The sequence below is a fragment of the Helicoverpa zea genome, chromosome 7 (genome assembly GCF_022581195.2).
Source record: "Helicoverpa zea isolate HzStark_Cry1AcR chromosome 7, ilHelZeax1.1, whole genome shotgun sequence".
Classification (NCBI taxonomy): Eukaryota; Metazoa; Arthropoda; class Insecta; order Lepidoptera; family Noctuidae; genus Helicoverpa; species Helicoverpa zea.
In genome coordinates this window covers 6,934,190-7,222,547 of record NC_061458.1, presented here as the reverse complement: position 1 = coordinate 7,222,547, position 288,358 = coordinate 6,934,190, and the positions used below count along the sequence as shown (strand labels likewise).

The window sequence follows — 288,358 nt, the reverse complement described above, 5'->3', positions numbered from 1 at the left end:
TCGTCTGCATAATATATTCAATTTATTTATGCTTTGTCGTCTACTTTGATATAAATTTCCTCTATAAGCCATAACTACGTATATAGTTAAACTCAATAAAGTTTCGTGGTGGATTATCTGCATTGATATGCTGCGCAGTGGCTCATTTTGAATGCAAGGCACAAAATTAGCCGAAATAAGTAATTCCCGGACTGCACAATACTGAACGTTAGCGAATTTGCAAGATTCTCGCTGAAGTTTGAGTAATTTATTTTACGTTTGAGTTGAGTTATTTATTTTATTTTGAAGCTTTAGAAAGTGTTCGACTTCATCACATTCGCATTAAAGATCAAAATATTAAGCAATTCATATTAATTACATAGAAAATGCAGTAATTTCTTAAGTAGGATTTTAATTATAAGATTTTATGTTTTTACACACCTTGAAATTTATAAAGCGTGTGTGCTTTGAACCTTAAGTCCAGCAAGTGCCATATTTCTTAACTTTAGACCAACATTTTTAGACCAAAAAATAAACAAACAAAACAAATAGCGAAAACTCATTTGAAAAATTCCAGACTGCACATTCGAAGCACTCGTTACATCTAACGCCTCCGGAAAATCACAAAAAATATATGAAATTATTTTAATAAATTCTTCATGGCTTGTACGCTCAATATTTTAAGTTGAGCTTAATTAATACGCGGCGACACTCCATTCGTTGAAATTAAGTACCAGCAAAATTTTATTAAATGTGCCATGCGTTTGGGTGGTCTGACAAAAATCACGTTACAGGACCACGAATTAAAACGTGCTGGATAAGCGAATTGCAATTATTCAATCAAGGAAATTATATTTTGGTAGGTTTTAGCTGCATTATTTTGCCAAGAATTATTCCACAGGTGTATCTTACCTTTCTTAGAAAAGATAAATTGTTTCAGGTAAGGAAGTGCTAAACATCATGCTCTGATCGGAGATCAACCTTAGATGTTATATATATGACTTATTTTGCTGAAATTAATTTAAGTCATTATGTTAAGTAGTGGTCACTGATAAAACACACGGTACTGCAACTTAATTACTACGTACATAGTTTTGAAAAAAAAACAATACACACTCCCCATCTTGTCAATAACTTCAAAAAATACAAGTTCAAAATAAAGCACACAAAATACCTACGAGTAAAATCTCCATCCACTACACAACGTATACCTATACCTCCACACAAGTACTTAAAGTCACATGCCATCATCCTTCAAAAGCTAACTGACCATTTATTTAAAATCCCTTAATCCGTGGTTCCGTAGCACATCCAGTAGAATTAAGAGAGGCGCATAGACGGTGGTGAGGGTAGGCAGTCTCGAGGGCCGTCTGCCGTAAAGTATCGTTTAATGACGTGTAACGAGCGTGGTCTCCGCACAGAAGTTGCATGTACATGGCAAAAAAAACTGAAAAGTGCAAGTTTCGTTGCAGTACGGGCTCCGTAGGGTTTTTCTGTTTCATGTTTAGTTGGTTTTGCAAGTCAGTGGGGGTTGATAAAAGTTGTTGGGTTAAGTAAGGTTGTTTAGTAGTTATGTTTCTTGTATTAATGTGTTTTTGACGTTAATTGAATCATGTATTGACATTTAGGCGTAGTGTGATTTGAGTAGTTAAGTGGTCGTATGTCAATGTGGAGCTCATCTGACTCATAGATTGTTACCTTATCTAATACTAATTTAGACGATTTTTTTTATATTTATGCTTGCTGACGGAACCCTAAAAACCCACAACTAGTACCGAAATGAAAAGGATCTAAAGCGGCGATTTGTTTGCGACATTTTTAAGAACGATTTTACGTATAACATATGGATGGACTACGTTATCCCGTGGGATTTAATCGCGGACTAAACAGCACTTTATAGTAAATATAAAGTGCTATTTAATTTTTCAAATATATTTACACAGTACAGAAGAATAGGAAAAGTGTGAGTATATACTAAATAGGTTTAAACCAAAACATGCCTAATATGCTGAGAGATGAAATGCTGAGGAATTTTCCACGCATTTTTAACAACGTTCTTCATACGTTGCTGAAAACTATAAACTGCCGATTTTCAACACGCTCTATTTATTTCATATCCAATAAAATATCTTTATACTATGTTACGGTTAGTTACATGCCAAAATACGACGGAATAAAAAATAATTGCTTTGTGAAGCGCCCGTGCGATGGGTTATTCGGATACTCGTTATTAATATCTTGTAGAACACAATTATTTTCAGTTTTTTGTAAAAAAAAGGATTGCATTTCTTTTTACAACACATGCACCACATCTTTTTACTTACCAAAGATGCCCAAATTAATGCCATAAACAGCCATACATTTGCATTATAATTTTTTAGAATTTTTCTCTGTATTAAGCTCAAACGTATGTGATCAATGGAAATGCGAATCCATTTTCCTATCCCCACATTCCGTTAGTTGAAGTGGTTGAGTAAAGTTTGCGGATTGAATCGAAAAAACGTTTCTATGTTATTTTACTTTGCTATATTCAACTATGGTGTAAGTCATATGGGAAGCGGACGTTGCACTATTTGTTCGATTTATTCGAATCTAGAAAAAGGAATTGGTTTATAAATTCAGGGCGTCAGAATATTTTCTTGAAGAGACATCTTGTTCGATTGCAGTTTTTACTTCAATTAAGTCGCATTAAATATTATCATACGTGAAAAAAAAGACACAAACATCACCCACCACAGATCTTCACCTGTCCAATGACTGAGTCGCTTAGATTTCTAAGTTTAGTGAGATATAGGTACTTTCATCACTGTCTTGGTCGATTTCTACACAGCCGCTAATCAAAATCATTAGGAATTCAACATTTTCCATCGCAATGATTTAATCAAGGTACTCCAGGCTGCACAATCTCATTATCTCGTCTCGCTCGCCACTCAGCACGAGACGACTTTTTCGTCAATTTGCATACGTAATTAATTAACTTTTTTTTTCGAGAATGTTTTTCTTTTTGTCCCCACAGCAGGTGGACGGGATAAAAGTATTCTACTGAATACGGGTAGCACAGATGTTTATTTTAATTCATACAGACTATTTTAAAATTTTTGAGTGGAATAGTGTCGTGCTTTTGTTAGGTTTATTATTTTGTACCGTCGTTCTGCAGCATTTAGACAAACAGGTAAAACTGTCTGTGTTTCGTAAAATATAGATACAATCTTGTATTAAATTTTAAACATATTCTAGAACAATTTACCTTATACCATACTCTTTAACAATATGCTGCTTAAATAAATGTTTGCTTAAGGAGCAGCTCTCATTGTGCTCTACACTATATAGACATAATACGAGGAGCCTCAGACCTCCGCTCATCCTCAAGGGGTCTGTTAAATAATTTAACAAATTGGTTCTCAAGGTAAGTTTAGGGCTGCTCGCATGACCACACACCCTTTCAGCGGCGGAAGCCTCTAAGAGGCTCGCTAGACATCGAGCTCCGTAGGGACGGAGATACAAGCGACGCTCTTGTTAAGAACATCATGTTTGATACTGAAAAATGTTAATAATTAAAATTTAGTTATTATTAATACTGTATATCAAAATTAAGAGGTATGGTAAATTGTATGGATTGGACAATAATGAAATCAATTAAATAACCTAAGTAATTAATTATCTATTAACAATCTGACATAACTATTCGTTTCTATTTTGCTTTCGTCATTGTACGACCGTTAATTATAGTACAATAAAGTAGTTTAATAAAAAAAAATAGCAAATAAATATGAAGCATGAGACTAAGTACTAAACTGCGTATTGCTACGCAATTATGTAGTAAAGAATGAGGGCCACAATAAGTTAGTATCAAAGACGTAGACATTAACCGGAGTGCCAACGTTGTAAGAAGACTACACTAGCATGCGGTTGCGGAGTAAAATTACATCAAATCAGCTGAATTATTAAAAAGTTTCAGTACAAGCTTCATAGTTCGCGAGTTTATTGGGGTTTATAGACTTAGGCTCACCACAAGCTCGTGCACGTTAAAGATAAAACATTAATGTTTCAAATATTATGAAAACTTGTGGGGTTTGTTATACCAAAAATTCCTGAAAGATGGCTCTCATTTTGGAGATACCGCCTTTATTTTCGTACTTTTTGTTTCAAAATTATGTTTGTGGTATTAAATATTCTGAAGCAAATGAATCTGCAGTCACTCAAAGACAGTGAAGAAACTTATTCCTTTGTTACGTTGTACCTACAAAAAGGAAAAATAAAACATTCTAAAAAACTCGGTTCCGTTTCCAATAACCTCAGTTAATATCTCCTTAAGCTTAGTAAAGGTTGAGTAATTCAGGAACGCACCTTACAACGGTTGCCGGTTGGTAATTAATTTTCAAGGGATTACTCTACAAATGCCGAGGATAAAGAAGGTCCAACTCTGGCCTTTGCGCCGTGTCGAATTAAACAATTTAAGCAAAATAAAAATACTTGAGACTTAACCTTTGGATAATCTTTTCATTTTTCCGGGCCAGGAAAATGGATACTTTGTTTTGAAGAAAATAATCCTTGTCCTTTTTATTGTTAGTCATAAATTCTACATCTTTAACGCCTACGCTTAGAGTTAAAACAATTATTATCGTTAGAGGCTTCACGGCCGGTTTATCACTACAATCCCTTTCAGCAAATCTAAATATAGTCCGAAGCGATTTCCCGCAACAGTTCAGCGAGCCGTGAATTAACTGGTTACTGCATGTTCTTCCAAACAGATGTTTCATGGGTCAGACAGTACTGCAAAAAAGAGCACTACGTTTAATAGAGACAAGATTAAATAAGACACGTTTCACTGACAACTGTGCGCCGAATTCATTTTTCCTCTTACGTATAGCACGGACGATAGTTCGGTTTGTTGACGCACAATTCAACAAAAAAAGACGTATGACCGCTTTGGTTAGCCACCGCGTGTTTCAGCAAAGAATTTTTCATTTGGTTTTCCGAATTGTATGCGAATACCGTAATAATTATTCTTCGGAGTTTCGTTCACTCATAGTTCCATGGAAAATAAGGTGGCTAGCCAAATTATGCATCGTCACAAAACTTCAAAGAAAACAACCAACGAAAATAAATATCAACTACCGAGTTTGCGGTAAAGCGAAGTAAAATAAAAAAATAAACACACTACATTCAATACAAACAAATCTGTCTGAGGCGTCGTACTTCCAAGTTCTAGTCTCACGAAAGCTTTTTCCACCTATCCTCTGTACAAACAAGGACGCCCACAAAAAACGTTTCTATGCAAATAGGGGCAAATAAACCGTGTGTGAGTCACTCGTAGGATGTAGGCCAACTAGATGTGCTTGCGGTTGGATTTACTGCTATGAAGTTATGCGACTGTGAACACAAGGTACGGGTTAAAAGAAAAGTGGGGCTCCATTTCTTCCCACGGGGCAATAATGTATTTATAAAATTTGAAATGATAAAGCACCCCGCTTACTTATTTCTTAGTTTGGTGATTTTCTACAGTAGTGAGTTCTACATTAATTTGCACATGCATTAAATCATCATCAGCCAATTAAGTAAGCACCCACACTATTAGCTAGTTTTGTTTACTGGAAATAAAAAGTGCATTGAACAACGGAGCATAATGACACTAAGCGAGAATAACGGTGTTAACCAACTGCTGTTACCACGAGGTAACATATGGCAGGTTTAGCGTGAAGGTACTTACAACTTCCAGCATCACCTTAAGTCCCTGTAAAGCACCTTCGCTCCCGCAAGATCGCATTTTCGGTGGCGTTTTATACGCGACGCATGCTTGATTCCCGCAATACATATTTATGATGTCGGCTGGTTTCCTAGCGGGAAAAGAAAGAATTTTATGGTCTCTTACGGAGGTGACCGTGCAACAATTACGAGGGTTCGTTTATAGGGCTCGTGTGATGTTTTTATTGAGTAAAAATTCGAATGAGGTCTTCTTTTCAAACTGATGCTTTCGGTCGTAAGAATCTTTAATGAAACTCGACCTTAATATTTAAATAGGTAATTATTTTTTATGTACGTAAACTACGTAAATACTTTTATTTTTTTTGTTCAAGTTTTTAGCTTTCGACCTAAAAAATGTTCACAATTCTTTTCATTCGAAACTTTATTAATGAAATGACGAAAGTCAGTTGAACATTGAAAGTAATACACTGAAATTGAAGAGCAGGAGAAATTCACAGTCGCAGTTTGATTCCGAACGGATATTCGGATAAGTAGAGCAAACACTTCCCGGGGTTAGAACGTCTTAAGACGAACAGTTTACAGTAGGAGTCAGTAGTTTGTTCAATCAATCGCAACTTGTACGATGGATTGTGTACCCGATAGTACCGTTTCGCGGCTTCGGCATCGAACTACTAATATTGGAATTGTTTTGTTCGAAATTGATGCTTTTTGTCTGCAGGGTGCAGTGTGGATCGTCTTATTCGTAGAATTCGATCTTGTATTATATAGTATCAAGTACAACTGTTGGTTGTAAAATCTCGAAATTGAGAGCTGACCTATCTATTCATCAGGTTGAACAAAAATAGATGCATAGTGGAAATTCGATACTGTATTATATTGGATTGGGGGGAAAACTTCCAATTATGTAATTTAAATCACAAGTAGTACAATCAATATTCATTCTGTAATTCGTAATCAGTACATTTCCACAACACACTTCGTGTTGGTACTATTAAACCTATCACATCGGTACACATAAATCTGCCATCACATAATTAACAAACGCAACACCTATAGCTTTCAAACACATTACAAGCATTATTTTCGCCGGTACAATTTCAGTAACAAAGCGTGCAGACGCTCCCAAATGCAGCAGTCGCCGGTACGTAAACATTGTTCACATCGCTAATTTACCACTCTACAAAGGAAAAACACACGTGGAATAAATACAGGTATTCCGGACATTCGGCCCTGCAAACGTGCATTCCCACGAATTCACCAGTAAACCCATGGACACAGGAACATCGAGGAACTTTGAATACGCGAATTTAAAATAGGTATGGCAGCGAAGTTATTTTTCCATTTAATTTGTTTTTTACAGTCTGCCATTTTGTCTCAACGTAGAACGCAAAATGGCGTGATTAATTATTTGCGTTTTTTATTTTTGAAACTATTTTAATTATTGCTCCTACTTTTCACATCGTATAAAAATACATAAGGACGTCTACTCATACTACAGCTAATCAGCCCTTATCAGCAATCAGCTATCAGACCTGGTCCTATTCTTACAATTGCTTTCTATTTTTCCACTAAAGGTCAACAAAAGATATGTAGTCACGCATTTTAACCGCGTCTACGTAGCCAACCGAATTTATGTTTCCGTAACGAACAGCGCTAATAGAATGTGCAGAGATTCATGGTGTTTGTTGCAGATTTACAAAAATGCAAAGCATGGTTTTAATCTTGTATGCAAAGCGTAAATTCACGTTTTAGTGGATTGCAGAGATTTTTAAGGGTTAAAAGTCGCAGCGTAGGTGTTAAAAAAACTTGTTGGTGTTGTCAATTTGTTATGCCATTATTTAAGTAACAATTCTATCAAAAGCCATCACTTAAACCAAGTTTAAATCCCTTTTAAAATACCAATGAAGTTTCCAACTCGATATTGATCTCTCAAAAGATTTGAAGTATTTCCCCAAGATACAAAATTCTTACAACAAATAATTGAGATTTCTGCAAAATCTCGATTAATTAAAATAGCTTTCTGTCTTCGGAGATTTACGCTTCGAAGTATTCAATTTTATTTATTATTTTACTTAAAACGATTCTGTTATTATCTTGTTGTTGTGTAAATTAATTTAAAAGTAGCTTGGAGATCAAATTGTTTGTTACAAATACATTTCTTAGCTTTATTGTTTATTTTAGATACAATAATATAAAACAATGTCTAAGTACTCTATTCCATGTCTGTCTATATTTACGAAATTGAGTGTGTCAGTAAAATTGCTTTGCTAGTGGTGTCCAAAATCAAGTCATACAACTAAAATAAAAAGATATAAGATCACAAAGTTGGTAAAGGACAGAATTACACCAAATCGTTCACAATGAAACAATGAACAAGCCGAAGGAAATTAAGTTTCCAGCAGTAGATGTGAAAGACAGAAAACGTTCAGTATAATTGCCGTGCGGTTAACTGAGGCCGTCCGGTATTACACGAACAATGAGAGCCGCGACTCCAGTGACAATTTTGTTGCTCGTCCGAGTATCAAATAATAACGGATTTTTGTTCTCAATTGACATGTCGAGAGAAAAGGAAAGACCTACGTAATGATTTCAGTAAGTTTGTTCTGTAGTTAAAATTATTTTGTCGTCGCGATTTTGCCCATTTTTGTTTGGATATTGGCCTCCAATAAAGTACCTGCGTGTTCTTTTTGCCGATTTTATTGGATAGCAACGTTGTATCTCGGTATTTCGGCGTAACCGCTTTTTACCGCGAACGTAAAACCAAACAATGCTCTTTTACCTTTTACATGGCATATCCCTTTAACCGCTATTACAAAGCGCGGACATCGGAAGCCAGGTTGCCAAGCTCACCGCATTTCAGCTGCTAAATGGCTGTAAGGGTATAAGGGTAAAATGCGATTATACTCTTTAAAGTACCCATAATTATAAGTAGTATTTTTCTTATTATAGAATAAAAAACTTTTTCTACATAGTGAGTCAAGAATTTGGTAAGTTTAATATTGGTTCAAATGATTATTTCCAATTTTCTTGTTAGCTCCAAACGATGGTGACCCTAATGTTGACGTTTACACTGAATACAGAGACGGAGACGAGATAAAAATGTTTTCAGTATACAACGGTCCTAATAATAGACATCGTTTTAAACAAGGACTGTTTTTCTACAGCTAAGTGATAGCACTTTATTTAGTTGTAACAGTAATTTTTTTACAGTACTTAAGGTATAACTTAGGGACAATTAATTAAATTTTTAAGAACGCTTGTAGGTGGTTGTTACATAGAGAAACCACTAAATACAAATTATTATTTACATGCATTTTGAGACATTCGCATATAGGTAATAATAATAACTTTTTCCAATATCAGCAAGTAACCATTAATTTTGTGTCATTATATTGATAAGTTGTGGCTATAATATTTTATGATTTCTACAATTAAAGAGAATTTAAGCAATCGCATTCAGGAAATATATTAGCCTTAGAAACAAGCACCCTTTAGAATTTTTCTGAAAATATTTTCCCAAAGCTGCTGGCGTTTTAAAGTCTACAGATCACAAAAAATAACAAAGAATAATGGGGTGGCCGCAGACATGCCATAAATATGTTGGTATAACGTTGTGAATAATTTAACCGGGGTTGGGCCTAAGTAAATATTGTTACTGTATGGAGATTCCGTCACAACCTGTAAGTTATCGCACGGACGCGTATTTGAGTTCCTGAACACATGTACCTACCTGGGTTATTGACTTTGATTTGGCGTGGCGTTAATTTCGTTACAATGTCCCGTTTGTATTGGTTGTCTGTTCGTACGAACTATTTAGTAAGTTTAACTAGTCAAAGTTTGAGGTGCTAGTTTTGTAATTTGAAGGACCTTTGTAAATGTCACTTGGTTAAGTTTGCGAGCTTCACTTTCGAACTGTGTTGCGTTGCTGAAACTAGAAGTTGCAAAGTTGCCATGTACATGCGGTTGCAACATTTACTTTTGGCATAACGAGTTATACATAGAAATACTATATTTACGAGTATAATTATGATTTTTATTTACCATCGTAATAAAACCGTTAAAAATCAAATTTCAAGAGCATATTGAACTGTTGAATCATGCACAGCCAGTTATCGAGCGTGAATCAAATGAAACTAGCTATTCATAATACGCAATGTTCATTAACAATGCGTATACATTCAATAATTCACACCTAAAACCAAATTTATTGTCATCGCGGTACACTAACCATATTTTCTATTATTCAAATGTAGGAAGCGGATATGATGCAGTTTATAAATTACTGAGCAACATAACATCCCGTAGCCACACTGCCTGATTCATGGTATGAATTTATTTTACGCATAATTAATTGTGTGGCAGTGTACATATACGAATTATTATAATACGTCACTAATAGCTTGATGCTGTAACGCTTTATTTGTTCGCGTGGCCTGTAGGTAATTAGTCATCATTATTGACGCTTAAAAGGTTATGTAGGTTTCTAGATAGGTGTAATACGCTGATATTTTGTTCCGTATAATGTATTGTAAAGTTTCTTTAAGTAAGTACGCAATAATATAAAAGCTGTTGCATAAAGATAATAAATATAATGATATCACGTACTTTAGCTTGCCATTAATTATTTTAAAGCCTATACGTACATACGATAGTCCTAGTTATACTGACGGTATTATATGTACCCATTGACTATTCTCAGATACGATATAGGTAATACATTTACAGATAATGAGTCAAAGACATATTTCTTAGAAATGTATTCCATTCAATCAAGTGCTAATAGATGCACGAGTTCCATGAATTTCAGTGATGTTCCTGGAATATCTTTAGACTTTGTACCTTGAAGATTACATAGAACACACTGACTATACATTATGTCTATTCAAGTAATATTCAGGTAACTTCAATACATGGACTTGCAAGCCTGGTTTCTAGAATTTCCGGAACTTAATTTGGTTTATTTGTCGATGCTGTAACTAATTATTTTGTTCTACATGGCCATGCGATTTCCAAATAGTAAGAATTAGTTTTATCTTGATAAATGACGAAGTAAAAGTAATTCTATACCTATGCATCGACGTTAAAGGGGATATGTATTATTTTGGACATATTCAAATATTCTTAAAAAGTACTTTCAGAGCGCAACAATAAAAGTTTTATGAAGGTCTAGAAATAGTTTAACAATAACATTGTTTAAACATTAGTCTGAAATTGCTGCGAAGTTTGGGCGGTATCTACGAATTGCGCTTCAGAGCCTCAATTTTGGTTCAAAAACAATAACATTTGCATTCTTATAAAGGGTTCACATCCAATAACCGTTTCCTGGAATGGTTGGCGTTTTTTGGGGTTCCGTAAGTATTCCGCCCACAAAACTACACATAGTTTTCTTCGACAGTTTATCACGTACTCATAGTTGACAGACTTCCCAAAAAGGAAAAGGTTCTCAATTCGAAATCTGTATGTTTTATGTATTGATTTGATGATGATGATGATTATTTGCCTTTAATAAGCCAAGTGAACCCATAGTTATCAGGTCAGGATCTGATGGTGGAAACCCTGAAAAATCGAGGGCTGGAGCTGGCTGGGCGACAATTGGAAAATTCATTTAAGTAAAAAAACAAAGAAACAATGTTACGACAATGTATTTTTCTTTAAGATCATATTTTTTTATTTATTTTCTAATTAGTTTGCGTCAATGTTTATTTATTTTAACTACAGAACCCCTAGCCCTGAAAGCAGAATATCACATTCAGTCAGGATTGGGAAAATGATTTTTTAATCTTTCATTATAGAGCCACGAATTGGATGTTCTAGTAAAAGCGATAAATGTTTACTTAAGTTCCAGCGAGTAGTAAATCGATGTTCCTCTTTTAAAAGTCAATATTTTTGAAACGATATCACATAAAGCTCGAGGCACAGTGACGAGGCGTCGAAGCGAGGCGATATTTTACTTTCAAATGATACAGAGCAGACAATGTATTGACCTTTAAAGCAGCGACAGCTTGCTGCGTAGTTAAACGAAACTATTTTCAATAAACACTCTATTATTAAAATATATTTTGAACTGTTCTTTATAGCTGTAACATTTTATTTATCTTTGAGAATGGAATTTAGTGACGCCAGATGTTCTAAACACAATTGTTCTAAATAAAAGATATCTTAAACTTATTGCAGAATAGAAAGAAAAAAACAATCTCCCTTTGAAGTGCCACAGAATATGCTGAATATTTTCGGTCCGTTTAAGTAAGTTTACCAACCTAAAATCAAAAACAACATAGAGTATTAAAGTAATGAAAAGTTATCACAAAAAGACTACGAAAACAAACAGCAGTAAAGTTATGAAATAACATAACAAAAAAAAAAACGGACCCAAAAAGTGATAACAGGAGACTTGGAGCAATTAAAGCCGTACAGCCGTATATTAAAAAACGGAAAAGCGTAAAACAAACGGCAGAAAAGGCAACGGAATTTGTACAATAAAAACAAACTGGCCTGTGAAAATAGGATTCTGGGGCGATCCCGTAATACAGTTTGCTTTAGACTCGCTGTTGATTTCGGATTTTACATTATCTACCTTCTGTGATGAGGGGAAATGGTGTTACAAAAGCTTGCATCAGAACAATAGCCTACTTGTTGAGTTGACGTATCATTTTTATTTACTGAACGTTCCGTTTTTCTGCTTCATTCATCAATTAAACCTTATCGTCTTACCAGTTTTAACGGCTCCAATTTTTTTGCATTGGTGCCGAGAAAATGAAACGCATTTTTATTTGATGGCCTCACGTTTTCAGTCCAATTTCTTTTTGGTAAAATGAAATCTAAAGGGCTGAAACGGTGCTCGTAAAATAAAATTGCGTATGATTGAAATTGTAAAGTTACCTATAGAAACGTAGGAAAAAAATGGGATGTTGCTTCCTAAACGTTTACAATAACCATAATATTACGAATAAAATGGTCTAAATAAGTTTCGAATTATTATCCGGGATGACGTCCGCAAACCACACGAGCGAAATATCCAACAGCCTGGAACCTTTACTTGAATCATTTTCGTAGTAATTTCTTTTTACATTCTTTTTTATCTTTTCGAGCGCGAATTTAATTGCCGTCACTACTTCTTCAGAAAGCGGTTATGGTCCATTTAGTTAAATCGTAAATGCTTTATTCGTTGCTCTCGAGTTTTGTAACAACAAAGGGTTCTTGAGATAAGACAAATAAATTGTTACCCGGGGGCTAACTCGCGGAACGAGTGTTTTTACAGATGAATTTGAGATTTTCGTAAATTGTTTACAAAAAAATGATTTTCTATTAAAGAATAGGAAGGACTTATTTTGTTTTGTATTCTTCTGTGTATTGCTTTTATCAAAAAAAGACTTACGTAAAAAGTTACAAGTTAATTTAAGTTATAACAGAAAACTATTAATTGCTCTGTTATTTCAAAATGTGTATCTCGAGACTCTGACATACTTTTATAAGATTCGCAAAGAAACCATTCTAGAAAGAATAAGTAAACGAAAACTTCTCTCTAGATACTAAATCCATCGTTTATTCTTCTTTTATTTTATAATCCAATTTCGCTCATCTCACAGTATAATGCAATCCTGAAGTCATAAAGTTTGATTTAAACTCTGCTTATGCAAACTTGGGGTTTGAAACGATAAACGACAAGTTTCTTGCCAGCAACTTTTAAGTTTTTGTATAATCGCTTGAAATGTTATTTATTATACAAACTGTTTGGTAGAAATAATACTTCAGTCTATCTTATATATTTCAGTGTATAAATATCTTTGATATTTCATTGTATAAATAACTAAACCATTTACGATAAGTCAATAGAATGAATAAAACATAATAAAACTGAAAGCTGGTCAACTGAGCTGGCAGCTGAACTGTCACTGGCAGGAAATTATTGAGGACATTTGAAAGGAGGTTTGAAACAATCTCCTAATTTTTTGAGATACTAACGATATTTTTTTTAGAAAACATTCTAAATTTAAAATTCTGCCAAAATACTCACATGAATTCAAACTTACTACATGAGTGTATGTCTACCTTTGACCAGCGGAATCTAATAAATAATATACGAGTTTAAAAAATGAAAGGAGAGAAGAATCTCGTGGCGCATAAATATTGTATGAAGTGTTCCGTGGACAACTATTGGACAGTAAACGCTGTTTTATGGGATAACATTTATTGTTTTACCGAGCTAAGCCAAGATGGTTCTTTATTCCCAACCTATTGTTTATTGAGCTTCGAGAATGGATTTATTTTTGCCTCCGCAATGTTTTTATGCGATAAATTATTTATAGCAACGTTTGTTTTGTGGTTTTGATGAAAAATGGGTGCAGTTGATAAGTGTATTGTGTTTATTGAAGTTAATGGCACAGTTTATTTAATTTTGGACTGTTTTCGGACAACCTGTATGAAAGGTTTTGTTTCTTTGCGATTTATTATATTTTAGAAAAGTTTGGTTCAATTTTAAACAACGGCAAAGTTTTTATAGATAGTGTTTTTTATCGAATTTGAAGTGATGCTCTTGTTTTGCTTTGTGATGAGGCTAAAAGGTGGATTCACATGTGCGAAAAATACATGTACGAAATTGGATCAATTCCAAATAGATGAATAGCATCAAACCGTTCTACTAGTCTCTACATATAAAAACTAAAACATAATGAAATTTTGTCGCTTACCCAGATCACAATATAATTACCTAATAAATAATGGTAGGTAAGTAACTAGGTACGGACGTAAAATAAAACATTTCATATTAAATTTTATTATAAACCCCCGAGATTATCCATGCCTACATTTGGAACTTTCTCAAGAGGATATAATACCTACTGGTAAATGATTTTACAGCCAGCCTTAAGACGTAGGACCTTCAAAAGCTGGGTTAATGCTTATTTACGATCCTGTTAAGGAGTATTTCATTGTAAGTTCTAAACATCACAGAACTTGTCAAGATTGCTCGTTAAATTTTGCAGTGCAGTTATTTAGACGTCGTGAAGTTGGTACACATTTCAATTTCTCTACTATCAATCCTTAACTATAAACTGTACATAATTTTACTAAAACTTATTTTCTACCTTTTTCCAATACCTACCACCAAACAGAATTGATGATGGAGCACTGTACCAAGCAATGCACACAACGTATACTTGTTCAAATTGTACTTCTACGGTAGAATTTCTAAAACGTCTGATATACTGTTTCGCTGTGGGTCCCAATTTGTGTCTCGTTGTCAAGTAGGACATAAAACACCGGCCGTGTGTACAATGTGCTTTGTTCTGTTTGTACTCGAGTTTCTAAGGATTTGCAGCTATTTCAAGGAATAAAATGCTTTTGAATAAAAGAAACGGAATGCATGAAATGCTTACCTAGCAGGATTGAACAAAATTTAATGTAGCTTTTGCAAATGTTTCGCGTGTAGTCCCTTTATTAGTTTTTTAGTAATACATGTTTATACATTTATTTTCGTGAAATAGTGTTCTAAAGCAATTAGGCAGTATAATGTATATTTGGCATCATAATGTTATATGAGAGTCAACTATGCTCTATAAAAGTTGATGTGCACTAGTCCGTTCATTAATTCACTGAAATAAACATGGAAATGAAGGGTTAAAATTTACCATTACTTCAAACCGCATATAATTCCCAAAAGTCAGCGTGTGCAACTGACGTGATGCTCAGTGTACATATCCATTATTTTTTCACAGCCCATCACTGACAGAGCAAAATAAAATTAAACCTTTATTTAAAAATTCAACCCTATATCCATTATCCTAAGACTCAAATTATGCAAAATACCACCACTGTTATTAATATTGTGCGGTACCTAATGGATCGCACACTTTTTGTGCTTGAATATTCTATTACGCATTTCGGAATAATTAGAAAAACATTTTTAGTGATGAATAATGGATTATCACTGCTATGGAGTAATGAAATAATTCATAAAATTGATTGAAATGAAGCTTTCTGCTTCATAATTTGGTTTACTAGATTTCTATAACCTATTTTTGGGTAGATTTCATTCAATTTGTTAATTTGTAATAATCTGCGGTTTCAAGATATTATATTAACTTAATAAATATTTCGACAACATTCTTCGAAACAATACACAAAGATGATAAGCGTCTCATTATTTTGTAATACTCGTAACATACTAACTACACAAACCTTTGCTTATCGCGTAAAATTAGGCGTCACTAAAAAAGTTAATAGATAATACAATGGATACAAAAAAACGGCCTATAAATGCCAACGCATTACGTTCAGCTGCGCAATACAGGGGGAAAGAGGTGTAAGACTGAATCTCCTAGCAAAACTAGCCCCCGGGGGCATTGGATTGATGACCTCGATGCCTCAGGTGATCCACGGATAAATTGCCACAGTGCCCAGCCAACGGTTTTTGCTTTATGACTTGCTGTTTTGGGAAATATTGTGAAAGTGTCAGGTCAGTAAGGAACTATGAAAATATAATTGGGGTTACTCTGATTGGTGACTAGCTTGGGCTTTGAGGTTTCAAAGTTTGTGTAACTGGCGTATGAATTAGGATTGAAAGATGAAAGGAATGGAGTGGGGTGAATTAAGTTGGAAAGCCTTGACCGCGTTTTAGGTCAGTGGAACCTTTTTTGTTTTTAACTTTTTAATTTTTATGTTGACTTCAGTGATTAGGAACGTTGGAAATTGAAAATGAAAATTAAAAACAGAAAGTACGACAATGAGTTCAAGCCGTGGTTTCTGAATGATATTTCCTATGAGCATTAAAACACGAGATCATATTTAAGACATAATTTACCTATTAAAAATAAATTCGAATTCACGACATTTTAGTTGACTTCTCGTGCTCAAAGTTTGTTTAAAAAGACTACCTATCACAATAAGTTATAACAGACATAATCCGTCTTACCACAAAAACTTTTAAACGTCACTTTATGCCTTGTCTAAAAAAATGTCAAATTATGACGTTGACATATGGTTCATTTTGCAGCCAAAATTTTATTAGACAAGTATAAAACAGGGTTTAAAGTTTTTGTAGTAAGGCCCAATATGCTTTGCATACTTAATACGTACCTATATTAAAATTTTGCAAACGTTATTTATACCAAAGGTAAAATTAAATGCATTTTATCAGAAGTTTGAAATTAATTTTGCTGCAAAAGCAAAGTTTAAAGTTCAACGCAAAGGTTCACTGTCTGGTATTCGCTGGTATTTCACACATAGATACCTACTATAATAAAGTTATATTGGATGAACTTTTCACTACAAAACAAACATTTAGTTGGTTTAGCCTTTTAATGTGTGTGATTGTTTATTGTTTATCTATTTTTATTATCTCTCTCGTAATACTATTAACTTTAGAACACGATACGATGCTATTTTGTTTTGAAGGTAGGTATGTATACTACATTTTTCTAAACAGTCATAACACCCAATTTTCTCACTATTTCAATATTTGAGTACACGCTTACGTAATCACCAGACCTCAGATGTAACACATCATCTTTTATAAATAATATTATTTTCTTCTTTCAAACAAGTTTTCCTGGACCTAAACAAACAGTTTCTTAGAGCGATTTTCTCGGTTTTTCGTAGAGATTTTACTATTGTTTTGCTAAGGCTCAGAACAATAAAAGTTTTTTCTCCTATATGAATGGTGTGTTGAACTATCCAACACCACCCTTAATGACTGACGGCGCTTGCAATTTGTGTGTGAAAACAGTCAGCTGATGCCACCGTGCTTTATTTTATATTTACTGGAATAGGGGAAATCAATCACCGCCTGGGAAAAGTATGGATCTGAGCGTGTAGGAAGGAATCATAGTAATAAGCCAAGCATAATTTCACATAGTGTATTATGTTCATATTTTTAGTTTCTTTCAGGGTTATGAACCTTTAAATCAATAAAAGCATTCTTATTTACTTCACTGCCTCTCTGTGCAATTTTAAAGATAGGTACTTCTCCTTAAGCCCACGTACTAAAAAGTATTTTCTTTTCCAAGCGAAACTCCTAGTATTATAATAAATTCACATTGTCCTCTTACTCAGTCAAAGTCAGCGCATCACGATAAAGAATAATAAGGGTTATGAATAAACGCAATGTATCCTAAAGGATGTTCCTTGAAGTAAATATGGAAGCTCGTTAAATTTGTTAAAATACCGTGAAATATCGCGCAACGTCGGACACTCCAGGGACTCAACGCGAGATTTATCAGTCTCTTTATATTTTTCTAATACTTTCCTAAGGGGATTTGCATCTTGAATGTACCATGGTTGAGCGGGTTTCGTTATAAAATGTAATATTAAAATATGCCTGTAAGGCCCTTTGGATGTGATGGAATTTGGCAAAGGTTCAGAAGAGGTCATGTTATGGCATTTTTGTTGTGCCCAGATAACCTAGTTATGATAAGAGAGGTCATGCTTGTTTATTATAATAGATGCCTCGGTTAATATAAGCATAAAATAATGGTTCCTCTATATACATTTAAACAGATATCTAGATAAATCTCTATCCAACTTGGAACCAAATTCTCTCTTATACAATATTGACGAATTGCTAACACACATACATAGCTAACAACTTCATTTAGTTAGTCCAACTTTGAGGGCAACATGTCAGAAAAGTACTTTCAAAAGGATGAAAGAAGGTACCAAACAAAGTACGGACGTGAACAGAATTCGCGTTAGCACGTTTTACAATTTGTTACATCGCTTAAATTGTAATAAAGCTTCAGAGTAACACATACGTCTGATAAAAAATTGTATGTAACCGTATCAGGTTGGATGAAGAAAATCCGACCTAATAACTCAGTCTGTAAGGTTCAGAATTTGTAATGCAAATAAACTGATTTAAGACACTATTTTATTCACAATTGTGCCGTGTGAGGTTTATAGAAAGAGGTGTACTGTGAATCCCGGATGGATACAGTTCGTATTCTATTTACCTTAACAGATGCCATCATTATTCCTTAAGCATTCCTTACGACTGAGCGCCGTGCTGAATGAAATTGACAAATTCAGAGGGAACCCAAATGCCTCGTTACTTTTCATGTGTACCTTTGATAATATTTTATGAATAGTGTTTGTTTTTCAATTTGTTGGGTCGAACAAACGTACTTTCAAGTATTTTTTGCTCCTTTTTACTGTAAATGCTCTCTGAATTCCAAATGGTGTCAACTAGTGCTTTGGAATGATCGATGTTTAGGGCTTTATCCTACGTCAAACAGTTTTCTCCTTTTTGAATTCGATTGAGATCCGAAAGGTCAAAATTACGATACTTATTATTTTTTATTACCTACTAGTATTCTAGACTATTAAGGACGTATTCTTTTTCTCTTCATCAATAATTTGATTTAATATCTGATATTATATTCCGTCAAAATATAACTACGCAATATTCCCGACTATGTCACGTTTGGACGATCAAAAATTCCAATTTCATAAAGTCATATTAATGGTTATTGGGTCCTTTTGTTACCGTCCGTTTAATCAATGTTTCAGTTTATTACTTTTGAATATTATATAAAGGTAACGTACAAAAAGTAAGTTGTTCGTGTATTTTGTAACGGGATCGGGCTATACTTTTCATTGTTTCGTAAGGAAATGCGTGCCTGCTTTATAAATAAATGTAAAATTGATTGTGAATTTAATCCACAGTTGATAAAAAAATAACAATTTATAACACCTAGATTCTTTATTTTATTTTTATGCATCCAATAAACAATCATAACTCAGAATAAAAAAGTTATGACGCCGGAAACTTTCTTAATTGCGATTATTTCAGTTTTATGGCTGGAAAAAAAATTGAAACGCGTTTAGTATTCGGACCCTCTGCTTGTAAAAATGCCATTAGTCCTCAGTGTAATTGCATTTACAATTAAATATATAATAAATGAGCCAGTCTGAACAATTAATTAGAGTTCTCTATAGCATTGGAGGAATAAACGCCCAACGAAACGACGCTCGGCTGCTTTTAATAGTCCCAGTCTTCGGCTGTATTTAATTACTTATGTACTGTCTATATAAATATGTAACCGTACGCCTGAATAATTTATTTGTATGTAGCAATTAAGTATTAAAGGAGTAATGGAGAGAAATGAGATGTTTCCTCGTTATTAACATGTACCTAATTGATGTGTTTTTGTTTGTTTATTAGTAACTAGCCGTTTTCCCGCGGTTTCACCCGCGTCCAGTGGGAGCTACTGCCCGCACCGGGATAAAATATAGCCTATGTTATTCGCAGATAACATAGCTTTCTAATGTTGAAAGAATATTTAAAATCGGTCCAGTAGTTTTTGAGTTTATCCATTACAACCAAACAAAGTTTTCCTCTTTATAATATTAGTACAGATAGTAAAGATTATTATTGTAGCTAGCTTTGAGTGCTATTTTGGTCGTACTTAACACTACGCTTGAGCTTGTATTTTCACTTGCAGTAGCAATAAGTAAGCATTAAAATTAGTTTGAAGCCAGAAAATACAAAAAAACTCGATTGACAGCTGTTTTGAATTCTTAATTTAGCACAATACAATTAATTGTATATTTTTTGCACAAACAATTCGAACGCAATTTGCCAATATTCCCATTAGCCAATATTGCTCAAAATATATTCTTAACTTGTATGTACGTACAATGTAACCAAACTTGTATAGACATTACAAATTCAATAGCAGTAAATTAATTTCAAAATACACTTAATGTACCTTCCGCGAATATCTACAATACAATGTTGAATCTCGTCTACTTTATGAACTAATATAGTAGCAGTTTACACAATGTACGTATGTATGTACCGATGTAAACTATTATTTATGAAACCACATCAATAGCTTAAATCATTATTCTGAATCTTAATGGTTTGGTTACTGTGTGTTCACAAAATATCGCGTCTTAGTTTTAGTTGCAAGAAGTTCTCAATATTTAGAATTTCGATTTCATCTCTAGAAGTATTTGGCTAAATGGTTATAAAATAAAATAACTAACCAAATAAAAACGTACTTTAATTCTGCAATTTGTGCTTAAATCAATTGAAAACGTAATTTGGAAACCGATTAAGTTATGCCAAAAAACGTATTTCAAACATAGAAAAAAGGTATTTGCGATCTAATTCAATATTAAAATAATATCTGAGGGACCAACTATGCGTGCTACATTTTGAACGCGACCCTACGAATATTGAGTTAAAGTTAGGGTAGGTCCCAGATTTTTGTATTCAGTTCAGATAGACCTTGTTTGATAACTCACAAGGTGAAGAATTCGTAAAAGGAATGTAATCAGACACTTTTCGTCAAAGACTATGTTTTGGATGTGAATAACATAGTACTTATGCGTTGTTGAAACATAATATGAAAGTATCAGTTTCACACCTAAAAATATGTACATACAGATGTGTGAATATGTGATTTGTACAAGGAATAATTTGCTACATAAAAATAGGCTTTGATATGTACTTTTAATTTTTATGTATTCTGGTATTCGAGACAACGCTTTAACTCGTGTTAAATGGTGCTCTATGCAAGAATCGAATTCATGGCGACATCTGACGCCATCAAGTCGTACTGACGTGAACCAAGCCAGCAGAGTCAACAAATCATAATCATTTTCTCCAACAAACTTATTTTGATATATCGTTTTTATCATTTCATTACTTGCTTCAAATAACTTGTCCGTCAAAAGCGACAAATCTGTCCCAAGCATCCAGCTGCGGATACATCAATTTGTCACAAAATGGAAGAAGAACGCGAAGCAAACTTAGGGACGCAGTTTATCAGGGTAACGACCTTTTTCGAATCTCTTTTAGGTGACGCTCGGTTCATTTATTATTTTTTTCTCCTTATCCGTTTCAACTCGATCACATGTTAGGTATTACTCAGCGTCGCTTTAAAACGTTATCGTTCTGTCTCGTGTGAAAAACGCGCATTTGTCAATTTGGAAGTTTGAAGGAATTCCTAACGAGTTGGAATTCCTAATGGAAAATTCTTTTTTGAAAACAATTGTTGAAAGCTAAGAGAGAAGTACTTTGATTCTAAAACTGATATTATAAATATTATATTGTGGTTTGTTCCGAATGAAAAAATCCGACTTATTAACAAAATTGTGTTTTCAGATCGGTGGGACTATTCTCTGCTGCGCCATTAGATGAGGATCCACACAAAGCATCATCTCATCAACAGTAAAATGATAGTTGTCTTAAAACAGCGCTTCGAAAAATCAAGTCTTCTTACTCCGGTATATTCAGTAACATAATTTATACATTGCACCGCTGTCGTGGTACATAATATATATCAGTATTTCTAGCTCGCTGCACTCAGTAAAAAATGGTCCCAAGACAAAACAAAGAAAACCAACTGCACTCCTTTAGTAAAAGCGAGCAAATTTTACAAGAAATGGAAATAATTCCAGCCGCTGCAACTAAAGATAGAAAATAATAAGCTATAACAAATATGAAACGTCCGGGAACCGTGCAATATGGTACACTAGAGACCGCCGTACAGTAAGGTATGAATTCTAGATACCTACATAATACCTTTATCTTTTCTTTAAACTGTACGATGCGCTTTGGTTCGATTTAAAAGCTTAGGAAGAATGGGTTCTGCACAAAAATGATTTTATAGGATTTACAGAGAATAAAGTTCTGTATGGACTTTATTCTGGTCTATTTGATATTGTTAATATAAGGGGATATAGGGAGGAATATTTTAATTAAATTGAGGTTGTTAGCGGTTGTAGAACGGCGCGAGATACGGCGTAGCACCAGTGTGAACTATGGTGTAGCGCAGATTGTAGCGTTACGAGGGGTTATCGTTAACAGATCATCTATACATATAATAAATCTGTAGAAAAGTAATTTTTGTACATTGAAGAAATTGACAAAAAAAATAGCCAGCATGTTAAAGGATAACTAACAGAACCCATTTCCATCATTTTTGTAATTTTTGTCTGTTTGTCTGTTTATCTGTTTGTTTGTTCGGGATTCACGTAAAATCTACGAATTAAATGCAGACAATGCTTATATACAAAAATTCTACGTAACTTAGGGTATTACTTAGTTTTTGTTTCATCGAAATCGATTCACTCTATCAAAAGATATGATTAATTTTGTGAATTCAAGATGTAAAATATTACGACACGCAATCTATTTGTCAAAACTGTACATTTGAATGTTGTACTTATATTAGTTGATCGGCCTATTATTAATCTTTACACAGAAAATCACACCTTTATAAGTAACTTCGGAAGAAAAAAAAATTAAAATTTTGTTTAGCCAAGGTTAAAGTAGCTCCATCTGTGGTAAATAAAATACATCATCAATTTGTCAAAGGAGCGAGGTGGTAAATGACAATATTACCATACATTCTTTATAGAGGATTATTATTTCAACAGATGGAGTTGTGTATTTTCCGTAATTCACCATATTTTAACACGAAGTGTAATTTTTCGATAGACATTTCAATTGTGTTTGTCAGTTTGCCGTGCCACATCAAAATCCAACTATAATTATTACCTTGATGAAAGGAAAATTAATAGTTCTCGGCCAAATTTAAAACGGTGCCATCTAAATTATTTTTTGAACATTATGTCAAAAATGATGACTTTAGTGGAACAATTACTTATCATTTAAAGTTACAGATGGAGTTCATATCAGGATTTTTTCATGAACATAGTTTAGCTTATCTTCCACTAATGTGGTGGCCTTAAAACAAATTACTTTGAGTGAGTAGTATTAAGTAGACCTTAATTATTTTTTCTGATGCAAAATATGTAAAATTAATCCTAGAAGAAATGAGGATCTATCTCTCGCAGGCGCTGCTAAGCGTGAGGTAGGTGATCTTCACACTGCCCCGCATCACGCTGCATCTTGCGTGTCGACGCACCTACGCGCGTTCCTGCGGGAGTGCAGATCTGCATCATCGTGCGGGTTTTTCACGCACTCACGCGCGTAGGTGCGTTTTGTAAATTCACGCACAGCGAGTTCCATTTTCAAATATACACGTCACGCCCATTCAAATTTAAATCACGCGCGGCATTGCGGGATTCAGTGTGCCATACCTTGCATCTCGCCCCGCACCTACGCGCGGGGGTGCGTGTTTCTCCGCATGTAGGTGCGTGATCCGCATGAACGCGCGTGGATGCATTTTCAGTGTGTTGGACTATGCGTGTTTTCCATACAAACGGAGATATTTCCATACAACGGAAAAAAACGCATCCACGCACTACGCTGCATCATGCGGGGCAGTGTGATAATCGCCATTAGGTGATCTTCACACTGCCCCGCATCACGCTGCATCTTGCGTGTCGACGCACCTACGCGCGTTCCTGCGGGAGTGCAGATCTGCATCATCGTGCGGGTTTTTTGCGCACTCACGCGCGTAGGTGCGTTTTGTAAATTCACGCACGGCGGCTCTCATCGAGTTCCATTTTCAAATATACACGTCACGCCCATTCAAAATCACGCGCGGCACTGCGGGATTCAGTGTGCCATACCTTGCGTCTCGCCCCGCACCTACGCGCGGGGGTGCGTGTTTCTCCGCGTGTAAGCGCGTGATCCGCGCGATCTTCTAGGAAGGTAATGTAGGATTCTGTAGCTTTAAAAACAAGCCCAGATACAAAGTGCAGATAAGAAATGGGAGCTTTCTCGATTTAATACCATACACACGTAAAATGCTTTATGCGTCTGAAAACGTACAAATTACGCGCCGCATACCAGAGACAAGTTTACTTTCAACTTCTGATCGCAAATACACTGTTCACGATTACGAACAGTCTCAGTAATACCCGAGCCAAGTCTAATAACCCTAAAAAACACCTTTTATATAAAACTACGTTTGATGTCATTTAATCACAAAGACAGAATTGTTCTCTGTTGCAAATCCTATCCACCTATATCTTATCCTAATCCAGAATGCATTGCAGGTGTGCATTGCACAAAAACCAATGGTATCCTATTCGAGAAGTCAAAAGACTTGACCTGCTAACGTCAGCTTCTGCGCTAAGCAAGTGTTCTTAATAGTACCATCAGAATTACATTCATCGTTGAATGAGGTGATTAAATTTTCAGAAACCACAATAACAGTAGGAGCCAAAGCGTATGATCGCTTCATAGAGCTCTGATTGGCCCCAGGTGACCAAGTCAGGTCTGATTTGTTTGTTCATCAGATCTTTGACAGTGTTTCGGTGGATACTTACTGTCGTCCTGTTTACGTGTGACACAAAATATGGTATATAAACGTCCTCCGCAATAGCGAAATTTTCCCGGTGTGCGGTAGTGACGCACAGTATACAACACTTATGTTTCTTTTGATTTGCTGGCTCCACCAAGAAATGGCAAATTGCGAGCGTACATTTTGAAAATCTTGGCAAAACTGCAGGTTTCAAGTACGAACACATGAAGTGGACTCGCACAGATACGTACATTTTGCCTATTCGTGAACTAATGCAAACATTTCGGTGGAGTCCCGGCTTAGGCCACCACATTAGGCGTGCGCGATCCTCGGGCGTGTGAGTAGCGCGGGCGCCGCGCGTGCGTCGCGAGCGCGTTGCGTGACCGTCGTGTTTTGCTGCCCTGCGGCATTTGCAGCGCGCTCGCGGCTTGCACGCGCCGCTCTCCTTGACGTTTAACTGCTAAGGCGTTTAGCGGGCGGCGGGGATAGCGGGCGAAGGGGTAAGAACGCAACTCGAGCGCCGCGTGCTCGCCGTGAGCGCGTCGCTTGCACTCTTCACACAGGCCGCAGGGCAGCAAAACGCGACGTTCACGCAGCGCGCTCGCGACGCCCGCGCTACTCACACGCCCGAGGATCACGCACGCCTAATGTGGGGTCAGCCTTATCATAGCGAGTAAGTGCACAGAAAAACCCTGTCATACAAGTGTTTCTCCCCAGTAGTGAAACTATCCTACCCTATGCGCCTGCTGATGATGATGACTCATTTTATCATCCATCCAGCTATTCCCCAACTATGTTGGTGTTGGCTTCCAGTCACCGAATCTGTTTGAGTACCAATATTTTGCTTAGAGCGACTACCTATCTACCTATCTTCAATCCAGTCAACTACACAAGACGATATCCATGGTAAGACTGACAGACTTTCTGGCTTCTGATTAGTCGCAGCAGCTGCAGAAAATGTACAAATGACAGCTTTGTCAGACTCAAAGCATATAGACATAGATTATAGCTGTTTCCTGTGAAAATTACTTACGCACCATACGTAATAATTTTCCAAATTGGCTGACTAGGTCCAGAGATATTCACAACGTCACAAACTTTACTTCTTTTGTTTAGATAAATGGTCACATCCACAACACAACCTTGATCAATGAATCTATGCGACTGCTAAGTGCTAATCCTAATTATACTGTCACGTGAAAGAATGCACCTACGGGATAAGTAGTATTTTGACTATTCTATATTGCCCACGCAGACGAAGTTGCGGGCAACAGCTAGTTTATAATAACTACGTTATGAAAATAATTACAAATTCATGTTATTTTTATCACTTAAACGTCAAGTTAGTGTTTTGATAATAGACCTTGTAAAATGTGTCTACTACACTACGTTAGCCGGCCTACAAAACGTACGTCCTTACTAGTTTGTTCATATTTTTAATTGTGAAGTAAATCTATACATATAATAAATCTGTAGAAAAGTAATTTTTGTACATTGAAGAAATTGACAAAAAAAATAGCCAGCATGTTAAAGGATAACTAACAGAACCCATTTCCATCATTTTTGTTATTTTTGTCTGTTTGTCTGTTTATCTGTTTGTTTGTTCGGGATTCACGTAAAATCTACGAATTAAATGCAGACAATGCTTATATACAAAAATTCTACGTAACTTGGGGTATTACTTAGTTTTTGTTTCATCGAAATCGATTCACTCTATCGAAAGATATGATTAATTTTGTGAATTCAAGATGTAAAATATTACGACACGCAATCTATTTGTCAAAACTGTACATTTGAATGTTGTACTTATATTAGTTGATCGGCCTATTATTATCAATCTTTACACAGAAAATCACACCTTTATAAGTAACTTCGGAAGAAAAAAAAAATGAAAATTTTGTTTAGCCAAGGTTAAAGTAGCTCCATCTGTGGTAAATAAAATACATCCAATTTGTCAAAGGAGCGAGGTGGTAAATGACAATATTACCATACATTCTTTATAGAGGATTATTATTTCAACAGATGGAGTTGTGTATTTTCCGTAATTCACCATATTTTAACACGTAGTGTAATTTTTCGATAGACATTTCAATAGTGTTTGTCAGTTTGCCGTGCCACATCAAAATCCAACTAATAATTATTACCTTGATGAAAAGAAAATTAATAGTTCTCAGCCAAATTTAAAACGGTGCCATCTAAATTATTTTTTGAACATTATGTCAAAAATGATTACTTTAGTGGAACAATTAATTATCATTTAAAGTTACAGATGGAGTTCATATCAGGATTTTTTCATAAACATAGTTTAGCTTATCTTCCACTAATGTGGTGGCCTTAAAACAAATTACTTTGAGTGAGTAGTAAGTAGTGAGGAGAGTATTAAGTAGACCTTAATTATTTTTTCTGATGCAAAATATGTAAACTTAATCCTAGAAGAAATGAGGATCTATCTCTCGCAAGCGCTGCTAAGCGTGAGGAAGGTAATGTAGGATTCTGTAGCTTTAAAAACAAGCCCAGATACAAAGTGCAGATAAGAAATGGGAGCTCTCTCTATTTAATACCATACCCACGTAAAATGCTTTATGCGTCTGAAAACGTACAAATTACGCGCCGCATACCAGAGACATGCTTACTTTCAACTTCTGATCGCAAATACACTGTTCACGATTACGAACAGTCTCAGTAAGACCCGAGCCAAGTCTAAAAACCCTAAAAAACACCTTTTATATAAAACTACGTTTGATATCATTTAATCACAAAGACAGAATTGTTCTCTGTTGCAAATCCTATCCACCTATATCCGATCCTAATCCAGAATGCATTGCAGGTGTGCATTGCACAAAAACCAATGGTATCCTATTCGAGAAGTCAAAAGATTTGACCTGCTAACGTCAGCTTCTGAGCTAAGCAAGTGTTCTAAATAGTACCATCAGAATTACATTCATCGTTGAATGAGGTGATTTAATTTTCAGAAACCACAATAACAGTAGGAGCCAAAGCGTATGATCGCTTCATAGAGCTCTGATTGGCCCCAGGTGACCAAGTCAGGTCTGATTTGTTTGTTCATCAGATCTTTGAAAGTGTTTCGGTGGATACTTACTGTCGTCCTGTTTACGTGTGACACAAAATATGGTATATAAACGTCCTCCGCAATAGCGAAATTTTCCCGGTGTGCGGTAGTGACGCACAGTATACAACGTTTCTTTTGATTTGCTGGCTCCACCAAGAAATGGCAAATTGCGAGCGTACATTTTGAAAATCTTGGCAAAACTGCAGGTTTCAAGTACGAACACATGAAGTGGACTCGCACAGATACGTACATTTTGCCTATTCGTGAACTAATGCAAACATTTCGGTGGAGTCCCGGCTTAGGCCACCACATTAGGCGTGCGCGATCCTCGGGCGTGTGAGTAGCGCGAGCGCCGCGCGTGCGTCGCGAGCGCGTTGCGTGAGCGTCGCGTTTTGCTGCCCTGCGGCATTTGCAGCGCGCTCGCGGCTTGCACGCGCCGCTCTCCTTGACGTTTAACTGCTAAGGCGTTTAGCGGGCGGCGGGGATAGCGGGCGAAGGGGTAAGAACGCAACTCGAGCGCCGCGTGCTCGCCGCGAGCCTACCCTATGCGCCTGCTGATGATGATGACTCATTTTATCATCCATCCAGCTATTCCCCAACTATGTTGGTGTTGGCTTCCAGTCACCGAATCTGTTTGAGTACCAATATTTTGCTTGGAGCGACTACCTATCTACCTATCTTCAATCCAGTCAACTACACAAGACGATATCCATGGTAAGACTGACAGACTTTCTGGCTTCTGATTAGTCGCAGCAGCTGCAAAAAATGTACAAATGACAGCTTTGTCAGACTCAAAGCATATAGACATAGATTATAGCTGTTTCCTGTGAAAATTACTTACGCACCATACGTAATAATTTTCCAAATTGGCTGACTAGATCCAGAGATATTCACAACGTCATAAACTTTACTTCTTTTGTTTAGATAAATGGTCACAACCTTGATCAATGAATCTATGCGACTGCTAAGTGCTAATCCTAATTATACTGTCACGTGAAAGAATGCACCTACGGGATAAGTAGTATTTTGACTATTCTATATTGCCCACGCAGACGAAGTTGCGGGCAACAGCTAGTATTCGATAATATATTCTGATCTTAAATAATACCTACTCTATAAATTAAAGGATGATGGGTAAAATTGGCCGGTATATCCAATAAAAACGATTCGCATATCAAATGATAGCTTATACCCTAAGCTTCATTTTTTATTATGGGCAAAACATTGTAAACCACCGGAGAACGAAGATATGACACTTGATAGCATAGGACAGCCTAAGGACTTGAACCACTTCATTTTGTATGGGAGGGATGTTTAAGTACATTATTATTGTCAATAATTGTCAGAACGAGTCGCAGAAGGTGTCTGTGCCCATATTTTCCAAGTTTATTGGAAAAAAAAAAGATTATTTAGCATTTAGTATTTACAACGTATGGTGTACGTATTCCGCCGTTCTGGTGAGTCTAACCGGCATAACCAATGAAAACCATTTGCATATCAAATGATAGCTCATATCCTAAGCTTCATTTTTTATTATGGGCAAAACATTGTGAACCACCGGAGAACGATGATATGACACTTGGTAGCGTAGGACAGCGTATGGACTTGAAACCCTTCATTTTGTATGGGAGAGATGTTTAAGTGCCATTATTATTGTCCATATTAGTCAGGGCGTATCACACAAGGTGTCTGTGCCCATATTTTCCAAGGTTATAAAAAAGATTATTTAGCAGGTATTACCTATTTACAACGTATGGTGTACGTACTCCACCGTTCTGGTGGCTCTAACCGGCATAACCAATAAAAACAATTCGCATATCAAATGATAGCTGATACCCTAAGTTTTATTTTTTACTAGCTGTTGCCCGCAACTTCGTCTGCGTGGGCAATATAGAATAGTCAAAATACTACTTATCCCGTAGGTGCATTCTTTCACGTGACAGTATAATTAGGATTAGCACTTAGCAGTCGCATAGATTCATTGATCAAGGTTGTGTTGTGGATGTGACCATTTATCTAAACAAAAGAAGTAAAGTTTGTGACGTTGTGAATATCTCTGGACCTAGTCAGCCAATTTGGAAAATTATTACGTATGGTGCGTAAGTAATTTTCACAGGAAACAGCTATAATCTATGTCTATATGCTTTAAGTCTGACAAAGCTGTCATTTGTACATTTTCTGCAGCTGCTGCGACTAATCAGAAGCCAGAAAGTCTGTCAGTCTTACCATGGATATCGTCTTGTGTAGTTGACTGGATTGAAGATAGGTAGATAGGTAGTCGCTCTAAGCAAAATATTGGTACTCAAACAGATTCGGTGACTGGAAGCCAACACCAACATAGTTGGGGAATAGCTGGATGGATGATAAAATGAGTCATCATCATCAGCAGGCGCATAGGGTAGGATAGTTTCACTACTGGGGAGAAACACTTGTATGACGGGGTTTTTCTGTGCACTTACTCGCTATGATAAGGCTGACCCCACATTAGGCGTGCGTGATCCTCGGGCGTGTGAGTAGCGCGGGCGTCGCGAGCGCGCTGCGTGAACGTCGCGTTTTGCTGCCCTGCGGCCTGTGTGAAGAGTGCAAGCGACGCGCTCACGGCGAGCACGCGGCGCTCGAGTTGCGTTCTTACCCCTTCGCCCGCTATCCCCGCCGCCCGCTAAACGCCTTAGCAGTTAAACGTCAAGGAGAGCGGCGCGTGCAAGCCGCGAGCGCGCTGCAAATGCCGCAGGGCAGCAAAACACGACGGTCACGCAACGCGCTCGCGACGCACGCGCGGCGCCCGCGCTACTCACACGCCCGAGGATCGCGCACGCCTAATGTGGTGGCCTAAGCCGGGACTCCACCGAAATGTTTGCATTAGTTCACGAATAGGCAAAATGTACGTATCTGTGCGAGTCCACTTCATGTGTTCGTACTTGAAACCTGCAGTTTTGCCAAGATTTTCAAAATGTACGCTTGCAATTTGCCATTTCTTGGTGGAGCCAGCAAATCAAAAGAAACATAAGTGTTGTATACTGTGCGTCACTACCGCACACCGGGAAAATTTCGCTATTGCGGAGGACGTTTATATACCATATTTTGTGTCACACGTAAACAGGACGACAGTAAGTATCCACCGAAACACTGTCAAAGATCTGATGAACAAACAAATCAGACCTGACTTGGTCACCTGGGGCCAATCAGAGCTCTATGAAGCGATCATACGCTTTGGCTCCTACTGTTATTGTGGTTTCTGAAAATTAAATCACCTCATTCAACGATGAATGTAATTCTGATGGTACTATTAAGAACACTTGCTTAGCGCAGAAGCTGACGTTAGCAGGTCAAGTCTTTTGACTTCTCGAATAGGATACCATTGGTTTTTGTGCAATGCACACCTGCAATGCATTCTGGATTAGGATAAGATATAGGTGGATAGGATTTGCAACAGAGAACAATTCTGTCTTTGTGATTAAATGACATCAAACGTAGTTTTATATAAAAGGTGTTTTTTAGGGTTATTAGACTTGGCTCGGGTATTACTGAGACTGTTCGTAATCGTGAACAGTGTATTTGCGATCAGAAGTTGAAAGTAAACTTGTCTCTGGTATGCGGCGCGTAATTTGTACGTTTTCAGACGCATAAAGCATTTTACGTGTGTATGGTATTAAATCGAGAAAGCTCCCATTTCTTATCTGCACTTTGTATCTGGGCTTGTTTTTAAAGCTACAGAATCCTACATTACCTTCCTAGAAGATCGCGCGGATCACGCGCTTACACGCGGAGAAACACGCACCCCCGCGCGTAGGTGCGGGGCGAGACGCAAGGTATGGCACACTGAATCCCGCAGTGCCGCGCGTGATTTTGAATGGGCGTGACGTGTATATTTGAAAATGGAACTCGATGAGAGCCGCCGTGCGTGAGGTGCTCTTCACACTGCCCCGCATCACGCTGCATCTTACGTGTCGACGCACCTACGCGCGTTCCTGCGGGAGTGCAGATCTGCATCATCGTGCGGGTTTTTCACGCACTCACGCGCGTAGGTGCGTTTTGTAAATTCACGCACAGCGAGTTCCATTTTCAAATATACACGTCACGCCCATTCAAAATCACGCGCGGCATTGCGGGATTCAGTGTGCCATACCTTGCGTCTCGCCCCGCACCTACGCGCGGGGGTGCGTGTTTCTCCGCATGTATGTGCGTGATCCGCATGAACGCGCGTGGATGCATTTTCAGTGTGTTGGACTATGCGTGTTTTCCATACAAACGGAGATATTTCCATACAACGGAAAAAAACGCATCCACGCACTACGCTGCATCATGCGGGGCAGTGTGATAATCGCCTGAATTTACAAAACGCACCTACGCGCGTGAGTGCGCAAAAAACCCGCACGATGATGCAGATCTGCACTCCCGCAGGAACGCGCGTAGGTGCGTCGACACGCAAGATGCAGCGTGATGCGGGGCAGTGTGAAGATCACCTAATGGCGATTATCACACTGCCCCGCATGATGCAGCGTAGTGCGTGGATGCGTTTTTTTCCGTTGTATGGAAATATCTCCGTTTGTATGGAAAACACGCATAGTCCAACACACTGAAAATGCATCCACGCGCGTTCATGCGGATCACGCACCTACATGCGGAGAAACACGCACCCCCGCGCGTAGGTGCGGGGCGAGATGCAAGGTATGGCACACTGAATCCCGCAATGCCGCGCGTGATTTAAATTTGAATGGGCGTGACGTGTATATTTGAAAATGGAACTCGCTGTGCGTGAATTTACAAAACGCACCTACGCGCGTGAGTGCGTGAAAAACCCGCACGATGATGCAGATCTGCACTCCCGCAGGAACGCGCGTAGGTGCGTCGACACGCAAGATGCAGCGTGATGCGGGGCAGTGTGAAGATCACCTACCTCACGCTTAGCAGCGCCTGCGAGAGATAGATCCTCATTTCTTCTAGGATTAATTTTACATATTTTGCATCAGAAAAAATAATTAAGGTCTACTTAATACTACTCACTCAAAGTAATTTGTTTTAAGGCCACCACATTAGTGGAAGATAAGCTAAACTATGTTCATGAAAAAATCCTGATATGAACTCCATCTGTAACTTTAAATGATAAGTAATTGTTCCACTAAAGTCATCATTTTTGACATAATGTTCAAAAAATAATTTAGATGGCACCGTTTTAAATTTGGCCGAGAACTATTAATTTTCCTTTCATCAAGGTAATAATTATAGTTGGATTTTGATGTGGCACGGCAAACTGACAAACACAATTGAAATGTCTATCGAAAAATTACACTTCGTGTTAAAATATGGTGAATTACGGAAAATACACAACTCCATCTGTTGAAATAATAATCCTCTATAAAGAATGTATGGTAATATTGTCATTTACCACCTCGCTCCTTTGACAAATTGATGATGTATTTTATTTACCACAGATGGAGCTACTTTAACCTTGGCTAAACAAAATTTTAATTTTTTTTTCTTCCGAAGTTACTTATAAAGGTGTGATTTTCTGTGTAAAGATTAATAATAGGCCGATCAACTAATATAAGTACAACATTCAAATGTACAGTTTTGACAAATAGATTGCGTGTCGTAATATTTTACATCTTGAATTCACAAAATTAATCATATCTTTTGATAGAGTGAATCGATTTCGATGAAACAAAAACTAAGTAATACCCTAAGTTACGTAGAATTTTTGTATATAAGCATTGTCTGCATTTAATTCGTAGATTTTACGTGAATCCCGAACAAACAAACAGATAAACAGACAAACAGACAAAAATTACAAAAATGATGGAAATGGGTTCTGTTAGTTATCCTTTAACATGCTGGCTACTTTTTTTGTCAATTTCTTCAATGTACAAAAATTACTTTTCTACAGATTTATTATATGTATAGATTATGGGCAAAACATTGTAAACCACCGGAGAACGAAGATATGACACTTGATAGCATAGGACAGCCTAAGGACTTGAACCACTTCATTTTGTATGGGAGGGATGTTTAAGTGCATTATATTATTGTCAATAATTGTCAGAACGAGTCGCAGAAGGTGTCTGTGCCCATATTTTTCAAGTTTATTGAAAAAAAAAGATTATATCAAATGATAGCTAAATGATAGCATATCCTAAGCTTCATTTTTTATTATGGGCAAAACATTGTGAACCACCGGAGAACGAAGATATGACACTTGGTAGCGTGGCACAGCGTATGGACTTGAAACACTTCATTTTGTATGGGAGAGATGTTTAAGTGCCATTATTATTGCCAATATCAGTCAGGACGTATCACAGAAGGTGCATGTGTCCATATTAAAAAAAATACAGGCAGCATTCACAACATAAGGTGTACGTATTCCGCCGTTTCAGTGAGTCTAACCGGCATAACCAATAATATCCATTTGCACATCAAATGATAGCTTATACCCTAAACTTCAATTTTTGTTATGGGTGGAACATTGTTAACCACTGGGGAAGGAATATATCAGTCCTGTAAGCCTACGACTGCCTATGGAATTAAACCACTTTGGCACGTATGGTATATAAAGAAAACCTACCTATCTTCTTATTATAAATAACGTAGCTTTTCCACCACTGAAAGATTTTTCAAATCAGTTCAGTCAAGTCCGTAGCCCATTTCATGCAAATACTTGTCGTGAGTACTTGCATGACATCATCTAATGGCCAGGATAATACATCTTGCTTTGAAATATAATCCTATGGAATTGGAGGTGTGCTGGCATCAAGCTATCATCATCAATGACTGTCGACTGTCCTGGCTAACAAGCCTGATGTGCCATATGATGAGAACTCTGTGAAAGCTGATAAACAACTTAAATAACTTTAGTCTAAGAATACTGATTAAACCCCTCATTTATCTTTGCGGACCTGACCACCCGTGCGGTTTTTTTAATATATTATTATATTCAAAGATAGAGTGATTGAAGAGGTAGGTTTGTATGTGTAATAACATCCGTTAAATAGTGAGTAAATTCTGTTTTCCCGTGCGAAGCTGGGGTGGGTCGCTACTTTTCTAATAACTCGACAACCCAAGGCCGACTATCCTGGTGCCGCAGAACGAGGAAATGCTATCTCCAATAATGGAAATAGTATACGGTGGTAGAAGTAAAAGTTTTTATGTTTTGTTTTACTATTAAAACAATTATGCGTAGTTAAGACCGATTTTTATTGATAGTCTACCCTAGGCTTATTTAAAAAAGTGATAAGTTGACGAAAATACATCATACAATGAATTTTTCTAGTATGGATTTTATTTTAAACAAAAAAAAAATCGGTGCAAAAAGTATAACTCTTTTGTGCCCGACTGTACTTATTTCCGGTAGATTCTTGACATGAACCGTTTTATTTCAGTAACTATAGGGTATAAGCAATAATATAATATACATTAGAACTTTATTGGTTATCAGGCCAGGGTTCATACAAAATTGCCCATCATCCTTTCAATTGTTTTAAAACATTTTTACATGCAAACTATGAAGCCGAGCTTAACTGAAAGGATTCTGACGAAATTATAATAATCTCTCGAAAGTCGAGATTGAAAGTATGGATCAGACGGCATTAGCATTTATATTCAGATTCGAGGTAAAAGTTACTCATCATTGCTTAGTATTCTCTTTTGAATACACGGCGAGGTACTTCGAAGGAATTCCGTATTTAAATCGTGGTATACATTTATGAATTATTTTCTACTTCGCGGCGTAAGAAGATTAAAGATATCAATGTTTAAACAAGCTCTCTGGTTCGTCACTTATTTTGTTTGTAATTCTCGATATTTCGAATTAATAAGCTGCTTTCGTTGAAATTGAAATAAATCAACAATGGCTTTTTGTTGTGATTTTGTGAATTTATAAGTCACTATTTTTGTGAAGTGAAAATAGTCACGTGTTTATATTTAACACAGCAGTGAACATCCAAAACCATTAAATGCTACACAAATCACATAAATTAAAAAAAAAAAACATGAAAGCTTTCGAAGATTTGTGACTTTTTGACCTAATTTAGTTTCTATTTAAAAGTTAGCCTAACTTAAAAATAGTTCGTGCTAAGAAAGCTTATTGCAAAGGTCACTAACGTTGACATAGAGTTATTACAAAAATAGCCATAGATTGAAAAATTTGCCGCCCACAGCAGTATAATATCATCTACTTTATTTTTCATTGCGACTCGTCTTCGGAAGGGTCCGTCTCTTCCAATTTAGGCTACAATTAAACGTAAGCATTAATTACATTGGCCCCTACCCCCACCGTTTCTGCCTTATTTCCCTTTTGCTTATTCAGCGGGAGCTATCACGTTTTTATAATGATTACTGGAAGTGGTAGGTATCTGTTTGAGGGGTTGGACACCACTGCGATCGTAGCTTCTTCAATCTATCTAAAAGTGAAAATATTTGATAGTAAATTGATAAAACTGCATTCTTGCAACGAGCACATTATTATAAGATACATTATTTGAAGGAAAATATTAAATGTAACTAATAATTTATCATGAACGTTTTGAGGAGGCTTTGGGATATTTTCTAGGAGGGAGGCTAAACTCAATCAAATGGGATTGAAGCGCACTTGATATCTCACAGCAGTAACCAGATGCGATAGTCACATCCAGTTACAGTTTATCAAAGACAATGTTACGATTTTATTGTAGGCAATTTACGGTGCGATATACGCGTCCCTTTAACGCCTACCCTCGTATAATTTGGATTGTGGGACTAATAAGAAAGAAACAATGCTAATGAAATAATACCTATTAATGAAGTGTCTACGTATTATTTTAATTAAAATTTCAATGTATTGCGGTCAGGCAAGTTATTGTAATGGAGTTAAATGTTATGTAAGGTTTTGTTCGTACCCTATTGTACAAATGAAGAGGTTTAAAAGTATTATTCAGACTTAAAATAGCGTACGGAATGAGCTTTAAATAAAATAAAAATAAAATCTCGAATTTTGTTCAACAAATACGGTGAAACTACTTTTTTATACTAAAAGCTCGAGTGGCGTTTGAAACAAAAACAAACGATCGAAATTAAAGCATGACGTACTTTATGGTACACTGGAGACCAAATAATTAGCAAGGACTCTAAGCAGTACAAAATAATCCGAAATTCTCCTAATTAAATTCGCGTGATGATTAATTAGCTGAAATTATTTTTCGTAGCATCGCTAATAAAACACGAGGATACTATCAAGACGACAATAATTCATATTTGTATTATTCTTGTAAATAATCAAGTGACCTTTGGGTAGTCACAAATTATGCGCAGTTGGTAATAAATCAAGTCCCACGGGTGCTAGTAGCTCAGCCTAATTGTATTATTATTTATGGGCCTTATAGCAATACTGTCGTGTTTGCACAGTTTTGTGCAAACACTGCTGGACGCTTGTTTATTAGATGGGCGCTGGATTAAAATTAAATGGGGATGAACAATTCTTGCTTATTTCTAGAAAGAAATGTGTTTTTACAATTGAGGTTAAACAAGAGAATTGTAATAAACTTTTAAGCAAAAGGTACTCGGACACAATTTAAATTAAATTAACATTTGTCAAAATATTGAATTGGATTCTACATAACGTACTATACATGCAACACCCAATATTTGAAGGGAAATCGTAACAGAAATAATTTAAACCATAATTTCGGCTTTCACACAGTAGCATCAACACAATGATTTTCAGTTAGCTAACAATAGACGCTAAATTCACGTGAAAATGTATCTGCGTGTTACTAGCAAGTGGCCTAAACAACTTGATTGAAATTGAGTTGAAATGTTACAAAGCAGTCAACAGGCCTAACCTAGTTCCCTGCAAACATCACGCAGCACAATTCCATGTTATATAACGTTCATTCGTAGAATTGTGGCCGATACAAGCGCATTTCAGTAAAGATTTTGCTGAAATCAACTATGTATTTCGAAATGATTTAGTTGCGATTTTGCACTAACTTGTTATGAATGACGGATAAATTGAATCTTTTGGTACATACCTATACTATAGGCAGATATTTTATTTTTACTTAAAAAATTGAATTCAGAATTCATAACAGTGGCTAGTTGCCCGGATACTAAACAAGAGTATGAGAGACTAAAATAGACAAGAGGTATGTAACTATGTTCATCTCAAAAACTCGCCTTTAATTTGGAAAGATTTCACCGAAATATAAGCGGTTTGGCATTAGTGTGATTTAAACTAGCTACTAAAATTACTGTTAAGATTATCACATGCAATTTAATAGTCAAATGAAGTAAATATTTAAACGTAACGTTAATTAGTTACACGGGGGACGCGCAGGGTTTCACCAACCATGATATTGATATTTAATTTAATAACTGATACTTGGGGGAAGACTCAAGGTGGTAGGGAAAGTGCTATTAGTTGAAACTACGATCAATTACGATGGTGAAATTTGTTCTGTACATTACATGCATGTATATACCCGGTATAGGTTTGTATATGTCCTGTATACTCAATCATATGTGAAAGTAAAATAAACATGTGACTGAAATATTAAAATCTATACGTACCTCTTACTATCACTAGCAAATAAAACAATTGTCTAATTTTTATATTGGTATTTGTATTACTTAAAAATTACCTATTTTATTAATTAATTAATAACAAAACAGCCTTTCAAAATTGAGATTTCAGTTTACGGAAGAAATTCGTCTTGCTCCTTTTGGAGCTGTCGTGGTTTGGGATCACGATCAAATTTCCAATTAGGTTAGTCTTTGGTTCGCTTTGTCTTCATGTCATCTGGAGAGAAAACTGCTATCTCAATTTAATTATGATAAAAAATATGAAAAAGATTTTTAAATTATTTTAAACCAGCTCTCATTTACAGTTGCATTTTTCTCACAAAATTTTATAAATAAAGGCGTTAAAAAACTGCGGAACCCGTACACGGAAATGCATAAACGAGCAAAATAAGCGCAGAGCTTAGTATGCACACAGTTATGCTCAGTTGCCCGTATTCGCTTGCGGTTAAGATAAGGGGAGGTTGCGATGCCCGTTTCCTCTTCTGAACGTGTCTTTGCACTATCTGGAAATTTTGAAGTTGCAACTGCACGAAGCGAATAATAATCCAGCCAACATCATTATTTTGTCGTTTGCTTTTTTCGTTAGATACAACTGTTTTCAGTACTCATCTAACTTGTACAACTAGGTAAGCAACACTTAAAACTCAAGTTAAAGAAAATTACAATAACAACAAAAGAGCACGTTAATCAATGTAACTTTCAGACAATTAATTTTAAACTTAAATAAATTAGACAAGTTAGACTTAAAACAGGTCCAAAGAATACACAGGCAAGAGAATCCTGGCACGTCTAACTTAGTTTCAAAAAACCGATATCTAACTCAGGCTCTATTCTGCCCGCACCCACGGCATTCAACCACAAACTTTATAAAACCTTTTAGTTAAAGTTTCACGAAATTTCCTCTTCAGGCGTTACCCGATACACGTTAGCTTATCTATTATAATATAAAATAGAAATTATACGAAACTAGTTCTCCTGCAAGCCAGGGTACGTCAGATAAGCCCAGTACAGTATAAGTTTAAGTCTTACTAACATTATACGGCAATTGGGAACGAAATTTACGAAGAAAATCAAATACTTGGGATTGTAAAGGTAGGTTGGCAAGGTGAGTAAAGGTTTTGGAGTGACTCTCAAGATACACAAAGTCTGGGATTTTCTTTCATCGATTACAAATTGATGCTGATTTCGAGTGAATGTTCTTGAACTTTGAAGAAATCTTTTGTTTGATTGATTTTTTAGGACGAAGCAGCACTTGTTCGTGACTTTGAAGTTTTTTTCAGTGTTTTTCCTTGAGTCCAAATTCGTGACCAGTACTTAAAGCATGTTTAATAACAGACAAACAAAATACTAAATAAATAATCCATTACATATTTGCAGCTTGTAAACAGGGTCAAATACTACTTCCAAAAAAAAAAACAAACCTTATCTATTAAGCAAATAAATTCAGAAATTCAAATAACCTTCCAAAGAAAACAGGCAGAGAAGTTTTACAAATAAGATACCCAATTTAGAGGGACCCACTTAAAACTGGGTAAGTCTCGATAAAAAGGTCTGATTTTATTTAAAAAACAATTTATTTTTATTTAAAGTCGATAGTAGGATACAACCTACTCTTGCTGTCCGTAGAAAGGCACTTCGAACGTAATCTTGTGGATTGGTAAAATTCAATTTACCCGTTGCACTAGCAAAACAATAAGCCATACACCAAGTTTCGATACGAACGCTCGTATCGATATTCGATAAAAGAGTTGTATCATTTGTGCTGGACTGTTGATTGAAAAACTTTCTTTAAATGTGAAATGGTCAGTGCTATTTTGAGATTAATAATGAAATGCGAATTAAAAATACTTATGAAAACAGATTGGATATACGATGTTTTATTTGTGGTAAAAATCCATATTCCTGTTTATATTCTTACAACAATAACTAAATTAAAGCTAAGTCAAATATTTACTGCTTGTTTATCGTCATATTTATTTTTTTTGGACTGACTATGCAGAGCTTGAGCTGCTCTCACAGATTCAAGTAAAACGGTGCATATTTGTTTTCGTAACGCCCAAATATTTTTGGAATAGGTCCTTATTAATTGCAAGAAAAAGCCAACCGCATTATGATAACAAGTAACACAAAACCTAGATCTAACATTTCAACAAATCACCAACATACTGGCATCACTCAATCACAACCATATAATCGTGGCAAGTAAGTCCGCCGGTTATCCGTATCCGCATTATCCGGACTGGCGGGAATAGTGCGGATATTGCCCCTCAAATTATCCGTTGACCGCTTGTAATCCGTTCGACGCCACACGCCACGCATCAATGATTATTGGGAACGATGAGCTATTATTACTAATATAGTAGAAATGCGTTAGCATTGTGTCCAGTTTAATTGAGTTCGTAATTACGTTCACTGTGACTTAACAGTGAAGAGCATGTATCCACTGCAGTCAGTTAAATTAGCTCTGAAGTTTTGTTAGGTCAACTTCCCTGCAGCAGTATTTTGTTAATATTTCAGGGTTTCTGACCACTTACGACTCATGTAGGATTTTATTTTATTCATAAAGGAACTCCAACAAAGGATACACATTACATGCATCATTATAAAAAGTTATTTTGTCAACCGTCTGTTTGTCAAGACGTTGAAATTAAACAAGATTGAACTGAGTGGATACGGCTAGAGCTTACACTGCTACCACACAAAAGTCCTATATTAGTTTTTACCATCCCCAGAATGAAAATCAGCATTTGCTTACGGAGTGTCTTTTAACTCTTTTTCAAGCACACTTCATGAAACTCAGCATACGTATATGACAGGTAATATAATCAAACAATAATATAAACTGCAGCACGTTATATCCCCCGCGTCGTATCATTAGGCATCATCTAATCACTGGCTCATGGCGCGTGACTTCGTCTGATAAATGGATTATGTTATATAAACGCGCTTACCTTTGTCATTGCGTTGGTCGCTTCTCAGCCTTATCTGGGATATGGCTTGGCTATTTTGCTATTTCTTGCTGTAGGTTAGGGTGGTAAAATATTTAAGTATTTTTAAGGGTAGGTTTTGTAGGTAAAGCTCCTCTTTAGTACGTGTTTGGCTTTGTGGGCTAGTATTTTGTTAACAGAATTTATTTGGTATTCTTAAAAATATCTCATATTAAAATTGTACATATTTTTTAAGTAAATAAAAAAAACATTTATTTCAAATGCCTGTATCTTTTTAATATTATGAAGCATACCTATTCAAATGAATACTAAAGCTAAGAAGATTATTTTCCGAGCATTTACTCAATAGCATATAAAATTGTGTATAGTATAGGTACTTATTATATGTTTTCACACAGTAAAGATAACATACTATCAGTTAAAGTTTATGGTTGCATAAAATGGGGGTGCTATGCTTATTTTGCTCTTTGTCGCAGTAAAATCTTGTTGGATTAAAATTATGTGACTTTTACGAGTTCCTTATTTCACCTTTGCGCATGATGCTGTGAAAATTTTATTCTAGCTTATATTATTATCATCAAAACTTCATGATAAAAAATAACAATTCCTTCAAATATTTTAACGAAGAATTTTTATGTTTTAAGTACCAGTTACCCTGACTATAGTACCTATCGTATGTTATCAAGATCAATTTGGTATATATCGTGTGGAATTTTGATTATTTGCATGTCAAAGGTACCTACCGATCTAACGTACATAACTTATGCCTATCTACTACATAGCCTACCAAAGATACCGTCGCATAACAGCTACAAATTGCGTAGAGCATAAAGTGAGATCAGCAGGTACAAACTTAGATGGTTCTAGAAGTTACTCTGCGCAGTAATACGAGCCTGACGTCGGGTTTCCGACACATGACCTACATTGGCCGAATCTCAATACCGTCACATGAATATTGTAGCTCAATAGATACTATTCAAGCCGATATATGAGGGAATTTGCATGTTTTTCATACGTTTATATACATATAGCCATAGTGCTACATAATGTACCCATATTCTTGAATATTTATTGATAGGAAAACATATAAAATACATTGAAGTGATTTTTTGTATGCAAATTATTCTTTAAAAGTTTAAGCGATTTGAGAGTAAAAGTATAAAATAACAACCACTCTGAAGTGACGACGTGGTTCAGTCTTGCCTTAAAGCAAGTTACTTGTAAAGTTGCTAGTGAAACATTCCTTGCAAAAACTGGTTGGAACACTGTTTCTTTAAAGGTTCACATTATTCAGTGGGCTTATTTGCCACACGTCCTCACCTACGGGCTAATTGCCAGGGCACGTTAACCAGATTTAAGTTACAATCTGGTTACCTAGCATTTAACGAATTCAGACGGAGTTAGTTAGTCTCGTACGTGAACAAGAGCTTTGCGAAATCCATTGTTGCGAATTAAATGAACAGTTTTAAGTATCCTTAGTGAAGGTTTGGAAGTGGCTCTCTCAATTTCAACTTTTGAAGATGAAGTTAGTCTGTGCTAGTGCGGGGTAGTTGTAGTTTCTAAGCATATTAAAGACGAGATGGATTGTTGACTTGATATGGTAGAAGGAGCTGTGCAACTTGTCTGTTTTACCAAGTTGATTTTACTGTTTTATGTTAGAATAGCAGTGAAATAAATAATTGAATAAATTGTTGTAAAAATACTGCATATACAAAAAAACTATCTTTTGTGCTAATGAAATCGCGTTCTTGATTACTCGTATTTTTAGCAATTCAACCAGCGTTTGCCAAAAATCTACGAACGTCCGATCTCGACAAATCCTTTTCACCAAGACAAATATAGGAAAAATCCAAAAAAGCATTTAGCTCGAACGTAAACTGACGGTCGGCTGGACCTGTGCCAAGTAGCAGTTTGTGTTCGATTCTTGACTTTCGACGTTCATAAAACGTCGAACGAATGCACCATCGCACTCTCCTCGACGGTGCGAATAAAAACACCCACTAAACTGCCATAAAGACAATCTTTGTCAGAAACAAAGTGGTGATATTCTTTTTGAACGACGTGGTCGGCAATGTCATGGAAGTTTTCATAAAAATGCAAATTCTACCGCAACGTATTGCCGCCAGTCTGCGTCTGCACTCAGTACTCCTTCATTAAATGTAAATTCTTTATCACGCTCTTTTGACTCGTTCACTGTTAGTTATTAAGGCATACAACAGTGCCATCAAGCCGACATCCGACGTGATTTGTCACTAGAATTTGAACTTTATTTTCTTCCCACTAGGTTTCAATTTTCTCTTGGTTGCTGGCCGGATTATTACGCACGCAAAAATGTACTTACTATTCATTTTATTTGTCACATCCGCAGCATTTTAATTATTACAATACTTGTGTTGTGCCTTCATTTCAAAGTTTTAAATAAAAATATTGCGCCGAGTTTATGTAACTTTAAAATGTAATATATTTTTGTCCGTTTGTTTAACTGCTATTGCTATGTAAAACATAGATGCATTACTTATGAAGATCTTTGCTAGAATCAAACTAGAAGATAAACAATTGAGATAAGGTACAAGGCGGTATTATAATACCTACGATATTATTGAAGACTCCCATCACAAGTGGAAGGTTCATAAATCGATCAGCTTCACGTAACTTAAATCGTATCAATAAATCAAAGCACATATACAAAACCCCACATCGGAGGTAATAAAACTTCACATTTCAAGCGCATCTGCATCAAAATTCCATTCGGCACTCACTGTCATATTTTATCCCTTTTTATCACAACCTCTTGCATAAGTACGACTAGTATTCTTTTTCAATGACAAAGATTCGCTTTCTGAATAGCAAAAGCTGTGAATCTCACTTTTTCAAGAGGCAAGGGTCGTTTCGTTTATCGATCTCGTATCGCGAACGCGGTAGGAATCCCAATCGAGTTTTCGATGAAATTTCTGAGACGAAGATCTTTTTCCTTGTGTATATGTTTTCGTTGCAGCACTTAGAATGTAAACATTTTGATCAGACGAGTTTATCTGTTGTTTTACTATTTATGGAAGGGTTTATTGTTTTGCTATTGAATAGTGATGTAACATGTGGATAATGTTCTATCGTACATAAGTAATGTTTCTCAGATCAATGATGCGCGAAATAGTTTCGCAAGGGCTTTTTTGATGTGTTATTTATCCTCATTTTTATCGAATAAAGCCAGAATTTTATTTTCCGCTCTTGAAATTATCGACGCTGGACATATTCAGTGAAGTTGAATTATTTTTGTTAGATCTTATGTTTTAATTTATTTCCAATCTTAAATTAATATTTTAGAAACGCCATATTGCTGAAGTTATAAATTGGTATTGAAGGTTTTCTCTATGAAAATAAATAATTATCTACACATACTGTAATGAGATGGCAATACATGTGAAACAAATTAGAATAATTCTGTACCGACTTATCCATAACCAAGTAATTGTCAGTATTGTTGCAAAGTGTACAATGGTAAACAACGTACAAGAAAAACACTGGGTAATATTATTCGAGGTGTCTCAGACATTGCTAAATGGCTTCAAGCCTCTAACGAACTTATTCAAAGGACAAAAGAAAATGACAAACCTAAAGAAGAGAGACGCGGGGATAGCAATTGTTCTATGAGCAAAAAATCAACGTTGTCTTGCTAACAATGTTGTTATAAGAGATTGTTAGATGTGTATTTATCTGCGTGAAATTATTGCTAGCGAACAACTACGGTAATTATGTTATGGTTTGTTGTAGTTTTTTTCGTATAAAAATATGGTTTATATATAAAATGAGAATAGGTATAGATTTCGAATTAGACCACATAAATTATCACATAAAACTCTTCTTGTTCAAACCTTTGACTAGGCTCCAGAAGTCGGTAACACAATAAACAGTATTAGCTTCGCGACATCGATTTTAAGAATTACAAAAAATATTTTTCAGGAAGTCATTATTTTTAAGTATTTTTTAATATGTGCAGCATCAAAAAATATCTTTTCCCATTCTAAAATCTTCTACTCTTGAGTACTAAATTATTCAGTGACGTTCATACGGAATAGTTTCATACGTTGTACCACAACATTTTCAAAGCGTTCGCGTACGTACGCTACGAAATAAAACTGCATTGAAATGTTTAAACTGAAACTTGAAACTGGAGTTAGTGTGTACTTTCGTTTAGTACTCTTGACTTTAAGAAATATAGAACAAGTTGCTTTTACAAGATTGTTGTAAGGCTGCCGGGTTAAGGGGAAATTGGATTTAGAAAGGCAGAAATTGTCTCTTGATTGTGTTTGTCAATTTGGCTTTAATGTTTTACTAAAACACTTTAGTAATTCTTCATAATGAATTATGCTAAACTGTTGAAGAGTTTACGACATTTTTCTTTGTGAACTTAAATTAAAATAAAGAGAAATTCCTAAATCTGGAATTGAACTGATTACTGTAGGAACACAAATACTGTTGTTTAATATTTGTCTGATCGAGTTGATGGTTTTGTAATACTTAGGTACTCATCTTATAGAGGTATATCATGAAAATGCTAGAGCAAATTTTAAAATTATAACTATATCAAAAATGAGATAAAGGAGAAGTAATCTTAGCTTACCAAACTCCAAACTTTGGCCTACATAGTTTGAGGAAAAAGTCATAACTAATGGTAGGCGTCATGAATCTACTATTAATACGAAGCCGCAAGCCGTGCTGCTCCAATTTGTTCCAATTCCGAAGTTTAAACAAACTTTGTGCGAAACTTTGCATGATTCCCGTGATTAAATCGATTTCGGATTGCCGGTGAAATTCCGAAACTGCCGATTCGTCGTTAGAAGTAAACGGCTCACCGAAGTTTCGGCACGTAAAATTTTAAATCCGAACATTATTCGGTTTGGTGCCAACTTTATTTTGGTTTTAATTCTAGAAGTTTTTGTAGTTATTTTTTTTTAGTTTCATGACGCTGTTTAAATAGTTGAGGTACCGTTTTAAGTTGAACATCTTTTTTGCGTGTACGAATTGCGCATTGCCGGCATTCTTTGTTTGATGAACAACACAGCCAAATAAATTTCATATTCCTAGTCATTTCAGTTTATTATTGTAGTAAAGTGCAAACAAAATAGTCCAGTTCTTAGGCTACAAACATATCTAACAAAGTAAGTCATCACAAACCTAGAAGTTTAACCTAATGTATTTAGCATCACACCTCCCATTGACCGTCGGTCTCAATTCCTACAAGAGAATTAGATCTGGACCGAACTCAGAGTCGAACAGTTCGCTAATAAAACGCGAGTCGGTAAAGTTAGCCGAGAGAATTTGTGATAACGTACTATTCAGTCAAGTTTGTCTGCAAACTCGAAGAAACTGTGAATCTAATATTTTGTTCAATCACGATATTTTTCAACTCCCCAAATTCTATTAGAGGTTTTCTCCGTATTTTTACTACAGTTGTATTACATCTAATGTAAGATCAAGCCTGTAGGTATCCTAATATTGTTGTCTGATTGTATCTTCGCAATATATATTTCTAGTTTATATATGAAAAAATTGGAGTTTTATGGACGTCAATTCGTTTACATCACAATGTTTTATTTGGTTATAAAATTGACGTGTAGGCTATATTTTCTTAGGCACAGTAAAGAGGCTAAGCGTCGGGGTAGGAAGGTCAAATGCTGAATAAGAGGTGCGCATCAACTTTTATTTTGTTATTTATTGAAATATTCTCGGAGTAGGTTTTTTTCATTAAACCTTACATGAAAAGAATTTCAAACAATTCTAATTTTGGAACAACAAACTGACTGCATCCCATTTAAACTGGATGGTCCGCTAACTAAATTGTTTGTCACAACATTAATTCACAATTTGTGCCGTTATCCAACTAATCGTATTCGTAATGCAGTCAAACGGACTCCGGCACATGTGTCGGTCGACAATTCAGTTATCTACGAGATATCCCGAGAGTCGCACGTGAGACTTTTGCACCAAGCGCAAACGAACTTATTGTGAGAGTATTACCCGTACCATTGAGTTGATTTTTTAATTTCGTTTGGTAAAGTTTTGAGATCCATTTCAAAGTTTCTTTGCCATTTTTATTTTGTCACCTATTCCATGACCGAAATCCTTTTTGTTAGCTTAATAATTGGAAAATTTATGTCTGAATTCAAATTGTTCACATTTATCTTTGCGTTCATTGTCTAGCTAGTTAACTAATTACATCATAGTAATAATACTTTCTTTTATCATACAAATGCGAATAGTAAGTTATCGACTTCACAGACTTCAGCCTCCTTTGCCACTGAAGACCCACACAGCATTATCACCTCTGAAATGATTTGCCCGTAAGAGCAGTAACCAAGGCTCCATGTCACGTTTGCCGGTTTACAATTCACTTATCTCGGAGTGAGATCCCAAGAGCAGTACGTGAGACTAGGGCACTAAATACGAACGAACTTATTGTGGATCAAATTGCCCAGATGATTTTTTATTCAGTCCTATATTTTGTTTGAAAAAGTCTTGGTTTATTTTGGAGTTTTGCTTGGAGATATGATTTTACAATAAGCACCTGATTATGATATGTTCTTTGTAAGTAATTGAAAAAATAGTTTGCGTAGTTACTTTTCAACTAAAACGTGGAGTTATTTCACATAAATTGTATTATTTTGCTAGAAACCCACCTCAATTAACCTTGCTTACCTTTGTGTACTACATGAAAACCAGTATTTTTATTTAATTTAATAACATATTTTATTAGACACAGCGTCTAGTTAGTTTCATAGCGAGGTAAACAAAGTAGCACAATCTCGAAATTAGCTAGACACGGAGCACTTAAAAAAATATTATTCAAAGAAATTACATTCCCCAAGGAATATTACGTTGGCTCGTTTCTTTTTATACCGAGGTAAGTTGGCTGCAACATTAGTTTGCAGAGTTAGCTGGTTTCCTTCGTCCAAAAGTGGGGTAATATTTTCCAAAGATAAATTTTAAATGCTCCAGGTTTTGCACACTTAGTTTGTTAGAATATAGCGCCATTACTCAATTTATTGCATTCCTGTGTTGTTATATTTAATGATCTTTTGTTATTTTGTTGCTTTGCTTACAATGTTCCAGATAAGGTTTATTTGAAATCTGCGAAATAGGTATTCTGGACTTTAGTGTTCTGTTCGCAGTAAAGATGCAATTAAACGCACTTGACTGCCGGAGTCGAGTGTTTTCCATTTGCAACATTCTGTAAGATTAGTATGTACTTAGACTGAATGTTACAGCAGAAGACTGAAGATTAATTTAGTAATTATTTGAAACGAATTTTTATTATGGATTCGAATAAAAACTCCATTTAAAATCAATTCGATAATCATAAATAAATTCACAGCGAAGGCAATTTGCATTCGAATTCATTAGCTTGAAAAAATCGGATCGACGCGAAACACATTTGCACGTGGCCAGTTACGGTCTGATAGAAAAATCCAAATATTGCGTGGACCCGTATCCTAAAATTTAAATATGGCGTACATCAGATGTAATGGCCATAATCGCGTGAATCGTACCAATGGACTCGACAAACGAAAGGACGCATCACAGGCTACATTGTCAGCGGAGAGCTTTGCGAGTTTTATACTTTATCCCGGTAATGATTACCAGGATTTTCAAGTTATCCGGCAACGTTAAGTAATATTCGAAAGTAATGGAATAATTATCTTCTTTGGACGAATTACAAACTGACAGCAATTGTTTTTGTTATTTAAGCAGCGAAAATATTTTTTTTCTGTGTTTCGTTTTCAGCTTTATGTTAAGGGTATAATAATTCTTATTGGTCCTTATATATAAAAGGCTTAAAAATAAGTCACAATAATATTTGGGGGTTAATGTGTTTATCGCTCTCACAGCAACCCCGGCTACTGTTATACATCGTTGGATTTTGCTCTGGTATTTATTTTAACATCAGCTTAAATCCTGACGTACGATTACGACTCCGAGCTACACTGAACGTAAATATTTGTTAAAAACACGAATAAACATTGTAAATAGATTACTGGATTAGGTCAGTGTATCCACTGAATTGCGATATACTATAGTATGCATTATGCGTTTCATACCACTAAGCTTTTAGTCCATTTGGATTTGTGCGGACTATTGTAATGGCAAAGCTAGTTAGGAATCAATCGTAATTGGGTAATTGTGATACAGTACTTCATCATACTCCTGCCCTTAACCCAATTTTATTTGTCTTTATTTTATACTTTTCTACCTGCCGTCATCTCACAAGTAACATTCTTTCTAGCAATATAGACTGGTACAGTAATAATTATGGGTTTAATTGGGCGTTAGGTAGTATATAATTTAAAAAAGGCATTTACTGATTTCTGACACTTACGGGAATATTAGACATTTAAATAAAACTACTTTTACTACGGTCTGTCTGCCCATAACCATGGACGCTGTAAAAGATCCGAATCGTCGGGATTAAACAATAATAATATAACCGCGATAAAATCCGTAAAAGTGGTTTCATTTAAAGGCATTTACTGTTTATAATACGATATTTTTACCCTACATTCATAAATAAATTAATTCCTTTATGAAAATAATCAAACCTTTTCATAATTACAGTTACTTCAGGCCTGTATAGAAGATAACAGTGCAGCTGGGAGTCTCAAAACATTCTCTTTGATGTGAAACTTTCCTTTTGTTTTCAGTCAGTGACAGATTTCCTCTCCATTAGACAAATTGTTTTAAAAAGTTTTCAATTCGTAAAGTTAGCTCGAATAATGAAGAACATTAATCAGAATGTTAGGGATGATCGTGTAAAGCTTAAGAGGTTTTATTATATTAGAATTAAAGGGTGTACGAGATAAGAGGTTTGTGTGTCATAAATATTATATGTTATTTTCTGTATGAGATCTTTACAGGGTTAAAATAATAAGTGTAGAAATGAACATAGTGTTATCGGATTCTACTATGTGATTCATTTATTAACGTTAAGCAAATCATAGGTTTTAATAAAGCAGGTCATCTTTATTTACATACAAAATAAATATTGAGTACTTATTGTGAAATTTTAAATTATGCTACAAAATACAATTCCGCAGTTCTCGCAGGCAGTTTATTTTCATTCATTCCTTTGTATTGAATTTACACGTAAATGAAAAAGCTATCAAATAGCACTCAGCATTTCATAATGTAAAACTATCAGAATCGTTTATTTTTTTTCCTGTAATTTTTTATTGAAAAATTGGAAATGAAATTTATTACTGTAAACCAATATTCCTGAATCAGCTCACATTCTCAGCAGTTGACGAGTTTTTTAATGTTCAGCAAATGAATATTTACCTACGTCGTTAATTTATTAAATTTCTCTGGTTTACTGTTGGTTTATTAAAGTGGTAATTAATGGTCTGTGTGAAATTAATCGCGGCTGGCCGGAATGCATTGACGAATTTATACTGGATAAGTTAATCGCAAAATGTCACCAAAATATGGCTCTGTTTATTTCGTAGGGATTTAACCATTGTTAATTCTGATTTGCAATTGAATTTAGATTATTGAATGAGATATTTGAAAAGTGCTATCAATAGTTCAGTGGTCCATTTCAGCTATGTTTTCGTTTATCCTACGACAACAAAACAAGCAATCGAGATATTTATCCGTAACAATGTAACAAAACATCACTAAACCCCAAACATACAAATGCCGATGTATCCGACAGGCCGGAGTAAAAAAGCAACACATTTTTCTTAGCATTCCGTCACTCAATTGTCCCACACAATATGTATCCTTTTCAAACATCCCCCATTATGCCGGCTAATAAGACTGGGGCTTACCAGACCTCAATTTATAATAAATCGAACTGAACGTTATCGTTTGGTTGCACACAATGAAATGCCGACGTATCTTCGTCCACAGTCACCGGAGATCCAAACACCCTAAGGCCATAACCTTGAATGATGACCAACGATTTGTTAAGACCCCGTCCTCGGTCGTTACGACCTCTTTTCAGTTTTTATTCCCCTTATGATGTTTCATTTTATGATTGCCTGCAGTATTAGGAGCGTACGTGACGGTATGAAATATGTTTTTAGTTATTTTTTTTTGTGGTATACCTTTTTGCACTGTAATGCCCGCTGTATACTTTTGTAATGGTTGGGTTTCCTTTTTCAGTAAAAAAAGTAAAAGAGTTGAATTTTTGTAAATTCCACAAATCTTTTCAAGTCTCATTCATACGTCAATTTTTCTAATTAATGTTATTTGTAAAAGCCAAATGTATGTTCTATTAATCATTAGACCTTAAAGTTAATGTTATCGTTCCAGCAATCTTCTCACACTAAGATAAATTTCTAAAACGATTATAATAAATTATATTGCTTGATTAACATAAATTAACCCTTTATTTGAAACTCCATACCTCACACTGTTCCATGAAATTCTAGCTAAAACATTGTGAGCTCAAAATGCTGGCGTCGCCTTGTTATAAATCCGTTTTGCTCGTAAAGAAAATTGTGTAATATATCATCGTGTTAACACCACGTGAGAGAACCCGTTTATCAACTCAAGCCTCCTAATAATATCTCTTATGAATGTTATTCCACGTTTTTTTAAACATTCTAATACGACGCACGTTGCCTGAAATGAAAAAAATAACAAGAAACAAAAAAGTAAATACTCATGATAAGATATGAGGACAAGATTTCTGTTTTTATTGAGACTGCCTACATTATTCGAAGTTGAGTTAAAGCCTAAATATATAATTTATTCTTAGAGTAGGTTTTTACATTCAGACCTTTCCCAGCCTCGACGACTGCGTTATTAAAAAACTACGTGCAACGCTAACAAAAATACAATGCAGTGTAATTAAAAGGTATCTTAGACAAACTATCTTGAGGATTTTCAGGAAATAATCTTTTAAAAAATTTGAAAGAAAAGAAAATTCAATCACACTCTCACCCAACTACTTATTGCGAAACAACTCATGTCACAAGTTTCAGCCAGATTGTGTTCCGGGGGAAACCAAAACAAGTCATAAAGATGAAGACATACTAAGAAACAAGACAAACCATAACAAAATTGTAATGCACCATGCAAGCGTCTTTTCAATTATACATGACCATATGAGTACGGTTTTCAAAATTCAATTACAAGGTCTCCGTGTCCCCTACGTATGTTTGTTTTATGAAAACATTTTACAATATTACTAGACATCGCGATGGGGAACTTGGGGAACTCGGATAGTAAACGTCTTGTTCTTAGGGGGTAAGAAAATGAAATTTACATTCGCATAACAAACAGGGGAACAATAAAATACACTTCTTTGAATTTAAATTTCGAGTGTTTTTATTTGGTAATTTAAAAGAAATGTGTAGTGTTGTTCTTTGGTTCAGATTGCAAAATTGTTGAAGATTTACTCGAAGGGAGCTTCAAGGTGCAATGTATGTTCCCTTTGTTTATACTGTAATCGTTTGCGTGAAAGTTGTGCTTCAGAAATTAATATATTATTATTTGGGGTTTCTTACCTTCTACCGATATTGATCAATCATGTAAATAGTTTTAGGAGAGTAACGAATTTGTTGAAACATTTGACAAGAATAAAATAATAAAATAGCTTTGATGTATAAACAAAAAGGACCATTTTATTGAATAAACAAGTTGATACTCGAATAAACTATGTAATTTAATTTTCTTCTAAACAGCAATTCGATGTGATCTCAATCGTTATCTTCGAAGAAATATACGAGGTGCTTTACAAAGCAAAGTTTGAACTAGGTTATCGTACTTCTTCTTCAAGCACCCTTTCGCTACGAACGGTTGGCCATCGATTCCGCGAATCGTCGCCAGTCAAACGAAAAAACACTTCAGTCACTTTTTTATAATGAAACTAGTTGCGCAAATAAATCCAAGTATCTACCTGACGCTCCCGTAAGGACTAGCAGTTGTTTTTGCACCCTCTCCTCTACGAAGTTTTCAAATAAGGACGTAATTTCTCAGTGTTTCGAAGTTATATTACAACCTTTGATGACTAATATTTTCTTATTACAATCATAATATTTTCCTCCCCTTCGGTTACCCTCAGGAGATTGAGGGGTGGCATTCAAATACCACGATACTGAGCTATTAAAAACGTACATTCAGACTAAGTAATTTGTTTTCCTAAACAATTTCCTATGTCTACACCCGACTCCCAAGCGAACTGGATCCGCCAAAACAAAATATCTAAATAGAGATGTATCGACTAACAAGTATAGACTCGATACGTTCCCTCTTCAATTTGCGACTGCAAAATTGGATTTGATCCTCAACACTATTCGGATAGTCGTTTATCTCAATTCCGTAGGCACAGACAAAGCGGCAGCATCTACTGGTGAGAACCCAAAATATGTGCGCGTATCATAAATAAAGCATCGATCTTACTCGAGGCTATAGCTCTCAATGTAGGGATCTGATAATATTTCGCCTAGGTCTTATGATGTATTAGCGTGTATTGAGTGCTATTGTAAGTTCTTGTTATTAGGAGATTGAACTCTCTCACAAAGGTAAGTAGTAACTTAAAAATATGTACATACTGTGTTTCTACAAAAGCCGGTAATGGTACAGTAAAACGCAAGCCCTTTGACCTTCAACGTTGGCAAGCCTTCAACTAGGCTTCATGATATTCATTTTAAAATAACATTTATATTTACCATTTCATTAGTAGTTTGGTCCAACACCTGTCCGTATTTCAAGGTACTGACATGGCTCGTTATAGCTTTGACTCAAGATAATCAAGGACGTTTCTATTCTGTGACTGGACTAAGGCAATTTCATCCATTCCCTTTACTTCTTGATAAGGTAAATCTATTCTATTCAGTAACCAGTTCATATTCAGTATTAGGCCATTGAGAATGAAAGTCATCGCTGTCTTGAAAATCTTACATAATAATATAAATTGATATAACTGTTTTCTTGATGTTACATAAAATTCGGTGGGCGAGTTCCATTTTATGCGGTCGATTCTATTTATTTGTTGTGATATTTGCCTAGTGGTTTATTTATATCCACCTAGTTCTTCAAATAATAAGTCAGTTCCTTCGAAGCTAAGGGCTGCATCCTACTATGGACTAAAATAATCATTGAATCTTTTTGTAGTATGTGACTGATGCTGAAGTCTCATCTCATAAATATTTGTGCTATACTTTCAGTTCATGTTAGGTTATATTTTCAGTTATATGCAAATTTTCCCCGATAGCATCTAAACATCCTTGTATCAAGAGTAAAGGAACCCGCATACGTGGTCTATATTGACGACGAAAAAAATACGATAAAAATATTGTAAAGGTTTTGCAAGCTTGCGTGAGGGAGGATACGTGTCCGTAACTTATTATTTTTATCAAAACACTTCCTTATGAAGATGTGTGTTGTGGCGGGAACGTAAAAATGCGAAGCTATGTCATTTTGTGGGTTGACAAGAGTTGCATGAATTTGAATTCATGAACAGGGGCATTGTAATACTTTGAACATTGACGATTGTTCACAAGCAATGCCTAAATATTATTATTGGGACTCTTATAAAGTTAAACTATATCTACCTATGGTATTTGATAATTCGCTTAAAGGAAAATGTCCTCGGTGAGGTAGTATATTTAATGACTTATCACCTATGAATTCTGCTTAGATAAATGCTTTTAATGATTCCATTGGCGTTCGTACAAAAAAGTTGACTACAACAGTTATTACTTGATACTATGCTTATACTATAATTTATTAAAAGTAATTTCATCAATATTAAACAATATTTTTAAACTCAGTAAAATCAGCAGCAATCAAGCAACAAAGCAAAATTTTATTCATAAAAAAGAAATGTCCGGTATTTAACGTTTCATAATTGATTGAAGAGTAAATCGTTCACAAATAATTTGTTTCAGCTAATAGAGACGATTTAATTGAATAAGCTGCACATAAAATAATTGCATCATCGGTTAATCAATCGGTACACGAATAAATCTGGGTTCCATTTATTTCGTCCGATATTTTTGCACAGTGAAACGTGAATATTTTAAAAACCGATTTTCGGATTAAAGTCGGCGTTAAATAAAATTCTGTTAAGTCCATAGACAGGCTTTGGATGCTAGATTAAAATAAACTAATGCGGGTTTGTATGTTTGTAATTAGGTTAATTGTTTTGCTGAATGATTAGGTACTGGCGGATTGTAGGCTCATTGACGCTTTTTCATTTAGGTTGACTTAGATTATTTATGAGGCAATCCTACTAATATTATAAATGCGAAAGTTTGTATGTATGGATGTATGGATGTTTGTTACTCTTTCACGCAAAAACTATTGAATGGATTTTAATGAAACTTTACAATAATATAGCTTATACATCAGAATAACACATAGGCTACAATTTGTAAACATATTGTTCGAAATACTAAACCTGCGCAGACGAAGTCGCGGGCACCAGTTAGTATGTTATAATTATATTATTTTGTTTAATGTAAAAAATGGTCAGAAATAGTATTTATATCATTTGTGACAAATGTTTATATTCTATACCAACAGTTTGTATTACTTTTATTCAATTACACATCCATTACTTACAGTGTTGACTACACTTCATCAGCCCTGTAGGTAAATCTCAAACAGTCGGTTCTACAAGTTCATATAATATCAATAGCGAAGCAATCAAGATATCAATTAAACATTACCCGTGGGACCCTACACCGCATAAAAGCCCGGAGCAATGACATGTTTATATTTAATTTCTCAACCGAAATGGAGTCAACATGGCTGTATTTCTGAAATTAATTGTAGCCTCCGTTTGTCAGCTTGGCAATAGTATAGTATGCCACGGAGTTAGAGAAATATAGTGTGTTATTTTAGGTTGTCGTTTTATTTTTTAATCTACCTAACAATTCTAGGTCTAGTTTTAATTATACACGCACGTGGATTGGTTTCTGGCATCTATAAATATTCTTTTGGTTTGTACCAAGGTTTTTATTTATCTTTAAGTAAAAGTAATGTAAGTAACAATGTGGTAAAATGATACATCGAAAAAATAGTTATTCTTTATACATTGGATCATGATATCTCCTGACTCATCATCATCATCATCATCATCTCAGCCACAGGACGTCCACTGCTGAACATAGGCCTCCCCCTTTGATCTCCACAGATACCTGTTGGAAGCGACCTGCATCCAGCGTCTTCCGGCGACCTTTATAAGGTCGTCTGTCCACCATTATCTCCTGACTATTATTATTTTATTGCGCAATGTACGCAAAATGTAACTTTTTCACTCCCAAGAATGTTAATGTTTTGGCCTGATTAAATGAAAATCACAAAGCACATCTAGTTACTCAACCTCCACGGGTTTCCCAATGCGGTCGACATGGAAATGCCGCGGGCGGTAAATCCACGCCGCACCACGTGGCGTCCGTGCCGCAAAAGTGCTTTTTGATAGACAGCCGTACAGTCCCAAACGTTTAATGCCCCGTGTCGGATACAGTGGAGAATTTTTAATTTAACAACCATACTAGATTAATTACTGGCAATTTTTTGCGAATGTAAATCTGAATGGTCTGCGAATTGATTCGAATATTTGTTTAGGGGCGCTTTAACTTTATGATGTGGTTTGTTTGGTTGTGTAATTACAATTTTGTGGAGCAACTGAATGTTGTGCCTACTGGATGTGAAAATGTTAGCTTTTAGACCCAGATTTTCGGGTATATTTTCTTTATGTACTAGTGGTGACGTTTATACCTACTAATCATACTCTTGAATTTCAATTTAAAGAAAAAGAAGAGTTACTACGATAGATTCATCTTGTTAAAAGCTCCGCATTTTGTGAGTGATGCAAATACTGTTTTATGAATGCTAATTAATCCGAACGAAGTAAAGTAAAGTAAAGTAAGTATTTGACATTGTCGGAATACGTAATTTTCCGGTTCGATAAGAGGAAAATAAGCTGAAGAGTAATTCTGAGTTCAAACAGGGTAATAGTAAAGCTCAGCTTCTGAATATAAAGGAATATCTTTACCCGAAAATTTGTGGTATTCGAGTCGATAACGGTATGTTTATATTCTCACGAGTGGAGATCATGATACCGAAGTTTATTTTATTAGCTGCGTCTTCGGAAAACGGGAATAAGCCGATGTACGAACGAATGAAGTGAACGGAAAAGTTATCACTGTTATCTGAGTTAACATAAACTGCAATTACCCAGTCACCAAACGTTCTTGGGAAGGAAACGAACGTTTTCTCGGGCCTATGAACGGGGAAAACGACTGTAGAGAAAAAGCTAAATAGATATTTTATCACTTTTATGGCCTCTTACTTTGAGCTCTGTTTGAATTACAACTCGCTGTGACTTTTTGCGTACAAACGTTTGTACTCCGACGTAATTTCGCGTTTCGTTCTAATGGGCCGTATCAAATTCAGTGAACACGTCGGGGCAATAATCTGATTCGATATAGATTACACGAGAAGATGTTAAATTGTATGTGCTTGTTTATAAACAAGTAAATCCAATAGTGATGGAGTAGCTTTTTCAACTGACTTTTATTTAACGACTAGAAATAACCTATCTTTTTTTCTAGGACATTTCAGATTAATTTGCATTTCTGAACAAAAATTTTGCTTTCTCCAAGAAAATGGTGACTCACTGTTGACCTTTAACAAAGCCCTCGGTCTACGAGTAAAATTAGAAAGCTAAGTTCACTTTATACGGGCAGATTAAGCCTAGAGGCACTACAAGTTTTTATTTGTACAAAATAAACAATTAAGCTATTAAAATGTTGGTCACTTTTGTTATCATGTAGATTATTTTTCAATTACCGCTCCCAAAAATATTTCGAATAATACCATGCTGGTAGTACCCACTCGTATTGTAGACCACAATTCAGCGGTACGCAATATTGAAGCGATTTTGTATTGTGTTGTCACTCAACTTTATAAACATTTCACATGCAATTACGATACGCGAACTCGTCATATGCCACTTAAATAATGAAAATAAATCATGAAATTCGGTTTCAGATTTTATTCAATCATCTGGTTATTTATCAAACCACAGTGTAGTTAAACTTTACCCCAATATTATCTTTTTCTATATAACAATTTTCCATAATCAACAATTACACATTTATCATATAAATATCTACGCTATTTTAGTAATAAATTAACTGTAAATAAATTAAAAGGAGATATTAAGAAGGCTGAAAAACTAGAAACACTTAGTAGGCTCATTCTGATACAATCATAATCATACATTTAATAGAAACTTGTTATTCAAATTACCTAAAAATAACACGAACAAAGTTAATAGAATTTACTGAACAGCTTTTATCGCCATCAAGGCTTCCACTGACATACCAAAAGGCATACAATAGCCACAATTTACTACGTTTACCAAATATTTTACCCCAAACATGACCTCACAAGATTTGTAACAAATTCCTTCCGGCTGCGTTTAACCCGGTCACAAGTGAAAATAATAACATTTTCATACGTAACATGACGTAATAAAATGTGGTCGTAAGTCGCATGTGGAGTGACCATTTGTAATATTTGAACCGAATGGCGTAATTGGTAATAGAGGGCAGCAACTGGATTAATTAATATTACCTCAGAGTCACGCACAAATTATTATGCTAGAGTATTTTTTCTGTGTATTAACCAGTTACATAGCGTCGGTAGATTTTCCGTTTAACATTGCCCTTACATTGAACGATTATGAAAAGTTAGATTTGTTCTAAAATTACATTATGTGGATGCCCGTTCCCCGATCAATAAAGTCTTCACAAGATGTCAATATTCGGTGCTCATGACTTTCATTCACGCATATCATCTGTCATCAGACCCCTGCTCTTCCAATTCTGAGAATAGCATATAAAATGAATAATTTATAAAAAAGGACGAAACCTTACCCTTATCATGCGATCGACCTTAACTCAGAGAGATGGTTGAGCGGTGTAACGACACATCAACCTAACATTGGGAATAATTCTCTTCGTGAACGATGCCACATCGTTCGGTTAACGATTTCCGTACGTTTTTTTTTATTGGGGATGTGCGGATACCCTGATTAGCTATTAAGCTGAATACGGGTTATAGTCAGCGGAATTATAGCTTAGTTTGCTTTTAAGACTCTTTCGATATTGATGGAAAAAATAAAAGAAGATATCAAACTAGATTTTCTATTTCTATTGCTGGAATAAATCAACGTAAATACAATAAATACCTTTCTAACGTGTCTGGCTATTAAGAAAATCATACAACATTCGTCAGCCTAAACTAATGTTCGCGTTATAAATATTATCAGGAGTCGTCGCAAAAATAGAGCTTTAGTTTTCCTTTTATAATACATCAGCAGAAAAAAGTCACCAAGTAAACTTAGACATTCACATGAAAATGAAAAGGTTCATTCTTTTCTGCCCACTGCTCTTATGGCTGTTTGATACACAATAGCTGGCGACAAAGTATGACCAGTATATCTTATTATACAAAGTTTCCTCCGTCCATAGACTCTGTTACTGTAATTGCCATTTGCGGCGTCATGAATAAAACATCTGCTTACTTAGATTCGCCGTATTCGATTGTGGTTAACATATTTCTTGTTTAATGGAGACGAAGAGTTGTAAATAAATTGTCGGTAAAGTATTCCGGGCAACACTCGGTTTAAGAGTACAAGATTAAAGAGGCTACACACGTTATCAGCTCCGTAGCGTTATTTAGATTCTATTGAGATTTATTAGATTATTTATTTGAGTTTCGGTACAGAGGTTGTAATTCGATTTTATGTGTAATCCTTCAAGCATATTACGTAAAAAAAATGCTTATATTAGTATCATTCATGTGCTGTTATAGCGTATGTACTACTCGAGACAAGAAACAATGTCAGTCCGATATTCCTCTGACGATTCACTCCTTAAACTCAATTTGAGTTACGAAACAAAACAACAAAATTAATTACATGTTTATTTTATACATAAATTTAAGTAATAAGAAACACACAAAAATTCAATGATACCAATATTTACAATTTATGTCTCAATTAAATATAATTTTCCTTAGAACACGACTGTACTAGGTAAATTAAATTAATACGCGCTATCGATCTCCAATTAGTTTTTGACAAACGAGAACGTCAATTATATCACAAGACAGTGCCAAATTAAAGTAATAAATCATTCAGGAGAAATAATCACAACTGAAAATTCAGAGGTAAAAATAGAGGAAATTCAATGACAAATTTCGCTTCCATAATTTGAATTCGTAGCGACAGCTGTCGTTGCCGACACGGCGCGGATGAGCGAATCCTGTGTTAAAAATATAATATCAACGTATGCTGTTGTAGGTACGTGAATATGATCTTTAGAAATGTTTGTTTTTAGTTGTGATTTATGATGTAGGTATTTTTTTGTGGAAACTCATTTTTTAGGTAATAAAAGAGCTCTTCAGCTTTCATAACAGAATAATTCATGTTAATAAAACGAATAACTTATTGAGCTTTATTTAATAATATTTCCAAGAATCGTGTAATTTTATAATAGTCATTTATAAACACGAAATATCTTTATACTGTAAAAAAGTTAATATTCCTAGGTACCTAATACATATCAAAGTGTTCATAACGCTATACTATCGGGACATCATAATAATACTGTGTATTACAACATAAATGTATTTTTAGTCTTATATTTTTATTGTCCTGAAACTTTCAGAATATAAATCAGTGTGAAGACTAAAACAGAGCTATTATATACTTTTTACAGTTCAGCTCTCGGACAGACGTGCGACGTTACTATAATAATAATGATTTATTTGTCAAACAGAACAATTATATCTACAGAAAATTATTTTATGAAGCTCTTCTGTTATGTTCCCTAGAAATCAAACATGGATTGTACCTATGTATGTAAATGTATGTGTAAGTGAAAATATTTTTTATTGAAAACAAAGCAATTGATAAATCCGTTCAATGACCATAAAGTGAAGAACTTTATCACAATTTAGAAAGAAGGGATATACAGTAAAAGTATATTATTCTTCTTATAAAAATAAGATGAAGAAGCCTAAATAAATGAAACATAAAGCTGGCTTTAAATGCGTCATTAGGCTTGGATGACGGCCAGTCCAGTACTTATTGTGCCATTTTCTTTTCACTTATATTTTAGTCCAATGACTCTGTTTGGCCGTCCGTGTAATCTATTCATAATGTTCATGGCGATTGCAAAAAAGTTTCGAGAGCTAAAATTAATTATTATGGGTGACGCAAATCTTAGTGAAGAAGTTGTTCAGAGTGTAGCATAATAAACTTGCTGACACGAATTAAGTGCTATCTTTGGAGGCTTGAAATATTTTTAATTAATGATCATGCTGCGTCGTATCTTGATTAATAAGTTAGTTCCTAACATTCAAATATACGACAGGTTCTTATTTTATGATTCCACATCAATTTAATATTATTGATACAGTTTACGCGAAATAGCTAACGCTACGGAGATCTAAATATTACAATACTATAGAAATATGTTTATAGATACTTACACGCCCACTAATTGGAACTAGTTTTATTAGGTAAAACGATCATATAACCTGCTTAGGTATATGCATTTATTAGGCAAACTTATTTTTGAAAATAGGTACCAATACATGTAAAAACTAGCAGTTTATTGTAAACTTATTTTTGCGCATAGTAACAAATATACAAACTATGCAGTATGCAGTATGCAGTCCATTATTTAAAATTGAGTTCAGTCAGACACAAAAGGAAGCTTTAAAATAATGAATCAATCTTATGCACGTTATCAATCTTGGCGGGTTAGAACTTACGTGGGGATTTTGAATTAGTTTTTAAAAGTCAACCTTATGGAAACTTATCTAACTCAAAGTTTGAGTCAGAGAGAGTTTTTAAATGAAGATCGATGAGCTTAAGTTGTCTCACTAGATATTTTTTTAAGAAGTTTAAATATCACTAAATGGGTACAAATTACACAACGCCATTATTGGATTCTAATTATTGTTTTCTATGTTGCCTAAAGACTTCGAGAGAAATCACTTTGCTAGAAAGAAGCCTTCAATGGCGCCTAACTGGTATAAAACCCAAGTAGCACAAAACTGTTGCTTAAGAGCTTTAGAGCCAATCCGATTATTACCAAAGGTGCCAAGATCAAGCGCCAGAGCGTGCTCTACATACCTTATGCAGCAGCTTTGCAGCCAAAGGGGCACAACTTTTTGCAGTCTATAGTTCCATTAGAACTTCATAGTAGAGGCATAAAAGCGATACAGGAGCGGCAACTAATGATTAACACCATACTAAAGCTCTTATGGCGATGATTGAATGAATGACAAATTTAGCCGAATGAAGAAAACTTCACTGATCGTTCACCTTGTCTCTCATTTATAAAATATATTTGTTGTTCCTGAGTCAGACATTACTGATTACAAATAAATATTAGGTAAGTGAAGGTAAGTGTTTTTGAGCTATATTTTGTATTATATGGTAAGTAGCTACAAACGCAGATCAGTTTATCGTGAATATAGTTGATATTGTGATACTGCAGATATCAAACCACACTATTAATGGCTACTTGTTTAGAGATCCGTAGAAGTCGTTGGAAACTCTATAATACGATGATATATTATTGTTAATTGTTTAACACTTAAGTACCATATGTTACCTTGTTTCCAGAGTACCGTTCAAAATAATTCAAACTTTTAATGCACAACAAAATAAACAAGAACTTTGCATCTGTCCATCTAAATGAAAAAAACGGAGTGTTTTACTATACTTGAGAGTAAATAAATGGAGCTACTGATTTTTTTTATATTCTTGAATAAATACATATTTTTTGTTACAAGTTTTTTATTACTTCAAAACAAACATTATTTTTCCTCTGTAACTGATTCGTTATCAGTAATTGAGAAAACAAAATCTACGGGACCCTTGCTTGTGTTTATGAATAAAATAACAGAATGTATCCAAATGAGCAGGCAATGTCTATTAACCTCCTGCTTCTATTGTGGAACCTTAATGTGGCTATAAGTAGAACTGAGGATCAAATTCCTACTTAAGTCTGCACAAAAGAACAAATCACTTCTGCAATGGAACCTTTAGTGGCAGAAAAGTGATAAATATATCTTTTATACAGTTCCGTTAAAAAGTCTACAATTAGAGTCTTTATGCAGTTCTAACGCGTACATCAGCGGCAATAGAAACTCTTTAGCAGCTTTAACCTTTAACATAATTGTTTGAACTCTCTTTTAAAGATGTAGGCTGCAAATGGGTTGTAGAATGATCTCTTGTAAAACCTAGAGTGCCATTTGGTTCAGTTTCTGCTGCCTTAAGTGATATTTACAGCTATGTGCAGCTACGGAAGCAATAGTAGAACTTAGAGTTACTTTCGGAACCCCTAAAGCACTACTGTACAGCTAACAGTTGCAAATTAGGCTGCTATTTCCACTAGTGTGCTAGTTGGGTTAATATGTACCAACATGATACATTCAGTACTAGAAACCTATGTCCATTGATAAATACTTGATTAAACACCGCCACTACAACCTGCGGGCCTAGCATGGCGATTCTATCTCTATTCTACCAAGAAACGACAAAGCTCTTTCTTTCCCACTCGACATGTCTTCTACCCGAGCATGGCGCGAGCTGTAGACTCGCGTTTCTATCAAGAGAAAGACTTTCCATAGCAACGGATAAGTAGCTAGTGATGGGTCGTTCTGCGATGAATTTACGTTTAGTTAGCCAAAAAAATGTGTCAATGCACTATTTTTCACGCATGAACCTATACATAAACTCACGTAACTCAAAGCAACAACAAAACGTATTCATCGAACTTATTTCTTATCTGTGGAACTAAAATGGTTGATGTTTGTTTGTTAATTTGTTTACAAAAAACGATTCTTGTTGTTGATTTTACATATTAATTTAAGTTGTTGATTTTTAATATTGGTGACTACTGCGGCAAGGAAAAAGTAAGTAGATTTTGTGATTAAATAAATAAAGTACTGATTATTCCAATAGTTGTGTGTAATTAATCTAAACGAACAATAATTAATTATCCATACATACGATGAAAAGAACAAAGGAAAATAACATAATAATCTCAATAAATGGTGATCGGTGGCATTGTCTGATGAACACTTTGCCATGCACAGTTCAATGTGTTCCTCACTGTTATCTTGCTTCCCTATATTATTGCCCGAAGTGTTTTTACTTTCGCCGTTACAAAAACTGTTTATTTACAGCGTACGAAGTCCCATCCAATAAACAGAGAAGATAATATCGCGATCCATTGAGAAAAGAAGGCCACGATAAAGAAGAATGGGTCAGTATTCAAAAGCTGCTGAAAAAATATGGAAAAAGAACGAGTTCTTGGCATACAATGCTGACACGAGAAATATTCTATTAGTAAGTGTCTTTAAATAATATTCATTTACTAGTAATAGTTCCCCAGACTTGTTGGCTTCATTCTAGCAAAACTCTCATGCTTTGTTTTCAAAATATAATTATGGCAATAATAATTATAGTACCTATTTGTTGCTTGTGTGATATAATATAAGCAACAACTCTTAAGATAAAAAATAAAATGAGACAATCATTTACACAGAGGTAAAGGTTTATTTACATAAAATTAAGGCTACAGATAAAGTCATTTATTCAAAATAGGCTGAAAATCAGCAGCAGAAGCGGTGGAACAAACTCCCCAGCAACTCAATTCTGTCTGTATGGTTTGAAGAACTGTTGATATACAAAGATATTCATAATAGTTGCTCTTCTGTGAGTTGCAGCTTGTAGTAAGCTACCACTAAGGTCATTAGTGTGTCTCTCTCTCTCTGCCTTTCCTCGGGAAGAGTTGTAGCTTGTAGCATAGGCACCCTGCAAAAAGAAATAACTGTGTTTGGTAAAGAGTTTTTACAGTATTATAAAAGAATAACATACTGATACTGATACATTATCAGCATTATTATTGGTGTCATGAGCCAAGACCCTAATGCATAACTAGAATCCCCTGAAAATGAATGATAATTTAATTTTGTGTTCTTGTTTCAGATTACAAAAAAAGGATGCTAAATGACAGCTGGGCCTTCAGTTTACAAATTATAAATTATTGAAATTATATTATTTAATAAAGAATGTGAATATTAAAATCATAATGGTTGTTTATTTAAAATGTAATTTTTTTCTTAGCAGATAAAACTGTCCAATTCTAGAGTCATATAGCCTGCGCAGTTCGTTCTTAATGAGAGAACTATTGAAAATTGATTGTTTATGAACTCTGTCACGATAATTGGCATTTATGTTCAGTATTTTGCACTCAGTATCTACAATCTGAAATAGAGGTCATATCTAATATTAGGTATACTAACCTTGTATTCATTGCAAAAACAAATTGTTTAAAAAATTTGCTAACAGTGGTTAGTAATGTTGTTAATGACCTAAGCAGGACCCGAGCAAAGAACCTGCAACAATTAGACTTTGTTAAATATTTTTCTTCTGTTTAATCATTTTCTTGCAATGAAGGGCAATACCTACATAATAGACAAAATAATCTTAGAAACAATAATAAATGAAGTGAATAGATTTTTCTATATTTAAACCTTATCTATAAGGACGAAAACTTTGTCATATTTTTGGTTGATAACAATTGGAAAGCACAACAAAATAAAATAGACTGTAGGTACTTACATTGACAAGAACAGGCAGACCCTGAGATATAGGAGACAGATTCCTGGCACAAATACTGCACCATCTCTGCACATTTACGTTTTCGATGTCGAGAGGCTTAACACTCGTATAGCTCGTTCTTTGAGCTTTACACTGATTCTTCTCAGCATAAATACTGACCACATGACGACGGTAGGACCCCGAAATACTTTGTAAATGCTATTTGAGAACTTAAAATTATAATAATATTCTTGTCTACTCTTGTCTAGGTCCGATGAGATGTAGAGTATTTGACATTTCATATAGAAAGTTATATCTACTCCCAAATGTCAAAAGTAGATAAAATATAGTCGTCATGCTCGACGCGATAGACACATGTCGATGAAGAAAAGAAACATTTCTCTTCTCGATGTCAAACATCGCCATGCTCGGATCGATAGAAATCTTTCTTCAATCTGTCATTTTGTCGATTCTCCGGTAGACAAAAGCTGTTTCTATGGCGGTCATGCTAGGCCCGCTGGTAGTATAATCAGATTAATACTATTTCAGGGGTGCGTAGTCCCACCGGGAGGTCTCGACGGTGGCAATTGACAAATGGACGAAATACCCACTTGACAAACAACCACATACCACGTGTTGTTAATAAAATTAACGACTGTGATTAATTGTTCCACTAACGCCACTGTAGTGGGATTTAATCAAGTGTAATTAAGGTGTTTTTTTTTTTTGTATATAGGCCAAGGTATTTTTTAATGTTGGTCTAATTTACGTAACTGAAGAGGAGCGGTTTGTTGAATATAATATTATCTTACAGTAAATTTATTTCATAACATTTTTATTTTTCACACGTAGTTACTGTAATATGGCGCTTTAGATATAAAAGGCTTTCATTTATATAATCACTAAAAGCAAACTTCATTTACAACTCAGAAAAATAACACATCATTTTTATTATGTGTCTGTACGAAAAAATAAACATTTTCTTAACAAAATACAACAAAAGGAAAAAAAACAAATATTCATACGTTTTGTCGTAATTCTAGTAAGTTGAGGTCCTATGAAATAATCAAACGATGATAGCTACGTCAAGTCTGATCGTTCGGTCATCAATAATGTATGAGTTTCAAGCGACAAAGTATGAAGACAAACATACTGCGACGCTTGTACGTTGGTTCATTTGCACGTGCCAATAGAATTGCACGGTGTTCACATGTTGGAGTTACGGAGAGACCACGGCTTAGCAGATTAGCGGGCCCGTCTCGTGTCTCCATTGGTAAACATTTGTTTTTCCGACGATTTGTTCGATTGGATAAGTTTGATCACCATGTATAGGATTAAGTAGTGGTACTGGATAATGTTTACTTCTGTGTAAAAAGAAATCTTGAAGGTTTTAACTTTTTATTATATTTCGTGTCAGAGTATTGTGAAACGGATTTATAGCTATCATTTGGTACATTAATAGGTACTTCTTATTTAAATACCACACACTAAAGGTATAAGAAAAAACCTTCGGGAATGCTAAGTCCCAATTTGTAAACAACTTCGATTCCTAAAGATTGTGTAACTTTATTTGGCCATCATTCTAACAGAAAACCGCCCTCGCTATCTCTCATTCACAAATCACAGCCCCAAAACTTGGTAGTAGAGCAGTCGCGACAAAACGTGCCTTGCATGTTTAATGTCGGCAAGCGGATTGAATGAAAGTATTGTTCAGGAGATAAAATGAAAAAAAAAAACGAACTACTAGGTGAATGGTACACAGTGCCTTTCAAACCCAAGAACAGTTGTCTCCTCAGTCAAATTGAATAAGTTTTCCCGCAGTGCTTTGTTATTGGTCATTCCAACGGGTATTTTTGTACTAAAGTGCCCGTACACGACGGCTTCCCGCTATAAGGGGTGCACTTCTGAATAAGAACATCGATTGTCAAGTTATTCTATACAACGAAATAGGTCACTTCGTGAGTCATTGTTGTTTATCAAAATAAATTTACTCCTGTTATTCTTTCAGCAGTAATTTTCGAGCGCAATATTTGTTGCTCATTCGCCCGATATATCTAATTCCCCAGTCGGTAGTTACGATATCAGCAAAGAATATGGTAGCTAACAGTTTGCAGGAAATAATAAAACATAAGCAGCTGTTTGAGAAATCCGTGTGTATTGTGTGAGTTCGGTGGGGATGATATTTAGAAATTCATGAAAGAGAAACGCGTTCTTTACCGTACAGGGGGTACGCGTTTCTCTTGAAAGATTTTTGGATCCAAAAAAATACATGTTGTTTACATTACTAAATAGTATTTAGTTTGCTTAGCGTCCATACACAAACACCTACCTACAAAATAAGGAAGAGGATTAACCACAGACAAACATTATTTTCACAGTGATTTGTTGACTCAATCTAGATTTACCTATTTATGTGATTCTTGAATTCTCCTAATGAATCATTGTTTCTATTACGATGCCCACTCTGTAAGGAGTAGAACACAAGAAAGGTATGCTGTTTACTTCAAGTGTCCGCCTTACAGCGAAAGTGAACAAGAAATCTAGTAAAACAACTGGTTACACTAGGTTTAAGAGATTTCTATCATGATTTCCAACTCATTATAAAACGTTTATATCTGACTGTTTGAGTGGAAGATTTGTTAGATTGTACTTTAATGGGATTTACCAACGCTTAGTTGTACGTCAACTGGTTAATGATCACAATAAATAAAATTGATAGAATTAATAAATTTGAGATATGACTGTTTCATTGATTAAAGTGATTTTAGGCGTTTCTGCGAAGTATGAGATAGCTTATTATCTCATGTAAAATAAATAACGTCTGTTTTTTCAGTCCCCTAGTGTACTTTTTCCTTTAAAATTGAAGTAATGCCTACGTAACCAAAGGTGTTGGCATTATGACATTAGGTACAGACGCGATTAAAAAAAGCTAGCAAAATGTCAATTTTTAAAAAAGGATTTCAAGATCATCAGGACTAATTTATTAGTAGTTTATGATGAAATTACGTATTACTAAGTAATGTAAACTTTTCTAAAGTTTCGTGTAAATTCAGTAGTTTTACTACCAATCCTAGTCAATAAAATCAAAGCCATCCACATCGATGTATAAGCAGCAGCTAATGATTCCTAAAACGTTTAAAGTCAGCCACTAATGGGCCCAGTTTCACCTGTGACCCGGAAAGTTGGGGCGTTAATTGCAAACACTTCGCCCGCGGGTAATGAAGGCGAAAGTGCATATCACTGTACATTGTACGCGCTTTGTAGGGTTGCGTTGCGACTAATTGATACTTTGAACAAAATTATAATTGTTTTTGCATAATGTTAACGTGTATTTTACTATGTAGGTACTCGCTTTTAAAGTGGAATTAGTTGACCATTGAAGATGGTTTTGTTTTCTAAGGTGTAATGTAAACCTAAAGTACCTAAAATTAAGTGTTTATTAAAAAAAACATTAATAACAAATACCTACATATTTACATAAAAAAAGTTTAATCATTTTTATTGCGGCGTTTTTAATAAGCATAGGTACATTTTTCTGTACCATAAAAAAGATCAAAGACATAACTCAATCGCTGTTATTATTGTGACATAAGACCTTACCTTTTCACCTGTCCGGGAAAAGTGTTCCAAAAATATATCACTTCACCCCCGTAATATTTCTCAGTTCAGGTGGCAGCCCTAACGTAACCGGATGGTTAGGGAGGTAACTTCGCTCGTTATTTATTATTGAGCCGTTGTCCTGTAACGACTTTAATATGTTACGGCTCATTTCAACACTTTAATATTTTGTCCAAGTTATAAGTTGCCATAGTTTTTTGCTCTGACCTTCGTTTTATATGGAGCAATATTATAGTTGAATTATAGACCGGGCAAAGAGGTCGTAGTTCATTATATCGGGTCATAAAATTCTATCGCAGATTTGGGGTATTCTATATGATGATCAGTCTCTAAAGGAATAGTTTCAGTAATCTTAAGTGGTACAGATAATCCTGTTTATTAACATTAACCATGCTTTCAAGTTTTGACCCAATTTTTAAATAACAAATGTTACTGTAACCGTTCCAAGACAACCCTAGGCTGTAAAAATTTTCGTTTTTCCTAATATATATAAATACCGCAGGCTTCCCCCGAAGGGGAAGAGGTTGCGCCCCGCCGTCCGCGCAACCCTGTAGAGCTCGTCACCTTACTGGACGCTCTTCCACCTTAGAGGACCATGCATTAACTTTACTTTTAGTCCCGCCTGATAAAAACTAGGGACAGGGGTAGACGGGACGTCAGCAAATCAAATCAAACTTAACATGCAGGGTACAAATTGAATTACAGATACTAGTAGAGAGTGAGAGGAGTAGCAATCCTACCTAACATAAAATATACATAACGCTTGCGTACAACAATGTATGTTTCAATCTACACTTTAAAACTACAATCCCCGATTAGTGACATGGGCTACCACAGGGCAGTTGGCATGACGTACGTGTGCCGCCAGGACTAACACAGAAGATTCTAGCGGTCACGTTCCCTATGTTCTAAATGTCTTACCCAATCCTAAGGCAGGGTACTACGAAGTACAACTGCCATTGGGCAAGACAGTCTCCAGCCATGCTGGGCGCGTGCTCATATTAAGCCCCATCGCGAGCCTATTCACCCTTTACTGGTATATACAAATCTAACGCAAGCGCAGTGTCTCGTCGGTCGTTGGCAACTTTCCTTAGAAGCGCTATTGGTATACACCGAAGTGGTATTTCGTCACTTCCTCTTCCTTTAATCTGCCCCGTTCTTGACAGGCATCGGCAAATCCCCAAACCTAGCCTGTCCAGTATGCGTGTCTTGCCATCTACCACCTTAATATCCAATATGGGCCCTAAGGTATGGAGGCAGCTGACGCGACACGATCTCTAGCATCCCTCGGGACGGGTCTATCGTTCAGTTTTAGGTTGGTTGGTGAAGCCTACCCCCGCTCCCTGGAAGAGTGCGTACAACAAATGCAAGACAAGGCCAGCTGCCGGTTTGTCAGTCCATGAGAAGTAGCTTTAACTAGCGTTTGGTTCATTTGAATCCCGGTACAAGATAAAGTATAGTTATCAATAGCACATGGCATACGGCTAGTGCCGTATAGTAAATATGTATATTGCGATCTGTCAATGCGGTTCTGCCTTCTAAATGTGTATTCGATATGATAGTAGTCATGCTCTAGTCCACGGCAATGTTGTGGGTGTGTAGGTGTATTATTAATGCAAGTGTAGTAGAAGGCCTTCTCCGCCTCCCTATAACCAAACGCATGTCAGAGGTACCTCAATGTAGTCAAGAGAGAATATGCCAGACAGATACATATATTTAGAAGCGCAATACATAAATCAAAGCTCAGTATTCTTACGCTTACGCCAGTGCACAGTATCATTACGCTTATTGCCAAGTCTCGTTTTACGCTTTGCTATAATCAAGTTCAAATATCAAAGTAATTAGAAATAACAGCCTTGGGATGCCGGTCACGGTCTTTGGTATACCTGGAGCCAATGTAATAATAGGGATCACTCACCAGATATCTGCTTATAGTAAATTGTATTCGTCTTACTCACCGGACCATCACCAAACACGATACTCACACATTCTACCTGCATCACTTACTTGATAGAAACTATTATATCGCGGCTATATCTTAACAAATCTAACCGAAACTATCAATATCCCGGTGATCTTCAATATAGACTCCCTAATAGACTCGACTATAGTATTTGGTTACTAGTACTCTTCGTGACCCAGCTCCGACTGTCCCCATTTCAGTTCCCTCAAAACCCTTGTGGCCTGCTATCCCTTCCTACATCCTCGCAAGTCCCACCTTCGGCGCTGACTCCACCCTGTTCTTAAGGTCCTGTTTCACGTATTCGTTTATTTGTTACGAGATAGATTTATTAGTCTTTTTGTACACATTCTCAATTGTTCTAAGTATCGTTGTCGGGGTCCATTTGGGATTTGGCACATGTGCACTTCTATTCAATACTGAGTCCTTTGTCTCAAGGTCCTAATTGCCCTAACGGTTGGCATCGGCTTGTAAGTTCTGCTTAGCACATGTTTGATTGCTTTGCTGTGAGAAACTTTCAGACCCTTAAAATATTTTGTTAAGTTTTTATTGCACTCCATGTCAGCCGGCAAATATCCCTACCCATAAAATAGAAAGTTAATGTGTTCTTAAGAGGCCCGTCATCGTGGCGCCTTGTAAAATAAATTAATATTATTTGATAATATTTAGGGCTAGGTGACGACAGTCACATTACTATCCAGACTCGTAAATTTTATACCGACCTGACATCATTCACCTTCTAGTGCTCTTTTAAGCATTTGCGTTCCATTAGCCTAGTAAGTCGTAGTAAGTTTGTAAATTCTAAGCTTTTTAAAAAAATAATGACTGTACGTGTTTTGTATCTATATTACCCTCAACCTTAATTAAAAATATCAATATAAGAAATTAATTGAATAAGTTAACTTGAAAGTTAAAGGCCTCATTACCATTTGCAGTAACAACACCCGTAGTTACGTAACTTCCCCGTAATTTGGAGTTTACGTTGAAGTACCAGATTTAGTTAATGTCTGTTCCCTGAGCAATATACGTGCTAAGTGCATTCAGAAGTTACATTAAGTTTGTGTTGGAGGAATGTCATAATTATATAATAACAAGCTTCTGCCTACCCGCGGCCAAATGGAGACAAAAACTATACTATGTCCTTCTCTCAGGTCTAAGCTACCTCCCCCCTAATTTTCACACGTTCACACGTGATATCATGACCTAGGGATATTGGCATACATTTTTATATGTATCTAGAGATTCATAGTAAAATAATTAGAATATTATTTACTTTTCTATGATAATTGATGCGACCAAAAAAATTGACATAACTTTTTTACTTCCACAGTCTTATGTAGCCAAAACGTGTTTTGTGTATTTCAATTCGGCCGTTTTAACTAAGACTATGCTCCTAATACTTTAAAACATATTAGACAGAATATTTTTAAATTACAGAATTTATAAAGAATTTGAGCTTTTAAAAAAAACCTTTCCGATGATTGTCCGAACCTTAATCAGTGTCAAAAAGTCTTTACACGAAAACAAACTTTGCAAGTGGACTCTAAGGACCGAGTCATATGTCTTTCAAAGTTTTCAAGCGTGTTGGCTGTTGCAGTTCGCTTGTGAACACATTGGAATTCAATACGTAACTGTCCGTCAAAATTGAAAAATCGACAACAATGTTTCAATTTTAGACTTTTATTCGTCACAAGGGTGCTGTTTTGAAAATTATATTTTGAAGTAGAAATCAGTATTTTATGGGTATTTTCTGCAGGCTTCCGAAAAAGGAGGAGGATCTCAATTCGGATGTTTGTTTTTTAACTGGATGATTTTCTGCTACGACGGGACCACACATTTGAAAATAATCTTATTTCATGACTTTTTCGAATTAGATTATTTTACTTAGTTTAGAGTATTTTACTTAATTCACGAGATTTAAATTACGTTTCGTGTTAAAGGATACAGTGAATTGCGTACACCTGACATTACGGTCGACTGGCGCAATATTCCGTCAATGGTCTTACCAGTGTATCTGCCGAAAACTACAAAACGGAAACTGGAAGCAATGTTCGTATTTATCCAATTCCACCGATAGTGTGTCATCAGGCTGGTCGGCGTCAAAACACGATGATATATAAACGAGCAACGTGGCTTCCTGCCAGACCTGACTGCTGGGAGACACACGGCCGTATCGACCTGTTTGTAATTAGATTAAGTGAATCCTATGACACCTCTTAGAGTGTATGCCGCCCTGGTACATGATTGAAATTGTTGTTTCTATTAACAATGTTGTTGGGTATCATAATTATAGTATAGAAATGAAAAAAAAACCTGATAATTATGAACGTACTTTTGTCTCATGGTCTGCTTTTTTTACTTCTATGGTAAGTCCTTTGATACACCTCTTCTAATGAATAAACGAATGAGCAATGAATAGATTTAAAAAAAATGTTTCTTATATAATTCTTATAAATCCTGTTCTCCGTGTAAGAGGAGGCCTGTGCCCAGCAGTGGGACGATAAAAAGGCTGTAACGTAACGTTTCTTTCCAGATTTACCTTTCGTTCTAAATACTTTGAGACAAAAAACAGAAATTCCTATCCGCACAACTTAGGTAAGAGGTATAAACAAAAAATTGCAAATATGACGTGGGTAAACGTGTTTATTGTTTTCAAGTATTCCAGTACGTCACGTTTTTATCCCAATGTCTGTGTGTCCGTTTATGGATTCAGGCATAAATCCGTTTGCGAAACGCCAGTCCGACCCGGACCCGTAGTACGCGAATCGATGCGTAGTTTTGGCGCGCCCAACCCTTGTAACTCATAACGAAATGGCGTATTGCTATCCTTTGTTGAGCATATCGAGGGCTATAGTCAGATCTAATTTAGATTATGATGTAAATGATATCTGATGGTTTGATATGTTTCGATTATTGCTTTGTTCCTTTAGCGAGGTATTATAATTGAATAACATTCTGTTTTCTGTTTCCATAAAACATAAAAAAGTACATATTGTATGATTGTTCTGCTGTAATGATTATATCTTGCTCCACTATTTTGAAAATTAATTAATAATAGATAAATTTTAAATTGGGATTCTAAAATAGACATTTTGCCTAATAACAAAACCGCATTTGCACAGGTAAGTATAATATGCTCCTAAATAAAGGTTTTTACGTATTCGAAATAATTAAAACGTTGCATTCTAATACTCTTTGAACACGATGACAATTCAAAGCATTAACCCATTTTAAACAAACACTCAACGCAATTCTTTTTGATAATGCGGCTCTCAATGGCCAAAGAACGCGACAACGCGCCTCGGTCCAATATTGTTTTAACCTCTCAAAAAACACCGTTAAAGGCAGTTAACACAGTATAATAGACCGGATCGGACAGTGCGAACCGGACACGGCCGTTGTTACTGTTTATGTTTGACGTTCCTGTTGTATAGGGTTGCCTGATTAATACAAATATCATAGGAGTATGAAAACCTTGTTGTGAGATTTAGGGGTAATAATGTGCAACTCACATTCCTCACAGTCTTGTGTATCAAGTCAATTAAGGTAAGGCCTATATACCTGAGCTTTTATCTGGAGTCCAATTCGTGGAAATCCAACTAACGGCTTCTCAAACGCCAATTCGACACAATAATTGAGCTATAGCAGTTTTTTGCAGGTACCTAAATATTTTTTTATTCTCCGATCCGATGATGCTGATAAGTTAGGGTTAGAACATAAGTAGTTGGTAAGAACCCCCATCAGTTTTTGTTTCTCACTTTATGTTAAACCTAGGTAATGTTTCAAAACTTTCATTTCCTAATGCGACTATTTAGTTTCAGTAGCTATTCAGAAATACTGGTACATTTCCACTTGACAGCCCTAGCGGTCCGGCCCTTCGTCCGGTTACCATTACCATACGGCGGGCGCTTTTATTCAAATCGCCGTGTGTTCCGGTCAACGCCTAAAATAATGTGAAATTGTACGTGAAATTTAACTTAAGCCGTGAACGATTTAGTTTTAGATTAAATTAGTAGTTCTAGGTGGGCCCCGCTGCCGCTAATTTTGAGCTGGATTTTAAACATAATTTGAAACATATTCGTTTATCATGAGGGTTCAGTCGTAGAAATATATGATGTATTCTATTAAAAAAAATGTGTTGAATCTTAGGTATTTGTTGTATATTTGCAAGAGTTATGGTGTTTTACTTTTTTCTGAATTACTTTTTTTCCAACATAAAATAAAATTAGGTACACTAAAAAAGTATCTATCGTCTCAGCTCTATACGCTTGAGAAGTACCATCGAGAGTAAATCAACTTGATGTCAATCAGGCATGTCTATCTGATAGGATCGGACGAGAAGGGGATAAACAAGCGTCTAGTCTGGAGATACGAGTGAAGTATTATACAGTAGATGAATCTATCTATTTATCAAGCAAAGAAATGTTGCGAAAAATGGGTAGCACGAGTCCTGTTTATTCAAAAGCAAAATATTTACATAAAACTTAAGTATTTCTACATAATTTATAAATCAAACTACATCTTAGTCAAAAGATGGAATATAGGTAGTGTTAAGTAGATTGTTCATACATAAATAGACATTAAGCCCCAACTACTCATCAAATAATAGGTACGTCAAACTTCTTAAAACCTCTCACAAAAGCTCTTCAATAAGTCTTCCAAGAATTCTTATCATGAAGCCTAATTTCATCGTTCAAAGATACGAAGATGCGAAGCCGGTCTTTTAATCCAAACTCACTTTCACAGTCTAGCGAAACTTACATGCTTGTATTTGAAGCGAATCATCTAAGATGGGCTAATAAAACAGCAATATAAGGGTAATCGTTTGTGAGCCATCGATAAACGAATCGATTTAAGTTCCCCAGAGTGACTCGCAACTCGTGGTAAGTTTAAATTGCTACACAGGAATTTTGCTTTGAAGGACTTCGTTTGACGCGAAGCATTTATAAGTGTATATTCCTGAAAGAGTTATTTTTTGTTCATTTTTTGAAGTTTGAGTTTTGTTTTCATTTTGAGGGAGAATGAACGAATTTATCTTTCAGGATTTTTATAAGGTGATGTAAAATTAATTTTTGATGCTGAAGCTTAGCTCAACATCTGTCTTATCAGCATAACCGTTGTCAAGCTTTTAGGTCTAGCCTACCCTTATTATAAAAATAACAACCATTCATCAGGTTTTTCTCTAAAAAGTTTTGTCTAATACAGCAAACATTTTTTCTGACCATTTTTATATGATACCTGAGTGATTTTCTTGAGGAAAGCATTAACAACAACTTTCAGTCATTGTTTGAATATGGTGAAATACACCAGTGTGTAGTTAATTTAACTATTATCATACTCATATTACAAGTAGATATAGCATAAGAGATGAGTGGGTTCAATAACAAATTAATATTAATTTGAGAAGGTCTAGATTTGCTATCTGAAACCGATCGAATTACCGATGTCAACGACCACAGGCCCTTTATCTTAATTAAATGTCCCACTTGATAAATTCTCTGTCTAAGTGTATTTTCAAGTACCTAGACTTTATTAGAGAGAGCTTATTATAATTCGGTGTAGGCATATGAAATATATTATATATAGGTATCTATGTAGATATTTCATAAATAATGAATGCAAATATTTTATGCCCCAAAGCGCTATTTAAAACTAACATAGTAATGTATAACAAACGTTAACTTAGCATAGTAAAAAATGTTTTCAGATAAATGGTTTAAGAGTTGAAAAGCAGCCAATTTAGTAAAATATATAGGATATTTGTAGTATAGAATGTTGAATTACACAATGAATAAAACAGTGGGTAAGTTTCTGAAAAAGAAAACCTGATATTTATTTAAGTTGTGACAAAGAGTTAAAGCATGTTTTATTCAAAATCGATAAGTACGCTTAATGTTACTGTAAATCGGAGTTAGGCATTATTTTTTATTATCATATTATAAAATATTGCATATATTTTTTTACTGAAAGTAATACAGGCTTAAATACACTGAAAGAAGTATACTTACATACCTCGACCCCATTGAATTCTGTAAAACGCGATACAAAAAGTGCTTTAAGCTTTTTAAAAATACTGAATCCTTTTGCACTGGTTTCGTACTATTACGAGCAAGATGAGCGACATTCATATTTTGTTCATGCATGACTGGCTTTACTTTGCCCTGCAGTATTGGAAATCATAATATTCTGCACATACAATACCTACGTGACGTGAGAAGTAAAAATCTTTGTGCACAGTCTCTGATGTTCAGACATCTTACACAGCTTAAACATGATAGTCAGTTTACTTTAAGCGAAAGCTAAATGTTGTACCATTCTATAAGTATGTAAATAAAATACATTTAGAAACACACGTAGTATACAATAGTATACATGCAAGGTATTTTCTGAAAAATTAAAGGTTTTTGAGACGCACGTCGCATAGTAGACTAAAGAATTGATGTCAGGTGAAAATGAATTGAAAATTTGGATTTTTTTTAATTCTTATCTAGCTCAAAAAAATATCCAATAAAAGCACAACAACCATTAACCACAAAAATCAATTTTATCCAAACAAGTACATTCATTTCGACCAGTTTCATATCCAGAAGCGGGCGCCTATCAAATATTTCATAGCAACGTACCGAGAGACAGCGGCGAAGACATCTGGCGGGACAGGCGGGCAGAATTCAATTATATAGAACGATAACATCGCGACAGAGTTCGCATTAAAACAAACAGCGTTTCGCAATAACGCGTCCCGGTTTATGCTCTCTGCATTTACATGGATAGGTGCACGTGTGGCTAAATATGTAAACCTTTGGCTTATAGGTAATACGGGGCGCTCAAACTAGTACTTGTACAAAATCCAATTTTAACAACTTTCAACTAGCTTTAATTAAAAAGTAGCCCCGGGCCCCGGCTCAAGGTCCTGTCTAAGTAATAGCCTCAGAGCTCGATCATTCACAGGTTAAGCCAAACTATGTCAAAACTTCTTCAAGTTTCAGAAGGCATATGTCATTTGTATATCTTTCGCAATTGTTACGTCTAATCAGAAATCAGAAAGTATATCAAACGAGCTTACCAAAGCGTATCGTGTTTACCGGAAACCTATCTGGGTTCCCGTTAGAAGTAAGAAAACATGGGCAAATTTAGTTTCATGAACTTAGACTAGAAGCAGACCCCGACAGTCTAAGTAGATGATGAAGATACATACGTCGTTTAATTAAGCAATTCACAGCTTTAATTTTTCAAGAAGCAGCACTGTTAAAACTATGAATACCACAAAATAAAGTGCATTACACAGCTAAACAAATGAAAATAAACTTAATATAGAACACGCTGAAAGCAGCCGTGGGGTGTGTGCAGACTATTGTGAGGTCTCCAGTAGTTCCCACATTGTGCGAGCTAAGATTGGATTTCTTCAGCAAACCTACGTGAAATGTGATCTGCCGCGCTATCTCAGATAAATAGGGGTAGCACTCGTGTAAAATAAATATTTACATGAGTTAGTGCTTGGTATTGATACCTATAGTTGTGCAAGTCTAGAGATCTGAATGATTTAAGAAGGAGTTAATGATTGGCTATTGACTGCGGGAAGTCATTGTTAATACCTACTCAAGTAAAACTAACTTCTACTCTTAGTTTCCCCCGTGCAAGAAAGCAACCCTATGCAAGTGCAATAAATAAATACGAAATACCTAAATATTTTCATAAAAATTATGAGTACCTACCTACTCGAAACGCCGACATAACTATACAAATCTTAGCTACAGAAGAAATAAAATTTTCAAAATTCCATATTTATTCATATTATTAGACACCATTTTGATATATTGCCCTCTGAGGTATATGAGTAAGGATTATTTATTCAATAAACACGGGAACTTGATTCATGTCTGCAAATCCAATATTCTTCGTTCGTATGTCAGCGAGCGCCTATAATATTCGTTTACATGCCGATCTTTTTTGACGTATATTTTTCTTCCAATTTATCAGGGGGTGCAGCAAAGATTCTACGTTTAATGCCAAATGACAATACCAGAGAGGCAAGCAAAAAGTTATTAGTACTTAACTTATTTCTAGCATTTCGTAAACTCAGCTTTATTTGAAGGTACATTAACACCAATTTAAAATAACACACGAATAAACTTACCGAGCACCTAAACTATTAATTTTAAACATTCCTCGAAAGGTCGTTCAATTCTATTAATTAATTAGTCTTTGGCAAGCTGTCAACACCCGTAAATGAGAGTGTTAGCATCTCTCACTAATTAACATTTATCGTTCACAAATTCTGCTGTGAAACTCACTAATAAAAGTTAATATCTCCCCCATTTGGCCTTACTATCGACACCTAAGAAGATTTATTTACTTTTCTATTATAATGGGAATAGATAAGGTACTGTTGGTAAAGTAAAATTTCTGGTTTGGGCTTCATTGCTGGGTTAACAGTAAATGGGGGAATGTTATGCTGTATTGAAAGAGTAACGAATGGTGATTTGTGATGTATGGTCGAAATGGAGGCAATTAATTCGTGCGTCGCTACGATTTGTAAGTTATGAGCGTGCACATCACGCCCCCTCGTCGCACGGACGGCGTGCATTTCGGTTCACAAAGAGTATGCAGAACAGAAAGGACAAAGCTTCGTAACTTAATGTTTAGGTAGGAAAACACCAAAATAGTTTTTCTCATATTGTAAATACAATATTCCTGATAAAGATATTTTTTAGTATCGATAAGTTTGTATTATGATGCTAATTGAAGCATTGACGACATATAACATTATTCTTATATGGCCAAGTTTCCGTGTCGGTGAGTGTACCTACATGTATCAACTAAAAACATATATTACCACATTTTGTGCCAGTGGTGTGCAAAAGACTTGAAATCTATTTGATCAAAATAATACTCTTTACCAATAACAAATTATACAAGGAATCTATTTTTAGCTACACCACCACAGAAATGGATAAAATGTAATTTTACAAGACATAATATACCTACTACCCAAACCGTATTGAGATATACCAAATATTCATACTCTTTGCCGTAACGATTGATTTATTCGGTCCCATTTACTTGCGCGTGCGCACGAAACAAATATATCATCGTCGACGCTTTGATGCGCCGCTTGATATATTCACTTTTGTATTTGTTTAATAATTTCTCAGTGTGGTGATTATTATTTTTATTTCAAACGAAATTGGTTATAATTTACTGCTGTAAAATATTTCACTTTGAGCCATTTTTCATGCAGATTATTAGTAGTAATATTTCATCAAACAAAGACTTTGAGTACTTATTTTGGCAGACTAGCCTTTTACTACTTACATAAATATAATTTTACATATAAAGTTTTTTTTGCATCTTAAAAATGAAGGCTGTAAAGGTTATGGCACATTATAGCAGCACCGCAACAGCACGGCTCCACACCATCATTTAAGTTGTCATTCAATTTAGAGCATTAAATCGTATATATTGTAATATATTTCGTAATGTCAATATGAAAAAGCCAACGGCGAGCAGTCAGCATGCTTGCCGCTTCCACACAACTCGACTCGCCGCCCGCGTGCTGCAAGCGAGCGGACCTCATGCGTACAGCGCGCCGACGACGGCGTGCTAATTGCGCGCCGACTCCGAACCGGCAGCGAAACAACCTCATTACGTCGTGTTCAATCATAACATCAATCATAATCGTCTTAAAATAATATTGAGTTTGCGGTGACAGCAAGCTTAAACCTCGCGGCCGGCGCGCCGCCGGCACGCCGACGGCGAGCGGACGGCGCGCCGACGGCGAGCGGACAGCGCGTGGTTGGCGCGCTGGCAGCTAGCCGCAGTCTTAATTCGAGGCGACGCCGTGCTGCAGCCGTGCTGTTGCGGTGATGCTATAATGTAATAAAACAAGCTTTAGTTTTATTTTAATAACCTAACTCAAATTATAATACCATCTACACGCGAGAAGTCCCCTCTTCAAACACCCCAAATCCTACACCCAACAGTAACACTCTTAATAAGCCTCCTTAAAACCAGAACATAAACTTAAAAGTTAAGTGATAACCCTTTATTATTGCTTCCAAAACTGTTTCCAATAATGCAACCGAAACTGTAACATACATAACAGTGCTCCCGGTAGTAATTCAAGCGGGTGTTACTCTGCGTCAACGCGTCCTCTGTAATCCCCCTTTAAGCGTTCAACGTTATAATTTTAACCTGTATTATTTTATATGTTGGACCATTATCGTGGATTAAGTTGAATATAGCGTATTATTTATGTGTTCCGCATGTTGGTTACACGTGTTTATCTGTTCTGTGGTTTATCGTGGAATTAAGGTGAAAATGATCCCATTAAATTCGATTGGATGAGTAATTGTAACCGTCCTAAAGTTAGGGCTCTAGTATTATTGCGTGTAAATTCTATTTATATCTGTCCAAATATTAGATAACTCTTGTTACTATTATTTGATCATGCATGAGCACAGTTTGCTTTCGGACACATATTCAGACACGGTGGAGTGATGACTTGCGCAAGACGGCCGGCAGGAGCTGGATGCGAGAAGCCGAAATCGATCTCAGTGGCGTGCACTTGGAGAGGCCTATGTCCAGCAGTGTACTGCGATAGGCTGATGATGATGAGATGATGAGAGCACAGATTCTGAGCTACCCTAACTAAGCTTTAAATATGACCTGATTTCAATATTTTATTTCAAAATCTGATTGACTGCTAGGGTAAAGAATTCTAGAATTTGAATTTAAAACGAGGTGTGAACCACGTTGAGACGTAGATCTCCGAATTTATTGACTTTAACTCTAGAAATATATTCAACAAACTGACTTAGACTCTGCAATCTCAGATTCACGATTCAAGATAACCTCTGGGATATGTTAAAAGATTTCAAAACTGAATTTGAGAATGTCATTCTATCCTATCGTAAGACTTCCTCCTTTTTCACGTATCTGATACTGGAAAGAACTGATCCAATTATATTTCTATCTGAACACGTCACACAGAAAACAAAACTATATTTTTACATAAGTAAGAAAGTAGGTACTACCTGAGATCGCTGTTTTCCTTACACTGTATGGAGGCCATACCTACATCTGTTAACGTAATTATTGTCCTGATTACATAACATGGTTATTTATTCGCAAACATCGTGTAACCTTGATTATCAAGCTGTATCTATAATCTGAATGGAATTAGCAAGATGACCATAAATAAAAAAAACAAAATATTTCATCAAGTTAAACATAGGTAATATGCTATCGTAAGCATTAGGTAAAACATATATTTACGAAAAGTAAGTAAATATACCATATGTATTAAAAATAAACTGTATGTGTAATTAAAAATATTTGAATATTGAGTATAAAAAATATAAAGTTAAATTCAACAAATGCATGTCCGGAATAAGATATCTAACTGAGCATTTGTCATTTATTTCCATTGTATGCCTTAAACAAAAAGAAAACTACCTTGACACGAATTAATACTGCAATCAAAATTATATTAGTACAAACTGGAATTAGACCAAGGAATTAAACGCACATTGACAAACGACGCCCATTGAATACATAATGCAATTCATCGCATAATTTGTCACAGCACATTAATAAAATTATATTACAAAATCATTTTAGAACATTCACTTGGTGATAATAAATCTAATTATGATCCTGTCACATTTGATCTTGAAAAGGATGAAAATAATTTTGCTGATACAATATTAATAACGGCGAGTGAAGGAGGAATTCTGTCTTTTGATGAGACAAAATGTAGTATTAATGAGTCGTCGGTGGATGGTTGTAGGTTACTGTAAAATTATAGAGAGTACACTTGAAATGTTAATAGCGACACCTACGCTAGTCATGCATATTTAGACGTTTATATACGTTGATGTAGGAAAGCTTATTTGCAAAAGAGTCAAATGAAAATAAGAAAAATAAATACACATTCAAGACGGTGGTGCATTAGAATAGTGACATATTTTCTTAGCATTATGTTGAAACCTGACAAAAATATTTATTTTTCTGTTTACTTAATAGCATTGCACAATTTGATAGTATTTTGCATTTATTTATTTTTGTATGACGCGTTATTAATTTCAGCATTTCAATTTATAATTTTACATACAAAGTTCTAGGTCCACGAACATTTCTGGTAACAACAAGATTCTGTAAGTAACCTCTATGCCGTCATTAACCTGCGCCACACGCCGTCCACTCGGGCCCAACACGCGTGTGACGTTTAATTTTGTACCCCAATGATTGATAGCCCAGGTCGTTCATTTTCATACTTTTGTTACATTCGCAAATCTAACTGGTGAGACGGTGTTTTGTATGTATTGTTGTCAATTGATTTATGTGCTGACGTTTAGTTGTGATGGGCAATAGATAAATTGAACTATTTTTTTAATAGTAAAGTTGTAATTTTATAGTCAGAAGTGATTATGATTTAATAGCTTCCGCGTTTTCACCAGTATTTATTTTATTACTGGTGAAAACGCGGATTATGAGTATGTGAATACCAGTATTTATATTTTTTTGTAGCTGCAAGACATCAAAACATACGCACACACATTTTGGTTTTAATGTACCAATTTTAATGCAACTCTAAAGGTTAATTTATATACGCCTATCAGCGCTACAGTTTTCTATATATGTGCAGGAGTTGTAAGTAGCGTTAAAGCGTAACAACGTAGTAAACTTTAATATCAATGAATTGAGCGAAAAAAGAATATACAAAGGTAATTGAACTATCATTTATTTCCACAAAGTGTACATCCGAACGGTGTAATGAAGCAACCGTCTTTTGTTATTTTATTAACAGTGATTTTACACCTAGAGGTCGCACAGAGTTTCTACAAATGTAATTGAGAACAAACTCGCTCGGTATGTCAAGGTAATTGATTAAGCTTCATTCGTAGTTGTTACGGAGTTTATTTACAGTGTAACTAAGGTTTCGAGTTTAAGTTTCAGAGTAGCCAAGGAATTAAGGCAGGTACCCTTAGTGTTTGTTTACGTGTGTGTGAAAGGAATTTAGATATACCTAATTAATGTATGGATTTAAATTTTTGTAAATACCTACTGGTAGATAGGTAAGACTCTCAGTCAATAAAGAAGCAATCCTATTGTAAATAAACAATGTCTTAAGGACCTCACATCACACATGTTTAACTAAACATACCTCTAATTTAACCAATATATTACGCTGTGTACGAAACAAAGAGATATCTCAGAGCTTTATAAAGTCTTTAGCTTAAAATATATGAACGTATAGCAAATACAATCGCAACTTGAGTAGACAGGATGGACAAGTTCATACGGCTTCGCTATAAATAATAATACATACCACTGTGGAAACCTTACAAATTCAAACAACTTTGTTCGTTTGGCAAACCTACAAAATGACTAATAAACTGAGAATGTTTATACTCTACTGTTTTTTTTGATAAAAACGAATTTGTATTCATCAATTTTATTATTTGTTTTTTTTTATACTTTATTTATTTGTATACTTTATTTGTGATAGGATTTGGATTTTCAATTACTAGATTTTATTGATATCAAGTTCAAGTATATACAGTACAGATACCGGCACGGATCTTGAGCGCTCGGCGGAAGAGTGGTGATAGCTTTGCGCATCAATTCAATTTCGTACAGTTATGGCAAAAAAATCCCTTTTATTATTTATTTTTTTCTAAGTTCCCTACGTAATTTCATACTAGCTCAAAGGTTGAAAGAAAGATTTAATAATAATAATAAATTTGATTTATTTACTTGAGAAATGAAAATTGGGATGGAATAAGATAATCAAAAGGAAGTAAAGGATTGGGTTTCACATAAGTTTTCCTGAATTGTCTTGTGTTTGTCAAATAATGTTCCTCAATTGCCTTGTTGTGTCTCCTTCTATAAAAACTGGAATTCATAGAATCATATAACTAAAATGCGGTTCATTTGTCGTACTTCATAAAAGAATGTATTTCTAAGTTACTTAAAGCTTTATCTCAGGTAAGATTCTTGGAACACATACCAATAACCATTTCTAACTAAATCTTTGAAGGCAACATTATAGAGACATTATACGTATTACATTGTTCATACCACGGAGGAAGGAAATATGAATGGAGATACCATATGGAAGGTAGGTAGGCTTTTTGTAGGTCACGGTAACGTAAGGTAGGTGTGATCAGTACCGAGGCATTCAGTTTCCTTGTGAAATCAAAACCAATCTGGCAAAGATTGATAATTTTGCTTTGGTAAAAAAAGGACAGGTTCAATAGAAGGCGTGAAAGGGTGGAGCTAGTTCCTTGTTCACCGAACACTCGCATCTTGGCGCGCTACTTTCTTAGGTGCGTTATGACATCTCCGCAAGTTATTTTGTTCTCCATGTTCCATTCGGATTGATGCGGGCTTGTCACTCATACAACTATTATATAGGCAATAAGCGATTGTATTGAATGTATAACCTGATGGTGACATGACGGGAGACCATACGGGCTTGCCCGTCTTATGTCTCATTATACTTTGTTATGTTTGTCACGAGTCCAAAAAAAAGGAATTAAATGGGATTATTGTTCTCTGTTAAATGTAGTTATTGCTAGTTATTTGGAAATGAGAAATGACATGCGTTCTATGAGTACATTTTGTTTATTTCCATTAATAAAGATGTAGGTATCTCGCAAAGTTTTTTCTACAATTTGCTATCATATTCTAAGGTTTGAATTTATATATAAAATCATTTTGAATGTATTTTCCACTGCGTTAACCTTTTTAAAGTAAATGAGTGGCAAGCATTGTTGCATAAATAATAGATAAGGCATTACATTTCAATTCATTCAGTATCAGTAATAACGATCGCAAGATTACCGAGAATATTATAAGCAGTTGTTCAAAACTCGTTGCAACAAAAAGTCAATATATCAACTTTGATTTCAATAATAGACAGAACTAACGACGTGGTCAAAACCAGAAGTACCTATATCAAGTTGTCATCATATTACCATACAAAAACCTAGCACAGATTTACCGGTACCTACTGCCTAAGGTTTTAAGTACAAACGAGCTTCTTGTTACTGGCCAGTTAGAATTTCTTGAGGCTAGTACTACAAGTAACCAGATAACATGGTGTAAGGTACGGAGGCCAATCAGACTTGCCAGGGAAACGTCCCACTGCTGATGGATGGCATAGCAGCTTGCCTGAATAATGTGCTATCAGACTGTTACATACGTAGTTCAGTTGGGTTTGTTATTAACGTGTTAGGTAACTGTAGGGCAGGCAACAGTCGGTAACTACTTATATCTGTTGAAGGAGTTCTTATATCTATATAATCGTACTGGCTGTTACAGTATTTATTTTTTTTATATTTCAAATATTTTTATATATGTCACTTGACTTGTCAAAATTTCACTCAATAAAAATTTTTCCCTTTACATAATATCTTATTTTTGCAATTACAACTATTTTACAACAAATGGTTATGGGCCCAGCCCTACCAATGTTGTAATTGTAACGCATATGTGTTAAAATGTCGCACGGTGATACAAATGTAGTTCCCTCGGGATCCGGGGCATCCATTCTTTCTGTAAAAAGTTTATGCGAGAAAAGTGGCTATCCGGAATGGAAATTTAAGATGCGCATGTACTTAATGCACGAAGACCTTTGGTCTACCATAGAGGGATACGGTGCCGATGACAACACGTCGATCAGCGTGAAGAAGGCTAAAGAGATAAAAGCTTTCACAAAGATGTGTTTAACTTTACATGGCGGTGCTATCACACATGTCCGTTCTTGTAATACCGCAAAAGAGGTATGGGACACTTTAGCGAATGCGTATGAAGATAATGGCATGGGAAGGAGACTTGCGCTAGAGCGAAAGCTTTATAGATACGAGTTGAAGCAGTTTGTTTCTATTGAGGAGTATATAAATGCCGTTACTGGCACTGTCCAAGACTTGGCAGATATAGGTCGTAAAATTGACGATTTATCTATTGGTGCGATATTACTCGGTGGATTGCCAGAAGAATATGATCCCCTTGCGATGGCCCTAGAAAACTCTTACGTGGACATAACGTCACAACTCGTGAAGCAGAAGTTGCTTAATGAAAGCGCAAAACGTGAGTCGAGGGAGTTAGTTTTTGCTTCTAAATTGTCGAGAGCGAAGAAGATTGTGTGCTACCGATGTAAGGAGCCTGGACATAAAAGTCCGAATTGTCCGCAAAAGAAAAAAGGACAAAAGTCAAAGCAAGGATATGTCAAGGAATCGACATTAATGTCTTTTGGTGCTGGAGGAAGTATAAGTTCGTCGGATTGGTACGTGGACAGTGGCGCCTCCACACATATGTCATGCAAAAAGGAATGGCTTTCTAACTTCAATTCTAATGTTGAGAGTAAAGTAATAACTTTGGCCAATAATAAGAAGGTTTCTTCGACAGGCATTGGTGATGTACAGTTGTTAAAGAAAAATAACTTAGAATTAAGTAGTATTAAAAACGTTCTTTTTGTTCCAGAATTAAGCACAAATTTAATTTCTGTAAGTAAGGCAGTTGACAAAGACATTACTGTAGTTTTTGATAAAAGAGGATGTAACATGTACAACAATAACAACGTAAAGGTAGTTGGCAAGCCAGTAGGGCACGCAACACGCAATGTTGGTGGGTTGTACAGACTCGACCATATACCTATTTGCCCGGTAAGCGCAATGGTTGGCGATGTACATACTTCTTCGAGTTTGTGGCATCGCAGGCTAGGACATTTATGCCGCGCTGCGTTGGAACACCTGCGTCATGGTCAAGCAAAAGGTATTGAATATTCTTCTTTAGATAAAAACCCTTGTGTAGCTTGTATAGAAGGAAAACAGTGTAGAAAACCCTTCAAAACTATTGAGTATAAGAAAGGTACTAGAATGTTGGAGCTTATACATTCTGACGTTTGTGGTCCTTTTGATGTTTTTTCTTTAGAATCGAACAGATATTTACTCATTTTTGTAGACGATTTTTCTAGAATGATTTTTTCTTATTTTATACGCTCTAAAGCGGATGTTAAGAAAAAGTTTTTAGAGTTTGAAGCTCTTGTTGAGAGAGAAACTTCTCTTAAAATAAGAAACTTACGTACTGACAATGGCGGTGAGTACGTCAATGCTGAGTTCGAAGCTTATCTTGCTTCAAAAGGAATTAGGCATCAGACCACTGTTCCATACTGTCCTGAGTCTAATGGGGTTGCTGAGAGGACAAATAGATCCTTAGTTGAAAAAGCTAGGTGTATGCTGCAAGATAGTGGCCTACCCAAGACTTTTTGGCAAGAGGCGGTACGTACAGCTACTTATCTTAAAAATAGATGTCCACACAGAGCTTTAGAAAATCGTACTCCGTATGAGCTATGGTATAACAGGAAGCCAGATCTTGCTCATTTACGTGTTTTTGGTTGTCGTGCATACGTAAATGTACCCGCTTGCGATCGCCATAAGCTAGACCCGAAAGCAAAGCAGTATATATTCGTTGGGTATTGTGATGACAACAAATCGTATAGATTTCGAGATCCTATTAATGTTAGGAAATCCATTAAAGGACGGGATGTAGTATTTTTGGAGAATTGTTTTTCAGATACGGTTCCGAAAAAGAATGAGTCACCTGGTCGTGACATTATTCTCTCTTCTGATACCAATATTTTACAGGTCCAAGGCAGCTCAGCAATAGAGTCAGCCTTGAATGATGATTCTGTGGCAAGTACAAGTAGTGCTCCTGCTGTACCTACACCACCAGCTCTACCTATTTCTCCTCTTCCTGAAACTTCTATAGTTCCTGCTGAGGAAGAAGTAGTGCCTGTGGAAACTGGTATGAGGTACAATTTGAGGGATAGAAAACCTGTAAATTATCGCTGTACTGTCTGTTGTTCGACGATGCTAAGTGGTGAGTTAACAGACGAACCTTATTCTTATTCTGATGCTCTTTCAAGACCTGATAAAGCTAAATGGATAGCTGCTATGGAAGACGAATACAACTCCTTGATGACCAACGGTACTTGGACCTTAATAGAGAACAAGGGTCAGAAAGTTATACCGTGTAAATGGGTCTTCAAGTTAAAACGTGATTCCGAAGGTAACGTTTGTAGATACAAGGCACGTTTGGTAGCTAAAGGTTTTCATCAGAGTTATGGTATTGACTATGAGGAAACTTTTTCACCGGTTGTTCGTTATTCGTCGCTGAGAGTTTTAATTGCGTTAGCAGTTGAACAGAATTTGAAAATGCATCATTTAGACATAGACACTGCTTTTTTGTACGGTAAACTTGAAGAGAATGTGTTCATGGTACAACCTGAAGGTTTTATTGTTGAAGGCGAAGAGACAAAAGTGTGTCATTTGAACAAATCGCTTTATGGTCTCAAACAGGCAGCTAGAACCTGGAATAAACGTCTTGATAAGGTACTTCTGGACTTAGGCTATAACAGATTACAGTCTGAGCCCTGTATTTATTTGAAAAGAGGTCCTGAAAATATTTCTATTCTAGCAGTATACGTAGATGACTTAATATTTATCTATGATAATGAGATTGAGCTATCTTACTTAAAGAACGGTTTGACAAAATATTTTGGTGTTAAGGATTTAGGTGAACTCAGCTATTGCCTTGGTTTGCATATCGCTAGGGAAAACGGAACTAACGATGTGAAGGTAGACCAAAAACCGTATATTTTAGAGACTTTGATTCGTTTTAATATGTCGGAGTGCAAGACTGTAACCACTCCTATGGATGTAAGCATTGACCTGCGTTCTCAAACTGAATCGGCTGGCAATGTTCCCTACCAAAACTTAATTGGTTGTCTTATGTTTTTAGCTATCAATACTAGGCCTGATATTTTGTTTGCTGTTAGTTTTCTTAGTCAATTTAATCAGAATCCTATGCAGGCACACTGGACTGCGGCTAAGCGTGTCTTGCAGTATCTGAAAGGTACGTTGGATTATGGACTAACTTTTAAAAGAACTGGTGAACCCTTATGCGGTTTTGTCGACGCTGACTGGGCCAACGGCAGTGACAGAAGGTCGTACACAGGTTACGTTTTTAAATTAGCTAATGCACCAGTGTCGTGGGAATGCAAAAAACAGCCTACAGTAGCATTGTCATCGACTGAAGCCGAGTACATGGCATTAACTAGTGCTGCTAAGGAAGCTGTGTTTTTACAACGCCTTATTGGAGAAATAACTGGTGAGTCTTATGTAGTTACACTTTGTAACGATAACCAAAGTGCTCAGAAGTTGGCGCAGAACCCGGTCCACCATAATCGGACCAAACATATTGATGTCCGATATCATTTTATTCGAGAATTGGTCGAAAATAATAAAATAAAACTATCATATTTGCCAACTGACAGGATGTTAGCGGATATTTTAACCAAAGGGTTGAGTCGTTGCAAACATCAGCGTTGCGTGACAGATATAGGCTTAATGATATCTTAAGTTGTTTTTATTTTATTTAAGTAAGAATTGATTGTTTTGTTTTTAAGTTTTGACTAGGTACTCTCGTGTTGTTTTTATAATTTACTTTGTGAAAAGTACAGTCAGGTAAATTTAAGTATGATTATTGTAAGTACAGTCGAGGACATTTATAAGTTTACTTGTTTGTACAGTCATGCACGATTAAAGGGAGGATGTTGAAGGAGTTCTTATATCTATATAATCGTACTGGCTGTTACAGTATTTATTTTTTTTATATTTCAAATATTTTTATATATGTCACTTGACTTGTCAAAATTTCACTCAATAAAAATTTTTCCCTTTACATAATATCTTATTTTTGCAATTACAACTATTTTACAACAATATCTACCTACTGTTTCTCGTACTCACCTTTCCTAAATTAAGATAATAAACCGATAATAATTAAGATGAGAACCGCCCTCCTCGATATGAACTATCGAAACTAAAAGAAGTTTCCAAATGGGTTAGGTAGTTCCGTAGATCCTTAATAACTTCCCTGTCCCATGAGTATGTGATACACACCGATTACTTATCTATTGTGTCTCCATCGTGGACAGTGAAGTGGTTAAAGTTGATACGTAGATAATAAATATTCTTAGGAGTGTATCTATTTAGCAGAAAACTACCTATAGTTCGGCCATTCAGAGAATGCGTTCCTGACACGTCGCGATTGAACTGACGACGTAATAACATTCATTGATTATTGATATAATAATGTTGTTTTAATGCTCCTCAATTGTTAAAACGGTAAACAACCAGCAAAAATATTTTTATCGTAACTGCAACGCCATTGCAAAGTTACGTCGTCAGTTCAATCGCGACGTGTCAGGAACGCATTCTCTGAATGGCCGAACTATAATAAAACTGGTTTTATTAGAAGCATAAGTTATTTTTTATTTTCTTTATGAAACTGGTAGCTTTAAGGTTACTCCTTCATTACTTCGTAAATTCTAATACCTTCAGTAGATTCAATGTGCTCTATCAAACTCGTACTAATCATTCACACTTGTCACAGAATAAATTGGTCTTAACCAAGGCGCGTGATTAGCATCATTCATCCAGAGCTAAATGTGGCCTAAAATAGACTTGGACTATAAACCAGAGAATAGAGAGAATTATATTGCGACAATCGAGACTGATTAGCGCACGCAAATGCTCGATTTGTTTTATTCTCGACTAGAAAATTAGTTCACAAGAAACGGCCAAATAGATTATGTTTCATTAGCCAATCGATTTGCCAAGCGATGGTTTGTGGCATTTTATAAAGTTCTGAAGAAGTATTTCACTCTAACCACATTGCAGATATATTCTCTCAGCAAATCAACATTATGAAAAATCAATGCTTGATGACTTTGTTGAAAAGAACCGTCTCCAGAATTGCTATTATTGCCTACACATAGAAGTAAAGGTTGGCCATCAGATGAATCTTAAGTATTTCTGTAACTGAATTTAAAAGCAGAAATGTGACCCAATTCCTGTTATTCAACTAAAAAGGTGTTACACGCTTAACCTCATTGGTTCTTTACCTCATTCAAACAATTCCCAAAGTTATTGCAGCACAGTAAATAAACAGTTGTAAACAGAAACGTTAACCTTAATTCAGAGCTAATGACTGGTTCATTAAACGTTACCCATGTACATACAGTTTAGTCGCCTACTGGACACAGACGTGGGAAAGTAAATAGTGAACTGTGACGTCATGCAATTAGACGAGGTGTGTTATGTAATCTAACTTCGGTGATTGTTTTTGATAAAGAAATTATAACAATTGACGGATACCTTAGAACATTGATTTCATCTGCCTTTTCTTTTCCCAACTATATTAGGGTCGATTTTTATTCCGGATGCAGCTGAAAACCATTGCTATAAATTGAGCTTATTATTTAAACACTTTTTAATAGGTTGGTTTTATTTGACACCATTAATTAATTGGTAACTTGGTCAAAAATGTTCAATTAGACTGACCATAATATTCTTGTTGTTATCTTTGACCAAATGCCGATCACATTCTGAAATTTTAATTGATCAGTAACAATTTACGTAGTTAATTTTTGAACACGTCAATCATAGTTTGAACCTCTGTAAAACTAATTTGAAATCTATCTGCCATTCCCGAATCACCAGGGTCCGGAATTAACCCGAAACGCCGTATTAATAGCCGACAAACGATCGAAAACTGATCACGTTGTCGGGTAAATAACACTCGATTATTACCTCGCTAAGCTAGTAATAGAAAGCGTTTAAGTTGTTCTATTTTCCGATAAGTTATTTACGGTGTTAGGCATCGTTCAGACCAAACGTATTGTCGGCCGCTGACTGTGAGCGCGCGTTACGCAGTTTATTGCTTTTCCATATATATTGAAATTGTCGTTCACACCGAACCGACTATACGCTATTACGTCGCCTGTTGTCGCTGACTCTCAGTGGCCGATTATTTTACTACGCGACTATGCACGGCGGACGCGGATTGGCTACGCGGACGCAGTTGCCGAATAGCGCCGCTCCGCCGCGCCCGCACCGCCGCGCGCATCGGCCGCAATACACTCGAGAAACAAACTTCAATGAGGACAGACGTGACACGTGACACCTCGCGATGTTCGACACCGAAAAGTTTATTGCAGAAGTACATTCTAGAGAATGTATTTGGAATGCGAATTCAGAAGAATTTAGTGATAGAAACTTACGAAGATGCGCTTGGGAAGACATAGCATCTGTTATGTATGAAGATTGGGGGGTTCAAATACTGAGCTCTTTTATGTGTAGAATAGTCAGCCGCTCAGCGTACGCATCTAGTGTGAACCTACACGAGCCTATTCTTTTGTTCACACATGTAGCGCATCGTACGCTATAGCTTATTGTCCGCTTGGTGAGTACGCGTACTGCAGATTGAGTCGACGTTCATACTGGGGCAGACAGTGAGTATACTCACAGTCAGCGGCGGACAATACGTTTGGTGTGAACAATCCCTTATGATTTAAGTGTCCTAGTAAAACAATAACGATATAAATATATATATTATATAAACGTCAGGCGATTGACTAGGTAGTTTTGTAAACTTTAAAGTGGAAAGTGATAAATGTAGGTACGCCTAAATAAAATAAGGTGAAAACTAAAAAATAATTACCATGTGTAAAAAACTGCATCAACATTATTACAAAATATTTACTTTGTCAATCAGCGCCGGTATCACGTAAATTGTCTTTTCAAAAGAGGTGAGGTTCAGAGCATAGTTCAAAGGTACAATGACGGGTTTAATATGCCACAAAAAAATTCGATGACATACAACTCGACACGCAAACTGGGAAGAGAGCATTTTCCACGAATCGTTTTACCAATTCCAGCACGGACCACTAAAAAACGGACGAAAATATTCAGAACGTTAAATGAAAATCTGTAGCAGTAAATTTGTCGTCATTTAAACAGATTAAAAGAAAATGAAGCGTGATATTGAATGGCAAATTCAGTTGAACCTTCCCGGCTTCGTTTTATTTATAGCGACTTTGACGATCTGACTTAGTGGAGTTTTCAGGACTGTATTGTGCGTTTACACAGTGGGCGTTATTGGCTCTTATAAACTCGCGAAGAACGAACTTTTTATAATAGTATAAAAAGCGTTGTGACATAACTTATAATGCCAATTAGGTAGATGTTTAGTCAAAATCATAAATAGAGTAATGGTTATAATATTTTTTCAAAAAATTAAATATTATATTTATCTTATCGGTTTACTAACAATAGTTACTGAAGCAAAATCAAAAGTAAAACAATTTAAGTCTAGATCATGAACAGCCTGTCCAATAAACTCTTCATAAAGAGTTTGCATAAACTAAACATTTTCTCCTTCATATTAAACTGGGAATATTATCTCGCTTAATACTTTACAGCACTTGTCATAAGCAACTTCTCTCTCCCCTCGTAAACATTTCAGTTGTTGACTTTTTGTGTTCTCCGGAATAACGATTATTAGCTCCAGAAGTTAGCGTTGTATGAAATTAATTATTATTTAGATAGAAACTGTTGGATTTTACAAATCATGTTTATTGATGTGCAGTTGTAATATTTCAATTTGAAATCTAAATGTCAGTTAAGCAAAATAACACTGAAGAGTTAATTTAATAAGAATATCAGTGAGCATATTTTGAATATAATATTCTAGTGCTGCATAATTTATTTTTAGGTACCCACATCGAATATGTTCGGAAAAAATATACTCGTACCTACTTATTGCATCTTCAACGAAAGCTGACGATTCGGCACTCAACGCACAACAAGGCCAATAACTCACAAACAAATGACTACACTGAACCATAAAACCGATTCAATAATTGCATAATACCGTGAAACATCCATTATAGTGGGCAGATGCGTCTCACCGTCACACTATTAGCACGATCCCAGTCAAAATGACGTATTGGGAACGTGATGACAACAATAGGAGCAAGCGAACATGGAACTATTGTTAGGTATCCATTGGACGGTAATAAGTATTAGAACATAATGCTTTACAGTATATCTGAATCACGTTCCGCAAATAATATTGGAATCAAAATGTTAGATGTGAAATTTTAGACTTTAGGATAGCAAATTTTTAGTTTTTTTTTGGCCAGATACAATCGCTGAGGTTTGCAGATGGTTACAGGCCAGGTAATGAAATTAATAACTGAAGTACATAATTTATGAGTTTTTTTACTCATCTAGGTTTTTACAAAATTTGATTTATATAATTAAGAAGATTACTCAAATTAATTTAAATGGATGCAAATAAAAAAAATGCACTAAGTCGTATAAAATGCATTAATCAAATAGTCTGAAGCATAACAATATTCATCCTATCTACCTATGTATATTTAACCTATCAATTGCAGAGCTATTTTAAAACTTATGCCCCTCAATACAACGTCAATTTATGATTTTTGGTTGCTCAGATGAAAAAATGAAAAAAAAAAATGAAAAATGTTTTTATTATATTCAGATACGTAACGTTTATAATTTTATGTTAGGATTATGCTTCGGGGTCGTAAAATCGTTTTACGATTCTATAAATGTGTACAAGTATCGAGTCTTTTTCTGTCTATCGGTTTGATAGAACAATGAGATAGAATGTATCTATAGCAAGCATTGTATGACCACTCTTTATATACATACATATACTGTTTTAAATCTATTCATAGACTCGTAAATTACGTCTGTCTCCCAATAAAGATTTTTCAATCAAAATAGCTTCGTTAACAATAAAAATATTTACGTTAATTCCCAGCCTAATGAGAAAATTTATTATACGCGAGATAATTTGTAATACTCGTAATCGAACAATGTAACTTAACTCTTAATAACCAAGCTCAACAAACGATCAATTTTACCTAAAACAGTTATATTGTGATCATAAATATTTATTCATCGATAAGATACACAAAGAATCGTAGCACATAATCTCAGATCTTGTTTTCCTAAGCTGATGGAATTCCAATCACAGTCCTAGATACTAGAGCAAGATTTAAACTTATCATTTCCCTTTAAATAATGGGTCAATTATCGCTTGCAACTTATCAGACTGCACTTATCAAATACTTAAAGTTGTAGGGTAAATTATTCCAGTAATCGATTATCGACCTTATCTTAATGACGTTCGAGTTTAATTTCACTTGTGCAGGTTACAACAAGGTAAAGAATGGCCTGACCAGAGTACATTATCTACTTAGTTTAGTTTCGATCGACACAAAACTTTATAACTCGGGCCATGAGATTTATTGTAATGAAATCGTAAGGATAGCATTTTCCTGTTCGTGAGTTATAGATTGCTGTGCGAATCGTAAATAGTACGGTTTGCTTTAATAAATTCTTTGGGTCCCTTGATCGTAAAACGAACCTGATTTTGCGGAGGTTTAATATGTTTCCAAAGTTGTGTTTAATGATAATTTTGAAGTTTTAAGTGCGGCAGTAAAATGATGTGCCGACATTGAAGGATTGTTCGCAATTACAATTCGGCAATTTGACCTGCCTTGCCCGTGTTATGACATGGCTAATCGTAAAATCTTATTATTAAGGTCTGGTGGCTTCGTTGTAATTGATAATAACAAAGTTTAAATTACATTATATCTAACGAGCGAGACCTGTCTGGAAACTTGTAAATTCACTGAGTACACAAGAATTACACTTTAATTAAAGGATGACATTAATCAAATAGAAAAATAAAGACCGTTAAGCACTAGAGCTTAGGTTATTATATATTTATATATTAACCTAAGCATATTATTATTATATACAAATATTTACATTTTATTTACACAAGATGTAAGCAACATTGAAAAATAACAGACCAATGCAAATATGTGTTCATTGAATGTCATACATTTAGCTAAACTTAAACAATCGAAAGGAATTACACAGTTAGCAGTAACTCCGAACACAAACATAATTAAGTTATCAACAATATTGCAACTATAAATTCAGTAGAAGCTACTTTACGAACATCTAATTCATGTGTAACTTTATTCAAACTGTCAGATTGAATCCGAAACTACAGTGCACAAATCACTTCTATATTAGATTCCGTAAAATTTATCGCCTCAACGACTGGTATAGGAGACGAATCGTGTTTCTCAGAGCTCACTGAAACGCTGTATCGTTCACTTTTCAATCTCGCTACCAAATTTCAAATGTAGCTATTTCTGTCGATTTAAATTTGAATCCAGACTTGACAATGCAATTTGGACTATTAGAGAGTTCCAAGTTGATGGTTTGATGTAGTTAAATTTGTACGCTACAATTACACAATCTGGTGGACTGCTTTGTAGTTTTGGAATAAATCTCGTGGCTAACAGTGAATAATTGAATATACACTAACTGGGGGCTTTAATCGCAGATTTCTACGTTTAGAATTACTGTATTGCAAAATGAAGTGATGTAATATATAAGTAGTGTCCCGACAAATATACATAAGTAGTCGTAATTATAATTAACAAATGCGTAATTCCAAAAAAAAGTCTCACATAATCAATCAAAAACAGTTTGAATGCTCATGTCCTAAAAGCTTACATTAAAAATAATGAATTATTTTTTTATTTATTATAAAAAAATACGCGTAGGTATTCTTTACCCAGATAAGATTTCATGCATTTTCACAGCCTTAATTTTGGCAAAAACGTCAGCATTAATTTAAACTGACAAAGATTTACGGCATAAAACCAAGTATAAAACAAGTTTTCAGAAACCTAATTAATCATGAACATAAAAATTAAGTGTCATTCGATACTCAGATTTGGGGCAACAAATTATGTTCACACACAAATTGGTTATGATACTTTTAATTAACACCTCGATAATTACTCCAATGAGTGTAGTCGTGTCTAATTAATTACCTACCGCTTCACAGAAAGTCATCAAGTGTTGTATCTTGAGGCGTCTTCAAATTGTTCCAAGACATTCGATACTTAAACCAAGTTCCCTCAAATCAAAGTATAAAACGACCTGTCATATTTTCTAAAGACACACGATATATTACTGGAACACCCGCCTTTTCGTCACGTTCCACGCTCATTCTTCACGCCTGGTGACATTTGGAACGTCTCACAAAAACAAAAGCTTCACTTCGGTGGCGCTATGCACCAAAAAGTCGGGTATGCTTGGCCACAGTCTCGAAATATTTCTCTAGATAACTGTCGGTTTGTACTTTACACTGATGAAAATTTTGTAGACTGTGGCTCAACTCTCCTTGTGTAACATTATCTCAAAATTATTCATGTCAGTGGGTAATCTTCAAGTCTGTTGACAAATTACGTTTAGAAGTTTGTCTAGAGTTGGTGAGAAATCGTTAGGAGTACATAGTATGGTTCAAATATGCAGGAAGAAAAGATATAATATATGGTTCCTCATAATTTGCACTGACTGCATGAAAGTGGAAGTTATTATTATAGACATATTTTTACATAATTATACATATTTTTGGAAGAATACCACAAGTAACCACATCACTATTTAAGAATTTGCAATAGACTGACAACACTCGTAATATCAGTTTAGTCTACGAGATTAAAAAACAGACTATAGGTGTTGTTAAGATTTACAGCCTTACTTATAAACGTCAATTAAATATAAGTATTACTTAAGGGCTGTTTAAGAAAATTCTTACTTATAAACGTTGCTTAAGCATGTCTTAACTAACATTTAATCACTACTTAAGACTTTAAGTAGTGATTAGTTAAAATGTTGCTTAGAAGGTGATTAGAGATTTTATAAGTAAGGGGGTTAATGTTTAGATTAGCCCCCTTACTTATTACTTATTATTTAATTAACGTTTATAAGTAAGGCTGTTAATTTTTAGATTTGGTCTGTTGTAATTTAAGCATAAGGTGTTCATCTATAAGTAATTGTTACACTGCAATACTACAGTTAAGCATGGGTTTTATAATTAAAATTGTGTATACAATTGTTGGGGAACCTACATATTATAATAAAAAAATATATGTATATATATATATATATACCTACAGGACCTAAAATCTTTCTATCATCTGGCAGTCTGACGGGGAAAAACATAAAAAAAGAACGAAGTAAATGTTTAATAAGACTGTCCATATTTTAGCATGTGTGTGTATTACAAAGGTTTCTGAGAACTAATTCCAGAGAGAAAGTTTATTTCTAAAACAAAGGTATATTGCGGTAAAAAATAAAAGCTGTGGCCTGAATGTGATGTATTAATGATGGTCGCAATGGTATTATTTTGATAGTGTAGTATGATTAGACTTTGAAGAAAATAACCTGATTTCAAGGTAGTTTTCGACTTTTGACTTTGAAAGTGTTTCCCAAATCAGAACTCCCTTAGTAACCAGTAGTCATAAAACTTTTACGCCTGTCAGTGTCCGACGTACGCCAATCTCACAAAACACATTTTTATCTCTTGATAATCTCTGTTGATAATGACTATCTAAGAATGATCTGATATTTTGGAATAATGATTGTGCTTTAATATTCCACATTGACACATTTCTTTATTGTTCCGAGCAAGCGGCTATAAAAACTCTTTTACGACATCACACTATAGACCTTGGCAGGATTTATGCTTTGAAAATTTATTGACGGCCCAATTGAATTTATTGTCAAAACTAAAAGTTTTATTGCAAAAATTTACATGCGTGTATTTGCGAGACGAGAGTTTTTAACGAGCTCTTTTTATTTATTACTAGGTTAAATTTGGAGCTTTATCCGGTTGTTGGCGAAATTGTATCTTCTATTGACTCATTTGTGCTTCGAAGAACTTGAACATTAGCCGAATATTTTATACCACTTGACGTAACAACGATTACTGAAAAAATTAATAGATTGGATAAAATATGCTCTATTTTGATGATCGTTAATCTATTCTGTATCTAGAAGCTGTTGATTTGCATTCGTGCCATATTCAAGGACATAATCATGCTACTGATTCTCGACCCAAATCAACAAAAAAATTGGTACGTAATTTTTTTTATTTTTTTTTTCGGAATTCCGTCAATGTCATCTAGCCGTATTTAAACTTCGCGCGTGTGTTACTGGCCTTAAAACCGTGCTGCGCCCTCACACAAACGCAAACACAAAGCATACGCAACGATTATTCATTAATTTCATTCATCAAATTGGATTACTTCTGAAATACTACGACATTACAATGACAAAAACCGGCCAAGTGCGAGTCGGACTCGTGCACGAAGGGTTCCGTAAATTACAGTTAAATCAACCTATCTCAAAAACTATAAGAGATACTTTGATCAAACCAAAAATCGTTGAAAGAGTTAATTAGCATGCATCACCTCTATTTTTTTTAGAATTTTATACCCCGTAGTTATAAAAATAGAGGGGGGGGGACATACTTTTTACGACTTTGAGAGCTGATATCTCAAAAACCGTTCACTTTAAGAAAAATGTTTTTTAGAAAACTTTATATCATTTTAAAAGACCTTTCCATTGATACCCCACACGGGTATGTACATCGAAAAAAAAAATTTCATCCCTCAGTTACATGTATGGGGGCCCCACCCCCAATTCTTTTTTTTACTATTTAGTGTCATATTTTTGTAGCGGTTCATACAACACATATTCCCATCAAATTTCATCACTGTAGTACTTATAGTTTCCGAGTAAATCGGCTGTGACAGACGGACAGACGGACAGACGGACAGACGGACATGACGAAACTATAAGGGTTCCGTTTTTGCCATTTTGGCTACGGAACCCTAAAAAAAGCAGTGCATATTAGCTATTTCCCGTCTACTGTAATTCCAATCGATTATTAACGTATTGTATGTCCTCCTCCTGAAGTATGGCACAAATGCAAATCAACACCTTGTATATTAAACTGCAGCTGAAAGGTTAATGTAGTTTTTCTACATTCAAACACTCACGAAACACCTAATCTGGGTTTTCAGGTAATTTCTCTGGAGGTGGTTTCGGCGACATTATTAGGTAGGTACTCTTTGCATTCATTCTGTTTCAGTATTCAAGTACATAGAAGGTAAATGGAAGGCTGCTAGCAACATGTCATAATTGATTATTTTACTACTATTACCATACAGTTTTGTTAGACAACATCTTTATAAATATCTACTGTCCAGAGATCAACAAAATCATTTTTAAGTTACTTATGGTATTTTTAAGATGATTCGTAGAAGAAATTGAATCAAAGAACTTTTTGATTGAATATGAAACTCTTAAATGTGATTTACATTATTTTTTATTATTCCCAAGATTTGATTTTAATAGCATTAGTCAACCAAAAATCTTCTAGGTTGTCGTAAAGTTTATGTGCGTAACATAAAATTAAATTTATAGAAGAAGTGATTTACGTTCAATTTTGAAAGTTAAAAGTTAAGTGATTAGCTCATGTTTTGGACAATGTCATTTTAATGTCTTAATCAAGTTTAACGACTGGATTATCAATTGATCCCGCTGTAAAGTTTTTTAATTTGTTTCAAATTGATTAATATAATGGACTTGATGTTAAATGATTGCTTTTTATAAAACTTAAATATTAAGGGGCTAAAGAAATAATCATAATAAGTGACTTTATTTTATACTTTCATTATAATTACTACACGAAGAAACTATGACTCTTTGTTGTAGAAAATTAATTACATCCTACTGTGTAAAGGACGTAAATTAAACAAAACGTGCAGCCAAGTATTTTCTTGTAAATCTGGAAGCACCACAAACATTTCTTATGCAACACTCTCACGTCCACGCAAAACATTTACCCAAAAACCAAATGATTCCTTGTTACGTGATTCCAAAGGCCGGTTACAAACGATGCATGAATTAGCCTACTGAATTCCAACAAAAGAACGTATTAACACGGCCCGTAACAAAGCGTACGAGTTCAGCCGTGTTTGTAAACCCGACGTTGGGCTGCTGAATCTAGCCTCATTGAATTAAGTGGTCAAAGTGGGGCCGCGGACGCCGCGGTCGCACGTGTGTAGAATGCCTTATGACTAGGGTTACCAAATTCAGCAATGATCTGGAATGTTCCAGTTCGAAGAATTTTAAAGTTGAAATGGTGAGAATTTGATATTGGTACCTATTTTAAATCCTTTTCCAAATTTAATTTTGAGTGTATAGCCACTTTAGGTTTGCTTTGATACTTTGTATCTGTATGTTTTTCATCTGAATTATTTATTTTCTTGGATGAGTTTTTAATGTCAGTTATAGATATTTCAAATTATTATTTATCTCATTCTGCAATTGGCCCTCGCAGCAAATTTTTATTACTTTTACAAGAGTACCAAGGAGGTAAATACCATTATCATAACCATTACTTCTTGTCATAACAGGACCCTATTTTCGCGGAGTCCTTTATTGCTAATAAATGTCATGAATAAAAACGGCATATTAGAGAAATTTACATAGTGATGGTCACCCTAGTTATAACGTGTAGCAGTAAAAAAGTTTGTCTCGATAGCTGTTGTCTATGGTCGCTAGCTTGGGCGTTTAAGAATATGCGATTAGCAGTACTGGGATCTGTTAGCGGGTTAAGAGGTGTATAAAATATGTTTAAAACTTTAAAAGGTAATTAAATTGATTAGAAGAAACACCATTTTTTTAAATTAAAGAATATTCTTTTATTAAAAACAAATCGTGAGTTTTCAACACTCATAATAGCGATGCCTATCCGAAGCATTGCATACATAGTTGTTCGAAACAATAAACAGCATCCCAAAAATAACAAAACGTTACACAACAGAAGTATTTTAATCTACACAGAACAGTTCTCAACAGGTACACAATTACTCAACGAAAAGCAGCTTAACGTTTTACAAACAGAGCGACAGTTCGCTAGATAGTTCATTTATTCTAGTGGGTATCATCTGTTGAATGAAGCATTATTAAAACGTGTTCCCAGTGAGAACGCAAACAATCCCAGTATTAGTTGTTTTGAAAGGTACTATTTGTTCGCGATTGTACATTTCCTGAAGAGTAATTAAATTGAATTTTACGGAAGCGTCTGATGGACTTTCCGTTTGTAGCATCTAAGCGTACTACGCAGGCCTGAATAGGACTGTATTTAATAAAAATGCTTCAGCAAGATTGTAAAAGTATTTGTAATCTGTCAGACCATTTTTGACGGAGAAAAATTAATAAAATATAAAATAAAACACGCACACAAAAAGGTAGGAAGGTATAAAGGTTTTAGTCCGCCACATGTTCCCCCCGGCCAGACCGTGACTACGGTCGATAAAAATCGGGGAACTTTACACGACGCCCGCTTCTCGTTATTTTCGCCCCAGATGTCGTATTGGTGTTAGTAGTGTCAGCTCTTGTGATTTCATGCTGCGCCTCATCACGTGCTATGAAAGCTGGTTTGAGGCGGTCGACTGACACTTTGCTTGGCTTTCCCCGTATCTCGATCGTGAAATATTTTTCATGCCTCTGTAGAACCTTGTAGGGCCCCGCGTACGGTGGTTCCAGTGAACGTCGTACATGATCTCGACGGAGGAAGACGTGGGAGCAGGAATGAAGATCTCGCGGCACGTAGACGGGCGACGTGCTATGCCATGCTGCAGGTTTCGGAGTGAGGCTGGCCATGTGACGTCGTAAACGATTTGCGTACTCGGTGACGTCAGCTGTGGTGAAATCTGCTTGCATAGATATGAACTGACCGGGAAGCTGTAGTGCTTCCCCGTAGACGAGCTCGGCTGGCGTAGCTTGGATGTCTTCTTTCCACGAGTTACGCATGCCGAGTAGTACCAGTGGAAGAGCTTCCGTCCACTGCGAAGAGGTGTGGCACATGATGGCGGCTTTCAGTTGCCGATGCAGCCGTTCCACCATGCCATTCGCTGCTGGATGGTAGGCAGTGGTGCGAAGATGCTCTGCCCCCAGCAAGGCAGAGAGAGCTTTGAACAGGTGACTCTCGAATTGGCGGCCACGGTCAGTGGTCACCCGTGCCGGACAGCCGAAGCGGGCCACCCAATTGGCCACCAGCGCTGCTGCGCAGGCCTCCGCCGTGATGTCCTTCAAGGGGTAAGCCTCGGGCCATCGAGTGAATCTATCGATGACGGTAAGACAATACCTGTAATCAGACGAAGGGGTTAACGGTCCTACGATGTCGAGGTGGATGTGAGCGAAGCGAGAGGATGGGGTTAGGTAAGAGGAAGGTGGGGATTTGGTATGGCGAGTGACTTTAGAAGTCTGACATGGCAAACACTGCCTCGCCCACTCTCTACAGTCTTTGCGGATCCCTGGCCACACATAGCTTTGCGTCACCAGTCGCACTGTAGCTGAACATCCAGGGTGATGCAAATTGTGCAACGATTCAAAGGCTTGCTTCCGGAGTTGTGGTGTCAAATACGGTCGGGGCGTAGCCGAGCTAGTGTCACATAGAACTTGTGCGTTGCCAGTTGGTGTAGCAACCTTTTCCAGCTTCAGTGAGGACCCATTTCGAATGAGGTCTTGCAGTTCTGGATCTGTTTCGTGGAATTTTGCAAGGTCTTCAAAGTTTATTGTCGGTGACACTTCCTCGATTCGTGACAATGCATCAGCAACCACATTTTCCTTGCCCGGGATATACCTTATATCGGTAGTAAATTGCCCTATAAAGTCTAGGTATCTGAATTGCCTTGGTGAATGGCTATCTCTGTTCGACTTGAAAGCAAACATCAGTGGTTTGTGATCGGTGAAGATCGCGAAGTCTCTTGCCTCGACCATATGTCGAAAGTACTTCACTGCTTCATATACCGCTAACAACTCGCGGTCGTACGGGCTGTATTTTCTTTGAGCACCATTTAGTTTGTGCGAATAAAAGGCTAGAGGTTCCCAGTTAGCTTCTCTTCGCTGTTGCAGGACAGCGCCGATAGCAGTATCAGACGCGTCAGTAACGATGGCCAACTCAGCTGAAGGATCCGGATGAGCCAGTAGGGTTGCGTTGGATAATGAAGTCTTGATGTCTTCGAATGCTTTGAGGAGTTCTGGAGTCATATTGACTGGGTGTGCTCCTTTGATTTTCGGACCGGCTAGTATTGCGTTCAATGGGGCTTGTAATTTGGCCGCGTTTGGGACGAATCGACGGTAAAAATTAATGACACCTAAAAATCTACGAAGGTCCTTGACCGTCTTGGGAACTGGATACTCTTGGATAGCCTGTATCTTGGTACTTAGGGGTTTTGTTCCTGCAGCTGACACATGGTATCCTAGAAACGTTACCTCTGACTGTCCGAGGTGACACTTTGAAGTGTTTACCACTACCCCGTATTCTCTTAAACGGGCGAATAACTGCCGTAAATGCCGCTCGTGCTGTTCATGGGTCTGCGAGAATACTAGGATATCGTCGATATACCCATAACAAAACTCTAAACCGAGCAGCACTTCATCGATGAACCTTTGGAATGTCTGAGCGGCGTTCCTTAAACCAAAGGTCATAAATGGAAACTCGTAAAGACCGAAAGGCGTAGTGATGGCGGTCTTCGGAATGTCGTCTGGATTTGTTCTTATCTGATTATAGGCTTTGACAAGATCTATGGTGGAGAATACTGTGCACCCTGATAGCTGGTAGGAGAAATCGTGGATGTGGCGTATAGGATACCTGTCTGGTATCGTCCTAGCATTTAGTGCCCTGTAGTCGCCACATGGTCTCCATCCGTCGTCTTTTTTCTTCACCAGGTGAAGAGGAGCGGACCAGGCGCTCTCCGACCGTCTGGCCACACCACTTGCTAGCATCTCTTCGAATTCCTTCTTGGCGATTAATGTTCGAGCTGGATCGAGACGTCGAGGTTTGCTTACTACCGGTGGGCCTGGAGTGGTTCTTATGTGGTGCACCGTGTTGTGCTAACCCAGTACATGTGTTCCTGGTGGTCGGGTGATTTCTGGATACTCACGAAGTATTTTATGGTAATCTGTATCACCGACTACTGCCTTCACGGATGCAATGTCGTCCGATGACTTGCAATGGGCTCCTGGAACCGATAGTGTCGTAGTGTTATCTATCAATCTCTGATTTCGGCAGTCGACAAGTAAATTATAAAAACTTAGGAAGTCGACCCCTATAATCGGTCGAGAAACGTCAGCTACCGTGAACTTCCATGTGAAGTCCCTTCTGAGCCCCAAGTTGAGTCGTAGCTGTGTTGGCCCGTGTGTGTGTATCATCGTATTATTAGCTGCAACCAAATCGAATTTTGACAGTTTCACCGGCGTTTTTACTACCGACCGAGGGAAAACACACAAGTCTGAGCCAGTATCCACCAGGAATTGCATTTTCGTATTTCGGTCGGTTACAAACAAACGGCCTGTTGAAGAGGGGCAGTCGTTGGCCGCTACTAGCGACCGCCCTTTGCGTTTTCCGACGTAAATGTGCATGGTTGTCTACACTTGTTTGCCTTGTCTCCAAAGGTGTAGTGGTAGTAGCAATGCGGGTGGTTCGGTGGTGGCTGTGGAGTCCTAGAGTTATTAGAGCGACCGCGATAATACCTTCTTTGGTTGTGCCGAGACTGTGAGCGAGAGCGAGAGCGCCCTCTCCACTTGCTGTTCATTTGCGATGACAGCCGGGCAACTTGTTTTGTAAGTTCGCTTACTTCTTTGACCAAGTCCGGCGCGGTGCTGGTAGATGCAGAGGTGGCAGCGACTTGCGGGGTGCATGGTACAATGTCGTACACCCGGTCAGCAATCTCTGCTAGCTTTTCTACCGGCAGGTCGGCAATCTGTGAAGCAATCACTGTCTGTATATTTTGCGGCAAGCGGTTAGTCCACAGACTTTTCACAAAATCCGAAGCTCCAGCGGGTCCAGCTAAATTTTGTAGATGCCGTAGAAACTGAGAAGGCCGGCGGTCACCTAGCTCCTCATGGATTAATAATTGCTGGATCCGCTTCTCCTGTGACGCAGAAAGACGATTAATTAATTCAGTTTTTAATTTTTCATACTTATTTGTCTCTGGCGGCTTTGTGATAATGTCTTTAACCTGCATTGCGTACTTCGTTTCTAGTTGAGTAACCACGGTATAGAATTTTGTCGTATCGCTACTTATTCTTCCTAGGACAAACTGGCCCTCTATTTGGGCGAACCATACAGCTGGTTCTTCCGGACAAAAGGGCGGACAACGCATTGGAAGTCCGACTTTCGATACTTCGCACTTACTGTCAGCGTCGGAAAAAATTTCTGGCTCCGACATTTTTGTAAAATCGCTCACCGCTTGTGTTTGAATAGATCACGTCGGGGTCACCAATGTAGCATCTAAGCGTACTACGCAGGCCTGAATAGGACTGTATTTAATAAAAATGCTTCAGCAAGATTGTAAAAGTATTTTTAATCTGTCAGACCATTTTTGACGGAGAAAAATTAATAAAATATAAAATAAAACACGCACACAAAAAGGTAGGAAGGTATAAAGGTTTTAGTCCGCCACACGTTAATCATATTTATTGCTGCTTAAGTTATCTTTCAGCAAAGCCAGACAGAAAACTTTAAACCTGTTCTAACAGGGTACTGAAGTTTCTATTTTCTGAATAACAAAATACTTAGGTTGATGTTCCGAGATGGCTTTAATTCAGCAGACAACTTGTCCTTTATTGAATATTTAAGCAACTATCTCCTCAGCTGCAAGTTGCCGGAGACCCCTAAAGTGCAAGTTCGTGACACAATCAATATTTCCTCGAAGTTTATACATGGCAATTATTGCTAGCCAGTAACAATACCTGTTATGTATAATGCGAGAACGCATAGTACCCCATCATGGTATTTCCAGAATAGTGTGGAAACCATACAACGAGAAAGCGTTGAAACTTGTACGTATATCCCACTTTCTACACATTAGCTTAAAAGATGATTCTATTATTAATAGCAGAAGCATTTTAACAGCATTTAACTCAGTATTACTTATTCATTGTGTTGTTTTAAAACCCTGTGTGGGTTTATTATGAACTACGTTTGTTTTTATCTCTAAATCCTTTGATGAATATTATGAATTTAATTTACGTTGTTTCTGTCCTCAACATTTTAGTTTCTCCTCGACATTTAATTGTTGCAAAGGTGGATTAGTACGCCCAACTATTTGCTAATTGTAGACTAAGGTTCCCTAATAATAGCCTGACATTAACATTAATAATTGAGAAGTGGGTGTTTCGCTGGAAATGGATTAAGTCATAGCCGTAATACTATGTTTAGTCAACTTCTATTTGTACGATGACTGTTTCAAGAGGGCATTTTGTGATATTGATAATTTATGATAGAGCAATGATGAGAGACGCCACTTAAACTTGCAATCTCCTTACTATGGATCTCATTCTTATTTCGCAAGCCAATTACAGCCTATTATTTGGCAGCAGATTAACAAAACAAAAGCAGATCAACTTCAGCGTCCAAATGCCGAAAGTTTGCTCTTTAAATAAACACTAACTATATTCAAAATTGTACCAGTTTCCAGAACTCCAGCCATATGTGAGAAACACACGAATCACAGAATTAAACACACAACTGTAACTAGTGCTTTAAGTTGATGTCTAAACCAAGCTCAGGTGTAGCGTAACAAGTCTCAGGCAGGAACGAGCTCAATTTCTAGATAACATTAGCTTTGTATACTCACACTTAAAGTTTTGAATTAGATACAGAAGTGGACTGAGTTCTAGTGGCTCTTGTTTCTAGTACTTTCCGCGTACGATTGTGACAGTCACAGACAGTAAAGGATATTGTTGGGTATTGTTATCAATACAGTTGCTTTTTCCAAGAAGTACTTACTTATAACGATAGCTTCCATAACTTAGATGTGTATTTTTTGGTTCCTGGTCCGTATCCGGAAAAGTAATGGCTAGTTCTCTCATATTAGCTAAAGCTTTTTCAATCATATTCAAAACAATGATAAGCCCTCCAAAAACCACTCCAGCTATATTCTAATTAACAATCTAAAATGTCCGAATAGCCTAATCGGAATTTAGTGAGATTACCTCAGGAACTCGAAATTCGAGAATGCATGCATAAACCTATTAACGCGCGCTGCTAATGAAGACATTTGGATTTACCATACCTATGCAATCCGACAACCAAATTAGGAATTGGGAACTATCTTTTGAATCCCTAGTGAAAATCACATTTGAGTTGGTGTTATGAAAGGATTTTTGAACTAAAAATGTTGTTGCTTGTTATATTGCAGTGTGGAAATCATATGAACGTCATTTGTTTTTATTTAAAGTAAGTATATATGGGAAAAAAGTCCTCCATTTTAAAGATATTTTGTCTAAATTTTTTTCATACTGAAATCAAGCTCAAATAGCTCTGTTTACGTTTGTACCTGATTCATCGTAAGTGCAATCTCCAATTTCTAAAAGTAAGGCTTTAGAGAGTACGGGTTTTCTGTTTCTCGATTTCTGCTTTGCAAGCGAGTATTCTGTTCCTTAGTCCGCAAAACATCTTCAACTGAAATGCGGTTTTGGTTTCTGAGCAAGACAGTTGTCTTATTCAGAGATGAGCTTACGAGTTAACTAGCAGACGTAGATTATTTGATAAAAAATTATGTAAATGACATAAGTATTCGTACTTATATAAATGTGAATGAAAGGATGAATTTTATTTTAGGACTAAGTTTTCTTTGTTTAAGATTTTCTGTTATTAATCTTAACTTTCTAAATTATGTTACTGAATTTAAGTACAGGAGTATTTTAACTCATGTGATGTTTTTTTTATTTCTAAGAATTCTGTCTGGGTAATTTTAGTAGTGAGTAATTTTTTGACAGTCAAAAAAAAAAGAAATGAGATTTTCCACTCCTTACAAATCCACCCACCACGAAATTAAAAAAATCCTATCCCATCCCATCGATAAATAATATCTATCAACATCAAAACATTATGCAACATCGGAAACATTTAATTGTCACTAAAGAACAATTTACAGGTGTTGTTCTAATGCCGATACCGTGGGACTCAACAAGCCCAGTGTGGTAATCAATAAAACCAATTTTAGAAGGGAGTATTTCTTGACAGTCCGAAAAAAGAGATGAGATTTTCCACTCCTTACAAATCCACCCACCACAAAATTCCAGAAATCCTATCCCATCCCATCGGTAAATAAAATCTATGAACATCAAAACACTATGCAACATCGGAAACATTTAATTGTCACTACAGAACAATTTACAGGTGTTGTTCTAATGCCGATACCGCGGGACTCAACAAGCCCGGTGTGGTAATCAATGAAATAAAAATTGGTAGGGAGTATTTTTTGCATTCCGAAAAAGTGATGAGATTTTCCACACCTTACAAATCCACCCACCACTGCATACCAAAAACCGAACCTATCTCCCACCAATAATAAAATCTATCAACATCAAAACACTATGCAACATCGAAAACATTTAATTGTCACTACAGAACAATTTACAGGTGTTGTTCTAATGCCGATACCGTGGGACTCAACAAGCCCGGTGTGGTAATCAATCAAGCGCTGTCCCAACTTGGAATACAATTATGAACTTGGTCCGTGTCACTGCAGTAGTGTTCGGCCGATGTGATTAATTAGTGTTGTGTATAAAATTATGCCTGTGTTTGTATTTGTATTTCGTTGTTTGGTTTGTTACGGTGGGTTGATACGATTTGGTCATAGATTTCGGTAATGGCTGGTTAGTGGCTACAGTTTTGATAGGATTTTAAAATGTTAAAAACATTCTACATTTTTTTTTATGAACCTTCAATGTGATTGTAAAAAGATAATGTATGTAAATAATAATGATCACTTATTTTTGCCAATGACTGACAAGTCAGTAGGTTCCCGCTATTATTTTGACAGCTGAATTTGCCATTGTTGAGGAAAACAAATGAATACACGAGTAAATATTTATGCCACAGATTGAAATGCAGCGATTTGAGGTGGGTCTATAAATCTCGTTTTGCCCAATACAAAATCCAGTCGGATTAACTGTGGGATTTAAACAACATCCAGTGCAACTATGCTAACAAAAACTAAAATGGCTTTTTATTCAGAAAACGTAGTATTTTATAAAACAACAAAACCTTGTTAACGTAACAGTCCAGTCTTTTAATGTAATTTCAGCTCAATTTTCCACGAAAATAACGTAATATCTAGAGTTCAATATCATTGCGCCAGATAGCTTTCTAAAGATCTGTACACACGTACGTTATACTTACTACAATCCTTACAGTAATACCTTCTTTCGTTTTTATTGAGAAAGGAAGCTTTTACCTAATATTTGGGCGATAGAAATCCGTGTAGACCTATCTTAGCTGGGAGAACGGCACCTCAATAACGAGGATTGGGAGCGAACGCTGGTTTGCAACACTAACTTGATATTGGCTAGTTCAATATACACGCTGTGGGATTATACATTGTGGAGGAACACTTTCGTACGTGGAGTTAGCGAGTTTGTCCTTACTGGATGTGGTAAGGGCATTTTTAAAAATATTTAGTTTTATACGTACCTCATACGGGTAGCTATTATACCTAGAGGTATACAAGTTTTTTGGCATCCATGAAGATTTTGTTGTTGGTGACAATAGGCATAATGAAAAGGCTGAAAGCATGATTACCATTTCCAAAGTAAGGCAAGAAGTTTAGTAAGTTTCGCATTTGGTAGCTAGTGGCTTTGACCTTTGAAATTATATGTTCCCGTGCTCTCTGCCTAAAAACCACTTGAAAACTAAATAGCTTTTATGATGATGATTCCGTAATTTAAAATTAAATCGCAAGTTTAGTTTAACTTAAGTCACGAATCAAACTTACAATAAAAGTAGACCTTCTACTAACAGGTAACCTTCCACAGAACCAAAGTAAAGCAATGGAAACAGCTCTTATAAAATAACATCAATTTCTGTGTGTAAAACTTATAAAAAACATCTGCATTACCAATGACCGCAAACTATTAGATAGGTAGCATAAAAAGCAAAATCCATTAATTCTACAAACTGTTGATAATTCAAACTATAAAACCGAACCACAAAGAACTGGTCACAATTGTTTGTCACGGCATTGCTGCGGTTGATTATAACTATTAATTGCATTGTATATTATTATGATTTGTGACCTAATTCCGTTCGCTGACTTGTTCCACATTAATGTCATGCCTTAGGCTTCCAAGTGCCATTGTGTGCATTATTTTAAGCTTTAATATACGCTCATTTATCAGGATCATTTGAGTTGAGACACTATTAATATTGTGCTGTTATTATTTAGCGTAAATAATCTATGATCCTGTTTTATGTCCGTTATGAACCCACAAGGAGATAATTTAGTATTTCACAGACCATATCAGGACCAGATCTAGATCTGTTATTAATAAGCCTTGAAGTACAGTTAGGGTATCTACAAAATATAATCATTATAAATCACTACAAAGATAATCCACCTGTTTTCGAAACTCTACAAGCAATATCCACGATAAGTGTACTAACTCTGCTTGTCTCTCGTACATATTGGGTTCAAACATAAGAAATGTAAACAAAATTTAATTGGTAACCCCTGCAGACTTTGTCTAGCCGTCTACACGTCTACAAGACTTGTATTGTGGCACAACTCGGGGCTGTAAACCGAGACGTACAGAAAATAAAATTGAAACAATAAAAATAAAATCACTCGTAAATTCACGTTTATTTCTTAATTTTGTTTTATTAAATTTATTTATTTACCTTACAAGATTACTTTTAAAATTCTCAGTATATATGATTAGATATTTTTCATAGTAGTAGACAGTGTTTGTTGAATGTTTGATTCCATATAAATGTGAGCTTCACCAACAAAGACATAGACAATTGAACATCTTTCTATTTCCATAAGGTAAAGAAAGTAAAAACTATACATGTAATCGAGAAAGGAAATAAAACCACAAATATTTAGATTAAATCCGAGCAATCAAATCAGCATTCACTTATACCATAAGTGAACACATACTCTGCAAATAAGAACCACCTTTTCCTTTCCATGTCATTTCCAATTACTCAAAATTCTTTGTACATGTATGGTTGTATGACGCGAGCATTGCTGAGTCGACAGTATCGCGCCCGCCAGAAACAATATTTTAGCGGTTTAAAAGTATAAAGAGAAACGTGAGCCGTGTGTACGTTGTACACAGAACTACGAGCTTGAGCAGACTCGGCAGTATTGTTGGGTTTTCATTGGGTAATGGTTACTGGCACGGTATTTTATAGACGCCATTTTATGTCCTGGGTCACTAGGACTTATGTTAGAGGAAAGTAACGAACAAAATACTTCTTGGAATTGGATTGAATTTTTAAGAGACATAGCGTCTCTAAAAGAAAATAAACATTTACGAGTATGTTTCATTAATGTTCAGAAATGAATCTTAATTTCTAAGATCTTTATGATAGTAAGATAGTTTCACTTAAACTGTATCATATAGTGCACGTCGAATACTTGACTTACAGGAGAGGGATTAATGTAGTAAGTGCATAGATAACAGTGCTTAAATCAATTTGGCTCAAAGGAAGGCGACTTCGATGTAGGCTTAGGAAGGAATAGTAAGGGATCAACATCTTAAAATATTTTTTGAAGTTACTCAATGATTGACACTTTATCGAATAAAACTCATTCTAATCGTTCTTAAATACAACATCGCTTGAGTGCACCCAGTGACAGGTTCGTCCCTCCTTCATAGGTACGGTACGAGAGTAATTGTTTAACAAGAGACGTAATTAGCCAGCTTTTGTCTTCATACACGATAAAGGGTCAAGTAAAACATTTCCCACAGTTGCTCCAACAACTTATGCGGGTGCTTCAATTAAATTGCACTTTAAACGTGGAACTTCTATAAGTTCATAGAACTTAGTTCAAAGGATATATCTAAGTTTAAGTACCTGTGTATATTATGTTACAGAGCTTAATAAAAGTATAATACTCAATCCCGCCTCTGTAAAATAGTTGCTAAGGTGAATTCCTTCGATTTAAATATGTAAACACGAATAGTTTATGACTTTCGTTATGCTAAAACAAATAAGTTTATTCTCTTGGCCTTATTTAAATACTGCAAATCTGGATTTTGGTCATAATAACATTGTTGTGTCTTAAATTGTTTAAAGAGTGTTTAAATGTTGCATTGAAAGGTCAAAAGTTTTAAATGTGTCGATAACGGTACAAGAGAGCGATGCTCATAAAAGGGGTATTAAACAGAGTATTTTGTTAGCAATACCTAAAAGTTATATCCATAAAGAATTTATAATAGCTTCTTTATTTCTACCTCTAAAAGTAAAACAAATAACATTTCATATCTTTGATTAAATTCTTAATGTGTTCAATTTCTTCTTTGTACAACCACCACAATAAAAATACCTAATTTAAACTTTGCTGTAAAATCATAAGGTCCAAAATCGACTAAGAGTTATTAACTAATTACTTAACCGTACATTCATTCATTAAACATAAAAAGCTTCGAGCGATTTCTAATGAAGCATCACTAAGGAATGTTAACAGCTACTAATATGGTAAACAACCAATTTACAAAGACCTACCGAGCTCTTTGTCATTCTGAGAAAGTTATCCCTCAGTGGAGAAACACCAGAAAGTTTCGTAGTTCTTACTAAACTGGTTATGTTTGATGGGAGAACAGTATTTCACTGGAGATGAAAACAATTGGTAAATATTAAAAGACCGACTGAATTTTTTACGCCCTCAATTCAAATTTATTTTAAGGCCTCCATGAATACGTGCATTGGCGTTCTTTAATAACATGTAGCGATTCTGAATGGACCGTTTATGAATTTTTCATGTATGTTGATTCGGTATTGTCTTTTGCCGATAAAAATGCAATTGTATTTTTAATTAATAGGTATTATTTAAGTGGCAATTAAGTTAAATGGTTTTCAATTGATTTGATTCGTTCCTTGTTCGTCTGTAGAGTTTATTATTCGTTCTTTTTGTGCATAATTTTAACTGACGCTTGCATATTAAATAACACTTTGATTCAATGCTACTTTTCATTGACCTATTGATAGTCCCGTTGACCAAAGGATTGTGGGTTTAGAGCTGCATAATTGACTCTGTTTAAGCCAATACTTTTGATAGGTTTATAATGCTATAAATTACATTACATAAGTACCCCAGACTCAAATCAAATATTTAAAATGTGATTATCAGATGAAAATATCAGGTTAAATAATTTGATTAAAATAATGCACATGTCATAATATTTAAGCTTTAAAAGGATCAGCACCCTCAGGAACGTACCCCACGGTACTAACAAGTACATTGGTACCGATACTGATCACGCATATTATTACAGATATCATCATACTATGCATGACACCCTTTTGGAAATCATCATATGCAGGAGGGAGAGTCAGACTTACTGGCAAAAACTCAGCTCTTTATCTCTTAGTGCCCTTTGTGAACCACGGCAGTAACACTTTTGAAAAATCCCGCAGATGTATGACAGCCTTAATAGTTATTTTGTTTAATTTAAGCTTTGTCTTGAGTACAAATTATCGGAGAGAGTAGGTATCAATCGTTTTAATGTATTTCTCCTTAATGCAATGCTTTACCTTTCCATATTTCAGTAATAAATTCATAAGGAAACTTCCAAGATTTCTATCGAAAAGGGAACAATAAGTAAGATCGATAATATGTCGATAAATTTACCGTTCAGCAGCCTAAATCAATTAGTTACTTACCTGTCATCGGGCCCATTTTATCTGAGCTGCTGGCTCAATAATAATAACGTCCAATTGCACTATCCAACATCGGGTACGATAGTTAATCGATTGTGTTATGTTGGGCTCTTAAATAACCGTGTTCTCATGAGCTATGTATCGCTGTAAGTTAGTCCAGCTGGCTTGTTTACTTATTGATAAAAATATTTATGCATCAGTGTGGTAAAACAAAGGCAGTTGATAATTTACACTTGATTTCATCGCCGTCAGTTGACATTTATCATACATAAAGTACTTAGTCACAAAATTAGGTGTCTGTAAACGCTATATTTATGCTGCTGCTGTTTACATGATGTACGTATGTCACTAGACAATTATAATATCCTCTTAAGGAAAAATCAAACTAAGATTAACATCAAACCAAAATTTTCCCTGACCTACAAACCGCTTATTTCATAGCCCGACCAGGGAACAAACGTCGTATTCACGCAGAGGGACGTTATCACGTGCCGTGTCCCAACGGGCCAGAGGGCCGGCTGCGAGGGTAGACAGGTTCAACTAATGATGCTAGCTTGCACACACTTTTTGTGTTGCCCTATGATGGCGAACTTGTAGGTTATGTACAACAGAAGTCTTTATTAGTAGTAGTTAGAAAGGCACAAAGTTTGTGTCCTGTTGTGTAGTAGCTACTTTTGAATTTATCTGATTTCAAGGAATCTTAAAACAAGTTTGATAAATAAGTTTGTTTCATTAATTTTATTGCGAAACTGTAACAAAATTCAAAGATGATTTTTGAGACAGAAGCAGATTATATAAAGAAAATTATTTTTAATCAACTTTAAAAATATCAGTGTCTCAGTCACTCAAAACCAGATTTGATATCAAAGAGAAAATTCAATTATTCCAAATTCTGAATAACTAATGAACTTGTTAATTAAAAGCGAGCAATAAAGTTGAATATAAAGAGAATGCAATTAAGATGTTACAGCTATCAAGAAAATAAAATAGTAAAAGCATTGAGTTTGACGTTAAATTTTAAGGTTACTGGACAGTTAAGAGGCCCTAGGCGCGACCTACTGTTCATTATGGTCTATAAAACAAAGTAAAATTATAAAATTTTGCGAAAATTGCAAGGTTTGCACAAGAGCCTCGGGGTCGAACTACCGGGCCCTGATATACGGACTGAAACACAGACTAATTTATAATTTAAAATCTTTGTTAAATTCACAAAAATAATAATCTAGTAAGTAATCAATAATAACACGTTACCAACGTGCTGTTTTTACAAACAACATAGTCATAGGAATTGTTAATTATACACCGTGACTTTTTAGTCGTCTTACAACGGCAGCCCACTTCATGTATTGTGGTATTTTATGTCGGATAGATTGAGTGGACCACCTTTGTAAGACGACTAAAAAGTCACGGTGTATATATAGTCTATACACAATCTCCAAAAATGAATAGAGCCTCTATTGAAGTGAACATCCAGCCCTGAAAATCCCTTGAAATAATTTTATATTAGTATCCTTTAACTTTCACTTTGTGTGCATCATCATATCCCTAACATCTAACGGATTTCCTGCTTCCCATTCTCGACATCAGTAAGTATCAAATCGTAACTGTGCTTCCATTGAACAGATTCGATCTAAGTCAATGTTTGTCCGAAGATAATATGTAGTTGAAAATCTCACGGCTTGTTGTGGAACGCCGCCTTCGACGCTTAAATAACACGCTGTCAACCATAAAATATGAGTGCCCCATCAAACCACTTGAATTATTCAAAGGGTATACTTCCGTCATCTTCCTATTATACTTATCTTCAAACAGTAGTCTGAGGACAGTATTGATTTTGAATGTCAGTCTCTATAAAAATACCGCTAAGAATATGAAAACAAGATTTCCATTCGTAATCAGGTTAGGCAAACTATTGGAGATTTCTTTTGAATTTTAAATCTAATATCGTCTGTTTACATTAGGGATATTAAAGAATTTTATGATAGTAAAAATGTTCTATAAAATTTTTGCTTTTATCCATAATCTATCAATAAAATCCATCTTAATTCATCTCAATTCTAAATTCATAAACCTATCCTAATAATGTCTACTACGTGCGAATTAATAATTCAATAAAAAAGATGCATCTGAGAGAATATTTCATCGAACACAAAAGAGAATATCGTCCTAGAATAATAACGAAGAATCCCTCTAACTAAGCAATCGGATACACAACAAATTTCCTTAAATCAACGCTTGTGATTGATCACTATATCGGATATGTATCAACCAATACCTATTAAGGAAGTATTCGAGCTAGATCGCAGTCCTATTGAACGAGGGGCCAGACATCATTAGGTTAATTGAATTGACGATACTATCGTAGAATGGATAAAGCTTATCACAAGTATCGCTGTCACGACGAGATCAATCGTCTGCCTCGTTACTGACTCTAACGATAGCAATCAGAATAAGGGCGTTTTTTGCTGCTTTTTTAAAGAGTTTTCTTTTTCTTTAGAGGTGTTATTAAGGCGACATAAACGTCAAAGATGTTTGAAACGAGTTAGCTTTTCATGAGGATGATAGATGGACATGGTAGATTGAGTACTGGCAGCCAGTTAAACTTCTCTTTGTTAAGTATTGTTAAGGACCATAATTGTAGTTTAGTTAGGTGAACCAGTATTACCGCACCCGGTTTAACCGGGCTAATGTAGCCTAAAAATATTTACTATGAACTGACTTTTTTAGCGTGATTTTCTTTTCTTCCTTTGTATCTATTTTGAGTTGAATATTTCTGAGCTTAGAGTAAAATCGACATACATTGTGTTTGAACCGTTAAATCCTCAAAGAAAAGCATTTTCAGCGAGAGTAACATAACAGTTAAAAGATGATGTTATGTGTAATCTTGTGATCGTTTTATCTTATGACGCAATATCGTTTCATATTCAAAGTTCTGAGAGTTTAGAAACTCGGTGGATATAACGATAGTGTGTAAAAGATATTATAGAATAATATACTAGAAGGAAAAATGTTATTAGGTACTTTTATTATCTTCTATAAGTCTTCTCGTGAGTTTTAGAGACCCTCCTTCTTTTTGGGAAGTCGGTTGAAAATAAGGATAACTTTGACAATAATGATATATAAATATAATTTCTAACCCTAAATAAATAATAATATAATTGTTTGACTATACCATTGATATATTTTTTTAATTCTCGTGTAAAATTCACATAAAAATTTTAGTCATCCCCCGTTGGCTACAGTTTCCCATATTGAATATCGAAAGATACCCTGAAAGCATACCTTCGTCAAGTGGGGACCACTTTTGACACAGATTCTTTTCAATTTGATCCGGGACCCTGATCAGACCTATATTAAGTCTCTAGTGGCTGATTTGCATGAAATTTATTAAAAAACTAGCTGTTGCCCGCAACTTCGTCTGCGTGGGCAATATAGAATTGTCAAAATACTACTTATCCCGTAGGTGCATTCTTTCACGTGACAGTATAATTAGGATTAGCACTTAGCAGTCGCATAGATTCATTGATCAAGGTTGTGTTGTAGATGTGACCATTTATCTAAACAAAAGAAGTAAAGTTTGTGACGTTGTTCAGCCAATTTCTAAAATTATTACGTATGGTGCGTAAGTAATTTTCACAGGAAACAGCTAAAATCTATGTCTACATGCTTTGAGTCTGACAAAGCTGTCATTTGTACATTTTCTGCAGCTGCTGCGACTAATCAGAAGCCAGAAAGTCTGTCAGTCTTACCATAATATGGATATCGTCTTGTGTAGTTGACTGGATTGTAGATAGGTAGTCGCTCCAAGCAAAATATTGGTACTCAAACAGATTCGGTGACTGGAAGCCAACACCAACATAGTTGGGGAATAGCTGGATGGATGATAAAATGAGTCATCATCATCAGCAGGCGCATAGGGTGGGATAGTTTCATTTACTCATGGTAAGGCTGACCCCACATTAGGCGTGCGCGATCCTCGGGCGTGTGAGTAGCGCGGGCGTCGCGAGCGCGCTGCGTGAACGTCGCGTTTTGCTGCCCTGCGGCATGTGTGAAGAGTGCAAGCGACGCGCTCGCGGCGAGCACGCGGCGCTCGAGTTGCGTTCTTACCCCTTCGCCTGCTATCCCTTATCCGCCTTATCCGCCCGCTAAACGCCTTAGCAGTTAAACGTCAAGGAGAGCGGCGCGTGCGCGCTGCGAGCGCGCTGCAAATGCCGCAGGGCAGCAAAACGCGACGCTCACGCAACGCGCTCGCGACGCACGCGCGGCGCCCGCGCTACTCACACGCCCGAAGATCGCGCACGCCTAATGTGGGGGAGGCCTAAGCCGGGACTCCACCGAAATGTTTGCATTAGTTCACGAATAGGCAAAATGTACGTATCTGTGAGAGTCCACTTCATGTGTTCGTACTTGAAACCTGTAGTTTTGCCAAGATTTTCAGAATGTACGCTCGCAATTTGTCATTTCTTGGTGGAGCCAGCAAATCAAAAGAAACATAAGTGTTGTATACTGTGCGTCACTACCGCACACCGGGAAAATTTCGCTCTTGCGGAGGACGTTTATATACCATATTTTGTGTCACACGTAAACAGGACGACAGTAAGTATCCACCGAAACACTTTCAAAGATCTGATGAACGAACAAATCAGAACTGACTTGGTCACCTGGGGCCAATCAGTGCTCTATGAAGCGATAATACGCTTTGGCTCCTACTGTTATTGTGGTTTCTGAAAATTTATTCACCTCATTCAACGATGTAATTCTGATGGTACTATTAAGAACACTTGCTTAGCGCAGAAGCTGACGTTGGCAGGTCAACTCTTTTGACTTCTCGAATAGGATACCATTGGTTTTTGTGCAATGCACACCTGCAATGCATTCTGGATTAGGATAGGATATAGGTGGATAGGATTTGCAACAGAGAACAATTCTGGCTATGTGATTGAATGACATCAAACGTAGTTTTATATAAAAGGTGTTTTTTAGGGTTTTTAGACTTGGCTCGGGTCTTACTGAGACTGTTCGTAATCGTGAACAGTGTATTTGCGATCAGAAGTTGAAAGTAAGCATGTCTCTGGTATGCGGCGCGTAATTTGTACGTTTTCAGACGCATAAAGCATTTTACGTGTGTATGGTATTAAATAGAGAGAGCTCCCATTTCTTATCTACACTTTGTATCTGGGCTTGTTTTTAAAGCTACAGAATCCTACATTACCTTCCTCACGCTTAGCAGCGCTTGCGAGAGATAGATCCTCATTTCTTCTAGGATTAAGTTTACATATTTTACATCAGAAAAAATAATTAAGGTCTACTTAATACTACTCACTCAAAGTAATTTGTTTTAAGGCCACCACATTAGTGGAAGATAAGCTAAACTATGTTTATGAAAAAATCCTGATATGAACTCCATCTGTAACTTTAAATGATAATTAATTGTTCCACTAAAGTCATCATTTTTGACATAATGTTCAAAAAATAATTTAGATGGCACCGTTTTAAATTTGGCTGAGAACTATTAATTTTCTTTTCATCAAGGTAATAATTATAGTTGGATTTTGATGTGGCACGGCAAACTGACAAACACTATTGAAATGTCTATCGAAAAATTACTCTACGTGTTAAAATATGGTGAATTACGGAAAATACACAACTCCATCTGTTGAAATAATAATCCTCTATAAAGAATGTATGGTAATATTGTCATTTACCACCTCGCAAATCGCACTCTCTCCTTTGACAAATTTGATGTATTTTATTTACCACAGATGGAGCTACTTTAACCTTGGCTAAACAAAATTTTCATGTTTTTTTTTTTCTTCCGAAGTTACTTATAAAAGTGTGATTTTCTGTGTAAAGATTAATAATAGGCCGATCAACTAATATAAGTACAACATTCAAATGTACAGTTTTGACAAATAGATTGCGTGTCGTAATATTTTACATCTTGAATTCACAAAATTAATCATATCTTTTGATAGAGTGAATCGATTTCGATGAAACAAAAACTAAGTAATACCCCAAGTTACGTAGAATTTTTTATATAAGCATTGTCTGCATTTAATTCGTAGATTTTACGTGAATCCCGAACAAACAAACAGATAAACAGACAAACAGACAAACAGACAAACAGACAAAAATGACAAAAATGATTGAAATGGGTTGTGTTAGTTATCCTTTAAAATGCTGGCTATTTTTTTTGTCAATTTCTTCAATGTACAAAAATTACTTTTCTACAGATTTATTATATGTATAGATAAAGTTATTAGATCCCCCCATCTCGATATGAGGAATAAATTATTTTATTCTGTGTACATAGATTAATTATTGAGTGGTATCGTACAATTTAATTACTTTGTAGATTTTTTTAATGTTATAATCTGATAAATTGAGCCCAGTTGTTTATATGGTTGTTAAGGTGTATGCTTTCCAATTAAACCTGTCATAAAAGTAAAATAATAATTATTTCAACTTAAATAATGAAAATACAGTATGAAATTACAGAATTCTCCAGCCTGAACAATGTTCGAATTTCTTACAAAGACTTTACCGGTTTATCTTTGAGAATTTGATAATCTCGACACAGTTACTTCTAAAGTATATCTTTATCGCTTTAGATAAGTTTGAAGCGAGTACAAATTTTGTTCAACATGGAGGAAGCTGGGAGAGTCGCTCGAGGACAAAACATAACAGAGAAATGTTCGAAGTTATAGTATGAAATCTTCTGAATAATGGTAACAACGACTGGAGTTTTCAAGGTGACTCTGCGCGCCTTACGCCGTAATCTTACAAGTATCAGACCACATATGAGTTTAAATGTTGCAAACCATAAAACACTCGTCTCATCACAAGGCTTACACCGTAAATTTAAAAGCCTTTATACGTGGGTTTGTGGGGCACCCCTCCATTACCATAAAATTACGTGATATCACTTTCTTTTGATGTGTCGTAAAAAATAAAAACGTGAGCTGCACAGTGAACATTTCAGGATTACCCCTTGCGGCGTTGTTAATTAAAGGACGATGGGCGTTTTGGTACCCTGTCCAACAGTGTTGATTCTAGTACCATTGCGTAGGTCTTGGCAAGCCAAAAAATGTTTACTATGACGACTAGTCCCAATTCCTTGTCCATTTCGCGTGACATCGACTAATAGAATGTATAATGTTCATAAATCATCAACGTAGATGTAGTTCTTAAATCCAACTGTATTGAATAAAAACTGGTAAAGTAACAAAAAAACAAGAATTTGGCCTTCTTAGAATGTTTGCCTGCCCACTGCTTTAAAAAAAGTCTGTGTGCAAACCTTTGCAGTTCACGCAGAATATAGCTTATGTATTTGATGAAAGTCTTTCAGTATTTACAATCAATTAATGTTTAATGATTATCGTGTTTTAATAACAGGTTTTTTTTTTTATTTCATATAATGTGTAGGTACATGGAAGCCAGTATGTTTAAAGATAGTATGTAACTAAAATGATTAGTTGTGTTTTCAGAAATGTTTTGAACTTTTGTCAAATCAGATGACGATTGTGTTTCCGTAGTATGACTCCATAGACTATTACAACCTTTAGATTATAATAGAGTGTATCTCAAACAATTTAAGATGTCTATTAACTGAGTTTAAAATTATTATACTGACGACATATGCCTCTTAATGAATTTGCATATATGGATGACATACTTGTTTCTATGTCGATTTAATTTTTATCGTTACTTGGATCGGACAGCTAATTGAGGCAAGCCCCATAGTTTTTATTATTCTTCACGTAAATACCTTTCTAATGATATATCATACGTTACTGTTGGAGCGGGTACCAAATCCCATACAAAGTGCCCATTGTCCTTTAATTATATTTCCTTGTTGATTTGGGTGATTGTTGATTTATATCGCTGCTTTTCCTCCTGTCTGGTAGATATCATGATTGTGCTCAATATGCATAATATAGAACACCACCAAATCAAGGGAATGATACTGAGGCACGGAGGAAGGAAATATAGCATGGAGAATACTTATTTTTTAATCAAAAATATGCAATGTTGAAAATAGAAGAGTTTTAGTATTTATGCATATCTGAGGGCACGGCAGTGCCCCAGCCAAGACTCGAGCAAAGCGGGCACGGCCGTACCATCTTTTCTCGAAGCGTTTCGCGGCTATTTCAGCCCCCTGTATCTTCCATGTGAACAAAGCTAGGAGTTTAGGTTTTCGATGACCAAGAGTAAGTATTAGAACAAGCTTAGTCTCAAAATTACAAGACATTTGAATAAATAGTTTACGAGTTATGAGCGATCAAAGTTACACGATTTTGTCACTGACTCACTCACTGACCGATCATCAAAAGTCTAAGGTACTTCTAGCAAACTTAGAACCTTCAAATTTGGCACCAAGATAGGTTATTAGCTACATATAAAGGGAAAATTATAAAAACCTTAAAACTTAATAAAAAAATAGGAAACAAATTTATATTTGCGGTTTTTCAAGAACATTGTGTATGAATTTTGACTGCATTGATAACTTTGTTATTTATTTATGTACAAAATTTTACTATTTGTTTTATTGTTACGTAGTGGTATATTGTTATTATGTATTAAATATACAACATATTAATAAAAAAGCTAGGTTTAAATGAAATGAATAATGAAAAAATCTTTCATATTAATGCAGTGCGATAAACACTGCATGCTCGCTCGATAGATGGCGTTGTCCTGGTCTAAATCGCGCTATGGTTTCGTTATATAGCTTAGTATAAGTAGTACTTAAAAAAAAATCAAATAATTTCATGTGATAGCGTCATCTACCTCTGAATTAAATCTCTTTTATTCTAAAAGATATTCGATAAAAAAATTCGACAATTTCAAAATTTTTTAGGTTAAAAAAAATATTGTTTACGTGCTACTTTAGGTGTACATATTTAGTTTGTTATATATTTAGTAAGTTGCATGTAAGTTAATTTAATTTGTTATATACTTAGAGAAGAAAGAGACCTACAAAAAATAAATTAGATCCCACCAAAAACATTAAATGTAAAAAAAAGCCAATCCTCTACGCAATTCCTCCACCGTAAAAAGTTTTGAGATCGCATAGAAGCCAAGTCCTGTTCTACTTTATTTGTAATAATAAATCAATAGTTTGTGACTATATATATCAATAGTTTGGTTCACATTACAATAATACTGTCTTGGCCATGAGCACAAGTTAAAAGTCGCTCCTTGTAATAATGTGTAAATACCATTGAATTGATAAATTCTATATGGACATGATTTTACGATTGGACTGATTATGGACTGATTGGAATTTGAGATCACCATGGACTAAACATGCGCCATAGTACATGTGCAGTTCATTGATGTTGGATGATACTGACTGTCGGTCATTTAGTAACAATTGAATAAACTAAAAGTATTTAATTCTGTGATATTAAACTTCATATTTGACTTTCACCTCTCCAAGATATGCTGTATTATATTTGTAGTTTATTGTGCTCATGGCCAAGTCAATATTATTGTAAAGTGAACGAAACTATTGATATATATAGTCACAAACTATTGATTTATTATTACAAATAAAGTAGAACAGGACTTGGCTTCTATGCGATCTCATAACTTTTTACGGTGGAGGAATTGCGTAGAGGATTGGCTTTTTTTTACATTTAATGTTTTTGGTGGGATAGAACTTTAGTCACAATCCATCATCTTTGCATTCACATCTAAAACTGACCACTTAAATCATTTTCGATAACGCAATTATTATCGTGATATGGTAATTTGTCAGCTGGACCTCGAATGTAAATAGGACACAATAGGTGCGCACGCGCCGACCATAGGGTCCTTTAAGTGGGCGTGTGCACCAAATGTGGTTGATATCGTCACCCGCATGTGTAATTGGGTGTGATGTATCGATGCACGTGGGTAAGTTTTAATAATAGTTCCGTTTATTTTATATTTTTCGTAGAATATGGTCAGAAATTAGTAACTGTATGGATCTTTGAAATTATAGGAATATTTGAAGTCGGTTAATAAATATGTTTTCAATTGTGATTAGACTGGGATTTGAAGCAAAATAAAACTTAAAATAAATTAATTCAAACTATTTTTTGTTGCAAACTCGAAGTTACGTCATAAATCAATGATTGAACTTTTGACATCGATAACGCTCCAAGTGAGTTTAATATACGCATTAGTTTTGTGTCCTTTTATGAGAAATATATAAAAAAGTATAGAAAGCTACCTCACTTTCGTTGCTTTTGATAAACAAGTACATTTTGGGACACGTGTCAACACTTTAAGCGAATAGTGACCAGACATTTTATGGACCCTTAGATCCAAATCGTTATATCGTTGTAAGGTACTTTATGGCTTGTAATAAACGTTTATGCGTGTATTGGTTACCAACTTTTCAAAGGTCATATCTGTGTGACCTTATTGTAGTAAAATATTTCTTTATAACATGTACAAAATATTTGACTAGACAGATCATCCACAACTAATATTATAAATGCGAAAGTAACTCTGTCTGTCTGTCTGTCTGTCTGTCTGTCTGTCTGTCTTTTCTTCACGCCTAAACTACTGAACCGATTTGTGTGAAATTTGGTACAGACATAGTTTGAAACTTGAGAAAGGACATAGGATAGTTTTTATTACAAAAAAAAAAAATCTTCCGGACATATAGCGCCATCTATTGGTCAAATCAGAAATCTGCTGGTAGTCACTATTCCACGCGAACGAAGTTGCGGGCAAAAGCTAGTACACTATAAGTACTACAACAATGTTAACTGCCAGTATATCGCTGTAGTAAAATAAATATTTCTTTATAATATGTACAAAATATTTGACTAGACAGATCATACACTATACCTAAGTACTACAACAATGTTCACTGCCAGTATATCGCTGATTACAAAACAATAGAAGATCAATTGTGTCTCGCGTATATGTATGTGCGCTCCGGCATACAACATTAATGAACAAACCAAATCATCGAAACCAATACAAAAATTGATATTCAGCCACTTTCGTCATAAATCATAACTTACAAAAAAATTGTTCATCCGATTCGTTTTAACAATGAAATTTTCGCCTAAACGAAACATGAAAATGTCGCCAGTTACAAATAAAGGTTAACTTAAAATGGTAATTGGAATGCTGACTCGATATCCACGAGTAAATATTGTATGCAAATATGTAAATAAAATTTTAAACTTGCAGTTTAAAAGGACAGTTTTTATTCGGCATTTTCCGACGGCTGTGACACGCAGGATGCGACCTATGTCTACTTCATATGTTTTCTCTATGGATTGAATAGAATTTAGTATTTTAGAGCGGAAAAATTTAATTGTGACAGGCCTAAAATAATATTTTTTTCAGGTCACTTTACATAAAAATACGAGAAGTTTATTTAAAAATGTTTGCTGATTTAAAAAACTGGGATTATAGTCAATACTTACAGTCATAAGGTCAATTAAAAAGCAAATATTTATTCACTACGCAATTGATATTTTTTTCTCATATTTGTCATAACTGCCTCTATTGTTGAAAGCTCAAGATTTGCTCATAAGTATTACAAATAGTTACACATTATTACAATCACACCAGACCCCACGCAGACGCCAAAGAGCTTATCATACAAAAATATCATTTAATATCTTTTATTACTCCTCACCACCATTCATCCCTCTAGAAAAACAATAAAATCCATACAAACACTAGCAGTCTGTTTCCCTATAAAACCCAATATATTCTTGAAAACGGGATTTATGTCAATGAAGTTGAAAATCGTCCCCTCGGCAGCGCATATCAACACGTCAATATATCAGATCGGGCCCGCCATTTGTCAGCCATTGCTATTTATAGGGTAGATACGTTGCCCAATCGATATACTGCGATGTATACGGAATTATGTTCAGTGCATTTGTACTAAATAGCTTGGACTGGCATTGTGTATTTTGGGGATTGATTGACGGTTCTAAAATCATCTGGGTTTTTTTTACTACGAGGCAAACTAAAATTGACATGTATTTTTTTTGGTGAGAGCCTAATGACAGTAAGTTGAGGTGTACGTACATAATTTGGAAAAGTCCTATAATAAAATAAAAAGTGACTCAGTAGCCGACAGAAACAAAAAAAAAGTAACACATTTTCCGATAACATCAACAGATGACACCAAACGCCCCACAATAAATCTTCTATCACCCATAACAATTACGAAATCGCCCATAAATCTGAAACAAGATGTATATCTGACTTCGAACTTCTTGTTATCAGCAAACTAATACACTTCAGAGAACACATAACACCAATAGTTGCTAATAGCCATTAACACGTGCCCAGTGCATTAATCTTTCATCTAAAGTAATCCACTACACTAAGATAGGGTATCGGCAATACAGTCGAGGCGTGCCGGACTGGATGGCGATTCTACTGTTGGAATTGGGACGGTTTCATAATGGACGATGTGTCATTCGATTGTGGGCACGCGATCTTACTTTATTGGTGGAGTTTAGTGAAATGATTAACGTTTCTGGAAGTTTATTCCTACGTCGAATGCCGACCGCTCACTATAAAAACTAGAAATAACTAGAAAAAGGATTCTAAGTAAATATAATGAATGCACTGAATAACCACTAAATCAATATTGCCATCAATTTTCGTCAACATAATACTGCGATAGAAGTTAACAGTGAAGACAATTTTATATAAGTACTAGCTTCCGCTCACAGCTTCGCCCACGTGGTGTGTTGATAAAAAATTGCCTGTGTGTTAATCCAGGGTATTTCAAACAAACCAAATTTCAAGCAAATCGGTCTAGGCGTTTTTGCGTGAAGGAATAACAAACATACATCCATACATTCGCACAAACTTTCACATTTATAATATTAGTAGGATAGCACGGATGTAATACGGCGAACTAAGTTAACACTGATGAAAAATGATACACCAACTATTATTACCCAATACGCGATCACAAATATAAGATTAGCATATTCCTCTTTCCCGTATAAGTAATAAGATACAATACATTGATATCGTTTATGGACCAGATGGGTGTCTCTGATAAATACGTAGACCCGACTCTAATTGATCACAACTCATAGAACAGTCGTTAGTCTATTCAGATTTGGGTCGAATAAATTATATCTGTGATAATAACTTGGAATATGTTTTGTAAGATGCTGACAAATATTTACCATGTTATGGGTACAAGTTTAAATGTAGAAGGTGTTAAAATATATTTATATTTTACTTTAGTTCACATGCTCGAAGTGCGTTTAAAGAAAAAAACAATATGTTTTCATTGTCCTGGCAAAATACTTGAAATTATGAAAAAACCCATGCTCCAACATTTTTTTGTAAAACAAAGTGGTTATTATAATTTTAAATGGAATATTGGAATCGGTTTTACTCTGTTCCCGTTTTCAGGATGTTTGAAATATTGTAAATGTTTTCAGAGTAACTTTGTTCGTAGCACTGTTTTTAAGGTTAATTTTATATTTTTATTCAATATAAAAGGTAAATAATATTATGAGACACATTGAGAATTATTATTCTGGAAATTCGAGAAGTAACTTCAGTTAACTTCAATCTGGAATGATAGTTTTATTTTGAGAAGTTCTGAATATTCAGGTAATATACCTATTTCAGAGTAACCTCGTGTTTGTTCTTTAGAAATCTTCCTATACATAAATGCAACTGGAGCCAAAAACAAGAAGAGTACACGCATAGAACCTACAACATGGCCCCAAAAGCGGCAAAAGGCGGAAAACATTCGTCGAAAACCAACAAGTCGCAATTACAACCCTAAAGATTAATCAGGAAACGCCCAAGTAAGCGTTTAACCAGTCCAAATTGCTGCAAAAGGTACACCAACATTGTGATCAATTAAGTTGATAGCCGATTGAGTACCCTACTTTGGTATACCTATGGTATAATGGTACCTACGCGTTGTGGGTGCGACCGCAAGAACCCCGAATTCCTGGCATGGTACTTGGAACGGAACTTTAATTGTCTCGGTAGCTGGATGTAGTTTAACTACAGTTTTCGTTTAAGTAAATAGGTGGCCTTATTGTTGCGTATATTGTAGAAAACATTAATTCTATGTGTGGGCTTAGTGTTTTCAGTATACATTAGAAAGTGAACCTCACATTAATAGCTGGTGTGAGAATCTTCCTTTTCAAGATTGCAATCTATATCTTGCCAAGCACATTGTTTTCTAATGTTAAATTCATATTTTCTACACAGAAGAGGGAACGTACAAACAGTAGGTTACACTTACGATAGTCATTTTGCAAATCACTAGACCTTAAAACAAGATAAGAACCCTAATTTCTAATTTAAGTTTTTGACAAATTCGCACTACGCTATTTTAAGGAAGCGCCCCTCACCAATATCTAACTGCATCGTAAAAAAAATACATTAATCTATTTACGGAATTGCAACTAACATTCTCCTATTCATAGAAAAATTCCTGATCCGTTCCTCTGTTGTATCAAAGTGCCAAGTCATATATGGCTCCCGCCATTAAGGGGCGCAAGTAGCCGCAGCGCCAATTACTCTCAGGAACACCAACATACTAGGGGTGGGCGAAATAAACCATAACATTCATAAAAGGGATAGTGTCGTAGTACATACAATCGGTGCCAATAAAACAACAAGACCCCACGCAATAAGCAAAGGAGAAATAGCGCGGAAACGTTAGGGGAAACAGTATTAATACTTATGGTTAATTGTGCCGGGGTTACGCGGGTGTAAGATGATACTGCCAAGAGTTATGACAATAGTAGAAACCCTTGACCCTGGGCAAGTTATTAAAAGATGACTTGAAACCAAACACGTTTTCGGAGACATTTAGCAAGAGTTGAAGACTTACACCCGATTGATTATTTACAGTCAGCATAAGATAACTATTTGTTTCAAGTAGTAGTTTCAAACCGCGATAGGTACATTTCAAGTCAGAGCAATAGTTTTGATAACTCATACACAATTAAAACAAAAACTTAATTTGTAACATAAATACACAGTTCTTGTGAATAGTCGCTTTATTTTAATCAATTAATGATATCACTGAAGAAAAAATACACATTTAAACGAGAAAAGAAAATTTACGACCAGACACAAAAATAAACCGGCACAAAATTAATAAAAGAGACACACAGAAATACTCAAGCGCAGTTTTAGCGCTCATCCACTGAAGGGTGACTGTGCTTCCCTTTAAGACGTGTCCGGACTAGAGAATGAGTCTCCGAGGTGAGATGCGCGCAGTTCATTACAAATACTGTGAACGAACCAAAGAATTTGATGTTTATCAATTGTGGTATCGTTTTCAAGTACCCCCATAGAAGCGTTATGAAGAGAATAATAGTATACATGTGTGCAATCCCTTTTGTTGACAGTATTAAGTTTTATTGTAATGTTTACTTTGAGGTGGTAAGTATCTTGTGTTATTATTGCTGTCTTTTGCAACCAACGTAGACATGGACTGCAACTTATCTTGGGCTAAACACTTTGCAGAAGTAAGCAGGAGGGTATATTGCTCGTTTCAATCACTCAAGCGTCTCCAGAAGTTCCTGCCTTTTCCAACAAAGATTACTCTCGCTCAGTCGCTCCTCCTTCCTTTGTTAGACTATGCTGATGTCTGTTTCCTTGATGCGACTGAGGAGCTACTTGATAAACTCGAACGTCTGCAGAATTTATGCATCCGCTTCATTTTCGGCCTCCGAAAGTACGATCATGTGTCGGAATTTCGGAACCAGTTGAAGTGGCTGCCTATTCGGCGGCGTAGAGATGCTCACGTTCTTTCTTTTCTTTACTCTGTTCTTCACAATCCTCTCGCTCCAAGTTACCTTCGTGAACGCTTTGAGTTCCTCGTTCCCAGAGGCAAACCTTGTCGCTCTTCCTCATCTCTTCTGCTTCGTATCCCATCCCACACTTCAAGTCGCTATGATGGATCATTCACTGTTCGTGCTGTTAGGCTGTGGAATACCCTTCTGCATTCTATACGCGAGAGCTCATCATTGGATATGTTTAAGAGACGAGTTAAGGAACATTATTTATCAACATGACCTTTGTATATTTGTGTATATATTTGTATATATTATATTGTATATATTTCATGTAATTATAAAAGGTATATATTTAATTTATTATAAGGAATTATTCATATAGATTCTTTTTATTAGTATAAAGTTGCACATTTGCCCTACCCCATCAAATCACTCTTTCACTCTAAGGTTGGCTGGAAGAGAACCCAACACTGGGTTAAGCTCGCCATTGTACATTATCTCTCTGTATTCAGTGTGTCTCTCTGTATTTACGTGTGCAATAAAGAATAATAATAATAATAGTAGGTACTATATTGTTTCCTTTATAGTAAATATCATCTTGGGAAAAGGTTCGAAAGACGATGATGTCGGACATTACAAGAGCCACAAATTAAAATACATATTTTTACAACTATAAATTGATATTACACATCGGTATCTAATACCTGACTGTGATTCAAATTCAACGAAAATTGGTGGGACTGTTATTTTTGCATATACCTAATTACTTTCTAGGCAATGCAATGCAATTGGACTTGATTCATGGCGTGAACACAAGTCGCAATGAATGTTTCCCGCTACATTAAAAAGAAAAACTTCGAGTTGTATACCATTCACTATTTCTAGTCTATTTAGTTGTTCTGGCACGTTTCATCTAATGAGTACACACTAAAACATGACATCACGTATTTAAATCATTAGTTTTAACAACACACTACCAATAAACGATTAATTATTCCATTCGAAGTTTTCCCACAAGTTTCGGCTCCAAGAAGTATTTGCTGGGCTCTAAGTTCTTACAATACGTTCCAATTTCTTAGAAGAGAATGCACTATGGAGAAGTGAGGGGAGTCTTGACAATGTGTTAAATTAGTTGTCTACGTGATGTTCATCTATACAGCTTACATTAGATACAGTACGTGAGCAGAACTGGTAATCAGTAATGGAAATAAATAGTTTATCATACCATTATTCATATAAATATGTTTGGATTAGAGGCCTACTTTGTTTTGATATTTCCTTGTTTTGGATGTTTTTTTACCTTCATATAACATTGAACTCCATTCAGCAAGCAAAAGGTCCTTACACTAATATTCTGAAATCACAATGTTGATAATTAATTATTTTCAAATAAATATATTCTATGGTTTTTGAATAAAGGGTGAGTAATATGTCAACAATAGAGGCATAAATATGTGTCTTAATCTTATTAATACTATATTTTTGTAATAAAAATGCATAGTGCTAGAGCTAACCGAATTGTAGACAAAAAACTGTGTAAACAATTTACGATAGAATCCTTCGCACTAAAACCCTACTCAGCCTGTAATAGAAAAGGATTCTATGTAGACAAAAAAGCCAATTAAACATTTCAACGAAACTAAGACAGCTCCAATTCCAGTTTCATCTATTTTCTCATCAACTTTTTTATCTCTACTTTGATCACAAAACGCAATTCCATCCCATTTATATAGTGAAATTGAAAAAAGAATCTTTCTTCCCCCAAAAATGTCGGACCTAGTTACGTGTACACATAATGCGCATAAAATAGACCACTCTGTCTCGTGAACAATATCCATTAGGGAAATTTTATCTTTGAGCGCAATAAATTATGTGAACCCCTCTTATAAAAAACAGAAACGAAACGCCACCGGAAAGTTGTATTTAAACAAACTACATTACTTTATAATGACCAATTCAGTCGACAATAACTCGAGTTATGTATGATAATTTGATCAGGTGGTAGTCAAGGGGTCCCCTCCTAACGCCCTCACAGTTATTAGGCGTACTAATGGCGGCTTAAGCAAAACAACTCCCGATATTGCACCATAAAAAGGTCTATTGAAATGGGTACGCACCCCTTCGATTATTTTAAATTTTCCATTGTTGGGTACATCTGAATGCACGAAAGAACAATGTGGAGTCACATTCCCGTATAAATGAAAATTTTAAATGAATGCTGTGATTATTTCCTTGATTTTTTTTAATCATTCACATCATATGGTCGATTTTCGCTTACCTGAGAATTTCTATCAGGGAAATGATATTAATTTATGTGCAATTCATTTCTACAGTATTAAAATTCAAAAGAGATGATATTTTAAAATACATTTAAGCTTCTGAATAAATCGACTTAAGCATTAAAAAGACTCATATATAAGACAATAAATAGATACCTACCATTTGGCATTTGTGAAAGAAAGAAAAAGCGAACAGGTATTTAGGCCTTGTTAAATTCAGGTAAGAATAAGTAGTTTGACAGGAGGCACGTAGTTTTTCGAAAGTAATTTCGAATTTTCTTGGAATTTGGTGCGGTAAGTTGAAGTTTTGACACATTTCGATCATTTATCAATGTATGCTAAGTATTTCCTATAATTATTGCTTATATAATAGGTTTACTTTAAGCATAAACGGAACGGAACGGAACGGAACGAAACGGTTTTCTGTCATAAATGACAGAAAACCGTTCCAAGTTTTCCTGATTCATATTTGAGAAGTTCACAAGAATTATTAAATTTTCTGCAGTTTATTTGATAAAATTACATATGTACATATTGGCATATGTACATATACGTACATAAGGCTCAGTCTTAAGCCCCTTCTTGTTCTGCTTGGTTTTGGACTCGCTCACCGAGGCAGCACAAAGCTCAGCAGCGTGGACATTTATATACGCTGTCGATGTGGCCATCTGTACTGAGAGCCGTGTTGAGTTAGAGGAAGCACTTCTGTCATGGAAGCATCAGTTGCAGGCCGGTGGCCTTGTGCTGAGCGTTGCAAAGACCCAATTCATGTCCCTAAATGAACCAGATCCTCGCGACAATGACCCAATTTCCATCGATGGGCAGTTGGTCACCATGTGCGATCAATATAAATATCTGGGTAGTATGATGCACAGTTCGAGAAACCTGGAATGCAACGTTCAACACCGAATAGCGGCTGCATGGCTGAAATGGCGAGAAGTAACTGGTGTGATATGTGACAGAAGAATTCCGGTCAAGCTCAAGGGTTTGATCTACAAAACCATCATACGTCCAGTCCTTACGTATGGCAGTGAAACATGGGCTGTAACCAAAAGGCACATACATATCATCCAGGTTGCCGAAATGAAGATGCTGAGGTGGATGTGCGGCGTCACTAGGCTCGATCGTATTCGTAATGAATACGTGCGAGGAAATTTAGGGGTGCGTGATGTCGCAGATAAGTTGCAGGAAAATCGGCTACGGTGGTATGGCCACGTAAAGAGAAGACCACCTGATTACGTGGGAAATTTGGCTCTGCAACTTTCCATCCCCGGTCGAAGATCGAGAGGGCGCCCCAAGACCAGATGGCGGGACGTAGTGTCGAAAGACTTGAAAGAGTGCCAGGTGTCCGAGAGCGACGTCACGGATAGAGCGAAGTGGAGAAGAAAAATAAGGAAAGCTGACCCCACCACCATGTGGGATGCATAGCAGGAAAGAGAGAGAGACATATGTACATATTGTAAGTTAAAATAACTTAGTATGCAAATAAGCAACTGTAGCAAAAGAAACAAAATCTAACTTCACATTTAAATTCAGCTTAACATTTATTTCTTAGAAGCAACAAAAGAAAGAATCTAAGGAATTCCTAACGATACTCAAACCCGTCACGCTTTCAATTCGTTTTTTCCTCAAAAGAAAAATGCAACAGTTCCATTTACGTCTGAAGAACGATAACGAAGAATAAATATGCAACATTTATCAGTAGTGTAAATATGCTAAGTGTCGCGTATAGAAGTATCGCCCCGTCCCTACTTCCTGGCTTGAAGGCGTCTGTAATAATGGATTACGAGTCTAGACGCGAGACAAAGCCGTTTCGAACCCTTGAAGGTAACGGTGACTATGGTGGTGAGAGGAGCGATTTTATCAGCGGGGAGCGGGTAAATGTGAAGGGTAAATAAATATAGTCACTAAAATAGTCTGGATGATGATGGTATTAATTCTCTAATAATAGTTAAAGCTCTCTATGTAATTCGTCTTAGGAAAATTAATCGCAATTCAATCCAATCAAATGATTTTAATTACATCTCCAGAAGCAATTACATACTTCTTCAATATTTAAGTATTGCGAATGCTGCTGTAATTTACTACAATAGGGTAGTGTCCAGGGTCGAAATAATGAAATAATATTTAGTCCGCTTTTTAGATAATCAAAAAATATTGGATACGTATTTTTTCTTAATATAATACACTTCAAAAATTAGGAGTGGGGGCCTTTTACGTCACAGTGTCCTGAAAATTGTAGCAACTTGTGACGTCACACTCAACTTTAACACGCTATATCTTAACAAGTTCTGATCCAATTTAAAAAAGAAAAAATACGTATCGCTTAATTTTGGACAATCTACAAGACGGACTAATTATTATTTTTTAGGAAACTAGCCTATTATTTTTACTTGAATTTTTGAATTATAGGAACTAAACAACAGGAACCATTAATACCTAATTGGAAAGAAGAATTAACAGCCACCGTCATAAGCTTAGCACTTATATCATAAAACTAGAAATTAACCCTAAACAAAAGCCGGCCAAGACTTTAAAATACCTGTTTTCCGTGTCGAATATCAACGTGAAATGCTCGTTAAGTTTTATATGCGTCGTGTGTGAACAATTGTTATTTTGGGCACATTTCAGTAGTGGTATTTTATTCGCTGTTTTATAACCACTACAATCCGAGCCTTTGTTACGCTATGCGTGCAGCAAGCGACCGGCCTAAGATTGATGGTAGGTTCACATGACATGGTTCGCCCTGAGCAGAGCTACCCTTTTGATGACTTCACTAACCGTTATTTATGGAGAGGATTTACTCTGATCCCGGTTTTAAATCCACGCTCTCAAAAATTTTAAATCCGTTTTTAAACAGCTTTCTGATGTAATTGAGTTCGGTTTTGTGGATTGTTGTTAGATCATTAAAAGAGGAACGCTGTGCCTGTAACCCATATTGCATCATTCTTCAATAGTTTAGAATGTTGAGATATCCAAACACACTATTGTGGGACACTTAGAAGAGAAAATACTTTGCAAACTTCGGCGACTGTTATCGACAGCTGAAAGGGAAGCTACGTAAGTATTCATACAGTAGTCAGAACAAAGATATGTAAATTCTAAGCAAACATTGGGTCGCACATAAACTTTCGAGTAAAGAAGTTTAGGTACTCTAACATTTCGAATTCGTACCCACAAACCGCGTACTTCTGCAGAAGCATAAACAACTCACTTTACTTTTATTTCGCAATCAACACAACAAAGTTGTACGTTCCAAATATTTCTTTATATTTGTACAAAATATAACTTATTAAATGCGCTAGAGAAACAAGAACAAGTTAGAACACCTAGCACATGCAGTTGGAAAATTTTAAATTACAAAGAAAATAAGCTTCCGACTTGCATACAAGTTAGAAGTTTCTTGCGAACTTACGTAAGATTCGTAGAGTTAAAATATAACCGCTTTGTTTATTATAGGTAACTTTGTTCCTTAGAGATTTGAACATGAAAAAAATTACAGCGCAGGATATTATCCCGCGAAAGTTATCCAAGAAATTGCTTTTGTAAACCGTAGCGATGCTTCATAATTATGAATAGAAATATGAAAGTTTCAACCTTACTTACAAGATATTACCAAACACGGTCAAGCTCTTTTACTATATTTAAGCACCAACAGATATGTCAAGCGAGTATGTGAGTATGCTTATCCTCATCATAAATTGGGTAATAATGAATGCTTGTACAAGTGAGATTCACGAAATTCACGTTGGCATGCCAACACGCGGGCCGATGTCTACATAATTACTTACCTTCGTCCCATCCTCGTCAAAGGGTCAATCAAAGTAGATAACAAAGGAGTTATGAACGTAATTAGTGTACAAAACAGGTGTTGTACCTCTTATCGACACAAATACATAGGTAAAGGACCTACTGAACAATGTATTTTTAAATACGTAGAAAATATAGACACTATTGTTTTTTATGAGTGTCTGGGATCGACAGTGAGAACTCATTCAAAAGTCTAGTCTAAAAAAAATCAATTCGTGGTTCCATGTTTAAATTCATTGCGTTTAAACGGTCGGCGGCGCTGTGACGGCCAGTGACAGGCGCACGACCAACGCGATAAGTCCACGATGACATAGCACGCGCCCTTTCACTGTGGGGCCCGAAATAGAATAATTATTCAGTATTGATTATGGTAGACATTAATTTCGTAACTCGAGTACGGAATATTAATGCAGATTTCGCGAGCCACAAAAAGAAATATGCACTGGTTTTGATTGGAATATTAATTTCTGAATATGTTTTTTATTGGAAATCGTTCGACGTTGAGTTTATCAAAATCAAAGACCACAGAATTAATGAATTTGTAATGTGTTGCAATGAATTACGATCTTATGTTATTGTTCCAAATGCGAATCGACTAATACGGGACAGCTAATAAAACAATTCTGAATCGACATCAATAAAAATATGTGCACCGCCCCGACTTTTGTATTCCGTAGCCCGTTGATTCCAACCAGCCATGTTTCAAAATTATTGATATCACATCAGGACCACCCTTCCAAATTACAGTGCCAGTACTGTCTAGACCGCAGGGCGGATTGGACGTGTGTACGTGAATAGCATGCTTTCACAGCTCGTTTGGCCAACAGAATTGGCGTGTTATAGGAACGGAGGCGATTTCAGATTGCACACGTACCAAGACAAAGTGTAGCTATTGTTATTGACAGCCCACTGCCGGGATTTCTTGGCGTTGTTAAAAATTTTTCACTGTGTCCATTGTTGAAGCAATTGTGAGGGAAGGTTTCACAGCTATGGTCCCATTCTGTTATAGTGAAAATTTCATGGTAAGGTATTTGGTTAACATTAGGGCAGTTGTTTTTTTTTAATCAAATACTAATTTGTGCACTTAGCCTAACACTACACTAACTTCGAAAATATATAGGAACTATTAAGCCTCTTTCAATACACTTGTTCTTTAAGTGATACGGCTGTACCGTTTTCTTTTGTGTGTACCCTTTAAGTTGAACCTCGAAACAAATCCATTCATGTATTCCCATAGGACTCGTATCAACGAAATATATTCTTTGTATTTTCCAAGTGTACGGGTACAAGTCAGATTTGTGTCAGCAAACCACAATTTTAAGCACCCCTTCTTTATTTTGGTTAAAAGTTCTACACTTACAGGTATAAAAACCACTCAGTTTAGAACAGCAAAAGATTAACGCAACAACTTAGAGATAAAAAGTAAAAACGCAAGCCGATTGTGGTGAGAATCAGCTTAGTCTCCCTCCGTTTTTTCCAGATATAACTATGTATAGGAATATATAAGACTTTTAGGGGCTGGTCTCGCTGCTTACGAATGACTGGAAATCAGGGAGCAAAAAATTATGAGACGTTTTTGTATTTTGTATGTCCAAAAATTTCAAATTCTTTGTATTGAATTTTGTGTCACATTGACTCCGCTCTCTTCTTATCACAATGTAGGTCTATATAAAAAGCATGATAGCAACGGCAGCAGATACAAATATTTTTACATAATCTATAACTAGACTTATACTACGATAATATACCTATTAATGGCGTCCACGGCCGATTTCGGCCACGGCGGCTGTTCTCACTTAAGGAGATCAGCCAGCTGCGCAGGACATATTATAGTGCACGAGCATTTGCGCAGACACAGGTGCACTCCCTATTCCTTCACTCTCATAACCCAATGGGATGGCAATCCGACACAACCGGAAAGAGATCAGGAGCAGGACCGACATTTACGTGCTCTCCGATGCACGGGTGAATCAATCACCAACTTCCAGACTACGGGCTGCTTTGTGAAAGTTTAAGAAAACCCACAAAGCGATTTCGGCCCGACCCGGGAATCGAACCCGAGACCTCGAGCACAGCAGCCGCGCTTGCGACCACTAGACCAACGAGGCAGTCAATAATATACCTATTAAAAGTAGGTTAAAAGCATAAAAAACTGATCAAGGATTTTATCACCCCTATGTATTAAAACCCGTAAGAAGGATGAACCTCACACCATTGCCTGACATAAACCATGATAGTGCGGTGTATCCTAGTGGTGGGCACCGGTCCGTGCAATGTTGAGACGCCCTCGAAATGTGAGCATGAACATTAATACGGCCATTCATCATGAGACTTCATAATTGAATGTCCCAACATTTTTGGCAATGGAATTTGTTTGGAATTTAGTTTTTGGCGCGGTTGACAAGTAATAGATTTTATGTTTAATTTAGAGTATTTTATTATTTTGTACTTTGAGATTTTAATGCCCGGATTTGGCTTGCCCGGGTTACTGGGTTGAGGGGGTCAGATAGGGCAGTCGCTCCTTGTAAAGCACTGGCACTCAGCTACGTCCGGTTAGATTAGATGCCGACCCCGACATAGCTGGGAAAAAGGCTCGAAGGAGGATGATGACTTTGAGATTTTAATGGTCTTTCATTTGCGTGTATTCTATAGCAATAAATACAATAATCATTTTCGGAACCCCTCTGAAAGATCACTCAGTTAAATGCTGAAACTAATCCACGTAGTAATTAATTCATCACACTACTGCGCAGTGATCATTCGTCCAGTGTAGAGTTACCTCCGCTGAGTCAACCTAAAATTTTATATTTTAACCTATCGAAAGAGGCTTACTTCAGTATTAAACACATCAGCCCATCAGGATTTAGTGTACTTATCACTGGATCCCTTCGCCAAATGTTGATAGTTTCTGTCAAAAATAAACCTAACCACCACGTATTGGCAATTTTGCACGAATCAGTTCTCGCGGAAAATAAATCTTGTAGTAAACCCACTTACTTGTGTAGGATTTTGGCTTATTTGAAGATCTAATGCTTAAAGTTATATATTTTTTTATTTGAAATACTTGTTTACGGTTGGAAAAAAAGGTTTTGAACTGAAGAGAATAGTTGAAGTATTTGTAAAAATTTACATCTTTGAGGTTTTCCTAAAATCATGATCACAGTAGAGTAGAGACACACGATACACACTATATAATATCCTATCAAGTTTAGCATCGCTACTAATTTTCAGAAGCACAAAAACCCATTTCACAAATTACAGAAAGCTGTTTTAAAAACCTACTGAAACGCTTCCCTTTTTTCTGAAAATCAAGTGGATGTCACATCGCACTTTGAACTGAACTGAGAAAAACAAACGTTTCAAATTGTTTTCACAAGCGTATCATGATACTCGTATTTATTTTCCATTTGAGCTAGAGTAAATACAGTTATTTTTATTTCAGATCAAAAATACACCTGACTTCGTGTGTGGCTTTCGACGAACAGGAAAAAGGTATAAAACCATGGGTTAAAAGTACTTTGACGTAGTATATAAATTAACTGATTATATTTCGTATAAAAAATAATATCTTAGCATCCTCTATTACTATCTTTAGAGCCTCAAATCTTTATTTCGATAATTAGTTTCCCATATTTGCTACGACTTTAAGAAAGTTTTCTTAAACTGGCAATCAGTCTTTTTATGACACATGAAACTTCATTGTCATGCCGGTTTTGGAAAATAAGTAATTAAGAAAACACCTGCAGTAATCGATCTTTTTGGTAAAATTGTTAAATGAAAAGTTGGTACCTGCAATTATTTTTGCAAGCAAGTATTATATTGGGAAGATTGCCAAGTTTGACCTAGTTATATGAACGCGGTAGTGGTAATCTGAGTTATTCGCAACTTTACTAAGTTCAATCAAAACACAACCGTCTTAATGCGTTTTCAATTGAAAACAAAGTTATATTTGACTCGTTCACCCATTCCCTAAGGCGCTAACTTGTCATCAGTGTTCGTCGCCAGATGTTGCATGCCGATTCCCCTTAACAATACTAATTGAGTTTTGATCCCCTAAATGGAACTCAAAATATTCCGTAAATTATAGTCTTAAGAAATGGATTTTATGTGGTAATATTAGGTGGACAAATGAAGTGAAATGTTATTTACTATGTCATATATTGTAAGGATAATTGACGACACCCCGTGCTACTTCTTAAATTCATCTTAACAACACTTCTAAGTTATTAAAAACTTGAAAATAGCCTTTAAAGCTAGAACTGCTTGCACTCTAAAATAAAAGTAGATTCTCAAAACAGAAAAGACTAATATCTATGCAAGCTGATAAATTATGGCCATAATTTCTTCTTCGAGAAAGACACTTTTTATATTTAATCACATCGATCGATTAGGCGAAGATAAATATGTTCAGCTTTTCAGCTTAATAATTTACGATGAAACTAAAGTGTCCCTATTTTATTTCAACATTTACGAGAGTATCTCATGCTCCGTTTCTACACAATTAAATTTAATTAATACGAATAGTTCGCGAGTCGCACGCGCTAATGGCTCGGATACGTCTGTTTTCACAAAGGAATATAAAAATACACCCGGTGTTCATGTCTAACGCAATCCACTTGCTTCCCAGCTGCTAAAGCGCTGTCCAGCATTGCAATACGATACTCAATGTTCGTGTTCATTTAAATACTTTAACTAAATGCAGCGGCTGCAAGGTATACAGTCTTATAGTATATAACCGGGATTTGAAATCAAAGTTTATAACTACAAAGTTTTATAACAAAAGTCTGTTAAGAGGTTTTCACACTGCTTGTAAGTTAGCTAACTTTCTTTAATAGCTTATTATAAGAGTTTATACTTTGTATGATCCTCCGGTTATTATGACCTATATGCTGCAATCTGTGCATTTAGTTAATGATAAAAAACATACAATATGATAACAAATTAAAAATCAACAAGAACAAACAAAAATTTTGAAGTTGGTGACACAATGGGCGGTCTTATCGCTAAAAGCGATCTCTTACAGACAACCTTTGGGTGGATTGTGACAAAAAGGAAATAACCATATCGCAGGTAATAATATCCCAGGTAGGTAGGATAAGATAGCAATACTACCTTTAGAAGGAAATTATCCTGAAGTAGGTCAGAAAACATCAACAAATACTGCTCTCATCTCGTCAAAAATCAAATTTTACAAATATTTTTACCCAGGTTCAGATAAACAAGATGCCTCATTGTCAGGTGTGTGTGAGTGTGCGTTTTAATTATGTATAGCGGTGACATATTTTGATGAAGGTAGTCCTTTGAGGCTTTGAGGGTACAGCTAGTACACCACCGCACCTAAATATTGTAATACACATGTTTGTGTTTACCTCGTATGTTTGGGTGGCAAGTCGGAAACCGCAGACAAATCTCCTGTGAAATATTTTTTAAACACAGTAGGTACCTACGTTTTAAGTCCTTTAAGGCCCTAGATCAACTTAGTATGATTTCTACGGAAGCTTGAAATATTCTTTAGATTTCATTCCACCGCCCAGTCGAAACATCTCTCAACCGCACCGTCTCCCATGTGGAGTGAATAGTAAAGTTTAGTTAATATTTCCAAGCAATAATGAACGCCGACTACGCTGCACAGTTCGGAAATTTTCCCCTAAGAACAAAGAAACTTACAATTTATAGAACATCTGGCCTTCCGTTCAGCAACAGTGTTCAGATTTTTTTTTGAACAAAGTCGTACGTTTTGCCTCGTATTCATATTTTAGTTCCTTTTTTTCTAGTTATATTTTTAAGGCTGGCAGCATTGCGATAATCACGGAAGTTAAGTCCGCTATCTGCCGTTGTAGTGCAGTTTTGCTAGTAGGTCATATATTATGATACGAACTCATTTTTGCTGTGCTTACAGAATCCGTTGGAGTTTTTCAGTCATGCTCTTTTATGAGATATTTACTGTTCTATTTTATTAAAGGTGTTTATAGGTGTCTATATATAAATGGCTATTTTAATGGCCTTCTATAGACTATCACTCAATACGATCACTTAGACACGTCGATGCTACAAGTGTTATTAGTCTGCGGCACATCCATGTCAATCACAATTTTAGTATGTAAGAAAATGCATGTCATTCTCGCATTTAAACAACATAACCTCAAATTAAACTTCATACCTTAATAACGTTATAATACAAAATCATATCCAGCTTCGAATGCAGTCGGAAGATATTAGTCGTGCAGTGTAAACCGTTGGAAAATTGAACCTCGTGCGATATGCTTTATTCATGACATCGTCATGTAACCGTTGCGTTCTGCAATTGTATTTCGGTACATTTTGCTATACACATTGGAATTTTGATGTGGAATTTACTTGACAGTTCGATATTGAAACACGAAGCTGAATAGTGACGATAATGAGATACCGTTTGCTGTGGTGTTTAGTGAAATGAGATGGGTTTTGATAACCGTACAAGTGTTTAAACTTGCCTTTTGATTGATCAGCAATCCTTCATTTACATTACAGTTTACAGGAACTCTCTTGTATACTTAGACGAAAATATGAAACTTTTTTTTAACTACGTACATAAACAGGGTAATTAAAATTGCATCACCCCATTTCCAAGCTAAAACTCTAACGGTGTATTTCAAATCATAAAGAACATTACAAAACAGAGTGCACACAAGAGAGAAAAACATAAAAATGTTACCTCAAAAATTGTCAACACCCCAAGGTTGGCCTCCATATATCACAAGGATTTATTTTCACCTTTGCTCCTTTCTCGATTTCTACGTAACGCCTTAATTCAATATTAAATTTTGCTCCTTTCCCGTTTTCATACACGAACAGATGTCTTTACGCGTTTCGTTATTCATATTTCTGTGCACATTACATTATGGATGTAAAAAGGGGTGTTGAGCGTAGTGTATCTTTAGAATATTGAGCGTACGCAATGAAGTTGTTCTGAATTAATAATTTCATGTTCTAAATGGGCATGTGTGTGTCTTCAATGATGTTTCGTTGTTGCCGCAAAAATGCCTGTCTGCGGTGCAGCAGTAAAAAATGTTGTCATCTCAAACCAACTCTTTTTTTGTAGAATCAAACCTACCATGGTTCCAAATAGAAGTCTTAGCTCGTAAAATAAATTAGATCTTATAAAAATGGGAACTCCACTGATTATAAAGAAAATAAAAACTTGCCATAAACTGCGCATTGAATTAAAAACTGCTGCAGCTTAGAGTAAGATAAGGTTCATCCAGGCGTTAATAAATGGAACGCTCGTAAAACTATCGTGGTGGTAGTAACATGTGCATAGCACTGACACCTGGTCTGTTTTGACGCAACACGTAGCTACGACTCAGTAACAGGGAAATATATAAGCACCTACTTTATTTAATCCTTTAAAATATTTATAAGTCCTCCACAATATAGATTAAAAGGATTGGTAAGTAATTCTATTCCATCCCACCCATTAGGTAATGGAACTATATTGTTTCAGTGCTTCAAAGCTAAACCAATCTGTCGCTAGATTTGCACTCAAGATTGAAATGCAAATCACAGATTCACGTCTTCACGCGGCGCCAAAACTTATTGATTTGCCCCAATTTATGCTAAGACCATTAAATAATACACCCCGGCAATATACACCTGGAATAGACGCTCCATACGAAGTATTCGTTTCGTTTATTTTATTTACATTTCGTGGCATATCCATTAAAATTTCATATCTTTACCCGTTTCCTTCACCAAACTCGAGAGTTGATTACGCGTCGCTATCTTTTTGTAGCATCTCTGTACCGGTTATACGAATGAGAACCCTTTATGTACTAGCACGAAGGTACATATTGTATTACTTCCGAGCAAATTAGCGAGTTTTTGGAAGATTACGGTTTGGTCACAATGGTAGCCACCCAAGAGCGGGAATTAGGTCGAATAATACTAATATGTTGTACCAAGAATATTAAGGTTTTGAGTATGATTTATTAAAAATTATGGCTATTAATATTTTGAAACAATTTGACGAGTGGTGAACATTTTAAACAACGTTAACATCAATGTCTTGAGATTTTACCGAATCGTAGTCTAATAAATCCTGGCCTTATGATATTATTATTATATTTTCAAATGATATATACTCTACCGATATAATAATTAGTTATTGCAATGGCACAATGCGAATCGAAATCACGACTTAATTGCCGTACCCCCAAATCTGTCCTTAATACAAACCAGTTTAATTCAAACCGCTAGAATGTAAGCAACATGACATAAATCTATGCGACATATCACTTATATAATAACAGAAACAATTACATCGTTAAACAATCTACCGCTTCAGTAACTCACGGATCTAAATTTAAATCGCGGCCAATTTATATTGACACTTAAGTTTGTAGCTAGTGGTTGAGTTTGGGGGTCATCTAATACTGGCAAGTGTGTGCTAAGGCGTGCCTTATTGTATCTCTCATTATATCGTTCCGGTTGTGTGACACTATCGCGCACCGGGCCTGTCAGTAAACAATCAATGCTAGGAAAAATCAATGATAAGGAACTGTTTGAAATGCCCTGATTGACGGACCGATAACGTAATGTTCAGGGATTGTTTGTGCTGCCTATCTATGAAATGCGTTTAGGTGGAATCGACTTTCGTTTGATTTGAATTGATTTTGTTTGCCTTAGACGAAGGTTTTGTGTCTGTTTACACAGTTTGGAATAACTTTAAGTTATTTACTTCCACAGCGTTTACTTTAACTATTATTTACAAATATTCACTCAAATTTAACTTAACATTTTCAATTGTCAAGAAAACATTAACATTATACCAGATAATTACCAAACTCGTAACTACATTTACATCTATCAATCGTTTCACTCCATTAACTTTATTGCATTGGTATAATCGAACCATTTGGTACAAGGAAATCCATTTCTCCCCAACATTTTGAGACTTTAAAACATACTAAGCGTAAAATTCAATATTGAAAAAGGTACTGCATTTTAATCAAAATGGCATTAGTATAATCTTATAGGAATGTGCGTAACGATTGAGTGGACACATAGATAGAACGAATGGCGAACCGAACATGTCAGGAATGCAATGGCATATAACGGGGGTGTGTGTACAACAAATCATACCTGTCACCCGATGGTTAGTTTCCTGAGCAATAGTAATTTTTGTTCTAACGCTCACCCAGTTATACATTATTGTGTAGTATTGTAATTTACTATTAAACCTAAAAGATGATTCCAATTCGATACCAGAAATATGCATAAAAATCATCTAATTTTAAAGCAAAAACAACATTGATGCGAGACAAGCTCATCAAACGTGGTGTTCGTGTGTATCAAACATTACTAAAGGGTGCCACGTGGCTATCCGTGCCCATACTGTTATAGTGTGTAGGGACGTGAAATCCAGGGATTTTAACTTGGGAAATTAATGTATTATATTATATTTGTTTGTTTGTATGTACCGATTTTGTAAAATTCTAGGTAAGAATTTCTGTACACTCTGAACCGAGTTTGTCCATAAGGGAAAATGTTATAGGTAAGTTATGGATCAATGTTACTAAATTGTGTACTTTTGCTCGTAGATTAACTTCCATTTACTTAGTAATTATTGAAAAAAATAATTAAATTAACATCAATGTGATGCCCTCAGAGATTGCGATTGATATTGAGTTCAAATTTTTATTTAAACGATTTCTAACATCCCGCTACACAACGATAAGCTCAACACGACACCACACGAAAAAAAAAAATTAAAAAAATATTCATTAAAAAATCTTTGGGCGTACATATCGGCATTTCAAAGGGGGGTTTAATCAGAGTTACAAATTCAATTTAGCCCGTCGGAGGCCGATTGGGGACGATATCGGAATAATTTGCATAGTTATCATAAACATGGGTCAGTCCTGCATAAACTGTGCTCGATGACAGCTACCGCCTCTCGAATGCAAATAATGTACACGAATTAGGGGTGATGGATATGACAATCGATTGTTATGTGCCGATACGAGTGAAGCGTTTGTCGTGTAATTAGTTTTGATTATTATATTATATGTAATTTGATATTATTGGTTTAATTGGTCTGGTCGAACTATTTATTTATTACTGTCAATGTAACTTGGAGCAAGAACAGTGATAAAAGATGATGACAAAACTTTTTATTAGATGATATGATACAAAGCAGGTATACGTGAATGAAATTTAATTCACTAATGTTCAAAATAAATGATGATAATTTAACAATGTGAAAAGAAAAACTATTTCTGTTAAATTTTTCATATAATATTGTCAAGTTGCTTTAGTCTGGTCTCTTTAACACCAGTAGTTACCAGACCTTTTAAAGATTAATAAAACGTAATAATACAGAAGTGACACATCCATCGCCTCTATATTCTAAACATAAAGGGGTGCTTTACCAGTACTTCAGGTAAACATGACCAATTTACGTAGACCCGCGATGAAGCTTTCAATCACCCCTTTATCCTTTGTAATCCAAAGAGGAGAGAGGGGTGCCACGGACCTTGTATTCTGGTTGCGGCTTACACCAAAGGCAGGCAATACAGAGTAATCGGGGGGTGTGTCAGTCTTTGTATTTCATAATCAAATGCATCACTAATATTGAATGTGGATAAACCAGGCTAAACTAAGGTGACTTGGTGTCATTCAATTTGGTTCGTTATGGGAATTCACACATTTGTCCTATTTGAGTTCTAATCGAATTTGAATTCTATTACGACTTCGTTAGTGGGTATTTGTTGTAAACATTTTAATAAAATTTAAAAAAAATACACCAGCAAATAAAATTGTATTCATCTTTTGATTATTTGTTTGTAACTTTGTACCAAAATATAAACCAATTTGTAAATGAGAACACCATGTAGCATTTTAATTGTCACTTTATCCTCATTTGTCTTTGCGATTCTACATGATCTTCGCATGCTTTTACTGTATGTATCAATACATACAAATTGTAATACTATATTATTTTTAAAAAGAGTAACCATGGAGTTTCTTGCCCGTTCTTCTCCATAGGAAGCTACTTTTGGAATGGGCAACTAGAATCAAACTTAGTTATAATTTTGACGTTCATAAGTGCTTGTAAAGGCCTAAATGAAATAAATGATTTGACTTTGACTTTGACTTAATTTAAAGTAGCTTTAATGTTAAATATGGACAGATTTTTATTTTTTTACTACAGATAGATTTTTATACCTAGTTACTTAATCTCATTTTGCAATATACATTGATAGCAGAATCCACACGCGTTTCATATTCAGAGTCGGTCCTGCGCCTGATCTCTTTCCGGTCGTGTCGGATTCCCGTCCCATCGGGCTATGAGAGTGAAGGAATAGGGAGTGCACCTGTGTCTGCGCAAATGCTTGTGCACTATAATATGTCCTGCGCAGTTGGCTAATCTCCTTACATGAGAACAGCCGCCGTAGCCGATAATCGGCTAGGAGGACATCATCATCATCATCACCATATTAAAGTCTGTGCACAATGCGATTATGAGGTATATAAAATTCTATTGAACCTTTTTTTTCAGATATTATGCTTGCAAACACTTGAATCAGTCTGTGATGTCAGTGATAGTCACTACTGTACTGTCAATCAAAAACTCCATGCCTACTAATATTAGGACAACTAGGACTATCAAGTACAAACTCATGTGCAGTGTTAACTCTCCCATGTTATTGCTATTTAGTCCGAAACCCGGACTAGGTTTTGAAAAGGCTGCACGAAAGATAAACTATGTGTAATTTAACTGTATATGGACTATGGAGATGTAATCCGTTGGAGTTTGTGGTAGGTCAGGCTTTAGACAACACATGAATAAAGCTGAAAGGTGAGAATAAAGTAATCAAAATAGTGCCCTAGTTTTTTTTATCAAAAATAAACATTCGTCTAGCCTGTAACTAATTTGTGTCTTTTTTTTTAAATACATCTCCAAAACAAATCAGATATGAAGACATAGTAGGTACACTACACTTTACCTTAACATTAAAAAACAAAGATAATGATGTCACTAGGCAATCGACAAGTGATAGATTCACTAACAGAATCTGCAATGACAATTAAGCTTTCATACACCAACAGAGGTAAGCGAAAAAGAAACTTAAAATTCCACAATCCATCCTCGAACTGCTCAAACGAAGCAAAGCAAATTACCACCAAATCCGAAAACGAGGATAAACCTGATTCTTATCGTCGATTAGATCGCTTGCCTACCTATACATAGACACATTGTCGTGTAAATTGGAGATTTACGCACGCAATAAATCAGTCAAGGGATCGTGTGTAAGCCCGCCAATACGTTACGTTCACCGACCGCTGTCCCCCACTGCACTACCTTTGTAAAAATAACTATATCAAACGTGATGTGACGGGATGTGGGAATAAAAATGTTCGAAAGGTGATTTTGCGGGTTGTGAGTTATGGGCTTTTGTTTTAGATTGTTTGGGTTGAGTTGGGTTAGGATCTGTTACGTAACTATCATTATACTTTATGTTTACCAATGGAAGGTTAGGTGGCACACTCCCTCACCGCTGCTAATCCACAGCGGAAGGTGTCATTTGATGATTTTTAACTTTGTTAAAAACAAAAAGATTAGGTGGTAAAGTAATTATGTTGTATAACAACCAGTTGTGATAATATCTTTCTAAGAAACTGGCTACAAAATAATCGAATATTATTTATCCAATTAATGCTAGACGGCGTTTCTTTCTTAGAAAGTGATAGGAGTGAGTCAGCGCAGAATTGTAGTCGTGAGTCACTTTCTTGGCACTAATAAAATCTTGCTGTGATAACCTACGGTCAATTAGGCAACCCTCGCACTTTGTTATTCTACGAAAAGACTGTTTTATTCCAGTCAGGTTCTATATCCAGTTATATTTTACAAACTTTAACAAATACCTTTTCATATAAAGTAAGGACCATTTTTTGTTTATTCTAGTAGTAACTAAACGATTTATACGAAAAGTTTTCAAAATATTTTGTTTCTCTCAAAGAGCTGAGATAGAAATATTGAGAAAGTTCATCGTCCTGTCATATGTTATGGTCCACAAAATAAACGTACAGGAAAGAGCACTCTCGAACTCATTACGGTTTGAAAGCATATCGCTACATATTATTAAGTTTCCCCCAACTTTGTGGGGTGAAGAAAATATGCTCCGAAGTTTTGTAGTGTGCATTTGTTTTATTTTTTTCTTCATAATCCAACTTACTCATCCAATTTATGTACGACGAGGGAAATATAGTATTTGTAACATGTATACTTTATTTCAATGTTTGGTCCCTATTCTTTTACGAAGAAACAAGGAGATGTCATTATTATTTTTTTATTTACATTAGAAAAAGCTTTCTGATTATAATGGGCAGTGACCGACACCTTCAACTCAACAGGCAAGTAGATACAAAACTTAACAAGTAGTCCTCATTAAAGAACTTTTGAATATCGAAACCCGAATTGTATTATAACAAATTTTAATAATGCATCAAACGCATTAAATGGTAATTACTTCGTAATAAGTGCCAGAAAAAATATTTATTATTCCACACTCGTGTTCATCGCTCGTGTAGTGCGTGACACGGAACGATATTTTAAATTCCATGATACACAGACGATTAAAACCGGATGATTATTCCACTAAAAATTGTTATTACGTTTCGAGGTTTAATTAAACTTTTCTGCAGAACATTGCAGTTGTGTGCGTAAGACTTTTTTGCTGTGTTAAATAAAAAACCGACAGTTTCAAATGAAATCTGGACCATTTCAACGAAACCTCCTTTGACGGGCGTTGTCCGTTTGCAATGAAATATTTAATTTAAATTGTTTCATTTAAACATATAATTCTCTCTGTTTTAATGTTAACGAGTTTTAATTGTTCATAGGAAGTCTGTCAATAATCATTTTGAATTGAATCAGGCGTATTTACCTTTATAAAACTTGTTTTATTATAATGTTTATTCCTAGACGCATAACATATATCAACCAGAAACCCGGACCCACCGACGACTTTCTTACGCAAGTACCCAAAATATTAAGCCATATAGCAATAATCTTTCGAACACAATACCCGTGTGTCATTTATATTATACGTATATTGAAACTTCATAGTAAACAAGAGTCGCGTGACCATTCTTCTGGCCTTTTTGTCACGAGACACTTTCGAAAGTGGAAGCTGTCTCTTCAAAATATCACTTTATGGTAAAATAATGACTTGGAACGTGAAGCAGTGAAATTTTACCTTATTCGACTTGTATTCCTTTGCCGTGCATTGATTTGTTGCCTTATTTGTTGAATAAATTTATAATGCGAGTAAAGATGTTAAGTGTGTATTCAATATCAAAAGAATATGTTTGTAACTGTTACTGTTACAGCCTTTTTATCGTCCCACTGCTGGACACAGGCCTCCTCTCACAAGGAGAAGGATTAAGCATTGTAATGTTTGTAAATGGAAGCTTTATTACTGCTATTCATTCAAATTGATGTTTATTCAAGAGATGTATATTGTAGGTACATCATCCTACATTCAAGCTAGAATTCTAGAAAAGAAATAATCTAATCTGTATCTAATGAGTTCAATTTAAACTAACGCTGAAAATAATTCAGGTATATTAATTTACTCCAAAATGCTCCAAGAAACTTTAACAATTATAGAACTAAAGTTTAAACGCTTACCTATGCAACAACCCTCATTATATTATTACGGGTCGGTCTGAGCAGAAGTTAGAAGTTCCCTAAACGAGGCTCTTCGTTTACTTCATATAAATATCAGTACTGTTATCTTCAATTATAATATGAGATTATACTTGGTTACCTCGTAGGATAAGATAGAAGTATACCAATATGAAGGACACATTAGCCAAGTTAGTTATCCGAAAGAATCTACACAAATTAACTCAACTCGTGGAAACTATGTCAAAGCTCTATACTTCCCATGTAAGAACTATTGGATCATTATATTTATAGAAAATCATGACAATATAATATTAAGTTAAAAAAATCGTAGTAACCTGTATGAGCTACCTACCTAACCTTATAATATTTCAATATTATTTTGTTTTAACAATCGTACTCGTAAAGAAATAAATAGGCCAAAGTAATAAGAAAAAACAAAAGGAAATAATCCGTTATTATAAAAACCAAAATAAACCTAACAACCTCATTATTTTTGTACTCGATTAGACATTTGATGGGTATCGATACAAGAATCGTTTACAATCAATTTAAACGTAGGAATAAATCGTAACCCAATTTAAACGCTGTTAATTAGACGTGGATAAAACGATGCTTATATTTGTAACTACAAACATTTATTTAAAGACTTGTTTTGTTGAATTATTTTGAGCCTTATTACAAAAGATTTATGGTAATTTTTTGATTACTTTCTTTAGTGGAATCTCGATATGCGTTTACACATTTGCATAAAAATTATGTTCATCAAGGAGGCTTGACCAATTCAAGAATGGGGTCGCCCGAAGAAATTTCGCCCACACATGTTTTATTTTTTGTTTGTATGTAATCGGATATTTGTACAAGTCGTCCTGTCCGTTAAGAATTTATGTCATTCGCTTTCAAATTACATCTGAGAGCGGGCTTGTTTCTTAAAGATCGTGAGCTTAACAAAAATACCTTTTGTATTGTGACAGGGATCGTATCGTAAACTGTTTTTTGTGGTCGAATGGACACATTCCAAATACGGTTATATAAATTAAAATAATAAAGTTGTTTGTGTACAGTATTATGTTAAAGGATCTTTCAGTTTTACTTGGGATTTACGTCAAGTAATTTTAAAATGTAGCGTAGTTGTGTATTCATGCAGGATTTATTTTCTTTAATATTATCTATACTAATTATAAAGAGGAAAACTTTGTTTGTTTGTTTGTTTGTTTGGTTGTAATGTATAGGCTCAAAAACTACTGGACAGTTTTTAAAAATTCTTTCACCATTCGAAAGCTGCATTATCCACGAGTAACATAGGCTATATTTTATCCCGGTACGGGCAGTAGTTACCACGGGACGCGGGTGAAACCGCGGGAAAACGGCTAGTGTGATATAAAAGTCGAAATAATTAACCTACTTAACTGCATGTAATGCTATTTTGTATTTCAGTGTTCCCTGATTGTATTAATACCACTTTCATAATCACATTTTTTTTTTTACTTGTTGTTATCCTAAAATGGTTTCAAATATATAATGCAATTTTGCCTTAACAAATAAAAATATGTCGGAGGCATCATCAGGATGGCACTATCGTCCGACATCAGTTAGGGTAATCAAGCAAAGAGATAACTCAAAGAAACTCAAAACTCAAACAAACTAAAAACTCAAACGTTTATTCAAATTAGTCAGAACAAAAGACAACCCCCAAAACGCCCGCCCTTCGCCACTTCCTATGTGTTTTGGCTGGGGAGAAGAAGTGGCGGAACAAACTCCCCAGCAACACATGTCTGTCTGTTAGGTTAGAAGAACCATTACAATAACCTTTACAATATGGATCTACAACGGTACTACAACGCTAGGCACACTACACGTAACGAAAGGCAGTAACGCGACAACTCCACGAAGACTCGACGAAGCCTCGACCAAGACTCGATCAAGACTGAGCTCCGCGGACACCACGCTGACCGCCACGACTCTGCCAAGCGCGCCAAAATGTTGTTTCACCGGAAACGCCACCAGAGGGCGCGCTTGCTTGACGTTTAGTATCCGTACTAATGACAGTCTCCGACACGGCCATCTTGACAACTCACACGTCCTCGTGTGAGGTAGGTATCTGGAACAAGAATTCACGGAAAGTAAGACGTCCTTTGTTCGGCCTTCCTGACCAAACGTTGGGAAATGAAATCGTAAAATGAAAACAACAAAATTTATTCTCATTCACATTTACATTGTCATAACACAAGAATCTCAGCATTTAAATTACAAAATCAACATTCGAACCAACTTAAAAATCGTTTGATCAAATTTAGTATGCAGTACTCTGTTCGTAACTCCACCTCGTCTAACAACTCATTGCCTCAATCCGGCAAAACCAGCGGGACCTCCATCCGGTACCCGAATTCAACACACACAACATATCACATTGCCTCTGTCCGGCAAGTATGGGACCTGCTCAATAATTCAAAGTTACAACATTTTCTAATTGGTTATCGTGAAGTTTGTCTGGTCAATTTAAACATTTTCAATGAAATAGAATGCTTTCACCTTGTGTGATGACATGCGATGTCCTGGTCTGTCGTAACTCATACGGCCTCCACGACAAATCCGGGGGAGGATGACGCTCCAAACAGCAACTGCAGCGCACCTCGCCCATCGCTCGACTAGTAGACCTCGTCCTGTTCTCCAGGCTCGGTTCACCTTAGATGTTATCTGTTAAGTCAGAAATGGAAAGTGCTTAGGCAACCGATCAAATATTGACAACATATGGGTCAGCAACAAACCTTCACGATGGTAAGACCCAAACACATGTTTGTTGTTGGGTTTTAAGAATAGCAATCACCATTTAAATGAATAAACTAGTTACATTAAATGCTAAGCACGAAATCAAAGAAAGATCGAATTGCTAGTCAGACTCAAATCGTAAATTACTAAATCATTACAGCTACGGTTGTCATTCACATCAACGCCTTCTACTCGATAGGCTTCACATAACCGTCTGTCCCTTAGCCGAGCTCTCAGCCCATCCTGGCCTCCTAGGGACCACAACCACAGTGACATGACACCAACTGTACCACAGATGTATACGGGTCTCTTCCTGGTCACCTTGATGCCGTCACACAGGCCAACGAGTCTCTTCCAGGTCACCTCGATACTCATCATAGGTACAGCTTAACACAATGAAATTACTGAGAAGGTGAATGTAACACCTTACCAAAAATCTCTAGTCTGATGCACAATTCAATCAAATGACGCAAAACAGAAATATTCTAATTTGAGTTAATTTTAATTGACAAACAGAAACCAAGTCATCCCTGTGACCAAACGTAAGATACACATTTCAGTCATCCCTGTGACAAGTGTTCAACGGCAGTCATCTCTGTGACTTCCAACTTAACAGTCAATCAACCCTGTGATTGAAGCGCAACACACAAGCATACACACATTTACGTGCTCTCCGATGCACGAGTGAATCAATCACCAACATCCAGACTAAGGGCTGCTTTGTGAAAGTTTCTAAAACTCAAAGCGATTTCGTCCCGACCCGGGAATCGAACCCAAGACCTCGTGTATAGCAGTCACGCTTGCGACCACTAGGCCAACGAGTCAGTTAAACAGTACAATGTACAATGACAAGCCACAATAAAATTGGATTGATCTCACCATGTTTATCATTCAGGCGTCTCTTAACATCTCTGTGCATAGTGCCTTGTGTATGTTCATGCTGAAATCCGGCGCGCAGTAGAATCCAGGCGTCGCGCTCGCGGACGCCACAGCGACGAACTAGCAGACTAGACTCCTTTCACTCGAAGCAGGAGAGGCTCACGGGATTATCACATGCAAAAGAAATCGGAAATCGGTTAATTTTATCACAACATTTTCATAACAACGATGACAATATTGCTGTCATGGCATAAATCTAATTTCACTGATTGACGATTTTCCCAACAATGCAATTCATGAAGGTCACGTGAACAGTATGTCAGAACATTATCACATTCGAACCCAGGCGGTTCATAACCGACAATAATCAGCGAGACAAACTACCTCTCAAGTTTATAAATGTCATATGACAAATAAACACAAAAATAAACCAAAAATTTATCGGTCTCACCGGGTTTCCACTCAACGTGCGTGACGATGCGCACATCGCTATAGCGCGCAGTACAGCGAGGCTTTTGCGGACGTGAAGCCACGTAGATGCACGAGCACCAACACTCGGACCTCACGATGACACGTTGGGCTCCTGGCAGGCAACTTTGATGCTCCGCAGAATTTTTGTCGCCAGATTGCACAATAACCACCGTCATTATTGAAACATGAAAAAAAGACAGATTCAGTTAATTTTCTAGCATACCCTCAATAACTAGCTTGACATGTAACAATGGAAAACGATACCATTACCATAACCGTGGTTACCATACTTCTACCTTCGCTGAAATTCTTAATAAATCTTCTACTACAACCTCCATTTGAAATTATCAACGTTCCATTTTTTTTAACCAAATGATTCAAATTCCACTTACATCGTTAAATACACACTAGCAAAATTCACATAGCAAACCTTACTAACAAAAGTCAAAAACTAAGCTCAATTCAACAATTTCCGTCAAGACATCCTCTATCCGGAGTCTGATAGTCACCATTTCAAGACAACCTCTATCCGGCGTCCGACATCTACGACTCAAGACATCCTCTGTCCGGAGTCTGATAGTCACCATTTCAAGACAACCTCTATCCGGCGTCTGACATCTACGACTCAAGACATCCTCTATCCGGAGTCTGATAGTCACCATTTCAAGACAACCTCTATCCGGCGTCTGACATCTGCGACTCAAGACATCCTCTACCCGGAGTCTGATAGTCACCATTTCAAGACAACCTCTATCCGGCGTCTGACATCTACGACTCAAGACATCCTCTACCCGGAGTCTGATAGTCGACTTGCCGTTCAAGACAACCTCTATCCGGCGTCTGACAGGCACACCCAAATAACCATTCCACCGAATAACCACCCAGGATTCTTCCTAGTGCTTACCTAGATCGATTCAATGTGATAGCAGTATCGTATCAGGCGTTGCAATTTTTACCACTACAATCTTTGAACACGTTCACATTTTGAACACGTGACCCTGTGGGCATTCGGATTACATCCCACTTCTGATGTCGGAGGCGTCATCAGGATGGCACTATCGTCCGACATCAGTTAGGGTAATCAAGCAAAGAGATAACTCAAAGAAACTCAAAACTCAAACAAACTAAAAACTCAAACGTTTATTCAAATTAGTCAGAACAAAAGACAACCCCCAAAACGCCCGCCCTTCGCCACTTCCTATGTGTTTTGGCTGGGGAGAAGAAGTGGCGGAACAAACTCCCCAGCAACACATGTCTGTCTGTTAGGTTAGAAGAACCATTACAATAACCTTTACAATATGGATCTACAACGGTACTACAACGCTAGGCACACTACACGTAACGAAAGGCAGTAACGCGACAACTCCACGAAGACTCGACGAAGCCTCGACCAAGACTCGATCAAGACTGAGCTCCGCGGACACCACGCTGACCGCCACGACTCTGCCAAGCGCGCCAAAATGTTGTTTCACCGGAAACGCCACCAGAGGGCGCGCTTGCTTGACGTTTAGTATCCGTACTAATGACAGTCTCCGACAAATATATAAAGATGCTTTTCTTTTATATTAACAAAACGAAGTATGGCTTATAATATCCTTAACGATGTAATGGGCTCTTTGAAAACAAGGGTACTACAAGTTCAACGTCCTCCACTTGACATTAAAAGAAATCAATAAGAATAACGTATTCTATGAAGGCAAATCACATATCAGATATTCTACAAATTAGTTCAATAATAGATTGATATGTTTCCAGTTGTATATCTAATTTTCTTTCCAACATAATAATTGTGCTTATTAAACATTATTTGGAATGCATAACAATACTATTTTAAACAGCATTTAAGCAAACAATAAAGTCTATTTAATTATTTCTGTCAATTGGCTAAATTCACCAATAGCTGGGCATTACCACAAATGACTATTACGAACCAACAATGAACGGTTTCACAATAAAAAAAGGATTAGCATAGATGAATTGCAATCACGTTGGAATGGTTAATCGTTCATGCTAAATGAAATTTCAATTCCTATTTTTCAGTCCATTTTCAAAGGCATTAAGTGGATCGAGTTAATGCAATACTTTCGTTATTTTACGGTTCAATTAAAACCCGATTATAATTTAATTTATAAAAAATAATTGACGTTCGAAAAAATCCGGGTTTACTAATGTTATCTGCTGTATTGCTTACAGCTTTCTAATTCAATATTATTTCTTTGCAATCCGCAGAAAGTTGACTAAGATTCTATTTTACAAACTGTAGATTGTATCTTCAGGGAGATTAGTTAGATATTAGGTAGGTATCGAGACTCCTTATAAATATTTATAGAGTTCATTAGACTTATTCAGGATTCAGATAGTGGAAACATTGCGTAAACAAAGCGCAATTAAAACAATTATCAAATCACATAACAGTATTTACAATAAGACAATGATTCTATTGACAGACCCTTATTCAAAGACATTTGAGTTAACACAATTTAATTACTGAGAAACGAAAAGTAAACTTTACAACGACGCAAATAACAGTAGGTTTTTCTTAAGAGATCTTGATCCAATTAGAACTTGAGACAAAACACAAAGAGGCGGCTACGGTCAAAGATAAATTAATGTTGAATAATAAAATGGAATGAGTTTTTATACTAATATTATAAAGAGGGAAACTTTGTTTGTTTGGTTGTAATGGATAAACTCAAAAACTACTGGACCGATTTTAAATATTCTTTCACCATTAGAAAGCTATATTATCTGCGAATAACATAGGCTATATTTTATCCCGGTGCGTGCAGAAGCTCCCACGGGACGCGAGTGAAACCGCGGGAAAACGGCTAGTATTTTTCTGACGCGACATTAAATATCTCATAAGGCCTTATTTATATTGCTAAAATATAAGGTTTAAGTAAGTACCATTAACTGCATTGCATCAGTATAAAAGTCATGCTACATCATTGAAAATTGATATATCTATTACCTACAACAACCTATAACAAATACAAGTTCTTAGAACTCTCTTGGCACATATCCGTCATAAAATTGAGTGCCTTATTTTATACCTAATCACGCGTCTGCGACTCTAATCATTGCATTTAGTAGACAATCGTGTCGTAAAGTACGAAGACATCAATTATTCAACGACTATTCATTTTGAAATGCTCCTTTTGAGTTTGCGTCGCTAGCATCCATTGAATCATAAGATATTCTGCAATTAGTTTCATGTAATTAGAAATTGAATAGGGAGCATTTGATACGGAATTATAGGCATGCATATAATTATATAGCGGTCGCCCACGACTTTGTCCGCGTACATTTTTTTTTGTATCGTAAGCGGGCTAAATACAAATTTTAAGACCCTCACTTCTAAAACAGGACTTCCATGCGAACTCTCAACCCCCGCTTAACACCACAAGGAATAGATTTTGGTAAAATCCCTCCTTATGCATGTCTTCCCTCTATAAAGAACCTGCCTCCCTTCAAGTTTGTAGGAGTTTATATTTTCTGAGATTTCGTAATTAATCAGTGCGTAGTATTTCGCTTTTACCCGTTTTACCCGGTTTTACCCGCATCCCGAAGAAACAACTTCCCGTACCCGGGTTTTTCAAATCGGACCAGTAATTCCTGAGATTAGCGCCTTCAAACAAACACACAAACTCTTCAATTTTATAATATTAGTACAGATTCGGGGCCCGATTTGGTCGGATAAGTAGTAATAATCATTAGTTAAATCTGATAATAGATTAAGTAAGTCTATTTTCTTTATTTTCATTCCTTATCTACAAATCTGTAGCTGCGTTTAGTAAGCGTAACAAATCTATTTCAATAAGTTTCACTTTCACTTAAAAGACTGATCGTTTTTCTAAAGACAAAAGAGAGTCAAAAATCTAATATAAATAACCAAATATATAAAATTGAAGATTGATGAGCAAAATAAATAATTTAAAGCTTATAACAGCGAAATTTTTAATAAGCCCCGATCCGGTGACACCAATCGGCATGTTAACAAATTGTAAATCGAATGTTCGCTAAACTTGTTTCTGGGCTTGTCCGTTGAATACTCCGTTGACAGTTGTTCGATAATTGAACTGGGAACAATTAGCCATCGAGTGGTTAATATCCGTGGCGCTGTCACTACACGATTGGGTCCCTTGGCAATGGACTCTCAACAATGTCGAGTGTAAATCGATTCCCCGTTCGAGATGTAAGTGACAAGAGATTTTGGACTGTCACTGGACTTTCAGATGAGTGAAGTGGGTTTTTTTAAATGAGGAACATGTGGTAGCTTTACATAATGTCGACGGGGTCAAACCAGATTTTTTTATTAGGTACTTTAATTTCATATACCATACAGGACTTGCAATCAATACTGTAGGTTGGTAAGAACCTTAAAATGCGCTCTGAAAGGATGCTTTAACACTAAAAAAAATACTTACTTTAAAAAGTTTAGACACGCGTACCTTTACAACAACCATAATACCTACGGAGTACATATCTTACATTTTCTACTTAGTTCATTTATTAAAGTTAAAATAACATTAAGACCGAGCCGACTATTTTACTATCCAGGTCGAAATATAAAAGTTCCCGCTGAGATTCTTAAAACATTATTTCTGCACCAATAAAGACTTGTTCAACGTTAACAAAAAAGTAATAAGGACTTATCTAAAAGTTTTAACTTGAGCAATTTTTCATAACTTCAAGCCACTGGTCTACAGTGACCTACTAGAAACTCTCACGTAACAGGCATTTGTAAAAAACCCTTTTTTTTGGAATCCGCTCTTTTTTGTTAAAGCTCTTTATTTTATTGGCTTGCTGACGTTCTATTTTTTCAGCCATTCAATGGCGTTCCCTTTTTCCCGTATTTTTTTGGGTAGTGTACTTTTGTGCGCCTATAAGAAAGATTTTTTGTTTGATTTGAGAGTTAATTTCATTAATTTAATTCAATTTTATCGACTTCGATGTAGTAGTGTTGTTCAAGTTTATAGTGATTTTGTTAACTTTTTGTGTCTTTAGTCCAATGAATAGTTTCTTAACAATGGGGAGCGTAAGACATTGAATACCTCACTGAAAATCTGTCCAAATTGTAAACCGACCTACATAGACGTGAAAAGTTTTAGTTGAAACCATTGTTAAACCTTATTACCAAACGCAACGTTGAAACCTAAAAAGTTAAAACCAGTTAAACATACGCTGGCATGTACGAAGCGTTACGTGAACAATGAATGCTCCTCTTTTTCTGCTCGCCCGGTGAATGCCGTCGAGTTGCGAAAAAAATACAAACAATAAAAGACCAGTGGAGGATACGAGAGACGAGTTTTCGCCGCCCTTGCCATAAAATTAAATGGGTAGAGGGCTTTTTGCGGAACAGTTCGCGAACGCGACTTTGGTCGTGAGTTCGGAAAAACGCGTTGGGTTAAAACTCCTCCGAGGGTTGGCTCGCTTTCGTAGGTTTGACCGAGTAAGGACTTAAGTGACGACGTCGCTTGCTGTGGTTTGGCTCGGTTCTTTCTTACGTAAGTATGTGTAAATAAAATACGTGATGTTTTGCGTTTTTCTTTCATTGGCACAAGTAGATGCTCGGGTAAGGTTGTAAATCATACTAGAATAAGTTTCGAGAGCAATAACAAAACTTTGTATTTTACATGTTTATCTAACTAGACGGTAAATATAAAAATGTTGAACGATGGTCATGCAAAGAAGCTAAATGCTAACCGGAAAATTGAGGTTACATAATACCAACCACCAACCGATTCCTTCTCATTTTAAACGCATTTTGCTTTCGAAAACAGGGAAACCGGCCGGCCAAAATTATCGGTTGTTCCGTGACTTATCGAAGTAAACATCGATTAGCGAGATAGCAGGCTGGCTAAGTAAATTACACGTTGAGGGACCACCTGCAAGGATGTCGGCAATAAACGCGTGTAATCATATGTCTGGACTTGATTCCCTCGGCAAACATTCAGTGCGTGCGCTTCGGCTCTCCCCAATATTCAGATTTGTGAGCGATTTTGCCCTTTATGTGTATTTGCTAAATAAAATCAAAACGGTCAGCCTTTAGCTACCAGATGTTCTTATTAGAAATGTCTATATCATGGGTTCTTAGGACCGTTATAGGCAGTACATAATTCGTTTCGTTTCTAAACAATGGGGAATTAAGTATACAACATATGTACATACCTAAAATAATCATGCAGGAAATTGAACTTTAGTTCCTTAAAGCATTTAAAACGGGCTTTATTAGATACTTAAACATGACTAATAAAGTAAATTCCAAAGATTGCAAAAAGCCAATAAATCACAGTGACTATTAAATTCACAAACTTATTTTCTTTAGGTATGTTATTAAAGGTGTTTTATAGGTAGCTTTAATATTTAAATATTTGTTATTTAAGTTTAAGCGTTAGTTTGCACAGTAATTATGGCACTTTGGACGCATTAACATTCCGTTTAGACCACCTGCGAGTGTGGTCTGGGATCTGCAATCTCTGAGACCTTGTCGATGACTTAGCTGTTACATACTGTTTATTTGATGCACGAACTAATGAATTTCGAAATATTGTTAAACTGTAATGCAAATACCAAAAATATGGTAAACTTTTACAACTGTTGAAAACGCTATTCATGAAATGCTAGCATATTTTTAAGATCTTAGCAAAATTAGGTGGATTTATAAGTAAACATTCCATCGTAAAAAAAACATATTGTAACAACAAAAAAAATGTTTTAGGTATAAATTCATGATTTAAAAATATAGTTGAAACTTTGAATTCCTTCCTTAAATTATTGTATCAACGACTGCGATCCTCTCAGTTACAAATCGAATTTTGATTAAAAAACCCCACTCTTTTTTACCAACACCGAAATTCTTTCCAATTTCCTCGATCCCGAATTTTCGCTGCATTGTAACGTCAACTTGGTGCAACGCCGTCGGGTCACGTTTAGTCCCCATCGCTCCGCATAGAGACAAACATTTGTTCCTAGTCTGGATGTCGGTGAATTTGATTTGTGTATGTAATGATGCTGTTTGGCGTTCTGTTAGCTTGGAAAAATAGTGAACAGTCAGCTTTATCGGTACATTCTGTTTTTTCTCTCGTTTAAGGGTGGCGTTGATAGATGAGAATTGGTAATAGCTGTTCTAAAGAGGTTACTGTAGTATTAGAATTCAGAGTAAATAGAGCAGAGAAACACATATCATTAGTAAAATACCTACCTACCTACCTTAAACAAATCATTGATGATACGTGAAAAGGCAATTACCTACGGCTTTACACAGAAAATATACTGAATGAGTACCTCATTTCACGTTGTTAAAACTAACCAGCCGTGTGTATCGCTAGTTCAAGACGGACAGGTTTGTTCATGTTGCTTTTTACCAACTAATGCAATCCTAAGTTAAACTCAGACAAGCTTTTACAAGAAGAGAGTCGTGTTGCATTTCTTCAAGAATCCTGTGATTTTCAAATGGTGTGTTGTTAACCCATTAATATTATAAGTAATAGTTGGCAGTAACTGTGGGAAGTAATTTTATTTTATGTATTGAGTTATTACCTTATTTCAGAAATATGATGTTTTGCCGTGTTTTCCGTTCCCATGCTGTCTACTTTGAGCTATGATACTGCAAAATATGATTTCCTTTGCGATTAGTGAGTTTTGAATTTCAAAGGTGTGATATCTGGTTCATTTTTACTGGGTACTAGGAAAATTTTGAAATTAAAAAATGCAGTGCTTTGTGTATTTATTCCACTAGCTAGTGTACTTAGATTGAACACAGTAATGAAAATTTGAACGTAAACAATCTTTAAAGTACTTTAGTAGGTAGTTTTATGTGATTATAATTAATACTTTTTGCATAAAGTAAACATCTTAAAATACTACTTCAAATGCCTAACACCACCAACTAACGAGGACAAACTAGAGGTCTTAGAATTAATTTAACTGGAAAGCTAATATTCTGATCTGTTACTAGGTACCTATTAGTCGGAGTAGATGTCGTAAAATACTGTTAATGTACCCACAACGTCGATAGTACAACACTTCGGAGTTGGGAGTTAGACTGTGTTCGCAGTGGGGTGTTCCGAAACCAGATTGTGAATGCTGATCGCGGCTCGCAAGACACTCGATTAAAATGATTGTTATAATTGGATAACTTTAAGCGTTATATTGTTATGTAAACATTACCGTGTTACCATTGTGCCGTAGTATTGTCAAATGAAACTCCTGTATATAAGTATGCCTGTAGATAATGTTGTTTTATAAAGAGGGCTTCTAACTTGTGGAAATACCTATGAGGGTGCATGATATCCCTCAGGAAATCACAGAGAACAAGCTAGCAATATGGAATATGAGCGATCATTCATTAATCATCAATTTATCGACTCTTAATGAAGAAAAATACAAGTTATGTTAGTGAAATTCTTCAGAGGCTATTATGTCACATAAATCTTTCCTAGACAAATGATTAGTTCAGATCTTCAAGTGATCGTTCAAACATTCCAATTAATATTTCTAACTATAAAAAAGAAAATCACTCAGCATGTTGTAAGTATAAACTAAACGTCTTTTTAATATAAAATTGATGTTGGATATTATCTCAACTTGATTATTATATACCCTTGTAAAAAGCCTACTAAGTCATTAATACCATGAAGAACGTATTGCCAGGCCTTCGTTGGAGTAGCTTTTCCAATGCTTCGTACCATGCAGGTACCTAAGTGATTTCTAGAAATTCTATGAATGTCGTCAGTTGAGGTACGATGCGCTGTCAATATGTTGTAGCTATGTTTGTCCGGTTTTCTATATTTACGATGCTTTACCGGAATTGCTTACTTTCAAGTTAATCAGTGTTTTAAGTAAAAGGAATTTTATAATGAAAATTGTACTTACATTTATTTCTTGATGTGAACAGAAAGACGCATCGTTAAAAGATTTAATGAATTTATAGGTATTTCAATGATGATAGAAAATTATTTGTGTAAGAAAATGAACAAATAAGATAAATGTTAAGCTTATACTTACAGTTATTACTTACGTAAATTGAGAACATACGGCAGAATGATGGAGTCCTGTAGATAAGTCCATGGAGTATTTCATATAACTAATTGAGCGTACGCACAAAGACAAAGCGCAATAATAATATGCATTGTTGGAAAACAAACACATTTCCTCTATAGCAGTCCTTGGGATTGTAAACTAACGTTAGCACTGTGTTAAGAGGCAATCTTCGATCAGTAGAATGGGTCCTTAACATAAACTTAAAGATATGCACTACACAAGTGCACATTACTTTACTAAATTGACTACGTAGTGCAAATATGGATAAGACCAATGGGCATTTATTTTTACCTAAGTATGTATGTACCTAGGTACCTACACAGTAAAACAAATAAGTAATCAGTTTTAACAAAACTGTTTCCATTATATTTTGTTGTCTATTGTTTTCTGAATTTATTTGCTTTTCTCTAGGATATGCGTAGTTTATTTGTAGTGAATTTTCTATTGCGCACTCTACATAACCATGCAAGATATAATGAATAGTATAAATCAAGTCTCTTATTAATTTTCGTATTTATTTATTCCTCTAATGTTGCTTTAAAGGTTCATTGCAATGTACATTTCGTGGTAAGTCGAAATACTGTCGAAACAATACTACCATCCCCCTAATATTTATAGCAGCTACAAATTGCCTATTCGCAATTCCCGTCCGGCTATTCAAACGAACCCGTGCCGGTGGTCTGCCGGTGTGAAAATAAAAAGTTAATTACAGTGCACATACCTCAGTCAGGTAAACATGTCTGAACACCCATGTTGTGCCGCAGAATGCAACGATACTGTAAACTGATATGCAGTTGCCAGTTAGCTAATACGCCCTGTGTAGGTGTTGATGGTGAAATTACTTTTGTATATCATTTTAGCGTTTGGTTTTCATATTAAGATGTATGTACTACATGTATCTATTTTGGTACTAAGTAAGGAATTTTTTCATTTTATGGGAAAGTGATAGGCAAGTAGATGTATTTTACGAAGAAAAAAAAAGGTTGATCAATGTCCTGATCCTGAGAAGTTACTACAAGCTTAGAACTGTTAGCATTTGCCTATATGTATTACCACAAATGCCATTGTGAAGTATTTTTATTATTTTTACTCTTCGATCAGTGTTTCTACATTTTCCGTTTCCACGCCATTCTATTATATATAATTTATGAAAATACATCATCATATCGGTGTACATGTAAATTTATTGATTGGCAGTTATTGGTCCATTAACAAATTCATTGTATGTTAATTTCTAGATTAATCAGTGTTCATGGAATAGGTGAGAACGGTTTGTTATTTATGAACCAATGTATTATACTGGTGGTACAGTATTTGTCTAATTAAATGGTTATGGATAGATGATGATTTAGCTAAATTGGCTTATAACAAACGTTTGGTTGAACTGCAACAATAGATTTTGCAGTGCTTCAATGCGAATTATATTTGTAAGTGAATAACAATACAAACAGAAATAAAACCACGCTACTGTGTATATTAATATTTTTTTCTTTGATGATTATTGGTATTGGTATCGATTTACTGAAATGAATAAATGCTTTTGTTAAATAACTGTCAATACTTCATTTCCATTGCCGAAAAGTCTTCACATTATACTTATTATCGTCATCAAAAAAATCTAATAAAAATGTATGAACGTGTACCAATTTAGGTTTACATTTTTTGCACAACGAATTTCGATGAATTTTTAACGAGACCAATTCGAGGGCATCCTCTTTCAACTAAAATTGAACGACGCAAATATATCGTTCCATTTTTTTGAGTACTCGATGAAGGTAACTCAATAATTCAAATCACAGGGATCAAACGTTTAAAAGAACTTTTTTTGTGATAGTATTCAATGAAACAATGTTTATTTTATGGGGAATTTTGAAACTTGGTATTGCAAATATGGAATGAATTAAAATAGACGGATAGAATTGAAATTATGTATAAATTGACAGTCATTTTTTCTATAGGTATTTGTTGGGTACAATTTGTAGGATACTAAATCTCTATTTAACTTGTCTACCATGTATACTATGTGCTTTTAAGTAAAGACATAATTATTAATATTATTTTCTTAACCCACAAATACGCTAAGCTATATTATGCAAATATATAACAGTCCAATTCATCTGAACTTATAGTAAAGTAAGACAATAGAAGTCGATCAATTTATTATCCACTTATATTGAGTATTTATCGACACTGCAAAACAAATAAATGAAACATCGAGCACTATCCATTTACGACAAAGTGAACGCCTTTAATTTTAAATTTTAGTATTCGTGTTCCGAGTTCCCGTCATACAGTTTGCATTCGGACATTTATGGACACCGTAAATTTTGCGCTAGTCGTAACTTGGTTCCTGTGCCTTCGGAATTATGAATGTATGTGTTGTGTCTTGTACAGTTGGTTAAGTTAATGTTTGTACGATCTTGTCTTGGGTTTAGATTGCTCTTTGAAGAAATCTTTTCAAGCTAGATAAACAATCACACACTGGTACATGAAATGTTAATTAATCACGTTCTCAAATGGAACACTCGACTCTTCTACGGAACAATAGATTGACATTATATAAGAACTTTCTTCTTGCAAAGAAAAATAGCCTCCTGTTGCATAAAAGTCATTTCTTACAACAATAGAATACATGTAAAACCATTTTCATTTTAATTACAAGCCAAATCTAATACACTTAACTTATGGTTTGAATATTCTACTCTAAAGTACAACGCACACACACATCCTACTCACCTTCACAAACAAAGCTTGGAATTCTCATAACAATTCTAATACATCGACAGTACCACATGACGCTATCCCTTGGGTTACGTCACAAGATTTATTCGCGTGCAAACTAAAAAATGGCCAAAGGAACATGATATAAGGTTCTCAGTCAGCCGTCATAAGTCATGCCTTGTATAATTATAGGCGCATTGAGATAGCACACCGCCTGCGAACCGCTGCGATTTGTCTACGTTTGTACTTGCAAAAATGACTACATGTAACTGTCTGTGGAGTATGTGCGGAGCTTAATGATAAAAAAATATGTATAGCTTGGTTCTGATTAAGAGGACGAATTGGAATTTTTGGCGCCAAGGATGTCAATTTTTCTCAGTAAATACAAAACGGATCAAAATACAACTTGGTTACCTGAAAGTTCATGATATAAGCCTTATTTTGTTAGTTGTAGAAACATGATTAGGTAACTTTTATAACAGAGAAAAATATATCAAACATACCTCTTTTTAAACAGAGATTCACATATTATGGGCAAACGGGACCGATTTAAGCCTCTTAACTTTTTTAGTAGTTGAGTATATACATACTCTTTAAAATGGTAGTAGGAATTTTTATTAAATTATCATTTCTAAATATTAAAATTACAAAACCATTTTGTCGCTTACGACTTTTAGTTATAAGCTAGCGCGCGTATTGTTATCCTCGCCCCGCTCAGACGCTCCGACCCCTTTTGGCGCCTTAGATGCGCGTGCCGGTTATGGAATTATTGTTGACCACTTCCTCGCCTTAAATTGTGAGGTTGTGCTTCAATATATTCAATCTACATTCGTCAGTTCATAGACAAAGTCAATTTAGGCGCATCTTGTAAATAATATTAGATTTTATATTAAATTTTTTGTTCTGCTCCACTCCATTTATAACGATTTAAAGTTATCTTGATTTAATATGTTCTAAGCCTGAGATACTTAGATATTGTTAGACAATTAGATGGCACGATGATACAGCTACCGCAGAAAACAAGTGAACACGTTCCTTAATATTGATGTACTGTCGATATTTATTCACAGCCCCGTGAATCTGCTTGTTATTTCTAAATAATATACACCACTATCATAACCGACAGCATTTTAATCTTTAACCCTTATGTAATAGTGGTTATAATCGAGTGAATCAAAAAACTAGAAGCAAAATCAATTGAACCGACTGCACAAATCGATAAAACAGAAAATGGTGATTTGCAATCAATTGAAGTACTACTTTGACTCAGATTAAGTAGTCTTCATTAATTCTGCGATAAGGTATGAATGTTTGTCGTAATAAACAAGTTTTGTTTGTATATGACATTTATAAGTTGATACGATAACGATCTATGAACGAGTAGTTTCAGATTGCTTTGGGCTTGTGGATTGAGGGTAATTTATTGAGCAAATGTTACGAGACAACTTGTTTGGTTGACTACTGTACACCTGGCTGAATATGAATTTGCATACTGAGAGGAATTGCAGCTTAACGTTGGAATTCTCGTAACTTTGCACCATGAAAAAAAATTGTATCTAATACCTGGTAATTGTTAACGCATGTGTGTTTGGTGATTGAGTATGTATAACGTCTAGCTTATTGTAAGTTTCTGAAAACTAGTAACTAGCATAAATGATGTCGTTTATGTAATCGTTTGAAGGCTTCAACTTAAAGTTATTAAGAAACTTGTAGTTGTGAACCTATTACGAACTCTATTATGTGTTGAAGTTAAATAATAGTTTAGGATAATTGTGATATACTTCTAATAGTTTTATACCTAATCACCTGCTTGAATTATGAGAAGTCCTAGTAACTATATCATACATGGAGAAAATAAGAAGTGTCAATAAAAAGCCAATTAATTTTTGGATTTATTTATTTAGAATCCATGTTTGTAAACAGATTTGTTAACTTACACATAAGGTCTGTTTAAAAAAAATATAAATATTGCTACAAAAAGTACGCACAGTTAATGATGTATGGCTAACGGAAATAAAAAAGTGAATTATATAGCTTAATTATTATAATCACAAGTCTTAAAAACAACACTATAACCACAAAACCTATGGATAAGTTCAAATCTACCTGAGCATCATTAACATAATTTTGATTATAAATAAATTATCTTTTTAACATTGAATTTTTAATAAAGAATTAATTTTATTGAATATACAATTGTCAAAAGAAATATATTCTATCTACAATATACAAGTAACAAACATTTAACTATGTACATTCAATAGTTCGGACTAGTTCACGATTGTATTCGAAAAGTGTGTAAGAATTTCTTTTTTACAAAATTTACAAGAGGAACACCACGAACAGTCGGGAGTGTCCAATTTTGACACGAATGGCTGAGCTTGTACAAAAAATGGGCAAAAGTCTTCAAATTGGTTTGAACACAAATATTCAGGCTTACCTATTGCTTTCTGTATAATATGTTTATTTACTATAATGATAAACTAAATTGTAATTCGATAGTGAAAGGATAAAATTAAGTAATGTGAAAAGTTTTTGGAATTGAGCACCATTTTTAGAGAGCATCATTGCATTGGTGATATTTGATGTTTTTTTACGGAAGGCATAATGTTGCTCATAAAAATAGGGAATATTTCAAACTTGGTTACCGTGATATCGAATTACAAAAATGATCTTTCAGAAACTCACATCGATATGTATAACAGCATACACATTGAATACAGGTTCACATTACCAAATTTAAAACGAGCAAAAATGAGGTAAGTGCTTTAAGGAAAACAATAATATTTCCAAAAGGGAAAGCAACAAACCTGATGTTATGCAACTTGCGAAACCTAATATTGTTTTGTTCCCGTCTATAGTTTGACAGTAGTTACAATTTTACGAGAGCCCAGTCACAAGTGTGAAGATCGTAAAGTATGTCAAATTGCTTTACCATGACACGGAAGATCGAGGGGTGAAATTCAAAATTTCACTGTTTCACTACAATATCTGTACACACGGGATACCGCATAAAGCTCTCTTAAAAAATTACAAAAAACTTTTTTTTTATCAACATATATAATAATTAACCTATCTATTAATGTATTTACAATTATTGCTATTGAATGTTGCGCTTCCAACGCCCAAGTACTTACACAAACTGGCATATTGCCTTCTCTAATACCTAAATACAGTCATAAATGCCTTTAAATACTCTGTTCAAAATAAATCCTAAACGTATTTAGATTATCCTCGTACTGGGAAATGCGGATATTCCCGGACATTTTATGTACTATGTACGGAAGGACAACATTGATGACAAAATAATTTAGAGAAAATGTGCCGTGAATCATGTTATTATCTATAAAATTATTGCAATTAATGAAAATTTAAAGAAAACCACAAGTTCGTATTTTGAACAGAGTAACAAATCAAAAGCAAACTAAAGTTTATAATAAATTGCTGCCATCCATGATATGCTTTTCAATTTATAACGGAATGATAAATAGCGATTTCAATATCCGCATATGAAACCGTAACAAGCAACCTATATAAATATCTACAATTCATAATAATATTCCGTACTGAAATCTATTTTATGATTGAATCTATTAACATCGATTAATTTTCTTTGTCCACAATTACTTGAATATATCAAAGAAGAAGAGTTACATATCTTTACATTATTGCATTTTAACTGTTAATCGTTTCATAAAATTACAGCACGCATAAGTGCTTTGAAACTTAAGTCAGTCTTTAAGTAACAAGTTCTTACACAAAGAGTTTTGTGGGCTCGACATCGTAAATCATGATATTTAAAGAGAGCCATCTATTGCTTATGCAGAAGTCAAATAGAGGTTAACCCACACTTATCTTAATTCGCACCGCCCAAAATAAAATTATACAATCATTCCTATAAAGAAAATAAGTTTCAGTCTTATTTTGAGTCGATTGATTTAAGTACTAAAATGTGGTTGAAAACATGTGAATTAAGAATGATTTTTTGAATGGAATATATGTAGACCAGAAAGTAAAAAAATGTGTTCATTGAAGTTTATATGCGCGGTATTACAGAGTTCAGTTTACTCTTATTCGGGGTCGGGCGGCGCTGACGGTTCAGTGTCGGCGGGGGGAGCGGGCGGCTGCGCGGCTTGCGCACGCGCCCGCGCCAGCGCCTAGGCAAGCGCGGGCGCGGCAGGCCTCGCTCAGGGACGGTGGGGATGAGCTGAACTTAATGACGAACTACTCACCCCCGAGTCGCTACTTTTCTCCGATGCACATGGTTCCCCGCCGGCTACAAACTTAACTACATTTAGTCGGTGGTCAGATTCACAAGTGTCGTCTCTAGCGCCACCGGGAAGACCGCCACTTCGTGTTGTCGTTCGTTCCGTGACTGTACCTGGATAACGCTCAATTCTATCACATTCGGCGTCATCTGGTTGACGTCGACGAATGGAGCGTTTAGCTTGCGGCGCTGGTTCTGGAGGCCTGTGTGTTGGCTCGTCGGCCCTGTGAACTAGTGGCGAGGTCCGGACTCGAACACCTCCAACCCCAACGCCTGCTTCATAACACCCCGAGTCTCGAGGAAATTGTCGTCTACCGAAGGGAGAGTCACCACCCTCAGAGCTTGAACCACCTCCATCGGCTTCTGCTTCACCTTCAACGCCTGTGAAAGATGATAATTTTCTTAGAAGCTTTATAAAATAGATACTTACATACTTTATTTGAAATAGATGGTCAATACTATTGTTCCAACTCACATTCAAGCTGGTGCAGAAGTTGAACAGCTGCGAGAATACGTGTGCGATGTTCTGGAGTCATTATTCCCAAGTAGTCCAAATCTGATGGTTCAATCTCCTTGAACAGTTCTATGTCTTCATATCCATTCCTTGCAAAGGCCACAGCATATTCCAACAAGTCTATCCTTCTCAATAATTCTTCTACCGTACGTGGCCGCGTTTCCCAAAGCCTTTCGCGACTTTTGCACCATTTGGACGATCTTGAACGTACCGTGTCTCTTTCAGATAAAACTTCGACATGAGCAAACTTGAAGTTTCCAACTTTATTGTTCAATACGCCTCGCCATATGCCGGATGCATTCATGTTTATCACTTCTATGATGTCTCCTTTCTGTTGACAAATAACACGTTATTAGAAATTCCTTCCTAGATACGAGCAGTGAGTACGCTTTGGTATTAAGTCGTCTTACCTTGTATCTCAGGGCATCTTTCTCATAAATATTGGGTACGTAATCGACGAGGGCCCGAGCTCGACACAGCATTTGCGGCACGAGTAAACTCCGCCCGGCTGGACTTAATTCTATGTTTTCTTCTGCCGAGAGAGATGAGTGATTACTACCGGCGCGAACCAATGCTTGTGTGCCTGTACATAAATATTCTACGCTCAGATAAAATAAATTTCAGTGTCTACGACCAACACATTGAAAGTTGAATACCTGTGTACATCTTTGTTTGACTGTGAATGGGTAGTAGTTTTAGTATTTCATTGCGATGCAATTAGTAGGATTAGTTACGGTGCAAATAAAATTGAGAATACGTAAAATATAAGAAGGTATCTGTAAGTAACACATGGGGTGTTATGGTACAAAGAAAGGAAAGACCAACTTATTTACAAAACCATTTATATTAACACAAACAAATAACTCAATAAATCCACTCACTACTGCCTGATCCGCTGGGAAGACTTTCGAAAGAACTATTAGAACATGGAAATGCTTGGTCACCACTCGTCCGCCTGTCGCTGCCTTCGGGGCCCCGTTCTTGCCTTAGCCTTGATATTTTTCTCTGGACGTCTTGTCTGAGCCCTCTTACTTTTCCTGCTAAGTTCGAGACACCTTCACATTCTTCAGCTGACTGGAATAAGAGATGTAATTGTTAATTGGGCAAAGGAAATCAAAATCAAAAGCAACATTGGTATTGGCAAATTTATTAATTTACGTTAACAATTTTTCTCTCAGTGAAATTACAATGGATGCAAGGAAATAATTTGAATTACCTTGTGCACTGTGGCTATGTGCTGTGAATCTGTTTCACTTTCCTGGTCTTCATAATCTGACGAAGCTGGTGATAAAGGATCGGCTCCTATCCGGTAACCGGACATTTGCCTATAACCCCTCCTGGAATCTCGTTCTGATCGGTTGGATTCTAAAGAAATGCCTGATAACCTTGATCCTATAGATTGTATATCAGATGCGGCGTAATCCCCACTCTCCCGATCTCTTGCCGTTCGCAAGGGGATCACGGTGGTCGGGTAGGGGCCACTCTGCGGAATAATTAATCCCCTCCGAGGGGTTCTCGCTAAACTTATATCGCCAGCGCTTCTTAGCGATATTACGCCTTCTCCTCTGGATTCATTTCTGAGATTTAAAGTAAAACAAACACGACCATTCTGAAATGATGCGGCAGGTGCTCCCCCGCCCATCAAGAAGTCTTCAGGGTCACTTTCGTAAGGCGGTTCGTCGTACCAATGCCCTCTTCCTGATAGGCCTCTCGCTTCGTCGTCATACATATACGTATCGTCTGTAAATGATCCCTCTATTAGATCGATGTAGCTTAGTTACGTAGTTCCCAGTAATGCAAATAAAAAATACGTGCTAACAAAATTGCCAAAAAAGTTTACCGTAAATATGCCTTCCATATACTGGCGATTCACTGACAACACTGCAGTTAAAGCTGTGTACGAACATCGTAAAGCCGTGCGTGGTTGCAAAATATTTTATTTTTCCAAAATAACATGCACTCAGCATTTCTCGCAAAGAAAACATTGATCGATGGATGATTATAAGTAATAAAGATGGCTTCGATTTAATTAATTGATTTATCAAAGTCGCTGAACACGATTTCTGTTCCAAGCTGCTGTTTGCAATAAAATCGAAAAATAATAAACAATAATCACATAACTGAACAATCAGGTAAGTTCTTTAATTCCAAGAAACAATAAAATGATGAATGATTGATGCACATCGAAAGCATACCGCATGATCATGATGTAAAACGTGAAATGAAATTCTTCAAAACAAGCATTCCGCACAATTGATCAAATAAGTATCAAAAAATCGTGCAAGCATCATGCGTAATCACGGTAGCTCAACAATAAATAGCCGAATCTGATTATTTTAATATTTTGTTGAAAATAAAAAAGTTGCCAATCAGGTATATTGAAACAAACAGAAAGTATGTCATGTATGTTTTCAAAATATTTAAAAAACAATCAGATTAAAATGTAAAACTCAAGTCAGAAGCACATTTTAATTGTTAGCAACCTTATCCAAACATTAATAAAACATGTTTTGGACAAGGTTGTCTCCGGAATTTCTTGAACATACCTCCGAAAGGTCCCCGCACGCCGTCTCTTCCCATGTTCATAAGACCATGTCTTATATCTCTAAGGATCTGCAACAACAATAAACGCTTGCAAAAAATTCAACACATCAGGCTTGAATATTTCGCGGAACTTTTCCCCCTAAAGTAGATAACATTATTTTAATTTTGCAAGGAAACTGAGCTAGCTATTTTGTAGGGGAGTGGAGAAACAAGATAGGAAAATTTTAATTTTAAAAATTATGAGCAATTTTCAGGAGTCCGTTACATTGTGCCTAAACATTTTTGAATTTTGCGTTTTTCCCCCACCGAGTTCATTTCAGTTTCTTTATATAAAATAGGCATGACTTAAAGTGGAAGCGTAAAATCTTTATGGTGTTTGTAAGAAAATGAGATGCTCTTATTTCCTTGGCAATCACTCACATCCGTTGATGTTCAAAAGATTATTTAGTGTGAAATGTAAAAAAGCAAAACGTTATGACTGAATGAAAAAAATACTTAAAGCTACTCTAAGACATGCCTACAGTAAGGGATTTACTTAGACGTCTTATGCGCTTATTTTTAAACATAAATTGTACAGCAAACGGGTCGAGAAATCTTTTAAAATGTTTCCTTACGAAATATTTTCCTGGATGCGTGTACACGATAATAAATATTCAAAGGGGGCAATAAAAAGACCACTTTCTCGTAAGTAGAAAAGTATTGAACATTAACTTAATTTATGCACACTTAGTTACCAAGATGGCGCAGTTTATACACGAAAGGGATTTACGTGTCGCACTGTTCTAGAAAATGAGATTTTAGCAAATTTTTACTGAAACATGGTGCAATATGTAATGTGGTTATGGTTTCTTTGTTTATGGAACTTCGGTTTATGATGCATATTATTAATATTACTTGTTACAAAAATTTGGCACTCATTTCATGTTTCGATAAACATTTTAAAATATTATGTAGCGCCCATTTCAGTATCACCGAAATTGCGGCAAACAGTTTATTGAAACAGTAAAATTTCAATGTTCAATATTCCGAAGTTGGAGCCATAGTTTTACGAGCGAAATGTGCTGAGCAAGGGGCTTCGGAAGTTTCGTAGGGAAGCGATACAACTGCCTCTAATAGGCTTAGTCCGAGATTAGGGCACGATTAGCTTGCCTCGGTAGGTGCGTCGAATGGTTGAGCCAGTCAGGAGATTACATGTTGGTGCGAGACTGCCATCAGATTATTTTCGGATGTAGGCTTTGTGAACGGAGGGAACTTTTCGATTGCATTAATGCATTGTGTTCGAGCGTAGTTGTGAATAAAAATTGTGATGGAGCATTTTCGGGAAATGCAGTTTAGTTTTTTTGACAAGTTACGGTATTGTTTTGGAATATTTTAATTGCACACAAAAAATAGTTTTAGTTTTTAAACTGTACAGTCCATTGCATTTTGTTTTTATGTGAATATGCGGAGGCTTGTTTTATTTTTATTTCAAACTTTATTCTGCGTACAGGTAGGTAACTGCGTTAACAGCGTATATGCGAATGGAAAAGAATAAACTATCAAAAATTACCTCTTCCTGTTCTCTCGCTAGTTTGTCTTTTTTCTTCATTGCTTCTTGGACTTTTAACTGCAACAATAAATACATGATATGATATTTTATTGTTTATTTTATTTTCTTTGCTGATATTATGAAAAATAAACAAAATTATGAGAAAGGGGGGAAATAAATAAATATGACCGATAAAAAACTTGGAATAAAACACGCATTAAAATAGTAAAGTGCTGCTAAACGGTTGGTTTTGTAAATGATAAGGGTTTTCTATTGAAACTAAAAAAACGCAAAATGTTCATCGTGCACAACATGCATATTCGGTGTAATTAGGTGATTAACCATGCATTACATGTTCATATCGTGCAAATAAATCAAAACTACCCAGCTGTGCAAAAGTAATAAAGTATTTATATCCTGAATAGAAAATAAATAATAAAATGATAATAACGTGAGGATAAAATGTCGTTTTATGCAATGATAATGATCTGTAGAGCCACCTCCAATTCTTTGAGCATGCCGATTAAAAGAAGCCAAAAGTGTTCGATGAGATTTTGAATTTTGAAACCTGTTAATACTCTGTTTGGCAAATAAATTGAATAAATTATCATGAAGACAGATTTATTGTATTTATTTATGAAAAATAAGATTTGATCTATTACATACATACAAGTCTTACAAATAATACAAGAATAATAAAAAATAATGAAAATTGAAATACAAAATTAAATAAGCAGTAATATCACAAAAAACAATTTTAATATAATTGAAACATTTAAAAGCCATTGCTATGTTTGTGTGTCTAAACCAATATGTAAATATCTATACACATTGAAAAACAGGCTAAATAGTTTGCCATCCAGAGCATAACAGTTAGCAGCATTTCCTGCAGCACCTTCGAGAGGCAGAGCGTCTTATTGCAAAGTTAACCAAAAACGTTAACGATGTAATATCTTTCATATAATCCCTTTTTAAAATGCCATGTTGTAAATGCTTTCATTTTTTCAGCGTGAATAAAATTACGCTCCAAAAAGGACTAAAGAGACTCAAGCGTTTTTTGCTTGAAAACATAATGTTAAAGTGGTTTTTAAATATTTTTAACGAAGCAATTTAGGGGTTTTTTCATGGCAATTTAAAAGCTCTGCCGCCCATAGATGTAGAGGGAAATGTGCTGAATGCTCACCCTATGTATAGTTTCTTCGAAGGTGTTTGGTTGGGCGGCACTCATTTGAAAGAAGCGGAGGCGGTCATAGTCTCTTGGATCAACCATAGACCTAAGAGCTGTGTCGGGCCCAGGCCCTAGGCCAAGGCCACTTTGTAGCACGCTGTCCGGTGTGTCCACCTGTTGGAAAGTATCGCTTGTAATTTTGAGGCCAAAACGTCTAGTGTTCACCAAGTATGCAGCTTTCGGAAGGCTTCTGTTTGGTTGTGCGGCTATCACAAGATAATTTTTGGTTGCGTACATAAATACATGAGTAATAAATGCCATGAAATACACATTATACTTGTAATTACATAGAAATTATGTTTTACAGATACACAATGCGTGCTGTCACTCGTCTCTTAGGATACTAAATCTAAGTTCTACTCTAAGTTATGAAATTCAAATTAAGTACCTTTTCAGAGTAAAATTTACATCATTTATCATGTGATCGGCTAGTCATTTTTCTCATAAAGATTTCTCGCAAATACACTAGCAAGCTACTTCGTAAAGTCTAACTTTTTCCCGAATCACCGTAGCCTCGCAGCGGCGATATGATAAATTATCGCCTCAAGTTGGTTGAAGTTTCACAACCAACATAATTTTAGTGCAAATAAAGTTTTGTAAGCGAAAAGTTTATGTATAAAATTAGTACAGACTTAAACTTAATTGGATTTAATATTATATATCTTTAGTAGCGTATTTATATGATTAATGATGCCGCCTTTGATGAGACAGCGCACTAAAAAAATTATGAGATATTTTAACTTCTTATACTAGTTGGACCTGTCTTCTTAACTAGTCTGAAAACCTGAATTACTTTATATCTTGTAGGCTTATATCCAGTTCTGGACATAGATCATTCCCAAGGAGAGCCACTAAGGCTTATTTGAGTCTCAACCAGACTGTCTCAGACTGTCTCAGAGCTCTTACAAATATAACAGCGCGGTATAACTACGCCTAAAACAACAAACGACTACAGACGAACTACGAAACTAACAACCAATATTTACCAAAACTTCAATTTCATTCATAATTCACTATTGTCTGTGCCAACAACGACAAAACAAACAAAGTAAACAAACAATCAAAATCACACCGCGCTAATTAGCATACGCTCATAACGTCACTACTACTTGGCCAACAATGGCTTTTCATTTATCATTTTCACTTAAGCAAGGAAAAAGCTAAGGATATCTGCATCACAATGAAAGCATGTACGTACGAATCAATTAATCATACGACCAACAATGCTCGCCCATTAACTCGCACTTGATAAGGGAATAATGCGAATAGCCTACAATAGGAGCTTCTATAATGCGACAGAGCGGATGCCCCAAACTCGAACCTTGCACGATTTATTGGCCCCTTATCAAAGTCACACACGTTTTCTTTATGCAGAAATATCGGTTTAAAATTGTGTTTGAAGCGAGCCATTGACGGTTTAATGGTTTTAATTTCAGTTATGTTTAAGTGATCAAATATTACATAAAATTTATTCGGAAGCGCATAAAACCACCTGAATTACAACTATTGGAATACAAATTACAGCTGCTTATTTGACTCATGAAACTATTGACATAAATGATATAAGTTGCTTCACACTAAATCAAAATTATATTTACGACGCCAAACACAACACTTGCAATTTAGATTCACTAAATCATTTGTCATTTAATATATCATTGAGGGAAACAAATCAATTTCACAATTAACATTTAAGTTGACGCTAACATGGTTTTCGCTTAGAGATAGATCTATCAACGAACTGCGTTGAATAAATAAGCTATTTGCATGGTAATAAAATATGAATTTGATTGGCAGCTCTGAACAGTAATTCAGGAATGCAATTGACACGATAATTGGCGACAAGTATTGAGAGATATCGGATTATTAATCCGTATTATCCATTGTCTATGTTTGATGGCATAAAGTGATTGGCACTTGTAAATTCAACAAAAAATTGAGCTTGAGTTTGCATAAGCGTATGTGGATTTAATTTAACAAAGCTGAGGACGTCGATGTGATTTTCATAGAAAGATAAGCCTTCGTTATTTTGATAGCAATAGAAAAAAATAAAGTTGACTAGTAAACAGTGAATTCCTTTATCTAACATTGATACTTTGACTAATAAAAGTTCAATAATAAATTCATGTTCAAACAATAAAAATGTTCATTCAATAAAACCGCAAACAAGGCAACATTTAATAATGCAAAAATATTCAAAACGAAGTTGCATACAAGTTTCGTTGCTAAACGTGCTAGGAAAGTAATCTGTGTCAAAAACAATGGTTCTGAATACATAACAGCAGTAAAGTTGATAAATGTGTTGTGGTTAGGGCTGTCCCGAGGACTGACTAATCTGGTTTATAGTTCGGTCAGTCGGTGGAAATAAGACGACGGGAATAGACAGTATGTGGTAAACTTTTACCTTGTTGGTGTATTTTTTGCAAATATATAGCACAAATATTGTTAAATTGAGAGCTGAAAATAGTGAAAAATGAAATTCCTAAGTAATTTGTTTCTTGGCCATTTAAAGCATTATTTTGTACGTTTCTGTCACAATCTTATGGATAACCTCGCGGCAAATATAAAACATTTAATTTTACCATTCGACAAAATGATGCATTTCGTTTGTTTGAAAGCCCTAGTCGCAACGAATAACTTCCCTTACTTATGAAACTTTAATATCGGCTACGTTTTAATCTATTCTACATGAAAATCTTTTTACGATTCATTTGCATACTCCGCGTTTTGTAGTTGAAATTACATTTTATTTAGTGCTATACAATTTGCAACTAAGTTTGGGGATTTATTAAATTCTTTAGGGATCTCGAATAGTTGCTCGTAAATGGTGCAGTAAAATTTGATTTCATTTTTCAATAACAGTTGGAACTGCAACTTACTTTTCAGATAATAGTTATGGCGAAGAATTGAGCATTATAAACATAGATTTAAGAGATAAAAAACAGAATCAAAAACAAAAAAGCACGCTATCCATTTTAGATCGTACTTCCGAGCAGAGCAAAAATTCCAACGCTATCGATGTAGTAATCTGGACATACTGCGCTGTACTTGAGTACCCATCATCAGCAAATCTTGTTTTATCTCCTTCTTTATTACTGGTGAAGGTGAAATGGCCGTCTAAATACGCAATATACTCCACCACTAAATTGTCCAACAATGCAACGTGCAATACTCGTTTATCGATACAAGATGCTCGTATTTACGGTCTTGGAAATGCTAAAAGCGCCCGTGGAGCAACTATAACGTTTTATTACCCTCTATAGAGCACAAACCATACACATAAACATGGACCAATAATACCTCCCGCAAGAAGTATTGAAGGCATCGTGCCAATGCCGTGTGAGCCGAATACCATCATTACTTTGTTCTTACTTAAATTTTAGTGGCTTAAGTTTAAAATTACAGTTGGTGAAGACTTACTGTTTAATGTAGGTAATATTTTCTGGCAAGTCTTTTATCGACAATGGTATGTTAAAGTTTTGGAGTACTTATAGTTTCTTAAGTATGGCTTCTACTTCTTTCACCGATTTTATTTATTGCTCAAAAATACATTAAGATTTTACATTTTAATACCAATATTGTTCTTGGAAATTTTATCACTGTAAGTACGTCTATTGTTCTTCTTTTTGCTACCCAACAAATCTTTGTTCCATACCTAATGCCATAATAATGAAAGAGACTCCTAAAAATAAAATATATATTTTCACGTTTACGTACGTCTTCTAAATAAGTTGTAAAAGGAGCAAGTAGGTCAAAGATTAAGAAAGTTGTGTTCCATCAGAATTTTTATTTCCTTCTAAACTGCTAATTCCGCAAAATAACAGCAAAGGCTAAAGAAGTTTATTCGCGGATTTGCTGGCGTAATATCAGGCGACGGGGCATGGGACTAAGCAGAATTTAATTTGCCCCAGTGAAAATTGGCTGGACTTACTTTAAAAAGAAAATGGCGCTTGACACTGCACAGCTGATTTATGTAAGTGAGATGTGCTAATTTTGGTCCATAAACTATCCGTTCTTTAGGTATCGTTATAATATTACGTATGTAAAAAAACTTAAAATCACACGATGCTATTTTGGGATGTTGTTTTATGTATCTCCTGGAGAGTTTCGACCTTTCCTTTAATCAATGAATTTAATTCCTATCGATCATCCGTAATCTCAACGAGCATTTATTTCATATCCAGCTTTAAAGTGATGGATCTTCACGAGCATTACAAACAATACTCATCCACTTTTGATCCCCTAATCACAGCTGGACACGGCTTGGTCAATAAACCGAAAAAGGCGACTTTTGACAAGACTAATCCTAAGTGCAACTTGGCCGATAAGGATTATACCGGAGCTCTAATGGCCTTTATCCGCTGGCTCAACAAACGTTCATAACTCACCGCCTTGGCTTGGCTCAACCGACTTAACTTTGGCAGGCGTCATTTCTCAAAAGGCATGCGGTGACGTACAACCCCCCTTCTTCACCCCGCCTTGTCTGGAGATTAATAAATATATAGGTGGACGTGGAAAAATGTAGCACTTAATTTGGGTGAGATGAGTTGCGTATTCGAAGCGTGTATTTCTTATGTGAGGGTTATTGGTGTATAGAGAAATTCATATCTTCACGTCTTTTAATTGAATGTTTTATCTAGTAATGATACAATTATTAGAAATACACCAACAGGAACACACTTAGATAAACTTAAAAGTCTTTAACAATATCTAATGTCGTAAGATATTCATATCACATCTGTCTTCAGTACATTGCGACCTGTGGTTGCATACAAAATTAACTCGAGACGCAGCGTGAAACACTTCACGACTTAGCTATCTAACTTAAAACAAGACTCAAAAAACCCAGACTTAAGCGCAAACATTCCAAAAAAATTAAGCTTTGCAAGTACGCATTGTAGGTACGTTGGTACACACGACGCGTCATACTAATTGCTCGGAGTGCATGTCAAAGGCGTACCGGCGACGCGCCGGATCCACATAATGGTGCATGGGGGGATAGCAAAAAGGAATGTATGAAAAAACGCGAGAGACAGACGCCGTAAGCGTGTACTCAAACTAAGATTCGGTTACAAACAATTGTTGTTACTAACGAAAAATCGCGACGACAATAGCGCCAGACTTGTGCGGCCAACTTTATTGGGACTCAATTGTTTCCGATCTAATTGTGTTTGACCTAAAATCTGGAGTGGTTGTAGAGCAGTTCAAGTTGCAGTCGATGCCATGTGACACAAATGTTATATGAAATTGGTAGATTGGTGTGATTTAATTTCCAATCAATAAAATCTTGGCAATGTAAATATTTCCCCAGGGTATCTTGCGTTTCATTTACGTAACAGAACGTAGTGTTCATTTGAAAACTGAGAATCGTTTGGCAGGCCGTACTATCAACACCCTTGTTTCTATTAGACATTATTATCATAATTACTACTGTCTTATAAATTTTAGGAAATATTTAATGTAACACTTATCAATGCAGAAGTTTTTCTAATTAAAATGTTTACAACAAGTAGTTGTTAAGTGTGAGGTGTAAAGTTATAGGCCGTTCGTTTCACAGCATAATTGACCACCCACGCAACTGCTGTAAACTTTATAATTATATTCCTATTATTACCTCGCTAAGGAGCATTAGCATAAAAAATGAATTATTAGCATAATTTTTTATTACATCATTTTCTAGTGCGTGGAGCAACCAAAATTAATGACAGCATTTTATATTTCTATCAAGAACATTTTCGAAGAAGTAACTATTTCTGTATTTTCTGTTATCTAAGTATACACAATACATCATTGTTTCAAGAATACACATGCCTGTTAGAAATGTCTACAATATTTAATCATTCACAACATGCCTAAGTCAACAAATTCGTAATAGTAGTCTGGAAACTTTCATGAACCTAAGAGCTGTTAGTTCATTGGTAAAGGTCACACACAAAACTATTCATTGATAGTATTTTACTAAACTTTTTTCATGCCAGTATGTTATTCGCTAAAAGTGAACTAAACATTTAGAACTATTTGCATTACCTCTTAGTTGAAATCTTCACACATCTAAAAACACAACAACAAAAAAAGTCCAATAGCAATCGTGATCCGATATTTTCTGCATAATAATATTAAGTTACAGTTGCTTAATAACTTTTATTTTCAGTATCATTCAAAAATATATTTCTTTACACGTTATTTTACTGAAACATATTTAGTTTATCGCCAGCAATAAAATAGTAGCTATAACATAAATAGCATTAAATTCCGGGTCACTAATAAAACTTTTATCTTTCTATACACTTACCCTTTGGGGTGGTAGTACTTGTCTCGGGCTATGCGTGTGTTTAGGCGAACATGAACCATGCTTCTCTTTCCTATGGGATTTCAGTCCTCGAAGCAGCCTCGAAAATGTTGTCACCTTCTTCTTAGCTGTACCCAGGCAGTTGTCTACAAAAATAATGCCTGCTTAAAATTAAATTGTTACTAACTATAAAATGGCGACATAGTATCAATTTTAGTTAGCTACATAACTGCTAATCAAACCTAAAAAAAAAGAAGTTTAATTTCATTGACTCATAGTATATTTACTAATAAATTAATTGAGAACTTTTATAAGATTTATCTAAAAAAGTGTCATTTTATAAAACTCGTATTATTAATTTTACGAAGAAAATTGCTTTAGCGAATTAGGGCTAAAAAAGCAAGTCACGAGTCGACACGTCTAGGCAACATTAGAAGTTCATAAATCAAGTACTCAAGTGCTAAAGGTATTTTAGTTTTTTATTCAGTCTTCTAGGCCTTTCAAAGAACATTTAAAGAACCGTTTAATTTGCTTATTAACGTTGAATGACTTGAAAAGTTTGAAATAGAATTATTTTTCTACTTTTAAACTATTTTTTATTGTAAAAATGTTTTGACTGAGTAAATACGCACAGTTCTCTCATTCATTTATCATGAATATATTTTCTAATAATGTGACTGATATAAACGTCTTCATTAAGAGGTACTAGACAAGACTCACCACTAGGTGGAAACTCGTAGAAATAGGCTGACCGTGGACTGAGGCAACTGAAACAAGAAACATTATAAATTAGATACTTAAGTGGAATAAGTCCCATGATGAAATGTGTATCAAAACAATAACAACAAAACAAAATCCAACAGTTAACGATAAACAGAAATATCCGGATATTGCAATGCAGAAAAATATCGGACTAAGCATTCGGCATTCGGAAAATGGGAAATTAATCGACTACGGCATTAACAATACTCCGCTAATGATGATTGTCCGTAAAATGAGTGGCGGTTAATGAAATCGTAAATTTTGTAAAGAGTTCGTTTTGATGTGTACGCACCCTTAATCAGCCCCGATAATTGGACGTTTAAACCGACGTTAATTTTACGGATATAAAATTAATATGTCCCGGTATTTTCAATGTTATTTAAATTTTGTGTTATTGGATCTGAAAATATGACTGTCAGTTGATAATTGAAAATTGATTGGTTTTCGGGTAACAGCCGTCCCTTTCAGGGTTTTGTTATTGTGTTGATTGCCTGTGTCTGTATTACGGTGTTATAAAATACAATGAAGGAATCAGAATATTAATTTCCTGAATCTAGATAATATCAGACCTAAATATAGAGCACAAAATGTAAAAACAAATGCAAAAAATCTACGATAATACGTAGATATACGTCAAGATGCGTATTTACGAACAATGGTCTCATATCGCACGCTTCGTTCGAAAACCAAATATGTATGATATGTATGTAAAGTTGGGGTTGAGCAATAAATCAGTATGAGCATCATATCGCCACCATGCAACGCCGCGGTTGCAATGAATATTGATTTTCTCAACAATTTAGTTCTCATGGGTTTTAAATTTATATTAATTCCAAATTTGATAGCATGTTTGACTCTGCGGTATGTATTTGTAAATCAGTAATTAAATATTATAATTTTGCATTCTTCATTCGATCGTTTAGGAAAAATATACGAGTTATTCGTAAAGTTATTTATTGCGATGCGCGTGTTAACTTGTGTAAATTAAACAACATTGAAAGTTACGATTTCGCAAAATACATTACATAACCAATCCACACAACAAAGTCTCTAAACAATAAATATTTCATTCTAAAAGCGATAAGCGTTTAATGGTCGCCCAATACCTCGATTTCCAAAGCAATCTTCATTTTAAAACCATAAAGTTCAATTTAAAGACGCAGCATATAACTCTTACTCGGTCTTGACAAAGCCAATAATTGTCAGGCGTCTCATAAAAGCTATACCAAACCGGACTTATGTCGAAACGTAATCGAAACCAGCCAACAAAGCAGATAGCGAATCAGAAATAACGACGCACCGCGCATTCTATAGCACTTAGATAAATTTCGTCTAGTTAAGCCGCGTATCACGGCGTTTCTCGCGTTTCCCGTATCGCGCCGGCCGTAATCGCGTACCTTGTTAGTAGGATTCCCGTCTGTGCGTAGCGTTAATTGAGTAACGAGTACGTATATCGCCCCAAATGCCAGTACCTACTAACTGTACCGTATATCTTGGTATTTTATTGATATACATAGGTAGTTAAACACAGCTTTTGATTGCTTGCTTGTACTATTTGTTCAGAAAGGTAAATATTATAAGTATGCTGCACAAAGGCACGTGAGCTAAACATGAGAGGACGGGTTACATTGCGGGTGCCTATATTATTGAAGTGCCTGAGAATTTCTTTGATGAAAGCTTGTTGCATCTGTCAACGCTAAAATACATGCTTAGTATTATAAAGTGAGAGAATATTGAATAAATATTTGAGCCTTAGTTCTGAAAGTAAAGCATAAAGTTTCTTAAGCGTGTGCAGTATTAATACCTAAAAATAATTCAAGTATTAATTCTTTAAAAAGATAGAAAAAGTTTGACTTGATGTTAAGCCCTTGAGTATTCAAACATATAGATTATGCAAAACTAAATACAGTGATAACATTATAATATTCAAATATGACATCTCATACCTCTTTACGTATGTTAATATGCTAGTGTTAAGATCGTTACTCTGTACATTTATTCCCATCAATTGACACAAAATTATGAATGCTATGTATTGAATTTACATATATTGTAAAGGTTCGTTAGTTCGTCTGTTTTACTTGGCTCGTGTGGGCGTGTGTTTATTGTATTTTCTCATAGAAATTGTAAGTCGTCAAAGTATATGGGTTGATAAAGTGGTGTATTTTATTGAAGGGCACAAAGGTGAAGTTTGATTTATGACTCGTAAAGATAAAGATATTTCAGATAGTTGGAATAGAGATTGTATTAATTTCATACACGTGTGTACGTAATATGCATTGCTTGCAACATCTCGCATTTGTTTTTGATGCAAGAAAAAATGATTTTTGTTCGTGTATCTCGTTAATCAATTTTAAAAGATTAAATCATATTTAAAAAATACATTCATATTTAATACTAGCTGTTGCCCGCAACTTCGTCTGCGTGGGCAATATAGAATCGTCAAAATACTACTTATCCCGTAGCTGCATTCTTTCACGTGACAGTATAATTAGGATTAGCACTTAGCAGTCGCATAGATTCATTGATCAAGGTTGTGTTGTGGATGTGACCATTTATCTAAACAAAAGAAGTAAAGTTTGTGTCGTTGTTCAGCCAATTTGGAAAATTATTACGTATGGTGCGTAAGTAATTTTCACAGGAAACAGCTATAATCTATGTCTACATGCTTTGAGTCTGACAAAGCTGTCATTTGCACATTTTCTGCAGCTGCTGCGACTAATCAGAAGCCAGAAAGTCTGTCAGTCTTACCATAATATGGATATCGTCTTGTGTAGTTGACTGGATTGTAGATAGGTAGTCGCTCCAAGCAAAATATTGGTACTCAAACAGATTCGGTGACTGGAAGCCAACACCAACATAGTTGGGGAATAGCTGGATGGATGATAAAATGAGTCATCATCATCAGCAGGCGCATAGGGTAGGATAGTTTCACTTACTCATGGTAAGGCTGACCCCACATTAGGCGTGCGCGATCCTCGGGCGTGTGAGTAGCGCGGGCGTCGCGAGCGCGCTGCGTGAACGTCGCGTTTTGCTGCCCTGCGGCATGTGTGAAGAGTGCAAGCGACGCGCTCGCGGCGAGCACGCCGCGCTCGAGTTGCGTTCTTACCCCTTCGCCTGCTATCCCCGCCGCCCGCTAAACGCCTTAGCAGTTAAACGTCAAGGAGAGCGGCGCGTGCGCGCCGCGAGCGCGCTGCAAATGCCGCAGGGCAGCAAAACGCGACGCTCACGCAACGCGCTCGCGACGCACGCGCGGCGCCCGCGCTACTCACACGCCCGAAGATCGCGCACGCCTAATGTGGGGGAGGCCTAAGCCGGGACTCCAGCGAAATGTTTGCATTAGTTCACGAATAGGCAAAATGTACGTATCTGTTAGAGTCCACTTCATGTGTTCGTTCTTGAAACCTGTAGTTTTGCCAAGATTTTCAGAATGTACGCTCGCAATTTGTCATTTCTTGGTGGAGCCAGCAAATCAAAAGAAACATAAGTGTTGTATACTGTGCGTCACTACCGCACACCGGGAAAATTTCGCTCTTGCGGAGGACGTTTATATACCTACCATATTTTGTGTCACACGTAAACAGGACGACAGTAAGTATCCACCGAAACACTTTCAAAGATCTGATGAACGAACAAATCAGACCTGACTTGGTCACCTGGGGCCAATCAGAGCTCTATGAAGCGATAATACGCTTTGGCTCCTACTGTTATTGTGGTTTCTGAAAATTTATTCACCTCATTCAACGATGAATGTAATTCTGATGGTTCTATTAACAACACTTGCTTAGCGTAGAAGCTGACGTTGGCAGGTCAACTCTTTTGACTTCTCGAATAGGATACCATTGGTTTTTGTGCAATGCACACCTGCAATGCATTCTGGATTAGGATAGGATATAAGTGGATAGAATTTGCAACAGAGAACAATTCTGTCTTTGTGATTAAATGACATCAAACGTAGTTTTATATAAAAGGTGTTTTTTTAGACTTGGCTCGGGTCTTACTGAGACTGTTCGTAATCATGAACAGTGTATTTGCGATCAGAAGTTGAAAGTAAGCATGTCTCTGGTATGCGGCGCGTAATTTGTACGTTTTCAGACGCATAAAGCATTTTACGTGGGTATGGTATTAAATAGAGAGAGCTCCCATTTCTTATCTGCACTTTGTATCTGGGCTTGTTTTTAAAGCTACAGAATCCTACATTACCTTCCTCACGCTTAGCAGCGCTTGCGAGAGATAGATCCTCATTTCTTCTAGGATTAAGTTTACATATTTTGCATCAGAAAAAATAATTAAGGTCTACTTAATACTACTCACTCAAAGTAATTTGTTTTAAGGCCACCACATTAGTGGAAGATAAGCTAAACTATGTTTATGAAAAAACAGGATTTTTTCATATACATAGTTATATGAACTCATGGTATATGAACTCCATCTGTAACTTTAAATGATAATTAATTGTTCCACTAAAGTAATCATTTTTGACATAATGTTCAAAAAATAATTTAGATGGCACCGTTTTAAATTTGGCTGAGAACTATTAATTTTCTTTTCATCAAGGTAATAATTATTAGTTGGATTTTGATGTGGCACGGCAAACTGACAAACACTATTGAAATGTCTATCGAAAAATTACACTACGTGTTAAAATATGGTGAATTACGGAAAATACACAACTCCATCTGTTGAAATAATAATCCTCTATAAAGAATGTATGGTAATATTGTCATTTACCACCTCGCTCCTTTGACAAATTGGATGTATTTTATTTACCACAGATGGAGCTACTTTAACCTTGGCTAAACAAAATTTTCATTTTTTTTTTTCTTCCGAAGTTACTTATAAAGGTGTGATTTTCTGTGTAAAGATTGATAATAATAGGCCGATCAACTAATATAAGTACAACATTCAAATGTACAGTTTTGACAAATAGATTGCGTGTCGTAATATTTTACATCTTGAATTCACAAAATTAATCATATCTTTCGATAGAGTGAATCGATTTCGATGAAACAAAAACTAAGTAATACCCCAAGTTACGTAGAATTTTTGTATATAAGCATTGTCTGCATTTAATTCGTAGATTTTACGTGAATCCCGAACAAACAAAGAGATAAACAGACAAACAGACAAACAGACAAACAGACAAAAATAACAAAAATGATGGAAATGGGTTCTGTTAGTTATCTTTTAACATGCTGGCTATTTTTTTTGTCAATTTCTTCAATGTACAAAAATTACTTTTCTACAGATTTATTATATGTATAGATGTATAGATTCAACCAACGTACAAATCTTTATTCGTAAAACGTCAGATAGAATTCAACGGCAATGATAAAATAAAAACTTTCAAAATATTAAATACCTGTAAAGTTTTCTTTTTTATTAGTTGCCATTTTATACATATGTACTTTGAATTTAAACATTTACATCAAACAATAATACTGGATTACGTAATTCAGCGTACATTTTCAACGAGCATTTTATTACCAGTTGGGAATTGGCAACCATAACTTGATTCACACAAGAACAGAGGGGGTATCCTTATTTTAATACTTTAAGAAGTCGCAAGCTTTGATGCTTGGTCGGATGCGAGTTCAAGGTTCTTAAAAAGGATGTCGTTATTTAGGAATTCGTTCATTTATATTTCAGCAAATGGCCGAAAATTTGCAGTTACCCCTAAAACTTTTTGTACATTAATCGGGGCAGTAAGATTTTTTTTTACGAAGGGGGCTGGTTTTGATTTATGATTCATGTTCCCCTTTTTGGTGTTGACCGTAAATATAAAGGAATCTTATTGTTGAAGAAAACGCAAACACTAATTAACCAAAAAAATAACCTACCATGACTTTGACCTACATTTTTTTGGGCCAATGAGTTTCAACGTAATGATATAATCAGCAATTATTGTTCAAATAATCTGTGGAATATTTTGAACTCGACCTACATTTACCGGTAGAGAGGCTTTAACTTCCCAAGAGTAAATTGGTAATCAGAATCAATTTCCCTAGAAATCAGTTATCAAGCCGAGCTCGTAAACGTTTCGTTTAAAACTAGATCGTTTCATTGCTGTTTCCAAATAGATAAACGATGTCTATGAGTACCTAATTAAGCTGTAGTGTTAATAACACAAATATTATTTCCGAGATATTTATTATTGGAGTATTCTCTTTTATGTCAATCAATAACATAATATAAATTTAATCAATAACATCTCACTTCATAATTTGATAAGTAATAAAATTAAAATAACTATCAATAATATCGTAATGCGCTTAACTCTCTACTAGACTCTCTAGACTCTAGGTTAATTTTACTTCAGAATACAAGTATTTTTGAAACCAGAAACATTAAAATAAAAAATAACTATTTAACGTTATGCAAAAGCCATTCCATTTTGATTACGGAACAACAGCTTATTCTAAATATTCTTTGACATTTTTGATTTATTATTATCTTCTTTTAGAATTATGACTTTCTGTGCAAAAGTTTTACGTAAAACTTTTGTGCCTTATAATCACTTCGTAAGTAGCCACTAATTTTCATAAACCTAACTAGCAAGCTTCATCTAAGACAGGAGCAATTGAAGATATGGAAAATGCTGATAAATATTAATGATTTCTAAGAATTCAAATATTATTTTATACGTCTATTAAACGTAATTTTAAACGACAAACTAATTGCATTAATGTGAGTCATATAGCTATATGCAGTATTAAAAACTTTTTATATTCATTTTTATGCACATTACCTATCAAATAAATATTTAAATTAAATTAAAACACATTTTAAACCAACTGCTTATAAAATCCCCAAGGGCCCGATTCTCCTAAGTTAATAATGTCAAAATCGAATAGAAATCTAATCGCAATATGATCGGAATAGCAGTTTTAACCTTAGCGGGCATTCTGCTACTAATAAAAGACCAATCGTATTCGATTGACATTTGATTGGTGTGCGATTTGTCTGCTATTTTGGTGATTTTGGTCTATACGGTAGTTAGCTGTACAATCATTTTACAATCGTAAATCATTTGCAGACAAAATGATTCATTATTGAATGACAGAAAAGGATAAAAACGTTTATTTTAAAGAAAAAATAGCGGAATGCCACGTACGCTTCAATCGTAATCGAGTCGGGATTGGATATCAGTCGAATCGAGTCGAATGTGAATCGTATGTCGCTTAAGTAAAATTAGGAGAATCGGGCCCCAGGTCTCCGACTGCCGATTAACGTACGCCCACTGTAGCTTTATTACCATAAATAATCTCTATTTGCAATCGAATAACACTTTTACGAGTAATTCATTAGGCAAACTAGTGGTGCAAAGATCTAATTAGCATTGTACGACATGCTAGATCGGATGAGTGGGCAGTGACGCGGTTTTCCTAGTACAAATTTATGAGAACACCTCCGCTCGGTCGGGAATGCAAGATTTTAATATTCCAGCTGCACTTAGAAAGGAGTTCGTGTTCTTTAGATTTAATTAGGGATATGGATAGAGTGGTAAATTCTAGAAAGTAGACTACATAGATAAGTACTCTGTAGATATTATGTTGTATACACATACATACACATAGGTACACAGACTTCATTTATATAACGTCAAATAACCTAGTCTGAAAACGAATAGTTTTTTATATAACTATTTTATGTTATTTTTATTTACCTATTAAAAATGTATTTATAATTTATTAGCTGTACTACTGTGCTGCGCTGGTTAGTTAATCTACGCCATATCAATTTTGCATAGATAAGAACGCAGAATACGTATCGTTAAGCGTCAATGTTCCCCAGCATGAGTAGCGAACTGACACAGCGAACAAGCCATTTGTTCAGCCACTGAGTCAACCGTGATGTCAATTTTTACGCTAGACTGGTGCCCCGTGATTCAAGTATAATGTAGTCATTAGACATATGCATGCACCGACGACGATAACCACACACCTGTTAATATAATCCTTTAATAATTGACAACCAACAATTTACTACGTGGGTGGCCTATTCCCCGAAGCTTGTTCCCTCCATTCCGCACCCAATTAAACAGTTATAAATAACATCGCAATCGGATCTGATTTCGGAATTCTATTAAGGATACATGTATTAAAATATACAAGTAATGAACAATGCTCATCCCACGCTGTACAAAAAATAAAAACCCATTCAAAGATTTATTTTTACATTCATCTCTTTAATTCTGGTACATTTTTGGAGTTCAGAAAATCTACACGACTTATTGTATATTTTTAGTTAAACCGTTCAATGTAATAAGTAAACCCAGGCATAATATGTAAGTTTACCCGTTCGTAGCATAATGATAGTATGCATCACAGGCTTATATCATGATGAAACATTTCATATTCGTCGTGTCATACTCGAACCATTTTTAATCTGTCATCGGAGTTTTATTTTTCTCAAAAGTATTACAAGCAATGTGTGCCACACATTATTTATGTGTCTGTTCAACCCTCCGACTAATATAAGAATGACTGTAGTCAAGATGAAATAATAGATCCATAGAAAAAAAAACAACAATGAAAGTTAAAGCTTGCTGACGTCAGTTATTACTGTTTCATTACAACTTCACAACCCTATGAAATAAAAACTCGTTAAGAAATATAATAAAGACTAGCCGTTTTCCCGCGGTTTCACTCGCATCTCGTAGTAACTACTGCCCGTACCGGGATAAAAATAGCCTATGTTACTCGCGGATAATGTAGCTTTCGAATGGTGAAAGAATTTTTTAAAACGGTCCAGTAGTTTTTGAGTTTATCCATTACAACCAAACAAACAAAGTTTCCCTCTTTATAATATTAGTATAGATATAGATAAAATTTATTGAGAGGAAAAATAATATTTCCAATAATAAATTGGCCACGACAGTTACCTTATTAGTTCTAGTTTAGTAGCCTTCATTTAAATACGGTCTTAACACAAATTTCGCCGTACGAGCGCCCGGCCCGGACATATCCATCAGTAGTTAATTTGAATTTATTTTACAGCAAGCACCGGTGTAATGAGGACTTACTTCAGCGGGACTTAGTGTTGGAACGATTGACGAATATTTATGTCTTTGCTGGGTTTTTGTTTGTTAAGTTTTGAATAAAGTTTGCGAACTAATTTTGGTTTATATTGTTGCTTCGTAGGTATGCTACGTTTCAAATGATATCTTACAACAAAACCAAAAAAAAAAGTTATTAAAAAGGACCTACTTTTTGCTGTTGTAGTACATTTCAATCACAAATATTGGTGCTGATAAAGAAAAATCTTGTTAAGTATGCCCGTCAATTCTATTCTTCTCAATATTCTAAAGAAGAATGCAGTTCGCTTCATAGTAACCATGCATCACTTCGGCTATTCTCAACCCGGAGGCCGCTTCTGTCGCCAATCGAATGTCTGATTTCAATTTAGATTAGAATTTAAACATGCAGCGCAAAAGCTTATCTAACGGGTACACCTGTTAAAGTCCAAATAATTTACGACTACGTCTCATGCTATTCTCGTTATCGTTAACATTTCGTGTAAGCCGACCGCGAATTTCCTTCGTCGAATAAGGATAAAGCTGTTTAGGCTAGCGTCAGCATTCGCGGGTTTGATTGCAACTTATTCTTGTAATGATCACTGTTCGAATGTTCGCAATACGATCGTTTTATTTTATTTTTATTATTGGTAGTTGAAGTTAATTGGATTTTTAACAAGCTCGCTCTTTTGTTTTAGATGTTTTTATTTTCTGTACATTCTGGATATTGTTCATATTATTATTTTCTATGGAATATAGTTTTGCGCTATACATAAAATAGTTGGTGTAGAGTGCTTCAAAATATACACGCATCAATAATGTAAAATCCAGGAACGAAGTAACGAAGTTTATTTTTTATATGTATATTTTACCTGTGGAAGTAAAAACCTGTGGTGCTGGCAGTTTTTACCCATTTTGCATACGCTATTGCATAAAGCTTGATATAGTGATGCGTACTGGCAACTTTATGCGGGGCATCAAACCTAAATGATTATTTTGCCGAGCTATCTTTCCGATAAAGTTTTCATAAAACTGTTTTAATTACCAACGAAACGAATTTCAAACCAAATATTAAAAAAAAAAACGTGTATCTTTTTGTAAACGTAACCGTCATACCACAAAAACTTTTAAACGTCTGTTGAACACTTGTCTAAAAAAATCAGAATATGTCGTTGAAATAAGGTCCATTTTGCAGTGTTCAACAAATGTTTATGTTTTTGTAGTACCTAAGGCTGTTACTGTCAGTAGGAAGTCGGAAATCCCTCACCTTTGATAGTTATGTTGTGTGTTATGCATAAGTGGTTGTGTGGGTTGCGCCAACAGCAATTGCTTCTGTTGCTGTTGCCGTTGCAGCATTTGTTTACCGAACACGCCGTACCCGAACCCGTAGATTTCGTCCTCCTCTTTCTCTGTGAGACAGCTTGAGGGCTGTTGAAAAGAAACCAAGTGTTAAAAATAGAATCTCGAAACATAATAATGCAGGGTGGTATTTAATTTCTAACCCAACAGATAGAATCATTAGTGAAATGATAACGCTATTCATGAATTAGGTATCATTCAACAGTGTTCTAAAAACCCATAGATCAAGCCTTTACCTACTTATATAAAAAAGACGACTTTAAACAAGGTTGACTTATAACATGAGACAAAAAGAAAATTCTTTTTGACAAAAGTCATAAGAGGTGTCTGCTCAAAAATCCGTATTAATGTAATTCTTGGTATAAATGCGAGAAAAAGCCTTCTGAAGGTAAGTAATCCGCTTTGCGTATTTAGAAGTGTATTCACAAAAAATGAAATCATATTCACAAAAACGGTTCAAATATCACTGGCAATGTTGAAAGCCTAATATTCCTGGCTAATTTTACACAAAGCGACGATTTGACCCGCTTAGCCTGATTACATGACATGATCCTATTATTTATTCAGGCCGTTTTATCTGTGGGCCTCCAGAGGGCTCATCATTATGGCCTTGGACTTTTGTCTGATGGCCGACTGCGGATTTAAGTTCAAGTTCATCACGTGCTCTCAGTTTGTACGTGCGAGTACGATTATTTATTTAAACGAACATTTTCGAATTATCTTCATGAAAGTTGTAAAATATACAATGAGCTAGCAGAAAATATTTGTGGTAAGCTTAAGTTAATTACGCAATTATATACGTGAGAGCTTCTTAATTAAAACTTGGACTAATTCGGTTTGTGTTACAAATTGCTGCTATCCTAACTAAAAAATGTGAAGACATAAAATGTGAACAGGGAAAAAGGAAAACGTAGAACGGTTGTAACTATGTCAAATAAAATTGGTACAGATAACAAATCTTATGTGGAGCCAAAACACTATACTGATAGGGTGCCAAATGCATGCTACAGTTGAAAATGTTTTCAACGGCAAACTTTTATTTACGGCTAAATAAGTTCAAATTCACACTCATGCAACACCAAGCTACAGACAGAAGCCAGCAATTTGTTCCAAACAATTATATCTACAACTGAATACTTCGTGAAATTGATGACCATTCCCAAAAACAAATGAGAACCTCACTCAACTCACCGAATACTTTCCAGGCACATAAATGGGCTGCGAATGCGACGTGGTCAAGTTATTCAAAGCTAGGGAACCAGGACTTGCCGAAGGTGGAGTTTGAGGTGTTCCAGGGCCTCCGAGCACCCTCATTCTGGGAGACATCTCGTCCCATTCGTGTCTTCGCAACTCTTCAAGGTGGTCTAGAACGTCGCCATAGTGTGTTGAGAAGAGGTCCGCGTATCGAGAGGCTAGACCTTCTAAGTAGCCCCGGTCTCCATCCTGTCAACCAAGAATAAAACTGTAAGTTAGTATACTAAAAAAATAAAAAGTAGGTACTTAAGTGTCTAACGATGATCGATCAAAATTCCAAACGATGTGCAGATTACGAAACTTGGTTTGGGCTTTGTTCTCCAAAATAATGTATGCTACTGCGTTTTTAACCAAAGTTGCAAAACATTTACGATGCAAGATTGGTACCCGATAATTTTATCTGATGGTATAAAAACAACACTTCTTTTAATATTCCTGACACTTGGGTTTATGTAAGGCAATAAAGAGCTAAGACAATAAAACGGTACATTAATTGAATAAATTAAGTGTTAACGGTACAAACCACTCAATGTATCAATCAAGTACTAACTAAAGTGTGAAGTATTTTTACTCGATTCTTAATAATCGTTCTGAATCTTCAACGGGATGTACTGAGGTAAAATACGGGACAACCACCAATACCGATGCTAAGTCAAGATAAACACGGCGTTCAATTACACCGTAATTACAACTGACACGGCAAAATTAACAAAATTGAGAAAAAAACTCGTAATTATCCTACCTAGACCTATTTGCTTTAAGTGACTTTTCCGAGCAATTTCCGTCGAGTCACAAAAAAGGGGAAAATCGACGTTAAAGTAAGGTAATTAAGAAGCAGAAAGAATTAAAGGCCTTAAATTTTTAGGTGTTTGTTGATGCGTAATTGGTATAGCGTGAGAGCGAAATGGGCTGAACGGGTGCACTGCGTTCTGCGTTTTTCCTACAATTTGTAACAACGGCTAGGCTACAGATTAACCCATAATTTGTGGGTTTGTTTTGACAACCGTATGACGTGTGTATAGATTGTGTATCTTTCGGGAATACAATTTTACATATTAGAATTTGTTTGTTTCCGACACAGTGTAATTCACTAAGAACAATGACTTAAAAAATCTTAATTTAAATGAGATGGAGACTTTACAATATAAGATTCAAATATTCAATTGATTCATACCTTCCATAATTACTGCACAGAAATAACAATTGAAACAATAAAATACTTTAGAAGTTAATACCAATACAAACGTCTACTGCGACTGGTGGGGCGGAAGAAAAATAAACAAATCGAAATAATCTCGCCGCAAAACTCTTTCATTAAGACGGGGAAGCTAAAGACGACGACTAAGGGCGGATAATTTCTGAAATACCTTCGAAGATAGGAAATAAATTATCCGGTAATCTATTTTTGTAACATTGTTTCGATTGCAATAAGTTACTTTATGTTTACTTTTGTAGGATAAATAAATAATTTATTATTTCTGTGGACAGTAAAACTATTAAATATATTAACGTAGACTGATAAATGTGGATGAAGTAAAAGTCATATTTACGAACATTATCATGTCACCAAGCGTTATAATGCAATGTTTATGTACCGTTTTCTTATATAAACATCGGTTCCAATGTTCATGTTTGCAAGTCATAAGAATTTGCCAAGACAGATTTAATGTTTTTAAATCTGTTAACACTTGCCATTGGCAACCACTTCGGTGGTCTAGCTTTCATACGGTCAACACGTTGAAAGTTTCAATGTCTTGCATGTGTATTCACATTAATATAGTGGAAACCGTTTCCCGTGCTTGGATGTCTAGATATCCTGTATGTTCTTATTTCCTTTATCATTCAATGAAACCGCACAATAAATCAAGGGCAATCCATCAAATGAGTAAAAAATTGTAGCTGTATCATTGAAGACCGCACTTAGAATTCCACTAGCGGTCGCATTGAGTCAAAGATGGCCGAAGGTTTATTTCCATTTTTAAATGAGAGCGGCTGAGAGCTTTGTCGGCTCCGAGTTTGTGCTCTGCGTTTTAAGTGGATTAAATCGCTCCACGCTCATAAAACCGACAAGTGCTCGAGCTAAGAATTAAAGTAACCGTTCGACTTTTGCATGAGAAAGTGCTCGCGGGACCTTGCCTCCTAGTCACTCCGCACAATTTGATGCGGCCGATTTTTATTTATTTTCCCGTGGAAGCCTGGAAGCTGTTGAAATGAACTCTTTGCGGACTGCGACTGCTTTGTGAATACTCAACTAAAGAAATTCATTAACACTATCCGAATGGAGTGGTGCTGATTATCGATGCTCCCCACGCCCGCTCTGCTTCCGAGGAAATGGAATAGTCAATAGCAAAGCTTTTGCTGACTGAAACACTTAAAAATATAGCGGAGTGGGCGAACTAAGTCAAAGAACCGCCATTAAAGACAATAATAAATAGCTCATGATGCTTTAGTATAAGGCATAGTAACTGCTCTTGAATTTAAATCGTATATTTAGACCACGACCAGTCGTTTAGAGCATAGAAACGGGTTCATTGAATGGTTTGCCAACGGCAGCTGGAATGTTTACGAAAAACAACCAAACGAAAAGTTAGGTAATAGATACAGAACATGGCATTCGGGGAATTCTTTTATCGTTTTGTTTGAGATTATTCGTGGAATAGCATTAGTTGTCTATACGACCACAAGTATCTCCGAGCTGTTGTTACTAAATGGCTTGCATGTTAATGTTAATTACCGTGTGTTCATTTCTAAAATATATTGTTTGAGTTGTTCTTTTCCGTGTTTTTATTAAATTAATGTTGTGTACCTTTGTTAACGTACTGAATAATAAATTAGTATGAAGTGTTTGTAACAGTAATTAGATTTGATTTATTTGTGGCAGTGTGGTTATACAAAGGAGTCACTATGTTAAAGTTAATTACTATAATAACATACGCATTAGAAATATTAAATGACACTTGTGTAACAACTGAGAATCTTGTCGCAATTTGTCATAATTTACAAGTAGATACAAAGTTCGAAACATAGATATTATAATAATTGGGGTATTATTTTACTCAACAAAATAACGAAATGCCACCTTAAAATATCAGATTACCCAACTCGGCTGAAATTAAACTTGAACACAACAAGTTACAAGGAAGACAAAATTATCAAGTTGAAAAGATCCGAAAGCGTTAAAATAATCAATTCAGGTCGTGGGTTACTGAAGGAACGTCTGCGCCATCGAACTCAACTTTAAAATGAGTATAAATTGCAAAACTTGGGAATTATTTGCGTCGTCTCTTCGTAGAAATTTACTCAGTTTTTCCAGAGTTTCATTATAACAAGTTTAATTGAAGAGAGCGTCCGGTACATAAATTTAAACTTTTGGCATGCATTTTAATCTGCTTACCAGTAGTTAGTTGGAGGTAATGGCCACTAAATGAGTTTCTAGTTTGCTTTAAATTGTCGGCTCGTTAATAAAATAGGTGTAGGTAGGAGCGTTTGTGGTCGAGCTTGGTTAGCCTTTTAGCATGTTGTGTTGCAGTGTTCGTACGCGGACATTCTTGTACGTAGGACAGTTTACACGTGTCCGCCCCACCGCATGCAACGCTGCACCGGAATATTATGTAAATAAAATATTCCAAAAGTTTTAGTTTTGCTTAGTTAGAGTCTGAATATTCCGCTTTATTAAAAAATAAGCGAGTAGAATGTGGTTTAAGGTAATGTTGCTTTATAAAAACTTCTGCTTTTCGTAAGTACAATACAGGTATAATATACTTGTATGTACATTATACATTATGGGTTCATAATTAGTAAATACAATTTGTACAACAACATTGTTATTAAGATAAATACTAAGGGCAGTAATCACTCAACATCGCATGAATCCAATTTTAGCGCATAATAATGCCACAAAAAAATCTATAAACGATGCACTCGCAGCAGATAAAAGTACAAAATGAATATAATAGGCAGTAAAATACTGGTTTAATCGGTAATTTATGCTCATCAAAGAACAGATGCGGACAAGCTAGGAGTCACCATTAAGGCTCTGTCATAAAACTGGTCCCGGACGCTGTTAGGTAAGTATACGTCTTCATTGCATGTATGAAAGGAATTTATTAATTACATTTGGTTTTTATTTAGTACGGCCAACAATTATCCTGTTCTACTTTTAAATTGCCTTATTACAGGGGGCAAGAGAATCTTGTTTTTCTGAAATTGTAACTGTGACAAATCTAGTGAACAATAGAGGCTATGTTTTACCATCCAACTCAGTTGATAAGGCCAAAAAAATGGTTTAATAAAATTGTAAATTATATTTCCAGAATTAAACAATTAACAAAATATTTTTATTCGGTACATAAGGTAACAAGTAGGTAATTATAAATACCGAACAACAACAGTCATAGATCCATCGTGGCAGCTACATACTATCCAACATCCCTAGTTGGCCGCGGCGGTCTGTGACAGTCCAAGCCTTTGTGAGGCAGACGCCTGTCGGCTCATGTTGTGCCATTACATCCATTGTATGCTGGGTTCAACGGACCTCAAGGTATTCGATGCAGTATTAATTATCCGCCCAAGAAGAAGAGAGTTATGTTTTTCTCGCGTTAGCTTTGTGAAATGCCTTTTTGTTGGTCGTTTAGTTTGACGTATTTGAAGCAACTGTTTGGTTGAAAAGTTATGTTTGCATTTTGGTTATCTACGTTTAATTTTAACTCTAGCAACTCAGCGCATATCTACATATCCAGTTTACAAAAAATATCGTTCAGATTTCCAGTAAAAATAATTCGAATATTCCTGTGTCCTGAATCAAAGAATGGGGGATTGTTTTAAAAACAATTGCTAATAAACAATCGGTGTGTTTACAGTGCAAATACGCGAAGAAGCAACCACCCCATAATCCTTGAGTCGTTTGATACACCAGCCGTGGGAGAAAAGGGGTGGCCTTTTCGTACTAGTATTACCAGCGTAACAGGATTAATTTATCCTAGAGACACGATACGAAGCGAGGTTCTCACATAAGATGTACCAGGTACGTAGATACATTTGTTTTAGTGATCGTGAAAACTTTATGCGACGGACTATCGATTTGTATTGCGCCTTTACGTTCAGTCCGAACGAAGGCGAAGCTTTAATACATTTATCTATTTGAGACAAAGAGTATTACTGTGTTTCGTAGAACAATTTGTTTGAGTCTTAGTATGTCGCTTTGTCGTTCCAATTGCGTTGGAAATATTCTGCTTTAAAAACGTTGATGTGAGCTTGTTTAAAATAGCTGAGAAATTGAATTAAATGTTGTTGGTTTTTTGCGCTCTTTGCAAGAATGGCTGAAGTTTTATTCATCCATTAGATATACGTAAACACTATGTGTGTGTATGTATGTGTGATATTCGCACATTCACATTTAGTCTGGTTGTCAAAAGAGTCACAGGAGTTTACGAAAAGTGCCATGAATTGCTTTATCCATCATGGTATTTTGCAAAAATGAACTATGATCTTTCATGAAATAATCTAAATTATGATGTGAGAAAATAATAACAATGTAAAACTCACCACATAAACATCTCATTTGTATAGGATTACATCCATAAGTTGAGAAAATCTATGATTTACAACATAATAAATTCAGAAGCAATAAAAATGTTAGCTAATTAACCTCAAATCAACACTCGGTGAGGTTAGAAGTAATAAATAAAGATTAATTTATTTTTGATATGTGATGACTTAATTTATGTGGTCTCTTTATTAATGTCGTATAAGTTACATAGAAATCGGCTCTTCTTTTGTAAATGTCGCAAACGACGTATGTAATTCACAGAGCGTACTAAATACGTAGTAAAGGGACTTCAAAACTACAGATGATCTAGTTTACAAAATCAAACTTTTTGCCTGTTGCCGTGGATTTAATGGCTGGTAACATTCACTTATGTTTAGTTTTTATTAATTACACCCGCAAAAATTTTTTTGTAGCTCGACTTTACTTGTTATTGACTTTCTCTTTTCTGAACCTTTTTCAGTCGCTGAAGTACGTATTTTATTGTAATTATACAAATATGTGAAGTTTTTACAACACGAGTAGTTCAAGGAGGCGGTGTTTGAACAATCCAAACCATGTTTGTTACTTACGTGGAGAATATGTGTTTGAGAAGAGTAGAAATGTCACCAGAGACGCTTAAAAATACTTATTTTTTATATTTTGGAATGTTGTTAGATAAAAATGACAAATCTTGGGCTCCTGATTGTGTTTGTAAATCGTGCGTTGAATATTTAAGATTATGGAAAAGTGGTAAAAGAAGTACTTTTCAACTTAAAACACCAACTATTTGGAAAGAATCGAAAAATCATCTCGACGACTCTTACTTTTGTAGCGTGAACATAAACAGCTTAAACACCAAAAATCGAGCTAAATGGCAAAACCGAAGTAGAACATGTGTTTAGCGACCAGTGCAGCATTCACCTGAACTTTCAGAGAATAAAAATTATATTGAATTTTGAAAAATTATAATGAAAATTATGTTGAACTTGTCGAAGACCTGCTTTTACAAATAAGAGGTATGGGATGCAATTTGAGCATAAACTCACTTCCTCTTCAGTCATCTGGACAGATTTTCCAGAAAATTTAGGAGATATGAGCGAAGAGCAGGGGAGAACGTATGCATCAAGATTAACGTGTCATGGAAGAACGTTATCAGGGTTTCTGGGATGTAAATATGATGTCTGACTATTGCTGGTCTCTGATACGCCATTTCCCAAAGTCTACACATAAGAGAAGAGCTTTAAAGCCAAGTTTTTTGGAACTTAACAATTAATATAATTTTTAAACAAATATTCTTTAAGGTAAATCCACGTTTTTTCTCTTTAAACCGCACTTAGCTGAATCTCAAAAACTAGAGCTGATAAAAAAAAACTACTAATAGTTTTAAATATGGTTAAATATGAGTAGTCAACAACAGCTTAAAAAATCCCGGCAACAAATGTACTGTAAACTAGTGTTATGATTTGATCAACACCATCCAATGCAGTACTTAAAACTAATACCAAATAATGTTTACACTCAATCCCGAGCTATAATAACCAATTTATCAACAAAAGCATCAGCAAAAGAACTCGAGCGAAGCCATTTATTTTCCAACAAAGATTTTCTAAGCTGCTTTATTCAGTAGCAAGTATTGGAATAGCAAATACTATTAAGAGATCACGAATCTAAAATAGCATTACACGCGGACCAAGATGAGAACAAAATACAAAATGCGAGACAATGGACTATGTGGCGCTCCTTAACTTGCATTAGGAATGAGAATTTCTCGAATAGATTGAGCGAAAATAAGGTGAAAACAATCAAATTTTACTTTTAGTTCTCGTGGCTGAAATAAATTCTTGGAATTATTTTATTCCTTGAGTATAAATATCTTTCGCAAATTGTTTTCCAACAGTTCTAAATTACTTCTTCATCGGCGATATGTAGGGCGAAAACAAAGTAGGTAAGTATACCTTCTGTGATAGCTACAATCATAAGAAAAGTCTAAAATAGCCAACACGAGCAGACAGTTCTCATGAAATTATCCTTTATCAAGCGCGTACAGAAGCTGATTTTATTTATAAAGATGTAATTTATTCCAGTTCTACCTTTATTCAAAGAAAATGTCAGCACCTAACACGTAATTTATTCTAAACATAATACGACATCTTCTTAGAAACACGCGGTAACTTTTTTGCTCGGAGAAAGAAACTCAGTTGATAGCTGTCATGTGAGTTTTCAATTACTTGCAAATACACGTACGTGTGGGCGAGAGCTCTCGTCTCAAAACTCTTGGGATTCAAACTTCACGTTACGTGGTGGAAAGAGTTGGCGAATGATGACTTATACGAAACTGGTCAGAATCGATTTTTATGGTCGTGTCTTCTTTGCTTTTAGTAGAATAGCTAGTTGAATATGACATGTTTGACTTTGGTTAATTCTTCTTAATTATAAGTCAATTTTACCTATACTTTCCTAAACTGTTGTAGAGTTGTTGTAACATAAAGTACAAATGGATTGAAAAATGTATTATTCTTAAAACTATACTATACGCTATCAATACCACAACCAATCTCATTACATTACCAACCAATGAATGCCACAATTAACAAACAACGACCACAGAAACATCGAAGATGGCGAATCTAAAATAACGCGTCCCGTCTGCCGCTAAACAAAACAAATAGCACCACAATAAGACGAGGTTCCGCGTGCCACGGAGCCGATGCGACGCTGACACGATTTATATACAGATTCACCTGCCCCCCCTCACTTGGAGAACAGATAGGATGAACCCATTCATTCCTCATTCATGCTCTTCTTGTAGGAGCTTCTAGATGTTAATGAAGTGAATCAGATCGATAGACTACATTGATAATAATGTGCGCTAGTTGTTAAAACTATTAGTAAAATAATAGCGAATGAATTAATAAGTTATTTGAATTAATATTCAAATTGTCACGCAGCAAACTTTATTGTTCCATTCTACAACAAAATGTTAACGTTAGAACCAAAATTAATGTTTGCAAAACGTTCGATTCACGATCGCAGTTGAACAATTTAGAGAAGCATTTAATTGTAATGCAGCAAATATTGGGTAGCTGTTAAACAGCCATTAAGCAAGTAATTGCTATTGCAATGAGTGCATGCATCGATAGGAAGGACTAAAATGAAACTGCAAAGTAGAAATTCCCCAATCTCTAAATAGCGCGCAGAGTGTATGCGCAAAACACGATACGCTATAACCCGAAGATTACCCAAACAATAACCCATGAAATAAGACTAGCATACACTCGTAAAATTTAATGCCAACTAGTATTGGAAAGTCGACTTAAGAGTTGTATTTCAAAATATTTATCGTGGCAAATGGCGCAGCGAAGCACTTTAGCCAAGACGGAAATGTGAAATCTATAACAAATGTACCGAACGGATATTGAGTTTTGATGTCATAGATGATGCGTGTCTGGAGTATTCTCGATATAATAAAATACTACGCCAGTCCCATCTCGTATTATATTACGTTGAGCTTAAGACATTCAGCGAGATATTGATATTGTAAAAAGAAAAAAACCACGTCGCGACTCCTGTAATAAACTTCAAGTTTAGAAGTCGATACATTCCACTTTTTATTGATATTGATCGAACGAGACAATAAAGTTAAGAAAATATAATGGAGACGAGTGTCTGTATCGTAAGATATTACTTTAATAAATGATAATATTTGTTTAATAAATATTCAGCGAAAATGACAAACCATTGTATTGTAACTAGCTCGCCGACTTTGACAAAGATTTCGTCCAAAAAACTCAGTAACATAATTAAAACATTTGAAGCAGCCAGATTTATCTAAGTAAAACAACTTGATGAATTTGAAGTAAGAAAGCATTAATTCGAAGTGACAGCAAAAGAAATTACGGACAAACCGGAGGTTATTTATTTAATTGGACAAGTGAAGATTGACAATGACGTATTGTTTCCTCAACTGTTGAACTTGCATAGAACATTGATAAGCATGGCCCACGCTTGTGATAATATCGGATAATAACACGCTTGTGAAATAGCAAGGGATTACGTGGTCTGAGTCATGGGGCTTACGGTGTGATGTACGACTGGTTAAATCTGATAGCGATGGATAAAATAATAAAAAAATCTGAATGGTTACTTAGTCAGTTAAAAAAATAATTTGTGTGCATCCCATATTGTCATAATTGGTTGGTAATGTTATGTAAAAAATTCTTCAATTCCAAAATAGGCGTGAAAAATCTTTGATTTTCAGAACACCGCAAATATTTTGATATTTTGTAGCTCTCAATAACAGTAGTGTTCCAATGTTACGAGTTGCACTACTACAATGCTGAATCATAAAATATATGTTCAAAGGCAACGGCTTCAATAGACATTATGAAATATTTTACAAAAGATAGGCTATTGTAGAATCGCGGGCGTATTCCGTTGCCCATAAACCACATAATGCATAAACAAAAGCATTTGAATAACACGTGGGTAGCAAGTGACAGCCGAATGGAAGCATGCTACACATTCAGCAGAAACTCAATCGTTTGATCGTAAATATTCCCCATTCGTATATTTTACCGCAAACATCGAAACACTGTCAATGGAAAACACATATTGAAATTGATAGTATTGATATCGGAAGTCGAAACTCGTTTCTCGCAGTCACATTTTATGAGAATGATAAAAGCGTCATCTCAGCTTTGTTTGCATCACTATTTTTTTCAATTTGAATTTCATCGCAATACGTAATAAATACGTTTCTTGGCTTGTTGACAAATCTAAGAAAACAAATCACCATACTGCAGCTGAACAAATAAAACTGAACATTAAAATCGGCAGACCATATTTCATTAAAGGTTCAAAATAAAGGATGAGCGTTCTAAATTTAAAACGTCCAATCTGTCAACGGTCGAGCGCGCGTGTTGTGCGACGACGAATGGTTGCAAACGATACCTACATCTGTTGTCTATTTTCAGATCGTCACAACTAAGACGACTGTCTGCGCCGGAACTCAAGACACAACTCCTTCACACAAAAGACCTTAATGATGAAAGGAAATCACGCAATTGACACTTTTCAAACTTTAATTCGATAACCCGTCAATTCTGAAAAAGTTCGACGGTTCGACGTGATCCCCAAATGTTTTGATTAAAAATATCTAAGCGATCTCTCGGAACGAGCAGCTTCCCGGTTTCCACGCTTATCGCAAAGCTTTGTGCTCAACGCATTAAGCTAATTTGAATGGTGGAGGGCCGCTCAAAAAGCCGTTGTTTGAATTCTTCTCTTTAGTCGGGCGGTTGCCGGCCTGATTGTGGGAGCCGACGCTGCATGGATTGCATTCTGTTCGTCGCACAAGAAGACAGGCGCATTGACGGCGGCTTTATGATTTAACCAACTGTACGCGCGCTGGGAGCCATGTATTTGCGTTGTAAATTTAATGCGCTCATTACATACGTACCTATGTTTATATATTATGTTAAACACTGCAGTGCAATTGCGGAACGTTCATGGTACATTTATGGCTTGATTATAAAACATTCTGTCGGCATCTTTAAAATAACCAACGTTCGTGTACGTTAAAAATAAGCTTTTCAAGACGATGAAATCAGATAAGCTAGTAATCTTGGGTTGTCATCACAACAACTAATAAGCGGAGGTTTTCCAATAAAACCCCTTATTCAGTGTTGGCTAAGGTTCATTATATACTTAAAAGTAAGTGTGTTGACGAATGCCCAAGATGTAGCGCCGTGGGTGAAACTATTGACAAACGACTTGCTCTGACACACCGGTGATAAATAACTGATTATGTTACACTGCATTTTGCCTTCATAATTAATTGACAACAGCTATCTACGAGGCATTAGCGTTTCAAATGACTTTGATTATATTAATCGGACTGCTTACAACCACATTTCATAATTTACTCTTCCATTACAAAATAACTGACAATTATCGCCCAGAATGGAAGCAATTTAAACTCTCCACGGTTGAAACATGCACCCCGTTGAGTTGAATATATATTTTTATTGCTTTATTATTTTATTGGCATTGCAAGTGCAAACTGCCTCTCGTTTTTACGATTTACTTTTCGACTGGCTTATGGGCCATAAATCTGTGCGCTTTAAACGAGCATACGCCTCGAGCTAGAGAAGCTACCGCATTAATATTGGCCAAGATCATTTGTTATTTCTTACAGACATTCGTACACTCAGACATTAATAAGAAGCTAGAATTAAACAAGCTTTGAATGAAGTCGTTTCGAATTAAATAACGATTTAACATTGTCTACAAAATATTTGTCTTTGATGTTTAAAGAAGCAAGTTAGTTATAATGTGTATTCCCACCCTAAAACTATTTGTTGACGAAAAAACATAAACAGTCTAAAATAACGAGCGAAATGATCGCTCACCCGAAATAGTGGTGGTTATTCCGGTACCGTCGTCTGGTAGTTAATTGCTGCATTTTTTACGCGGCCGACTGCCACGGATTCCGTAATTTGTCTTCTCAGAAATGAGTCGCGTCGTCGAATGCAAGCGACATGTAGATACGACTCGCTTTTTTGTGGTTTGAGATACCCTCGAATTTCGGTCGGCGTAAATTACGTTTTAGTAGAATACCCGGGGGAAACGTTAGACGGGTTCTTTCGTAATTACTGTTTTAACTGTTGGGACAGAAAATGTCAAACGTAACTTATTTTTGTGGATAAAATTACCGCTGATAGGCCTTGGTTTTTATTCCGTGGCGGTTCAAAGCTGAACGCGCGTAAAATTTCCAAACATGGGGCGGTGATTAAAAATGTAGGTGACAAGTATAAATTGGTTAAAATTGGAGGGCCACAGCATTGCGGTTGCAACGTAGGGCGCCGTAATGCAATCGATAAATTGACGTCCACAGCGCGGTTGTGTTTAACGATCGCTCAAAAGATTTACGCTTACCGCTTGCACCATTTACTCGCACCGCTTTACATGTTTACGATTACGCTCACGCATATTACGAAACCCTGTCCGTGACCCCGCGATGCCGCCTCAAAATACGATAGGACAAAACCGCAACCCGGTGACTTATAGTTCTAGAGAGCTTAATATTCCATCTCCACGCCAAAGTAATTGAGGCTCATACCTCTAATCTAAAAGTTAAAATTAAGTATTCACTGAAACAAAGATATAGATCACTGTTAGGTCTCTATTCGAGAATTAATATTGTGTCATTTTCCTTGTATTTAATTTAGCAGTAATGAATCACGTGTTAGTACAAATCTAAATTCTGTCACCAGAATAACTCAAGTGTTTTGCAATTAATATATTTATGACTTTTGTCTTTGATGTATATATGGTTTGTTTAGATGGCGTACTTGAAAATGTTGAGTTATTGCCTCTATTTGTAGTGTACGGTTATCTAGAAACGCATTAAGGCAAAATAAAAAGCCATTACGATAACAGAGATGAGTGTCTTAGTGTATGGGAAGGTAGCGGATATTTGTTTTGTATGAATATTTCTTTACCACTTCGATGTACGATATTGGAAGAAGTATTGTGTATTTATCACGTTGCATCATAACATTTTATACGCCCAGAAAAGAATATATTGCGCAGGGAAATCTAATTTCTGATGTCTGAAAAAAATACATATTTGAAAAGTATTTAAAAATACGCAAAATTGCCTATATTACCATGTCATTGACGACATACACAGCCGTTTGTATCTAAAGTAGAATTCAGCTTTCATAGCCTAAAAATAACCAATTAACGACCAAAATAACAAATAAATGTAGCCACAGAAAGTCCGACACATATTAAACCTATTACAATAACACAGTACAGTCTGCAAATTACAGTTTGTATTGTACGACCAATAATTACAGACCGCTATCAACGGTAATAATCTAGACAGGGACAGGTTAAAATTGTTTTACGTACCACTTTCTATGATGGATGCCTTTGGAAGTCGTGTTGATAGATGTTATGTGGCAGAAAATTAAGTGAAGGAGTCATTAAATGTCGATTCACAAGTTATTGGACTGATTAGATGAAGTGAAAAAAAACATAATAAGGAAATTGTAGTCATAATTTCCTACTGTGCATGTTTTCAGCTAGCTAGTGATTGACTGACTCTAAATAGTTTTTATTCAAATCTAAATTAGAAACGACGGAAGCATTACTTTAAAATTTAATAAAAGAATTGTTAAAGAAATTACTGATTTCCTTTTCTAAATAATAAATGATTCAATATCGATTGAAATCAATAAACGACCTGTATCGATTCATATCTCTTCCAACAACAATAACGTACCTTCAATAAACGTATAAACGTATGTGTTTAAATTTAAATAATTTAGCTATAACACGTTGTATAATATGATAATAATCTCATTCTTATCACACCTACATTTCCTAAAACCCAATGTTTTTTCGATGATGGAGACGATTGTCATGCAAACTCAGAACTCAATAACGATTTCATTCGAACCGATGATCATTGAAATCAAATATATTAGGTACATTAGACGGTTTTTTGAGCTGTTAATTTTATATCAAAATCTAGAGATGCTTATGAAGCTTTGAGTTTATATTATATCGTGTCCAAAATTCGCTTAGATCGACATGCAAGTCTAAGGCCTCTAACAAAGTTCTAGTCAAGAAAACCGCTTCCAAAGGAAGTGAAACCACGAGGCGGCTAGACACATAAAATATTGAAATATATCCATTGGCCGTGCGAGAGGGATGGCATCACCTGCCTGCAATATTTAGGACCTTAGCAAGTCTTGGCAGACATCTTAGTTTATTCTGTACTTTATTTAAGCTGAGGTTACAGTGAAATAGTTTTGCGACTGCAACGAGGCACGTCGGGTGTGGAGTGGAGGTAACTGGTATATCTACTGAATTATGGGTCTGGAAAAATGTGGTCGCATAGAGAATACAAAAATGAATTTTATTTTTGTACCTGTAAGGTATAATTTACAGTTTATCCAGTTTAGATAATAATATTTTTTTATTCGTAGTCCTGTTTTTTTTGTATGTAGCGGTTTTTCAATCTATGTAAGTCCTCCTCCTCTCAAGAATGCGTAAAGCGTTATGATCCATAATGTTAAGCCGAGTAAACAACATTGTGCAGATTTTATCCTAACTGAATGTTACTTTACTTTCGTGCTCCATTTCCCATATAGGATAAATTGGATCTCGTATCACAGTCAACATACCTACTATGGTAGTCATAAATTCCTATAATAATTTCAATTGATAAACCTAAACTTTTCCTTTTATGAATTAAATTACGTATTGTTAGTTTAGAAAACCATTTCTATTCCTTACATTGTAGCGAAGCTGTATCAAAGAGGTGAGGCAGTAAGACCATAATGCTGTACGATTTATATAAACACCGGTATACTCCTGAACGCCGATCGATTCAACGAATCATTGGCTACTTATAAATGTTGCTCTATCTTCTACGTGGGACGTAATGGCACTTCGGATCCTGACACTATTAACATTTCCTTCATAACTTCATTGCCATTTACGATACATTGACAGTTCATTCCCCCTTTTCCATATACTTGTACTGATTACACAATTGTTGGCACGCTCCAATGTTGCTACTCTTCAGGAGCTAGAGTTAACCAAACTCGGCGAAATCTCTGCCAAATATCTTTAAGTTGTTTTGTAAGAGTAACTGCGTAATAATAGTCATTCAACCTACAATATTATATTATGAAAACAATAGTAAGATTTGTGTAAGAAGTTTACTTGCCAAAGTTAGGCAATTCAAATAAAATTGATGAAGGGATTTGGACTTAGTTTTTCGATTGTTTTATGTGTACTTTGTTAGCTGATGTTCAATAAAAATTGGAAGCTGTGTCTTATTTATATAAATTATTGCTTCAAGGGTATATAGATTGGTTTTTGCTGCTTTGGTCAGCTTTAACTATCCTTAATTAAAATCACTTTGTTAGTGGTATAAAGTGTGGTAGGCCGACTTAAATAACCTTTTCATTTACACTTAAATTAACTTTACTTCAAGTCCTATCTGAAATATAATTCAGTCGATTATTCTCCCACATCAATCAACCGTCAGCCGTCAGTCCAAAATAATCGTCAGTCCAATACATTTCTGTACATTCAATGGCCAACCCAATTCTAAACTACATTAGCTAATTTTCCCATGCTAATGGCGGCGGGACTACAATAAAAATAGAATACAGGCATTGTGTAACAGATTGTCCCAAGGGATTGTACGGACTACGGACTCGGCCGAGGGAAATGGTTACTTAATAGTGCTGCGAGTTACGCTCCAGTGATCTGTCACTTACAGGACAGTACAGCAGGAATACTGCGATCAATATCCATTAAGAATCCTCGTTACGTATTTCTGCATAAAATTATATAGCCTGCGGTGCAGTGGTACCTACCTACCTCTAGTACCTTATAATTTATGTGCTGTATCCAAATCCATACCTACAAACTTTGTATTTCACCCTTCCAACACTGATTCCAATAAAGAAATATTTATTCTATCCGAAATGTTTTGCTACCGTACCATCTTGAACAAGATATTGGCAAACAAACGAAACTACCTAGACCTGTACAAGATACTATTTGAGGATCAATGTTTCTGTTCAAATATTATTTTCCGTGAAAATAGTGAAGTCTTATTGCACTAAGCCGGCACGGGAATTGCTGCCAAATTGCTTCGCGTTGCCTTACACGCGTCATTTACCCGCTTGTACCAGCCTGAAAGAGACTAAGCGAAAAGATTAAGCGTTTAGAAGCGTTACGATGAACATTGCTCGTAAGATGTCGTGAATGTCACTTGAGAATAGGAACATTTATTTTCGAGTAGACTGTTCGGAACGGGACTAGATGTTTGATATATGTGTTTAATGCTAACATATCTACGTGAGATTCTTGATGCTAAACCATTTAAACCATACTATAGTTAACAAACAGATTGCAATGTTATGCTGCAGTGTACGTGGGGTCGAGTGATGACGAATTTATTAACAAAGTCAGAGGACTACTTGGGATAGTAATTCTGTACCCGATTTCCTGTAGTTGTGTCCAATAATCGAATAGCCTTTTAGAACTTGAGAATACAGGAATGCAGATGCCTCTTCGAAATTGACGGCCGTATTTAGCAGAAATTCTGTATGTTAGACATTATGTTTACAGTGTAGGTTTGTATCCAAACGTAAGAGTTACTAAGTTATTGCCTATGTTATTATCCCGTGTATGGTATCATAACTTTGGCATTCATAGTATAATGATTGCGTTTAACAACAATGCGGGGTGACAAAGCATTCACAGCTCCACAATATGACGTAATTACCGTCACACAACCGCTTACGCTTTTGACTAATTAGTAAAGACGTTCAAGGACCGTACTAGCAACAATGGGCCGGATATGCGCCTCGACGCCGCTTCCTACCGTTTCCAAGAATTCATCGGACCTCTCACCTCTCCCTCATTACTCAAACGTCTAAAAGAGAAGGATTACTTGTCAGGTAGATGGCTAATTAAATTTTATGCCTTTAAACGATTCGATGTAAAGTGAATCGATTCAATACGGATATCGGCTGTAAAATTTCCTAATGTCCGACGTTTAATTAAAGGGCATGTTTCCATCCGTGGACATACATATACCATACCTATCTACTATGACCAGTAGTTACCTATTCATAGCCCTGTACGCGAGCACCTTATTTTTTATAATAGCTTCGCTTTTTTGCGCAAATTGCATAGTGTGGCAAATTAATACGTCTTTGTCGGCACTGTGTGTTTTTCATGCATAATTTTTGTTCACTTTTATTTTGTTTGACGTTTTCCTTTCTTCTACTTTTTGTCGGTTTATAAAAGAATAATGGATGTGTGTTTACTAAAGCAGCTAAGTATTTTTGTGAGACATCCACTTCGTGAACAGGCGATACAATATTTAGGTTACCCAGTTTCTATTGTGAGCAGAAAATATTTTTATAAGCACGTTCCACGCAAATAGAGAAAAACTTTTTCTCTTTAATAATACGTGATTATCCTGCTGTGGTTAATATTTATTCGTTCAATTCTCTTGTTATTTCACCCGCTGTCCAAATCGTGGTCCCCCACATCGCGCCAGACAGCTTCATTAGCTCTCGTGTGACGCAAATTGCGTGAACAAAAGATACAAAGGAAGTTGTTGTGATACTAACGATTGCTGAATTGACAGCCGCCAGGAGGGTCCATGAGTGCCTGCGAAGCTTGCAAAAATATGCTGGTAATTCTCTGTCATTATAATAACATTGTTTTAAAATATGATCTCAATTATTTTGAGAAAGAAACATTTGCAATTTAAAACAGTCAAAAATGAATGATTATTATATTCTCTTAATAACTCTAGTATTTATTTTTTATGCAAGTACACATGTGTTATCTATCAATCTCATCAAAATTCTTGAAAAGTTTTTTTAATCTTAGTTAATTTATAATTGAAGTATCACTAAAATTGTTGAGGAAATAACATGATTATCGTATTCCGACGTGTAAAATTCACATCAATTTCCCGCGATAGGAAAATTCTTTTCATTCAGACTAAGCTATAGACTGTCCCCCGCATCACGCCCCACAAGTCAACTATAGAAGCGATGTGAGCTCAATCAAACCCACGGCAACAACCACTAAGGCCTTCATTAAACTTAAAGATTGTGAACAACCGACGCAGGCGTGGGCTAAGGCACGCTTTGCATGTGAAATGCATTTTAGTCGAGCCACGCGTGCCACTGGCGTTATACGAACGCACGATGCATCTGTACCTACGTATCATGTGCGTAAATGGCTATGGGAGTCTTGTTAGAGAGGTTCACTCCGTAATTGTATCGTGCACGTGCTGCAAGACTTCACAGGGTTTCTAAATCCTACTACGGCATTATCTGGTGCTCGTATTTTGGGTGTTCGCTTTGAAGTTTTAGTCAGCTGAAATTCACGTCACGAAAATTTATGCTAGCTCGCCGATCGGGCTAATAGAGATTGGTGACTTTATTACTTAGGGTCAACAATACCCCTGGGTAAAATATTGAGTAATTTTTTTTTCCAGCTGTTTTTATTTAGTTTTATAACTTTATCAGGGCCTCCATTAAGCATAGTAATTACTTTATGCTTAATGAAGGATCTGATTAATAGTTTTATTTCAAATCCACGGCACGCTAGAGGGCTATGGTATTATTTTGAACTATAATTATCATTATAACGTGACATCTCCTGTTACGGTTCTTGTGCGTGTTTGTCGTACTATTAGGTAATCAAGCTAGCAGGTGGGTTTTACGCTACTTTGCTTCAAAAAATAATTTGACAATTAACTGTCACGCGTATGAACGTTTGAAGTAAAGGTTGTTTAGAAGCACATTCTATTTAAAAAAGTATTAGGTATGTATAACGTGTAGAACTTAATAATAGTTTACCTACTTAAATATTTTAACATCGTGGGCCAAATTACCAACAAATAATTTAGTAAAAAAAATATCGAATGATAAAACTAAACATAGATCAAGACCGCCGTAAATCAAAACAAACAATACGAGACACAACATAATATTTTATTCATAACACAGAAATACACGGACTCAACTACATTGACTAATGAGTTATTACACGTAATACTACTATTAAATAAGGTACAGTTGCTTAATAATGCACAAAAGACATCATCAATTACAGTCGCGTTCTAGCGTACCAAGTGTCTCTTTGATCTTACTACAAAAGGGATAGTTATGTGTGTTCGTCTACGCATCCTATGGTCCAAGATTAGGGGACGAGGCGATTAGAAACGTGTCGTGAGGGGTCCACTGTCAAAATACTGCGTAATCATTCATTTCACGCATGTGATGTTAATTTACTATGTTCACGTGAAAACTGGACATGTCTTGATAGATAATGCTACTTATATTGACTATAAAACTATTTTAATTTCGTAATCAATTACGAAGAGACAGTTACTGTCAGGATTTGCGTTACACACGCTGTACCACAGCATATTTTGGTTTAAAGCCAGTCGACGACAGCGGCCATAAAGCCAGTTAACAGCCAAATTATCACTCCATGTATTTTCCAAAGAAATACTGTGAACATTCGCGCTTTAAGTTTATAGCTTGTGGTATATTAATAACAAGCCAGCATGCCTACCAGGATCAATAGAGCATCAAAGTAAATGACAATGAATGGGCAGCTGGGAACCTCGTGATGCTACGAGGTATATGTTTCATCAAATTTATGTTGCTCATGTGCTCCTAAATGCGCACTTTAGGAAATTATGTGTTTGCATTTCTGTTGGACAGTTCACGATGGATGGGAGTAATAACAGTAATTGATATGGTTTTTGTCATCACCGCCGTTTTTTGGCCATGTATTTTTTTTTCATAATTTACTATCATTACGGTTACGTACAAAAAAGACAGTATAATAATTCAAAACAATCATCATCTAGCCCGATACAAAAAGAGCTTTAGAAAAAGTTAAGTTAAAGTCATTTTCACAATTTCAATATCAGAACCCCCGAACTAAGTACCAATCATTATTTATGACAAAATTAACTTGTTAACATATACGCTAAAATTGATTGAAAATAGGGTTCAATCAGAGCATACTGTACGCAGGAAACGGCCCGTATGTGCGTCGATGTTCGCATATAACGACGGTAATATTGGCAAAATTAACACGCCCCAGCGTGAAATCACATAGTGCTGGAACATCGATACGCAATTTACTGTCGGAAATGCTACGTAATGGCGTACTTAGTGGTACGTGTCGTACTACGAATACGTAAACTTGTTATTTCACATCTGCGTGGTAGTGCTTCGGATTAACTTTTGAAATTATAATGTAGATTGGTCGTGATATTGTTATGGGACTTTATGATTTCCGACTATGATAGTTTTAGTGGGTAAAGACAAGATGTATTTATTGGATAAGATTGTTATTGAAGATTTATGAAGTGTATGTTTGTATTAAATTAACACACACGCGCTGATGCAACGGATTGTTTTAATGAAATCAGAATCATCATTAGGCTCTAAATCTACATATGATTTAATCTTTAAAGAAGTGTTCATAAAATAAACTAGGTTTTAAATAAATAGCAAAATGATGATAATAATTTAGAATTAATAAATAAATAAATAAATAAGAATTGAAATAACTAATACCTAGAAGTATAAACACTGACCTTTGAAACTTTAGTTTAACTTTGGAACTATTTAAATCTTCCCAAGTTTACTCAAGAACTTCGAAGTCCACGTTAAATTAAAAAGCAATTTTCATATTTCGTTGGGTACACAATTAAAGTAAAAATAAAAGGCCATTTTGAAACTCCACAGTCACCTTTACAAAAGGTGTTTCAGAATTAAAATCTCATTACGTAAAAGCATCAAAATGACGTCCAATTTGGGTGAATTTCGGATGAAACAATGGCAGCTGTCACCCTTCGTGTTGGTCATCAAATGTTTTTTTTTTTCACCCACTGGCTGTCAAAGTTTACTAATGTCACTTTTCAATCAATAAGTCCGCACAGTTATACCAAACCCATTCAGAAAATGCTTCGATTTTATTCGGTTCGAGAAAAGAGAATAAGAAACATCAAGCTTACATTACCAAAGTAATAATTAACATATCCATTCCAATACATGATTAGTTTGTTTATTTATTCAACACCAAAATCTCAACAGTAATGGTAGAATCTTTACTCAGCAGTATCTTAATGACTGTACCGACCAAATTACCATTAATACCCGTCCGGTAGCAACATAATGATGTCCAACTTGGAAACCCTATCATATCCACGAGCACTTCGTCACGAAATATATAAAGTATGAGGAAAAAAGAGTACGTATTATTCTGGAATGAATTTCTAACAGGCTTAGCTTGAAAATAGAAAAGGCATTACCTACATTACGAGTATTACTTTGCGTGTTGAGAGGCTTAAAAACGCTGCTCAACATTTTTACGTCCAAGTGAGTAGGCGAGGTTACTTTCGCGAAAGAAGGCTACGGTTATGACTGAAATTCCTATGCCTTATTCATAAGTTTTTAGCGTATCAAAAACCTTTTTACGACATCGCTATCTTAGTTTTTATTTATATCATAGTGTGCGACGTTTCACTGACATTATCGTGAGTAAGCTACAGAAAATGTATTCAGGAAAATTTTTAATGGTGTATAGAGGCAAGAACACATAGAATAAGGACTGAAATAATTATGACTGACACTTAAGAACCATAAATATTCCCACAGAGCCCTAAAAGAAGACATAGTGAGTCGACCATCATAACAGCATTATATCAAACAAAAAAGCGCGCTAAGTGAGGGATCACACTCAAGGACAACTGCCCTCACCTTAATATGGAAGTACGTATCCATTTAAAGCTGGAGTCACAATCCTTAGGACGAGCTTCCCACACTACTAAACAATCATAATAATTGCTCCTACAGTTTTTTGTCCGGCCACTAATCGCGGCACATAAAATATTTTGACGTGACGATAAGGACTAAAGGGGCCGAACTTGGCTTATCTTATCGGTCCTGAGTGTTGGGTCACTAATGACCGGCTGCCCTACCGCCCTTTACTTATATACTTCCGAAGGCAATGACAACTTCATTATTGAAGGTGAAAACTGGTTATTTACATGTAGAAGTAGTTCCACTAGTAACTTTAATGTCAAAGCATCATTTATTTATGAAAGTAATTATTATAATTACTGCCTCAAAAGCCTAGTTACCCACTCATTCAAACTAAAGGCAAAGGCATAGGTGCCTACATTATTTCGCTCCAATATTTTATATTTAGTTTGTTTTACATTTATAAAATAACTCTCATGTATCATGAATATTTACTGAATGAAACATATATGAAAAAAATACACACAAAAATAAACCAACCGCAACCAGAACCACGGTCCAATAAGGAACAATAAATTAATAGTAATACAGCGAACAAAATAAAGTTGTAGATAATCTTCAAGGGAGAAGGTATTTTCCGACGAGATTCAGGATTCGTGCAGCGTAAGTCGGTCGGCTGACATGTGATTTATTCCTTTTATCTTAGAGAAGTCGGCTTTTCATCTGAGATAAGACCGTACCTACGTAAATCAAAGCCGTGTGTGATTGTTCGAGCGATGAAAATTGTAATGCAGCTTAGTATTTCGCCGACGGAATGCTCAGTAGACTATTCTAATTTGGTTTCCGACTTATTTGTGGTGGCAGTGTGGCGGTTGCGTTTGTCTTTAGAATGGCAATACTGGCTATTATATTTGCGTCGCTGCTGCATACAGTCTGCCATTAATTCAATGTGAATTGTGACAATGATACGACAGCTGGAGAGTTTCGATTTAATTAATTAAGCGGGAAGACTTATTGCAGTCATTATTTTAAAATTCAATGATGTCAACAGTACTTTGGGTATAAAATCTTGGTTGAACTCATAAAAATAAACTTGATTTAGGAATAAATTCATCTGAGACACGCTTGGTAAATAATGATTTAAGTAGGTACTTATCGTTAGCTCCAAACATATATATCCTGAACAATACCTATAGAGGACCTCTTAGTATAATCACAAGGAAAAAACATCATACTTGACCTTATCTAAAAGCTGCACTTTACCGATAGTTTCATAAAAATTACTAAACTTTCAACAAAAGCCACTTTAGTGGTTGGTACGTTGAGTAGAGGCAAACTCCCACGGGAATGGCAGTGACTAATATTCCAGTGGAATAGTGTTTTTTTGTAGAATATTGAAAAGACTGAGAATAACTTGATAATGCAGTTTGTAGAATTGAGCGACAAAAGTTAAGAGCATTAAAAAAAACCTTGTGATAAATACGGATAAAACAGTTTCTGGAGAAAAATATGTAAGGACTAATTAATTGAAACACTTTTTCGTGACTATAGATTTACCACAAAAGTTTGGATAATAAGACGTAAAGCTTCTAATAACTGTATCGAAATATAAACAAAAGACAAGCACGCTCATACCCCCATAAAACGCCAATTAGTACACAGTTTCCGTGTTCTAATAAATCTCATAATCTCAACACGTTATCACAAAAGAGCCGAAAGACTTTACTGAGCCATTTAATTTATTATATCAATTAAGAAATTCTTCACACGCCCTATTACAATTATACGAATGGGTTATCCTTTCAACGCTCATTTTTTAATTCTTAGCATTGTAAAAATCGCATTAGATTATAAAATGGTCTTGCAAGGGCAATCTTTTAAACACATTACCTTTTTATTTGTGTGAGCGTGCTGGATGTTTCAACATATACGTTATTCTATGTTAAAGTTATATAAGTAATTCCTGACATGTAATATGTAAGCCATTGATTGCTTCACGTGACTGACACCCACGATTTGAGGCATCCCGCGAGGCAAACATTTTTATAGACAGTAAAAACGGCTTTTATAACCTCTAAAACTAAGGAAATTATGACTTTAAATAGTTTTTATACAAACAAAATTACCTTAAAACCACTTTATACAGATTATTACATTGTATTTTATTAATAGAAATATAAGATGTTCTATAATTTAAAGCGTAATAAACTGGGATTAGTGTCAAATATCGAGTTGATCACCAATCACTTCGCAGATAAAGTGTCCTTTTCTCCCATCCATTACCTTCGTTAGCCATTTAATAATATTAACGGAACGGGGTTGTAAATAACTCAATATTAATTGTGTAATATGATAAAATTATAAATTATGACAGATTTCTACTGAACACCGGCCGCTGTGGAGGCACAATAATGGCTTTTATTCATAGCTCCTTTCGTCTGTGCAGTTACAGAACACAATTTGAAGAAATCAGAATTTATTATCAAACTCGGCGAAATAAGAAAAACAGAATACAAAATGGTTCTGAGGTAAAATTAAGACTATCATAAATAACTGCTAATCATCATACATATTCAAAATGTTTTTCAACGTTAATTAGAATACCAATACAGTAAATTATTTCGGTGTCTAAGAACATTTCTGGACATATATTTCACTATAATTCCTGAACAAAGTGATCAAAATTGACATTCCAATTTTGTTGTCAACACACTACTAGACAATTATTATTGTGTCAATTAGAAGCCCAAATGCTTTCCCATCAACAAGTTTACCATATGAAACTATAAACAGACATAGATAAAGTCATGATAAAAGCTCCATTTAGGAGATATAAACACACATACACACAAACTGTATTAAATACATCAAAAATTTTAGAGTCCAGTCTCACAAGTTTCGTTTTAACAGCAATCATGTGCGGTATCGTCTCATCACAATTACCTATGTCATTTGAGTTTGTTTATTAGAAAGTTAAGACGAACTAATTCAACGTCACATTAAGTAGATGGAGCGTTGACGTCTATATACGATACACTTTTTACGAGTTCCCAGTATGGAATTTATTACGTTTGTCACTTGGGAACAGTAAAATCAAGTGTGTTTTACTCAAACACAGATTGAAACTGAACACGTTTACGATAACTTTGAAGATAATTTATTGGATAGGCGATGACAGTATAATTTCAACTAACAATCATATAAAAATCAAACAAAAACGAATAGGTAGGTATTTACAAATATTTTGAAATGTTTTGATCTAACGATAAAATTTATAAATTCCAATATAATAAGGCGATCAAAAAAATTATCGATGAAACGTGAACAATAAAATCCGTTTCTTGTAAATGGATACACCAAAGGATGAATAAGAATTCATCAATACAAATACACTTAGCTAGGAGAGGTTCCGTAAGTGATATCATGTTGACTCGCAATAGAGAGGGCCTACAGCTTGTTTGCTCCTGCCACAATCTCAGTTTGGTAATAAGATGCGACACATGTATTATCCCGATTAAATCCCCTTGGAAGGGGCTTAGATGTAGTGGTGTCTGTAGGTGACATGTCTTCAAACGTTAGTGGTGCATCCCTAATATTGATAGAATATTGTCCCATCCTACGCCGAAAATAATAATGTGTTCTGGTTTTTTATCGCGAACAAAATAAATGAATGATTTATGTACATTTCTCATTTCCATATTTAATATGGGAAAATGTAATGAAACCTCTTCCATAATAATCATATCCGCAATATTTCCCAACTCCAATAATAATTACCAACAAAAACCCTTCAACACGAACATCAGTTCCGATTCCTATCGATATCGGCATCCGGATCGACGAATCGACAGTTGGCACGTCGCCCGGCCGTACCGCACTATTCGATGATTGATCGGTCGGCTTCCCGCCTGAGCTTGTCAAGGCGAAGAATAACATTGTTACGGCCCTTGTAAACGTCTCACTGCCGCGAAATCCTCTTAAAGCAGTGACTGACTACGAAAATAGAACCGGAATTGTATTATTAATATTTTACAGGAGCAAACTCGTACGTGGGCGGCAATGCAAAGAGAATACAGAAAGGATTGGATTTGAAATTTAAAAATGTATACGTTTTTTCATTGTTGCGTATTTTAGTCCGCGTTTGGATTAGCAATTGTAATTGATGTGGTGCCCGTACACGTCATACCGTGAGGCTATTCCACATGTGTCGTTTTAATTTTCAAATCAAAATAACCGATTGAAAAAGCTGCCTATAATTGAATTGGCTTTGTTTGCTAAATCTTTTAAACTAAAAGTGCGTCACCGTTGTTTGTGGTTATCATAATATTTGTCACGCTAACATCAAAAGTAATCAAATATAATCTATGTTGACAGCAAACATCGCTCCCCAAAATGAGCTTCATCCGTTTTATACAGTCTAATAAAACGTGGTCGCAAACAAAATAATGGATGTAATAAAGTAAGTTCGACAAACTGCTTAGCATAATGGCCTATGATCCTTTAATGGACAATGCGAATGGACGGAAGCTAAGATGTGAGAACAAAAAGAAACTGTAAATGTGGACCACCGACCTAGCGGTGGACTTCAAAGGACATTCCCGAGCGTGTATAATCAAAGGCCGAGGATTTACAAGCGCTGGAAACGTTTAACGGGATTTAATTACCTACAATATTAGTTATGACATATTTTTATCAACGAAATATGGAATCACATTATTTATTGACAGGTTAAAATTTTCAAAGACATAATTGGAATTTAGGATAAACTTTTTATGCTTGCGATGCCAGAGAAGTTATTTTAAGATTTTAGTACAACCTTTATTTTAATTCAAATAACTTAGATATCCTGCAAAAATGTTCATTGATATATATCCAAGTCATAATCCTCGCACACAAAAGCTTCAATTTACATGGTAATGCATTTCCCGCTTTACTTCCATCAAGCGCACTTCGTTACTGTTCCCAGTTAAATGCACGCAGCAATTATTTCTCTAACACATCTAGGGAACTCGCATCTTTGTATACTTACACACATTTTAGAAGGGACCATCAAAGGGCACAGGACTTACTCTTCAACCGTATTCATTGAAACTCCCCAAGGAAAGCTTACCTGAAACAAACATATGAATGGTTAATATTTTTGTTAGGATATTCTAAATATGAAGAAGGAAAATCAGTTTCAGCCTAAATATCTATACATATAATAAAATGATAGGAAAGTCAAAACTGTACATTGAATATTTTTTTAAAAGAATACTTGGGGGGTGATCTATTATCGATTCTGAACCCAAATATATAGTTTTTAGAATTTTTGTCTGTTTGTCTGTATGTCTGTTTGTCTGTATGTTTGGTCTCACTGAACTCGAAAAGTACTGCATAGATTTAAATTAAATTTTGCATGAATATTACCTGGGAGTCGGTTCAACATATAGGATATATATTATCACGCTATCACCTACGGGGGATGAGCAATGAACGATAATTTCTGTTAACGTTTCTGCAACAGCGGGTGCAATAATGACACATATTTGAATGTTGAACTTTGTAAGTTTATCGGCCTATTATCAATCTTTACATAGAAAATAACGCTTTTATAAGGAACTTTAGCAAAAAACTGAATTTAAAGAAATGATATCCTAAAATTATAGATGAAGAAAATCATGCAGAAACAGATGTGCCATAAAACTGGTAGTAGGTAAAATATCAATGAAAACAGACTTCACTTTGTCATGGTATGTTCTTACTTTCAAGAAAAAATTATATGACAACGTGTGTATTTCGCTACTATAAAAACACTACAAGAAATATCAGCGCATCATCAGGGACATTTTTATAATTCTTTCACCATTAGAAAGCTACATTATCTGCGAGTAACATAGGGTATATTTTATCCCGGTGCGGGCAGTAGTTCCCATGGGAAGCGGTACCCACGTCCCGAAGAAATTATGAACTTCCCCACATTCTTAAAAAGTCTACATATGTTGTTCTGACATAATATTATCCATTCATTTCATCCAATAACAAACATGCATCACACTGAAAGTGCATTGCGAGTCTAAGATTTTATTATTATAAAAAAAAACATTGTAATTAATATTCAAACATCCTTAAAAATAAGTTCCTGGTTTGAATATTTTACATTATTTTGAATTCACTTACATATAAATAGAAGGTCCTTATTAATATACTTTTTGAGTAATGAAGAATGTAGGCAAAATACGACCGAAAACATTGTGTCACTTCTAAAATTAACATCAATGGGAATAACTACCTGTCACAATACGTCAACAAGATGTCAACAGAAGACAAGAGTTCGTTCGTTCTGAAAACGTACAAATTACGCGTCGCAGGCTAGAGACATACTTGCTTTCAACTTCTGATCACAAATCATCGAGCTAAGAATTATATCACAAATACACCGTTTACAATAATAATTACGAACAGTCACAGTCAGACCCATGGACTGAGTCTAAAAAAACACCTGATATAGCTACGTTTATATCATTTATATTATTCAGTTAAAAAGACAGAATTACTATCAAACGTGTTTTCGCTAAATGTTCTATTAGTTTTTGCAAATATACATTCCCAACTCTGATCTCATGGAGGTGGCGCCCGGGTGTCACCACTGTGCGGACTGTGCGACCTATCGCACCCGGCCCTGGTTTAAGCCATGGTCTGAGGCGAGAAGAAATGGGATGACAAAGAATGAGGCGGCGGAGCGACTGAAAATTCCCAACTCTCATCCCAGCCACTGCGGTAAGACACCACGAAAGCCGGATGTCGAGAGACGACTCCCGGCCACCGTAGGCGTGAGCGATTAGTTTTGAGTGGGTCATCGACCTTCCTGCTTCTAGGAGACCCGTTATTTTACGCGCCCCTCAAGGAGATTCAGCAAACCCCTGTGAGGCCCACTAGGGCCAAACCCTGACACTCCCTCACGCTGCTCAAACTGATGGCTGAGAATTACGTAACTTTCCAGGATGCCATGCAACGTGTTGCAAATGCCCAGGCCTTTGGGAGCTTGGTAAGCCTTTTCTCCACCTTAACTTGAGTTTTGTGGTACAAGAACAAATTAGAATAGTAATGAATTAGGTCACCTTCATCACGTATTTGCCAACTCTTAATGTTCATCATGCACACCCGCTTCTCTAACTTTATTGAAGGATCACTAAAATTGCTTCAGTTAGTTTAACTACGCTACTATAGCCCGTTGTCAAACCTTTTAATATCAATTCTGTAGAAGTGTGAATATCGAATGTGTAATATATCGAATTTCCGTTTGTGCATTGCACAAAAACCAACGTTATGATTTTCAAAAGAGTTGGCCGGCTAAGAATGAGGGTTTTCGATATTTTTTCTGCCGCCAGGCGGCGCTTCGTATGCGTAAGGTCCAAACAGCTGTCAAATAGTATGGAATTGTAGGTGCCGAACTTATTGTTTATTGAAATTCTGTTATATTGGAAGTGTTATTGATTTTATTATGGACTACGGTCAGAATAAGGTTTCCGAACTAAAAATTGAGCTAAGAGAGAGGGTGCAAAAGTCACTGGTACTAAGGAAAAGCTTGTTGAAAAATTTGTTAACACAATATGATTTAGTTTTTTTTATTTACTCAACCGCAATAGTAAAACAATAATGCAGTGCTTTAATTATAAAATAAAAAAACCACTAAAATCGTTCACTATTCATAGTAAAGATAAGCACTTTGACAGTTACCTGGACCTGACGACTCGGTGCTGCCACCTCGTGGACGCCATTTTCGAAAACCCTCATTATATTCATCGTTGGTTAATTGAATACATTTTCAGAAACCACAATAACAGTAGATTTTCTCGAGGCGATCAAGTCAGTTCTGGTCTGTTCGCTCATCAGATCTTTGAAAGCGGTTCGATGATAATATACTGTTGTCCTGTTTATCTACGTGTGACACATAATATGGTATTTAAACGTCCTCCGCAAGAGAGCGAACGTTTGTGCTATTTATAAAGACGAAATTTTACCGTTGTGCAGTAGTGACGCACAGTATACACAGCACTTATGTTTCTTCTGATCTGCTGGCTCCACCAAGAAATGACAAATTGCGAGCGTACATTTTGAAAATCTTGGAAGAACTGCAGGCTTCAAGTGCCAACACACGAATTGGACTTACTCTCTCGGACGTATACTTTACCTGATCGTGAACTAATGCAAACATTTCGGTGGAATTCCAACATAACATAGTGAGTGAGTGCACAGAAAATCCCCGACAAGTAGTGAAACTATGCGCTTGCCTGATGACGCAGTCATCATCCACCCAGCTATTGTGTGGGTGTTGGCTTCCAGTCAAACCGAATCTTTTTGAGTACCAATGTTTACTTGGAGTGCCTATCTGATCTCTTCAACCCAGTGAACTAGACACCGCGTTATCCATGGTAAGTAAAACTGTTTGACAGACTTTCTGGCTCCTGATTTGTCGCAGCTGCTGCAGAAAATGTAAAAATGACAACTTTGTCAGACCTTTGTTTTATGTGAGAATTACGTAATAATTTTCCAAATCGGTTGACTAGATCCAAAGATTTCCTCAACGTCACAAACTTTACTTCTTTTGTTTAGATAATAGTCACACATCGTCGACACCACCTTGATTGATCAACCCGTGCTGCTGCTAAGTGGTAATCCTAATTATATTGTTATGTAAAAGAATACACCTACGCTACGGCATAAGTAGTATTTTGACAATTCCAAATTGCCCACGCAGACGAAGTCGCGGGCAACAGCTAGTGATCTTATAAAAATATGACTCCTTTTCTTGGGAATTTTTTATTTGACTTATCATAGAAAAAACTTTGGGATAAGTAAACTTAAAGGTAAACAGGTTTCCATGCAATTTCTTAGATAAGTCTAATTTCGAAATGGTGATTGTTGTCATGGGACAATATTAGTAAATAATTACATTTTAAATGACCTTCATTTCAAAAAGGACCCGTTCATGTAACAATTCTCGTTTCACCTATAATGTAACTAATACTCTCGACCCTAGTCCACAAATCTACGATAAAGCTTACACCAAAGCAAAGCTATACATATCGCATTCTACAAAATAAAGACACGCACACAACGTGATCCATTGCGTGATAGGTAACAGGTTGTTCCCTTCGTACCCGTACTTAAGAGGCCGTGCATACCGAAGTAGAAAGGTTCTGCTAAAGATATGCCGCGTGCCTGAGAGTCGCACCTCAACACGTTATCTTAGAACTAACGCCTTTAGTGCCGTGGCACGCAGTCGGTACAGTCGAGCAATCGAGATCTCGAAAAGCATAGGCCACGGAGTATCTAATCTGTTGACAGCCGTGGAAATTCTCTCGATTATAATACCGACTAGCTACCAAATTTGTATAATAAGAAACATCAATAATGACACTACCAAGTATATGTACTCTATAATTAAAAAAAAAAGCATTTAATTCAGGATAACATTTGAGCCTGGATCCCTAGTTTATATTTTGGTAACGATCAGGAAGCTAATTAAAGGATATGAGGGCAAGAAATATGCGTCAATCCTTCAGTAGACTTATCTTCTCTGTAAAATATAGCATACATTACATACCTACATAGTTGCACTTACAGCAAAATGAAACGCAACATATCTAAGCAACTCATTAGTTTTGTACTACATAAAAGACTACTTAAAGGTATGAATACACTTAAGTAGTACGAAAGGTAGGGAAAATTCTTATACGTAGTTTTTTAATTAAAATTGCTGAAGACGACATCATGCTCCCCAGTTATTTCATTCAATTGTGGATATTGCCATTATTTTTAACGACATACTCGTGCATTCGAAAAATATCACGTTATGAGTTTAATTTATTGTACATAAGGTTCACCTAAGCTGACATTTCTTTTATAAAATAGAAATTATAACAAGTCATCTTTTACACAAATATAATCATAGGCAAGCTTACATTTAAGTAGTAACCAAACGATAGCCGTTCACATTACATGACTCTAAATTAATGTCCGTAAAAATGCCACAAAATTCTGGTCACTATTAAACATTATGGAAAATGAATTATATTTAAAAAAGCTTAACACATTGCTTGCTAATGTTTTAAATAAATCTGACTAAGCTTTTCAATTTCATTCAATTAAACGCGAATGCCGGTCATGTTTGCTCAGCAAACAATGTTGGTAATATACACAAAGCAACGAATATGTAAAGGTTTTAAAACGTATAATGAAACGATGTACATATCTATAATTTTTCATTACTTTACTAGTATATAGTAGGTATACCATCAATTTCTTACTCGAACCCCCACTAAATTTTATATATGACACAGTCGTAGAAATCATCATGTGTTATTTTGTAATAGCTCTTATCTTAAAGTTAATGCAAGGTATTGAATTGTCAACGTATCAAGTTGACTACCTACGGTCGAGCATTCCAAAGTAGTGACCGCTACTCGCGATTAGACTTCAAACGGCGCCGCTTGCGACTAAAAGTCGGAATTATTGAAATTCTAGTACTGTGAACTATGAGCATTTAAAACTATATAAATGTTATTTTCTCAGTGTGTTTCAGGAAGCTTTTGCTTTATCTCGATAAGAAAAAATGTCGAAGCAGCAAGAATTAGGAACTTGTTAATATACTGAAGAAAATTTATAATAAAAAAAATATAATATTTTGTATCAATCATCTTCATAAGGGACGTGTTTTAACAGTTTGGTAAAAAGTTATTAAAAAGTAAATTCCCTCATTAAGAAACCGATTTCCGTGTCAATTAAAAAGAAAGCTGTATTTCTCTTTTAAGTTAATTTTAAGATGAAAGTAGCTTCTTAATCTTCGTTATAATACAAAGTTTTTTTAATTTTTTGATCTTCTGTAATCAGACCTTATGTAGGTGTAGATATAGAGTTCACCAATGTTTAAATGTTAACCAAAGTTTTAAGCCAACGAGTATTGGCCTATTTGTAAACGAAAAGAGGTAAGCTAAGTCTAATCAAAAAGCCTGGTCTCCTAGCGTGGCTTTCATAGCTACGGACCAATTCAAACGGAGCATTACCTAAATAACGAAAAAATAAAATTTTTATTGCACCTTATTCCGGATAATTCCAGCCCGAGCAAGGTAGTTAAGGCTTGATGTTACGCATGCAAATTGCCGATTCAGTGAATGGGGCACGCATTTTTTTGCAACCTTAATTTTGTTATTGGAGGCATACCAGGTACCGTTACCTTTGTCAAAAACGGTTCATCGATTTATGGGATGTAACTTTAGATGGTAAGCTGAAGGTTGCACATGTAATCGTATATAAAAGGAACTAAAATAAAAAAAAAGAAGAGACATCGACATAAACTGTTGGCATACTTAGTGAAATGTAATTTTCACTTGGAGGAAATAAATTAGTTAATGATAGTGCAACCTCAATTTACCGTTAAACCTCATATCGACAGTTTTGCACCGAGCGATATGAAAATGGCAGCTCGACGTTGCGACTGCGGTTGCATTCATAATCCGATTGTCGATACTGCAAACGCGAAGTCGAACAATCCAATGCAAAACAAAGAAATAATAAAGGTGCGTTTTATACACCACGATAGTCTTGCCCTTTATTGCTGGCTGGAGAGGCGACAAGGCCAATAAAACATTTTCTCTGCGGAACGCTATTATGGAACCCGATATTCGTGTGGGTACCGAACGTACACGAAGTCGGTTCGGATTATTCGATTTTTGAAATTAAATCTTCATAGACGTGGGTTCGGGAATTGAATGTTTCGTAAAAGATTTAAAACGTGCTTTGTAATCTCCGGAGGTATACCGTTTGAATCGAATAGGTATTTCTAACAGAGATGAGAAATTCCTAAAACTGCGTTCTCCAGCTTTAATATTTTAGGAGCATTTGGCGTAATCCAGTTTTCTCCATCTTCATAATATCAAATTCTTTCATACATATTAAAAGGCCTATACATTTTTTATTGTTTTTCCTTATATCATCCCACAATAATCCTAAAGTAGCTTTAAATTAAATGTTAATCTTACAGTAAATGAATTCTTTTAAAATAGCTATCAGGCGGCGTAAGTTAGTGCCGACTCAATCCGCGTATCGTGTGTGCAATAAAAGCAAAACGAGGGTAGAACGCGGTTTAATTGGCGGCAGTGCGAGGTAACACGATCATGAATTCTGAGAAACGACGACTTTGCCTCTCATTGTGAATACTTTAGATCCGCAACTGTGTAAGCGTATTACAGAGGAAATTGATCAGGTGCTAAATAAATAATGCTCCATTTTATTCTTAATAGAACACCCTAGTTTACAAAGTATAAGAAACAACGGTCGATTTAGAAACTATTAGTGTACTTTTCAAACTTATTGATTTTCCATTCTTGCGTAGAGCACATCCAGGTACTCATTTTCACATACGGAGATGCTTTATAATATTTTGATGAGCAACAAGTTCAATCCGCAAATAGCAAACGTGTCCATCTGAGAATCATACGAGAAGTGACAACAGCATGCCGACAAGGAGAAAATGTGGCGAACAAAAGGCGAATGGGACGCGGTTTAATCCTGACCGGCCGTCATTTTGATGGCTAGGGTGAGAGAAAATTGAATTTATTATCGTTTGTATTTGAGTGACGTGTTATTTTCACACGGAGAAGCGTGCGGCGGAATCGAATCAGTCAGTCGACGGATACGATAGCGCCGATAGTAGATTACGGATGCGCTGGAAATGGCGTTTTCTATTCCATGTGCCGCGAGGTTTTTACACGGCGGTAAAAGGATGATGTTTTCATGCGTACGTTTGCAGATTGATGGAAATGGAAGTAAAAGTCTTTTAGCTACGGGTTTATTATGTTGTTTTTTTTCTGTCTTTACAAGTAATGGTTTATATGTATGGTTACGAATCAAATTCAAACCGAAAAATTACAAAGCTTTGTTTTTTAGAGCTCATAAACATACGGTGTTTGGAAGTATATAATGTATGTATATGATGCAGTTCTGTCGGCTCTCACAATGAATGTATGCAGCCGCGATTTTGTGATCAGGGGTTATATTTCTATAGGACAAAAACAATAGTTGTACTCCATTATTTGGTTCTCGAACTGAACAAAGAATAAGGCGGAGTTATACTGAGGGGGTGTTGACTGCATTTCCCGCTAATTGGTTGAAATACCTTCAATATTGGTGCTATAAAACTTATGGGGCTATAAGGCTAGGCTATTTCATTAGAACATTCCGAAGAAAGTAATTTGTTTATAACTAGCGATGACCGCGGTTCGTGTTATGTAAAATGGTAATTATTGCTGTTAAGTAATTTGACTTTTATTCCACTAAAGTTGTTCTTTATAGATTGTTTTTATTTGTTAAGAAAGTTTCTTACTTTTAAAACTCTTCCTTTTATAAAATATCTAAACTTTGATGCTAAAACTAAAACATAACCAAATCCCACACTTGACTTCAGAATACTACAATATCCCTCCAAACACTGGCACGATGTGACCAGACCACTCAAACTATCGTATTTTACTCAACTTAAGCTTAAACCCTTCAATGAAAATCTATTCGTCACCCGGACCAAGGCTAGCCGCTAATTTATTACCCGACAACGCACTTTCCGGACATTTCAAGGCCATTTAATGGCTTCAAACTAGGTATTTGAATGTTAAACCTGGCTTACTGCCTTTTAAGTTTTATTCTGATTGGTTGATTTATGAGACAGATGTATGATAAAGCCTTGTGATTGGTCGCTTCATAATTTTATATTCCAATCACATGTTTATTCTGTTAAGCAAAACTTACGCCTCTTTCCTGTCATTCATTGTTAAACTATAATTTTGCAAACTAAGCGTTGGTATTTTAACATACATAAATAATTTTTGTACCTAAAAGAAAACGTGATATATTTTTGATTTAGCTCATGCTAAATGAAAAATTTCATTTTCTGGACTTTATTAAATTTACATAGCAAACTACTACTTTACTCAAATACAACGTGAAATTAAGAAACCTTCAGTAGAAACAAATCTAAAGAATGGTGCAATTTCAAAGAAAGCAAGCATTTCCAAGCGAGCGATCACAAAAATGAAACGGGTTTTATCCAGTATGATTTACATAAAACTTGTTTAAATGTTAATCTTTGTGCTTGGGTGGATTATGACGTGCCCTCTGACATACACTGATGTATATATGTACATACATGTAGGTACGTAGGTACATGTGCGCACTTTAATCATTCATACCCTTTGTAGGGTTGCGTTTCGGAATAGTTGGGAGAGCAAAAGCTATTTTGAAGTTTATAATGACGGCGTCCACTTTCTTTAATGGTGATAGTTTGGGTATAAGTATACCATAAGTTCATGGTAGCCTTTCCGTTTTACAAATAAAAGCCTGCAAGTAGATATGAAAACCATACATGATAAACATGGTAATAAGTAATTGAATACTTATTTTGAAACATGTAATTTTATTATAATAACATTTATATTACTTAAGCTAAATAAAAACTATTTAAGTTGCACTTTTTGCGAGTAATTTGAGCTACCCAATAATTTAGCCAAATCATTAATTTGCATACCACCGCATGCAATTCACACGGCTTAATAACCCTTCACCGTGTTCGTACAAAATCGATTCCCATGCATCTAAATTAACCAAAATACCAAGACTGCAGTTTTTGTTCGCCATCAGTTTGAAGACATCTACAATTTATACGTCATGCGGATGCTACTTATAATGGAATATTACAAAATACAAAATTACTGTGATCTTGGCCAAATTATGGTAGGGAACAACGCGTTTCGTTGTAATTGGGCACAGTCACTTTTGTTTCGGTGCAAGGGAGAGGTAACCGCGAGCGGATGTCGACAAATTAGAATTGGTAATGTTTGGGACTTGTTATTACGGTGTTCCGCTATATTGGTGTCTTAGAGGATGTTTTCTTTTTCTGTCAAACCAATATGCGTCACTGTGGAAGCTCAAGTGCGAGGGTAAATAATTTTGATAAATCTGCACCGCTCCTGGCGGGATTTTGAACGTGTGTTGCGTGTCGATTTGAACGCAAAGTTTTGAAACATCTGAACGTTATAAAATGCATAATTCAAAATTTAATTTATATGGAGACTAGTTTTTTATAACCTGTTTGATAAATTACTTTATGTTTTTAAGAGTGTCGAATATTTACAAACTCGCTAGTCGCCTTTACCTTTTACGTCTTCCAAGGTTTCTGGACGTAATGATGATGATCGTTGCCAAATAAATAATGGACGAGCGTCAACGTTGCACAGATGATTTGCTCTGATGGATGAATATTTGACGACGGCTTCATTACTCCGTATTAAATGACAGGAAAAAGTCATTTAATTTCATGTCCGAGTAATATCATTGTTAGCTTTTATGGGCACTTGTTTGTACTGCGCATTGTGGATGTCGCCTTTTAATATGCGCGCGAGTTTTTATCTATACTAATATTATAAAGAGGAAAACTTTGTTTGTTTGGTTGTAATGAATAGGCTCAAAAACTACTGGACAGTTTTTAAAAATATTTTCACCATTCGAAAGCTACATTATCCACGAGTAACATAGGCTATATTTTATCCCGGTACGGGCAGTAGTTACCACGGGACGCGGGTGAAACCACGGGAAAACGGCTAGTGCTAGATATATTTAATTAACTCAGCTTTTTAAATCGAAGCAAAAAGTCATAAACTATCTAATAATGTCGAGATCCGTCCAAGCGTTAATTAAATTAATCATTCATTTAGATTCGAAACGGTGCCTCATCCTTCATTTGGCACTATTAATCTTTATAATGCAAAGGCAAACAAAAAATCGCTTCGTAACAGCGTAGCTTTAATTCAAGCTTGACCTGATGACCTGAAGTAGCCGACAGCATTGATAGGACCACTGGCACACCGCGAACGATTGAAATCATTTAATAGTTTACAAAGATCCTCAAATAGCTTGCTAGAAGTGTCCATTATTTAATTTATTAAACTTGTCAAATAAAATAAAATGGAGTGATAAATCTTCTTTGCCAATTCAGATTTTTATCTTCGTCTTTTTTATGATAATCTGCATTAAAACAAACACTAATAATATTTAGTATTATTTTTTCCTTGACATTTGGCTACCAACTCAATTAAATTTATCAAAATAAATCAATCATTGTGCTGGATTATTTTATAAGATTAATTTGAACGTTTGGATGTACAAATACGCAGTGAGGTATAAAACTGATTAATTGTGTAGACAAAAAAGAAACCTGCTTGAAGTGCCAAACCGATGTTTTTTTGTAGCTGTCTCGACTTGGATATATTGGTAGCCGTCTCACGCAATGAAAAGATAAAGAGTGTACATTTTTTATAAATTTATTTTATCCCTTGTTAATCGACTACTCCAACTAAGTTTATAGTTCACATTAGGTATATCTATCCATGTTTCTTTATAGCAACTGTTTGTAAAAAAAAAGTGTGAGTAAGTTGACAGAGACCTAGACGCACTGAAATTGAGTGACTTATACATATGTATATTCAGATTCTGTAGTAGAAAGTTAAGTGAAAAAAAGTTTTTACACAAGTTCTTAACTTAAATTTAATTCAGAAAATGGCAAGAAATCCTTACAAAATACACGTAAATAAAGCACAACACATGCACATCGAAGTTTACTTGCAATAAACACAAACCGAATAAGCCTTATTTGCCTTTCAGTTTTCGAAGGCACTTCTTGCCGCTTTACATCCAAATATTATTTACTTGCGACCGCAAACAATAAATCGAATTGGATGCAAGCATCTCGACCGTTGTAAATCAATCAAGTGATCATGAAATATGATCGTCTGTAATATTATCAATATCGGACTGTGTATCGATTTTTGTTGATTAATTTCGGATGCCTTGTATTGGGAACTGTTTGTTGTCGAGGGAAATTTATTCTTGGAATTTATTTACTTTGGGGAAAAACTGCTCTTTGACACAATGATGGTTTGGTTTGCATTACGAGATAAGTCAAATCTATTGAAATACACACCCTTGTTCTCTTTTTGACTCCAAAATTAATTAATGGATGTGACACAAAATATAAAAGTAATATAAAAATCAAGTTTTGATAAAAAATATTTAAATTACAGCAAATTGTCCTTTTCAACTGACTAAAAATACAGCAATCAAAACCAAACCAAAGACTCTGGTTTTACTTAATTCCTTAAATTAACAAACAAATGTTCTGACTCAGATTTACTCTTTCCATTTTAATTTTCTATCCGCAGCTGAAAAAACAATGGCTTAACACAATACACCAGTCGTGCGACTTTTTTCGCAACGAAGTACTGTCGGTAATTTGTCAGTGGGAAAAGTTATTTATCCACTCTAAGGGTTCGTCTATACGGTTCAAGTAGCTTGCGCATATTGTGGCACATGCGCAGGTTACCTGCATTTTAAGAACGTGCGGATCTAGCGACTCGAGCATGTACCAAAGCAAAATACCCACCCGTGTGCTCTTGTCACTTGCGCATGTTAACTTGCTCCAGCTACTTGCACCGTGTAGACGCACCCTAATGAACACCTCTACTGGCTTATCTCGGTGCACTATAGTTCTGAGTTCTGACGTAGTGGTGAGCCAAGTTCTGATTTATTTACTTTGCCAAGTTAGAGGTCTCGTTCGGACTGTTACTGTTGTTATGAAACTAGTTGGCTAATGATTTTTAGGGTTGCGATAGTTCTGTTATTCGTTTGTTTTTGTGATGTGAGAGATTTATTATTATTTACTTGAATGTGTAAGTAGAGCTTATACTGTTATTGGTACTTCAAGTATCTCTATTTATCTTTGGTGGATTCATTAAACAGTGCGTGAATATTTTGATTATTATCGACCTAAATGATAGTGTTCTTTGTATATTTCTCTTACGCGAAAACCCACAAACTTAATAATGTACGATAAATACTTTCAAACTCAAGTAGGTACTTAAACTTCCAAACTGTTTCCATTCATGACCCCTTAATTAAACATCATTAACTATAATAAACACTTCTATTTATAGCACAGTTCATAATTACCTTCGCCGTCTGTTCTTCACACACAATGAAATAACTAAGTGAAACAGAGTGGGAACTTGTTTTCCTTTTACTTAAACCTCACGCTTAACTAACCACGGCCTACGGACACTGGACGTAAAAACTCACAAACCTGCCAAAACTTCACACACCGTAATTAACTGACGCAAAGTTTTTCCAACAAAGGGGTTCTCGCCCGCAAAAACTATATCCCGTTACCATGACGACGCATAAATAAAAATGGCTGACTACAAGCATTATTAACAAGAAATTGTCGGTCATATAGTAATTGAACTGTAATAACTGGTTATATAATATCGGCTTTATTATTTTACAATTGCATTATTTTAATTGGGTCGCGGACTTGGCGGGTAAAAAATTGCTCGTGTGTAGATCCTGAATGAGTTTATGATAATAAAATTATGTTGCCGTTTATATCGGGTGTGTCGTTCATAATCACATTAAATGAAATGCTTTAATATACTGGTTAATATATGTCGATTTTTTTTTTTTTTTTTTTTAATATTTAAATTGGGGAGAAAGGGTAACACTTATGGTATGTCTGCGCCTTTCTCCTGACTGGTTTTGGGTTGGGGAGGTATTGTGGAGGGGTTTTAGATGTTGTGGGTAGTTTGAGGAGGGATATGTTTTATCAATTATATAATATATACATACATAATAAATAAAATATAAAACTAAATTTAAGGGATATGGTATAGAAATGATGGGATGATGTAATGTTGGGAAATGGTGGGATGATGGTATGGTAATCGGCGGTTACAAATGGGCTAGTTGTTGTTAAACCGCTTGAGCTGCCTGACAATCTGAAAAATGAGATTGTGCATGGTGTCCATAGCTTCTGGCGTCAGCTGGGTTATGTCATAGGGGCTCGAACCATCCGCCACAATCAAGTGGTCATTCCGAGTGGAAGAAAAGCGAAGACATTCCTGAGTCAGGTGTTTCCAGGTCTGAATGCTAATCCCGTCACATGGACACAGATTATCGGGGGTGATGTGGAAGCGGTGAAGATAAGATTTGTGGTAGCCGTGGTTGGATAAATATTGCGTGATCGCGAAGTTTGGTTTGACTGACGCTAAATATATTTGGAGCTGCTCATAGCTGGGGATAAGAGTTTTGATGTGAGTTGCTGTGTCATAGAGATCAGAGGCTGCCTGGCGGCAGAGGAGATTATTCTTATATTTAACGTAACTGATTGGGATCGATGCATAGTCACAGGAGCGGTGAAGATTGGCAGCAGATTTAGCGGCGGAATCAGCCAGTTCGTTGCCTGGAATCCCGATATGGGATTTAATCCAAGCGAACGATATACTGAGGCCAGCAGACTCAGCATCTAAGAGGAGATTGTGGACTTGCGTAGCAAAATGGTTCGAGCTATAGGGGTTTGCCAGTTCTGTAAGGGCGGACTTGCAGTCTGAAAGGACTGTGGCAGGAGAGGATCTTCGGTCTAAAAGCAGCTTGCAGGCATGCAGTATTGCAAGCATTTCGGCCTGGAACACCGAACAGCACTCGTGGAGTTTCAGTTTTTTAATATATCTGACGCTATTGTTTTGTATAATAACGACAGCAGCTCCTACCCTGTCGTTGTGCTTGCTGCCGTCGGTGTATACTTGGGTAGTGTCGGGACCACACACTGCAGCAATTTCTTCCACTGATTTTAACTCTTTGAATTTAATGCCATTCCTGAGAGAGGGGTGAAGGAAGTAAGTTGGGTGGGTGGGGGTTTCCAGTGGGATGTCGGAGGGTAGAAAAGAAGAGAAGCCGTTGAGTTTGGTGCGTTCGCAATCAGCTATTGCAAGAATTTTCGAGGGAAGAGGAGTAAGGTTGGCAAGCGAGATTGCTGTGGGGGTGTTCACAGTGCGGAATCCCTGAATAATTTTGAGGGCAAAGAGCCGTTGTAATGAGAGGAGTCTTTTCCGAATGTACGAGTATCGCAGTGCGCCGGACCATATGCTCGCGGCGTAGTAAATGATTGGCTGTATTACCTGCTCGTAAATGATACGTATATTATCTGCGTGGACGCCCCAAGTGGGTCTGACAAAAATGGTGAGTTTGTTTAATAATTTTTTAGATTTTTCTATGGTATAGGTTGCATGCTGCGTAAATCGCATCTTACGGTCTATGACAACTCCCAGGTATTTGAAAGAGTTGACAAAACTGATTTTTTGGTCGTCTATTTTAATGATGCATTTGGCTGATTTGTTTGTGAACCCCATTGCTTGAGTTTTGGAGGGCCCGAAGGAGAGCTTGACGGATTTCCCCCATGCTGTGATCTTTGAGAGCATAGTATTTGTTAAGTTTTCGAGTGCGGTGGTGTCTTTCGCGTGGGTAACAAGCAGTACGTCATCGGCATAAGCTTGAAGGTGGCAGCCAGATGGCAGTTCCATTGAAAGAAGGTCATCCAGGATCGTGTTCCACAAGGTAGGTCCGCAGACCGATCCCTGTATGCAACCCCTGGTCATACTCTTTTCTACTTGGCAGTCTGCGAATCTGAGGCATACTTTGCGGTTGGAGACGTAGTTGAGCAGTAACTTATAAATGTTTGCAGGACAGTTGGTGGTGCGAAGTCGGTGAAAGATGGCAGGCCACCACGCATGGTCGAAAGCGGCTTTGATGTCCAGACACCGCCACGATGCATTCCCCTTTAGATTTCGCCTCCCTAACGACACTAAGAGCGGTGTCAATGGCTTGGAAAGTGGAGGTGGCTTGTTTAAAGCCGAACTGCATATTTGATGAGGCTGAGGAGATATTTAAGTGGTGAGTTAGTCGATTGATTAGCAGCTTCTCAAGCAGTTTTCCAAATACGTTGATGAGACCGATAGGTCTGAATGAGGAGCTGCTCGAGAAGTCTGTTTTACCGGGTTTAGGGATGATTTTGACCAGCGCCACTTTCCAGGCGCCGGGGAAGTAATTAAGCGCTAGGCATCTATTGAGAAGTTCAGTAATGGTATCAGGAAAGTGAATGGCAAATTGAAAGCAAATGTCTGCGGTTAAGTGATCCAGGCCAGGGGCTCTTTTATGATTCATTTGTTTGAGACAGTTTACAATTTCTGTATGTGTGAAGGGGGGTTCGTTATGAGTGTCAATTGGAAGTTCCATAAGGGATCTAATGTGCTGCTGAGAGGGAGTGTCACTGGTGTCGTCGTCCTCCGGGTAGAATTTATCAAGGAGGGCATGCGCGGTGTCTCTTGAATCAGTAGTGAAGGTGCCGTCCTCAAGTCTTAAGGTGGCGGGTGGTTGCCGTAAAGGAATTGTTTTTATTATCCTGTTAGTCACAGAATACACGTCCTCCTTTGTCTGACGATTACAAAACTCCCGAAAGTGTTCAGTAGAGGTCGAACGAATGGCCTCGGCATACTCCTTTCGGAGTCTGCTGTTCTCATCCAGCAGGTCATCTATGCGTCTGTTACGGCGTCTTCGGTTGAGCAACAGGTGGTGTATTCGCAGTACCTTGGACTTAAGCGTGTCTAGCTTCTCATTCCACCAGGGTGCCTTTCTGAGATAGCCTGAAGTCCGCGGGAGCGTGCTATTGCATGCTTGCTGAATAGATTTAGTTAGTTGGTCGACTAGTGTGTCTATGCCTGATATAGAAAGGTTAGATATGTTAGTTGATGTGTTTAGATTTTTGTGATTTCGTCGATGAATTTTTCTTTGACTATATCCCATTTGACCCCGCTGGTGTTGTATTTAAAGGTAGACATGTTAACGTTGCGAGTTAGAGGGGTTCTGCCGAAGGAAACCTTAAATTCAATGGCGCTGTGATCTGAAGAGGGGCACATGTTGCTATTAACGGTCCAGTCTGAGACGGCACAATTGTCAGGGTCACTGGCAAGAGTAACGTCAATGATGGACGTCCGTAGTTGGTTATGGGTAGTGGTGACGAAGGTAGGTGTTGTACCGTATTACAGATGAAGAGATCATGCTGCAAAATGAGGTCGGCGACCTTGTTGCCCCTTCTGTTGTTAGTCGCAGAGCCCCACAGGCTATGCCAGCCGTTGAAATCGCCACACACCAGGTGAATGGAGCCAGCCGTTCTCTCGAGAAAAAGCGCGAGTCGATCAAGAACATTGCTATTGTCCTCTCTAGGTTCGATGTATATGGATACCAGGTAGATATTTCTCTGTCCAGTGCTATTCACCTTTATTATAGCTAGGTTGGGGTGAGAGAATTCAGAGCATCCAATGCAGCTGACAATATTTTCTTTCACAAGTATAGATGCTTTTGTGACAGATTGATCAGTGAACTGAAAGATAATGTAGCCGGGGAATGTACCCATGTTCTTTTTGGTGCCGGTATAGGGTTCGTTAACGAAAATAAAGTCGGTGTCAGCATTGGAGGTATGTATTTTAAGTTCGTGTGTTGCATTTCTGCCCCTCCCTAGGTTTATCTGTACGCAGCTAAATGTTCTAGTTCTGCGATCCATAATCGATCCTATCTTGGAGCTTCTTTTTCATGTGAATAATCCTAGAGCAGATATTGGATGTGGCGCTGTGCTTGGTGTCCAACTCCCACTTGAACTGCTTGTTATGGTGAATGCAGTTGTAGCAATCAAGAGCTGAGTTCTCCCTTTTTACAGGGCAGTCCTTATATTGGTGAGTAATTGAAGAACAGTGGGAGCACACGGGATTTTCTGAGGTGCAGTTCTTTCTTGTGTGCCCGAATTGCATGCAAGTGTAGCACTGTAATAGAGGCACGTGTTCTTCAACGTGAACGCGCTGGTGGTCTACGTTAATTTTTCCTCTTCTTATTATTTCTCTCCACAGAGGTGGGGCAGTTAGAAACACGGCGTTATACAGTTGACTGTTCCTGTTTGCACGCTTGAACTTAAATATGATATCGCCGGATGCGATGGAGGTGTCAAAAGTATTTTGGGTTGTTATGATGTTGGAGAGTTGCTCGCAAGGGATGCTGTTAGACACGCCTTTCAGTATTATCATGGGTCTTAGTTTTCTACACGGCTCAGCCGTCAAGCTGCACTTGGCCTGTTTGACCTTGTCAAGGGTTATGTCCCTTTGTTCTACGCTATCGAATTCAACCCTGACTTTGCTGTTAGAAACAAACTTGACGTCAGCTGGTGAGAATTTTGTGTCTTTGAAGGATACACTGGTTCTGAATTCTTTCAATGTTTCTATCGCAGTGGATTCTTCACTTGCCGGTGACAGAATTAAGGCCGGCTTAGAGACAGGGATGGGGGAGGCAAGAGGGGCAGTTATAGATGTGCGACCGGCAGCGATGGCTGCGTAGCTAGCGGGACTTTAGGTTGGGGGGTATTGAAAGTGTTTTTAAGAGAGTTTATTTCAGTTTTGATGCTCCCGGTAAGATCAGATATTATACTACTTTTGAGTTCTGATAAGTGTGAGAGTTCTGAGTACTTTGGGTGTCGTAGCGAAGTGGCTCGCTGTTGATAGAGGCAGTGTGGTTGCCGATATTAATGATGTCGTTAAATATATCTACAATTTTGTTCTTGTTGTCCCTACTCAGACTCTTGCCGAAGTAAGGAGGAGTCGCGCGGCTTCGATTTTTGTGTTGACAAATTTACGATAATCAAATGGGGGGGTTGGGGTGTTGGGGGCGTCGTCAGCAGATAAGTAGTCGCAGTTTAGTCCTTCCTCGTCTGACAAAGTCAGAGAGTTGAGACGGGAACGTGTCGGTATAGACATTGGTTCATCCGGTATTAGGCAAGAATGAAAGTCAGAAATTATAATAAAGATGAAAAAAAAAAAAAACAAGTGGAGAGACAAAAAAAAATAAAAAAATAAAAGTCTATACGGTCGGGGGAGGGGGGCGCACTGAATACCTACTATGTCACTTTGTGGACATACAAATTCCAGCAAAATAGGCTTTATTATGGTTACACAGGTAGGGGTGGAGAGGGGGGGGGGGGAGTCTAAAAATCCGTCAATCGCGATAGACTATCGGGCAGCTCAGTCGGTTTATGCCGATTTAGTGAATTAGATATGTAATAGAGAGTGAATATGAATTAGATACCTAAATACTCAAATCAAAATAATAACAATGAATAAAATTCACAAATTCTGGTGCATATGCAGGCCAGCTAGGGTATACAGTATATAACTAAGTGGTGTGGCAACTGGAATTCGCACTGAGAATCAGCCGGACGGCTTAGGTGTACGAGATAAATTATGCCTACTGTTTACGTGCTAAAACAAACTTATTTTACAGTAATTCTAAGAGTATGGTTTCACAAAACATATTGTAACTTACTGGCTAATGATCACAAAAAAATAAAAAAGGTATCAAAATAAACTAGAAAAGATGGTCTGTCCGATGGTATCAACGTAATACCACCTTCCTCGATGGCAACTGCTTCGAAAGTGTCCTTGAGAATTGACATGTTGTTAAAGTACCTGAATATGGCGTGGTTTTCGGTGAGTGACAGTAGGTACAGTTCTTATCAATGTGGCGTCCTTTTTTTGGTCTTCTAGGCTTCCGAAGACCGTCTTCAGTACCAGCCGCACGCGTCAGGTTACGCAGATAAGGTCGATGTTCTGTAGAGGTTTTTGCAGGATATCTCCGGAGTTTCTGGCTCAATGGAAGGCAAACTTCGTAGGCAGTTGAAGGGTATCGAGACGCTTCGAATCACACCAGAAAAGTGGTAGGTTGTCGATCGCGTTTCCGAACGCCAGCCGATTTCTTGATTTTTTGACCTGGTTTCCTTCGAATCCAAGGTCAGGGAGCTGCGACCGGATGATAAGCACTATATCACTGCATGCACTGAATGAAGACAAAACTTTTGGTACAACTTTCACGTTTCTAGCGCTTAAATAGCCGATTTAAGGATTTTTTAACCGAGCGCGATTCCGAAAACGATCCGCTCTCGGCGCCGTTTGTTTACCTATAATATATGTCGATTAACACAAAGAAAAAAGAAAAATACGTAAAAATAAAAAAATGAATTTTTCAAACAAAGTAAATAGAATAAAAATGTGCGAAAATTAGAACACCATGTAACAGTCAGTCATTACAAACAAATGAAATTCTCCCTTGAAAACTGACAGCTGTCAACTGATCAAAACGTTCGATACTCTTAACTTTATCTCTGCTTTACACATGATGTTGTAAATTATAAAAACGAAAAATGACTCCTGTGGTCAAACCAGTGAATGGATTAGATTATTTTTTTTTACAATTCGCCATAGAATACCATAAAGTATATGCGATAGGATTTAATGTGATTGTGAACGACACACCCTGTATAGTTCTTATTATGTTTTGTATAGACGATTTCGGGAAATCTATAGTTATTAATTATATAAATTCGTCGAGTTTATTTCTCACTTTACTAAGTGGGCGCTTTATCAATGGCAAGGTAAGAAGTGGAGAACGTACTTGGATTATTGATAACGACGGCCAAGCACGAAAGCTTTGACTATTCGATTTATTTTTCCAATAAGGTGCGCTGAACGATGTCGCCGCAGAACGAAACATCGCCCCTACAACTCAGACAATACGATGAGATAGTCTGGGCGCATTACTAAGATTATTTTGCGGCTAAGACAATCCTTATTACAAAGGCTCAAAGTTCAAAATAAAAGGGTTGCATTGATTTAATGATGGCAAAGTATACGTGCTTCGCAAATCAAGTGTGGTGAAGAGGATGGGAGAACCACGTCTATGAAAAATCGTGACGAGGGTGACACAATAAGCGAAGCAAGGTGAGGGGGAAGCAAGGTGCTTTAATCGGAAATACGTACCCTTCGAAACTGAGGCTAAGGGCGCAAGCCGTCGACACGAATCAGGTATGCGTAGAGGCATCCATGGAGAAATTTAAAAAAATATTCGGTTCACCCTAATGCTTGGTACGAAAGAGTCATAGTATGGCTAATATTTGGAAACCTATCTCTTAACGGTCCCACAGTTAATGCTTTATAATTTTGGATATTCAGTGACTATTGCAAGTGATGAAAGAAAAAAATGTTATAGCGAAGTAGCTTTTTTTTTATAAATGTGAAACTTAATTTGTCAAAAATTACAAATACTTACTTAACTTAACACGCTTAAAATGACTAATCCACAATTAACTACTGACTCAATTACTTTCTTATCTATATCACGCAGGCTATGACGACTTTTCCTTAAATGGGAACTTCATCGCATTCTCTCATGTACTCATTGTTAATGGCAAAATCAAATTTACGTTTACTATTACGGGGCTAATAGCTTGGAGTGGAAAGTTTGCTGGAATGGATAGTGAAGCGAAAAGCAATGGACCAATTACAGGCTTCGACGGTAGGCAATTGTGGAACCAATAAAGGCACTCCTTGTGCTGTATCTTTATTCATCGATAGGACAAAGTAAGCTTTGCAACGCTGGATTTTCGTACACTGCATAGTTTCTTTTGTGATATCGTTGATGAATGTGTCCCAGAGCCCATTTTCGCCTAAGGTAAATAGATATTTCTTTGATTATATTGAGCTTTCTAGAATATTCCTAATTTTGGTTTCCGTCAAAGTCTATGTTTAACAATCAGACGAGTTTCTAATACAAAATATACGAATACATAAATATATAAATCTATTTTAGAAATGTAAGACCATTAACAAACACCTTGTACGGTAGACCGCACATCAGTGGTAACTGTCATGCACCTTAACTCAATAGAAATAAGTACGATTTTCCTATAAAACTGTTACCACTGACCTGAAGTTGACTGTACTAAATCGTTTTATAAAAGTATTGTGGTAACCGATTTTCCCTTCAGCTAGCAAACCAACCCTTACACCGCTCAAGAGTAAATAATTGAGTGACACGCCACATTTTTCTCTATTCCAAGAAAGTCAAGGCAAGAAAAATGGTTGGCAGACCTCTTACTCTTACAGTCAAGTAAAAATAGTTGTTCTGAATACTAGAATGGATTCGATTTGTCTTATAATTCAATGTCACGCGATGCTGAATAAGGGTTCAAATTTTTCATGGAAACGAGCAAGGTGAAGGCTAGACTGAAGTTCTACAGAATTTACGTTTAGGAATATAGCTTTTGAGTAATAAGACTATTTTAGTGTTTGCAGTTCAAGGATAAAGTAAGCATTAATTATGTTGGTATTCGAACTTTAGGGGCACAATAGAAATTTTTGCAAGTCATGTAAATATATTTTTGATGCAATATACTTAGAAAATAATTTTCGTCTGTTTTCTTTTTTTTAACTTAACGCAATGCGTTAACTCGAAATATTTAAATTTCGTGACTCGAATACCGTTAGTAAAAAAGCTTTAAAATTTTGGGGCTCCCTTAAAAAAATATCGTTTCAAGTTTCTTTACTCAAAGTATACCTACTAAGGTAATTTTAAACTTTATGTCTATCTGCATAAGGTTCTTAATGGTGCATCAATAACTTAAGTATGCAAGTTGTGGCGTTGCCCCCAAAGTGAAGACTAATGAATTAGCACGTCAATAATATCAAAGCAAATGCCAGATGTCAATTTCGAGTGACAACCGTTTCAAGGGTTGTTTTAATGTTGTACAATCTTGAACTTTAACCCGTTAACATAAGAATTAAATTCATTTGTATCAACCAATTTAATCCCCTTTAAACTAGGTGTAGAGATTTTATTTGATTGATTACATTTATAATGTGACAATTGCGTGTTGAAAAATGTCGCTTCAATCACACGACCTAGCAAGTAAAATAAATACTAAACTGGTTGAGTAAATTATTTACCACTACAAATTTTATATTACATTAATTTAATGATTTTCAATCGTCAAGCACTCGAAAATGGAAACACACTCATTAATGTTTTTATTTATTTTTTTCTTCCAATAAATAACTACTGAAGGTTTCATTTAGAAGTAGTAGTAGTGGTAGTTCATGAATTACAACTATAATTAATAAAATAAAAATATTTTTTGTAAACACAAAAATAATCCGGCCAAATTAAAAATAACCCACGAACTCAATTTCTCTGTGGAGGTGACGTGGCATGTGTCGTTGGCCACATGTTGCTTGTCCAGCTCATTAGCATGTCAAAGCTTAGACTAAGTCTCAATTACAGCCTAGGCAGTGTAGTTAACGTAGTAACTCTATTATACCTACAGTGTGGTCACTGTGTTAGTTTTGGTGTAAATGGCGTGCATGGTTAGTGCTCATTTTCAACGTACTTTTTTGCTTTAAGTGCTAGGCAACTTTTTTTTGTTTTAACAGCTAACTACACTTCTGCTATGTATAAAGATATAACAAATCAAGTTTACGCAGGTTGTGATAGTAAATAGTGTGGCATGTCGTGAATGTCAATAATGAATTCGGAACTGTACAAATCGATTTCTCATATCATAATAACTTCTGTTGTCGCCATCGGAACAGTTAAACATACAATCTTTATTACGTAGTAATAACAAACAAGTCCTTGGTATTACTATCATGATACTACTTGCTTTAATTTCTCGTAAACAAAGCTGCTACAAAACTAGTTAATATATCAAACATAATATCATGATCCCTTTATAACTTTTCGTCCCTTCTGTGCTTATTATAATCATGCAGAAACTGCTTAGCACTGGTAAAGTTGGTCTCATAAATCAGTATACACGTACTAACATGCATGCAGTCGGATTCAGAGGTACCTCGGCGTTGGCACGAAGCCACGCACCCTGTAGGTCGATTCACACATCACCGACCGAACCCTGCCACTGACGGGAATAAGTTACTATTCACATTTTCCGCGAGGTTAAACGCCTAGAGGCAGGTACGTAAAACGTTTCTCATGTACGACACCCAAATTACTGCTACTTCAACTTGTCTGTAGGATTTGTATGCTAATATCGAAATGGCGTGTGGTTATCAGCACAAAGTTGGCCATAAAGAAAATGCTTGGTTTTCTTTTCTATGTAATGTATTACCCATAGTAACAAGACAAACACACTGTAGGTTTGCCTTTTCGTTAGAAAATGAGTTTTTATTCCTTTACACTAAATAATGCGAATCGCCCTCAACTCGTGTGAAGTTAAAGTATGCCACAAATGCAGCCAGGCCGAAGTAATGGTAGTCAAGATTGTAATGGTAAATTATGTTTTGAAAATAAACGAGCTTGTTTATTTTATTTCACTTTAATACGGACCATATTGCGGATTAAAGTCAGAGAAGTCAAATACCAACTAATTGATTTGCTACCAATCATTGATTAAAATGCTGATAAAAATGACACGGCATATTTTAAACACGATCTTCCAGTTTATTTAAAGATACACATCACAATAAGGAATACAAAACGTTTGGAGTAAAGGCTTACAGACGATACGGCTGGTATTGCCGGGTGTTGCCACGTATCAATTCAATTTATTCCGACTGCGAGTTTTGCATGCAAAAACGGTGTAACAAAAACTTACACGACAGTTGAAGCGAAGCCCTACCCGGCTACGGTGAAGTCGACTTGGCGAAAGTAATTAATCGCAAGCTCGCGAGCTGTCGCCGCGTCACAACGCATCAATTGCTGGAAGCCCACTCTGCTGGAAAATTGGAGCCACGATGCCGACTCGAGTGAGAAACACAATCGTCCTACCCTATCGGGTCCGAATCAAAAATAGATCAAAGCGACTCTTCGCCACTACAGAATAGGACGTCCTCATATTAATGTTTATTGATTCAGCGGTGCTACACCTCGGCCTATGATTCAGAGGCAATAGAATTAACTCCAGTAATTTATATGACCATTGTTGGTCGTAAGTAATAAGAATTAAATAGGAATATATCTCTGTCGTTTTGTTATTCATATTACATTACCGTATCTTCCTTTTCCAGACGTTTTAAGCGTTGATTATTCAGCGCTATCGCGCCGTACCATCTGGTGCGACGATGCGCGCAAATAACAGTTGTGTAGTTCTAAGAATAAGGCGTTTTTTCGGATGCAACACTGGGTGGAAGAAGGTTATAGTGAGGAGACATTATTTTGTCACAATGGTGGGTGCCGCCCACGCTACGGGCAGCAGCAGCGCAGTCTTCGGTGATGCACTGCTTTAGGGAACGAATAAATTACCCGGACCGTTCACAAGACTTACACCGCATACAGTTTCACAGTATCTTTAGAATACCCCGTAGAATAATATTCTTACGAGCGGACAAATGTCTCGCAGCTACTGTGAATATAAAATGTTTCTTGAATTAACTTAAAAGACGTATATTCAACGTGGACGCATCTGAAGTAACTTTAGATCAACGAGAGCTGTTAGAGGTGTGGAAAAAACGTGTTAATAACACCTTCCGCTTGAAACAATAGTAGGAATTCGGATTAGACACGTACGAGCTAGGAGCAGTGCGCACCGTGAGAAGCTTTGTAACCACAATGCTCATGGCGTCTACACAAACCGCAAAGTAGGTAACCTAATACACGAAGCTCAGCGACACTGGCTTTCATGGCCGCAAATCTCGTATTACACGACTGACTTGTTTTATAATGTTCAATTTTGAAATTACACGATTATCGACCGAATTCCGTCCCAGTAAGTCATGTTATGAAGTTTTACGCGTGCAAAGCTGTTGTGGGCAAGCGGCCGATTCATAGATTGCTTTTTTGTCGGAACTCGGGCGAATAAAAAAAAGTAGCAACAATCCGCTCCAGCCCGCAACGTAGGTGGCTATCGTGTGTCGTGCACGTTTTTTGCGTGAAACATTCACAAGAATCGGTATTGGCAAATTGAAAAATGATTCTTTTATGCCCGCTTTATGGGGAGTCAAAAATTCTAGTACGGTTTATAACTTTGATCTAGTTTCTGAAGCTTTGTGTTGATGATGAAAATGGACTTTTCCCAAATAGTCGTAGGCGGAATTCTATTGCAAAACTACGATTTGGTCCGTATATGTCTAGCTTTTGTACTCATGTTATTGTTTTCATGCTCTGATTTTAATATTGAGTCCTATTACGTTATTGTTAATAACGTCAAGTTAAAATAATGTTCCTTCTCAACAATACGATTGTCGCGAGCACAACACTTAAAGCTTAGCTTTGAAATTACAAACATCTTATTTCACCATCAGTCGAACATAAGTAGCGGGCCGCAGCAATTTCGTTCTCGCGGTTAAATCTCAAGAGACGAACAAAACGATTCTTCGTGTCTATTCAACAGAGTACAGAATACTTCATATTGTTATTTTATTGAGTAGTCAATATATGTTTTGCAAACACGCGCCGTGGGAATTAAATATTAGCATTTATTTTCAAGGTGAAGATGGCATAATTATGTATTTATTTTGTTATTAAAACAGCTGGCCTAGTTTGTTCATCAAATGTAAATAAAAACTTTAACTCTTGCTTTAGGAATGTTAAGGTAAAAATATTTGTCGAAATCATACTTGTAGGTAATTTATATTATCACCGGACACGGTTGTTTCGGGAGGTACCTGCACCGCATCGGTCGTGAGGAGGCGCCCGGGTGTCACCATTGTGCGGACAGCCCCGAGGACACGGTGGACCACACAGTCCAGGTGTGCCCCGCATGGGAAGGGCACCGCCGGGTCCTCGTCGAGGCTTTGGGCGGCGGCGACCTCTCGCGTCCGGCCCTGGTTCAGGCCATGGTCCGGGGCGAGAGGGAATGGGATGCCGTCGCCTCCTTCTGCGAAGCGGTCATGCTCGAGAAGGAGGAGGCGGAACGCCAGAGAGTTCGCACCTCTCATCCCGGCCGTCGCGCTGGACCAGGTAGACACCATGGGCGCCGGGTGTCGCGAGATGACTCCCGGCCACCGTAGGCGTGGGTCTGTGGGCGGTGAGTTCGGGTGGCTCATCGTCCCTCTGTCTGCTTAGACGACAGACCCGTGTCGACGGCGCGCGTTGTTCCACGCGCTCCTCAAAGAGATGTCAGCAACCCCAGCGGGGCCCAGCAGGGCCAAGGCCTGTCGGGGCTGCGGGTTGTTCGAAAGAGATACCGCGGCCCTGGTACATAAAAGGCCTATGACGGAACACGACGGTTTTTAGTCAGTAAGAGTCTGACACTCCCTCACCGCTGCTAACCCACAGCGGGAGGGGTCATTTGATGATTTTTGACGTCGGAAAAAAAAAAAGGTAATTTATATTAAAAAACTCATTAAGAATCATTCAAACACTATAATCCATTACGAGCACAAGTTGCAAACACTAAAATGACAAATTAATGTTTTCTGAATTCTAATTACGCAAAAATGAGCGGCGTTGTTAACATTTTTAGCAATAATTTATTCTGAATATGCATAAACAATTACGCATATAATAAAATGGAGCTTTATATCATAGACATTTACATAATTAAAGTCTGTGTAGAAGTGGCTTTGGATGTTCGTTATATTAACGGCTCCATGTTTTTCGCATGAATATTCGATTGCCCATTCAGCGGCTGAGTTGATTTATTGTATAAAGCCATTCTTGTTTTTCTATTGCATGTAAACCTAATAATAGCTAACGATTATAAGCATATTTTTATTTCAACAAAATCGAAAGATAGACGTGAAGATATTAGGTTTAATAGATGATAAGATAGAAACGACTACAGGAATAGAATATACTGTTAAAGTCTTATGCCAAAAATGAGTAATTCCCATTTACTTTGTAACTCAATCCCATCTTGAAAAACCAAAAAAAATGCTACTAAGTAATTTTAACATTGTAAGTAAAACACACACACAGTAAAACACTAAAAAAGTCATGGTGGCCCAGTGGGTAAAGAACCAACCTTTCGAGTATGAGGGTGTGGGTTCGATTCCAGGGTCAGGCAAGTACCAATGCAACTTTTCTAAGTTTGTATGTACTTTCTAAGTATACTTAGACACCAATGGCTGATAAAAAGGTGAAGGAAAACATCTTGAGAAAACCTGGACTATAAAGTCTGAAATCACCAACCCGCATTGAGCAAGCGTGGTGATTAATGCTCAATCCTTCTCCATATGAGAGGAGGCCTGTGCCCAGCAGTGGGACGATAAAAAAAGGCTGTAACAAGTAAAACACTGTCACAAATGCGAATGAAATAGGATCGGTAAAATTTGCAACATCACGAAGAGCACAAACCTGTTCAACACTAATTTCTAATAAACAAACCCTTCCGCAATAACAAACCCAAGAATTAGACGAAATTATTTAACCCGTGAATTTGCGACGACTGTAAACTTCAAATCAAGGAGCCAATTCACGAGAAGCCGCGCCCGCTTTAATATGCACTTCACAATAGTAAGGGGTTCGAGTTTTGAAGAGGTAAGTCCTTTATCTTCCCACAGGCCCAGCTCCCTCGCAAAAGGACGGATACGATAAGAAGTATTAATCTTTAAAGGAGTTCAAGATAGCCAGTGGCGAAGTTTTTTCGGCTATCCTCGATATTAAGGAATGAAGGTATTTGCAGCTACGTTTCAAAATCTTCCTCGGATTTTGTCGGCTGAAGCATCTATTTTCAAGTACACCACACAGGTTGCCTCTTTTTTTACACTCTGTAAACTGAGCGTTGAGATAGCAAACATATGATAAGCAATGACAGATTGCAAGCGCTTTATCTGCGACGGTTCTTAGGAGCAATTTGTTTTCTGTCTCAGCCTTCCCTTAACGTAAAATTTACTATTGTTCTGTATCTCAACAATGAACTATTATTATTCTTGTTGGGTGCCAGTCACAAATTTCCTATAAATTAAATTTTACCACACAACCTAAAACTTTGCATTCTTGTACTGAAGTTTGTACATTAAGAACGATCAAAACTATTCTTAAACGCAATTCTCAAAATAACATTTACGCACAAGGGTTATATCCCGTAGATGTTATACCAAGTTTGAATAAAATACGTTACCCAAGGGTACTGTGTTGAAAATAAATTTCCGTGAGCTGGACAAAACAATGTGAAGATCAAAGGATGTTTTGGCAACTTTATAAGGGGTGATCTCGGTATGCGGTAAGAAGATGCTAATGTAATCGTTCTTTTAAATTATGTGGGGTTCCGTTACCGAGTTGAATGGTTAGAGAGGTAATATTATTAGTATTTATCAGCTCGTAAAATTGGGGAACGTTTATTTCCTGACACGTTTTCTGAATGGCAATGTGGAATGAAGATCTATCTGTCTCTGTAGTGGTTGTACAAGCTAGCCTGTTAGTGTTGTTGTTCGGCAAATATCGAGGTTTGTGTTCATGTTTGTCTTGTTTATGTTCTGCTGGTTACTCAACAAATATGTTTTTGTGTGACTTTGCAGTGAATGTTTGTCTATTTAGTGTAGGTAGTTATTGTCACAGTTAGTCACTTAATTACGAAGGAATGTAATCATAAACCTAATAGGTATTAGATAAGTACTATTCTAGGCGATTGTCTGGGAGGAGTTCACGTAATGAAATAGTTGTCTGTGTTACTATCACTGAGACTTTTTCAATATCATTTTCACTTGCAAAGGTTTTATAAATTCATCGATAGTAAAAACTAGTCGAAAGTTTACTCTCAATTTTATGTATTTCCCTTTGAAAATCAAGTTCATTTTTCACACGAATGTTGTAGTTCATCTTAGTTGTTTTAAAAACAAGTCAGCGTATAATTTAAGAATATAAAACCTCATACGGCACTCTTGGGACTCGATGCTGTTTGAAATACTGCTTCCAGTTTTGCATGCTGCGTTTACTCGTAATATTCACGCGATGGTTCATAAATATGATTATTTCCTTATAAAGTGCTCGTATTGCAATTACAAATTGCTCGAGCTTAGTCCACTTATTAGTCCACTAAACAAATCGTAAATCAAAGGCTGGTAGTATTTAGTCCAACATCAGACACCCTGTCATGTTCTATTGAACAATGTTGACGTATTTCAACTATTACTTGACGGAAACCAAGTAGGTTTCGTTTAGTAACTTTGCAAACCAGATGCCTGACTGCATTGCAATTATTGTTAGTAATGTTATTTTCGTGAAATGCTACTTAGTTACTCAGAATTATTAATTGGCAAACGTATTTCGTTGGAACGTTGGCAATTAGAATAATTGTAGGTACACGTTAGTTATTAGAACAAAAACGTAATGCATTGTTCTGTTGCTGGGAATGCTGTTTGTTGATTTACTTACAAGGTAATAAATACAAATACCTGTCTTTACAAACTGAGTGTTTATAAGAAATATTGTTACAGTAGGTATATTTATTACAGTAATTAGGAATTTCAGTAGTTTATCTTTTTCAGATAGGGTTGCTTATAAACCGTGGTCTTTTGTCTTTCAATTAAACATAGGTATAATATTTACAGAAAATACCACTGAAAAAAGAATTATGCTTGACCTACAATCTTGTTTGCACTCTACACGCAATCTGCGGCATAGATTGAACAAACAATAATTTATTTATGGATTGCGGTTAGGATAAAAGGAAAAGCTTACTATGTACAGAATAATAGGATTATCCAAGTAAGCACTACTTACAAAGAGGTTGTAAAACTCCACTGGATAAAAATATTTTTTCTATAATAAAATATCCATTTGTACAAAAAGGAAAATGGAATATTTTCCACCTAAATTTACTACGATCATGTTTTCTAGAGGAATTTAATGCTGAGGTAGGTTATCAGGACTTAGTAGTGAAATTACATGAAACAAATATTTGGCCGTATTCCAAATGTTAGCAGGCAAATAAATTTCTTACAAAGGAGCTAATCCTCTAAAAGTATTCTACTATGAAAGTGCTACAATATGTTCACTTCTGTCCCTTCCAACTTCATTTTCTTTATCAGCACAAAATCGTATCTCTCGATTACTAGCTACTACGAGAGCCTTCGCAGCTGATACGAACCTTTCAACCGGACCCCAATATATCTCTTGAGATATAATACTTGTATTATCCTCAATTCAAAACTGTTAGCAATCTGTCAATACCCCAATAGATTAAACGTATTAATTCCAAACATATTCCTATTATTCAACATTCACAGCGTCAAACCATTTTCGTAAACAAAAATATAAAGAACTCAATTACAATAAGCCATATTGGTCGCGTTCAAGCGCAATATTGAAATGTTCCAATTTGCATAGTGATTATAAACATGAGATTGGGGATTTACACCATACGTGGGACAGGGACAGATTATAATAAAATACGAGAAACAAAAAAGGATGGCAATAATGGCTAACTGGTGATTGACATTGTGAATGCTACCAATATAAAAAGATTTACAATATACAATTATTTTTGCTGGTAATTTGTTTAGGTTTGTGGGTCCAAACAATTGTGATGGATTTATTTTATAATTATTTATAATTGAATTATTACCTGCAATAAATAGTGATATAAGTTAAGTGAGAGTTTTAACTGGCCCATTTTTTTAATCAGTCGTAACATAGTAACATCCCTAAGCATTTTCAACTTTGCTTTATCTATTTAATGCAAATAATGATTATTAAATTAAATTTGAATTATTTTGATAGTGTGAAAATAATTTTCATTATCATGAATACATTTCACACGGTCACACCAGAATATTATTCATGGCTATGGTGTCAAAAAAGAATACTCCTATAATTTACAATGACTTGCAGCGGTCGCTATATCTGTAGGTACATGTTATAATTATCGTTGAATTTCATCAGCATGATATAACTGAGTGCTAAGGTAACATAGTTGAAAAACAACCAAAACAAAAAAGGAATACAAGTCTAACAAAATATTGACATTCATTGGTATACAAGAACACACACGGAAACCTTGCAAGCACCCTAAAAACTTGTAAATACTGCAGACGTGACGGGCAACGCTCAAAGGCCGGCTCGAACATTCCGGCAGACGATCGATCCGGATTAGGCCTGGCCGACCAACGAGCGGACTAAATAAACAATGTGACGAGGCTGCTTCACCCTTTTAACGAATCCCTCTGCACTCGCGTAAAGCTAGTAAGTATTATTCGTTACTTAACGTACGTGATTGACTGGATCTGATTTGATGATCGGAAATTCGTCAATTTGGTGTTTGATTATTTTATTTTGAAGTCATCATTTTTATGTAACTATATTAACTTACAAATTCTTCATTCATCGTTTGGATTGTCCAATGTCTTGTTGCTTACCTGTAACAAAAAATATCAATTTACATAACTACAAAAAAACTTAAAAACTCTGAAATAAGATTAAAATAAAAGCCGACTAGTTCGCAAGTACGCGACAAGATCTCCGTACCGTAGAACTATTCAAATGTGTGAGATATCCTAATGGCGGTATTAAGTTCATCTTTCCAACCGATCGGGAATAAGGTCGACTGTGCATTATCGTACCGAGAAGGAACTTGGAAGTGAACACGAGTATAATGCAAGATGTGGCATCGGACTCTATATTGAAATTAAGTTTGTCATAGATGTTCTACTTTCTGGGTTTTAAATTCCATCTAGTAAAATATTTTTCACAGCAAACAAGACCGTTTCAAAAGCAGCCTCATCAACTCGTTTTAGTGCTTCAAAGTTTAGAAAATATTCCTTCTCCGGCTACGTAGAGTGATGTCCCAGTGACGGTACTTTAAGTCCGTAAAATATTATGTCCGAAATTTCGGCTACAAAATGTAGGATGCAATTAACTCGTGTCATAGAAAAGGGTGGCATAACCACTATCAACCGGGCCGGGGTTAATTTACCTTTAAATTATGGAGGCACCTACTATACGTTGACTGTAAATAAACAGCCAACCTGGCCATTGAATAACAAACTGCCTCAGGATGTAATTCAGTGATACAAGTACCGAAGGCAACAGATTTAATTTACGACTTAATTTTGTTTGTATCTATTATTTCTTGTAAACCAGTCGTAAGTTATTGTTCTGATCTTTAGTTTGTTCTATATTGATAAAAATAGACTTTGACAAACCAGATAAAAGTCCATATTAATAACCAAGTCCAGTCAAAATTGAAGCAGAACTGTATAAAAAAATCTAGTCACACATAAAATCTAGGTATCACACAAAAGAAGTCATTTCCATTCAACATATATTATACAGTAAAGGTCCGCTTTTTATACAACTTCTTGTAATGGTCGAAGCATTTTGCAATTCAAAGGCCCTGGGTGACTTCGAATAGGCTTTGGTACAGTTTGTCGGAATACGGATGAGTGGTCGCCTTGTTTAATGCATAGTTTTTGTTCGAATTTCGATGGCGCCTCAAAGGAATATTTAGCAGTCAAATATGGGACACGAAAAGTGAATAATTTAGAAGCACATTAGATATGACGACGGTTGATACACATAATATAGAAAAGGACGATTTTTTATGTTTGTGTTTTTACACAAAAGGGTTTCCTCGTTTTCATTGTTTTGATGATCTCAACGTTCGTATTATTTCTTTTGGCAGAAAGAATACACAATGGGCTTTGGAGCAATTTATTGGTCATACGCTTCGTGTAATATAAATAGAAAATATTGCGGTTACAAAACTAATAATGCTCAGAACTATATTAAACCAAAGTAAATGGCGAATCTAAAAACTTTACAAATTGGATCTTTCAAAGGAGTCAAAAAGAAGTTTTAATATTGTTTGTAGGAGCAACTCTAAATACCTGCAGCCATAAAGCCTGACATAATGATGTTACAATACCGCCAACATTTTAGCACGGGTTCAAAACACAACAAATGGTCCAAAACTTTGCTGACGCCCATCGCCAAAGTTCGACCATTACAAGAAAATATGCGTTCATCTATTAGAAAATATACCCGAGCCGCGATACCTTCAGTGGCATGTTTATATTCGTATCGCGTGAGTATGATACTCCCATGCCTTAACACAACAATAAAACTACAAACAAAAGCAAACCCTAATGTAATGTAAACAGATGTCAATTTCCAGCATTGATCACTTGACAGTGCCGCAGAGTTCCGGTAACCGTTATACCTGTCATAGATTTGAAATACTGGTATTGCTGTTCCGTACTTTTTTGTGTATGTATAAATGGGTAATCAAGTGAGCATTTAGTTAAGGCACGTAATCGATACATTTCACATGGGCGTGAAACATAACTGTACATGCATCATTAGAGTGGTGAATTATTAAACGGCTCGTTAAATTGCCTACAGATATTTCCTTGCACGAGGTAAGTTGGAATTGAAATATTTTCATGATTATAAGTAACAAATCCCTGTAGGTATATTGATATAGCAAAAAATGATCTATCACCATGATATGAATCAATAAAAAACAAATCAATTTTTTAAATGAAAACTTTATGGAACTATCAATCAAACGTAACCGAGGTTTTGTCGGATGTTAGAATACACAAGCCGATTTAACTATCGCGGAATTATAGGTTGCGGTCAGCTGAAAAAAATAGAAAAAATGTTGGAAACGTGGAAAGCTAGGCTCGCTCGTTCATTTTTTATTGTGTTGCTTGCGTTTGGTATTTATTCAAATGAACATGCCAAAAGTTTTGCGATATTTATAAATGCTAGGCAATTCCACCTAACACTAGAATTTATTGAACAATTTACAAGTATTTTCTGTTTCAAATGTAAAAAACAATGCCACGTGAAGCGGGTGTGATTTGGTCTACAATATGGCCGAAAATATTCTTTTGCACTATAATAACAATCAAAAGAATATAATCGGAAGAAAAACCCAAAGATAATTGAAAACGTTATAGAATAGTTCATTGATTACTTTTTTGCCGATATAACAGACAATGATTTAATCGATCAATTTCAGACATGACTTTGCAAATACATTGTCACAAGTGGCCAGCATAACTGATTGAATGATTTATGTAACTAAATTGCCTGTTTGTGTAGGCTAATCTCTAGAATAGTTTATTCTATCAATCAGCATATTTGTGAGGGAACGCATCACAATGAGGCTTATTATGGAAATTAGTAAAATACACAAATCAGATGCCACAAATTATCATTATTATTGTTTTAAGTAAATAATTACTATGAAAAGGACCACACTGCAAAATGCGAGATTCAATAATCAGCAGAAACCTTACAGATAGAACATTTTCAAAAATCAGATAGAAATCAAGAGAAGCCTTTATATGCATTTATAAAGACCCATGACTTGATGATAACTTCAATATTACATTGCATCGAACAAACAGAAGTATCAATTGAACAAATCAACATTTCCGCGTCTAAATATAATAACACTGTCTCAAAGTACCGGGAAATTCATTTATAGAATCGATACATGCAACATATGCTACGTAAATACATATTTACACCGCGGATTCTCATTACACCTGTGTACTAAGTGATATGGGGTCATTGCACTCGAAGTTCAAAGCATGCCGTCAAAGTGTGCAGGTCTCGTCTTTGATTCTAATAGTTTAAATGTGTGAGTGTTTGATTGATAGTCTGTGTAGATGAGTCTATGAATGGATGTGTATTTGGATAACTTTCAAGTATTGTAATTAGGAAGATTTATTGCTTAGCTGCGGTATTAAATTGTGTACTAGAACAGTGTACTCGTCTGCTTAATCTAAATTGTGAACGTCGTGATTACCAGGTCAATATAGTTTTATATTTAGTATCGATAATTTTTAACAAAAATATACATAACAATTAACTCATGTAAATAATTGAACATTACATAAAGTTGGCTTCATTTACGCCAGTGGATTACGGATGCCTAAGCCAATGCGTTATTCTATCTAAAAGCGATACAGTTTACTGTTTGAAAACCATTATGTTTCCAAAACCAGTGTTTCAATTAACGCCTCAAACGAAGTACCAAATCAATTATCAAAATCAAATTAATCCGAATCTGGGTCGTGTATACCAATAATTTGAATCAGGCATACATCTAAATATTCAATATTTTGTCCAAATAACGATGTTACATACTATACTATGCTCGAAACGGGAGGTTATAAGCCAACTTCAAATTATGTTGCTATGACAAACAGGCAAGGAAGCTAAATGTACACACTATTTCGCAAATAAGATGGATAAATAAACGAATGTACGTAATGATGAATTCATAGTCATTGCAATATCTATGTAGATTTATATTATTTATTCACTAGGTACTATAATGACGAAAACATTAAGTTAGACGACAAATAACTAGGATATAAATAGAATATTGGTCCAAATACTTAATAAAAATAAACAGTTAAATAAAAAAAAAACACATTCACCAGCTACTTTATCTTTAATTAAAAGCCGCGGTGTCCATAAAGTCTTGTTATCTTATCATATCAACATCATAGAGCGCCGCCGATACTTTAATTGCATTTTGTGTGGAGTAAACCCACGGAATTATTGGTTTCCTTATCTTCGCGGAAGCAGTTAGTCACCTAGAAGGAAATACAGTTCCGTGAACTTGCTACTTAGGTAAGGTTTAACTGGTCGTGACTATCTTTGATATGAATGACATTATTAGTCACTTCTCTAATAGGTGTGTGGATACCTTATCTGAGTTTCCTTTAAATAGATGATAAAAGATATCAGTTCTTTAAAAAGGTGGAAAGCAAACAAATAAAGTGCGTTTACGGGAAAGTGAAGAAGAGGAAGAATGACTTAAGCTTGTCAATCCAGGGGACCATTACTGTATATAATTTTCAATTTTTGTTTATGATATTTCGTAAGTCTAATTTGATGATTAATGATTTCATGAATGGTATTTTGTTAAACAAAATGCGATAAGATAACGGTGAAGTCAATGCCATATTTTGTAGGTTATTGACTACCGGGTGAATAGTCGTGATTCTTTCATAAAAATGAGCTAATCAACTGTCTGCGACTGTATAATCTTACTATCACGATTGCGTTCCAAAGTTCATTGAACTTATTATAGTCTAATTGAAAACGTTATTCTTTTGTTTTATGATATATTTTTGTCTGCGAAAAGTCTAGCAAATAAACATGATTTCTTTGTATTGATTCAACTTTCCATAAGCCAGATTTCTGTTTATTCATTCAAACAATCTGAAAAGAGATTGTGTATTTTATTTTCCTCGTCTGGGTCAGGATATATAAGCTTTAAAACTGAAATCAGATTGACTGGCCTTTGTAGGTTGTGAGGTCTGTTTCCGACATCGGGCTGTCAGAGATCCTATTAGTGAAATTGTACATACGAATACGATGTTTCGCTCGCTGATTACTTTCGAAACGCAAATTGAAAGTGCTTGAACAGAATCCTTGAACCCGCGATAGAAATTGTATTTGGTTTTAAGATTTTAATGTTTGAATGGAAGGAGACAACAATAAATCATTTGAAACGATACAAATTAAAACAACAATCGAATAAAATTATATCAGGGCATTTATTTTCCTAAAATTCGTATCCCATCAGCAAAAGTAACAAAACTTGAAATGGCTATTATCTTAGTCGGGCAGCGTTGCTCGTTACAAGTTCATCAAAGAACCCGTCGGTTGCTCGCAAACCTTGAGATAAGAAAACACATTCCTCATCGAGTATTCGAATTATCTCGACTGTGTTGACACAGTTGTGTTTCGGATGAGTGCCAGAAGCGACGGGAGCGAGCGGTAAGCTGGAGCGAGCGGTGAAGTTTATTGTTTCTGCTTCTTAAAACAGATTTAGCGTTCTTTTTATTTAATTTGAATTTTTAATCCTATGTCTGCATAAACAAAGATATACAATTGCATTATAAAATACGAAAATTAATTAATAACTTTATTATGCAAGATTAAAAAAGCCGCTTAAATCGCTATAAGTCGCTAACTTGAAATGAACAATCAAATAGAACCAATAAGCCAGCATATCTGAGCTTGTAGTATTTATATAGCGCTGATTTGGACCGACAATGCTGTGTAAACTGAGGGACGATAACCTACGACCGCATCGCCACCTATTTGTTAACTAATTATTGACGGACATGCATTGTTTGCAGCATCTAGTTTTTGTGTTGTTTGATTTTGATTTTACTTAATGATTTGGATTTTTTTGTTTGGTATAATTTTTTTTTATTTTGTGTTTTTTTTTTAAAGCGTGTGGTATAATTGTCTGTTGTTTTAAATTCTGCTGCTGTTTAACCGCTTCTTTATCGCTAATTATAAAACAATAGAAAATCAATTTTGTCTCGCGTATATCTGTGCTTAGACATACAATTAGTAAATATCGTATATATATAAGTTTGTATGCAATGGATCCATAAAAATAATAATTAACTCAAGCGTACAATAAATCACATTTCTAAGATTTAATTTGATTCGTTTGGCACTAAGAGGTTTAATAAAAATACGCATAATAAAGTGTAGTGCCATTATTAATCGCATTAGGTAACAAATGCTTAATCTCGTATATAAATCTGAATAATGAGTCCCCGAGGCATGCAACACCTGAAAACATTTCATACGTAACGCGGCTCAACTTCTATAAACTGTTTATATTAAGAAGCACGCGATCGCAGCTTTTCAGTTTTCACGGCTACACATTTTCTCGAAATCAAAATTATTTATTTCAGACTAAAATAAATAAAATAAAACATGATAAATTCTGTGTTTTGAATGCTCGGATGCTTATTATTTTTCATTCAAGAAAAAAGTGAAGAAACAGTCTCATGTCGCAACTTTTTAATTTATAAATCCCTATATTACATTTATTTACCTAATACGTAAAAAATATATATATTTGTGTTGCATATCCGTTGAAAGCAATACTTATAAATACTGCTTATCATCTCAGGCAAGTCGTAAAAATTCTTCAAGGGGAAGGGTTACTGGTTTCAAAGATAAACGATGGGCAGGCAATGTGTGTAGTGCAATTTGATCAACAGCTCCAACTAACTGAACAAACAAAGTTATTTTCGTATTCCAAACGTTGTTTTAACGTCAATTTTAGATCCAATTAAGAGTTTCCCTAGTTATACATTGTAGAGAAAATAGTGTTTTGTTAATTTCTAGATTCTTAAATGCTTAAAGATAGTAGATTTCGTTACAGCCAAGTTCAGTTTTTTAATTTAAGTATTTTTAGGGTTCCGTACCTCGAAAGGAAAAAACGGAACCCTTATAGGATCACTTTGTTGTCCGTCTGTCTGTCTGTCTGTCTGTCTGTCAAGACCCTTTATCTTAAGAACGCGTGAACGTATCAAGCTGAAATTCACATGAAATACTCGGGTTTATTGTCCCTTTAAGCTGTGAAAATATCAAACTTCTAAGCCAAGCCAATCAAAAGATACAACCGATTATGTCGATATTTTCAACAAATTTTCGACACTCGCAAAGGAATCAAAACCTACAGGGTACTTCCCGTAAACTCAGAATCTTGAAATTTGGCATGAAGCATTGTCATATAATGCAAATATAGGAAAAATTGCGAAAATCTCATTTTTTTAGTTATATAATATAATTGAAATATTTTAATAAAATGAAACTTTCTACCTTATTTCTCACGAACGAATAAATGTACCAAATTGAAATTTATACCAAATACCTAGGTCTATTGTCCCTTTAAGCAATGAAAAAATCAAACTTCTAAGTTAACGCGATCAAAAGATACAGCAGTTTTACCGACACCTTAGACGAATTTCCGTCACACGCTAGGGAATCAAAACCTACAAGGTACTTCCCGTGAACTCAGAATCTTGAAATTCGGCACGAAGCAACGTTATATAGTACAGATAAAGGAAAAATTACGAAAATGATAAATTTGAAGTTACATAAAATATTAAAATAATATTATTTTTGCTTACATGACATAAAATATTTTTTTAATAATTATAAACTTACTACTTACCCTTTTTCACATGAACGCGTAGAGATATTAAAGTTTTGATAAAAAGTGAAATTCTTCTTAAATATAATGGCCTCTAAACTGTGAAAAATTTTAAATCATTCAAAGGTCATTGGGCACCTTAGTATGGAAACCATACCCACGGCGGATACGAACGAAATATAGCACAGTATAATGATAAAAGCTCTGATTTACTATGGCATTAGTCGCATCAATGTGAAATCTAGAGAAAATCAGGTGTAAACATCAAATATTTTCCTCATTTCAATGGGGAATTTAAACGACCACGTTTGACGGTTTTGAGAAATCATTTCTTTGTAGTGAAAGAGTATACTCGCCGTTTATTTCCATTGTCATCAGGTCAGGATCTGATGATGGAAATCTTGAGAAATCGAGGGCAACTATCAGAAATTGTAGGCATGCATAGGATTTAAACTTGATTCTCAGATGTATGTCTGGTGATACTATCAAACAGTGAAGGTTTAGAGCTTACCTGATGATGGAGACGTGAGAAAGTCGAGAGAACTCCTTAACGGTATGTTTTTAGTTACGTCGTGTTTATATTATTCGTATTGACGAGAACTTTTCACAAAAGTTAAAAATAAAAACTTTTTACAAAAAAAAACAACTTCTAAAACAACAAGAAAACTGTTTATATGCATCGGTCTAGATCTCGGTGGTTAAATAAATATAGATGCATCCTCTAGACACCGACTTCTAGACCGATGCACCTAACATCTTTTTAATTTCTTTCTTGCTTTTGTTTTCTTGTTGCTTTTTTATATGTTTGAAGTTGGATTTGTTTGTAAAATGCTACAAAATAAAGCCGACTTTATAAAACAAAGAAAGGGACAGAATACTTTTGTCAAGGCTCTAGAAACGTAAAGCCAGCAGCCCCGAATCCTACTCTCTAGAGGTCGTTGTTACAATTCGACAGCTACAAGTCGTCAGGCGGTTTCGAAAAAAACCTGAAACTGGGGCTCGTTAGGTGATTAATCCCTCAAAAATAAAAGATCCCATTCCTGCAATGGCTGCTTTAACCCAAGTTAGTAGTGAATTCTCGTCACCTAAAATAAAATAAGCTCCAACACAAGGTTACGTTATAAATTGTAAAGGAGTTCCCATAACTGTATCTGATCTTTGCTATCGATCCCACAATGGCAGTCAAACCTATCTATGTGGAAAGTCTTCGCCAATACGAATAAAATAAACCCAAACACGTGGTAGTTGCAACATACCGTTCAGGAGTTCCCTCGACTCTCTGTAGTCTCCATAATCAAATCAGCTCCAAACCTTCACTGTTTACCAGTACCCTCAAAAATACACTCACATGTCTGGTTATGACTCGATGCGTGCCTACAATATTCAAGAGTTGCCCTCGATTTCTCAGGGTTTCCAGATCCTCATCAGATCCTGGTCATCCGAATTGGCATCTTCCTTCTTTATGAAAATTCTTTAACAATAAAAACTAGCATTGCTACCTGTACAATCCTCTGAAACTGCTTGTCTTTTATATTTTTCAAACGATCCTGGACATTCGTCTCCATGGAATTTTAATAAAATATTATATTCAAAGAAAAATCATACCATTCTCCACGATTTAAAACTACTTTGATTCATGCCCGCCACTTTTTACAAAGCGGGTCAGATATGCCCAATGACCTTTAAGACATAATTAGTTATTTTCAATCAAATTTCTGAATGATGACTATAAAATGTTGTATATAAATAACTTTAATAAAATAACTTTTACAAGGTACTGGCCTACTATTTTAGTTATATTACAAAATAAAAAATATTAACTATTTTGACTCTCACGAAATTACCATAACTAAGATTGTTCTAAACTTAACGGTTGGCGCGAAACTCACTTTTTATCTATACAGGATTTGTACGGAACCCTCGCTGCGCGAGTCCGACTCGCACTTGGCCGGTTTTATTTTTGGCATTGAAGAATTGGTCTCAAAATTCGCTCGCAAGTGAAATTAGTAGTATTTTTTTTATATATCAGACGAATGCAGCACTTATGAGTACAAGTGATCTACGAAAATGAGTCGGATCCACCAGCTTTATGTGCTCCAAAGCACACACGTTCATTAACGACCAGCCACCCGAACTCATCACGGTTAAATACATCTTAAACTTAAACTATTGACCCGAGAAAATGTAGGTAAGTAGCTTATGTATCTTGACTAAGAGATATCTGCGTTTTATGAACAAAAAAATCTAAGGTAAGTCAGGGCACAAACAATACGAGTACTATTACGATGCTTGTTTTGTCTAATTCTGATTAATGGTTATGGCAAATGGTAAATACCTAATTGAGAGCTATGAATGACACTCTATTTGTTAAATTCGTGTCGGCTCAAAGGTCAATTCACACCACACCAACCAACTTACGACTTACTGCTGCGGTTTGGATTAAAACATTTTTTCTTGTCTCTTTTATTACTTTTTTATAGTGTCGGTATAGATAACCGCAATTGTAATTAAGAGTGTGATCTGAGGTTTATCACTTCGCTTGGTTTTCAACGCAATAGAGTTTCATGTTACATAGGATGGCACCAAACCGGATTACATTTTATACGTGTGAATTTATGTGAAGAAGTCGGCAGCTTAATCGTTCTCTCAAAGTAAAAGATATCGTTTTACTTATTTAACTTATTATGCCGTCACTGTTTCTTTAGTTACATTGCTTTTGCTTTCTACTTCGGTTACACATATAAGTTTTTGGAGCAATATCATACAAATATCTACATAGCTCCTGCGTCTAAAATGAAATACCTTCCAGCCGGCTTTCCTTACATATTACGGACCCGAATCTCAACGAATTCGTTTTTGTTTTCCCATGAAAACAATTCGTCAAGAACGGCCCCACTTTCAGCATTCAAAAGGAAAAATGGAAGCCCAAACAGGCGAGCAACGAGTTAGGCCGTAACAAAATTCCAACAAAGGGATGATTAACGATTTTTCCACCCCCAAAACTCATTCAAGCCGCGTCGATATTGAATCCGTTAGACGGCGTAAAAATGAAAGTTTTCCTCTTTTCTTTTCCAAACATGTGTGTTATACGGGCAGTGAAACTGGCATACAGAGACAGTGGTAATTTGACAAAAAAGAACGGAGAATTGTAAGTAGCTAAGGTCCCAAATAAAATAGGCATACGGTTTTCATGTCTTTTACGAACGTCAACACGGAATAAACATTTGTGTTGTAGAAATACGGTTTCGAATAACCATTTCAATTTTAACTGACTTGAACTATTCTTTATTTGAATGGTTTCAAATTATAAAAATAGAACAGAAGAGAAACGAAAAATAAAAAAAAAACACAATTCGTGCAAACTTTCTTACTGTTAACTAATAGAACACATAAGTGTTATACTCTGAAGCCCCGTGTGTCCCTCACACGATTCGTACCCGAAGCGTGATGTAACTACTATAGCAGTTTTTCCCTTAGTTAGTTTTGAAGTTGTTCAAAATAAATGACTGCCATTTGAGCGAAGTGACAAGTAACTCAAAGTTTCTGTCGTTAGAAATTTTGTGGAAATATACTTATAACGAAGCGAGGTATAGGATTTTTAATCGCCCTTTGTAGACAGTTTTTTCCTGACATTTTGTCGTATTTTTCGCTCAAACATAATAAGTATAATGATCTATCTTATAAATAACATCTTTCAATAAATGTCCTATAATTGAATAGCAACACGTTTGGCTATAACATAATTTCAAAGCTTTCAAACATAGATAGATAAAGATACAGACAGGAGAATAACCAATAACATCTGTAATCCTTTGTCAACATCATATTTCAAAAAAAAATAACATCCATCAGCTTTCGTATCCAACATTAGATACACATTTACCCATTTTCCGTCTGTTAAAGAAATCTTTTTAGGTCTCAAGATACATTACTGTGCCCGAATTTCCTTCATTCGGTTCGTACGAGTAGGTGATTGATTAATCTACACACGAAGCTCGCTTATAAAAACAAAGGCGTCCTTCTTTTCTTTATATCCTTTGATTACATTGAGAGTTTGATCCGGCAGAAATTCAATAGACCGTGAGTTAAGTGGCTCATCTGTCCTCCTTGGTCACATGAGTTATCGGGTTGCAAATTAAAAGGAATACAAAAAGGAAAAATTGCTCACCATATTAAGTTTCGCGTAGGAATAATACAGCAGGTGTTCTTAATTCACCTGGCCAGCATGTGTTTTGAACACGTTAAGTTAATTAAGTGTATTTATAAATTGCTGAAATTTAAATTAGCAGAGTAAGCGCGCGCTCGGCTGCTAAATAACACTGATGTGGCCAGATTAAAAAAAGTACAAACTTGATTAAAGTTTTAATAAGACCTCGCAAATACCAGCTCACTAACACGTAAGTGTTAGATATACGTTCTAACCCTTTTAATTAAACAGCTTTACACGGCTTTACACCGCCGAGAAAAGCTGTTTAAAGATAATAAATATCAAAAAGAAAACTCAGGAATTTATTTGTGTCCGTATAATATTCCTGGAATTAATTATAATTATTCGAGATGAATGAGTTACGTAATAGAAAAGGGGAGATTAGTATTTAAGGCGATTATGCCAGACTGAGATTCATAATCTGATCAACGGATAAGTAAGACGGTGCTTAATATTTGTAAACCGTTTTGTACCAGGTATTTTTTTATTTTAAACAAAATAAATCCCGTAAGGTAAATTGGGCTTCACAAATGTTTATTTAGTTTTGAATATACCAACAACTTCGTTGTGTCTGGTATATTTCCCTAGTCGTAACTTCTAATTACTTGATATGTTTTCTAGCGTAAAGGGGCCTATCTGAGAGGGTTCCGATTAATTACTGACTAAAGAATGCAAAGGGTACAAAGTCTCTCTTTCTCCGTCTCTCTTCACACAAAATTGCTTAATTACACTACTAGCCTCACCCATCTCCGTGTTTCCCGACCATAGAGCCGCTTGGTGTTGAAACTTTAAAATTATATTATTCACTTAAAAAAGCGTGACAACCTCCTATACCCAACAAAACGTAATAACGGAACAAAATTACTTCATGTAAGCCAACTTTCCACACTGTAACTCATAAATAAGGGCAAAGCGCGGCTTCATAGCTATAAAACTGCTAATCGACACGCGCGTGCGTTGGTCCAGTTAATGATATAATTAAAAATCCCCATGCCAAGGTAGCGGTAAGTTCTCCGGGTTTAGTGGTGTGGCTTAGGCTTCGTAAACCGAACAAGTTGCCCCCATTTGCTAATCTCCTAAGCCAAATAACGACGCGGCCCAAGTGATAAACTTTCATAGTAAAAGTAAGCCGCGGGCGGCGCTCGTATTTCAGCCGTCACCTTTGTCTATACCCGCTTGTGGAAGATTTAATGCGGGTAATGTTATAAGTTACAGGCAAGGCATGATATTCATTTATGTTCTAAGCGGTAAGTTACGCTGTTCCAGAACTTTTGTTATGAGCGCCCTATTGTTAGCGTCAGGACCGCCGTCACAATTCTCCGATCCTCTCGAAATACATATAGAGAGTTGCTACCTAATTGCTACCAGCTACCATTAGTTGCTACCAATTGCTACCCTCGTGGTTTTGAAGATATTCAGCATCCAAAGGTGACAGCCATTCTGATATCAGGATGGCTGTCACTTTTCCCAGTGTGAAGAAACGGCGCATAAGTATTGAGTTTTTTTTTTCACCCAGAGTTGCTACCTAATTGCTACCCTCCAGAATTAAATTTTGGGCCACAACGATTCCCTGGATAAAAAGATATTTAAAAAATGAGTTTTTACGCCCTGCCAAATTAAATTAGCAAGCAGTCAGTTAATACAAATGAGTACTTTTGACGTAGGCGCTATCTATTATAATCCGACAGCTGATATAAATGCGGCCGAAAAGTGAACTAAAGCAAGCCGCCATCTTTGAACATCATTTTTGATTAGGTGTATTTATAAATGTTACCTGTTGACTGAAATTTCCCGAAATGCATGAAAAAAGTATTTATTATAATTACCTCAGCCTTCGATTGTTAACACGAAATAATTCAAAATTTATTAAATCATGTCAGGGTATGATATACACTCTTTTGCAAAAAAAGCGGGCACCTATGCGAAATCTTAGTTTTAAGGACTTTATGTGTGTTTCAAAGGGTTGTAATGATTGTAGTATGTTTCTAGCATCAAAAAGGTTAGCCAAGCATGCGTGAGCGTGTATTCTAAATTTGAATATTTTAAAATTGCTAAAAAATTTGTAAACCTTGTTTTGGACTAATCGCTTGCAGAATGTTCGTCGGTGTTTTGAATTTTTTTTAGTCCTTAAAACTAAGATTTCGTATGGGCGCTTTTTTTGCAAAAGAGTCTATTTTAAGTCAGTGACTGAAATAAAAATATTTTTTAATAAAATCAATATTGTTTTACTGTGACCAAATCAGTTCATGTTTTACGTAGAGTTGGGTATGATTTTTACACGACTGGCCTTACTGGATGTTTTCGTGTTAACAATCGAAGGCTGAGGTAATTATAATAAATACTTTTTTCATGCATTTCGGGAAATTTCATTTAACAGGTAACATTTATAAATACACCTAATCAAAAATGATGTTCAAAGATGGCGGCTTGCTTTAGTTCACTTTTCGGCCGCATTTATATCAGCTGTCGGATTATAATAGATAGCGCCTACGTCAAAAGTACTCATTTGTATTAACTGACAGCTTGCTAATTTAATTTGGCAGGACGTAAAAACTCATTTTTTAAATATCTTTTTATCCAGGAAATCTTTGTGGCCCAAAATTTAATTCTGGAGGGTAGCAATTAGGTAGCAACTCTGGGTCAAAAAAAAACTCAATACTTTTGCGCCGTTTCTTCACACTGGGAAAAGTGACAGCCATCCTGATATCAGAATGGCTGTCACCTTTGGATGCTGAATATCTTCAAAACCACGAGGGTAGCAATTGGTAGCAACTAATGGTAGCTGGTAGCAATTAGGTAGCAACTCTCTATATGTATTTCGAGAGGATCGGAGAATTGTGACGGCGCTCCTGACGCTAACGCCCTATTGGGTGTGTGGTAAATGTTATGATCTTATTTATTTAGTTTAGAATTACATTTATAGCCATTGAAAAAAAATATGCATATGTCCTGTATTTTGGACTTTCATTGATTTTGGCGGTGACATAAATTGTGTTAATTTAACTTTGTGATATAAGAATAATTTTGAAATGTCACTGTCGTCCACATCACTGTCTTTCAGTTACTTACGTACCTACTCTATTGTATGTATAGCACGGCAGCTTCCCAAAAACCGCTGTCGCACATACCTCACGCCAGGCACCCAACACGAGCTTGCCAGTACTCGCAGGTACGGCCACGAATAGCGCCGAGTAATGAGTTTTGTTGTTCCATAGTTACCGCTAGATTAAGGGACACTGGTAACGATATACGACCTTGCAAAGTAGCACCACTGATGGTAAATGATGGCATTCGTGGATGTTAAGCATACATACATAAGAGATTAAGCCGGAGGTCCTTAACGGGTTAAGAACGGTGGTTACGGCGGAACCGATAATGATACTAGTTTTTGCGCAGATGTAGTGTGTAAAATGGTGTTATAGTCGCACCACGGTGACAGGATGAGATCTTAACGCCTATGGCTTGCTTGAACAAGTAGGTTCTTTAGTTCTTCTTCAGTTTCTTTATGTTAATAATAAAAATGTCGTTTCGTTACGGTTATCTCGTTTCGATTTCAAATTAAATCAGGTACCTAACGATATTAAATTTCCCTACAATATCACCGGTTACAATTTGACTTCAAAACACTTGAGGGCCACCAATAATTTCTAGATGGATGGCATGAAACGAACAACCGTTGTCCCGACCGTTGTAGTTTTCCGATAAAATCATGTCCGCAAACAATTATGTGAACACCGGCCTGATTGGATCCCGAAGCGATCATACGGAGCGAGGAATGTTAATCGAGCCCTTGCTCGGGTCAACACTGGAAACACAACACGTTTAGGCAATGTTATACACGACCAGAGTTCCTTAATGCATAAAACATAAAGACTACAACAAATTGAATTAACATGAATGTATCTCTCAGAAAAAGACATGGCTGTAATTTTACTAAGGGACGTTCGTTGTGGCGTGTGAAGGAATTGCTGATTAATTCTGATTCCGTCTGTCATTAACGGTATAGATCGTTAAATCCTTATGTTTCAAGGGTGCTTATTCACCACGCGAATCATGTAAATTGGTACCCAGTATAGCTTATTCTGAATGATGTCATAAATTCAAAGTTTCGCATTAAAAAAATCGTTTCAGTAAATAATGGCTTTTGTTATTTTATGTGTTTTTGATATTGCTGATAGTAATTTTAGGTATACAATAGTCCCCGAAATCCCTTCGTCGAAATAATGCATTGATTTGAATACAACATTGTACTCTTTCAGGGCTGTAGTCGTAAAATTAATCGTAAATGTTTAATTGCGTCTGCCTACCGAATTTATACTGCACGCGACATAATATTTAATCAAGTAACAGCCGATTGTGGGCATGCAAAACAACGTTAAGCCGCATTTCTTAGTTATTCTTATATACGTACCTACAGCTTATACTTTGTATATAAAATCTTAACGGGTGTAATCGTTAAATTGAAAGTGTGCATATTTTTTCTTTCCGTATTCGGTCGGGGATATTTTTGGATTTAATTGCGGTAGCAATATTTCTTATGTGATTTTTATGGGGTTTAAGTCAAGTTTATGGGTATACGCATGTTGCCGCTTTGTATAAGGGAGATCAAGATTACAAAGCAAGGTATGGTCATTTTATGAGGAAACAACAATAATATTGCAAGTGGTTCAATATTTTTGAAAAAATAATGACCCTTTTACTATGTGACCGACTTAATCCTTTCTGTGCATTACCACATTTTTCAATATGATATAAGATATCAAAACGAAAGATATAAATATTATACCTTAAAAATTACCACGCATATGCCACGCCGTAACTTAAACAAAAACACCACGCGAAAGATTCCCAGCATTACCAGCATAATAAAGATCATCACAGTTTCGGCTTCCACGTTCAACGTAAAGCAAAATTGCTCCGAAAAAAAAATAAAACAAAATCAGCTTCCCTGTTTAATTTAGCGGGGTTGGCGACAAAAAACATTTGCTCTTGTTGCCTTTTTGTTGACCGAACGTAACAACAGGAATGCATTGTTCCCGTTACACTGTCCGGGTTGAGCTAGTTGTAAAAAAAGATATATTCCACCCCGACTCAGTTTATTGGTGGATGCGTCACTTTGGGGAAAGAGTGAAAGAATTTGGGCCAGTGATTCATCTTCGGTTTTCAATATTTGAGCGACTTTCCATGTCTCAGTATTTTGTTGACTTAACCCATTTTCACTTGAAATTTATCAGAATCTTGAATATTGCGTTCGACAGATATTGCCGATATTGGCATTTCAAAAGTATTATATTTATCTATCTAGGAAGAATATCCGTCTCCCTAACTTAGCTATCAAGTTATACGTGTATAATTTAACTAAATTATGTAAACACGGACATAATAAAACTTTCCCCAACAGCGTTATTAAACAATTTACAAGTAATCTCCGAATTTAACAATAAAAAGTTGGGAATAACAACATTTCCTATTCCATTTTGGCCTTAATCAATTTCAAGCAAACTAAGTGAAAGTTTCAATTCGGATGCCATTAGGAACCCTTTTCCTTAAGATTGGTTGTTGAAAGCTTATAAAATGGTTGTTTTATTTCAACTAAATTTTCTTTGTATATCATTTTCCTTAAGCTTAATCGAAATATATGGTTACCTATGTGGCAAAAGTAACTAATTCTCTCATTCATACTCCAATTTTAAAAGTCATATCATTTAATTAAAATGATTGTGGATTCAACAGGCAAACGTAGGTTTTTCATATTATTTTTTAAGTGCTGTTTAGAAGTGCTCAGTTGTTTAGAACCTTATGCTAATTGAAAGCATGGAGAGTTGGTAGCACGCAACCCTAGCTTCCGCGGTACCTATCAGAAAGGAAAGCATTGTGCGTGTAATACAGCCTAGTGTTATGTAGTCTAACTAGTTGAAATAAAGATTGTAGGTACCTACTGTTCCGAATTAGTGTTTACTTCAAGACTTCACAAGCTAAGAGCATTTTTAGCCATTTATTGGAATGAACCAAATATAATGTTGTGTCGATTGCTTAGTGTTTGTATTGATTTTGAGAGGGATTCTAAACTGGAATAATGCATAAAAATAGGCAATCACTATTTCTACTAACTGTATGATATATAAAGCAGTATATGGAAAGCTCCCTCCCATATGACAGTTGAACAGTGTTCCTATATATATGAATTTAAAACATATGCGTACAAAACGGGTTCATGCTGTTCTCATTAGACGGTCGCTAAATAGTGAAAATTAGCAAGATAGCGGCAACTACATGTTACACAAGTTTCTACTCATGAATACTATTTATATTTTCTGGTTCAATAATGAATAGTAGGTAAATGGGAAGCATCCGTGTCGCAAGGCACTCACTGTTAAAAGGTTTTACGAGAACATTATCATTATACGGAATATAATGTAGAAAAGCATATACATACATAGAATGGTATCCTGACGGGCTCTCTTGTTGGTCTAGTGATGTCCAAGCCCCACTGTGGCGTTCGGCGGTCTCATCGATACCAGGGTCCTGCTGAACTCGTTAGCAGGTCATAGTTTGGAAGGTAGCTAGGGAATAGCAATACAACCATGACAGTAAGTGAATAGAGTGTCTGCGCAAATGTTTGAATATGTCCTGCGTAACTGTCTGATCTCCTATTAAAGAGAATGGTCGCCGTGGCCTATATAATCAACCTGGGCACGATTATTATTAGTCTATAATCAAAGAAATAAGTTTGTGTATTTTCATTATGTTGCGATTCTGTTAGTACCATCCTTTCATGAGAGGTCCTTAAATCAATACCTGTGACACTAAGTATCACTTACGACACCCTCACAACTTAGCTACGATGACGTATAAGAACTGAGAACCAGAGTTTCACCATTTCAAGTACCTCAGTGCGTAGAAGTGTGTAGTTGTAGCCGATGAGTGCCCATACTGCCTATGTTCACCTAACTCATTATTAGAGGATATAAGGGCTTTTGACGATCGTCTAGACCTTTGGTCGACTGATTTTTGAGAGCCTAGTAGGTATTACCGCGGGATTATCGCTCAAGGATCGTAAAAAACGAAGCAAGAGTCCCGCCTGAGAGCACGTACGGATCAGCTATGGCCTATAAGGTTTTTTTATTAGAATAAAATAAAATATTTTATTACTTTTGCGACCTCCTTTAAACGTTTATTTCCATGAATCGATATAGGAATTTAGTACATAGAAATATAAAAATGTATCTTAGTTTCGATTCAAGAATTAACGCTTCTTTCACACAATCTTTGGTAAATCTTTGTCTTCCTTAAAACACCACAGGCCAAGTCATAAATATCGAAAGAGTCCACAATACAACTTTATGTCTATATTTTTAATGTTCTCTATGACCTTCACCTCCATCATTAATAAAAAACCTTATCTCCCGTTAATAAAATACACCTAACAAAAGAAATGTCCAGCAAAAAGGGACGTTTCACAGTTGTGTAATAAATTAAATGAATCACGAACACCTATGGTAGGTCCCGCTGTGCCGGTCGTCTTAGGCGCCTTACTTGATGGACATAAAAATGAAAAAACAACTTGCGTATACGCACATGCATGGTCAACCCACGTCGAGCTATTAAATGAGACGGTTTATCGCCCCATTCACGGCACAAACATGAAATCTGATCACCTTAACCTTTTGAAGTAAATCTAATAGTTCATGGTGTACTATTAGGTATATTAAGTTACGTGAGCAAAATTAGATTTGAAGCTCACATATTGCCTGGATGGAGGTTCTGTGTAATTAGATATAGCGCCAGATTGGAGGGAACGTCGTAAACTTTTCGATGTCAGGAATTTTATTCGTGTTTCATATTTTTAGTGGGGACATATTTTTGTCATAATGACCTATTTAGTTTTACAAGCTTTTTATTAGATAAGGTTACAAATTGCTAAAGCATTTTTTTTTTGTGAAATAAACAAATTCTATTAGATTATTTAAAAGATACTCGATGTATAATAACAATAGAAAAAGCGATAATTTCAGACTAAAATTAAAAATGAAACAGGGAAGCTGCAATGTTTTGGGTAACCTATCATTATTAACCAATTTCGTTCGGAAACCAAATTTGTGTCCAGTGGTCTGAACCGATCACGAGTTAATACGAAAATAATAGCATTCGACATTCGCTCATTATAGACGGAAAAGTAATTGGTATCCTTATTTTATATTTAACGAAATTGGGGCAGGTAGGTCCGCTGTAACTTACAGTAAACATTCAAGTTTCGAGACCCACGATCTGATATTTCCGACCAATTGTAATTTAATTAAGCGTAATTAAAGACACGAGATTCGGACATAAATTCTCGTTTCTTCCTCCAGCCCACTATGAATTAAAAAAAAACTGAAGTTACTCGAAATAAAATTATGAGACATGGACAGGGAAACGTCATTCAGAAAGGTTTTGCTTTCAAAGGTTATTGTTATATTCGTACAGAACTGTATAGGTCATAGAGTTTGTAGAGCAATGTTTGCCAAAGAGGGAACCAAAGCCGGTGGTATTAGGCATAGACTGTGGACACGTTACGGAGTGGAGAATTCGTGTTTCTACCTATATTTGTTTCAAATATCAAGTTAAGAATAGTGTTTGGTTTTGATGTTTTTTGACGATTTAATACTGATAAATTGGCGTAAAATTATGATAGCAATTTTTATTATTTTATTTCAGGAAACTATATTATGACAATATTATATTTTTTGTACCATAAAATCTTAATGATTCAGGTAATTTAAATTTAGATATTGTTGTTGGCGTCAAAGAAAAATTCTAACAAACGTGGTCAATATTATTTGAAATGATAACGTTCTTAGTACCTAAAGCTAAAAATACATAGTGAAAATCTTGTAGGCACACATTTACTAATTGGCTTTAGAGTGTAGTAGATACCAAACAGTCGTGTAATCCTTTTCAATGCGTAGGTGTTTCGTATATTATGGCTGTTTAGTGAGGCATTGAACCATCAAATCTCATTTGGAAGAGTGCTAATTCTAAATAATCTATAACAGGACTTTTACTGAATGTTTTGTATTTCGTTGAATAATATAAGACATATTGCATGGGGTACGCAACAACGACTCGACTTAAAAAATATTTCAGTATTGTATTGTCCGATTATCAAGGTAGGCTACAGGCTACTTTATATTTGGATTGTTATGACCTGACGCGGGTGAACTCATTTGCTGAAACTAGTGTTGTAAACGTTCATTTCACACGTTATGATATAAAGCCTAGTACTTCTCTGAATACCTACGTTTATGACGTCACTAAAGACTTACTAATGACAAATGCTTGGAGGTGTAATAAAAGTGAACTTCTAAGAAAGCAAGCCTATATTAGTTTACTGTTTAACACGAAGTTAACAATAACACCGCGCTGATAATATTGTTTCTTTCTCAGTAAAACTATCAGCAGTTAGATAACTATCAGCAATTTTGAAATACATTGTTCGTTTATCGTTGAGCAATTTTACATTTTTAGTGATAGTAAAACTATTTTTATGATTATTGGACGGAAATGGTAACAGGTTTTTTTTTGGTGTTTACGAGCGCTGCTGTTCTGTTTGTATGACGTAGTAGAACTTATCTAGAAACAGCTGTGATGTTTTTATTAAATATTCAAAAATTTACCTTTTGCAAAGAACTTTAAAAGTTTTGTAATTTGACGGATGTTTATCACTACTAAATTAGTGTCTTGTGGTGTGAAATCAATGTGTGTCTATGACTTTTATAAAGTATTAAATTAACCTGTTGGCCCGAGTAATTGCGGGATATATATACTTTCTTTCAAGAAAGATTCATGCGGCTTTCACATAATGAAACCTTTGTATGGTTTTAAAAAGACCATGGCACACAATGGCGAAAAAAGCATTTCACCTCAACATATTGTTGACGCATATTTTTTCATCAGCGGTGTTCCTGTTTTCTAATAATTTTGATTTTCAAGAAAGAAGGATTTGCTTTTTGATGTTTGTTACGTAGAAAAGGATAAACACATATTGAAGTAAAGTTATACGAAACATTCTAGCATTATACGTAGCACTATTACTTAGCTGATTTAGTAGGTACCTTGGTTCCAGTTAAAACATTCTAGCTTTCAGCATTACCTGGTTGTTTTACTAGGTACCTGAATTCCATCATTAGGTATTAAGAATCCTCGGCCTGTGTACTGGACTGGCGTGTGGAGCTGGTGGAGACGCTGTCCGACCACCGATACGTGCGGTTTGATGTTTCCACCCCGGGCTCCCAAGGGACCCAGGAAGGTCGGTCGCACTTCCCACGGTGGGCGCTCTCCCGCCTAGACCGGGAGGCCGCCTCGGAGGCAGCTTTCGTCCAGGACTGGCTGTCGCCTCCTGTAGAAGTCCGGGATGTGGACGCCACAGCGGCCCAGTTAAGGGTCTCCCTGACCGAGGTGTGCAACTCTAGCATGCCTCGGTCTCATCGTCCACCTCCTAGGCGCGCCGTCTATTGGTGGTCAGAGGAGTTGGGGGTTCTTCGGGCCGCCTGTGTGGCGGCCAGGCGGGCCTACGCAAGAAGCCGGCGGCGGCGCCTTCGCGACCTCGACAACGAGGACCGCCTCTATGCAGCCTACATAGAGGCCAAGTCGACATTGACAGCGCGAATGGCCACAGCCCAGGATCACGCGAGGGCGGAGATGCTTGAGGGTCTGGACATGGATCCCTTTGGGAGGCCCTACAAGGCGGCACGCAACAAACTACGCCCGTACGGTCCCCCAGTTGCCGAGACTCTCGAGCCGTCGTTACTGGATGGGGTTGTTCAGTCCCTGTTTCCTCGCAGAGACCACTTCACTCCACCAGTGATGAGCGCCCCACATGGTGCGGCTCTATCGGCCGAGGAAGTCCCGCCGGTTACTGAGAACGAGGTGGAGAAGGCAGCTTTCTGCCTCAGGGGGAAAAAGACGGCCCCAGGTCCGGACGGCGTCCCCGCAAAGGTGGTGGCCATCGCCATCTCCCAGATGGGAGAAAGGTTTCGGGACCTCTTCAGTGCGTGTCTGACGTGTGAGAGGTTCCCAAAGCCATGGAAGGAGGGCCAATTGTGCCTTCTTCGAAAGGAAGGGCGGCCGGTGGACTCCCCATCGGCATACCGACCTATCGTTTTACTGGATGAGGTCGGTAAAATGTTCGAGAGGATCCTCGCTGCCCGTATCACCAGGCATCTGGGCACAATCGGCCCGGATCTAGCGGACGCTCAGTTTGGTTTTCGAGCTGAGCGTTCGACAGTTGATGCCCTGTCGCGACTCAAGGGCCAGGTGAGGGAGGCGATGGATGCGGGAGATGGTCTGCTGGCTGTGTCATTTGACATAGCCAACGCCTTCAACTCAATTCCTCACTCCACCATACTGGAGGCCCTCCGCTTCCATGGGGTGCCCCCGTATCTGCGGGGACTTTTGGCGGACTACCTGAGGGACCGTACAGTCCTCCTTGTGGACAAGTCGGGTCAGCTCCGACGTTACGTCGTCGAGTCCGGTGTCCCGCAGGGTTCAGTTTTAGGGCCACTCCTGTGGAACATCGGATTCGACTGGCTTTTGAGGGGCAACCTCCCCCGTGGCACGTCTGTCATCTGCTATGCAGACGACACCCTTCTGACGGCCAGGGGGAGAAATTTTGGAGAGGCAGCCAGCTTGGCCTCGGCGGGCGGTTCTCAAGTGGTGAACAGAATCTCCCGCCTAGGGCTGACGGTGGCGCTGCACAAGACCGAGGCCGTGTTCTTCCATGGGACCCGGCAGCAAGAACCGCCCGACGCCCATATCCATGTGGAGGGTGTCCGCATTGGGGTGCAGCCCCAGATGAAATATCTGGGCATAGTGCTCGACAGTAAGTGGTGCTTCAGAGCACACTTCAGCGGCTTGTCGACGCGCCTGATGAGGACTGCGGGCGCCCTCTCATGGCTCCTCCCTAACATCGGTAGTCCCGGCGACCAATGCCGACGTTTATACGCCGGCATACTCAAAAGTATGGCACTGTACGGGGCCCCAATCTGGGCAGACTCACTGTGCAGTAGGGTGAACGCCGCTGCCATCCGCAGGCCACAAAGGGCCATTGCACAGCGGGTGTCGAGGGCGTACCGCACGGTGAGCTTTGCGGCGGCGTGCGTTCTGGCGGGTACTCCTCCCTGGGAGCTCGAGGCTTGGGTACTCGCCAGAGTGTACGACTGGACGGCGGGACAGAAGGCGCTAAACCGGCGCCCAGACCCGACAGAAAAAGAAGAGGTGCGTGAGGAGGCAAGGGAGGCAATAACTCTGCACTGGGCCGAAGATCTTGCCTCGGCAACGTACGGTCGCTGGACGCTGGATGCCATCGGGCCTGTCCTGAACGGCTGGCTCGATCGGCGGCATGGGTGCCTTTCGATGCGTCTGGTGCAGGTGCTGTCCGGGCATGGCTGCTTCGGATCGTACCTGCACCGGATTGGGAGGGAGGAGACCCCACAGTGTCACCACTGCGAAGCTACGGTGGATACGGCAGAGCACACACTTCAGGTGTGCCCATCGTGGGCTGAACCCCGCCGCGCTCTGATGGCGGTGGTCGGGAATGACCTCTCGCTCTCCAGCGTGATTGCTGCCATGCTGGGAAGTGAGGAGACATGGGAAGCGGTAGCCTCCTTCTGTGAAGACGTCATGTCTCAGAAGGAAGCGGCGGAGCGCATGCGGGAGAACGACCCTCTCGCGGTGCCGCTCCGTAGACGAAGAAGGGGCAGAAGACGGCGAATACAACGTCTGTCCCCATCCGCCCCGGGGGGTGATCAGCGGGCGACAGGCGCGGGGGCGCCACCGCCTGCACCACAAGGATCAACCCCTGCGCTCCGGCCATTATAAGGACCCTTCCCCACTAGGGGGAGGTATGAGGGGCCTGCCGTAAGGCGGGCAATCGCCGGTGGGGGACTGGATGCCATGGATTCCCAGACCCCCTCCACTCAGGCGAGGTCGGAGTGCCGCTGGGCCTTTTTAGTGGGTATACCGGGAACGTCTTTACCGGGGAGTCCCACATACCCCTCTCCCGTCCCCCGATGGGAAGGGGATGCGTAATAGCATTTTTAGCCCAGCGACAACAAAAAAAAAAAAAAAAAAAAAAAAAAATGGTATTAAGAATCCTATTAGTGTTTTAAGCGGATTGATCTAAATTGAGTACTGTGTACGAACAGAGGCCAACGTGGCTATCTGTTTATTTAATCTGAAGGCAAATGATTGACTGACTGGCAGATAGACGACTAACAGCCTATCAACAGTTTACCATTGTACTGTTATGAATTTAGTATTGAATATTGTTTTAGAGGTAATTGCCCGTACCCGTTACTAAGGTACATTAAATTGTAATACATAAAACTACGCCGGATTAGGTTATACATTTTTCCTTGAATTCCAATATGTTATATCTATGCATTTGCAAGATACAGCTCGTTTTAATTGAATGATACATATAAGAGATAGAGGCTAGTAAAATGTAGATATATCTAGAGGTATCTCTGTGCATTAGTTATATGAAAAATGATGAATTGTAGAGATAGGGTACCAATACAAAGTATTGAGAACTTTTCAGAATCAACAATACCGACCGATATCTATGAATATTCTTGTTTGTGACAAGCCAATGTTTGATCGATGCCCGCTCAAACCGTTAAAATTTAAAGCTAACACCAAAGTGTGAAACGGTGTGCAAATGAAAAATTCCGCAACGTTTATTTCGCTATTGTAACCAATTTGTGACGCTTCCCGAAGCACGTTATTCCGAATTTTTCCTTTTTTTGTGGGATACAATTCCTTTTTAGTTGCGATTTATACAGCAGTTCATCAAAGCATATGATTTGGCGAAAATAGGAGCGGGTTGTTTTGTGATCTTTTCTTTTGAAACTAAACATCGTATGAATGAATGGACTACATGTATCGTAAAAGGCAATCATATCTCTTATATTCAGCTTCATATAGTGAATAGAAATAATAATCAAACATAACCAATTAACTGAACTTGTTTTTAAATTATACAAACTAACAAACTCAATACGAGAAAGCCACCTAAGAAGCCAAAACAAAGAGTAACAGTTTATTTGAAGCTCACCTTCTCGGAAGGCCCTTGTATGTTTGATTAAGAACTCTTATAAATAAATCTTCCACTAGACAGGTTGTAGCCGGAAATATATCGTGGATTGGTTTACTGTTTTAGAGCCTTTCTTTGAAATTTTTATACTAAAGTATACGTAGAACTTTAATGTGAAGTAAAGTTATGTATGATGGTATTACACCTATGTACTTTCTAGAACTATTTTAGTCCTAAGAATAAACGGCTTCATGGGAACATGAAGCCGTATTTTCAATAGGTACTCTACTGACTGGCATTGTCACTGTGTGTTAAATTATTCCTGTGACTGAATTAAGTGTCAAATTATATTGACTAGGTAATATTCGGAATTTTGGAAATATTGGATTATAATCCGAAATACATAATAAATTAAAACAGGAGGATTAAAAGAATCTTCTTTTATACTTACCTACTTATAAGATTTTTATGTGATAAGCACTAGAAAAAGTTATATAAACAATGGTACCAAGTATTTGATGTCAAGTTGTCAGAGTAACAGCTACTGCCTACGCTATCGTTTAATAATAATAAATCTTTGATATGATTATATCGTTATTAACGATAGAAAAATGTTTACTGAAAGCTTTACTTGTTTTTCATGAAAACCAATCCATACATTATTTTATGATTCACCAAGCATACAACTCCTACACCATATTCACACGTTGCTTTGAGATCAGTACAAAACTCGTAAATACATTATATGTGCGATGTATGTACTGCGATAACGAGAACATGAAAGGCGCGAGCCTAGATTTACCATCTACTAAATAAACTGTAGCAACAGCACGCAGACAGTCAATACCGCACATAAACTTAATCAAGATAGAAACAACTCCTTAGTTATCAAACTGAGCGTAATGAACAGCTAACAAAGCCAGACTTGACAAAATATAAATCTAATTCCGACAACTATAGATTGTGTAAACTTCGTTGGCCTTACAATTACCGATGCTAATCTCCCTGGTGAGCTGAAGAGCAAATCTCCAAGTTTGCCGACTTTGGGCTTGCAGTCTGTGGGCATAGCAAACATCTGAAGCGTCAAGCAAACTCGCTCAGATCGCCTTATACCTGCCGAACTTCAATTGTTGATATTTCTCAACTCAGGAATTTGTATTCGGTCGCTTACATTGATAAAGTGTTAAAAGTTACGAGGTGAAATTTCGTTTATCTCCAATATTAAAGCGATACTGTTTTTTTTTTTTGTTTTGATAAAAAGTTTTACGTCTACGTTGATTATATCATAAAGTTACAGACAAAGGTAAAAATGTCTAACTTAAGAATTTTCATAAGTTACACTTTTTCGAGCAAAATTTTTACGTTTATACGCCAGTAAAAATTGAAATTTCTAATCACAAAAACCTTATTTATTAACCATGTTTACAAAGCAATTTCACTGCATATTATTAAAATTACCAAGGCATACATAAGCCCAACACGACGGAGGAATATCAAGGAGCCGGGACACCGCGTGACTCCGCACACATTCATTGTAACAAAGCGGCGACACAGGTAGAAAAACCCGCTCGAGCTAATTTTAAACCTCGTCTCAAAAGCAAACATCTCTTTGTATAGAAGCACAATTTTAATTAAAACAAATATTACTTAACAAAAAACAACGTGCGAACAAATGACCGAACACGATAAATAACGGAAATCGTATGTGGTAACCGAAAGACATCTAATTTTTTGGAGAAACAACGGCTTACAAATCTTGTATGATCAACAAAAGCTATACAAATAAAACTTTGAAGAATGGAAACGAATGCTTTCATTTACTGCCTTGTGTACACATTATGGACTAGCCCACGCACTGTAAATGGGCAGATAGAAATGTGACTAACGTTGCGTCCGATTCAATTCGTTTATAAACATCTATTTGACCTTTTTGGTCTTCTTTCCATTAACATACATAAACTAATTCTTATGAGAACCATCGAAGCATTCATTAATTTACTTTTTTCTACTGACTATCTGTTTACTGAACCATTTTAGCGTATTGAATAGATAGTAGCTTTTCCTTTCGTGTTAAAGCGAACTCTAATCGTGAGACATTATTTTTTACGACCATTAAAATACGTGTGGTATTTTAAACCGTTTTGTATCAGTGAGACAGTGACTCAGAAGTGGACAAACATAAAAGGAACCGATTTAAATGCTGCTGATAACAGAAATAAAGCTGTCGATTTAGACATTTCAACTGTTGATTATTCTTTAAATATGGAATTCATGCTTGTGTAGTAAAAAAACGCTAATGGCTTTTACATAGTTTTTTATAATACGAATATCCATCCATGTTGAACTATTATATACTATTTTATCGACAAATTAATGCGAACATAACTTTAAAATATGAGCACTTTTGCGGTAAACTTGCTAATAAAATATTTAATGGTAATTATCGCAATACGTTTGAATTGCAGACTAATAAAACACCGGCATGTATCATTTAAGAATGGAATCGAATCCATTAAGAGGCGTTAATGTCGATATAATCCGTAACATCTGCACCTCGCCACCCCTCGATTAAAATTAGCAACGTAAAGGAGGATGTGGATCATAATGGGCTCACAAAGATACTACGAAAGATCGGTATTTGTAATAGATACGGTTAGGAGAGGATTAACTCTGACACTGGATCGTTAACGACTGGTTAAATGGATTGCTTGTTTATTGGCTTCTAAGGATGCCTTTTATTTGTTAGATAGGTATGTTGAGTTCAAGGTATTTTTAATTTTAAAATATTTACAGTTCAATTATTTAAAAATTAGATAAGAAAAATAATATAGATCATGTTTTACATGTATATCGTCGAAGTTAACTTTTACTCACACAAGGTTTTAAGTAAGCCTATCAATTACAGAACACAATTCAACGCAAGCTGTTACACGGAGCAACCCCAACTTTGACAATAACGGTGATCTCACAGCGGATGTAGCAGGCACAATGCACGACAACAGCACACAAATATTAGCCATTAATCGGAACTACGATATGGATACCCAGCAAATTTCGTCAGAAGCTTTTGTGCACAGTTCCGGCGGTAATCGCTTTACAAAGCGCCTCTAGACAAAAAATCACAAGCAATTCTATTGTTACCGGGTAAAATTGTGAGGAATGCTCCCAGGTAGATATGGGGGTGGATCGATCACAATGCGCCATGGTGATAATTAATCCAAAGCATGTTACTGTGGCAGGACATTTCGTTAATAGCGACATTGATACAAATTACGATATTAATGACATTAGCGTCATAGCTTTTGGAATTGTTGGCGAAAATGGGGAGTAAATTGTAGTCTATTATTTGTGGTTGGTTTTATTTATATTTTTTCAGTAAATAAATTGTCATGTCTTATAGGATTTAAAATATTAAAATTGTCATCGTCATTAAATCCTTTAAAGTAAATATTGAATGTAGTGTTGCTACTTCAAACTTATACATAGCTGCGGGTTCGAGTTTGTAATGCCAGTGGCATTCTTAGATTATTTTTTGCTGGCGATCCAATGCGCGCCTGTTCGACGTCGGTTCTTGGCGCACTTGAGACCGAACAGGTTTCAACATGGAGGCCAAAAACCGGTAAAAAATCATCACAGGTAATTACAGTAGGCTCGTCGCTTTATAATTTGATATAGAAAATATTGAAATACTAAATGACGGCGTAAAAAAAAAACAATACAATAATCCTAATACTGTTCTAAACCATTTGCAATTATTATTACAGAAAAGGAATGCATTTTGGTTCGAAATATTTTACTACTATAGGTACTTGGTGGTGTCCATTGTGGCGTGCCATTTCCAACCACTTGTTAGCGAAATTATTAGAAACAATGCATTGTAAGCCAAGTTGGAAACAAAGAAATTCTGTAAGCAGTAAAAAGTAAGGAATACGTGGAAAGCTTTATGGATTTTGTGTTGGGTTTGTACCTACTAGGGAAGTAATATTGAAAATTGATTGTTATGCTGGACTAAACTGCGAGCCAGGTTTGTACTTGTTAAACATGACTTATGTTCCTTTGATCATAAATGAAATTGTGTTCTATTCGAAAATATTGTCTACACAAGCCGAATAAAATGAAAATAAGACTAAAGTAATCAGTGTTATCAAATCGGAGCATGTTTACGTTGATACGGAAAAATCAATGAACGATAAGGATACCGTGCATGTCAAGTTGCTAACAAATGCTGGATATAATTTACACAACGTAGAGGTGTGCCCTCCGAGAAACTTTCCACCCTCTTAATCACTACCCACTGGAATAATTAATAACCCTTCAATTAAAATATCAACTAAGCGCTTCCGCCCATGTGATAAAGATAACATTAACTTGTGAAAATAAACTTCTATACAATAACATGTTATTAGCTTCTCATAATGACCCATTAAACGTTACTTTATTTTAATCGTTTTCTTTTTATGATGCCTGCTTGTTTGTCGTTGTTTTATTGCTCATAGGCTGTGAACTTCTTAGTTTATTAGTATCTGTTTGTCTTTTGTGTTATTTTAATATTCTAGTAGAGTCAATGAAAAAACTGGTCTTTTGTTTAATTTAGAAGATTCTAGACTCACTAAATTAGAGTCAGAAGAATTATTACCAGGTTGCCAGGGAGGGCTACATTCTTCAAAAACGATCGAACGTTATCGACTCACGAAATGCACAACTTAAAACTTAAAGTTGCATCAGATATTTAGATGGGAATGAGATCTTTGTTTCTTGTCAGAACAAGCCGTATTACTAATTAACGCCTTAGGGAGCTAAAACAGGTTTCGCGATTTATCGTAAAACCCAATTTAGAGCCGGCAGGCACGCGATTACAATCTTCTCACGACAGGAAGGCGCGCAAACTCCTCATCTCGAGGGAAATCACGCACGCAACAAACTTTATGGCAACACGTCCCGAGGAGCGATTCGCTCGGGGCGGTCGAAGACGGGCCGCACCACACACAGACTAATTCAAAAGAAATAACAAGACGCAGGCAGTGTCTCTACGCGGTCGACTCGTAGTAAACATTATACTAGCTCTGTATTCACGTCTCACTCCAGACACATTTAACATTTATACATTCAGAGATATCCTCTCACTTTCACAAGTCACGGGTCATAACCGCGAGAAGCACTGACCACGATTTAGGGCTAATGAACACTGACCGTGGTTGAATATGGCTGCAGGCTCAGACGTATCCCGTCCTGAGCGAGACGTTCGCGAAGCAAACGTTTCAGTTGCATCCGAGGTATCTTCACTAACTCTGCTTTCCCTTCCTCATACTCGTCAACATATTTCGCCGGTTCCACTGCTGCTGTCGCCTGCTCTTTCCTTGCTTCTTCCTCACATCTACAAGAGTCCCGAGCGGCGGCTGCCTCCTCCAAAGTAAAATAAACAGCCGCCGCTCCTTCCTCTCTCAAAGATCTGACTGAATGAAGCAATCGCTGACGATGAGCAGGGTTCAGGACGCCAATAGCATCCAAGTCTGGTTCTCCTACTTGTTTGCATATTTCTAAGTCATCATATCCGTTATCAATAAAACTTTCCGCGTATTGGCCCAAGTGGAGCGATCGCAACCACTCGACGACGATGTTGCCGCTCGCAGACGAGGCCATGTCGCGTCAAAATACTGTGAGCATTACAAGGCGTGCTCGCGGCGCGGTGGTCGGCGAGAAACTGGCGACCACGCTCCCCTTTGCCCCCCTCTCCCCTCTATAAGCCGCGGTCGCCGCCCCTAGTACTTGGTGCTTTTGCTTTTTGACATTTTGTAGCTTAATCGTTTCGTTTCATAGAGAGGTGCGCGTCGCACCACGTGATATTCGGAATTATTTTTTGAAATACCAGTTAGACGTTATCTGCTGTTATCACAAGCATTGGTATTAAATGAACTCTTAGCATATTTAATGATATCTAATATTATTTGTTTACGTAACTAAACGTCTTGGATTAGTTAGAAAAAATAGGGTCACAAAGTCAATATAATATGGAACAGCGGGTGGTCGCCTGTGTCGAATGATATATGTGTAGGTAGTTTTATTTATTAATCTCTGAGGCGCTTCTATTTTGTGAATTGAACTACATTTAATTTGATTCTGCCCTCATTTTGTATTCAAATGAAACTATTAGTAACATTTTATGTTATTGCGTCTACCTGTTAAGTATTATAGTTTTTTAAGAGTAGTACAATTTACTAACTAGGTAGATATAATATAAATAAAAAAACAAATGACAAACCAA

The 288,358-nt window shown here is 36.1% G+C and overlaps 2 protein-coding genes and 1 long non-coding RNA gene across 7 annotated transcripts; all 3 read right to left on the bottom strand.

The window, feature by feature from the left end:
* Positions 1-65,216: 65,216 nt before the first annotated feature.
* Positions 65,217-66,387, bottom strand: LOC124632120. The gene is made up of 3 exons (XR_006984587.1): positions 66,079-66,387; positions 65,760-65,852; positions 65,217-65,268 (listed from the first exon to the last, which is right to left on the bottom strand). It is a non-coding gene; the product is annotated as an uncharacterized LOC124632120 (long non-coding RNA).
* A 40,469-nt stretch (positions 66,388-106,856) lies between these two features.
* Positions 106,857-107,705, bottom strand: LOC124632027. Its single transcript, XM_047166680.1, has one exon. The coding sequence runs from the start codon at positions 107,703-107,705 to the stop codon at positions 106,857-106,859; it is 849 nt and encodes a 282-aa protein (XP_047022636.1).
* A 62,738-nt stretch (positions 107,706-170,443) lies between these two features.
* LOC124631829 lies at positions 170,444-287,793 on the bottom strand. 5 transcript variants are annotated; one of them, XM_047166450.1, is made up of 13 exons: positions 287,287-287,793; positions 197,263-197,514; positions 195,980-196,140; positions 185,655-185,701; positions 184,938-185,095; positions 178,601-178,759; positions 177,439-177,495; positions 175,892-175,958; positions 174,562-175,085; positions 174,227-174,419; positions 173,756-173,928; positions 173,307-173,676; positions 170,444-173,212 (listed from the first exon to the last, which is right to left on the bottom strand). In XM_047166450.1, exons 1-13 carry the CDS (start codon positions 287,734-287,736, stop codon positions 172,752-172,754), a joined length of 3,072 nt encoding a protein of 1,023 aa, XP_047022406.1. In that variant the 5' UTR covers positions 287,737-287,793; the 3' UTR covers positions 170,444-172,751. The 5 variants fall into 5 exon arrangements, with proteins under 5 accessions (XP_047022406.1, XP_047022408.1, XP_047022407.1 ...); XM_047166452.1 differs by having other exon boundaries at positions 173,756-173,877; XM_047166451.1 differs by having other exon boundaries at positions 184,938-185,080.
* Positions 287,794-288,358: the final 565 nt, after the last annotated feature.

What these genes read in the sequence shown, in the direction of transcription:
- LOC124632027 (XM_047166680.1), bottom strand. Translation starts at nt 107,705, where the DNA reads ATGTCGGAGCCAGAAATTTTTTCCGACGCTGACAGTAAGTGCGAAGTA.
- LOC124631829 (XM_047166450.1), bottom strand. Translation starts at nt 287,736, where the DNA reads ATGGCCTCGTCTGCGAGCGGCAACATCGTCGTCGAGTGGTTGCGATCG. An exon ending in CGTGCGGGGACCTTTCGGAG is followed by an intron (nt 175,086 to 175,891) that starts GTATGTTCAAGA and finishes GATCATTTACAG; the next exon opens with ACGATACGTATATGTATGAC. An exon ending in TCCCAGCGGATCAGGCAGTA is followed by an intron (nt 173,929 to 174,226) that starts GTGAGTGGATTT and finishes ATTTATGTACAG; the next exon opens with GCACACAAGCATTGGTTCGC.